The sequence below is a fragment of the Grampus griseus genome, assembly GCF_964374135.1.
Source record: "Grampus griseus genome assembly, chromosome: 4".
Taxonomy (NCBI): domain Eukaryota; kingdom Metazoa; phylum Chordata; class Mammalia; order Artiodactyla; family Delphinidae; genus Grampus; species Grampus griseus.
The window spans coordinates 112659258-112947615 of NC_138997.1; the positions used below are offsets into that span (position 1 = coordinate 112659258).

The 288358-nt window shown below is 42.6% G+C and overlaps 4 protein-coding genes across 8 annotated transcripts in view; 3 read left to right on the plus strand and 1 right to left on the minus strand.

Annotated features, from left to right (window-relative positions):
• The window catches only part of SGMS2 (sphingomyelin synthase 2), a gene marked incomplete at its 5' end in the record, with an annotated part of 16229 nt that extends 13315 nt beyond the window's left edge, over positions 1-2914 (plus strand). The window contains 2 exons of one of the 2 annotated variants that reach the window (XM_082653580.1): positions 1481-1749; positions 2312-2914. In XM_082653580.1, the coding sequence (XP_082509706.1) occupies positions 1481-1749; positions 2312-2515 (473 nt within the window). In that variant the 3' untranslated portion in view covers positions 2516-2914. The remainder of the gene's footprint in view (positions 1-1480; positions 1750-2311) is intronic. The other variant, XM_082653581.1, reaches the window with a different exon arrangement.
• A 19427-nt stretch (positions 2915-22341) lies between these two features.
• On the plus strand, positions 22342-43219 carry CYP2U1 (cytochrome P450 family 2 subfamily U member 1). Its single transcript, XM_082653832.1, has 5 exons — positions 22342-22864; positions 34963-35598; positions 37776-37937; positions 39097-39264; positions 40015-43219. The coding sequence occupies exons 1-5, from the start codon at positions 22375-22377 to the stop codon at positions 40188-40190; spliced, it is 1632 nt and encodes a 543-aa protein (XP_082509958.1). The 5' UTR covers positions 22342-22374; the 3' UTR covers positions 40191-43219.
• An 8011-nt stretch (positions 43220-51230) lies between these two features.
• HADH (hydroxyacyl-CoA dehydrogenase) lies at positions 51231-98713 on the plus strand. Of its 2 annotated transcripts, XM_082653700.1 has the most exons (9): positions 51231-51495; positions 74636-74764; positions 75866-76023; positions 82581-82707; positions 86539-86628; positions 91268-91340; positions 96784-96900; positions 97878-98029; positions 98300-98713. In XM_082653700.1, exons 1-8 carry the CDS (start codon positions 51364-51366, stop codon positions 97994-97996), a joined length of 945 nt encoding a protein of 314 aa, XP_082509826.1. In that variant the 5' UTR covers positions 51231-51363; the 3' UTR covers positions 97997-98029; positions 98300-98713. The 2 variants fall into 2 exon arrangements, with proteins under 2 accessions (XP_082509826.1, XP_082509825.1); XM_082653699.1 differs by having other exon boundaries at positions 97878-98713.
• Positions 98714-109262: 10549 nt separating this feature from the next.
• LEF1 (lymphoid enhancer binding factor 1) lies at positions 109263-225662 on the minus strand (the record flags this gene model as incomplete). 3 transcript variants are annotated; one of them, XM_082653721.1, is made up of 12 exons in its annotated part: positions 109263-109534; positions 123550-123590; positions 124251-124299; positions 130349-130456; positions 135993-136155; positions 137143-137265; positions 139352-139435; positions 141054-141144; positions 147774-147906; positions 221382-221515; positions 222959-223025; positions 225450-225662. In XM_082653721.1, 11 exons carry the CDS (start codon positions 225660-225662, stop codon positions 123556-123558), a joined length of 1200 nt encoding a protein of 399 aa, XP_082509847.1. The 3 variants fall into 3 exon arrangements, with proteins under 3 accessions (XP_082509847.1, XP_082509846.1, XP_082509848.1); XM_082653720.1 differs by lacking the exon at positions 123550-123590 and having other exon boundaries at positions 109455-109534; XM_082653722.1 differs by lacking the exons at positions 123550-123590; positions 139352-139435 and having other exon boundaries at positions 109455-109534.
• Between the last annotated feature and the right edge of the window lie 62696 nt (positions 225663-288358).

Here is a 288358-nt window from a genome sequence, read left to right on the forward strand (position 1 = left end):
GACCTGTTAGGAAGGGAAGCAGGGCTGATGTGAGGCTTCAGGGAGGGGTGAGGTCTGTGGTGCTGGAGAATGCATATTTAGTGAAATGTCCAGATTTCTGAATGTTACTTCAATTTTTAACATTCAGATCCTAACAGAACAGTTATGGGGACTGGATCTGGCCCCCCAGGCTGCAGAAGCAAGGCCTCTCCTAGCTATAAAATTCTCGGATTTCCTGAGTTATCTGCTAGAACCTCGTGGCAGAATGAACCAAGCAAGAGTTGGAAATAACGAGCTGCACGTTCAGAAGTAGGAAATCAGACTTTGAAATGCAAATACGGGTTTATCATCTTACTGTTCCACGTAGGACTCAAAGAGCAACAGCTATTTAATTTTTATTTGAACCATGTTTGATTTGACGTGTCAGGTAAAGTTCTGGAAATGGACCTTTTTGCTATTCAACCATTCTTCCACACTTGAAAGTAAATATCACTATAAATATAAACACAGTTAAATATGAAATAAATTTTAGTTTATTCGATTATTATCTTTGTGAGCTAATAAAGCTTTAAAATAGAAAAAAGGAAACAGTTATTCAAAGAAAAGAAAAGTTATTAGAGATGAGCACTGGTTCCAGTTACACCTGTGTCATTACCACCTGTGTGGGAAGGCTGGGGGGCGTGCGATCACGTGTAACCTGCCGAGCGCTTTAGTTCTCTCTTATAGCCGATCAGTGTCGTGAACTTAGTGCCCTCTCTAGGTAAGGCTCAAACCCATAAGTGAATAGGCATGAATCCCACGCTTTACATAGGGAGTGTCTTATAGTTGCTATTGGCAATAACAGTATAAAATTGCTGAGAATCAAAATATTGCTAGCCACAAATACTATTTTTCTCCCCCTGCAGAAATCAAAGTAAGTTTATATATGAGACCTAAAATTACTCTTGCTTTCTCATTACCTCCTCCACCCCACTGCCCCTTTTTCATAGACAACGACCCTTTCTTTTTCTTTTTTTGGCCACACAGCACGGCTCATGGGATCTGAGTTCCCTGACCAGGGGTTAAACCCAGCCACAGCAGTGCAAGTGCTGAGTCCGAACCCCTGGACCATCAGGGAGTTCCCGACAGCTATCCTTTCTTTTCACTCTACTGTTTCTCTTTCCAGTGGGGTCCCTACAGGAGCCAGTGTGAGCCAGTTCCAACCTAATGTGAAATATTTCTGTTCTCTTCCTAATTATTAAACGCTGTGGGTAAGACCTAGAGTATCTAGTGTTACCCACCGCCCCAGGGAATTACTATTAGACCTGTTACCAGCAGCACCTCATCTCCCCCGGGCAACCAGAGCAAATCCCGGCCAGTTCACAGGGACTCATTTTGGGTTATCCATTTTCTCCTTCAGTGACTTCCTGGCCTTAGACTTTTCTCCGGTCATTAGGATAGACTGTCATCATTCAGTCCACGTCTGGGAATCCTATTAACTGTTCCCTCTTCTGCTGTCCAGATTCGCCTCGTCACTTCTGGTGGTATCACCTAATCTGCTGGTTGCTGAGCGCTGCTGGGATCATCTGCATTCTTGTAGCGCACGAACACTATACTGTCGATGTGATCGTTGCTTATTATATCACAACACGGCTCTTCTGGTGGTACCATTCCATGGCCAATGAAAAGGTGAGAGCGGTGAAATTATCCTTGGAGGATTTCTTTTCTTTAAATGCAGCGGACCCCTTTTCACACAGCGGAGTTTCCAGTAGCTTAATGGGAATAACTGCTGTTGCCGCCTAAACGTGTGGTTTAGGTCAATTCACTTAAACTTATATGCTCAACCTTATGAGCTCTCCTTTCGCTCTTCCATCTTCCTTGACCCACAGATCTGACCACTGACATATCCTGAAAATTTTTCCTCCCGGAGAGCTAGCTCTCCCACCCACTCTTGAGTCTCCAGTCTTACTGGAATTGCAGGCAGAAGATTTGCCTGAGAACTTCTCTGGTGGTCCAGTGGTTAAGACTCCGCGCTTCCAATGCAGGGGGCACAGGCTTGATCTCTGGTTGGGGAACTAAGGTCGCACATGCCACAGGCACGGCCAAAAAGTAAAAAAAAAAAAAAAAAAAGATTCGCCTGAGCCACAGAGAGGGAAAGAGTAGAGGGGGTTGGAAGTGTGGCCAGAGTCCTGTCAGAGTTAGGGGAAAGGAGCAAAGACAAGCATTGCCTTGAGATCCGGATTCTGCTGCTTTCCCTGTTCAGTTACAGCAAATGACAGTTTAATTAAGAAACAAATTAGGATGCAAATTGTGAAAAATATGTCTCATTTTACTTTTTCTCTACCTTTTACAGAACTTGAAGGTCTCTTCACAGACTAATTTCTTGTCTCGAGCATGGTGGTTCCCCATCTTTTATTTTTTTGAGAAAAACGTACAAGGCTCAATTCCTTGCTGCTTCTCCTGGCCACTGTCCTGGCCTCCTGGCTGCTTTAAGTCGTCTTGCAAGAAGTATTCACGGGTTCAGAAGATCGGTGAAGATAATGAAAAATCTACCTGAGGAGCAAAAACAAAGGCATCAGCTCTTAGACCAAAAGAGTTATCGCTGTAACCAAAGGTATAGTTTTGTTTTTGTTTTTATTTTAGGAGAACTGATTGCTAAATGAAGCAGACCAAATTTTGTGCAAATGATTAGAAAGATGAACGAAGTATTACCCTTTGACTGGTTTTTTATTCATCCTGAGAAAGTTATATTCTCCTGCAGCTCTTCATTCATTGGTCACAAGCCCTCAAACTGGGATTTTACTAATGAGCTTGTTAAGGAGATGCCAGAGAACATACTGCTCCTTCCCTCATTCTTTTTCTCCACTAAAGCTCTCTACTTCAGAATTTTTTCAGGAATCTTTTTCCCTCCAAGGTCAAAAGAATTTGTTAATGTTTTAAATAAAAATCTGATATATACGGCCACTGTGTAAATAGAATCACCTAATGTTGAGAGTGATTTTTAGCATTAGGCTTATCAGCGAAGGGGAGATCCATGGGTTGTGAGTGAACTTCAGGTGAACTTTGTTTCTACTCTGTCAAGGGGAAGGTCAGGGTCAGGTCTGGGAATATGCGCTGCTGCTACCACCCAATGTACTATATCACTTTCACTTTATTTTTTTTTTTAACTGATAATTTTATAACTTAAAAAAAAAAAGATGAACTAAGTAAATATCCAAGTATTTGACACACCCCACAGATTTTACATGTGTGTAAATATTTCATTTTAAGATCTCTATGACAGATATACAGGAGACATGGGGCTGTTTATGCTAATGAGGAGTCCTGCTGTCCACCTGGTAACTTTGCACCTGTACCCCCAGAGCAGTCAACAGTGTAGCACAGGCTGAACACACATAGCTGTATGAACTGATGCTCATGTCCTTGTGGAGAACAAGCCTGTGTTTCTCTCCCAGGTCACGCCCTGTGTGAGATGTTTTAGAGCTGCAGATTGGAACTCAGAAATACAGTTGGTCACATTTCACTGAAATCCATTTCTTCCTAGTGACATTGTGCTTTATGGAAAAACCAAGATGGAATCCAAAAGTTTAATGCATCCTTGCCTTTTAGCAAGAGACTCCGTTTCTTACGTACTGGTCCTAAGGACACATACCACAATTGAGTAATTTTACTTTGACCCTAAAATTATACCACGGTGCTGCACTATAATCTACGGTTGGAATTGATGTGTTAGTCGGTTACAGCTACTCAGTAAAGGGGGATAATAGTTTCTAAAGTTCTTTCAGGTGATGCAAAAAAAAAGAAAAGATGGATTTTTAAAAATCTGACCAGATGTAGTGCATTATTTAATGCTGTTGAATCTTTTGGATAATTCTTGGCTTAATTTCTTTAGACTTCTAGTAACCGTAGGAAAAAATTTAAGGTCACAAAGTCATCAACACTAGTCAGAGAGTGGAGAGGCCAGGGGGGCTGGTAGGAGGCAGTTACATTTATACTGAAGGTGGAAATTTCTCCCCACTTAGAATGAAAAACATCCCTAAATTTGTCATTGTAAACAAGTCGGCCTTGAGTCGGTACACAAAATTGACCTTTAAATTGTTGGAGAGAAGCACAATACAGATCTGTTCAGAAGGGTCATCATCCTTTGGTGCTAAAATTCTGTATATGTTTTCAGTATGGCTCTTTCTCTGTGTAAAAAAGAAACACTAAAAGTTGAATTCGAAGACAGAAAGACAGACTAATCTGGTTATTTACAACAAGAATTGAAACCCTAAACATCCTTGGCAGGCTTTGGAATGCAAGAAGTTTTTCTGGTATTTATTATTAAGTAAGTCAGTAAGAAACATATGTGTAGCTTACCTGCTGTGTTTAGCTATATTTCTACATAATTTTCACTTATTTTCATTTGTTAAATATTGACATCTGCGATAAGACAATGTGTTCTACTTGAAAACACTGATTTTAAATTTCTGCTGTCTAATTGTGACGAAAAGTATCTGATATGGAAGCCTGGGTTTTGCTCTCCTAACACTGGTATATTCCTTGAGCCTCGAATTCAAATAAAACAACCTGATATACCTTAGAGCCTTATTCAGCTGCATCTTAGATAACCCACTCTCCTTCAAATTAAGTAAGGAAAGGTGTTTAAGCTTTAAAAATCATGGAGATCCTTGAAAACAGTATAAACCTTGCATTTTAGTCAAATAATCCTGTTTTTTTTTTTCCACATAATACCATCACCTTTTAAAGAACTTTAAAAACATCTATGACCCCATTTGTGGACACTACTGCTCCCGTGTTCTTTACATGTATATGTCATAGCTCTCTAATAAATGCTGTGGAAGCATGTGCTATGAAAATAAGGGGGGTGGGGAATATCAAAGTTTCAAGATGGGAAAATAAGAGAAATAACAAAACCCATTTAGGAAAGCAAACTTCAGTTTCAACCCAACATGCCACTTTGGGATATAAAGCATAAACAATTACTAGACTTACTGTGGTGATCATTTCACAATATATACAAGTAAATCATTATGTTGTATACCTAAAATTAATATAATGTTATATGTCGATTATACCTTGATTAAAAAATCATAATTATGAGCTTGCCTTTTGAAACAATAAATTTTTGGAACTCCTTTTCCTTGCTAATCAATCTATAAGATCTTATCCGTTATCCTTGTTTGAAGCTTTTTCTGTGATTAAGTCCTCGGTGCAGTATTTCTATAATAGTTCCTGTAAATGATGCCACATTTTTTTCTAAATTCTTTCAAATGAAAATAAATTCCTTTCAGATTCTATTTTTTTGATCTCCTCCACTAGCTCTGAAAATAAAGCCTTCTTACCTACTCGGTTCCACCCAAAGTAATTTAGAATTTGTTATTTAATTTACTGGCATCTTGGGAAACAAGTTTTGCTGTGGAAGGAAGGTGGTTGTGAGTGAGCCCGAGTTTCTAGTCTTGGTTGATGGATGACATTGCAAAGGTTCTTTGCTGTATAGCAGTGCCCCCTTGTGGAAATACCTTATATAACTTGGAACACAAATGCCACTTTTTTTTTTTTTTTTTTTGCGGTACGCGGGCCTCTCACTGTTGTGGCCTCTCCCATTGCGGAGCACAGGCTCTGGACGCGCAGGCTCAGCGGCCGTGGCTCACAGGCCTAGCCGCTCTGCGGCATGTGGGATCTTCCCGGACCGGGGCACGAACACCTGCATTGGCAGGCGGACTCTCAACCACTGCGCCACCAGGGAAGCCCCAACTGCCACTTTTTAAAGTGTATTTTCGTGTTTTGAAAGGCATTTTAAAAATTATTTTTGTCAATAATCTGAAAGCATCATGCAAAAGGATAATTATTTTCAAGGCATTTTAAACCTTTCCCAAAGGGAAAATGTGCTTAGATCACAGGGGGTTGCAATTCTAATCTTTTGTAAGTTTGATCAAAGAAAACTTGCGGACCGTTTTTACCTCTCACCATCACAATCATTAATGTCTCCCTTTATAACTGCCTATTCTTTGTTTACTTTGAAACATCAGGTTGGCTGTCTTTCTTATGTGATTTTTTTTTTTACATGCTAGAACTCATGCAGTTTCTTTTTCAGTCGAGAGTTCACATCTTGTTCCTTGAATATTTTGAACATTTCTTTTAAAATTCTTTTATAAAATTTTTTTGTTTTGCACTGTAAAACTGATTAAAAGTTTAAGCTGGTCTTAACACACTCACTTCTGTAGTGTAAGGAAGTATGAGAAGGAATTTCTTAATAACTGAGTTTACATGGTTAAATCAAGCATATTATATATAGTTAATATGCCCTGTGTTAAAGGCTTTTCTATTTGTATGTATAGAGTCCTTTTTTTAATGTCATTGTGTTGCAATAATTTAACTCCTTTGACTTACTTGCTAAAAATATTTCTTCTATTTAAGAAGTGCTCTTGACTTCAATACCTAAACACTGAAAATCATGTCAAAAGGTACCCAAAGATAAGTTTTTATACAGATACACACCTTATAAGTTGTGATTTATTTTATGATTCATTTATCTAAATATGTTGTGTTCTGAATGAATCATGAATGAGAATAGTTCTTTATTGTGGAATTATTTAAAACTGTCCTTTAAAAGAAAAAGAAGAAACTATAAACATAAGTTAATCTAGTTGCCAAGTTGGAATTCATTATTTAATTTACCTCCTATGCAATGATTAATGCTGCAAAATGTGTGGTTATGTTAGAGTATATCCACAAAAGAAATATTATTACAAGGTTTGAGAAGTAGCCAATTACATCTTTTGGAAATTTACTGTACTGTTTCAATGTGTTAAGTGCCTTGTTGTAAAGTAGAATTTTAAGTCTAGAATTCATTATTTTCCTGACATATTTTTCATTATCATATATACTGTATATTATTGTAATAGTTTTATTAAATGCTTAAGTTTTAATTAAATATGTAAATTTCAGAAGCTCTTTTCCCCTACCCACCAGTACCTTAATCATTGGTCTATCATATGGGATTTGAATTCAGGTTCTTTTTTTAAAAGGGGAAAATTATCTTAGTTTAGAAATATGTTTTCCATGCTTGTGCATTTGTGTTTATAAAAACATTTCAGGAGGAATTTAAGAGTGTAACTATAGTTTGTACTTCAAAAAGCCATTTTACATTTACATTTTAAGTGCCTAATTGTTAGTTAAAACTAATTTATGTTTCTATTCTAAAGAGAATATGTCTACTTGGTTTCTAATCTCTTTGGCTTTGCTTAAAAAAATAAAAGAGCAAGGGCCTATACTTTGTATTTACCCAATAAACCACCATGACATCGACAGTCTTTTCAAAATTAGTATTACTGTTTTTTTAATTAATAAAACTGTTTTCTTTAAAGATTTGTAAAAAATATTTAGTTTTAAGTAGTTATTAGAACCACAAGAGGGTTATTTTCTTCAAGCACTGTTTTTTTGTTTTGTTTTTTTTGCTGTATGCGGGCCTCTCACTGTTGTGGCCTCTCCCGTTGCGGAGCACAGGCTCCCAACACGCAGGGTCAGCGGCCATGGCTCACGGGCCCAGCCGCCTCACGGCATGTGGGACCTTCCCGGACCTTCCCGGACCGGGGCACGAACCCGTGTCCCCTGCATCGGCAGGCGGACCCTCAAACACTGCGCCACCAGGGAAGCCCTAAGCACTGTTTTTTAAATAAGCTGATAACCTTCAAGTAATGGCACACTAAATAAACTGGAATGTGTTATTTTACCCGCCCTTGGATTTAAGGTGAGAAATAATTCACACCAATATAAGGTCACTCATGGAGAAGGTTAAAGTCAGTTACGAGTTCCATGATTCTCATTCTCATTGTTCACAGAGGAGCAAATATCATTAATTCTTCAAGGAAAGCATTCTCTCTGTCACTCAGTTGTGAAAGAAATGTCATCCTCTTCCTTCACAAAGGGGCACCAGGGTATGTCCTCAACCAGACTTTAGTAGTCATTGCAGCAGTAGATCGCTGTAAGTTGTTTTTGGACCCCCTGAGAAAAAATGAAAGCATGACCCTCAAAGACAAATTTAGTAAAAGAAACTCAGTGGGATGAGGGGACAAGGATAAGATAATAGGGTTCAAAGATCAAGTTGTTGGATAATCCAAGTTTCTTTGTATTATCTGGAAATGATAGAGGATAAATCACAATAGTCTTTCTGCCACCTCCACCCAGGTCTTGGATGAAAAGCTTGTCCCATCCTCCTGTTTGAAACAATGGCTTGCTGATTTTTCTGGCCAGAGCCTCAAAGACTGCCCTTATTATCGCCAATGCATTATACAAACCTTGACACATAACATTTCATTTCTTCTAATAAAATATGTAAGAATATCAGAAGCATAAACTAGATTACTCACCGACATGTTAGAACAATAGTGGATACTGTGTGTCTGTACAATGCGTATTCAATACAATACGTGGCAGGTTGTAATGAGGCATCTCATTTTACTGTTTTTATGCTTGACATACACTCTTGAATCTTCACAAAACCCCACGAGGTAGGCAAGGAAAGAGTTGGTGACCCCATTTTGTGAGATGAAAGAACTCGGAAGTATTAGGGCTGGAACCTGAATTTTGTTTTCTCTGTTTTGCTACCTTCCTGTGATAATTACTGTGGTCACCATCACTGTTCAGAGGTTTTGCTGTTGTCACTGGTGTTGCTTGTTTTTTAGGGGAGTTTATTCCCTTATCAGCCAGTTAGTTTGTTGAGAGGGCAGCTGGTTGTTGGAACAGGTTCTTTGTCAAATGCTACCGATTTTTCCTGTAATTGGAATTTACTACATTTCAGAGGGGAGAAAAGTCAATTCTTCTAGTGCAAAATGGCCTTGAAAGCACAAGAATCCCCAAGTGTTTGAGCTTTCAACTTTGTTAGAATAAAGCTAACTCGTTGCAAGTATCACTTATAGGATAGTAGGTAATCATGTACATAAGCCTTATACAAGTTGGCGGGGTGGGGGGGGGGGACGGACCAAGGTGCATAAGGTTTTATCTCTAAATGTGACTCTCTCAGGGATTATTCCCAAGGGAATGTCAAAAGGCGGGAGAGATACAATGACCCGTTTTCAAAGGATAGCAAAGCTCTGAGGAAATGGAATGGAGTCTTGGGACACACTGTAGTCTGGATTGATTCTGGGCTCCCCAAGGGACCAAAGTGAAGCTATAGGATTGTTTGGTCCTGGTGTGAACTGGTGAGTTCTCTGTGCTAAAAATCTGTCCAACCTGTGCCCTTGCTTCTGATCAAGTTTCTGGGCACGCTTTACTTCAGTTCTTATATCCAAGAAGTTATCTCTCTTTCTTCCTAAGTTCCTTAAATCATGTGTTTATTTGGGTAAAGAAAAAAGAAGCCACTACTCTTGAGAAGCTACCATGGATCAGGCGCTGCTCCTTGGTTTCCTCTTGTTTAAAGCCAGGTGAATCTCATTATGCTCTTTTTTACACTTGAGGGAACTCCAGACTCAGATAGCTAAGTATAGTACAGGGAGCCCTGCTGGCTGATGGGCACACAATTGCCCAAAGCCCATAATTTTCCCACCATATTAATGGGATGGAAGAATCACCTGCCGTGGGAGGAATGCAGGAGAGGAAGAATTGCCTCTTCCAGAAATCTTTGGACAGCCAAGTTTTGTGCTGTTGAGAGCAAAGTTATGGAGGGCTTGAGCTTGAGCCTGTAAGATTCTTTGACCCACATTCAGCAGATTTCCTGTCTCCACCTTAACTCTAGTCCTCTCATCTATAAATATGCTCTTTCCTCTTTATATCCTCATGCCCTATTACTGACGTGTGATGAAGGGGGCAAAACCCAGGTGCCCCGTCATTCCTCTCCTGTCATCACACACCTGCCTCTGGCAGATGGCAGGGGCTCTGCGTCTGCGAGCAGACTGAGCCCCCAGAGCACACACCCCAGGTCCCCAAGCACACAGGGTTTTGCAGGGAGGAAGTGATACTTTTGAACATATTTTGTATTACATCTGGTCAGTTTCCCAGTCCATGGGTTGAAGGGAATGTTTACATTTGACACCAGGGGAAAGACATTTCCCTGATGTCTGCGTGGGTTTAAGCCGTTTTAACAAAATACCATAAACTGGGTGGCTTAAACGAAAACGTTTAATTTCTCACAGTTCTGGAGGTCGGGAAGTCCGAGGCCAGGGTGCCAGCATGGTCGGGTTCTGGTGAGGGCCCTCTTCCTGGTTTCCTCCCCTGTGGGACCGGTGGAGGAGTGAGAGCTCTAGTGTCTTTCTCTTCTTCTAAGGACACTAATCTCATCACCCTCCTGACCTCCTCTAAACCCAATTACCTCCCAAAGACAACCTCCCGTACAATCCCCTGGGGGTTAGGGTTTCAACTAATGGATTTTCACCGGTACACAAACATCATGTAGTCCGCAACACCTGGGTTTTTTTATTTTATACAAATACATCTTTTAAAAGCAAAGTGCACTTTTTTGTGCAAGATCTTAAGCTCTTTGGGTCCCGTGGCTTTTGGTAATCTGTGAGCCTGTCTCTGCAAGGCACTTTCCCACTGCTTCGGTAAACGGTGCCCTCTGTCCCAGTCAGGCTGCTCTCATCCCGGTCCTCTGTGCTGCAGCACCCAGTCCAACCACGTGAGGTGCTTCCCCCAACCAGACTGTCACCTGTGTACCCAGGAAGGCAGTGTGACATGGTGGCCCTGTGCTCTCTGGGTCTGAATCTCGGTTCTTCCAGTGCTGGCTGGGCGTGGAAGACGTCAAACAAGTTGCCTAACCTCTGTGCCTCGGTTTCTTTATCAGTGGGATGGAAATAATCATAGTCCATGTCTCACAGAATTGTTGGGAAGACTAAAGATGTTGTTATAAGATACACATTTGGTTAAGTGTTAGCCAAATTCAGTTAAATATTTTAGGTACCATAGTTCTAGCTCTGAGATTATTTACATATCAATATATCCAGATCTTGCTTGTCCTGATAGTTCAGCTGAAGTCTCATCTCCTGAAAACTTTACCTCACTTCTCTGAATCTGAGTTCCTCCCTAAAAGATACATACAAACTAATTGTCAAAATGTGAGATACACTCACTGATGTAAGATTTTAAAAAATATGTCCTGTTAACATACCAAATTTCCTTAAGAGAAGGAATTGTCTTAGTATTCATTCCAGTGTCTAATAAAGTTGTTATCACATATAGCAAATATTTGTTGAATGAGTTTTTTTAAATATCATCTTTTGTGTTTGGAATATTAACAGAATTTATGAGGCTTCGATGAAAAGGAAATTGCCCGTCATGCCTCTAAATAATTTGCTTTAAAATAATTGAAGCACTTATCAAATCATCAGATGTTTATAATTTAAATGTTTCATTAGCCATCATATTATATGTATTTTATGAGATTTTAGCCAAAAATATGGATAGAAAAATAAAGGCTGAAGTGGAAAATCCAAAGACTTTGGACTCAGCCCCTAGGTTTAATTCCTAAGCAAGTTACTTTACCTTTCTGAATCATCATGTCCATCCCTTCTGTAAAATGAGAGTGAAGAAACCTACCTCCCAATGTCATGGTGAGGATTGGAGATAATGTTTAGTAAAGCACTTGATACTACCTGACTCATTAATATGTATTCAATCTAATCAGAAAATAAATTCATGGGATTTTAAAACTTTTAAATTTTATTGGAAGGAATTTTAGAATTTTTAAATTGCAAGGATTTAGAATTTTCTACTTAATACAAGATACATATGTTTGTCACACTGTACAAGCTTTTGGATTTCAGTTGAGAACAATGTCAGGTGTTTAAGCTTATGTTTCCAAAGCCTCCACTCTGCCTCTTCTCCACATTTTGTACACTAATCAGATGCATGAATTGTTTTGCTGTATCTCTCCAGAAACATCCAGAAAAATGAGTGATGAATTGCTAGTGTGGAAACAGTTTTTTCTAATGCAGAAGGACAATTCATTCAAAGAGGTAAACTGCGGCTTGCCCTTGACCATTGAGTTAAGGGTGATTATCCCGGTCATAAATAGCTACAGCTGGTCCATCACAGTGGGGTTATCTGTTTGGTGCAATGTTGAACTACCAACAAAGTTACTAGATTTCACCAGAAACTAATCTAGCGAGCTGACTTTTGAATGACCTGCCTATATATTGGGGGAACACCAGAGTTTGGGCAAGTGCCAAAAGGTCTTAAGATTAAAGAGAGTTAAGCTCAAAAGCAGAAAAAGTTGTTAAAGACTGTTTTGCTATACGACAGCCTTTCCAAGAGAAGTGTTGAGAAATCTGCTTCTGGAGCTATTTAAAATGAATTGTCCAAACAGAAAAATTAACAAAAATATAAGAATTAGCCAATATACTCTTTTTTAAAAAATTTATTTATTTTTGGCTGCATTGGGTCTTCGTTGCTGTGCGCGGGCTTTCTCTAGTTGCGGCGAACGGGGGCTACTCTTTGTTGCGGTACGCGGGCTTCTCATCACAGTGGCTTCTCTTGTTGTGGAGCATGGCCTCTAGTCGCTTGGGCTTCAGTAGCTGTGGCATGCAGGCTCTAGAGCGGAGGCTCAGTAGTTGTGGTTCACGGGCTCCAGAGGGCAGGCTCAGTAGTTGTGGTGCACAGGCTTAGTTGCTCCACGGCAAGTGGGATCTTCCCAGACCAGGGCTCAAACCTGTGTCCCCTGCATTGGCAGGCGGATTCTTAACCACTGCACCCCCAGGGAAGCCCAACCAATACACTCTTAACTAACGGGTCAAGGAAGAAGTCACAAGGGAGATTTGAAAATACTTTGAGACAAATGACAATGAAAAAAAAACACCAAAATGTATGGGATACAGTGGTGCTGAGAGGGAAATTTATAATTATAAATACATACATTACAAAGAAAGATTTCAAATCAATAACCTACCTGTAGTTCTTAAGGAACTGGAGAAAGAGAAGCAAACTACACCCAAAGTTAGCAGATGGAAAAAAACAAAAGTTAAAGTAGATATAGAGAATAGAAAAACAACAGAGAAATCAATGAAGCCAAAAGTTGCTTCTTGGAAAAGACCAACAGAATTGACAAACATTTAGCTAGATTGACTAAGGAAGAAGAGAAAGAAGGCTCAAATTACTAAAGTCAGAATGGAAGTGGGGACATTACTACTTGATTTTATAGAAATAAAGCATTTATAAAAGACTATGAATAATTGTAAGCAGACAGATTGGATAACTTAGATGAAATGGACAAATTTCTAGAAGCACAAAGCCAGCCAGTACTGAATCTTGAAGAAACAGAAAATCTAAATAAACCTTTAATAATGAGAATTGAATTAGCAATCAAAAATCTCCCAACAAAGAATAACCCTGGACCAGATGGCTACACTGGTGAATTCTACCAAATATTTAAAGAATCAACACCAGTCTTTCTCAGTCTCTTCCAGAAAATCGAAGAGAATACTTCCTAACTCATTCTGTGAGGCCAGAATTACCCTGACACCAAAGCCAAACAAAGGCACTATGAGAAAAGAAAACTTCACACCAATATCCCTTATGAATATTGACACAAAAAGAAACAAAATATTAGCAAAACCAAATTCAGCAGCATATTAGAAGGATTATACACCATGACCAAGTGGGATTAATTCCTAGAATGCAAGGATGATTCAATACATGAAAATCAATAAATATAATACACTACTTTAACAGAGTGAAGGGGGAAAATAACATCATTTCAATTGATACAGAAAAAGCATTTGACAAAATTTAACACCCTTTCATGATAAAAAAAAGAAAACCTCAATAAACTAGGAATAAAAGGAAACTACTTCAACATAATAAATGGTATATATGAAAAACCCACTGCTAACATCACACAATGCTTTTCCTCTAAGATCAGGTAAAAGACAAGGATGCCTGCTTTCATCACTTTAGCATAATATTGGAAGTTCTAGCCAGAATAATAAGACAAGAAAAAGCATCCAAATTGAAAAGGAAGAAGTAAAATTAACTCTGTTCAAAGATGATACGATCTTATATGTAGAAAACCCCAAAGATTCCACACACAAACTATATTTAGCTCAAATAAGTGACTTCAGCAAAGTTGCAGGATATAAAGTCAAAAGACAAAAATCAGTCACACTTCTATATACTAACAATGAACAATCTAAAAAGGAAATTTAGAAAACAATTTGATTTACAATAGCATCAAAAAGAAAAAAATAGGAATAAATTTATCCAAGGAGGTGAAAGATTTGTATACTAAAAAGTATAAAACATTACTGAAAGAAATTAAAGAAGATCTAAATGGGAAGACATTCCATGCTCATGGATCGGAAGACTTAATATTAAGATGATAATACTACACAGAGAAGTCTACAGATTCAATGCAATCTATATTAAAATTTCAATGGTGTTTTTTGCAAAAAAAGAAGAGCCCATCCATACGTTCATATGAAGTCCCGAGGGACCAAAACAATAGCAAAACTGTAGCCAAATTGTTTGTCCATATAGCCAAATTTGCCAGAATAGCCAAAACAATCTTGAAAGAAGAAATAGTTGGAAACCTCAAGCTTCCTGATTTTAAAACTTACTATAAAGTACAATAGTCAAAACACTGGTACTGGCAAAAGGATGAACATACAGACCAGTGGAACAGAATGGAGAGCCCAACAATAAACCCTTGCATTTCTGGTCAATTTTTGGCAGAGCTTCCAAGAGCATTCAGTGGGGGAAAAGACAAGTGTTAATAGTCATAGAAAAACTGGATATCCACATGCAGAAGAATGGAGCTGGACCTTTAGCATATAGCACACACAAAAATTAACTTGAAAAGTGAATCAAGACCTAAATTTAAGAGCTAAAACTATAAAACTCTTAGAACAAAACAGTTCTAAGTGAAAATCTTCAGGACCTTGGATTAGACTGTGTTTTGACACCAAAAGCACAGGCAATAAAAGAAAAAAAATTACATAAATTGGACTTAATCAAAATTAAAAACCTTTGTGCATCGAAGAACAATGTCAAGAGAGTGAAAAGACAATCACAAAATGGGAGAAAGTATTTGCAAATCATAATATATCTGATAAGGGGTAAGCATTCAGAATGTATACATTCAGAATGTATAAAGAACTCCTACAACTCAAAAACAACAAAACACCCCAATTCAAAAATAGGCAAAGGATTTGAATAGACATTTCTTTAAAGAATATATACAAATGGCACATAAATATATACAATGAAAGCACATGAAAGGAATCTCAGCATCATTAGTCATTAGAAAAATGTAAATCAAAGCCACAATGGGATACCACTTCATACTCATTAGGATGGCTACTATGAAAAAATAAAAAGAACAACAAAATAACAAGTGTTGGTAAGGATATAGAGAAATTGGAGCCCTCATCATTGCTGGTAGGAAAGTTAAAACTGGTACAGCTACTGTAGAAAAAGTTTGGTGATTCCTCAAAAAGTTGAACATGGGGTTACTATATGATTCAGCATTCCATCCCTAGATAGATACCTGAAAGAACTGAAAGCAGGGGCTCAATCAGATATTCATATACCAATGTTCATCACAACATTATTCACAAGAGCCAAACGTGGAAACAACCCAAATGTCCATCGATGGATGAATGGATAAACAAAAGGTAGTATGTGCGTACAGATGGCCCCTAACTTATGATGGTTCAATTTAAGATTTTTTGACTTTACAATGGTGCAAAAGTGATATGCCTTCAGCAGAAACCATACACTGAATTCTGAATTTTGATCTTTTCCTGGGCTAGCGACATGTTACAGTACTCTCTGGAGACACTGGGCAGCAGGAAGCAGCTGCAGCTCTCAGGCAGCCACGCAATCGCAGGGGTAAGCAACCGATACGTGTACAACCATTCAGTATCAGACAACCTTTCTGCTTTTCACTTTCAGTACAGTAAAAAAATTACATGATTTTGCCCAACTGTAGGCTAATGTAAGTGTTCTGAGCATGTTCAATGTAGGTTAGGCTGAGCTATGATGTTTGGTAGGTTAAGTATATTAAATGCACTTTCGACTTAACAGTGTTTTCAACTTAGGATGGGTTTATGGTTTATCAAGATGTAACCCCATCATAAGGAGAGGAAGATCTATACAATGGAATATTATTCAGCCATAAAAAGGAATGTAATTCTGAGATGTGCTACAACCTGGATGAATCTTTAAAACATTATGCTAAGCAAAATAAGCCAGAACAAATATTGTATGAATCCACTTATATGAAGTATCTAGAATAGGCACTTCAGAGAGACAGAAAGTAGAATAGAAGTTACCAGGGGTTGGGGGAGATAGGGAGTTATTGTTTAATGGGTACAGAGTTTCTGTTTGGGATTGAAAAAGCTCTGGAAATAGATAGTGATGGTAGTTATACATCATTGTGAATGTCCTTAGTGCCACCGAATTGTAAACTAAAAATGGTTAAAATGGTAAATTTTATGTTATGTAAATTTTACCACAATAAATAAAAACAAGCCCCTCCATATTTATTCCAGCATAATTTTAATAGAAATTGGAAATAACTTAGATATTTGTTAACAGAGGATTGGGCTAACATTGTGACATGCCTGCATGGATTTCTTAATAGTCTTGCTTTCACCTCTGCCCCTTTACAGAGCAGCCAAAATGATTCTATTAAAACATCAGCGTTAAATGAGAAGAGTAGGTTAGTGAACTAAATGCATAGTATGATGCCATTTATGGGGCGGCGGGGGAAATCTATATAAGCATAAAAGAAATCTGAGAGGAGATATATCGTACTTTTAACAGAGGTTATCTCCAGGTGGTAGAAAGACAAAGTGCATGCATGCGAGTGTGTGTGTGTGTGTGTGTGTGTGTGTGTTGTGTGTACTTCGTTCTATGTAGCAACAGCCTTAGTACCAGTTCTGTTTCTTGGTATTTATCTTACTGAAATAATCCAAAATGTATATATCACATTATTGTTCATAATAGCAAAAAAATTGAAAATAGCCTGTGTTGACAATAGCATATCTGTCAGATAAATTTTGAAATATTCCTAAACAATGAACTAGACTTTTAAAAGTCCAGAAGTCAACAAATAATGGCCTGCAGAATAAGTCCAGCTGTTGTCTTTTTTTTTTTTATAAATAAAGTTTTACTGAAATATGGCCATGACCATTTATTTACATATTGTCTATGGCTACTTTCCTGCTCCCATGGCTCAACTGTACTGTTGTGACAGAGACCAAATTGCTGGCAAACCTAAAATATTTACTATTTGGCCCTTTTTGGAAAAAGTTGCTGAATCCTTGGGCTAGAATATAGTAATTAAAAATGAATTGTCGGAGAAAAACATGGAAAATGTTAATGATACATATATATAATATACATATCCATGGTTATAAATTAAACTATTTATAAAGATTAAAGATACCATAGATATATGTGTAAAACGGCTGGAAGGATATGTACAGAAATGTTATAAATTACTTCTGGGTGGAAAAAAATAAAAAGGTGATTATTATTTCCTCTTTTACAGTTTCTTGCATTTTCAAATTTTCTACAAAAACTATGTATTGCTATTTTTTGAATCAGAATAAAAAATCAACTTTCAAATATCTGGTTTGCTTTCCTAAAGGAAAGAGTAGGTCATCTTTCAAAGGGCCAAGCATGCTTACTGCCACCAGGAAGTAAAAACCCTATGCTTTGCTGAGGCAAACAGGTTATACTTTACCTTGTAAATGCACTTTATTTTTTCAGATTGTATTGACTAAGTATGTTATTAATCAGGGTCCAAGTTCAAGGTCCTGACAATCTACTTAAGAAGGTGAATCTTAGGGACTGGAGGTATTTTAGAATTCTTGTGTTAAGCTCCCTCATTTTACTATGAAGAAAAAGTCCGAAAGGTTAACAACTTGTCCCTGTTAGATCTGGGCAGACTCCCATTTGGTTTCCATGCTGAGTTCTGCAAAATAAATGGAAGTAAATGAGGGAGAAGAAAGGAACATGGATTCCAGCAATGCTTCGGCTTACATAAAAATCAAAGTCAGGAGTCCGTAACCATTATGGCCAGGCTAATTAAAGTAAGTGTATGTTTATTTTTTTAGAGGAATGTTACTCTAACCATTTTCCCTTCTATCCCTCTTTATTTACATACTAAACTACTAGTCACTGTTGTTACAATAACAATATATCACATAACTGTTACTGTGGGCATACATTTCACAATAGGTAACTAAGTCTTCTTACTTCACCATGTCTTTTCCTTCTAAGATATTGGATTTTATTCTATTTTATTTATTTATTTATTATTTTATTTTTATTTATTTATTTTTTTGTGGTACGCAGGCCTCTCACTGCTGTGGCCTCTCCCGTTGCGGAGCACAGGCTCCGGACGCGCAGGCTCAGCGGCCATGCGTCACGGGCCTAGCCGCTCCGTGGCATGTGGGATCTTCCCGGACCGGGACACGAACCCATGTCCCCTGCATCGGCAGGCGGACTCTCAACCACTGCACCACCAGGGAAGTCCTTGGATTTTATTTTTTTAATTTGTTCTACTGAGGTAAAATTTACCTTGAGTGAAGTGCACAGTTCAGTTTTGACAGATGCGTATGCTCAAGTAACTAACACCCCAATCAAGACATAAAACATTCCCACCACCTGGGGAAAATGTCTCATGTCCCTTCCCAGTCAATCTTGTCCTCTGTCCTGATTTATATCACCATGAGTTAGTTGTGCCTTTCTAGAACTTATAAATGCAGTTCTTCAGTATGTAGTCTTTTGGGTCTCGCTTCTTTACTCAGCATAGTGTTTTTTTTGAGAATCATCATGCTGTGGGGTGTATGATAACTTATTCCTTTTCATTGCTGACCAGTCGTCTATTTTACAAATATATCACAGTTTCCTTCCTCCTCTTCTTTTGTTGAAGGACACCTGGATAGTTTCCAGTTTGGGCATTAAACAAAAAATTTCTTCTAATCCTGGAACCTCTTTGTCCAAATAAAAAGTTTTGAGAATTGGACTTTGTTACTTTGGAGATGCTGCCTTCCACCGATATGTTTCAGGGTCCTTCCTCCCTTCATCTCTTCTCCAGGAAAATCATAATACATTCAACTGGAGAAGAATGATATGGGTAATATTGAAGATGGGCAAGTTTATTTGTTCATCACACAAGTCCTAAAGGCTGAATATAGAAAACAAGTTAATATCTTGGCCAGTCTCACAATCTAATTTTGGAAAGGGCAGGTAAAGCTGCAAGGGGTGAAAAAGTGAGACAATACGGCCAACCCATAGAGTTAAAAGCATTGCCAGGGCCCAAAGGTAATTATTACAATTACAGCTTGTACTTATCGAGCCTGAGCTAAATGCCAGACATTGTGCTAATTACTCCATCCAGTCTTTATGCTTGATGTAGGCACATTTGTTATCCCAATTTCATGTAGGGTACGTGGACGCTCAGAGAGTACATAAGGAAGTACCTAACACTATATGTAGAAGACACTCAAAGGAGTATATATGAAGCAAATCATAGGAATTTAAAGGAAATGAAGGGGTTAATTTTTAAATGGCTAGTGGAGTTGTGCCACTAAATAAATAATTAGCATTTCAACTTTCTCTTCTCATTAGCATTTTGCAAACTATTCTTAAGCCATAAGCCCTCTCTGTTCATGCTCACTGACTCTGGATGGATATACTGTGTAGCATTCACCTCCCAGGGAATTACCAGCCAGCTGGACAATTGTAGTTTTACAAACAGAGTAATTTAACACCTCTCTCTTTTAACACCACTCTTTTTTTAAAAAAATTTTTTATGTATTTTTTTTTTTGGCTGCGTTGGGTCTTCGTTGCTGCGTGCGGGCTTTCTCTAGTTGCGGCAAGCAGGGGCTACTCTGTTGCGGTGAGGGGGCTTATTGTGGTGGCTTCTTTTGTTGCGGAGCACGGGCTCTAGACCTGCGGGCTTCTGTAGTTGTGGCATGCGGGTTCAGTAGTTATGGCTTACAGGCTTAGTTGCTCTGCGGCATGTGGGATCTTCCTGGACCAGAGCTGGAACCCGCATTCCCTGTATTGGCAGGTGGATTCTTAACCGCTGCGCCACCAGGGAAGCCCAACACCACTCTTGATAACAAAATAATAGTACAGATATTTTGGATATCTGTACTATTTGTACTGTTACCAACAATTCTGTTGTCTGTACTGTTACTAACAATTCTGGCTGAAATCCATGTACAGCAAGAAGGATTCCAGTGAGAAAGCAAGTGGTTTAAAATTATCTTTGGGGATTCAATTTTAAAATGTTTTCCTTAATGCCCTTCTTGTCCTCCTTTCCCTCTCTCCCCAGCCCAAAGATCTTTTAGTATTCTCTTCCTTTACTGCTACTGATTATTATATTATTCATCTATTTAAAATAGGAAGGATGGAGCAGAAAGTATTCCGTTTTCTGGCAAGAAAGCCCTGAATATCATTTGGGGAAATTCATCCCTAAGAAGCACTGAATGAGCTATGTGGTGTCATGTTTAAAATAGTTTATCCATAGTATGTATTATGAACAATGTAGCTTCCTCTATTAGTTTGCAAGGGCTGCCATAACAAAGCACTACAGACTTATTTCCTCACAGTTCTGGAGGCTAGAACTCTTAAGATCAAGGTGTTGGTAAGGCTGATCTCTTCTGAGGACTCTCTCCCTGTCTTGTAGATGGCCATCTTCTCCCTGTGTTTTCATGTTGGCTTCCCTGTGTCTGTCCATGTCCTAATCTCTTCTTCTTAAAAAGACACCAGTGATATTGGATTACAGTCCACTTATATGACCTCATTTTACTTTACCTCTTTAAAGACCCTATCTCCAAACAGTTTCATTCTGAGGTACTGGGGGTTAGGACTTCAACATATGAATTTTGGGGGAACACAACTCAGCCTATAATACTTCCTATCTGCATCACAGAGCTGTTAGCCTAAATAAGAGAATTACTTAGGAGAACAATGTGAATGTAATTATATCCTGTATAAGAGGGTGTCTGTTAAGGTCGTTAAATTAGTCACATGGTCAACTATTTTAAAATCATTTGTGAATTTAAGTTGCTTGTAAGGAAAGATGTTAGTGGCTACTATTTTGGAGAACAGGCTATGAAGAGAATCAGATGATATATTGAAGATCATCTGTGCAAACAAGTGGTAAAATTTTTTAAATTCTCTAAATTGAAAAAAAATGAGAAAAGTAATCTAACAATGGTTACTTATAGAAGATAAGAGGTGTGTTTTTTGGGGAAGCTTAAAATAATTTATGAAGAGCATGGCAAAAATAGTATTAGAACAGAGTAGATGTGAAATAAAGAATAAAAAGGATCAGAAAATGGGAAACATTTGTTCATTATCATCAGTTACGTTGATTTATACGAGACTGGCCTTTTAGCAGACAGAAAATGGTCTAGTATCGACAATTCTGTGTCAACCTAACATAAAAGAAACCAGAGGATTTAGCCTGTAGAAGACAGAAAAGGGAAGTGCCTACGAGCCATAATTACGGAAAATTAAAGGACTTTGTATTTAAAGCATTACACAATTCTCACTTAAAATCTCAACCTCAGCATAGTTATAATGATATTGTGACCCACTCCTCACCCGATTGATTTTCTTTTTATATTATTAGCTACTTAAATCCTCCAAGCAAATTTCTGGATTAGGTCTTCGGCTTTACCCAGGCCACACGCTGAAACGGACGCTGAGCTTTCACTCTCCACATAAAAGGGATATTCCCGTGTATGGCAAGTTATAAGAGCTTTACTGCATCACCCCACCCACCCCACTATTCCCCACCCATCCTTTCTCCGGAGCGTTGGCCACCTACATCTACATCTACATCTACAAATTCTACGCATTGCATTTCCATCATCCTGCTGTCAGTGGGTGGAGGAAAGGGTCATTTCTTCCTCCGAATCCCGATTTGGATAAAGCAGTACCCCTGTCTTTTTGCTACCAGGAGATAGGGCGGGGGCCCCCCTCGCCCAGCTCAGGGTAGAAGCGCTGGTGTTGAGGCTGAGTCGTACGAGGGGCCTGTTGACCTGGCACGGTTTAAGCACTCAACTGACAAATAACACAAGAAATCCGGTAACCAATCAGAGCGTAAAGGTGTGGTGCGAGCATCTTTTTTTTTCAGGGGCGGTCACAGCCAAGTCTGACCCAGCGGAGGGGCGCGACCCGGATAGGGCGGCCAACTTCCAGACAGCTTGCCCAGCCTGGTCCGCGGACTGCCACAGCCTGGTTGCGAGCGCGTCCCCGTTTCTTCTTGGGCATCGCTGATTGGAGGGGCTGGAGAGGAAGCGGTGGGCGCAGCCAATCCGGAGCGGCCTCCGCCGCTCTCCTCCCCGCCCCCGGGCTTCCAGGGGAGTTGGCCTTAGGGCCGCGCACCGGTGTCTGCGTGTGCTCTCCTGAGGATAGCTGCAGGAGGCCGGGGCTGAGGACTCCGGCGCACAGGCCATGGCTTCCGCCGGGCTGCCCCAGGCTCCCGCCGAGGACTCCCCCTGGCCTCTGCGCCTTCTGCACGCGCCCCCGGGGCTGCTGCGGCTGGACCCCACGGGCGGCGCGCTGCTGCTTCTCGTTCTCGCCGCGCTGCTGGGCTGGAGCTGGCTGTGGCGGCGCCCGAAGCGGGGCATCCCCCCCGGGCCCACGCCCTGGCCCGTGGTGGGCAACTTCGGCTTCGTGCTGTTGCCGCCTTTCCTCCGACGGAAGAGCTGGCCGTACCGGCGGGCAAGGACCGGAGAATTGAATACCTCGGGCCTGGGCGTGCAGTTGCTCCTGGCAGACCTGGCCCGTGTGTACGGCAACATCTACAGCTTCTTCATCGGCCACTACCTGGTGGTGGTCCTCAACGACTTCCACAGCGTGCGCGAGGCGCTGGTGCAGCAGGCCGAGGTCTTCAGCGACCGCCCGCGGATGCCGCTCAACTACATCCTGACCAAGGGGAAGGGTGAGCTGGGCCGCGGCCGCGGGAGCCTTGGGGGTCAGGGGTCACGGGCCGTGTGAGCGCGCGGATGGGGCTGCAGGTGCGCCGGAGCTGGGGGTTCTGTTTCCCCTGCGGCCGCGCGCACCCAACCTGCCTCACACCTGCACCCAGCGCGGGAGGGGGAGGGCGGCGCTGCCTCCCACTCCCGCTGCCTTTGAGATCCCCTGCAGCTGTGATAGGTTCCATCTTTCCAGGAGTATTCGCTCAGGTTCCATCTTTCCAGGAGTATTCGCTCCTTCCCAGAATAAGGCCTCACTCTTCAGAATGTGTTCCTGACGAGAAACTTAGGCCGTGTTAGAAAGAGAGAGGGATATTTACACCTTTTGCGTTTTGGGTGCAAGAGTTTAAGATTATTTCCCCGTAAGATAGGAAGTCCAGAAAACACGATAGGAACTAATTGGCAAACCTAATGTACAATAGGTTTATAGTTTCTGTGATTCCTGCTTATGGAAGGCTAAGATGGGCAGTTTTGAGCGTTGGTAAACATGTTATCCGCTGCAACAGAATATCACATTTGCCCTTTTTGTTTATCAGTGTTCCCCTTTGTCTTATTGGCCGGCACGGGTCCCAGACTGTGTTTCCGTCTGTGTCAATCCTACTCTTCGGTCAGGTGTTAATTTTTTTTTTTTTTTTACATCTTTATTGAGTATAATTGCTTTACAATGGTGTGTTAGTTTCTGCTTTATAACAAAGTGAATCAGTTATACATAGACACATGTTGCCATATCTCTTCCCTCTTGTGTCTCCCTCCCTTTCACCCTCCCTATCCCACCCCTCTAGGTGGTCACAAAGCACCGAGCTGATCTCCCTGTGCTATGCGGCTGCTTCCCACTAGCTATCTGTTTTACGCTTGGTAGCGTATATATGTCCATGCCACTCTCTCACTTTGTCACAGCTTACCCTTCCCCCTCCCCGTATCCTCAAGTCCATTCATTCTCTAGTAGGTCTGTGTCTTTATTCCCGTCTTACCCCTAGGTTCTTCATGACATTTTTTTTTCTTAAATTCCATATATATGTGTTAGCATACGGTATTTGTCTTTCTCTTTCTGACTTACTTCGCTCTGTATGACAGACTCTAAATGTCTTTCCCTCAGGGAGTTTTTTTCCTCACTTCCGTTCCAGGTAAGTTAGTCTCCCTTGTTAGAACGAGTTTCATTGCACAAGTACTTTTCCTTCACTGCACTTATCAATATTGAGGCTTCATAATTCTGTAACCTTGGCCTGAATGTGAGTCTTCACCACTAGACTGACATCTAGGAAGACAGAGTTATTCCTTGTCCTGCCTGGCACATATAGGAGTCAATAACTATTTATTAAGTAAATGAACTACTACTTCCTCTTCCTGGCATGTGGTATAAAGAGATCCAGGCTTTTCAGAATCTGATGAAGCCAGAATTTTGCATCAGGATTTTAAATGAATAGTAATGATGATCTTAATATTCTAAATGTCCCACTGAAAAATAAATCATACATGTCACAGTTCATACCTTACTCTCTCCGTGTCTTTACACATGCTGCTTCTTCTACCTGGAATTCTCTTCCGTTCTCATGGCTGCCTGGAGAACTCCCACCTCTGCTTTTCTTTTCCTCTCTCTTTTTAAAAAAATTGTGGTGAAATACAAATAACATAAAATTTACCATCTTAATCATTTTTAAGTGTACAGTTTAGTGGCATTAAGTCATTCACATTGTTGTGAAACCATCACCACTATCTCCAGAACTCTTTTCATCTTGCAGAACTGAAAGTTTATACCCATTAAACAAGCACTAAAAACCCATTAAACATTTAAAAACTCTCTAACCCCTGGCAACCACCATTCTGTTTTCCGTCTCTGTGAATTTGACTATCCTGGGTACTTTATACAAGTGGAATCATACAACATTTATCCTTTTGTGACTGACGTATTTCACTTAGTATAATGTTTTAAGGTTCATCCATATTGTGGCATGTGTGAGAATTGCTTTCCTTTTTAAGACTGAATACTATTCCGTTGAATGTATGTACCACATTTTGTTTATCCATTCGTCCCCTGATGGATACTTGCATGCTTCCGTCTTTAGACTATTGTGAAAAATGCTGCTGTGAACATGGTATGTCTACAAATATCTGTTGAAGTCCTTGCTTTCAGTTCTTATGGGTGTAAATCCACAAGTGGAATTGCTTGATCATATTATATGTTTAATATTTTTGAGTAACTTCCATACCATTTTCCATAGCAGCTGCACCATGTTACATTCCTGCCAGCAGCAGCCAATGTTTCAGTTTCTCCACATCCTCACCAACACTTGTGTTGTATTTTTTCATACCTGCTTAAATGTCACCTCTCTGAGAATGTGTTCTGTGACCTATTTCTCTATCCTCCCAGGTACAGGTGAGCTACTCTTTTCTCTGTGATACCACTGTTTTTGTTTAAACCCTCATCGCATTCCCTACCAGTCAGTAAGTCTTGTCAGCCTGCTGCAGATATATCCATGTTCTGTATCCATTCACTTCTCTCCATCTCCATCTCATCCAAGCTACCATCGCTTTTCATTTCTTACTCCAGAAGCCTCTTAACTAGCCTGCTTGCTTCTGCTCTGATCTTTTATCCATACAGCAGCCAAAGGGATTTCTTTAAAAAAAAAAAAAAAATGTGAATCAGAACAAATCATGTCGCTTCCCCCACTGAAACCAGTTGTTTCCGACTCCATACTAGACCTACTGTGCCCCAAAGGATCTGGCCTCTGCCTGCCTTTCTCACTTTATCTCTTTCCACTCTCGCTTTATTGTACATTTCAAGTACAGTGTCTGCTCTGGACACACTAAGCTGATTCCTGGAAGGTTGGTGACTGCCTCAGGCTACTGGGTTTTGTCATCCTTAGGCCTGGGATAACTTAAAAAATTTTTTTTTTAATATTTATTTATTTGGTTGCACTGGGTCTTAGTTGCGGCAGGCGGGCTTCTTAGTTGTGGCACACACGTGGGATCTAGTTCCCTGACCAGGGATCGAACCCGGGCCCCCTGCATTGGGAGCTCAGAGTCCTATCCACTGCGCCACCGGGGAAGTCCCCTGGGATAACTTTTTACTTTGTTTTCCTTATCATCTCTGAGGCCAATTGTCACCTTTCACTACTATTTTAGACACTGTCCAATATCACAACTTATTTTATCTCATTTATATTTCACTAACCTCATTCATTAAAAACTTTGAAAGCATTTAGCCTATTACCAACCCCACTTACCATTGGAATGTGAACTCTGTGAGGGCAAGGATCTGGCTCATCTTGTTAACCACTGTATGCCTTCTAATCGGCACAGAGCAGGTAATCAAGAAATGAACGAATGCATGCATACATCTATTGATACATACATACATCTAACATCTGTTAATGCACTTACCACATTATATTGTCACTTTTGTTGCTCATCTGTCTTTTCCTCCTGATTTTTAAAGGTAGGAATTAGATTTTCTTCTTCGAAGTCCTTCTTGGTGGGTGTATAGTTTGGTTAAGAATCTATAAGGCAGTTTCTGAGTATTAGTTGGATCACAGTTTATTATTGGATCCCTCCTTATTTTGTAAAGTCCTGGGAGCCTGGGGTAATCTGGTGCTTCAGCATCTCAACTAAAGCATTAATTCCTCCAAGAGACAGTTAGGACTTTTTAGGTGATGCTGCTCTTGTTTTCTGGTGGATATGTGTTGGGCAAATGTGCTGTAAGAAATTTATGTTGCTGGTGAAAGTGATTGACAGGAGAAAGTAAAGCAAGAACCATATGTCACAAGGAAAATGCTTGTTGATTTAACTTGGAATAAAGAACAGGCCATCTGAATAGGAAAATGTAGATAGTCAAGGAATCGTTTCAAGGGTGAAAAATAAAAGGGGAGAATGTGAGTTTATTTCAAGATGCCCATCGAAGGATGAAGAAGCAGATGAGTTCTGGGTAGCCGTCATAGATCAAGAATTGGATGGCATAGTCATCCTGAAGAAGATAGGCCACAGGAGTGAAAGGCTGAGCGGCTCAGCTCAGCAAGATGTGAGGAGTGCCCGAGCCACCTTCAGTGCTGTTTCCAGTGGCAAGATTGTAAAATGGGAAGTTGTCCAGAAGCAGGATGCATAGACTCTAAGAGAAAGAAAAGTGATATTAAGAATTAGAGGCCAATAACGTTATTAAATGTTTATATTTATTTTTATAAGATATTTGTAAAAGAGTTTTGCTGCTAAAGTTGATGAGACTCGAAGAGAAGGAATATTTCATGACCAGTGATGTGCTGGAAATAGTTCACTTAACACATTGCCATCAAGTTCTAGAATGTAGGGAGGTTATTTATTATATTTGAGTTTTTCAAATTATCATGCTTATACAAGTTGATATTCTTTTTAAGCATGAAAATTATAGTAAGGTAAATAGGCCAGAAAGATGTTCTACATTAGGTATGCCCATCATACTTATTCGTCCATCTGATTCTGTTCCTGAGCAGGAATAGTTAATAAAGTTACAAAGTCAGATTAAGAGGTACAAACTACCATGTATAAAATAAATAAGCTACAGGGGTATGTTGTACATCACAGGGAATACAGCCAATGTTTTATAATAACTTTAAATGGAGTATAATCTAAAAATTTTGAAACACTGTCTTATATGCCTGAAACTAATATAATATTGTAAATTAACTATACTTTAATAAAAAAAAATACTTACAAAGTCAGAGCCAAGGCTACCAAAAGAGTACTTTAAGTGTGGTCTGTTTCTTCTCAAAGGTTTATGCACATCACATTTTTATTATTAAATATTTCAAATATAAAGTGCAGAGAATAATATAAACTCATTCATCACTGTTCACATTTGCTTCAGATTCATAAACAGTGCATAACTTTATCTGGTATGTTTTTTAAAACCTTACATATGTCATACATTTATAAAGTATCTTTCTACCTCTAGCTTTTGTAATTTATCTATTTCCCTGTTGATAGAAATTAGATTACTTCTAATTTTGAGAGATTTCTAGAAACTTGGAGCAAGAGTCAGAGGAAATTGCAAAGACATGAAAATGGGAGGCAAAAGGAAATTTTGAAGAACTTTAGAAGTACAGGATAGACCAGTCAGGATTGACTACCTCGAAGGGGTACAAGATACAAAATGAAATTAGGAAATAAAGATAGAAAGTGAAAGTTCATTTGAGCAATTTGAAAATAAATGAGGAAAACGAGATAACTGAATCTTGTAGTAAATGCAGTAAAGTACATATTTTAAATAGTTACATGCTCATTTCAAGAAGGCCTGAATTCCCACTAAGAGGGACACTTATATGACCCTATGGAAGGGAAGGGCAAATATAATCAGTGGATAACACTTTCTCTGCTTCAAGAGAAAGAAAACGTATGTGTGATTAATGTAGAATTGCATCAAATTTAATGTATTTTAACTATTTTTATTTTAGTAATATATGTTGCTTATTGTAAAACATAAAACATGGAACAGGAGTAAAAGAATTCCTTTTAATTCTTTTAAAAAATAATTGAAAATCATCTGTGATCAGTGTTATTTTGAGATAGCCACTATTAACATTTTTATGTATCACCTTTGTTTTAGTCTGTTTGAGCTGCTGTAACAGAGTTCCATGGGCTAGGTGGCTTATAAACAACAGAATTTATTTCTGGAGTCTGAGAGTTCAAGATCAAGGTGCCAGCTGATTGGTGTCTGTTGAGGGCCAGCTTCCTGACTCACAGACAACTGTCTGTAACCTCACATGGTGAAGGGAGCAAGGGAGATCCCTGGGGCCTCTTTTATAAAGGCACTAATCCCATTCATGAGGGCTCCATCCTCATGACCTAACCACATCCTAAAGATTACTTTCAAATACCATCACACTGGGCATTAGGATTTAACATGAATTCTGAAGGGACACATTCAATCTGTGGCAGGCTTCTAGTATTTTTTTTTTCTATATGTACAGATAATTTAAAAAATATATTTGCTTCCTTGAAATGGAAACATATTCTTCACACTCTTTAAAATTATTTTTATCACTTAAAGTATTATGAATATTTTTCCATATTTTTGAATTTTCTACAAAGTTCTTAAAAACTGTACAATATTCCTTTGTGAGAATGTATCATAGTCATTTTAGCCTATCCTTTGTTTGGTTTGAGGTACATTTTTGTTTCAGCCGTCTAGCACCTAGTCCTCTGACAAGAGCACCCCCTTCTTCTGAGTAACTCTGGCTCCACCACCCTTTTGTATCCATTAACTGTGGTTGGAATGGGAGATGCCATATCTTTACATGAATTCCCCTCTCTGACCACAGTGATTAGTCAGGGGATAGACCCCTGATCAAAGGTGATTTGATCAGAATATCTCACCTCTTTGTGATGGTGGTGAATCTGTGGGCTGGACACAACTCAAAAGTTCATAGCTACAGATCGATCCACACATAGTTTTGGGGTAAGAATTGATATTTGTGGCATAGTTTGGAAACCTCAAGCCAAATAATAAATGTAAAGTATTCCAAATTGGTATCACCATGGAATACCTGACTGAAACATCTGAGTCCTTCCCCAGCGTTTTTCAGGTTAGAACGAGAGAATAGAGGGCTTTAGAGGGCTTTTATCTCCCGTGGTGAAAATGGGAGAATGGGCATCTCAAGATAGCTCCCAGTTCTTGGAAAAGCTGGTTCACAGTAGGAAAGAATGAAGTCAGTCAGGAAGAAAGAAGTGAAAAACAGGTGCAGAGAGGAGTTCAGTGGCATTTAGTCTTCTCCAAGGTGGTAACACCCAGCTCTTCCTGCTTTTTGGTTCCATCCACAGCCTAACTGGCCTTTTTGCCAGACTCGCTTGAGGGTATGTTTTTGTCATTCCCAAACAATAGTCCTGGTTTTTGCTTTGGAGCCATGTTTATTTTTCAGTGTTATTATCCTCCTTGAGATGAAGTCTTTGTATACATCCATTGTATACATTCAGGGCTAAGAATGGAGATGTCAGCAACTACAGGGTATGCCTGAACCTCTTCCAAACACTCTAAGACTCTAGGCCAGCGGTCCCCAACCTTTTTGGCACCAGGGACCAGTTTCGTGGAAGACAGTTTTTCCACAGATGGGGGGGGTGGTATGGTTTCAGGATGATTCAAGCACATTACATTTATTATGCATTTTATTTCTATTACATTCTAATATATAATGAAATAATTATACAACTCACCAGGAGGCAGAGCTCAGGCAGTAATGCAAGCGATGGGGAGCAGCTGTAAATACAGGTGAAGCTTTGCTCACTCACCCACCACTCACCTCCTGCTGTGCGGCCCGCTTCCTAACAGGCCATGGACCAATATCGGTCCGTGGCCCGGGGGTTGGGGACCCCTGCTTTAAGCCATTCTGGCTTCATGACATGGATATTTTGTAACGTTTGAAACCCTGAGGCCATTAATTCTGTCCCTGCCTCTCATCCCTGGCATTCTCAGGCACTGTCTCCTTGGTCAAGTCTTATCTTGCACTTCATACCTGTCAGATTGTTGTCAAATACCTAATGCCCAGATATTAGTTTCTTTTGAGAAGCCTCCCTCCATTTCCTTGCCTTATCTAAACCTGAATTTTTCCCTGAAGATAATTCAGCCCTCTTGAAATACTGTACCCTCTTTAACTTCCCCCAAGTTCTTTATTTTTCTAAAATGTGCCTTCATACACATCCTTATTTACAAATGAAGTATCACTCAGATGTCCTCTCTGAGAAGTACTGCTTTCCCTCAGCTGACATGGTGCTTTTTCCTTTGTCTACATTGCAACTTCAATACACCTCCAACATACAACATTTAATACAATGCATTCCAACAATGCAACATTCAATATAGTCCAACATAACAACATTCGATACTGTACATCCCAACAGTGCAACTTCAGTACAATCCAACATATAACACTCAATACCATACAGTCCAACAATGCAGCATTCAATACCATGCATTCCAACTGTGCAACTTTAGTGCAATCCACCATACAACATTCAATACAATATGCAACTTCAATACCGTCTAACATACAACAGTGTATTAGAGTTGTTGGTTTATCCAGCTCCTCACAAAACTGGAAGCATCTTGAGAACAAAGACTGTGTCTTTTAAATCTGTATGCCCTTAGTATCTGGCATGTAGGGGACTGTAAGTAAATATTGAAAAAACTAATAGAAAGAAGACATTTATTTCTAAATTTGAGTATACCCAACAATGTTGTCTAGCATACATATGTACCTAACAAGGTAGATATATACACTTTTTAATACATTTTAATTTTATATATTTATATATCTTAATTTTAAAATATTTTATATATTATGTATAAATATCTATATAGCCATGATATATATCTATAAGTAACAAAAACTTACAGAACTGAAAAAAGGAATTGACAAATGCACCATTAGTGCAAATTATTTTAACGTAAGTATTTGAATAGTTGATAGATCAGGCAGATAAAACTTTGGCAGGGATAAAGAAGATTTGATTCTGACAGTTCTGTAGCTTTCTCTGTTGTTAAGAGGGTCCTATACCCAACAATTGCTTATATAAAAATTCTTCTCAATTTTATTTGGAAATTTTATTAAAATTGATCACATACTAGACTAAAAAGCTAGCCTCATCAATGTCAAAAATCATCATACTTCCCTGGTGGCGCAGTGGTTGAGAGTCCGCCTGCCGATGCAGGGGACGTGGGTTCGTGCCCCAGTCTGGGAAGATCCCACATGCTGTGGAGCGGCTGGGCCTGTGAGCCATGGCCGCTGAGCCTGCGCATCCGGAGCCTGTGCTCTGCAATGGGAGAGGCCACAACAGTGAGAGGCCCGCGTACCGCAAAAAAACAAAAAGAAAAACAAACAAAAATCATCATAAGCCAAATTAATCTAGGTGGCAAAAGAGAATCATAATAGAAAAAAATGTTTATACTTTTTTTAAAAAGATTTATTTTATTATTTACTTATTTATTTTTGGCCGTGTCAGTTCTTAGTTGCAGCATGAGGGCTCTTCGTTGCGGCGTGTGGGCTTCCCTCTAGTCCTGGCGTTCAGGTTTTCTCTCTCTAGTTGTGGTGCACAGACTCCAGGGCACATGGGCTCTGTAGTTGTGGAGCGAGGGCTCCAGAGCGCGTGGGCCCTGTAGTTTGCAGCACGCAGGTTCTCTGAGGCGCGCGAGCTCAGTAGTCGTGGCGCGCATGCTGCGTGCTTAGTTGCCCCGTGGCATGTGGGATCTTAGTTCCCTAACCAGGAATCAAACCAGCATCCCCTGCATTGTAAGGCGGATTCTTTACCACTGGACCACCAGGGAAGTCCCCAAATTTTTATACTTAAAATGCATTGAAAAGACATGCACACAATACTGGTGGACTGCAGCTAAAGTGGTACCCAAAGGCAATTGTACAACCTTAACTATCCTTTATTAGGATAAAGGTCTGAAAATTAGTTAGATAGCTAATTTTATATATCTGAAAAAGAACAAAAGAATAAAGGTAAGGAAAAAAGAAGAACATGCCATTATAATTATAGACAAATTCTTCCAGAGAGAAGGAATACACCATGGCTCATTTTAGGAGGTGAGTATATCCAGACAAATACATTATGAGAAAGGAAATTTATAGTCCATTTTCATGTATGAATATGAATTTTTAAAAACTTAACATATTAGGAAACCAAATCCAACAATGTCTTTAAAAAAGCATAAAAATATCATAACCAAAGTTGGATTTATTCTTGGATTACAGGGAAGTCCAATTATAAAGAAGACAATTTTCAAATTAATCTGTAAGTTAAATGCAATTCCCATCAAAATCTCAAAGGTGCTTTTTTAAAAATAGAACTTGACAAGCTGATTAAAGTTTGATAAATATGAGTAAAGACCCAAGAGTAATCAAAAAACAATTTTGAAAAAGAACAAGGTGGTGGCGGTGCGGACTTCCCTAGTAAATATTAAGACTTACTATAAAGTCTATTTAGATCTTATTATAGAGTAACAATAGTTAATACAGTGTGCTTTAAGCACAGTCATAAATAAATACACCAGTGTACAATATAGCAGACTAGAAAACCTATAACCTGAGCTGCCTGTGTACAGCATATGTTGTAGATCAGTAGAGAAAAGGAGAGGCTGTTTCATAAATGGTGCTTGAACAATAGGCTATCAAAATAGGGAGAAAAGTGGATTCCTTCTTCACAATAAGTAGGAATACCTAACATAAATATAAATTCCAGGTAGGTTATAGAGACTTAAATGTGAAAAAGCAAGATTTTTAAATTTTACAAGAAAGTAGAGAATGTATTTATAAACCTGTGGAAGGAAAAAATTTCTAAAGTAAGACATGCAGCACAAATCACTAAGAAAAAGATTGAGAAATGGAACTACCTTTAAAGCATGTTTATCAAGTAATAGCATTAAAACATGAAAAAGCAATTCACATGATGAGAGATAATGTCTGCTATGCATGTAGAATATATAAGAAGAAGAAAATTGCACAGTTATTAAGTACAAATCACAGAATAAGAAACCTGGCCAGTAACCATATGAGAAGCTGCTCCAACCCACTGTAACAATCAGGGAAATGCACATAAAAATCAGATGAGATGCGTTTCAGCCCTCTGATTGGCAAAAATAAAACGTTGATGACTAAAAGTGATAGTAACTATTTGACAAGAGATCATTCATGTACTTCTGGTGTACTCTCCACTTTGGAGAAGAATTTGATAATGTCTAGTCCCATTGAAGGTGTACATATTTTATGACGCATCAATGCACTCTTAGCAATGTCTTCAAAATTCTGATGGAGGGGAAAATGTACAATAAATACATTTTCGAAAAATGTTTAGAAATTTGCCTCTGATGCGTCCTTTCCCAGGAACCTATTAGAGGATGGCCGTCAGCAAAATACAGGAGTGAAATAAGGTAAAGACATAGAATCCAGGAAATGAATTCAATACAGGAGGGTCAAAAAAATTTTCTAAATGATGTCAAATGGAAGTCACAAAACACCTGAACAAAAGGCCTAGAAAGCAACATCAGATTTGAGCAGATGTGTGGAATATTCGAGGCAGGAAAATGGACGTGACAGGTCATCCAATACATTTGACCATGTGGATGTTTCTATTGAGAGTCATTTTATATAGGTATCAAAGATTGTGAGAAGACATAACCACCGAGAGAGGTCTTTATTTCATTCTCAGCTGTATTCACAGCATCCCAGTGTCTAGCACATAGTAGGCATTCAGAAATATTTGTTAAATGAATGAAGCATGTCCTTGAAGGTAGCAGGAATGAAGTGGATGAAAAATGGAAGGAGGAGAGCTGGCTGAAACAATAAAGCACACCATGGAAAAGAGAATGAAGTAAGTGACAGGAAACAAGGAAAATTTGAGAACAATCTGATACAACATCTGGGAGCAATTCTTTTGGGTTGGATGGTGGAAGATGTATAACATAAGTGAGAATCAAATAAGATGTAGTTGTGAATGCCCTTGAGTTCAGATGTTTTTAAATTAGGGCTGTTTGCAACTACAGACATTTTAGATTACCTGCCAGTTATTTGATCCAAACTTTGATGGCCAATGGGCTGTTGATTTATTCATTTCATATTTAACAATCTCCTCCTTTGTACACAGCACTATGCCAGAAGTTTGGATTTTAATGATGAGCAAAATCAGATATTGTCCCTGCCCTCATGTGCAATCTGTTAACCATGCTTATCCTTCTGTTCACATTTATCTAGCCTGAAATATTTTCTTAGTCTGTATTCACTCTTATGAAAATAAGGTTTTGAAATTTACACTAACTCTAGAAATGGAAACTCGTTTCATTTCACCAGGAGTTAGTATATATAATAATAAGCTTTATAGAAAATTTTCCTAATCAAATTGGATATGACTTTTGTTATTATAAACATATACTATCTTGATAACTAAATTTTGCTAGTCATTCTTGGCTGGTGATCTTTATCTGTTCGTATATGACCTTTGCACAAGTGACTTGAGAAATACAAATACCCTTCATGGTTGGTCCTGTTGAGTATTAATTATCAAGCATTGCTCTTTCTTACCTTCTTTCCTTGGTGTCCTTTTGCAGGGATTGTATTCGCACATTATGGTCCAGTCTGGAGACAACAGAGGAAGTTCTCTCATTCAACTCTTCGTCATTTTGGCTTGGGAAAGCTTAGCTTGGAGCCCAAGATTATTGAGGAGTTCAAATATGTGAAAGAGGAAATGCAAAAGAATGGAGAAGTCCTCTTCAATCCTTTCCCCATTGTCAACAACGCTGTATCTAACATAATTTGCTCTTTGTGCTTTGGCCAGCGGTTTGATTACACCAATAGTGAGTTTAAGAAAATGCTTAATTTTATGTCACGAGCGTTAGAAATCTGTCTGAACACCCAGCTCCTCTTGGTCAACATATGCTCGTGGCTTTATTACCTTCCCTTTGGACCATTTAAGGAATTAAGACAGATTGAAAAGGATTTAACTATTTTCCTTAAAAAAATCATCGAAGACCATCGAGAGTCTCTGGATGTAGAGAACCCTCAGGACTTCATAGACATGTATCTTCTCCATGTGGAGGAGGAGAGGAAAAATAATAGCAATAGTAGTTTTGATGAAGATTACTTATTTTATATCATTGGCGATCTCTTCATTGCTGGCACTGATACCACAACTAACTCTTTGCTTTGGTGCCTCCTGTATATGTCACTGAACCCCGACATACAAGGTAATAAACAGATGTTTCCTTTATTCATGGCAAAACCAGGATATATTTTTTTTCATTTCCATTTAAATCAGCAACCTTTGTGATCCTGTGGCTCCTGTCAGTAAGCAATGTCTTCAGGCTGGAAAACAAAATGGAAATACTTGCATCTCATAGGGAATGGGTAAGGTGTTAACAACGAAACTCCAAGTTTCTAGACAGTGGCACTAAGATCACAGCTTGCTTGAATCTGCTTTAAATCTCTACAGGTCTGATTCTGTGTGAAATCTGTGATGAAGAAAGAACTTTAGAGAAGACTATTTTAGAGTTGAAGAGAGTCATAGTGATCATCTGAACCCATTCATCTTTTTTGAAGATGAGACCAGAGGCCCAGAGAAGTTCTGTGATTTTCACAAGGTCACGGAGCTAGTTCCGCCACATCAATACCAATAGGTAGTGAATTTCAGTGGAAGTTCATAGTGGAAGGATACAGGAGAGAATAGTGTATTCATTTTCCGTTGCTCCTACAACAAATAACCACACACTTAGTGACAACACACATTTGTTATGTTACAGTTCTATACATTAGAAGTCTGACACATGTCTCAGTGAACCAAAGTCAGGATGTTGGCAGGGCTGCGTTCTTTTCTGGAGGCTCTGGAGGAGAATCCATCTCCTTGCCGTTTGCGGCTTCCTTGGCTCGTGGCCCCCTTGCTCTATCTTTGAAGCCAGCAATGTTGCATCTCTCTGACCATTCTTTCATAGTCATATCTCCTTCTGACTCTAAACCGGGAAAAGTTTCCAATTTTTTTTTTTTTTTTGGCTGCATCGGGTCTTCGTTGCTGTGCGCGGGCTTTCTCTAGGTGTGGTGAGCTGCGGCTACTCTTCGTTGCGGTGCGCGGGCTTCTCATTACGGTGGCTTCTCTTCTTGCGGAGCACAGGCTTTAGGCGCGCGGGCTCGGCAGTTGCTGTGCACAGGCTCTAAGGCGCGTGGGCTTCAGTAGTTGTGGCTCGCGGGCTCTAGAGCGCAGGCTCAGTAGTTGCGGCGCACAGGCTTAGTTGCTCTGCAGCATATGGAGTCTTCCCGGACCAGGGCTCGAACCCATGTCCCCTGCATTGGCAGGCAGATTCTTAACCACTGTGCCACCAGGGAGGTCCCAGTTCTCCAATTTTAAAACCCATGTAATTAGGCTGGACACACCCAGAAAATCCAGCATAATCTCCCCATCACAAAGTCCTTAATTTAATCACATCTGCAAAGTCCCTTTTTACCAAATAAGGTAGCATATTCACAGGTTCCAGGGGATTATGGCGTGGACATCTTTGAGGGACCATTTCCTGCCTACTATAGATGGGATTGTGCCTACCTATATTCATTAACTATTGATGAGTAACAAATTATCCCAAAATTTAGCATCTTAAAACAACAACCATTTATAATCTCACATAGTTTCTGAGGATCAGGTATCCAGGAGCAGCTTAGCCTGGATGGTCTGGCTTAGGATTTCTCACGCAGTTGTAATCAAGATGTTGGCCTGGGGCTACAAACATCTATAGACTTGACTGGGACTGAAGGATCCACTTGCAAGATGACTCATCCACGTGGCGGCTGGCTGCAGGTCTTGCCACTTGGAACTTTCCGTAGGGCTGCTTTACTGGCAGCTGCCTTCCCCCAGAATGAATGACCCTAGAGAGTAAGTGGCCAAGACAAAAGCCATAGTGTCTTTTATAACCTAAGCTCAGAACGGTCATGCCATTGCTTCTCCTTTATTCTGTCGGTCACATAGACCAATTTGGAACAGAGTGGGAGGGGATGGCACGAAGTTGGGAACACCAAGAAGTGGGGGTCACTGGGGGTCATGTTGGGCTACCACACGTTGTCACAGGTAAAAGCTTAGAGTCAATCAGATGTTGATACGAGAGAATGATTCCAAGTGCTCCTGAATCCAGAGTGCTTTCCCCTTTGCCACTCTGTCTGTTCTGCCATCGTCCTTCAGAATCCCAGGCTGGTACAGGGTCCCTGGGACCAGCTGCCTCCACTGGAATATCTGATCAGTGTTTCACTTCACTGAGGCCAAGTCAGGCCTGTGCTGCCGACTTATCAGCTGTGTGGATATGGTGATGGGAAGAGTGTATGGGAGGGCAGTCTCTCCTGGCTTATCTTTTGGATTATGCTTTCCTTTTTTTTTTTTTCTGTATAGAAAAGGTTCATGAAGAAATTGAAAGGGTCATTGGTGGTGACCGTGCCCCCTCCCTCACTGACAAGGCCCGGATGCCCTACACAGAAGCCACCATCATGGAGGTGCAGAGGCTGAGTGTGGTGGTGCCACTGTCCATCCCTCACATGACCTCAGAGAAAACAGGCAAGTCCAGGGCCTTCCTCCTTGGAACGCCCTCGAGGGAAGCCCGTCCCCTTCATCCAGAGGACTTGAGGTGAGGTTGTGGCAAGCGTTTGTTGTCATGGATAATCAAATGACCAGAGGATGCTTCCGCCTCAGCTGTCCCTTATTTGGTGTACTGGCTGGCGTTCCAGCCCTGCTTGTTTGGTAAATAGCTCTCTAGCCTTCAGAGCGTGCACACTTACACTGGTCAAATTATGCTGCCGTTTAAGGTGGCTGTACTGGCAGAAAAAAACTCCAGAATTAACAAAGGCCCCTCTCTGTCCTCCTGTTCTTGGAGGCCCGAAGAGCTAGCCTAATTATGAAATTAAGGAGTTTAACTGGGAATTATTCTACTTCATTTTTTGCGGTTCTGCAACTGAAGCACAAATATTAAAGAATTAGAAGAGCCCATCTGATTCTGAAGGCACATGTTTCAGCCTTTCACCTGCAGTGACCTTGACATTTAGGCACTCAGACTCACTGTAAGCATCCCTCGTAACAAGGAGTTTTCGTCCTCCGGAGATAGCCCATGATGAAATGGGCTTAAATCTAGTTATAAGACAGTTGTAGGAGGCAATCACTTATAAATGACATTGGATCACTTAACAGTTTCTTTGGTGTAAACTAAATATAAGGTGTGTGCAGTATCCTTGGGGCATTGTTTAAAGTGCATATGAACTTGTCAGCTGGTATGAACCAGCATTGACTTCCCTGTACATCCCTTTACCTTAGTTTACCTTCTTCATTGTATTGTGTCACATAAAAGACTGGGAACTGTAAAATTGTATACAAGTATTAGGAATTTGTAATTCTTTGGGAAAGTTCACCTGAAATGCCTTATGATTCCCGTTTTAATGTTTTCTCTTAATTGTAATGTTTTTATCATTTGATTTAATTGATTAACTCAACATCCATCAGAGCAACTCCTGTGCCCTGTGTCAGGCTGGGTCCTGGGAGGGTATGGAGAGGATGCCAGTTGATAAGGTTTTGCCTCTGCCCTCAAGTACCTCAGCAAATTAAGAAGCTAGATATGTAACTAGTTTTTGTTTGTTTGTTTGTTTTTTTAGAGAGTGATGTTTACCAAGAGTTATCAGTAAAAGCATGTTGAATGATACAGTGGTTTCGTTTTGTTTTGTTTTAGTGCTCCAAGGGTATACCATTCCTAAAGGCACGATAATATTACCCAACTTGTGGTCAATACACAGAGACCCAGCCATTTGGGAGAAGCCAAATGATTTCTACCCTAATCGATTTCTGGATGATCAAGGACAACTTATTAAAAAGGAAACATTTATTCCTTTTGGGATAGGTCAGTTAAACTTTTATTTTCTTAATGGCATAATTTTAAAAAGAAACAGAACCAAAAGAATCTTTTATTATTTCATGATACTCTTTTAAAAATGTTTCTTTCTTGGCAAGCTAATATAAGAGAGAAATAACTTAGATAATGCATCTCCACTATGTTTATTTCAGATTTTAAAAACAAAGTGAAAGCAATTGGTTTTAAATCTTTAAATATGACTAGAAATCTTCCTTTTTGAGTTGTCCAGGTGATTGTTTGAGTCCCAGGGAACTGTTGGAGTTAAGAGCAGCTTTTGACCTGCCTGAATGGTGGGTGAGAGGGTGGGCTCTCTAATCTCACCAGTCCCTCTTTTAGGTTCCTAGATTAGGGCAGGTAGGCTTCTTTCTATAGAAAAGGAATGCTCCAGAGATTCTTATTTGATATCTTTTCTCCTTAATCTTTCAGATAAGAGCAAGGAAAGAGATAAGTCAGTATGGAGGAGACGAGGTAGCCCACCTCATTGGCTCCGTCTCTAGTTCCTATCTAGAATGTGGATAGATTTTTATGAGTAGGAGTTAAAATGTGAACTTGGTATGCAAAAATTCTGATCAGCATAGACTGTGGGAAGCCACGGGGTATATGTGGCAATTTTATTTCAAAACTCTCTATGTCTGCCTTTAAAACACTCAATTTAGAAATTTCATAAATTTATCCCTTTTGAGGTAGGAAAAGGGCCGGTATTATAATCCTTACCTTTTTTCCTGGTCTCATTTTTAGGGAAGCGGGTATGTATGGGAGAGCAGCTGGCAAAGATGGAATTATTCCTGATGTTCGTGAGCCTCATGCAGAGTTTCACATTTGCTTTGCCTAAGGACTCGAAGCCGATCCTGACTGGGAAATATGGTCTAACTTTAGCCCCACATCCGTTTAATATAATCATTTCAAAGAGGTAAAGAACATCTCCAGGAAGAAATGGTGCAGAGAATGTAAATACATGTCCTTCTAAACAGATTCTTCCTTCTGTAATTGACAGTGGATCCAGCAATTCTGCAAGTCTAGGTTAGGCTTGGATTAGAGAGAGATTAGAAAGAGGGTAGAGCACGTGGGACCTTTCGTCTCGGAGGGTTCCTCAGAAGGAAACTTCAGCCATTTTAGTAATGCACGTGACTTGGGGGATGGTGACGAAAGTACTGGATTCGGAAGCAGGGGATCCGGATTTTATTCCCAGCAGCCTCCACCAATGAGCATTTCTTCTCATCCCTCAGTGCCTCAGTCATTCCATGTGGAAAATGACGGTAACAAAATTTGACTTCTCTCTCTGTCTTGGCATGAATGATGGTCAAACGCTCCATCTTTTCTGACATCACCAAAGCACTGTTAAGCTCTGGAGAACAAATTCAGGAGGAGGAGGAAGACCTACCTGTTTAAGACCCATGACAACATGAAAGTGGTGTTCAGACTTGAATACTTCATCAGAGAAGGACGTGGGTTTAGGGGACAATGAATTAGAGCTTTTCTTATTTATTTATTTTTTTACTTAATTTCTTTTTGGCTGTGTTGTGTCTTCGTCACTGCGTGGGCTTTCTCTAGTTGCGGTGAGCAGGGGCTACTCTTCATTGCCGTGCGTGGGCTCTCATTGCGGTGACTTCTCTTGTTGCGGGGCACAGGCTCTAGGGCACACGCGGGCTCAGTAGTTGTGGTGCACGGGCTTAGTTGCTCTACGACGTGTGGGATCTTCCTGGACCAGGGCTCGAACCCGTGTCCCCTGCATTGGCAGGCAGATTCTTTTTTTTTTTTCTAATTTTTTTAAAATTTATTCATTTATTTTTGGCTGTGTTGGGTACTCATTGCTGCACGCGGGCTTTCTCTAGTTGTGGCGACCGGGGGCTACTCTTTGTTGAGGTGCACAGGCTTCTCGCTGCAGTGGCTTCTCTTGTTGCGGAACATGAGCTTTAGGTGCACAGGCTTCAGTAGTTGTGGCACGTGGGCTCAGTAGTTGTGGCTCATGGGCTCTAGAGTTCAGGCTCGGTAGTTGTGGCGCATGGGTTTAGTTGCTCCGCGGCACGTGGGATCTTCCCAGACCAGGGCTCGAACCCATGTCCCCTGCGTTGGCAGGTGGATTCTTAACCACTGTGCTGCCACCAGGGAAGCCCTAGAGCTTTTCTTGACACAGATCTTATGTCGGTTTTGGAGGACTTGTTTTGTTATTATCTTTTCGTTTATGATTTTAGTTTTTACTTTTTGTAGACATGCGATGAAGTGGACCCTTGTTTAGTATGTTGAGGAAAGGTTATTGTCTGAATGTATACATCTGCCTTCTATTTCAGCTACATGAACAGTGAGCCTAGCTGAAGAAGTGGCTTCATGGCAGAATTCCTTTCTGCTGTGTTTACTCACAAGGATGTAGCTCTGGCTTCTGACTTGAGCCCTGAATAGTGAGCTCTGGAATTTTAATACTGGGATTTATGAGAAAAGGATTCAAACTGTACTGAACATTCCTTAACCGTTCTTCCTGCCACCAGGCCTAATGTATCTCATCCTTGAAGACTTGCAAAGACAGGAAGGCATTCTTAATTTTTTTAAGATAACTAAATTGTTTCTTGATAAATAAACTCCCTCTAAAAGAACAGTTCTCAAAAAAGGTAATGACGTCTTTCAGGGGATATTTGGAAATATGTGGGTGTGTTTTCAGTTATCACAGTGATGGGGGTGCTAATGGCTTTTTTGTTGCCATGAGGCCAGGATGCTAAATGTCTGAGCAGTCCTAGACAATGAAGAACTGACCTGCCCGAAGAGAACATGCTCCAAAAGTGGCTAGCCCTTTTCTTTAGTCTCCCATTATACTCCTTATATAGAAAGATTGTGATAATAATATAAGCAACTGTACTTTTGAGCCTTTCCTCATGCTGGCACCATACTTTATGCTTTACTTGTGTGCTTACATAATTCTTAAAGAATGTTTAGTAAGAGGATGCCATTCTGTAGCTGATGGAGCTCAGGCTTAGAGAAGTTACGGCCTACATGTAGTTGAAAAGTACCGCTGTGCATTTCAAACCTACCAGTCTTTGTAACTGGAGAGTTCTTCCTGTACCACGTCTCTATACTGCCCTCTGCATTTTCAATATGGATAAATGAAATACAGGCCAATCTTTAGGTGCCTTGAGGATTTTTGTTAATTAAAAAAGAAAAACTAAGAACGAAATGCATAGGCACTGTGAGTGAATGGAGAGGTTGTTATAGAGACTTTATTTATTGTTTATTAATTAATTTTTATTTTTGGCTGCATTGGGTCTTCTTTGGTGTGCGCAGGCTTACTCTAGTTGCGGTGAGCGGGGGCTACTTCTCATTGCGGTGGCTTCTCTTGTTGCGGAGCGTGGGCTTCAGTAGTTGTGGCACGTGGGCTCAGTAGTTGTGGCTCACGGGCTGTAGAGCGCAGGCTCAGTAGTTGTGGCGCACAGGCTTAGTTGCTCTGTGGCATGTAGGATCTTCCTGGACCAGGGCTTGAACCCGTGTCCCCTGCATTGGCAGGCAGATTCTTAACCACTGTGCCACCAGGGAAGCCCCTGGAGACTTTAGATGGATGATGTATGTGTGGATTATCGTGTACCATGTGCAGGGTAGTTTGTTCTGATCTGGAATTTCATACGCTGCGGAATTGCACTAATAACTTTGCATTAGCAAGTTTATTACTCTTCGATTTATACATGCATTTTCGGTACCCCCTAACCAAACAGTTTGTAGCTAACTTGAGAAAAAAACTCTTCTGTGAGATTATGTTGAAATCAGATGTTTATTAAACTTTAAAATGTAATGCCTTAAACTGTAGCACTTTTAAAACATCTGTTTATGGCAAATCACTGAAAGGACTGTTAATGCTTCCCTTGCACATGTTGATATTTTACGATTTTTTACTTTATGATGTATTTGAAGTGTAAAAATAATAGTACTTTGTTTTATAAGTTTGCCTAATACCTACTTTTTAGTCCTCATCATTAGCATGATTTTTGATGCTTACATTAAACTTTTAATTTTAACTGAGATAGTGTCATGTGTGGTTTGGGGGGTTTTGTTTTCTTTAAATTGCTAAACAAAATTCTCTTTTACCAGATGTCAAGTTGAGAAAAGGAAGAGGGAATAGACTTCCAAAAAGAGGGAGATGGCCACATATAATATAAGCATGATCTCTAGACAGGAGGATAATTGTTTTAAAATATCCTCTCAGAGCACAGTTACTCTCAGGACTGTAGCACAGCCCAAGCTTCTTATTTCCCACGTCAAAGTCCAGCATTATTTGAGAGAGGGATGAATCTACATAAGCCCATTGTGGCAAAATATCGAGTGCTTGTCTCTATTACACTCCTTAGCTCAGGAAGAAGTTTTTTAAAATACCCGAACCTATGGATTTTTCCTATAGATGAGCCCACTGCCGGCTTTTTCCACGGCCCAGTCTTCCTCCTGAGGTCACAGTGCAGAGGTCACCTCCTGAGGGACGGCTTCTGCTAAAGCCCTATCTAAAGTGGCCTTTCCTGAGAACACCCTGCTATAGACTGAAAGTTTGTGTGCCCCAAGAATTCATTAACTGAAACCTGATCCCGATGTGATAGTATTTGGAGGTGGGACCTTTGGGAAGTGATTGTGTCATGAGAGTGGAGCCCTCATGCATGGGATTAGGATCCTTGTAAGAGCCCAGAGAGCTCCCTGCCCCCTTCTGCCATATGAGACTGCAGTGCAAAGACAGCCATCCATGAACCAGGAAGCAGGCTCTCACCAGACACTGAATCTGCAGACGCCTTGATTTTGGACTTCTAGCCTCCAGACCTGTGAGAAGTAAACTTCTGTTATCTGTAAGATACTCAGTCTATGGTATTTCTGTTGTAACAGCCTAAATGGACTAAAATATGCCCTGATTGATCACCCAGCTTATTTCCTTCAGAGCCCTCCTCACTATCTACAGTTACCCTGTTTATTTAAATCCTCAGTTTCCACCATTTCTTCCACCTCTGGCCAGAGGTGCCCTTTGTTGCACAAGTTTTCAATTTTGATGAAGTCCAATTTGTTAATTTTTTCTTTTGTTGCCTGTGTCTTTGGTGTCATATCCAAGAAATCATTGCCAAATCCAATGTCATGAAGCTTTTTGCCTGTTTTCTTCTAAGAGTTTTATAGTCTTAGCTTTTATGTGTAGGTCTCTGATCCATTTTGAATTAATTTTTGTATATGGTGTAAGGTAAGGGTCTAACTTTACTTCTGTGCATATGGATAACAGTTTTGCCAACACTATTTGTTGAAAAGACTGTCTTTTTCCCATTGAATGGTCTAGGTACTCTTGTCGATAATTGTTTGACCATATATATGAGGATTTATTTCTGGGTGGATACTATCTTTCTTTTTCTTTTTTTTTTTTTTGCGGTACGCGGGCCTCTCACTGTTGTGGCCTCTCCCGCCGCAGAGCACAGGCTCGGGACGCGCAGGCCCAGCGGCCATGGCTCACAGGCCCAGCCGCTCCGCGGCATGTGGGATCCTCCCAGACCGGGGCACGAACCCATGTCCCCTGCATCGGCAGGCGGACTCCCAACCACCGCGTCACCAGGGTAGCCCTGGATACTATCTTTTAAAGTAATGTATCACTAAACAGTTTTGTAGTAACACTGGGATGTTCAGATGAATCAATGAAACAAAATAGAGAGTATATCCTCTAGTGTATAAAAGTGGCATCACATTATGAAAGAACAGGAATAATATATTCTAAAAAGTGCTAGGACAGTTGGTTAATTACTTAGAAAACTAAAGTAACATCTTTTCTCCAATTAACTTCTTTTTCCAAGTTAATCCCAAAAGGATGAATTTCCCAAATTAATCCAAGTTAATCCCAAAAGGTCTAAAAAGTAAAAATAATACATCTGTATGTGTCTCTGAAACGTTTGATATTTTCTAAGCATAAAAAAGTTATGGACATTTTGAAACACATACAGAAGTTATGGGCAAATCTTGTTTGATCTACATTATCCCACTTCCCACTAGCCCCATTCTGCACTGATTTATTGTGAAGCAAATATTAGACATATCACATGAACGTATTCATAACGTAGAATATGACTTGCAAGGATGGCTAATCTCTAGTCGTAGTTACATTTCAAAGAAATATTGACAAGGAGTACAAATACATTGACAAAATAGCCTAAGAAAATATTTCAGAATGTCAAATCAAACAGACCAGAAGAACATGGTTAAGCTATTTTTCTCAAACATGTTTACAATTAAATTACTAATGGAACAACTGATAAGAATGCTACTAAATGACCTATATCTTATAGTTCCTTCTTAGTCAGGTTTACGACTCAGAGTTTTCTTTCTTTAGGTTGTGCCTCATTTAAAAGAAAATTTTCCACAAGGAATCTACCAATTTGGCATTTCTGATTCTGAAACATGACACTAAAGAGGGAAATTCCACCAGTGAAAACTCTTTTCTCCCATCATACTCTGCTCGGCAGCATTTGTCCTCATTGTATTACGTTTTGTCAATCTGAGCTTGTTTAGCAGCCCTCTTCCCACCTGGTATGCAAAGGCATGTAGTGAATTGTCAATTATTGTAGTTTTGAAAGATATCTTCCAAGGATATTTAAGTCCTTCCTATGGTTTCCTTGTACACAAACTAATGTTCATGAAAAAGCTGTTGCCTAAAGACAAAAATAAAAACAAATTAACTAAAACCTCAGTAAAGCTGTTGTTTTAAAAAAGGGAGAGAGAGAGATGGCAACTAAATGCCATACCTGACTCTAGACTGGATTTGGTACTAGAAGGCAAAAAAAAACTATAAAGGACATTATTAGGTCAGTTAACTAAATTGGAATACAGGCAATCGGTTGGATAGAAATGTATCAATGTTAAATTTACTAAAGTTGATTACTATCGTTATGTCAGGATCACCCTATTCCTAGGAAATATGCATAGAAATATTATAAAGGACCATGATTTGTGTAACTTACTCTCAGATGGTTCAGATTATTCATAATGTATATAATATCTGTCTTATCTATTACAGATAAATAGATCTAGACAATTGATAAGATAAAGCAAACGTGATAAAATGTTAGCAACAGGTAAATATGGGTAAGAGATATATGGATTCTTTTGTACTCTTTTTACAATTTTTCTATGTGCAATTCTAAATAAATTGAAAAAAATTAAATATGATTGAGATCATGATTCTCATAAAAAGGTCCACCCTCATCTGGCCCCTGCCTACCTTTGCAGTCTCATCTTCATTCACCCAAAAGTACCCTGTGCTTTTGTTATCCTATGTTAATGTATTTCCAGACCACTCTCTAATCTCGGTTCCTTCACAGACTACATATACATTTTTCTCTCTGTCTGGAGTGTCCTCAAAACATTTTCTCTGCCCGAAAACCTTCTAATCATCCTCACTACTCTGCTGTAATATATCCATCATGATGAAGTAAGTTAGGACACTGGTTATGAGCAACAACTTTGCACTCAGGTAGACTGGGGCTCAAGACCTGCCTCTATTCTTCCCGCCTATCACACCTCAGGCAAGTTATTTTCCTCTCTAAGCTTCCAGTTTTCCCATATGCAAAAAGAGAATAAAAATAGTGACATCAGACTGATGGGAATGGATGAGAAGTTACGTATTACATGCTTAGCACAGAGCCTGGCAAATTAAGCATTCACTAAATGCTAGTCTTCCCGTTGCTTCCCCCACCCCCCCTCACTACCCACCTCCCACAGCCCCTTGCATTCCCTTCTGGGAAGCACAACATTTTGTTCCATGTTTATTTCTCCTACTACTTTATGAGCCCTTGAACGGCAAAGACTACATTCCAGTCACCCCTGATTTTTCCAGCATCTAGAGTGATGTTTCTTGCTCACATAGAGCAATGAAGAACTTGCTATTTCCAAAATCAATGATTTTACTTTGAAAACTAAAACAAGGAATCACTATCAGCTTTCTTTAAATACCTGGCTCTGTAAGACATGGAGACAACCTAAATGTCCATCGACAGATGAATGGATAAAGAAGATGTGGTACATATATACAGTGGAATACTACTCAGCCATAAAAGGAACGAAATAATTCATTTGCAGCAACATGGATGCAACTAGAGATTATCATACTAAATGAAGTAAGTCAGAAAGAGAAAGACAAATACCATATGATATCACTTATATGTGGAATCTAAAATATGGCACAAATGAACCTATCTGTGAAACAGAAAAAGAATCATGGACATAGACAACAGACTGGTGGTTGTCAAGGGGGAGGGGGTTGGGGGAGGGATGGAGTGGGAGGTTGGGGTTAGCAGATGTCAGCTATTATATATGGAATGCATAAACAAGGTCCTACTGTATAGCCCAGAGAACTATATTTAATATTCTATGATAAACCATCATGGAAAAGAATATTTAAAAAAAGAATGTGTGTGTGTGTGTATATATATATGTATAACTGAATCACTTCACTGTATAGCAGTAATTAACACTGTAAATCAGCTATACTTCAATAAAAAAATAATAAATAGATAAATACCTGGCTCTGAAAATGTCTGAGAATTACAGTTAGTCAAAATATATTTTAGCCTTCAACTAATTTATAGATACTAGGATCTTTATAAAAGTTGATTTCTAATTTATAAGTTAGGAAATCAACTTGGTTCTTTGTGGCTAGGATTTAAGGTACTTGAGAAGGAGTAGAAGGAAATAGGTGAGTTTAAAGTGTTGGCACCAGGACTTAGAAGTTTGGTCTTTATCCTGTGAATAAAATTTTTAAAAGGAGAGTGCAGTGACCCAGTTTATAACTTGAGAAATCAGTCTGAGAAGAATGTGAAGTATGAACTGGGTCAAAGAGACATTAGTTACAGTAAGGCACTTCAGGAATGGGCTCAGTCTCTACAAAGGAGACAAGGGCTTGGATAAAATGCCGATAAATAGGGATAGAGATAAGAGGGGGAAATGAGGGAGGAAGCCTGTATGCTCCTAAGGTGGCATCAATGACATCTGACCGAGTGAATGGGGATATGGTGGTGAGGGGGAAGGAAGATGCCCTTGGTTGTGTGTCATCGTGAACTGACAATGAATGCAAGAGGAGGTGAAAGGTATTGTGGGAAGTGAGAAATAATAGGTTCAAATTTTGATAAGTTACATTTGAAGTAGCTGAGAGATTTCCAAATAGAGGTGATCAGTAGACGATTATAAATGGATGTTTGTGTTTGAGAAGCATGAGTCCACATGCTAGAAATCAGGAAGGAATAAAACACATGGTTCTATAAAGTCTTCAGGTGTAAATATTGGGACTCACTGTGTGAAACTTAACAGTTCTGGGGCTTATTGGTAGGAATGTCTAAATACATTAATCTGCTTAACCTTATTGATAACCTTAGTAGGACAGTTAAAACTCCAAATCTAGACATGTATGTTTACTGGAGACCACTCCCCAATTTTTTTTTCCCCTCTAGCAACAGCAGCACTTTCTAAAGAGTATGAAATTATGAAAGGAATGGGAGCCTTGAGGTCAGAATGGATTCAAATCTGCGCTTGGTCAGTTATTGGGTGAGTTACATTTAATAAATGACTTAATCGCTCAGAGCCTCAGTTTCTTCACCTTTAGAAGAAGATAGCAGTGGTAACCTTAGGGTTGCTATAAAGAGAGGCAAAACAGCATAGTGGCCAAGAGCATGAGCCCTGAAAACAGACTGTCCTGAGTTTGAATTCTGCCTGTGCTATTCATTAGCTGTGTGACCTTGGCTAAGTTTCTGGACTTCTCTGGGCCTGTTCCTTACCTGTAAAAAAGGGGTACCCTTTGCTGTTTTTGAGTTGGTCAGTGACCAGTGTCACGCTTCCCAGTGCACCACTCCTGCAGAGAGAAACGAAGCACCTCCCCAAGAACAGGGTGAAGGTGCAAGTCGGGGACCACAGAAATTGTTATTGGGTGCCTGAAAGTTCAAGGCCACACTTGGGAAAAGACTTGCAGTTCTGGCAAAAGAAGAATGATTCTATTGTAACAGTCATCTGATCAGGACTGGGCAGGAATAGAGGCCGGGGTGGCCTTCCTGGTTCAGAAGAGTGTAAATGAGGGTTAGACTCTCAGTATGAAACAGCTGGAAAGATACCTGTCCAGCCCTTTTCTTTTTCTTTTTTTTTTTTAACATCTTTATTGGAGTATAATTGCTTTACAATGGTGTGTTAGTTTCTGCTGTATAACAAAGTGAATCAGCTATGCATGTACATGTATCCCCACATCTCCTCCCTCTTGGCGTCTCCCTCCCTCCCATCCTCCCTATCCCACCCCTCTAGGTGGACACAAAGCACGGAGCTGATCTCCCTGTGCTATGCGGCTGCTTGCCACTAGCTATCTCTTTTACATTTGGTAATGTATATATGTCCATGCCACTCTCTCACTTCGTCCCAGCTTACGCTTCCCAGCCCTTTCTTTTGAAAGACAAGGACCCTGGAGCCCAGGGAGGTTGTCTGCAGACCATCATACTGCACACCAGTGACTGAGACAGGACTCCTGACTCTCACTTCATTGCTCCTTTCTTCACATCACACCTTTACATAATACATATGGCCTCAGATCTGAGAACTGCTAAAAAATACTGCAGTGGTTATTCTTTCTGTTCTGAGGAAAACAAATCAGAGATCTGAAAACATACCAAATACTCAGGCATTATGTTTTACATTATACACATTAAAAAAATACATATTGTGACGACACTATAATCAGAATGTTTGGCCTTGCATTAAACACAACTTTTAAATGAGAATGAAAAGTTAAAATCCACCGAAAGAATCATCTGTGCATCTTCCTAATCTACTGTCCTAGCTTCACCTCTGACAATATCTAATTCCTCACCCTTTTCCTGTGGCAATATTTTTTTACGTTTCTACCTTTGCATGTGCTGCTTCCTGTGCCTAGAAGCCTCTTTTCTTCGTAAATTGACTCATTTGTTCAAGTTACTAGGTTCTCCGTGTAATCTTCCTATGCCAATTCTAGTCCTATTGGTTTTTGCATTTGGTACATTCTAGCACTTAATGGACTTTAATTATTTGGATGTGACAGTGTCTTCAGCCAGTAACGATCTCCTTAGAAAGTCCCAAGCCTTAAGGAGTGCTCAACACCAGCACTTCTCCCACACTTTTACAGAATTAGAAAAAAAATGAGATGTAAGCAAAGCAACGGTGAACACAGGATTCAGTATGTAAGTTATCTGCAATAGGAGGAGGCAGACTTTGGATGGTGAGTCTGTGGGTCCTTATTACATATTTAAAAATAAATAATAAAAATTCTATATTACTAAGGTACAGTAACTAGAAATTATTTACACGAGGGAGAAGATTGGCCTTTCTATTATTACCGGTTACTCCACAAAGGTTCCTCTTTGACTTTAAACTGTCCACATGTTCCCTGCATTAATAAACATGTAAAGTCGAAATGGGCAATTAAAGGTTAAATTTCTCTTTCCCTTAGTGGGCCTGATTTTTGCATTAGAACTCACGGGTCACTAGACATTTGCTTTGGGTGTGAGCAGTTTGTTTCCTTCCGTTTTTAGCAGGAACAATATGCACCGGGTTAAAATAATCCCTAGACTTGGTTTATGGTGACACGTACGGAAGGTGCTCATTTTGGGCTTCCTTATCACCACAGCCAAATAACACGTATTTATTCGGCGCCGAGTTATGCACAAGGATCAAAAGGGAGAAGTTAACAAGGCAACACCACGGACTTCCCCTTACAAGGGGCCCGTGACTTTTGCGAGGAAAGGCTTGCACTGGGTCCGGTACCAGAACGCTAACCACTCAACGGCACACGACCTGCTGCGTCGACAGCCTGGGTAGAGCCGCTCTGCAGAAGAGGGCGGCGGCCCGCCCCAGTCCACGTGAGCTTGGACGCCGCGCTCGGACGTTCGAACGCCGTCCCTGCGGCCTCCGCCAATGAGGAAAGCGGGCCTCGAGGCTCCACCCCCCTCCGTCGAATACGTCACGGCGTCGCCCAGGGCGCGCGGGCCGCGGGGCTCTTGGGCTTCCGCCTCCAGAGGTCTGCTCGCTCTTAGGTGTCGCGTGAGGGAGTATTCTCCGCCAGGTCTTGTCGCTGTCGCCGCTTTCGCCGTCTGCATCATGGCTTTCGTAACCAGGCAGTTCGTGCGTTCCATGTCCTCCTCGTCCACCGCCGCGGCCTCAGCGAAGAAAATCCTCGTCAAGCATGTGACGGTCATCGGCGGCGGGCTGATGGGCGCCGGCATCGCCCAGGTGGGCAGTCCTCGGGCAGCGCTCCCCGCTCGCTTTGCTGCCCCACCCTGACAGGAAAGCGCTGGCGGGCCGCGACCCGGCGGGGGTTGTCAGGCCCCGAGGCCAGCGTTCACGCGAGCCCCGCGGAATTTCCACCCCGACCCTCCCCCGTGTAGTTGAAATGTCTGGGCCTGTTAGTCTGCAGTCCCCCAAAGATCTAGCGTTCTTGGGCCGAGCCTCAGTTTACGGCGGTTGGCTTCCAGAGACCCGCACTGCGATCAGTTTTAATTTTATTAGTTTTTCATAATTCTGCAGCCGTTGTCAGAGCAGTTTTCTGCTCTCTAAATGGTCTTTTCTCCTCTCCCAGTGTGTGCTTGCTGAGTTACAAAGAAGAATAATAGTCAGCACTTTTGCAGCATTTGGTAACGTTACCTAATCGGCGCTTGTGAGGCGCTGGGACTCCACCAAGTGCTGCGCAAGAAGTCTTTGACCTAGTGCCCTCTGGCGCTGGGTAGAGTGGGAGGGAGAGGCAGAGCGGTTGAGGGCTCTGAAGGAGTCGCTAATCTCAGTGTGCATCTTCAGGACTCCGCGCGGTTCCAACTAAGCTGTCATTCAGGGTCAGTTGTGCAGCTGTTACCTAGGTACTGTGATCCTTGTGTTTTTACTGATTGGGTTTTAGCGTTTATATTCCAACTCGTATTGGGGAACCGTGATTTTCATAGCCTAGCTGATTATATGCTTAGCATGTCGGCCCTTTGTTACTTGTACTGTTGGACGGGAGAGGCATTTATCTAATTTTTCTTAGGGGAGAACTCAAGTTCAGTGGCTATCATGAAGGAGTTTAATTTTTGTAGTGTCTGTTTCCAGCCAAGTCTATGCTTCTATGCTTGCTTTGTAGACAATCTTTTCTTATTATTATATATCTTAAAACTTCCCAGACTGCAGGTTTTTTGCAACATATTAATTTGATTGTGTTTTCTTCTAAAATCTGTATTTCATTAATGTTTTATCCTTCTGACTCCCGTTTCTTCTCAGATCATGTTTTTGGACATATATTGCCCTTTTTATTGTGTACATGCCCTGGCTGCTGGGTTATGGTGTCCCATTAATCTTTATTATACGTGAGATGGGAGGAGTAGGTCCTTTTAACATGAAAGTTTATTATACTACATGATACTTAAAAGAAAGTTTAGGTTGAGTGCATTTGTATCTCCCTGCTCCACCCAAATCTCCCTATGCTGTGAGAGTGAGATTTGTTGTGGGTAGGTATAAAATAATGTATTTGTTTAAAATCATATAAACAACATCTTAGTGACAAGATATTAGGGCCTTAAGCCCCCAATAACAATATAGGAAATGGGTCCAGAAACTATTGTTGATGGTCCCTTGAAGACATCAGTGGAAGAGACTAAGTAGAAAGCATCACTTCAACTTTTGTACAAATTCAGGTTGCTCAGTTCTTGGAGTACTGTATCCACTACTGGCCCAAAAAGTGTTATGTTGCACAAAAAGGCACACACGTAACACCTAAAATTATGGGTATGGTGTTGGAGCTTTCATCTGAGGAAGGAGGGAGGAGATTGACAATGATGGGCATTCAGACTTGTGGATCAAATCCTTGAGTAGTTGGACCAGGGTGGCGTGCCTTTTGAAACCTAAGGGGTAAAAAAGAAAGCTATTTACCCCACACATTGGAAATATAATGGAATTGTCATTCAAGAAGTTGATAAGGACCAAAGATTTAAATAGTGGACAATCCTAGGGAACGGTAGTTCTGTCTTTACATAACAAGGTTTAAAAGAGCCTCAGCCGCTGTAGGTGACAGCTTTAATCCTGTGGAGGGGAACCGCACTTTCCTGCATTATATCTCTGTGTGCCACTTTCAGACAGTTGGTTGGTTTCGGCTGTTTAGCTGATCCATTTTTGCACTCTATCCTGCAGCATGCTGTTCGAGGCAGTACTGCCTCATTCTTCATGCTCCTTGACCTACAGCTTTTGTCACAGGGTAAATCTGTTTTGCTTATTTAGTGCCACAGCTATTAGTTGGTGTGGTTTGACTGTAGATTGGATCCAGTTCACTGTGGGGAATTGGGATGGTCTATGCTGGCTCTGTGCTAACATGGAAAAGTTACTTCTGTGCCTTGCTTTACTAATCTCTGAGGTAGGACTAGCCTCCTGGGAGTATGGAGAGGATTGAATGAAGTAGCACACGTCAAGCACTTAGCACAGTGGCATCTAGTAAGGGCTCACAGAATGTTAGCTGCCTTCAGGGTTATTACCATCATGGTTTTATCCTTGTCCTTTTGTCATTGTCCCCTCATGCCACGCCCATCTCTGATCCTTGCTGCTATGGTAGGCCTGTGATGTTAAGATGGAGAGCACTGGTTGTGATTCTGTTCCATCTTGCTTAATCTTGAAGGCAAATGCCAGTTGTTGACTGCAGTTTGTTCAGGGACCTCTGAAAAGAGGGAAGGCACTTTTTATCCTCCTCAGTAAAGCCTTAAAAACACAAGCACAAAGTAACATCTAAGTTTATGCTACTAATTCACACTTAGCTTCACTCTCCAGAACTCTTTCTGAAGTAGGGTTTTTTTTAATTAAAAAAAAAAAATTGGGGGTGGCACCAGGTCTTAGTTGCTGCAGGCTGACTCCTTAGTTGTGGCTCACGGGCTCCTTAGTTGTGGTACATGTGCTCCTTAGTTGCAGCCAGCAGGTTCCTTAGTTGCAGCTCACGGGCTCCTTAGTTGTGGCATGCATGTGGGATCTAGTTCCCTGACCAGGGATCAAACCCGCGTCCCCTGCATTGGAAGGCAGATTCGTAACCACTGCACCACCAGGGAAGTCCCATGAAGTAGTTTTAATTTTAATCAAGTGCTGTTTACATTTTTAATATTTTAAAAAAATGTATCATTTTTGCCATATGTTCCAGTTCATGCTGAGTAGGATAAAAAAAAAACTGAGTAGATTTTGTGGGAGCCTGACACATTTCTCAAGCAATTAAGCAATTTAAGACGAGTGAGGTTTGTGTTTAATTATACGTAGTTGATCAGAGCACAGGCCATTTGTATATTTGTATTCTCTAAGAGTACCTACTTTGCCTGTCATTACTTTTGCTTGTTTTAAATTAAAAAAACAAAAAACAAAAACTGTGGGTTAATATTTAAGTAAGGTTAACTTGTTGTGTGTGTTTGCCAATTATTCTGACTTGGGTCTGATTGCCAGTTTATCTTCAGCTGGATACTTAGGCCAGCAAAGAAGCTTCCAGCAGTAATTGACCCTTGAGTGGGGGGACAGGTTGGTTTTTGCTTTGTAAAGAAGGGAAAAAAGGAAGAAGTTATTAGCTGTGCATCTCTTCAATTTATAGAATGAGTCAGAGCTTTGCTTCTTGCATTGCCTTTTTTTCATATGAGGAGCCCAGAGAGCTTATAGCTTTTGTTAATTTACTAGTGAGAAGCCAGTGGGCTTTCTGGGAATGGCATTTTAGGGGCTGGATTTCTTGGCTCTCTGGTAACAACCTTCCTTTTAGTGCACTATACTTCTTTGAGGAAATGAGAGTTTGCATCTAGAAGGAGGTTGGAGCTGAGTTCACACCGAAAGCTTTTTTATTTGTTCTTCTTAAAGAGCAAAAAGTGCACCTTTTTTCTGGGGAGAGCTCCTTAGGCTATTAAAACAAGGGGAGGGATATTCTAAACTACAAGTACACGTTTCCCTGACATTTGTAGTACTCTGCGATGCTTGATGAGGACTCAAGTGGATAGGAAGTCTTCTCCCCAGCCTCTGCATTTGTTTGCCCATCTCCTTTTTCCTGCCCCCAACTCTGAACTTTCTGATGCTGAGTAGAAGAATGATCAGAGTTGCTTTGTGTTGTTTAGCTTTATTCTTTTCTGTCGCTACAGTGAGTATGCCTCTGTTGAAGTTTGTTTGAAAACAGTGCAGTGGCCTAGGAGAAGTTTTAGGAGCACAGGAGGTTGGCACAGTCACATGGCTGTAAGCTCTCATTTTGACTCAGAGTTCTTTATGGAGGGAATAGTTGTGTTTTGTTTTGTTTTGTTTCTTTTATTTTTGGCTGTGTTGGGTCTTCATTGCTATGCACAGGCTTTCTCTAGTTGCAGGAAGCAGGGGCTTCTCTTGTTGACGAGCACAGGCTCTAGGCACGTGGGCTTCAGTAGTGTGGCACGCGGGCTCTAGAGCACAGGCTCAGTAGTTATGGTGCACGGGCTTAGCTGCTCCACGGCATGTGGGACCTTCACGGACCAGGGCTTGAACCCGTGTCCCCTGCATTGGCAGGTGGATTCTTAACCACTGCGCCACCAGGGAAGTCCCATGGAGGGAATAGTTTTATTCCCAGGTGTTAACTTTGTCCTCAAGGGTACGGGGTGTGTGTTTGTTGTGAAGTTCTTCCCTCATTTACTGTGTTGTTGCTCATTTCTTCATTGGGCTGTTCTCTGATATCCATGATGTACTAGGACAGTAAAATCAGCTTCTGTCAGCATGTTAGTCTTTGGACTTGGGGTGTGGCTGTAGATGCTGTAGAAGAGGTAGGGCTGACGGGCAGAAAAATGAATGCCGTAGAATATGTTTGGATATTGTAGCGCAGAAACGGTACCTCAGTCAGGTTTTGGGTTTTCTCTGCCGTTTCCTAGATCCGCCTCACTGTTATCTACCCCTTTCTTGAGTTTCTCATTTCCTTTCCTCCTCCTTCTCTCTTCTCCCCATATCTGCCTTAGGCACATACCTCACTGCCTAGCTCTCCTGGGACCACAGGAAGATAATGCTGCTGCTTTCTGTTCTCTGTCTCCCTCTAGGTTATGCTGACTATGTGATAGTTTCCGCTCAGTGGTGGGCTAATGCCTGAAAGTGAGCAGGCTGTAAGGTGCCTGCTGGAGTTTGGATCCCAGCCCTTCCTCTCCTGGCTGTGGAATCTTGGGCGAGTCTCTTAACCCCTCTCTGCTTCTTCCCTTATCTACGAATACTTAGTGTTCTGAGAGTTCTATGAGCTAAGTGCTTAGACTGTACTAGTGTTTTCAGTGGTAACTGTTCAGTAAATGTTAGCTGCCTTTATGTAGATCCATCAGCTGTAATCTGGTGATGACTTCTCTTATTTTAGATTCTCTTAACTGTCTTTGAAGATATGATAGGGAGCTATGGAGGGTTCAAACAGTTCTAAAGATTTTAAGACTAATTGTGTGGGCTGTTGAGAGATAATCTTAGTGCTTTGTTCATTTGTATTTGGGTATTACAGTAAGTTCATAGTCATAAAGCATTTGCAACAGAGCCTGACACTTAAAAAACACTCTACAGATGTGACATTTTTTTCTGTTCCAAGCACTTTAATGTCTGTGTCATTTCATGTGACCATTATGATACTCATCCCTGCAGAGATGGCACTTGGGGTCAAGGGTCAGAGGCAGAGCAGGGCCTGGAACTCGGGTCTCTCAACTACTCTTCTGCTTGCTGGAGATCCCTGTGGCTGCAATGACCACAGTTCTACCTGCACCTTTAGCCTCTGCTGTCTTGGGGGGAGAAGTATGGCTTCCATGGGCAAGGGGATTTTTTGTGGGTATCTGGAATCAGCAGGTATCAGCTTGACCTCTCTTCAGCTCTAGATTCAAAGTTAGAGTCACCTGCTAGTCATCTCCATCCTCTGCTACTATCTTTCTGCCCATAATAGACTCAAATTCACCTGGCAAGATTTCTTTGTTCTCTCCAGCTTTCCCAAAGAGTTTCCTCCCTCTGTGATTGCCATTGTTGATCTTCTAGCCACTTCATGCACTCCAAAGACAGGGTTTCTGTCAGAGTGTCCACCATACAGCAGAAGGCTCTGAGGCTTTCCTCCGAGGAGAGCTGTTTCCCCTGTTCTTTCCTTTGTAATTCCTAGACCAGGCGTTGATACCTGAATTGTTGAGGAAACATCTTAATTGGTTCATTTCAGCAGAATCTAATAGGAAAGAAACACTCATCCTAATAACCATTGCCATATTAATCTTCCGAGAGAGCAGTTTGGAATTGCAGCTCTCTCCTCTACTCAGAAAGCGTGCATCCTGGCAACATCTTTCAGAGATTCTTAAATATAACTAAGAGTTGGTTGATGCCACTGACATGTCCAGTTATCCCATCTCCTTTCCAGAATTTGTGGGAGATGGGAGTGGAGGGTCCAGGGAGAGACTTTATTTTCTCTACATTACCAAACCCAGATGCTTACTGAATTTAAAAAAAAAATTGTGTATTTAACAGACTCACTTAAAAATTGAGGCACATTTCCTTGGCTTTTTAGAAATGCTATTTAAAATATAAAAATCTCAGTTAAAAAAAGAGGCCAGCCAATGAACTTAACTGTTTTAAGTACAAACCACCTATCTGTGGTGGTGGTCAAAAGCCTCAATGGAATGCCTTTTTCTGATTGTGGAAGCTTGTGAAGACAGCTTGTGTTGATGGCAAAGTTCACGGCGTTGCACAGAGACAGTCATAAACCCCGACTTGCCAGCTCTGAGAGATGCAACTGATTTATGACTTTTTTCCTCCCTGGATCAAATCATGAGAACCCAAGGGCAGGCCTAGATGCAAAGGCACAGCAGCCTCCGGGGCGCAGCAGCCTCATGGGGAGCAGCGACTCCGTGTACTCATTCTGGGCCAAACACTTACTCTGAGGATCGAGAAGTCAGAATTTGCGTTTGGCAGATGGTACATACAACTTTGCCATTTTTCAGAGAGAATGTAATGTTGATGAAATGCAGCCCTCCTGTAGTGTAGGGGCACATGGAACATCTCACTGGACCAGTTGATGTAATTCTCACAAATTCTCCACTCAAATTACACTTCAGAGAAGGGGCTTCAAATCTGGTGGTATGTTTGCAAAAATAGAGAAATCCAGCAAGCTTCTGCTTGGCATGCTTCCTTGGCCCTGTGGCTGGAGTACTCAGGGGCTTTGACAAGTGTGCTGTTCACTGGACCTATTTTTACAGCTCTGAGCACCCTTGTCCAAAAATATTTCTCTCTGGCTAAGCCTGCTTTCCACCAAGGCTAAAGAAGTCATAGAGCTGAGGACATAGCCTTCAAATAAATTTTTTTCCATTGCAGACTGCTTGTCCTCAAGGTCTTACAGTGTAGGTCACTATCACATAAAACAGGAGTTCTCAGTGGGTTGATTCAGATTATTGGCACTCAGATTAAAGTGCCAGGGAGAGTCCTCCTTATTTATTGAAAAAATAACATGTCTATGGGAGGAGGGAAAAAGACCTCTTTATTTTTGTGATCCACTCTTCCACTACCATCTCCTCAGAAAGCTAGGGATAATTTATCACTGAATAATTTGAGAAGAATGAGTGTGATTGATTTCCTTGCAAACAAGACACATGAAATTCTTTTCTAAGTAAGAGAAAATTCAATAATTAATTAAAAATCAAATCAGGTGTGAATCATCAATATCACTCTTATCAACAAACAATGCTGATAAGCTGGTACAAACCACCCCAAAACTTTAGACTTCAGTTTACAAAGCAACACTATAAATCAGTAGGTTTCATGCCTTGACCAGGGGTCATTGTGGTGCAGGAACTTCAGCAAAACAACTCAGGCTAATTCTAGACCTGCTGGAATTAACCGTCACAGCACTGTTGCTGTGAAGAGTCATGGTCCTGTCTTTTGACATACATGTGTGGACATATCTCTTGGGTGAAATTACAGTTTCAGTTTCAATTACAGTCTTGCTGGATTACAAGATATGAATATATTTGACTTCAGTAGATAATGCCAAACATTTTTCCAAAGTGGTTATACCAGTTTACAGTTTTGCCTTCAGGGTATGAAGATTCTCTTTGCTCTATAGGATTATATTGTTCCTTTCAAGTTTAGTCATTCTGGTGGGTGTAGTGACATTTCATTGTATTTTTATTAGAATTCCCTGCTTACAATACTAGTGAGGTGAACCCCTTTTCACATGTTTATTGGCCATATAGATATATTCTTGTGTAATATGCTATTAAATTTCATTCCTGTTTAGCTCTCATGTTGTCCTTTTTTTCCTAATGGATTTTAGGAAATGTTTATAGATTCTGATTATGAATTCTTATATTCATATTTCAAATATCTTCAGTTCCCTGCATTGACTTTTAATTTTCTTTGTGGTTACCATGAGGCTTACATACAGCAACTTGTACAGTCTATTTTAATTTATTAATGACTTAAGTTTGATCCCATTCTAAAGCTCAACATTAATACCCTCCCCGCCATTTAATGTTTTTGATGTCACATTTTACACCTTTTTATCTTGTATATCCCTTAACTAATTATTATAATCATAGTTACTTTTATGACTTTTGTCTTTTAATATTCATGCTAGCTTTATAAATGATTAATCTACCTTTACTATATATTTACCTTTCCAATGAGATTTATTCTTTCCTATGTGTTCTTGTTACTAATTAGTGCCCTTTCTTTTCAGCTTAAAGTCCCTTTAACATTTCTTGTAAGGCTGGTTTAGTAGTGATGAACTCTTTCACTCTGAGCAATAACTTTGCCAGGTAGAGTATTCTTGGTTGGAAGTTTTTTTCTTTCAGCACTCTGAATGTATTGTGCCACTCCCTTCTAACATACAGAGATTCTGCTGTTGGTCTTACTGGGGGTTCCCTTGTGTGTAGCAAGTTGTTTTTCTCTTGATGCTTTTAATATTTTCTCCTTGTCTTTTTTTTTTTTATTCAACACCCATTTATTCTCTAGTTCTGCCCACATGGAGACACCCTCCTTGAAAAGGTGTTAAATCCTTCGTTCACTTTAGCACCTTGTGCTGAAAACACGTGTTCCAAGGTTTTAACTATGAGATCCACATTCTTAAAGCATTAATTCTTAAACCTCATGTAGATTTCTCCCCCTTGGTTGCGGGGAGATGACCCAAACACAGCGAAGAACAGCTCGGGACTGTGGGCTCTGCTCGCCCAGAAGACCTTGCAGTTCCCCTGACCACCCGGCTGGAGCCAGGATTAGGGCCCTGAGACGAGGGGTGCCTGCTGGGCTGCCACCACCACCACTGGCCCCAACTCCTGTCCTCTTCACTGGCTTGCTGTCACCTTTAGTTTCCCTGGAGTTTGGGGATTCCAGACCGTCTCTGCTCACACTTCTGTATCACGCCTGCTGCCTCAGCGCTGCTGATCCACACCAAGGGGGAAAGCACACAGAACTGCTTTTCAACACACCAACGTTCCACACAAAAGTTATTAGATAAGCCTGCAGGTTCTTTTTCATCAGAAGACATTCCCAAGGCCATGACTTCCCCGGCTCTCCACTGCCCTTGCCGGCAGACTGGGTGTGCGTGGACGCCGTGCTGTGAGTCAGGCACACACCCCCCGGCTCCCCTCCGGTGCACTGTCCTGCAGAACTGAGGATGGTGCCCTGGCCTCATCAGCAGGATCTGTCCTGAAGCCAGTCCTAGAGTGACAAGAGCCACACCTGCAGGTCTGTTCCACTGACTAGCTGCACAGGACCGAGCTGGGCCCACGGACCTGAGAAATGGAATCCAATCCGTGAATCACCCCCAAACCATATTTTCTATAGCAGGTTTTGTCAGCCTTGGCCCTATCAGCATTTGGGACCCTGTAGCTTTACTATGGAGCTGTCCTGGGCACCACAGGACATGTAGTTACAGCCCTGGCCCCCACCAACTAGATGCCAGCAGCACTGCTACCCCTTTCCTGCCCTGCACATTGCCATGTGCCCTGGGAGGGGGACAAACTGCCCCTAGTCGAGAGCCACTGACCTACAGCTTTTGTTCAGCTCTCCAACTTAAACATTTCGGGAAATAGCAAAATGCACTCTCCACCCGCAAGGAGACCAGGACGCCCCTGGTTTGGATGATCATTTTATAGGGTTACATTTGGCCCATCGAGGGGCTCCACACAGGGGCCCGACTTCTGCCTCATCAACAGGACAAATGCCAGGAGCGAACCTCTGGCCTTCCTTCCAGAGTGACACGTCTCAGGGTCCTCAGAGCACGAGTGCTTGTGGACCAGGTGGCTCTGGGCCCCCCTCGCCCCCACCTAGGACCCTGCTCTGAACAGGGCCTGGAGGCCCTACAGGGCCTTGATACCAGCTCAGCGGCCCTCAGCCAGGGATGCATGTCACACTTGCCCAAGGATTCCTCAAAAGTCTTCGCCAGACAGACCAACAGAACAATCATTTCCAATAAGGAGACCCTCTCCTGGTCAATCCCATTGTGCCCAAAGCTTGCCATGTGGTTGTACACATATCTCATTTAATTCTCGCGACGAGCCTTATTTTATAAAGAAAAAGAATATCAAAGTGTTCAAGGGCCTGCGCACAGCTCCCACTGCAATTGCACGTGGAAACAAGGTGCTTTCTCACGCAGCTTTTGGTGATGTCCGGCTACAAAGCATCCTAAGCGCCCACTCTTCTGAGCACTGAGCGTAGAAGTAGCCGCTTCCTCTCTGCCCCAGCATCACAGGTGCAGCAGGGCAGCCGCACCCGTGGTGCCGGCAAGTCCGGCATCTGCAGGGCAGCTCTCCTTGTCTTTCACTTTTGACATTTTAATTATAATGTGTCTTGGTGTGGGTCTCTTGGGTTCTTCTTATTTGAAACTCTTTGGCCTTACTGGATCTGGATGTCTGTTTCTTTTCCCCAGGTTAGGGAATTTTTCTGCCATTATTTCTTGGAATAAGTTTTCTCCTTTCTCCCTCTCTTCTCCTTCTAGGACACAGTAACGTGAATGTTAGTATACTTGATGTTGTACAATAAGTCTCTTAAGCTATCTTCACTTTTTTCATTCTCTTTGTGCTGCTCTGATTGGTTGAGTTTTATGCTTTGTCTTCTAGTTGACTCATTCTTCTGCTTTATCTATTCTGCTGTTTAACCTCTATAGCTTGCTTTTTCAGTTGTTATTGTATTCTTTAGCTCTGTGACTTCTGTTTGGTACTTTCTTTATTTTCCATGTCTTTGTTGAAGTTCTCCCTGTGTTCATCTATTCTCCTGCTCAATTTGGTGAACATCTTTATGACCACTACTTTGCACTCTATCAGGTACATTACTTGTCTCTGCTTTATTACGGTTTTTTCCTGAGGTTTTATCTTGTTCTTTCATTTGGAACATAATCCTCTGTTTCTTCAGTTTGCTTGACTCTAAACGGTAGATGGAACAATCACGTCTCCCAGCCCTGAAGGAGTGACCTCATGTAGAAGATGAACCCTGTTGTTCATCCCTGCCTCAGCTCCTGGTTGTCTCCAACCTCTGTGCTTATCCAAGTACCCTGTTATGTTTTTAACAGCTCTTAGTAGTTGAGGATGTGCCAAGTCCTGTTAATGTCCCAAAGGGAAGAATCTCAGCATCTAGATTCAGGCCACCTGGAAGCCAGGCCCTCAGGCATCAGCTTTTAGAAGTAATTAGATACATACAGTCCTTGGAGCCTTAGGCATTAAGCCCCTCTGGCCACCAGAGCCAGGTGATCTGGAAGTGTTCCCTGAGTGGCAGCCACAGAAATTAGGGCACCGGATGAGTGTATAAGCTCCTTTCTGGTAGCCCTTTAAGAACTTTCTCTGTTGGTTACAGTCCTGTGGGAACCACGAACATAAACCCCACTGACCACCAGAGCCAGGCGATGTAGAGGTGTCCCCTGGCAGCAGTAGCAAAAAGTGGGGTGCCAGATGGGTATGAGCTCCTTTCTGGGTGACACCAATTATTACAGTCCTACGGGGCCAGGAATGCAAACTCACCTAGCCTCCAGAGGCAGGCAATCAAGAGGCACTGCTTAGCAGCGGCCGCAAAAATTGGGGCACCAGACACGTGCAGAAGCTTCCCACCAGGAGACACTGGTGCTCTGGAGAATGGCACAGGGAGAGCGCAGAGGTGGTGCCTACCGGTCTCCATACCTGGAGAGTGTTACAGCCGGCTTCTAGATGTGTGTGTGAAATTAGATGCCTGCCCTTCAGGCTGACGCTTTAATATAAGCAGGTCAGCTTCCTTTATTTTAAGTCTGGTGTGATCAGCTGCCTCTGAGCTGGGCCCTGGGGTGTGTGAACCTGAGCACGTGAGCCTTTTAAGAGTGGCTTCTCAGATTGCTAGAGTCTTGTGGGTCTTGGGACATGAACCTTGTTGGTTTTCAAAGTCAGAAGTTTTGGAGGGTCATCTCAAGTGTATGACCCAAAAGTTGGGATGCCTGATGTGGGTGCAAGCCCCTTGCTCTTCAGGGAGAAGCTCCAGGTTCCAAGGTCCCTCCCTGCATGGGGTTTATGATGAGATTGTATCCCAGCCTCTCCTACCCACCTTGTGGTTTTCTTCTCTTTTGCCTGACGTGTAGTCATCACTCAGCCCCTCTTTAGGTTTTTTTAAAGAGGAAATTGTTCCATATGTAGCTGTAGACTCAGTGTGTCTATGGGAGGACGTGAGTTCAGGATCTTCCTACTGTACTGTCTTGAACTGGAACTCCAGTATAGTTATTTTCACATTATGAGGGGAGGCCCTAAGCAACCCTATGAAGAGAGCCTTGGACCTTCAGGAGACCTAATCTCATCTTGGCTTTTCCCAGCAGATGTATTTATTCAGTCAACATTTCCTGAGGGCCCACCCCAGCCATGCAGGGTCTATTCAGCCGACAAAGATAGAATGACGTTTAGTCAGAATCCAGGAGTCGGGGAGACAGCACTTAAACGGGTAATCATCACACACCGTGGTGGGTGGATGGTAAGGGTATGCAGGGGTATTACTGGAACACAGATGCTGTGCCTGGGACGAAGAGGATCTTGGGGTGGGGATGCTTAGTATCTGGAAGTGATACTCAGGCTTACTTAATGAGGGGAAGTTGGGGAGGAGGCATGGGCAGTACGAAGTCCTGGAGGTGAGAGGCAGTAGTAGCAGGTGTGGGCAACTACGAGCCTTGTGCTGGTCTTAGAGTCTCAGGTGATGGTGAACACCATGTCTGGAGAGGAGGTGGGTCCCTTTCCTGGAGGACCTTGCATGCCATGTGTAAGAACTTTTATTCTGTGGTCATGGGAGCCACTGAAAAGTTTAATGGAGTTAGTAATGTAGACAGAAGTGCCTTTTACAGAATTATGTTTTGGATAGAACACTTCAGTGCCTGTATGTGATCTTAGGTGAATAATTTTTTTGCTTTAGTTAATGTTTCTTTCTCAGTAAAATGAAGGTGTTGTGTTGGATTAAAGGTTTTGTGTGTGCGTGGTAAAAAATACATAAAGACATCATTTTGACCATTTAAAAATGTACAGTTCAGTGGCATTTAAGTGCATGCCTGTTAAGTAATAACTCCCCATCTCCCCTTCCCCCAGCCCCCGGCAGCCATTGCTTTACTTTTCGGTCTCTGAATTTGACTGTGTTCTAGATACTACCTATAGGAGGAATCCTACAGTATTTGTCCTTTTGTGATTGCCTTATTTCACCTAAAAATCTTAAAGGTTCATTTGTGTTGTAGCATGTGTCAGAATTTCTTTCCTTTTTAGGGAATAATATTGCATTGGAATATTTTTAATGGCATCATATTCCATTGCATGTCCACACTACCTTTGGTTTTTCCATTCATCCATTGATGGACACTTGGGCTGCTTCCACCTTTTGGTTATTGTGAATAATGCTTCTATGAACATGGTCTACAACTGTGTTACAGTTGTAACTGTGTTACAGTCTTGCTTCAGTTCTTTTGGGTATATACCCAGAAGTGGAATTGCTGGATAATATGGTAATTATTTTTAATTTTTTGAGGAACTGCCATACCATATTCTACAGTGGCTGTACTGTTTTACCCGTCAGCAGTGTGCAAGGGTTCCAATTTCTCCATATCCTTGCTAACACTTATTTTATGGTTTTGTTTTTGTTTTTGTTTTTTTAATAATAGCCATCCTAACAGATGTGAATAGATCAGAGGTTTTTACACTATGCTCTGACAGACTTTAGGGTTAGGAGTTCAGTGAATCTCCTTGGTGGTTCCCAAACCCCTCTTCCCTGACCCATGCTTTATGTATTGTTCTTCTGTATACATTCTTAGGAGGAAGGATTTCATGGCTAAAAAGTGTGAAAGCCACCACACTGGTCTTCCTGCTCTAAAAATAGAGGATCTTGATCATCTGTAGCTAATAAAGCTGAACAGTAAATACTTTTGCCAATCTCTGACCTTGCAGTAGTTGAGAAATTAAGATGCCTCACTTTCTCCCTTCTATGATAGAGAAGAAACATACGTTGATGAGAAACCTGAAGAGGAACCTATGTCACATGTCTGTGGTCATCCTTGACCTGGCTCACGCACGTGTCCCTCACAGGATGGACGGACACATCCTGTCCGTCAAAGGGGCTGTGTGTGCCCACAGCCCCTTTGATAAATGGTACAGGACACATTGACATGCTGGAGGAAATTAAGCATAAATCCAGTTTTGAAATTACAGAGGTGGTCATATTACACGGCGGTTGCCCTCCAGTTCCCCTTTTGCCTGGCATCTCCACCAGTGCCAGAAAATGGTTGGACTGCTCACAAAATACCAGGCATTTTTGTGGCATTTTTTTCACTTGGTAATTGACTAAAGGCTCCAGTTATTAACTCTTTTTTTCTTCCTATCCTTTTCAAACTAAGAGTGTGATTTTTCATAATTCTAAAATAACTTGGTTTGTAAAATTTGTTATAAAGAGTTTCTAGTAGCAAAACCAGTCATGATTTCTTGAGAACTTATTCCTAAGATAATTTACAAATTGACGCTTTTAAAAAATACAGCTGTTATTCATGCCTTCTTTTCATGAATATTGTGTCCCTTTGTGCCAGGCACTGGGGCAGTTGAAGGTAACATGTGGCTGCTGCTCTTGAATTGCTCACTGTCCAGAGGAAGGAGCACAAGTATGAACAGTTAATTGTCATAAAGGCACAGATCGCCTACTTATCATATCTGGGATGTCACCTGATACAGATGAAAGTTTTAGTGGTTTAAATACCTTAAGATATGGCTTTTAGACACTTAAGATATAACATTACATATAAGATATATCTTCTTAGGGTGAGGGAAAAGGAACATTAAAAAAGTACATGTTATAAAAAGGCATATGTATACATTACACCACATATACGTATATAAAATTTATATTTACTGGAAATTTTGGTTGGATTGCAGTTAGGAGTGTGCCAGAACTACCCTATGTTGGGATTTGTGGTAACAGCTACTTCAGACTCTGAAGAAGTGGATGATACAGCAGCTCTTTTGAAAAGGTCTCTAGGTATTATTTTGAGTCATCATCAGAAGTTGGTGTTGGTCAGCTTTTTCATGTCTAATTTATCTTTCACATCTGGAATTTCTCCTACATACTCATTGGTTTATGACCTTCATTCTGAAATTTGTGAGATTTTTACAACATGAAATTGTTTATGACCATTTGTTTTATGACCATTTGTTTTTGATTCCTCTGTTGTATTCACATCCTGGGGTTCTGGCTACCGTTACATAACTGAGTGGCCATTGGTAGCTGGTGGCTCTCACCAGCTCCGCACTCTATTTTCTTTCTATATTTGGAGTCCTGCAGGAAAGACCTGCTGTATCTGTAAATCAGTAGAGGCACAAAGGAGTGACCACCTCTGCTAGAGGTTGGGAGAGCTTTCATTAAAGGAGAGAGGGCCTCTCTTGGATCATGAAGGACGAGTTGGAGTCCCCCAGGCAACAGTGAGGCAGAGGTGCTTTCTGGTGGAGGGAACCTAAGGGCAGGGTCGTGGAGCCATGAAGCAGCATAAGGGAAAAGTGTGTGGCCGGAGGAGAGCACGGGCTCAGGTCACTGTGCTCTAGGCACCTGGTATTGAGCAGTTATTTATTGGACAACCACCGTGTGCAAGTGATGAGTGCTAGGGGACACAGGGACCAGATCAGTGTCTGCTATCAAGAGATTCAGATCCAAGAGCAGAGATCATTAGACAAAGATCCACGTGACACAGCTGACTTTGGTGTGAAGCAGCATAATAACAGCAGTAAAAGTCTAGGTATAAGGTTTCAAAACAGAGGAAAGAAGACATTCATTTGGAAAAAGGCTTCATGGAGAGGGTAGCTTTTGAAATGGGCCTTGAATAGTGGATATAATTTCTTTGGACGTAATTAAGGGTTGAGTTTAAGAAAAAAGTGTTGTCCAGCAAATTGTGACCCTCAGGATAGTGGTAGTATTAATGAAGGTCAAGGAGAATTGGTTTTTAGGGTCAAGGTGTTGACTGTAGCTTAGGACAGAATATGCTGGTTTCATACATAGCTGGAATTATGCGAATGATTAAGATTCCAGAAAGAAAGGCTATAAAGACAGAGAAAAAGAATACTGACAGCAGAACCTTGAAGGATACCTTTGTTCAAAAGCTGAGAAGATGGAGAGAATTAATATGGCTAAAAGGAACAGATAAAAAATAGAGGTAAGAAATTGGAGAGTTTCAAAAAGGATGGTTTAGCTGGCAGTGTGTAGGGCTGTGGAAAAGTAGAATATGGAGCTAAAGAACAGGCATTGGCTTTAGCACTTAGAAGACCATTGATAAGTTATCTGTACATTCATACCACAGTACTGGTGGAGGAAACCTCATCGCTAGGGTTTAGGAATTGCATGGCTCAGGGGGAAAGTGAGAGTGCAAAGTGTAGTGACGAGAGTGACATCTAACAAGCATTGTGCACCTTCTTTGTGCTTGGCGTTGGTCTATACACTTTAAACGCTTTAACTTCTTTAATTTTCACAACAATCTTATGAAATGGGCACTGTTGTTTTCCTTATCACAGATCAGGAAATCATAGATAAAGAGGCTGTATAACTTGTCCAAAGTTATGCAGTAAGTGGCTAAGCCAGGGTTTCAATCTAGGAAGTCCAGTTCTAGAACTCGCGCTCCACATACCACTGTGCCTCCCCAGTAATTGAAAGACTTCTGTGGTGAAGCAAAGGCCAGCTTCAGGTGGCTAAGGAAGCTTGTGGGTGTCCCCCCCTGCTTTTTAAACATTCTTATTTTTTTAATTAATTAATTTGGTTGTGTTGCGTCTTCATTGCTGCACACGGGCTTTCTCTAGTTGTATTGAGCGGGGGCTGCTCTTTGTTGTGGTGCTCAGGTTTCTCATTGCAGTGGTTTCTCTTGTGGAGCTCGGGCTTTAGGCACGCGGGCTTCAGTAGTTGTGGCTCGCGGGCCCTAGAGCGCAGGCTCAGTAGTTGTGGTACATGGGCTTAGTTGCTCTGCGGCATGTGGGATCTTCCTGGACCAGGGATCGAACCCGTGTCCCCTGCATTGGGCAGGCGGATTCCTAACCACTGTGCCACCAGGGAAGTCCCTAAACATTCTTTTTAAATGAAGAGAGATCCTAGCCTGTTTGTAAAAATGGAAGGACACAGAAGAGGAAACCTGAAAATGAAAACCAAAAAGGGAACAAGTCGTGAGATCAGAAGATGTAATTGTAAAAGCAAAATAAAGTAATTTACCTTTGGAGTCTGTACCTGGATCCAGCATTAGGCCTTGGACCCTTGCAGAAGGAGGAAGGGGCCTGCCTAGAGTAAAATCGTTAAGCTGTTGTGATATGCTAGGCACAGTCCCTAGTGTATATTAACTCTTTTAATCCTCTCAGCAGCTCTGCTGCCCATTTTTGTGGGTGAGGAGACAGCCTCTGGGAGTTAAGGAATTTTTCTGTCTCACAGTTGGCAGACGGGCTCCAGAGTCTGGCCCTTGCCCAGCTCAGAGCTGTCTCAGACTGTTCCCCTCAGACCCAGCCATGCCTTTCCGGGTCAGGAACAGCCAGCACGTGAGCTTGGATACAGGCGGCCCTAGCGTCAAAGCCCCATCACATCCAGACTTTGTTTACTGTTACAGTGCCTCCCCCAAAGGCTGTTGTGCAGACCAAACGGGGTAATTTATGAGCAGTGAAAGCTCTCTGAGAGCAGGGGATTTGTTTTGTTGCTCACCTTGTCCCAGGGCCTGGAGCAGCCACGACACGGGGTTGAGCCACGAGGAGGCAGTAGTAGTAAAGGGAACGCACGTAGAGCCGTGCTCAGCACGGGACTCTAAATGGTGCTTGCCCTCCACCCCAGGGGAATGCGGGTGTTGGCGCGGGGGAGCAAAAGTGCTCACCTCTGAGAGGCCAAAGTTCTCGTCTGTGACCCCTGGTCATTGGGTGGAAAGCGTTTCCTAATAATCTGCATTTTTTTCATCCAAACTATTTGACAGCTTCCCCGCTGTCCAGATTGTTTGTATACCCCAGTACAGTTACTTGGCTTCCAAGAAAAACACAGCACTTCCTGTTCTGTTTTTTCTGGTTTTTGCCTTCAAACCCGCGTGTAGCTGAAGCCATGAATGAAGATCTGACTGCTGGCCATGCTTAAGGTTGCATCAGCTTACTGAGCCAGTCTGGGATGAGAGTCATGCAGCTTCCAGGTTGGACGTGGATTGCAGGGGGGCAAGGGACAGGCTGCCTGCATCCTGACTCTATCCCAGTGGTAGCCCGTTTAGACACACAGAGTAGGAGAGGAATATCAGCCCCACTTGGAGTAGATGAATAGAATCAAAGAACATTAGACTCATCCTGTGGAAATGTTATCAGGCATCTAATACATACCAGGCAGTGGGCTAGATGTAGTTTGATCATTTACTTATTCAACAAATATACATTGAGTGCCCACCACAGACCAGGCACTGGGGTTTGCAAAGATGAATAGGACAGGAAGTTGCTCTCAAGATAACTGCCAACGTTGTGTCTCTTGGGTATGTCTGCAAGAAATGATTGCAAGGAACTTTAGCATTAGGTTGGGTTACTCTCTACAAGTGGGTAGGATGAAAATAACTGCTTTCTTTGAAATCATTTGAAGCTGTGCTGTAACGGCAGTTTACTGCTATGCAACCAAGAGCTTCACCATGAGATGGAAAATATTTCAAGAATGTAAATTTCTCTTTTTCACTCGTATTTTCTCTACTCAGTCCGAAACAAATCCACTTTGGGTTTTTTGTTTGTTTGTTTGGCTGTGCCGCACAGCTTGCCGGATCTTAGTTTCCTGACTAGGGATTGAACCCAGGCTACGGCAGTGAAAGTATCAAGTCCTAACCACTGGACAACCAGGGAACTCCCCACTAACCATATCCACTTTGTGTTTAAACCAGAATGTCTTTCTCTAACTATATTTGTGGAATGACTCTACCATAAGATTTCTTTCGTATTTTCTTGAAGCTTTATGAGTTAGCCAAGGTAAGAAAAGCTGAAGTAGAAATTGTTAAAGGGATAACCATTTAGATTATACAATTGTTGCTTTCTTACTACACCAGAAATACCAGTTTAGGCATTTTGGAGAGCCCAAAATTGTAGAAAATTCTGCAGTCAGTTGAGGTAGAGAAAAAAATTGAACAAAGTTTCTACAAGAGCAGCCTCTTTCAGACCATTGAGGCACGGTGGGGCTGAGGGAGGTTTTGCAGAGGAGGATGTGATCAGTGACACTGGGAAGATCTGTCTGTCTTCTTTCTCTCTGAGGTTTGGCCCCTCCTTGCACATCCTGTATCTTCTGGTTGAGATGAGAAAGTAAACAAAAATTTTACACCCTCAGTAACTTTGACATGGGTCATTTGACACATGCACTTTGCTCTTCTGGAACATCGCCTAGAGAGCCTTGATTTAATAGCTGGTTTTGGCTGCTGTCTACATACTGTATCATCTCTAGTGTGCTCATTTAGACGCCAGGATGAGCAAGGCAGTGACTGAATTGCCTAGTGTCTCCTTATGGCCGGGGTGGGGGACTGGGGCGGGGGGGGGGTGTGGGTGGGCAGCTGGCGGTGTTTATCAGAGGACTTTGGATAGGAGTGGAAAGTCAGCATTTAGGCTGAAAATGCTTTTTGGCCAGGGTTTTTCCCAGTTGAATTTTAGTGTTTTTGTAAGTCTCTCTTGGTTCACTTGAATTTTTGAGGGTTGCTTCCTCTCTAGGTTTGGTTCTGCTTGCAACTTAAAAAAAGTAATCATAAGGATAGCGTTATGGCTTATCTGCCACATAACCAAAAATGCCCTGTGACTGTCACAAACACGATTATAATAACTCTGAAAGAGGCTTTCTAGAGAGATGGCATGATACCACCTCCTTCACTTATTCTGCTCCACCTCTTTAAGGTTAATACCTTGTTCCTTGGGAAGATGGCGCATTCCAGGTGTACTCTTCTTACCCGGCTTTCTGAGATCTGTTGCCTGACAGAATTCTTCACCATGTGGTTTTTATTTTCTTTGACATCCCACATATGGAGCTTTGTATTGTTGAGTGGTTTTTTTTCCTTCATGTTTTCTCAGTGGGATTACAAAGTTTTAAAGCAGAAAGACACTGCCTTTGCTGTCTTTTTTTTTTTTTTGGTCGCCAGTTGCAGCTTCCGGGATGTTAGTTCCCCGACCAGGGATCAAACCAGTGTCCCCTGCAGTGGAAGCATGGAGTCCTAACCACTGAACCACTAGCAAAGTCCCTTGCTGTCTTTCTTTGTCTCTATTCCCTTCAGCTTTGGCACTGTCTTGTTCCAAATGTACTTGAATTTTCCTCCGCAACCCCTTGAGGAGCAAAAAAGCCCGAGTGATGCTGGAGGTGAAGTGCGGGAGAGTGGATTGGGACCTGGGCAAAAGGCGGAACCTGAGGAATCCTGTCTGGCCTATTGAAAGGATGACCTAGGTCAGAGGTTAAGAGGAGCAAGGTGAAAACCACTTGTGTTATTCCAGACGGACTGTCAGAGGAACCAAGACAAAAAGGGAAGGTCCCCAAGCCAGCACCTCTGCTTGCCCCACCTTGCAGACGAGGTGCCCGACCAGTGGTCATCACGCCTCCCTTCAGCTGTTGCCCCCCAGTGCTGCCTGCCTCAAAGCAGTTCAGTTTCATCACCAGCTGCATCTGGAATTTGAGATTTATTTTCTTAGTTTTCTGTGTCAGGGTTCCTCACCAAATTCCCCCCGCTTCTCCAGGTTTGGTGATTTACTTACAGGACCAACATAGAGTCATCACCATGGTGGCTATAACTTATTACAGGAAAAGGATATAGAACAGAACCAGCAAAGGGAAAAGGCGTGTGGGACAAAGTCTAGAGGAAATCAGGTGCCAGCTTCTCAAGTCGTCTCCCAGTGAACTCATACAGGACACACTTAATTCCTCTAGCAGCACGTTGTGACAGCACATGTGAAATGTTGTCTACTAGGGATGCTCACTAGAGACCCGGAGCCCAGGATTTTTATTGGGTCTGGTCACATAGGCACCCTCTTCCTGGCAAGCACCAGAATTTCAGACTCTCAGAAGGAAAGCAGTTGTGAGTGTAAACCATATTGCACAGTTTAGATACCGCGAGCAGGAACCCTCTCCAAATGTATGTCTCCAGACACCAGCCAAGAGCCTTTCTAAAGAAAACAGTCTCACAGTGTGGTCTTTCCTGCACAGTTTCTAAACTTGCTCTTGCTTTTTTAGTTTGAATTTACTGAATTGGAGGTTCAGATTTGTGTCCAGTGATTTGAGGTGTTGGCAAGATGGGCCTTGGTCTGTTGTTACTTAGGGAGAAACCTGGTATGGACTGATGTGTGTTTAGCTTTCGGGGTGTTATTTTACTTTGACCTGCTGCTGCCTGCAGCCTGTGTTTGTGCCGACAGGGCAAGTTTGCTTCTTTCCTCTGTTTTTTTATCAAGATAACTCATTCCGTTACCCCCATTGCCCTGCTGTGGTTGTCAGGCCTTCCGGTCCTGGCAGTGTTTCCTTTTCTCGGTTCCAGTCTCTGGGTCGTTGGCAGTGCTTATGCGGCCTACAGGCCCCGCAGGCTCAGACTCGCAGCCCTAAGTGCAGCGTTCTCAGGGAGACGCTGTTGTTAATTAACTTCCATCTAAAACCTGTCTTATCGTTTTTAGAAGTGTTCCTTGGAAATCTTTCTTCGGGATATGAACCTTTTTTCCTTTGCATTTTTCTCTTCTGTTTCTTTCTTTTCCTCTTTGGTTTTCAACTTTGAGTTTTTAGTTGCCTGGTTTCCAGAATCACATCATGATGGTGGTTTAGAACTACTCTTTACTGTCATCTCTGGGCAGGTTTGTTTCTGCTAACCTGTCCCTCTTTTACGTACCACTGGTCCACAGACGTTCCAAAGCCAGTGGTTCTGTGGGGTGTCTCCAGACCCTGAGAGGCATCTCAGTTGTGCTGTTATCTTGCATCACTGATGTTTGTTTTAGGCCATATGTGTCCTATTACTTATGGCTTGAACTGAGTATAACACCTACCTGTAATATGAAATAAAAAATGTATCTACCTTTTCCACAGTTTTTGCCAAAGCTGTTGGCAAACTGTGATGAAGTAGGTAGGGCTTGACTTGTCATTGATTGTGGCTAAACTAGGCTGGCTCCATGTGAACTTGGGGCAGCTTCACTAAACGTATCCTCAGGATTTAACCAAGATGGGCAAGGGGACGGGAGGGGAATTTTCCTTTTAAATTGGTTGATGACAAGACCTAGTTTCCTGGGAGTCTTGTCACTAATTAGCCCTTGGGGACATGAGTCTTTTTGCCACCATTGTTAAAGTCTTACCCACTGCTGACTTAAGGACTGCAGCGGAGATGAGCCACGGGTCAAGCTGCACAAGCTGGGCCAGCTCTAAGGAAGCAAGGTGGTTGGGGAGGGAGTAGGTGCTCTGGGAATGGGCTGTTGAACACTTGAGATAGGACTGGTGCAACTGAGGAGCTGAGTTTTTAATTTTACTTAATTTCAGTTAATTTAAATAGTCCTGTGTGGCTAGTGGCTTCTGTGTTGGACAGCGCAGCCCGGGGTAGTGGTTACAGTGTGGCCTTCAGAACCTTGATTCAGATCCCAGCTCTGCGGCCTACCTATTGTGTGACCATGGGCACATTTCTTAACCTTGTAAGGTTGTTTGGAGAATTGTCATCGTGTTAAGGGTTTAGAGCAGTGCCTGGGAAGAAGTAAGAAGTGTGTGTTTAATTACTGTTGGCTTATTATGTTTATTCGGTATTTTGAGTAGAATGGTGTTAGAGTTCATGTAGAATATGAAACTTTACTGTTTCTTTGTTTTTGTTTTGAGCCACGCCACACGGCTTGCAGGATCTTAGTTCCCCAACCAGGGATTGAACCCCAGTGGTGAAAGCGCTGAGTCCTAACCACTGGACCACCAGGGAATTCCCATCTACTGGTTTTTTTTTTTTTTTAACTTTTATGTTTTCTTGCTTTTTTTTTTTTTTTTGCTCCAGGTTGCTGCAGCAACTGGCCACACAGTAGTGTTGGTGGACCAAACAGAGGACATCCTGGCAAAATCTAGAAAGGGAATTGAGGAAAGCCTTCGGAAAGTGGCCAAGAAGAAGTTTGCAGAAAACCCCAAGGTAATTTCTTGTCGTCCATGTCCTCAAGACCAGTCCTCTGACCACTTCACATTTGTGAGGGTGCTCTCGCCTTTGCTTGCTTTTTCAATTTGTTTGAATTGAAACCTTAGGCCAGTATAATAGGCCTAACTTTAGGCCAGTATAATAACGTAATCACTAAATAGTCCATGAGAAATATTGGGGTTAAATAAAATTAATTTTACCTGTTTCTTTTCGCTTGTTAAAATGCAACCAGTAGACATTTTAAATCACCTGTCGTCTTGCGTTATATTTCTGTTGAACGGCTCTGAGAGTTGTTTATTTCCTGATGACTTTGGATGCCTTTAGCTGATTGTGACCATTTTGAATCCTCACGGGCAAATGACATTTTGAAGTAAAATGGCAGCTGATAGGGGCACTGTCTGCTTCTGCCCTGACTGAGGTCTCTTTGTGGAAACCTGGAGGCACAAATGAGGAAAAGACAGGACTGTGAGCTCTTTTAGAGCAGAGACTGTGTCTGGCGTGCTTCTGAACCACCCGTTGCCGGCACGTGATGGGCGATCATTATTTGACGAGCGACTGCTGAGTTCAGCTTTCTTATTCCTCGCTCCTGCCCTTACTGGGCTCTTCCCTGCCTCCTACTAGAGGGATATAGTCAGCACCACCCCTCAGACTCATGGATGGGGCTGAGCTCAGCCTTTACCCTTTTCCGGAAGACAAATTACAGGCTTCCAAGAAGCTCGTCATGGAACAGTACATGGCTGGCTGGCTGTTCACTCGGAACAGATAGAACAGGCCAACACAGGTGCTGTGAACAAACAGTTTAGTGACTGGAGCAGAGCTGACTAAGAGCTTCAAAGATTATGACTGACACACGACAGTGTGCTGACCAGCAGTTGGGATTGTGCACAGGCTGATTCTTGCCCTGGTGTCCAGAAGTATATTGAGATGCTGTCTGCCCTAAGAAGAAACGTAGGGAGTTTTATTTCTCAGAATTTCAGGACACATTCAGGTTGTGTCTGGGGTATCCTCGCCCTCCTCTCTCCTCTCGCCTTAGCAGCAAGTCACACACCATTTTCTAGTGAGCCCAGTGACTGTTCTCTTCTTACTCCACTGCATTAGGCTGGCGATGAGTTCATGGAGAAGACCCTGAGCAGCATATTGACCAGCATGGACGCAGCATCCGTGGTCCACAGCACAGACCTGGTGGTGGAGGCCATTGTAGAGAATCTGAGCGTGAAGAGCGAGCTCTTCAAGAGGCTGGACAAGTTTGCTTCCGAGTACGTGATCTCTGGGAGATCTTGTAGGGTCTGAGGGCTTCCTCCTGGGCGCTTGGGCTTTTCTCCTGGGAAAGAGTCTTCTGACACTAAGACTTTTTATTACCCTACAGCTGTTTCCAGAAGAGCTGACACTGTTTCCTTTGTTCTCCATCCTCCACCCCCAGTTTGCTTCCCGAGGCTTGGGCTGCCCTCATCTGATCCTTGTCCCCAAATTAGGGTGGAATTTCCCATGTGAAATGGAGGGCCCATCCAGGGACAGGCCTTCATCTCTTGCAGCGTCTTTGTCTTGGGCCCTCCCAGGCCAGAGGATGGAGGCACTCGGACATGTCCTTAAATGTCTGCTGAACAACCTCAGAGCAGTTTGGTGTGTCCCCTCTTTTGGGTAGAACCAACAGAATGATGTAATTGAAGGGACTGCTTCTCTGTCTACACAGTTTTCGAGGACCCTCCTGCTTTGAGCTTTCTGTGGGTTAAATCACAACACTCTTGGGAGCCTTTAAGGAGCACTGAGTTCTTACCCAGCTTCCTGGCAAAGGGTGGGAGAAGAGAGCCAGCCTCATGCAGGTCAGGCACAGGGCCGCCGGGCTCAGGACTATCTGCAGTGTCAGCAAGCTTTGCACATGTGCAGCTCTAGTTCTGCGTGTGGCTCTTGGTGATACTGACACCTGATGTATTCATTCATGCTCTTCTTGTGGTTTGCCTGGCCACGCTTCACCCTTCTTGGTTGGGACTCAAAGTCAAATAAGATTATATGACAACAGTAATTCTTAGGCAGCCACCAGTGAGCACCGGCTAAAGAGAAACACTTGCATACCAGGCTGCTGGGTTGTCAGCCCTTAGAGCTCTATGGTCTGGTGGCTGGAGAGGCCCTGTCCTGACAAAGAGAAGAGGCCTGTCTCTCTGTCACCTGTGTGTCACTCTGCTGACGAGCATGCTTATGTGCTTTACACGGGCATTTAGGGGCTGCAGCACCATCTACAGAAACAGAAGGCTGTCTTGGTAGGGGCGTTGACTCCCAAGTCAGCGGGGAGCCCTCTGAGTCAGTGAAATACCCACCCCCAGAAAAGGGAGTATTGTCAAGCAGTTTGGTCTTTATTGGAATGTTGGTCATTCCCTCGTGACAGTGACGGGTCTGACTGCCCTCTTTTGTCAGCGTCGAGTAAGGGAAGGACTGTTAGGGGAAAGTCAGGTGGCCTGGGGCCTGGTGCCAGGCCCCCCCCCCACTTCCCTCTCTGACCTTGGACAGTCATGAACCCCTTCTGGCCCTCAGTTTTATCATCTGTAATTTGAGTTCAGGAGTTAGGGGTAAATAATTTCCAAGACCTTCCCAGTCCTAACTCTAAGACTAGTTGCCCTGTCCGTGAAATAGGGGTAGTGGTACCTATTGCACAGGGTTGTTTGGGAAACTCGTGTAACTCAGCTCACATTTCCGGAGAGCTTCTGTATGTCAGGCACTATACTAGCCTCTTTCACCTAAGTTTATGTAATAAAACAGATGTGACACGTGACAGGACCAGTAGTAGGCACGCCGTAGATGTGACTTTGCTTCTGGCCCCAGCCATCCTTCTGCACACTCTCGTCTTCATTTTAGATCACCGCCTTTATTGAATGTTTGCTGAATTGTTGTTGTTGTGTTTTTTTTTATTGATAAAACAGCTTGATTGAGATACTTTACTGCTTAGTTTTGCAGTTAGATCCTTATAATGGGAGACGAAAATATATTCTAGTGATAAAGATCCACTTGGAAGCCCTGATAAAACAGTTGCATCCTGGAAGAGAGCACAAATTCCCTAGCTGCAGTATAAGACATGCAGATGAAAAGCTTCCTTAGGGCCCATGGCCCACCCCAGCTGAGTCCTGGCTCCCCCCTTTCGACAAAGCATGGGCTCTCCTCCACCACAGTCCACCACCTCCTCTAGTCTTCTTCACACCTGGGGGTGTTGCCAGTGACCATCATGCTTGTGCTGTTGATTTTCTGTTAGTGCATTTCAGAGGAAAGTTTTTTGGTACGTAAATATCAGAAAGGGAAAAACAAAAGATGGTCCTAGAGAGTCAAGTGTTTCAAGGAAAATGTGAGAGTGTGCTTTTTTGTGGAAGATAATGTGTACATATATTGTGTTTGTGTTGAAGGAAGGCAGTGTGAGACACTGTTAGTAGCAGAGCCAGCCTGGCCGATTGGGAGAGGTGGCGGTGGAGGTCTGTCGGCAGGAGACATCTTTCTCCTTCTGGTAATATGTGTGCTGGGAATGTCCTGGGTTGGAGACACTCGGCACTGGGCCCTGATGTACAGTCTTCCTTCTGTATCTGTCGGGGTTGGTTCCAGGACCCCCTGGGAATACGAAAATCTGAGGATGCTCGAGTCCCTTACATAAAGTGTTGTAGTATTTGCATGTAATCTACGCAATCCCCCACATACTTTAAATCATCTCTAGATTACTTATAATATCTGATACAATGTAAATGCTATGTCGACTTCCCTGGCGGCCCAGTGGTTAAGACTTTGCCTTCCAGTGCAGGGGGTGCAGGTTCGATCCCTGGTCGGGGAGCTAAGATCCCACATGCCTCGCGGACCAAAAAAAACCAAAACACATGAACAGCAGAAGCAGTATTGTAATAAATTCAGTAAAGACTTTTTAAAAAATGGTCCACATCAATGTAAATGCTATGTAAATCACAAGCAAGTCCAAGTTTCGCTTTTTGGAATTTTTTTTTTGGAATATTTTTGATCCGGGTTGGCGGAACCTGTGGATCCTGAGGGCCGACTGTAACTTCATTGTTTGACGAAACATGCTCTCCAGTCAGTGTGCCTTTGTTTCCCCTTTTTGCAGATGAGTTGCCCTTCAAATGTCCTATAAAAAGGTGCCACACTCATCAAAGATGAGTGTGTAACCCTCACCTTTGAGATAGCCCTTTCTTTTCTTAAGGGTGGTGTGGAACCCCTGCTAGCACAGCCTTGGGTTGTGGAGACCCTGCTGCTGTGCTTCAGGGCATGTCAGCCACTCCTTGTTACTGCAGAGGGTCTCCTTGCCTTCTGTGATGGGGGATGGTTTATATTATGTGACAGGATAATTTATATTATTTTCCCCAGACCAAAAAGCAAGAAACTTTGAAAACTAGAATTTTAAACCTTAAAAAAAGTCTTTTTATTTTTTTAAACGACAGGCCCCTCCAGCTGGCCTTTAAGTTGGCCAACTTAGAAGTTGTTTGAGAAAGGTCAGTGTTCTTGTGCTGTAAAGGTGAAATGCTGTTTATGTCAGAGAGTGTTCTGCCTGTGCTTTCCTCTAAGAGTTTTATAGTGTCCAGTCTTACATTTAGGTCTTTAATCCATTTTGAGTTTATTTTTGTGTATGGTGTTAGGGTGTATTCTAATTTCATTGTTTTGGGGTTTTTTTTGCAGTCATTTTTGTGTGCTTTTATTTATTTTTTTAATGGACTAGATTGAGAATCTGCTTTATTTTTTTTGTGGTTTTTTTTATACAGCAGCTTCTTATCTATTTTTTTAATAGCATCTTGCTTTATATTGATTTCTTTATAATTTTCTTTTTTTAAAATTTATTTTTATACAGCAGGTTCTTATTAGTCATCCATTTTATACACATCAGTGTATACATGTCAATCCCAATCTCCCAATTCATCACCCCACCACCCCCACCCCACCACCCCCACCACTTTCCCCCTTTGGTGTCCATACATTTGTTCTGTACATCTGTGTCTCTATTTCTGCCTTGCAAACCGGTTCATCTGTACCATTTTTCTAGATTCCACATATATGTGTCAATACACGATATTTGTTTTTCTCTTTCTGACTTACTTCACTCTGTGTGACACACTCTAGGTCCATCCGCATCTCTACAGATGACCCAGTTTCATTCCTTTTTACGGCTGAGTAATATTCCATTGTATGTACCACATCTTCTTTATCCATTTGTCTGTCGATGGGCATTTAGGTTGCTTCCATGACTTGGCTGTTGTAGATAGTGCTGCAGTGAACATTGGAGTGCATGTGTCTTTTTGAATTATGGTTTTCTCTGGGTATATATATGCCCAGTAGTGGAATTGCTGGGATGTGGTCTAATTTCATTCTTTTACATGTAGCTGTCCAGTTTTCCCAGCACCACTTATTAAAGAGACTGTCTTTTCTCCGTTGTATATTCTTGCATCCTTTGTCATAGATTACGTGACCACAGATACATGAGTTTATCTCTGGACTTTCTATCCTGTTCCATTGATCTGTAAATCACAGCAAGATCTTTTTCAGTCCACCTACTAGAGTAATGAAAATTAAAACGAAAATAAACAAATGGGACCTGATGAAACTTAAAAGCTTTTACACAGCAAAGGAAACTGTAAACAAAATGAAAAGACAACCCTCAGAATGGGAAAAAATATTTGCAAATGAAGCAACCGACAAGGGATTAATCTCCAAAATATACAAACAGCTCATTCAGCTCAGTATCAAAAAAATACCAACCCAGTCAAAAAATGGGTGGAAGATCTAAGTAGACATTTCTCCAGAGAAGACATACAGATGGTTAAAAAGTGCATGAAAAGATGCTCAACATCACTAATTATTAGAGAATTGCACATCAAAACTACAATGAGGTATTACCGCATACGGGTCAGAATGACCATCGTCAAAAAAATCCACAAACAATAAATGCTCAAGAGGATGTGGGGAAAAAGGAACCCTCCTACACTGTTGGTGGGAATGTACACTGGTACAGCCACTATGGAGAACAGTATGGAGGTTCCTTAAAAAACTAAAAATAGAGCTACCATATGATCCAGCAATCCCACTCCTGGCCATATATCCAGAGAAAACCTTAATTCAAAAAGATACATGCACCCCAATGTTCATTGCAGCACTATTCACAATAGCCAACACATGGAAGCAACCTGAATGCCCATCAACAGAGGAATGGATAAAGAAGATGTGGTTCATATATACAATGGAATATTAGTCAGCCATAAAAAAGGATGAAATAATGCCATTTGCAGCAACATGGATGGACCTAGAGATTGTCATACTGAGTGAAGTCAGAGAAAGACAAATATGATATCACTTATATGTAGAATCTAAAAAAAGGCTACAAATGAACTTATCTACAAAACAGAAATAGAGGTACAGATGTCGAAAATACACTTATGGTTATGGGGTGGGGGAGTAAGGGGCAAGGAGGGATAAATTGGAAGATTGGGACTGACACATACACACTGCTATATATAAAATAGAAAACTAATAAGGACCTACTGTGTAGCACTGGGAACTCTACTCAATACTCTGTAATGGCCTATATGGGAAAAGAATCTAAAAAAGAGTGGGTATACATATATGTATGACTGATTTACTTTGCTGTGCACCTGAAACTAACACAATATTGTAAATCAACTATACCCCAACAAAAATTTTTAAAAAAAAGTGAAGTGCTTTCCTGGGCTGAGCACACGAAGGGTCCTCCTTCAGCCTCTGGTAGCCACTACCTAGCACACCAGCTGCTTTCACCTCACTCTTCTCTCCTCTTCCCAAATTACTAGTTTCTTCTCCCTTCCCTTCTCCTTCCCACTTGCCCCTGATTTCAGGCAGATTGTAGTATTGCCTTTTGAGCAAGCAGGAACCCCCCAATCTGGTCGTAAGGAACCACTCCCCTTCCTGCGCTGTGACCAGGCTCTTGTGGTTGTACTTAGCATTAGGCCATTTTGTGTACATTTATCCACGAGGTGGTGCTGTAGGAAAGCTCGTAAGTCTTGCCTGTCTCTTTAAATATTTGCCTGTCCTGCCTTTGGCACCCCACTTTACTGAGGTCTTAAAAAATTAAATTGGGTTTAAGTCAGTATGGATTTTTTAAATTAATAATTTAATATTTTATATACTCAAAAGAAGATGGTACTGCTTTTTTAAGGAGATTTTATAATAATAAGAATGCCTTGAACTACATTTATCATGTGTATACGTGTATCCTTCCTTCCCCAAGTCTACTAGTATAACCTTAAAACTTCTTTTGGACCATGTTGGTTTTTTTCTGTTTTCATTTGAATTCCCAGTCAATGGAAAAGTAAAGCTTTTCACTTGAGGGGAAAAGATTGTAGTTCATGTTTATGTCAGATGTTTCTTGTTAAGGATTCAGGTGTTTCTTCACAGTTTTTTGCTTATTTTGAGTGTCTGTGATGCATCCTGTTTTTCCTTAGTCTTTGTTCACTTGGAGTTTCATCTTGTGACTGACGTTGTTGCCTCCTTTTGTTTCTCACATACTGTGTGAATTAAATAATGCAAGTAGCCAGGAGAAATTTTGCTCCCTAAAATTAAGGAAGGTTTGGTAAAGACTACGTAGGCTTTTGGAACAGGTAACTTCTGAATTTAAAATTTCAAAATTTAAATGAAACAGGTCACTGATTCCAGCCTCTTGTGTGAAGCTGTGTCTTTTCCCTGATTTCCTCTAGGGTCAGGAAAGGACAGGACCTGGACAGTAAGCAGTCACCTTGTGTGTTGCACCTGAGAGGAGTCCTGACTTTCCAAAGATGGGACTCATTTCAATACTCTACTGTCTTTCTCTCCACAGACACACAATCTTTGCCAGCAACACTTCCTCTTTGCAGATCACAAGCATAGCCAATGCCACCACCAGACAGGACCGATTTGCCGGGCTCCATTTCTTCAACCCAGTGCCCCTGATGAAACTTGTGGAGGTCAGTGGGTGTCTGCTTGTGCGTACGTGCTTTTGCCCTGCCAGCCCTCAGCCCTGCTTCTGTGAGTCACATCCTCCCTGCCACTGGGGATTGCACTGGATAGATTTTAGTGGCAGGGTGGAGGGTTGTCCTTGTGCTTGGGTTTCTCTGGCCAGACTCTCCTTTCAGAGCCAAAGGAAGAAACAGCACCTAATATCTAGGAAGGCCCCTGTGCTTTGTTTCTTTGCAGCCCTGCTTTCTGACCAGTGATGTCCAGGAGGGCTGTTAACTTTGTGGAATGTCACTTACTTGTTTGTGCCATAGCTGATAGGTAGTGTAGAGAGAGGCATCAGACTGGGAAGGCAGCACTAAAGACCACTAGCTTGATGAGACCACGGAGGGGAGAGCCACCCATGTTCATATTGTCTTGTCCAGGTCAGTTTGTCTAGGCTGGATGTGGAATTCTATTAGAAGCTTGGTTTCCTACAGGAGCCGCTGTAATATGCCCTGACCACTGTTCCCGGGGTGAATTCAGCCCCAGGTAACAGGGCCTTGATATTGTCACCAGGGGAGGCACAGCTCCCGTGTGTTATAATCAGACCTATTAAAGCAGCTAGTGGGAAGCAGCCGCATAGCACAGGGAGATCAGCTCGGTGCTTTGTGACCACCTAGAGGCGTGGGATAGGGAGGGTGGGGGGGAGGGAGACGCAAGAGGGAGGGGATATGGGGATATATGTATATGTAAAGCTGATTCACTTTGTTATAAAGCAGAAACTAGCACACCATTGTAAAGCAATTATACTCCAATAAAGGTGTTGAAAAAAAAATTAAAAAGCAGCTTCCAGTAGCCTTGAACCTCCCGACCTCAAACCTGGGAGGTGGAGGAAAGTGGCCAGGGAGGGCTGCCAGCGATCCTGTTTGGGCTGCTTCTGCTTGCTTGCTTGGAGTCTTAGATACCAGGGAGGTGGAGTCACTGTAGATAATTTGCACCTGAAATGTGGCAACTTGCCATTAATAGGGGGGCTCATTACAGGATCTGAGGAGCAGCTGCTATTAAAGTAGCATTTGTGCTGAGGCTGCGGAGTTACTGCCATGCGCGAAGCGTGGGGCTGTGGATCCAGGCAGGCCTCCGGAGACTGGCCCGGGCTCCCTGGGCACGCGGTGGGCTCTTTTTCTCCACTGCTGCCTTCTCCTCCAGGCCCCTTCCCCTCCCGTGTCCCCTCCCCCTACAACATAAGCATTAGCATCTAGTTTAAGGGTGACTACGTTTTCTTACAGTTCTCTTTCAAGGACGACTCTGACCCATCTTGCAATAGGAATTATCTGTTCCACTAACATTGCTTCTTAGTTTCTTCCAATTTACTGCCAACCCCTAAGGCTGTTTTTGAAGAAGTTAAGGAATGAAAGGGAGGGGCACAGGGAATTAGAAGAAACAGCATTTCTCCTTATACAAAAAAGAGCAAGGAAGTGGAATGGAATTTTCAGCATTTCAGTACTTAGGGACTAATTACTTTTTTGGTTACCATATCATGCACATAATGTGTTTCGAAGATACAGACAAATTTTGTAGATTTACTTCAAACTCTAATACTGTTTTCAACTGCATTCATCTGATAATGTCCATCTGTGTCTTTGGAAATAATGGCACCTTGATTGTTAACAGTTAATGCTTGGCAAGTGTTAACATTTTCTAGAAAGTGTTTTCCAAAAGTGCTCTTCTTTATGCAACTTTTATTCTTTAACTTGAGCATTCATGTATGTGTTGCTGGTGGTAAGCACCACAATGAACCATAAGTTGAGTGGCTCTTCTTTCCTTGGGGCTGGGCTCAATTGATGTGTGTATATGTATATTTTTTCAGACCCTGTGTTGGAACACAATATATGTAGCACATTGCTATTTGTTGAATGAATGAGTAAATATGCATCCCTCCTGTTAAAAAAAAAAACAAAAACTATAGTATTGACTCCTTTAAGCCAACAGATTATTTTTTTAAAATCCATAATTAGCAGCCCTTGTCCTAGCTCAATCTATACGGTTCTGATGGAGGTGGTTTTATACCTCCTCTTGAATAATTCTCCTATTGCTGTTTGATTTGTGATGCCTGCAGAGCAGTTTCTGGCCCATCTCATCCCATTCCTCAACCCCATCTTCATGGTGCTTTTTTCTGTTTCCACTCATTTACTTCCCTTAGTGCCATAACGTAGCCCCACACCCCAAGCTGTGATCACATTAAAACATGAATGATAATGATTCTCTTCATTTATATAGAGCTTTTCATCCTGCACAGACACTAGCTCGTTACACCATATAGCCCTCTTAAAAGAGGGAGGATGTGTCAAATATCATCATCCCAATTTCATATAAGAAAGGTGAGGCACAGAGGGTTGATTTGACTTGCCTAGGCTCATATAAAGGGTCTGATGTAGAAGCCAAGCCTGTTTGCTTTGACTCTGGTTGAAGTCCTTTAACTGGCATTTAAATTGTATATTTAATTTATCTATATTTTTAAGTTTAAATTCATCTGGGTCTCTCTCCATTTGCTGAAATCTAATTGCTGACAACGCCTGAGAGTTGACTGCCAGGTGCGGCCCTTGGTGCTGACTTCTGTAGAGCCCAGCAGCCACTGTGAGGAGGGTAGCAGTCATACTCTGGCAGTGCACCTCATAGAGAAGGTCAGGAGGACAGCCAGGGGCCTTCCTGAGGCGCCTGGCAGGTGGCAGGCCCCAGCCATTGGCTGGTGTTTGCTGGTTATGAAAGCCTTCCACTGGGATGAGCCTGTCCTGAGGCAAATGGAGCTGTTGGGCTTTGGGGCATCTGTGTGGGAGAGGGCGCAGTAATGGGGGGATTACTCATCTCAGAGTCCACAGGACCTGGGTGACCTGAGTGCACCTCTGTTTTCCTGAGGCTCCTTCTCATCTGTATGCTAAGAGAAGGTGTGACTTCATGCAGAGTACTTTAAGGGCAGTTGTTACACTCTAGTAGACTTCCAGTTACCTCCCTGAAATAATTAACAGTAGCAAGTAAAACCCTAATAAAAGCCAGCATTTACTGAGCACTTCAGCCCTCGTAGGAGCTGCCCTTAATGCTTTACTTCCTAATCTAATTCCATCCTCACCTTAACTCCTTGAGGTAGGTAGAGTGGTTTAAATGTCATTTCAATTTCAAGAAACATTCCCAGGCTCACAGAGCCAGTAAGTGGTGTGATTGGTATTTGAACCCAGGTCTGTCTCAGTGACAAAACCTGTAGAACTCTCCTGCACACACACACACACACACACGTATGGTTTTTTTAAAATATATTTATTTATTATTTTTGGCTGCGTTGGGTCTTCATTGCTGCGCGCGGACTTTCTCTAGCTGCGGTGAGCAGGGGCTACTCTTTGTTGCGGTGTGCGGGCTTCTCATTGCGGTGGTGTCTCTTGTTGCGGAGCACGGGCTCTAGGCCCGTGGGCTTCAGCAGTTGCAGCACATGGGCTCAGTCGTTGTGGCTCACGGGCTGTAGAGTGCAGGCTCAGTAGTTGTGGCGCACGGGCTTAACTGCTCTGTGGCATGTGGGATCTTCCCAGACCAGGGCTCGAACCCATGTCCCCTACATTGGCAGGCGATTCTTAACCACTGCACCACCAGGGAAGTCCCCACATTTATATTTTAAGCCTTGATTTTGTGTGTTCTGCCGTAGTCCACTATCTTAAAGTGGACGTTTTGTTTCTGGCTTGAAATCCTTCTAATCTGAAACTGAAATTATTTTTGTCACCTGTGTGGCAATATTTGATCAGTGTTTCCTTGAACTGTTCTGTTGAGATTGTTTGCTGACTTTCTGATTATAACTCTGCTCTGCTTTACGTTTCCAGGTCATTAAAACACCAATGACCAGCCAGAAGACCTTTGAATCTCTGGTAGACTTCAGCAAAACGCTGGGAAAGCATCCTGTTGCTTGCAAGGTAGAGTATGGATAGCTTGGTAAGGCCGGGGGGTGACTTTTCTCAGAACCTGACTTATTCCAGGTAGTACTCTTCCATAGTAGGATGATGTGGGACGTGGGCCACTTTTGCTGCAGGCCTGTCCGCAGGCTGTAAAGAGCAAGTTGCATCTAGCCGTGCTCAAGGCCATCAGGTGGATAGTCTGCGATCCAAATGGAGCCACGGCTTCAGCTAAATCAAAAACTCGGATTTCTCTCTGGGTCTTGACTTTTGTCTCTTGACGAGTGGTTGTGTTTCCATCAGTGGTTTTTGTTACCCCATCAGCTTCGGCTTCTTCTGGGCCCTGAGGAAACAGAACCCTGTGTGTCAGGCACAGCCTGGTGGCACATGAATCCTGAACAGAAAACTGGGGCTTCCCTTTTGGAAAGAACACTGCAGGTGATTAGGGAAATGGTGTGAGGGAGGTAGAGCCCACCTCAACCAAGGTAGCAGAAAATGAAGCTGTTTCTCAGTGGAATGTTACTTATGATTTTGTTTGTGTTGTTTTGTTTTTCAGTAAGAAGTGTGGTGGGTGGAAAGCTTGCCTCCGGCCTTTTTCCCCTTTCTTGAGATACCTGGTATTATATGTAAAATTATCCCCAGGTGCTGTCACCTACTTTGGTTTGATTACCCTCAGTCTCTCCATTTGCTGTAGTTCCTCTTTAGTTCCCCCCAGATTTAGGGACTGCACTTCTTCATGACTTGGCCGTTTTTCTGAAAGGACAATTGTGTCACAGAATTCCATTACAAATTTTTATAAATATGTTATCTACTTTTTTGACCATAATCATTTTATTTAAAAAAATTATTTTTAAACAATTTTAAAAGGTTACTTTCCATTTACAGTTACTACAAAATATTGGCTATATTCCCCGTATTGTACAATACATCCTTGAGCCTACCTGATACCCAGTAGTTTGTATCTCCCATTCTCCCACCCCTGTATTAACCTGTCCCCACCCCATGGTAACCACTAGTTTGTTCTCTGTTACTGTGAGTCTGCTTCTTTTTTGTTCTATTTACTAGTTTGTTGTATTTTTTAGATTCCACATATAAGTGATATCATACAGTATTTGTCTTTCTCTGTCTGACTTCACGTAGCATATTGCCCTCCAAGTCCATCCATGTTGCTGCAAATGGCAAAATTTCATTGTTTTTTATGGCTGAGCAGTATTGCATTGTATATATATCATGTCTGCTTAAGCCAGTTGTCTGTTGATGGGCACTTGGGTTGTTTCCATGTCATGGTTATTGTAAATAGTGCTGCTCTGAATATTGGGGTGCATGTATCTTTTCGAAGTAGTGTTTTTGTTTTTTCGGATATATATCCAGGAGTGGAATTGCTGGTTGACTGTAATCTTTTAAATACCATTGTGGTTCTTCTCATACCATAGTTTTGCTTTCTAAAATAGTCTCAAGTTTGAACTCAAACTTCAAATATTGTATTAACCCATGAAAACTCAAATTGTTCATGAATCATCTGAATCAGTCATCTGTCGATGTGGACCCCAATAGTCTTCCACATGCCAGTCCCCCCAGTGGAGGTCTGTAGTGTTATATTAGGGAATCTCATTTTTTAACACTCATTATTTTGGTTTAGTTTTATGGTTTTAAATATTTTGGATTAAAAAAAAATCACATTAATAACCAGAGGGTATGGTTGCACTTTTTCTTACCAGTTGATGCTTTTTTGTGGCAGAAAGTAGTCATAATGTTAGAAAGGGCATCAGCCTGCAGCAGATCAAAAGCCAGGTATGAAAATGGAGGTGCGGGAACAAGCCAGGGATGGTCTTCAGCAGCACAGTCATTAATGCATGGAGAGTGATGATTCGTTCTTCCATCAGACTGGCCATGGCAGATGCAGGCCTGGCAACTCTGGTCTCATAAAATTACCCTTGTTACATCTCTTTTTAGGTGATACCTTAGGGCTTCTGGGGAGTCTTTCGGGGTCAGTTATTCAAGCTCTTGCTGAGGCACCCAGACGACAGAAGGCAATCACGTAGAACAAGGGTCAGCAAACTTTTCTGCCAAGGGCCAGATAGTAATATTTTAGAGCTTATGGTCTCTGTTGCAACTACTTGATTCTGCTGCATGGACCATGCCAGCAGAGAAGTGTGGCTGTGTTCCACTAAAACTTTATTTACAACTGGATTTGGCCTGCAGGATTGTAGCTTACCAACACCCGACACAGAAGAATGGCATGAATGTGCCTGAAATGTGTCTTTCGTCCTAGTAGGACTTCACAGGGAAAGTGTGGTGTGAAAAGGTTAAGGCCATGGACTCTGGAGCCAGCCTGCCTGGGTTCACATCCTGGCTTTGGCACTTATTAGATGTGTAACCTTGGGCAAGTCACTTAACCTCTCTGTGCCTCAGTATCCTCTACCTCACGTAGAGGTAATAATAGTACTTGTCTCACAGGGTTATCATGAGGAATAAATGAATTAATATTTGTAAAGTACTTAGAACAAACAATACCTGGTATGTAATAAATACAGTAAAGTATATTTAATAAATATATGTGTATGAAAAATGGAAGGTGTATGATTATATAAAATTAAATTGCTTAATTAAAGGACTGTGTCTCTTTACATTCTACTGAGAGTATCACTCTGCATCCTCAGCAGCATTGAATATTATAATGGGGAAAAAACCTCTTGCCAGTAGTCTTACTGGCAACATGCTATTTTGTTCTAATGAATATTTCTTTAAATATTTTGTGAGTTTTAGCATGTTTTCCTTATTGAGTTCCATGAGCTCTTTATGTAAATGATTTTAAAACTCCATATATTATATATGGAGAAAATATTTTTCCCAGGCTGCTTTCTGATTTCTAACCTTGTATATGGTGTGCTTCATGTATTCAGGTACCCTACCCCATCCTGAATTTCTACAATAAACTTTTTGAAGTTGAAAAGCATTTTTGCCCTAGTTATTTAAAAAAGTTTTTTTATTAGAGTATAGTTGATTTACAACGTTTCATTAGTTTCCGCTGTACAGCAAAGTGTATCAGTTATACCTATATCCACTTCTTTAGATTCTTTTCCCATATAGGTCATTACAGAGTATTGAGAAGAGTTCCCTGTGCTATACAGTAGGTCCTTATTAATTACGTATTTTATATATAGTAGTGTGTATTTGTCAGTCCCAGTCTCCCAATTTATCACCCCCCCAACTTTCCCCCGGTAACCATAAGTTTGTTTTCTACACTTGTGACTCTTCCTGTTTTGTAAATAAGTTCATTTGTACCACTTTTTTAGATTTCACATATAAGCAATATCATGATATTTGTCTTTCTCTGTCTGACTTATTTCTCTCGGTATGAGATTCTCTAGGTCCATCCATGGTGCTGCAAATGGCATTATTCCTTTCTTTTTTTCTAGCTGAGTAATATCCCATTGTATATATGTACCACATCTTCTTTATCCATTCATCCGTCGATGGACATTTAAGTGCTTCCATGCCCTAGTTATTAAATCAACATGGTTATATTAATATAGTCTTGGTTAAAGTGATAAAGCTCTTTTGTGCATCTCTGTATTCCTGGGAGATGGGGTAGGCATGGTTTCAGCTTGTCCAGGGTGAAAGGAGCTACAAATCCTGTGGCTATGGTGTGCAGCCTGGTGAGTTGGAAGAGTAATGCAGGAGGCTGGGCGTCTTTAATTCAGATGTTTCTGGAGTGTCCAGTGTGTGCTTGAAACGGGACACAAGACCTGGGGCCAGGGTGCAGATTTCTTCCTGCAGGAGGATCACAGCCTTTTGTTAAAAGAGCGGGCTCCATTTACTTAGTGGAAATCAACTTCACATAAATACCACCAAAAAGTTAACCAACCCAGCCTGCCCCACAAGCTTCCAAAAGAGATCAGTAGGTAGAATCCAGACCCCATACTAGGCCTCCAGGAGAGATGGTTAAGCATTTTAATGAGGGGGGAAATGAAGAAAGGATGTGCAGTACAAGGAGTCATCAGGGTAGAGAGTCTTCCGTAGTGAGCTGTGAAAGGCCATCGATCTGTTAGCATCTGCTTGTTTGCCCCGGCACCTGTCCCCAGTTCCACCATCCTGTGCTGTGCGCTGGAGCCTGAGAAAATCCTGAGCAGCCGGGAGGTCGTGCTCCTACAAGGAGTGTTCAAGGTGGACTGTTACTTTTTCTAGACTCCTGGAAGGGATGTGGGAGAGAAGAGGAATAAAAGGACTACCATTTGAGGGGAGGGCTGTATGCACAGCATTTTATGTGTTCTGATTTATCTTCACAGCCTGTGAGGTGGAAGTTACTATTCCCATTTCACAGATGATGAAACTGAGATTCAGAATGATGCAAAGTCAGAGAATATTAGAATTCGAGCCCACATCTGCCTGCCCCCAAAGCCATGCTCTTTCTAGTGACCTTATCTGCCTTTATTTCAGGGTCCATGCAGTAGGGGCTTCTGGAGTACTATAATTGTTGGATAAACTGTCATGTGAGATAGAAGTGAGACTGTCTTGGTACCTTAAGACATTTTGAAAATGTATAGCTTGATAAATGTGGGTAACAGTCCAGGGTGAGAAGGAGTGATCTGGTGACTTTACAAAAGATAAAGTTCACGGAAATTTCATTTGTCTACTGTTTTTCTCTCTCCTCTGACAGGATACTCCTGGGTTTATTGTGAACCGTCTCCTGGTGCCGTACCTCATGGAAGCAGTCAGGCTGTATGAACGAGGTAGCTGTCCTGACCCAGGCTGGGTGCAGCGAGTCTGGGAGTTCTCCCGCAGGGTCTGTGGGAAGGGATGGGCCATGAGGTGTAGGGGAGGAGCTTCTGTTTTCTGGCTCTGTGGATCAGCCTGACCCTGGGCCCCCGTGCCTCTGTCACTGTGCTCCCAGGCCACCCTGGATTCCCTCTGAGGTGGCTCTGGGACAGCCCCCCCACTACAGTCCCAGCCAGAGCAATCATAGGCCAACACGGATTTATATCCTGGATCTCTGGTTAAAGGGTTTATTGCTTAAAATAATAATCATGATGATGATGATGTTGATGTAGATGTAAAAATCACAGGGCTAGGAAACCTTTAAAATTCCCTAAAGTTCTAAAATTGTGACAGGAGAAGGGAAACGAGTAACAAGGCTGTTGTGTGACAAGGAATGTTAACAGCCTTGTCCATCCTTACTGAGTGATGTTATGATGCCTTTTTTTTTTAACCTTAAGAATGGTCTGAAATGGTTTTTTCTCAATACTTTGTTGATTGACAAAGAATCATTTTCCCTGTTGCAGAAGTAGACTTGGGACATGGTCCAAGGTTATAAAATGTCATGTATCCTCCTGCCTACCTTACCTACCGCATTTCTGGAAAGGTAACTATCATGTCTGCTTCAAAGGCAAACAGGCCTTAATAGGACTGGATGAAAAGCAAGTGTAATTGTTTTCAATTACTTCATTTACAAATGCTTGCTCCTGAGAATGTCATTTTTGAAACAAAACATTTATACTAGCTCTTCCAGAGAGATGAAAGCATATTTTCTTCCTCAAAATCTGCTTTAAATATTAAAACTTTTCTCTGTGTTTTATGGAGGCATTTGCCTCACTTTTGCTCCAAGATCAAACCAACACTTCTGTGTTTATCTATCAACAAATATGCCTAATTACCCCTCAAAGACAGCATGAAGCATTTTGCCCTACTTTGAAAGGCAGTTTTTTTTGTAATGTAATGTTTTAGAATATAGCATGTGGGTGATCCACCTCGTAATGGTGTCTTTCTCACTGAAACATGCTGTCACTTTGATATATTTTCAACTGAACCATGTATCTGGTTGTAAGTTGAAAGTCATTTTCTTATCTTCTACTTTCCTCTTACCAGCAGTGGTCCTTTTCTAAACAGATGGAATCCCTTTAACCTTCACCATCACTAGCCACCTGGGAGGTAGAATTCGGAGGGGAGTCTGACCCCACAGGGGAAGTACTCTTACTTTGCCCTTGGCGGCGCCCTCAGTACCCTGGAGGTGCTGGGCGTCATGTCTGGCTGCTGTTTCCCAGGAAGCCACACTATGGTCTGGACTCCTCACACCTCAGGCTTCTTACCATGTCCGTTCTGCCACCTCAAGGTTCTGCCCTCATTCAGCCAGCGCAGGGGGTGCTCACATGCACGCCTGCCACCCCGCCTCTGTTAGCCTGCTCTGAGTGGCTGGCGGAACTGCATCCGTTCTTCTTTGAAACCTGAAGGCATTCTGGATTATCCTCTCTCGCTGCCATGTCTTTTCATTTGTCACTTTGGATTCCTCCCTGTCATCCCAGTCTCCCTGTGCCGGTCAGCCTGCCTTTAGTGAGGCTCCCCCAGGCAGCAAAGGATTTCCCATTACCTTGTGTCTTTTCCAAACTGGTCTCCTCAAGTATTGTGTTGTCCAGGAGGGTGAGGAGACAGTGCGTGCAGTGCCGCCACCCCCCACCCCACCCCGGGCAGCAGAGTCAAGCCATAAAGGCAGTTCAGCCCAGCCTTTTACAAACTCATTGTGGAGAATTTCTCTGGATGACACTGTCTTGGTCAGCTTGGGCTGCCATAAAAAATACAGCAATATAGATTGGGTGGCATATAAATGACAGAAATATAATTCTCGCAGTTCTGGAGGCTAAAGTCCAAATTGAGGGTGCCAGCATGATTGGGTATCTGTGCGAGCCCTCTTCTGGTTGTAGACTGCCTCCCATGGCAGAGAGCAGAGAGAGGAAACAGGCTCTCTTATGACTCTGAGAAGAGCACTGATCCCATTCATGGGAGCTCTACCCTTGTGACTCTTCTAATCCTAATTCCTACAAGACCCCACCTCCTTATACCATCGCATTGGGGGGTAGTATTTCAACATGAATTTTGGGTCCCTTACAAACACTTTTGGTATTCCCGAGGTAAGTGTGCCACTCAGACAGGTTGGCAGAATGCTGGTTTGAGCGGTAGAGGGTCGTCAGAAGGATGTGTGGGCGTTAGAACAGAGAATCAGCTCCGTCGTTGTCCACTCGGGCCTCCTGGGCAGCTGAGCGTCTTTTCAGTGCACAGGCCCCCAGCAGCGCTTCCGTCAACTGCCTGTGGAGTCTAGCTGCGCTTCACCGCCCCCATCGCTGCTCTCTGGTGCTGGGAGCCTCCTTGCTTCTGCCGTGCCTTCCTCCCCAGTGCCCTGCAGCTTCTGTCCTCTCTCCTTCGTTGCTCTCATCATTCCCACTGTAACCGAGGCCTGATTGGTGGGCTTGGTCACCCTCGCCCCTGGGGGTCCGGGCTCTCTCTGCAGACCTTCGAGCAGGCTGGTGCCTGGAACAGACAGCTGCCCCCGTCAGATGCCACTGTGACAGGGTCCACTCTGGCAGCGTGGTGGGGCTGCATGGTTAGCTCTTCTCGGGTGACGCCCTGGGAGTGTCGTGAGCCTGTTCCCCAGGCACTGTGTGACATCCTGCTCACACTGTCCCTCCCCCGCCCAAGACGTGTTCAGCGGTTCCATTGTAGCCTACCAAATACGGTGCCCTCACCAGGGGGCCTTCTTTCTCCTCACCCTCTGCCTTCCTGTCATCACCCCACACCTTACTCCCAGCTTCTCACAAGGCCCCACTGCACTGTCCCCAGCGCTCCAGGCTGGATGTGATCTGTGTTGTTGTAACTCTCTGTACACTTTGCTTCTCCTTCGGGGCATGTGCTACTCTCTTCCCTGCCGCACGGCATGTGTCTCTCTTCTCCTACTGTACTCTTGTCTTCTGCGGCAGTATTTGGGTCCCCATCTTCATACCCCGCAAAGTGCTTGTGTAGGACAGGCTTTAGGTAGCTGTTGATGAATAAAGGAATGGTGGCTGCACTGCGGTTCTGATCTCTTTGCTGTGACTCTGGTTTGTTGTTAATGCCAAGAATGGTCGGTAGGTGGTGCTGATGAGCCGGCAGAGGAAGCCTGTTGGGGCAGGTCCCAGGTTCTCAGGCCTGCAGAAGAGCTGGGAGTTCACTGAGGACGCCCTTCTTTGTTGTTCAGAGCTGGCGGTGGGGGTGGGTCCCATGAGCCTCCTAAGGTTGATGCTGAATTTTGTGTATACGTGCATTTTCTTTGGAGAAGGTGTCAGGTTCCAAGTGAAGTGCTTGATTCTAAAGAGTAGGAATTATTGGTCTAAAATTATTATTGGTTAAAATTATTGGTCTATACCATGTGTTGTTAACTCCCACTTGGCACACCGGTCTGTATTTTATTTCTCTCTCTTTTCTTTTTGCCTCTTTCACCCTGTGTTACTCAGAACAGAATTTTTAGAATTATACTGACTTTGTAAAGCTTTTTAGATTTTTTTTCCATGATGTGCTGTGTCTTCATATTATTTCAATCAAGTGAGTCTCTGAATCTGGAATTACAGTTTTGACTCTAGGGTTTATTGTCTGTCTTGAATATTGATTTGATTAAATGGCTTTAGGTAAGTTGGAACCGTTAATGCTATGAGATTTCTATCCCCAGGGAGCCTATATTCTAATGAGGGGAGACAGCCTGTAGCGAATGAACCAATAGATAACATGTTAGGTTGTGATCAGCAATCCCGGAGAAAGATAAAGTCTAGGGGATGGCCGGAGTCCTAGCCTGGAGTCCTGACAGTTGCTAGTGTATATGCAGGGAGGAGGGGGAGGCTCTGATGCGGTGACACCTGAGCAGAGGTTCTGCGGATGGTGAGGACAGGTCACCAGTACAGGGAGCATCCTGGGCTGTCGTTGCAGCATTCTGGCCCGGACACCACGGAAACCTCGAAGTCTAATGAAATCCTCTCGGCATAATCCACTTATCAGCTGCCGGCTTCTTTCTCACTCCTGCCTTTGTACGTGCTGTTCCTGCTCCCTGGAATGCCCTTCCCTGCCCCTCCCTGAGATTCTCTTCAGGACTGCCAGGACCCGGGCCTGGGTGGCAGTTGTGGTGAAGTCGTGGCAGTATGAGTAAATCTCTCCGTGTTTGTGAGTCTTCATGAATCCTCAGCACTTGTCATGATGAAATTTGTGCTTTACACGTCTGAATCCTCCCATTATACTGTGAACACTGGAGTGCTTGTCTTGTTTTTCTTTGTCTCATTCCAAGTCTCTGGTGCCTGATACATAACAGGTATAGGCAAAAGTTGAATGAATGAGTGAATGAGGCTGCCTGATAAGCCTAATGTGTATGTGATCATTTTTGCTCTCTTATGGCCTGAAGCTCAAATCATGGTTCTCAGGATCCTCTGGTTGACTAATCAGTGGAGTACTGATAATGTCTCCCGTAAGAAATAATTGGTTGGTATTTTAATCATCTTGAACCGCCTTGAAATCCTTTGGCATTACCTTAGTACTTCATATGCTTTTAAAAATAGAGTCTTTATGCATGTTAAGTAGTTCTTGTTCCTCATGTCTAAAAATCTGAAATATTTAGGTTGTGAAATCTCTCAAGTCTTTTATAGCTTTTTAATTTTATTTAGCTTTGGTATAATTGACCATTTCTTTATGCTTTGGAACAAAATTCTAGATAGACACTTGTGACAGGCTAGTCCTGAATTTGGAGAAAGGGACCAGGTTGTTCTCTGTAAAGACCTCTGTGACCCAGGGACATTATGTGAAGGATAAAAACTCCAAGAAAAAAGCACTTGGCCCTTGACTCCTCAGCACACTTGCACACTTACATGGCAGTGCTCAGTCGGGTTTGGGCTTTCCTTTAAACATTATCGTGACTAAAGAGTTTGTGTGCATGTGATTCCAGAGGGATACTCATTACTTATAAAACCAGGAAATCTGGAAAAGAAAAATATACATATAATACATAGAAAAACAAAAAAAAGCCCATTTATCAATCAAAAACATGTCCTCGCTTTAAAGGATATTTTGGTAAGTTATTCCAGAGAAGGTGATTCCCAATCCATTAGAAAGTAACTAATGTTTCCAGGCCACTGGGGCCTTCTCTCTCCATGAACAAGGTTGCAGTGCTCTAGAATTCACCTCACAGAGTAACTTCGTGGAGTAGCTCTGAAAATCTTGTGACCTATTTGGCATTTACCTCTAAGAAAAATCTTACCTAAGCCAGAGTTCCTGACTCCAGATGTTTTTTGAATGTGCAAATATGTAAAATGCTAGTAATTCAGGGACTCAGCACGTGACCAGGAGGATTCTGGGAAGGATGGTGGTGACTCAGCACTGCCCTCTTCTGCGTAGGTGATGCGTCCAAGGAAGACATCGATACTGCTATGAAGCTGGGCGCTGGGTACCCCATGGGCCCATTCGAGCTTCTCGATTACGTTGGGCTGGATACTACGAAGTTCATCATGGACGGTAAGAATTGGAATTCTCTGTTGTCTGTCTTTAATTGAGTTGAGGTAGTCTCTCAACTATGAATTAAAGTATAATGCCTATTTAAACAGATAAGGAGTCTTAGTAGACCTTCCAAAGTCCTGCCCCACCAGCTTAAAGATTAAAGTGAAATGGCAGAAGGAAAAATGTGATTGCCTATTCTCTTCATAAGGCAACTTTTTTTTTAAACTTTTCATTTTGAAATAATTATAGATTCACAAGAAGTCTCAAATACAGCACAGACAGGGCCTGTGTAGCCCTTTATATAGTTTCCCCCTGTGGTTCCATCTTATATCATAACCACAGTACAGTATCAAAGCCAGGAAATTGACATTGGTACACATTCTATCACATATGCTGATATGTGTAACCACTGCATTCAAGATGCACAGCCATTTAAAAAAGTGTATTCATTTTACTGTAGTGGCTCTGAAGACAGGTTTAAAATAGTAACCAAAATTGGGCTACCGAAGTTGAATGTACCTCATAATACCAAGTTGCACAAAGAATACTTACGGGAGGAGCAAGGAGGGCTCTGGTTTAAGCATGAACTTTTGAATTTTATGAGGGTACAAAATACCAGGGGCAGCAAATTCAGATTTGTTGAAAAGTCATTTCACTGTGTCACTGAGGGGTCCAGCCACCAGGTGAATGGGTTCTGTTTGTGACCCTGGACCTTTGGCATTAGCGATTCCCAGGAAGGGGTCGGATGAACGGGACGGCCATTGGTAGAGCTGGGCCTCGAGTGGCGCGGCCTGGTGGCAGCACACCCGCTTTAGGGCTCATGCTCAGCCTTCCTTCTGCCTCTGCCGTTTTGGCCCGAGTGACACCAAGCCTGTGGGGCTCTCCCACATCAGAGTAAGGACCCTTCTCCCCACACTCTGCCTCCAGACTTGCCCAGGAACGCCGAGACTTAAACCCAGCAGTTCATCCGAAGCTCTTTTCCCTCCTCTCAATAGGATGGCATGAAATGGATACAAAGAACCCCTTGTTTCAGTCCAGCCCATCCATGAATAAGCTGGTAGCAGAGAATAAGCTTGGCAAGAAGACTGGAGAAGGATATTACAAATACAAGTGATGCGCAGCTTCTCTGGCTCTGGGAAGAAGCCCCGTAAGCACATACCAACAGCTCCCCAAGTGCCCAGGGGAATGCTCTTTGGTCAGACGTTCCCTCACACAGCACAGTCTGTTCAATGTGCATTTTGATTGTAATCTATCTGAACTAATTATTTACAGTAGTTACAGTAATAGCCGATTCCTCCATTGAGAACTAATTCCCTTTTTAAGTCTGTTTATTCATTTCTGTGTATTTTCTAAAAAGCTTTACACCTTAGGTGCCTTGGAGTAAGCATTTATTTTGAACCTTGTCGTTTTTGTAAAGAGTGTCCTGAACCTGAACTCATTCACTTGTAACGAGAGCACCCTGTGTCCGTCGTTGCCACACGGGAGAGCCGCGAGCCGTTGCCTCGTCGTGGTGTGTCTGTGGAGGGCTGCGTGAGCAGCACCTGCATCTCGCCTTTACCAGAACATGTGCTGCCTGCAGCCTCAAGCCTTACCCTACTTCGGGCGTGACGTCAGGTGTCACGCCTCAATTCAGCTCATCATCGAGATGCTGCTTCTGGATTGGTGGGAATACCTCCATGTGTTTTGTTTTTGCAGGAAGAGGTTTCATTCACCTCTGAAATCTGAGTGGTTATTGTCTTTTTTTTTCATGAGAAATAATTGCTGCAGATTGACTCTAATGAAATGCAGTCTTTTATTCTGTGAAAATTTGAATTCAAATAAACATGTAAAATTTAAAATCATAATATGCTTAAATGGTTATAAAAGTAAAGGTTGGTAATTTAGGCAGAAGCTGTGCCATGTTCCGTGGCCTGTAGTCACTTTTTTGAGTGGTAATGGAGGGGGAGGAGTGGCAGGAGAGGGTGTTCATGTACAACCTGCCTGCAGCTGTCACTCCAGATTTCTTACCCACAGAGCAAGAATAAGGGCACAGAAAACACTTTTTAAGGAACATTGGTTTCTTCTTTGCCAACAAAAAGAAACAGTGTAACATAAGCTTCTTTTAATCATTGGCTTGAGAAAGTGTCTTCCAAGATAGAATTTTGAAGCTGGAAAGAAATCAGAAACCCTGAGGTCCAGTGGCCTCATTAACAGATAGCTGAAGTGATGTGCCCAAGGTCACCAGAAATTTTGTGGCGGAGCCAGGATTAGAACTAGGTTTCAATGATTAAAAAAAAAATACAAAAAAGCAAATTTGAAAATTTCAAACAGGACTGTCCCCAAAATGGGCATCCTTGTTTGGTATCCTGGGTCACAGTGCCAGTGGTTGAGAGATTTCTGCCCCCCTCCATTTCATGGTGGATAAAGGGGAGCTTATTCTTTTTTTTTACTTGAATCTAACTATAGCATAATGGAAAAATTAATATGTACTTACATTTCTACCACACATAGAACCTGGTTTAGGAAACTTGTAGGTTATTCTTATAAAACATTTCCTAACGATAAAAGGAAGCACCTGTGACACCATCACCATTTCCATTACTTAAGGTTACCCTGTGGTCAGACAGCCCCCTGCTCACTCTCAGGCTGGCTCCTGACCTTTGTTTGACAGGAGCCCCGGGCTTAGGAGGGGCCTTTCTTTCTTTCTATTCTCTGACTGGAGTGCCCGCAGGATGTGGGCCCTTGTCTTGGAAATGGCAGGGCTCACTCTTGACCACTGAATTCCAGGAAAGAGAGCTCTCAGTGGTGTGACTGTCAGCCTGCCGGGGTGAGGGTGGAGGTCACAGCACCTTTCTCTGGCTGAGGGTTTTCAGCTCACTCAGCCTGCCAGAAAGTCAGAACACCTGGCCTCTGAAGATTCTTTTATCATTTTCAAAAATCCTGTTCCACATGGCATGTTTGAGTCCGGGAAGGAATTTTGAACATCTTCTTACACACAGGAGCAGAGAGCGGCTTTCTCAGCCCCGTCTCTGCATTCTTGGGTGAGCCCAGCTGCTGCCCGCCGAGGGCTCCGTGGGGAGAAGGGTCTCTGTGGTCAGGTCCTCTGCTTTCAAATCAGGACGGCTGCTGCTGTTTGCCACGGTATGTGTTGCAAACTGAGCCTCAGCAGGAACCGTAGGGGCTTGGGTTGGCCTCCACTGTGTTTGGCTGCACTTGTTCAGGAGGGAGGGCAAGTCCAGGCGGGGCTGTGGGCCTGGCTTCCCCGATGCTGTTCCTCCTCTATTCCCTGAACTCTCCTCCAATCAGCGATCCAGGGATGTTTGGTCACATCTTGAACGTAATTACTAGATTTTTTAGATCAAGAGGATACTCTCCCCCCTTCTCTCCTGTACTCCCTTCTTAGTGATATTATTATTCCTATGATAGAAATGAAAATTTGAGATTAAAAAGAAAGCTGTACGATGGATGAAATAGCTTGTCGAAAAAGACTAAGTGAGCCTCTGAGCATAGCCATCACCTGGACTTCAATTATGTTTAGCCAGATGGCGTTCTCTGAAGGATAGTTTTAGCGCTTCTGAAGATGTCTTTGTAAAGTAAAAATTGTGGCCCTTTAATGTCCATAAGCTTCACTGTTAGTAGTTTCTCAGGGGGCAATGGTTGGCTAATTCTCTTTCTTTTTAAAAATTAATTTATGGCTGCGTTGGGTCTTCGTTGCTGCGTGCGGGCTTTCTCTAGTTGTGGCGAGCGGGGGCTATCTTCGTTGCGGTGCGCGGGCTTCTCATTGTGGTGGCTTCTCTAGTTGCGGAGCATGGGCTCTAGGCGCGCGGGCTTCAGTAGTTGTGGCTCACAGGCTTAGTTGCTCCGCGGCATGTGGGATCTAAGTGGACCAGGGCTCGAACCCGTGTCCCCTGCATTAGCTGGCGGATTCTTAACCACTGTGCCACCAGGGAAGTCCTGGCTAACTTCTCTTGGCATCAGTTGTAAGGTCTGTTTCCAGTTTGGGGACTGTTAACTGATGCAGCATGGGGTAAGGCAGGAACAGATCTTGAAACTACAGTATAAAATCTGGCGGTACAAAATGATTCCCCACTGGGTTCTGTTCTATGGTAAGTTTTCTGACTCTTTAACATGTCAGCTTTTAAAAGCTCATTTGAGACCCAGCCATTAATTGTTGGAGGAGGTAAAACCAATGTTAGTCACCGCTTATACAACATGCACAAATTACACTTTCTCTCATAGTTTTCAAGTTATAGTTGTCACACATTTGAAACAAGCTTTTGTCTTGATTTTAATCCCTTTAACATTTCAACCTAAGTAACTAATTGATTAAGTCTTAGCAGAAATACAAGGTGTGGCTGTAATTTTGTGGAACTAATTTTCCTGTAAACAGGCATTGATGGTACATAAACAGTAATCAAAAAATGCTTTGAACAATGGAAGCATTGCTGCGTTTTCAACCCAATTCGATTGTGTAAATTCTGTTTTTAAGATCACTCGATTTCATAATCACAGTTTTTATTTCTATGGCAGAACAAATTTTAACTCCTGAAAGACAGAAAAATCCCATCATTGATACTAATTCTATTCAGCGTTTTATTTAAAATGACCAAATGTAGCTGTTCCAGAATTAATCGGTATAAGTGATTAATACCATGGGCTTTGGAATTAAACAGACTTGGGTTCTAGTGCTCAGCTGCACTCTCTTTACCTATGTAGCCTCACCTCGAGGGGGCGGGGCAGGCAGTTGTCTTCTGGAGAAATCTAGCAGAATGGGCACAGTGATGGGGCCTACCCGACAGGGTTTCTGAGGACCAAATGAGATGATGGACGTCCGGTGTTGAGCTCATTGCCTGGCTCAATAGGCTGATCGTGACTGCCTCCCTCCTCTGTGCCCATTGGAAGGAAGCCAAGGTTCCTCAGAACCTGCAGGCTTAAGAGCCTTTTACACTTGCGGGAGGGAGCTGAGTGACAGGGAGTCTTAGAGGTGAAGCTGCGGGGACAACTGGGTGAAAAGATAAGTGCGGGCGCTCCATACTCCACCCCGCAGCTGCTCCACAAGGGCCTCCCAAGCCTCGGGAGGGCCACTGTCAGGGCTGATCCGGAGGGAGAAGCACGCAGGAACCAGCGAGCGGGCGAGGCGGCCGTCACCCAGGTGAGTTCCGTTTTATGTGTGAGCAGTAGACTGGAAGATTCAGGACCCCAGAAGGAAAGCAAGTGCGTAGGAGAGAGGGCCCCAAGACTCGCCGAACACATGCAGAAGTCAGGGAAGGGGGCGGTGTAGGAACAGAAGCAGCGGCGAACTTCGTGCTCTCCTAGCGTTTGTCAAGGCAGAGCCAGGAGACAGGCCTTCAGGCGCAAGGGTTGTGGCCGCTGCTGGCCTGCAGGCCTCGAGTCCGCCAGAAACATGTAGCCTGTTCTCAGGCGGCCGAGCACATGTTATAAGAGAAAACTTAGACTAAGAACTCCTCGTAAACGGTCACTTTACCACGTTTGGAAATCCTGGGTTTAGAAAACAGGAAACTGAGAAACCACCCAAACAGGCCTGGGGAGGAAGGCGCGTTTCCGCGAAGTTTTCTGGTTGAAGCGTCTGAAGGACCGAACCCTGAAAGCCTCACTCTAGAGCCGCGTGGAGGTTTTGCCACCTACCCCTGGGGAGGGGGATTTCCAGAGCTCTAACACCTCAGTGTTACAGCTGCAGGGCAGCCCCCCCCCCCACCCATGGATTCGTGGCGGAGCCGGAGCGCCCTGGTTGGGCCCGGGGCCGTGATTGGCCCTCTGAGTCCAGAGGAGAGGCTGTCCGCCCTGAGGCCCGCAGGTGACACCTGCTTAACTGGCATCAGGTGATGCATGAGGGAGGGAATTGGTACCGAGCTGCCTTCCCCTCCCCCCCAACCCTGCACAGCTGGCAGAGCTTAAGCAAAGGCACACACCTCCTCGGCTGGGAACCAGCCGCGTGCGCGTGTTGGTGTTTAGAGAGTCCGCTGCCCTTTCAGCACTGGGTTTCTTGGGGGATTCTGCCGGTAGCTGGCTCGATGCTCTTAGGTCAGAGGCCCGTGTGAGGTCACGAATGCTCAAGTCTTGATTTTCTCTGTTGTCCTCCCTTGCCAGTTAAGGCTCGCACGTGTTAGGGGCTGACTCGTGCTAGCGTCGTTTTGTTAAAGTCACGCTAGTCTGCAGTGCCAGGGGCTCTGGGGACAACACATCTCTGTCGCGCTTCTTGCTGTTTGCAGTCCCTGCCCCATCCCTGTGCGTCACAGCCTCCTCGCAACTCTGTGCTCCAGGGCCTCTCATCACCGCTTGAAATTCCCCATCCCTGCTGCTCTGGGAGAAAGGACTGGAGGGGAGAATAGACACAGTGCTCCTAACATTTCAGAATAAAAGTTGTGGTGGCCACAATATTGAGTGTTGCATTCAGGTTGAAAGCGTATGAAAATGGGCCAGTTTTTTTTTTTTTTCCTTTCTATCAATTTTTTTTAAATTAAGGTATATTTGATTTACAGTGTCGTGGTAATTTCTGCTGTACAGCAAATGATTCAGTTATACATATTTATGCATTCGTTTTTCACATTCTTTTCCATGATGGTTTATCATAGGATACTGAATATAGTTCTCTGGGCTATACAGTAGGACCTTGTTGTTTATGCCTTCGATATATAATAGCTCACATCTGCTAATCCCAACCTCCCACTCCATCCCTCCCCCAACCCCCTTCCCCTTGGTAACCACCAGTCTGTTCTCTGTGTCCGTGTTTCTGTTTCATAGGCAGGTTCATTTGTGTCATGTTTTAGATTTCATGTGTGATATCATATGGTATTTGTCTTTCTCTGTCTGACTTCACTTAGTATGATAATCTCTAGGTCCATCCATGTTGCTGCAAATGCATTATTTCATTCTTCTTTATGGCTGAGTAATATTCCATTGTGTGTATGTACCACATCTTCTTTTTATCCATTCATCTGTTGATGGACATTTAGGTTGCTTGCATGTCTTGACTATTGTGAATAGTGCAGCTGTGAACATAGCGGGGGTGTGTATATCTTTTTGAATTATACTTTTGTCCAGATATATGCCCAGGAGTGGGATGGCTGGGTCATATGGTCTATTTTTAGGTTTTTTTTTTTTTTAGTTTTAGTTTTAGTTTTTTAAGTGGCTGTACCAATTTACATTCCCACCAACAGTGCAGGAGGGTTCCCTTTTCTCCATACCCTCTCCAGCATTTGTTCTTTGTAGAGTTTTTTTTTTTATTTAATTGTTTTATACAGCAGGTTCTTATTATCTATTTTATACACATCAGTGTATACATGTCAATCCCAATCTCCCAGTTCATCCCACCACCACCACCACCCACCCCCGCCGCTTTCCCCCCTTGGTGTCCATACGTTTGTTCTCTACATCTGTGTCTCTATTTCTGCCTTGCAAGCCAGTTCATCTGTACCATTTTCCTAGGTTCCACATATATGCATTAATATATGATATTTGTTTTTCTCTTTCTGACTTACTTCACTCTGTATGACACAGCTAGGTCCATCCACGTCTCTACAATGTTAGTTGTAGAGTTTTTGATGATAACCATTCTGACTGGTGTGAGGTGATACCTCACTGTAGTTTTGATTTGCATTTCTCTAATAATTAGTGATGTTGAGCATCTTTTCATGTGCCTCTTGGCCATCTGTATGTCTTCTTTAGAGAAATGTCTATTTAGGTCTTCTGAAAATGGGCCAGTTGTTGTAAGGGGCGCCTGGATGGGTTGGAGTTCTGAGACCAGGCACTGAGGAAAGAAGAGACCCAGCTAGTTGGATCCTAGGAATCAGAGCAGACACAGCTTGTGCCAGATGCTGGAATGCGGGGAACAGATGAAGTGGTTCAGCAGGCACCCCTGGGCTTTTTAAGTCCCCAGCAAGCACTGCACAGGCCTTGCTTTGTACGCTGCATGGTGGCTAGAGCCGGGCATGGAGGGCGAGCTAGATTTTGAAACCGTGGGTTGCCTTTCTCCAGCTGAGTAACGTTGATAGGACCTGTAAAAACAACAGGCCAATTTGTGGGGCTCCGTTTTACTTTGGTTGTCTTGCACCTTCTTCCTGGTGGGAGAAAATATTACTACAGTGTAGAACATAATTTAGTGATTCTACTGAGTTCAAATTCTGAGACAATTAAGTTACGAACAGAGAAGAGAATGACTAATCTGTTCTCACTGCGACTACAAAGAGAAACAACAGTTGTGTGATTAAGTCTGTTTGTAGGCAGTGTTCTCATTCCATCCGGCAAGTAATACATTTTCGAACAACTTCTCCATGTATTTAATGGAGATCAAAATTTAACTGAGCCGGTAACATCTCAAGCTATTAGAGATGAGATAAAGAAAAATATTTAATAAACACATCAGTGTAAATGACCCGATACAATCCAGACTCTGCACCCTTAGTGTAACCATTTCCTCGCTCTTTGGTCCAAAACAGAGTGGTTAGGCCTGGTTACCAACTGCTTCCACGGGCAGAAGAAAAATACTCATATGTTCTATGGCTACAGGCATTACAAAAACAAGGTATTATTTTTTTACATTGGGGAAAAAAGAAACTGTTTAATAACAAATTCTAAAACAATTCAAAGGGAACTTCATTTGCTAGTTATTTTGTATGTGTGGGGTGTCTCTCATTTTCCACTCGCCGTATGTTCGCGGAGGTCAGTGAGATCTTCTTCAGCCCGCGAGGGGGTGTGCGCAGAGGGATGAAGCACACAGCTCCTGGCAGCGGGCGCGGCAGACACTGTCCGGCTCCGTGCGACAAACCTGGGCTTTCCCCACCGTGTACCTCCTTCCGTTATAAGCAACTGATTTTTAAAGTTTAAATTACTATTCAGGGAGAAGGATGCCTGTATATTATAACAAATGCAGGTGGTGAACAAGCTTACAAACAGCAGAAACATTTTCCTAGTGGACAGTTATTTCGGCAGAGCCCATGGGCAGGTGCTCACTCAGTAAATAGGTATTGAATGAGTGCATTGACCAATTCTGTTTAACGCCGCCTTACTGGCCTGCAGCACTGCCGACGGTAAACAAGGGGAGCATTTTTCTTCAGCTAGGCAAGTTCTAATTTAGGTTGATTCATGCTCGTGACGCTTATGTTAACTGGCTGTCTCAGTATACCCGATACATTCTCCAGTCTCCCTCAAAACCACTCCTAGCTGCAGAGTAAGACAATGTAGGTTTTCCGCATTAGAGAGCTGGAGAAGTTTTGGAGGTTTGCAGCTGCCAAGATGGTATCCACTAAGTAACAGCCAACAAACCAGTCATCTTACTTTTTCCCGAATACATACGTAGGCATTTAGAATCCCATTCTTCTATTCCTATTAAGATGCTTAACTTCAGACTATTCAGTGTCTGTTAAAAAGCGGTTCAGATGTTGTGCGCGTATACATGTACGTATCCCTGGAGGTCAGGCTTCACAGGGCAGCTCTTAAAATTTCTGCGTATGAAAGATAACATCCTGTGGCAGATGTAGCAACCTGTACAACTAGTACGTCGTGCGGAATTTAAGTTTCTCCTTTCTGTCAGGACCATGCGTCGCTCCCTCGTGACTTTGCTCCTTTAAAAAGAAAGCCACGCAGACATCTTGTTCTTGCTCGCGGGCCCCTGACCAGAAGTTTCCGTATTGTTTCAACCTTCTAGAGGAAAAGACATAGTTTCCTAACGTATAGAGGAAAAAATGGTTGTATTTAGGACAGCCATAGTTGTGAAGGTGTTCCAAGGCTCCTTCCAGCCGAACAGGTAGTTGCCAGCAACCAAACACACTAAAGCCACAAGGAAAGCGCCCCTTGCTTGGTAACGACCAGCGCATCCGCTGTGACCTCCGAGAGAGGCTGGCCGTCCTCCTCTAGCAACACGCCCCAGCCTCGAGCTCGCCGCGGGGAAGGAAGCCGAAGCCGAATCGCTGCAAGAGCAAACAGAAGCAGTGGCCGGAGGGGAGTCCCTCTGCCCCGTCGCCCCAGGAGACTGTGTCCCTTGGTCTGTGTGTGCCTCTCGGGACTCTTGGACTCTCCTTTCACCAAAACTGCTGCCTGCAGAAAGCAGGATTTGGGAAGAATGGGCCAGGAGTGAGCACCGTGCCACGACATCCAGGTTATCTAGGAAGAGTTATTCTGGAGGAAATACGAATAGAAAACTAGGAGGGACCAAGTTGTGGCCCGGAGGATTCAAACAACCCATTTCTTTCAATGTTGTTTACCCATTTTTTGCGTCATAAAAACGTAGAGGAGGAGGAACCCAGGGAGAGGAGACTTGAGAAGGCTTTGGCTGAGGTGCAAGTCTCACAACTATCCTTGCTCTGTTCACTTGACGGACAGACTTTTATCACTAATCAGTTTCTTTCTGAGACTCAGAAGAACCAATGTGTTGCTATGACCTGTTTTTCCCCCCAAAAGTAACACCCTAGATTTTTCCTACACTTCCTTGGATCTTATAGTTAACTTCTGGAGAGAGCACGGTGGCAGCTTTAAACAGTTATAACTTCTTGGTTCATGTATGTTAAGAAAACAGAGAGAGAGAGAGAGTTTCAAATGAATAGGAAACCTTTAACAAGTAGGTCCCCTGAACGTAATAGACATTTTTCCCTGCTTCAAGTTTAGGACTAAATGAAGAGGAATTGGAGAGGTTCCAGAGGATACTAATGAAAATGATTAAAGGACCACTGATGAAAGGTTCAAGGAATTGGGATTACTTAGCCTGGAGAAGAGAAATTTGAGGGGTGATTTAATGGCAATCTTCAAGTACAGTATGTGGAGGGTTATTACAAGTATGGTAGCCAGCTGTTCTCCAGCTGTAGTGAAGGTTGTAAAAAGGAAACAGAACTAGAATTTCAGCAAGACATTGAAATGAGATCAGTGGTGTCGGTGGTTTGCAGACTAGCTCAATGGACTGTGGAAGCTTTGTCGAAGGCCATGAAATGCTGATGTTTTAAACTTAAAATATGGAGGTTCTAGTAAATCCGATACCAACCTATATATAGTATAACAAACGCTTAAGGGAGAATTATGGAGTTCAAACTCAGAATTGGGAAAATGTCGACTTTGGGAGATGAATAGGAGTTAAAGCACGGGGATACCTTGATTTGGGGAGGCCAGTTTTGAGAACCCATGGGCTCTGACCACGGGCTGCACCAGCACAACCTGCAGTGGTGCCGGCTGGAGCCCGTGAGGATGTCTGGGTTCTCAGGAAGGGAGAGAATCATTCCCATCTGAATCCTGTTGCCCGGATTTCCACCTACCCGTGGGAGAGGAGGAGGTGGAGTTCCAGGCTGCAGGAGGACCCCTACGGACTGCATGGCCTGGAGACGGGGGGAGGGTGTGGGCCTGTCCCCGAGGCAGCCTCACGGGCAGCGCCCCCATCATGCGGACACACCAGCTCTGGCCTGGCCTATGGATTTAGGTCACCATTACACAACTGCAGGTTATCAGGAACTTCACTCTTTAAAAAAAAAAAAAAGACTTGTTTTTAAATGTTTTATTACAAAGCTTTTTTAAAAAATTGCTCAGCACGTTAACTCAAACTGGAATGACAAACGTTAGATGACAGTTTGGGGCAAAGGCTGTGCCTTGCTATTTAAAAAAAAAATGGGTACATCAATGCTCATTTTAACAACTGGCTTAAAATTCCACTAATTGGCTAATAAAAACAGATACAAATACAGAACATTTAAAGTAATAACAATTCAAGTGCTGGGCTTTTTACAACAAGGGAGTGAGAAGGAAAGAAATGAAAATTCACTGCAAACTGGTCTGCTGAAAGTATCTGTTAAGGTTTACCATTTAAAAAAAAGAGAAGAGATCATAAGAAAAATAAAATGAAAGAGGACTGCCAACTGCTACCCACAGAGTGGACTGGCTGTTACAGTTTACTTAGCTCTATCGGACACCTTACAAAGACAGGCTACTATTATTACAGGTAATTCACCGAGAAGCCCCTTAGCGGACAAGATATCCCTCAAAAGAAGAGGGCTTCTTTTCATTTCGTTTTTATTTCAAACTCTTCCAGATCTTCCGATTTTACTTAAAAAGCTCATCGCTAGCAAGATATACAAGAAGATTAAAACTAAAAAGTGTAAATTAAAAAAATTCAAGTTTAAAAAAAAAAGAAGCAAACAAGATTGATCCTTTTGCACTGTTAAATAAAAGCTTGAGGAAAAGAGAAACAAACATGAAGCCAGAAACAAAGAGGGAACTCTTCCACAAGTTCCCTCCGGGATGCTGACGGCTGTGCTGCGGCCGCTCCCAGGGCTCGGGGCAGGCAAAAGCAGCCAAGTTACTGTCCTTGCCAGGAGGTTACAGGTATGGAGGCGGGATGCTCTGGGAAGTGCACGGCGGAGACGGGGGAGGAAAGCTGCTCAGCTGACCCAGGGCCTGCTAGCATGCTCATGTGCTTTTTTTCTTTTGAAAAACCTTGTATGCTTTTTATTGTGGAACATGGCTCTCGCAGTAGATGAAAGGGGGTTTGGCAGTGATTGTCTTTATGGATCAGCGTCTCTAGCAGTGACCTCAGGGTGAAGTTGGTGTCATTTCTCCTTTGGGGTCGACTGGGCAAGCCGTGGAGACAGTCTGGGTGTTCAACAAGCTTCCATCTCCAGGAGAGGTCCCGGGGTCGCTGCCTTGGCTTTGCACGTGGGGAATGAGCTTCGTTTTCCACCTCAAGAAGGAACAAATAAAGTACTGTGAATGTGAATGTGCCACAGACCTTTACAGATTGTAACCTCCGTTTCATACAGCACATGTCTTAAGATCTCTGCATTTAATTAATCCACGTTGTTGATCTGGTGATGGCTAAAAGAGGTTGCCCTATGGTAGCCCTAAGTCCTCAGACTATGTTAGAGAATAAGTGTACTTTACTGAAATGTTTACCCTGGTTCCATGTATATGTACATAAATGCACAGGGTTACGATGTGAAATACACATAATACTTTAGATCATGGTTAAAAAAAAAAAATCTGTTGGAAAAACATCAGGAGGGAATGGCCAAACATGAATCGTAATGGCAGGCAATGGCCAAATCAGGGAAGACTTGTCATTCTAAAGTGTTTGGTCTTTTTAGTCCACTGTGGGGAGCCAGTGTAGGATTTTACATGAGACTAAACCACACGCAAGTTAGTCAGTGCCCCTCACACTCCTACAACAAGCCCCCTTGTGACCGGGATGGTCTGTGTCCGCTCATATTCAGTCTTGAGGTGCATACGCTTCTCCAATCTTCGACTTTTCAATTCTCAAGAATTTTTTCCTTCCTAACAACCAGGATCTCTAACGTTAGCCTTGGAATGTACACTCAACAAGTATTTAAAGATACTGCTGATAAGAGCATTCAGAAAGGAGAATCCCTACATCCCAAAAGCTTTAATAATCTGAGTTTTAAAAAGTGATTAAAAATAAAATATAACATTGCAACAAGATGACACAAAGACAGAAGGAAAGTGAAAGCATCTCCAAGGTCAACTCCTTTCTGGAGAGCATCCGCCTCCCCTGCTTCACACCAGCTGCAGGGAAGCACCTACTCTACCTGGGTCTTTGGCACCTCAGACGCATCTCAACTCTGTGCTTGCAGTGTCCTTGTTATTAGCAGACATTTCCTTTAAAAAAAATTAATTCTAAAAAGTGGAGTGCATTCCCTTTAGGCTTCTTATTTGAGTGGAAAGACATCTTAGAGGAGAAATAAAAGGAAGCTTTGAGATAGTTTAATAATGAAAACTCAATTCAACTCTGGGTAGCCAGTTACAGTCTACACCGCGCTGTTCAGAGAAGATGGATCTGTAGCCCGCGAGCCGTGAGGACGGGCTCTGCCAATGCCTCTAAGGGGCTCAGAGAGTGCGGGGCGCAGAGTGAGCCCTGCCATTAGGGCTCTTACCAGCCACGTGTTAGCATCGTCAGAATCACGGCAACCACCACCGCTGCTGTCCCTCAAAATGACTTACCAGAGCTGAGAAGAAACTGTTTACCCGGGTGGCTAGTGAACAAACAAAACAAGCAAAAGCAAACTGGGAGGAAATCAGCCACAGAATGTTGCCTTCAACAGAATGAGGTCTTCAATGACAGTTTCAATTCCTATTCTCCTGCTTCCCCCATTTAACAGGAAAACCACACTACAGCTTTGTGGTTTTTAAACTTGACGCAGAGTAGAGATGCTTCACACAGGAAGATGGAAGAGCTGCGAAGGGCCCTGGCTTTCCAAGGAGACAGAAGCAGAGCCCGGGCGGGGGTGAAGGCAGCGCCCGCAGACTCCTATCCACACCGTGCTCGGGCTCACTGACTCTCAAAGGCCCGGTCCCGGTTGCTCTTGCTGGTGAGGAATGGCGAGCGGCCCCGGGCTGCTGGAGACCAGTGCTGTGGTTCAGGACAGACTGGAGACCAGTGCTGTGGTTCAGGACAGACTGGCCTCAGCCACCAGGAGCGCCTGTCTGCTCACGGAGACAAACTGTCCCTCTGCTGGGACCCGTGCCCATCCCAGCCTCAGGCTGACTCCGAAGTCAGACGGTCGGCGGCCTGCGTGGCCCTGCGGCGGCCTCCACTCTCCTGCACTGACCACTCGTCGAGTCGCCCTCTCTCCTCACGGCACCCAGAGTGCCTCCTCCTCCCGCTTCTTGAGAGCATAACAACGTAATTACTAACCCGATCCTGGCTGGCCAGAGTGGCCATTTATCCCAAGGATGATACGCGCTTCCCTGGGAAGAATTTCAACATCTCCTAATAAAGCCAGTGCTTTTTACAGTCTCACGTTTCCCCACTGTTGTTTCATTATCTTAGTATCCTCTTATAAATCCTCCTGAAAAGCTGGTTTCAGAGGTGCTTGTACAACTGCCAACCAAAAAGCGACTCGTCCCCACCTGGGATGCTCTCCTTATAGTGTAGCTAGTATTTAAATAGGTGTGCAAGGAAACTGCCTATCAAATAAGCCGCCTTATTTGAACCTGGTTGCTCCTTTAAAATATCGGGTCACCAGGGCAGACCAGTCTTACCCCCAGATGGGAGAAATGGGGGTAAAAGGCCTTGCAGTGTTGCTTTACAGACATAAAACAGGTCAAATCAAGATTCTTTTCAAGAAACCACAGGCATGAGGCTCGGGAGACTGGCGACTTCCCACATCTAAGTCTTCACGGGGGGATGCAGCTGAAGCTGGGCTGGCCAGGCGAGCCCCGCGCAGCCCAGCCCGGCGGTGGAGTCGGTGTAATCAAAGCCGCAATTACCGCGCCCGCTTCAAAGGGAGCTCGGAGCCCGTCTTACCCGTCAGGCTTGGGCTCCCTCCACCAGCACTCACCACGCATGGGCCATTTGCTGAGTGGGTGTGAAGGAAGCACAGGAAAACACCCTCCCCCCACCGTCCCTCTGAAGCTCCTCTTCTGGACCAGACTCCAATCTGGACAAAACATCCCACTAACCAAATGGAAGCAGGAACCCAAACAGGCGGAGTCGCTTATGAAGAGCCCAAGCCCATCCCAAGATTTCAAGAGGGACCTGCGTCTGGAAGACGACCAGCACTGACCGAGGCATTAGGGCCTTCTAGGCCTTGGCTCAAAAGATGTGATGAGAGGGAGAGGGGAAATTCCTTCTTCTTACGTGCAAACGTAAGCCTCCACTGGGAGCCAAGCGTGGGGTCAGCCCATATCCTTGAGGTCCTGCGGCCCAGCCCCCTTCCCAGGCTGTCCCCACAGCAGGAGGGGCTGCGGAAACAAGCCCATTAGAGGCTGAGGTGGGGGCGGGAGGAGGGGCGACGCGTGACCAGGACCCACCGGCTCAGCTGGAGCCGTGCCTGTAAGCTCACTTCCCCGTCCAGAAATGGTGAGTAACCCGAAAGGAAGCTGGTTGGAGTAAGAGCTCCTCCCTCTCCCTCCCCCTCCCACATGTTACTAGCAAGGAGTGGGAAACTTTCAAGTGTTTTTAGTTATGATGTGAAATTTGAGGGGAGAGTATCAGAGATCAGTCTGTGAGAGATGAAGAGAGGCGGGGGCTTTGCAAAGATTGCCCTCCTCACAGCAGCACACTCCTCCTCACAGCAGCACACTCCGCCTCACGCCTACTGCCTAAGTTCTTCTGCCCCACCTCGGGGCAATCGGACGCAAGCCTGCCATTTCAGGGCGTGAACTCTCGCGCTGCACAAAGCCGCCTGTGGACGCAGAGAGCAGACTTCCAGAGCAGGCAGCGAGTGCGACAGAGCTGGTCTGGCCCTGCTGTCCTAGAGGGAACTGAGGCATCTGGTTGTCAGCGGCTGGTGTGAGGGGCCCCTAGAGATTCCCCAGGCCTCCTGGTTCCCCATGGGTCACAGGAGCTGGTGAGGAGGAAGGAAGAAGAACAACATGCGCCGAGCGCTGCTGTGCCAGGCGCTGGGACACAACTTCATGCGATCACGACAGCTCCGCTGACTTCAGCGCGTTTACACACAAGGATCCCGCTGCGGGAGGGGCGAAAGGCCTTGCCTAAGGGCACCCAACCTACAGGTGGCAGGATTAGCTTTTGAGCCTTAAACCTACGTTCTCTCCAGCACACGTCGGGCCTAAATTTTCACTCATTTGCTGCTCCTTGCCTACCTGCCTGCCGTGCCCATCACTAGTGAGCATCACTGCGGAGGTGGAGGTGGTCTCCATCTGGACCACTGCCCACCCCAAGAGGCTATGCTCTGTTTGAAAGCAGGATGAGAGAACGAAGGGCCTAAGAAAGTAACTTTGAAAATTAAATCTCTAAGATTGAAAGTATAACCTACAAAGGCCACCTTCAGGTCTTTGAAAGTACGCACTACCCAGTATTTGAGAAAAAGAAGAGATGATAACGCGTGGTTAGGAAGGTTAGTGCCGACTCTTTCTGCAGCTGAGCTAGTCCTGAAGTCCCAGCATCAAGCCAGTCAGTCCCCCAGTCGCCAGCCACAGCTCTGACACCAGATGATTCCCAGAACGTGGAGGAGGGAGGGAGGGGTCAGCGAGACAAGGGGTCACTGGCCCCGGGCTTGGATCCAGGTTATACAGACCGAGGCAGGGTCACTGAATCTATGCGGTTCCTTTCCGTGCGGTTATTCAAAGCGTAACTGTGACCAGTGAAAGCAGACTTCTTCGGCAATGCCAAGATGACGCTGAGGCAGGCCTGGAACTATTGATAAATTGCTCGAGGGGGAAATTCTGGTTTCCGTCTGCAGCTGATGGTTTCTCTTCCTGATCAGCCCTTGGTGTCTCCCTGTGAGGACGTACACCACCATCGGTTGGCTGGGCCTCCCAGTGTAGGTCTCACCCACGAGACCTTCACCTCCGCTGGGAATACTACCGAAACATTCTCGAGGAAAGTTTTTAATAAGAGACCCTCAAAACCCATTTTAATTCTGTATATTAAAGTGCTTCAGGAGGACAGTAACTACGGAGACCCATCTACCCACCTCCAAATTCTTTATCCAGTTCACCTTTCTCTCTACAAGTTCTCCTACACTAAAAATGCTAACTTCACCTTCTAAAAATGAGGCAACAGAGTGAGCACACACTTCTGTGTGTTTTTCCTTTCCGCCGTCATGTAGTACGAGTCTACGTGTCTAAGTATATGGGGCCTAGGGAGGTGACAATGTGTTGTGGGTTCTGAGCATGAGCTCTGAAGACAGAGCTATCCTGAGCAAGTTACTTGAACATGCCACGCCGGTTTCCTCGTCTGTGAAATGGAAATAGTTAAGTCGCGCTACCTCATAACGTGTGTTGAGGGGATGAAAGGAGATAATACACATGACAGGCTTGGTAAGTACCTGGCATCTGAAAGGGCACAATGAATGTTGGTTACTGCAGTGGGTGGAGACTTGAGTTAGAGAGAGACAGAGCCAGGTGTGAACCTGTCCCTGCTGCACACCAGCCACGTACGTGGCCCTGGACAAGTTACTGACGTCTTCTCATCCCTCAAACAGGGCAGAGATCCCTCCCCACACGGGGCTGCCTCGAGGACGGGAATGGAGAGGCTTCTGTTAGAGCACCCAGGACAGGATACGTGGTCCAGAAACGTTAGTTCCATTTCTGTTGTTCCGATCTCACACAGCATGTTCGGGGGTAAAAGCAAGATTTATACTACTTACAGAACTTCCGGTGGAAAATTACGACCAATAGAGAATTCTGGAAAATCTCTCATGAAATATTACAAAATATCTTATCAAATAGGATGTCTGCAGAAACACACCGATAGCTGGGAAAAGGAATCCCAAGAGGGCAGCAAAAAATTTGTCATTATATTTACAGAGACTGTATCTAAAAATTTAGAAAACTTCGGGTTAGATTTGACTTAGGACTTAAGCAGAAAAGCGGGCACTACTGGTTTGAGGTGCTTTCATTTTTTTTTCTCCTCGTTCTGTCAAATAGAATAGAGTGACTTTGCTAAGGCTCACAGACAGTTCTAGGCAGGATCACCCCACTCCTCTGGATCTGCTGACTGGCAGCTTCAGACCCAAAGGACACAGCTGAGGAAAAGGAAGTGAAAAGGCCTCAGGGCCTCACCGTAGTTATCAAGAAATTCAAGCAAAAAAAAAAAAAAAAAAAAAGCATATTTATCCTTCCTAATAAGAGCACCCTCCATGCGCCAACTCAGGCCCCATTTACTTTTAATGTATATATTATTCAAATAAGCTTTGTTTTCTGGTTCCCAAATCTACAAAATGGATCAGAAGGAAAATTACTTTAGGGGAGGGGTACACAGTCCTAGACAGAACAAGAAGACACAATAAATAGAGCAGATATTAAAAAAAAAAAACATTATTTGGGGTCATCTAGAAGGGTCAAATGGCATCAATTCCTTGTTACCATTTACCATATGGTACATTACACTGTAGAATAATGGCATGAGTATTAAGAAATATTTAATTGTCACATACTCTGGTGAAGAAAGAGATGCACTCACAAAAGTGAAAATTAAAAATTACATGTTTTGATACTTAAAGAGGTAAACCTAGAGTTCTCTGGGAAACTCCGTTATCCAGAAGGATGATTTCCCTCAAGTATCTGGATGGCTCAGTGAGAAAACATTCTATCAAACTCCATTTGTCCAAAATAATTTTTTTATTCTATGAAGTCTTAGAATAATAGCATGGATCTTCCTTTCATAGGGCTTTCACGAACAATACTAAATATTGCGTGTCTCGAGAGGGTTGGAATAATGAGCTTCATTCTTCTCTCCGTCTACTATTATTTTTTCATGGCACGTGATCACTCTTGCTAGCCCAGGGTCCAGTTTCCTGTTTGTTTCCCAAGGCAACTTAAACACAATTCTAGCTCTTCTGACCATTAAAGAAAGAGGGGGAAAGACTTGATGGGAAGAGCACTGTAGCACAACAGAGATTTTAAAAGCTTTCACCATACGTACGATCCTCTACCAGTTCCTTCACGAATGCACAGTTGCCTAGATAAAATCACCCTGTCTGCTGATCTAACAGGCCCAGCCACCAGCTTATTCGTGAGCTGTGGTGGACGTCTGCTGGGTTGCAGCCTGCCTCCCTCTTGATGATCCCAATGCCAACACAGCCCCGGTGGGAGCGGTGAGCCCCCGACAGCTGTCTTGTACTGTGTGGCCATCTGCTGTGGCCACAGTTGACTGCAGATGGGGGTAGGAGTTTGACCCAAGCTGGGCTAGCCAGAGTCCCTTCTCTGGAATTTGACTTTGTATTGGTTTATTTTTTGGCCACGCGGCACGTGGGATCTTAGTTCCCCGACCAGGGATCAAAAGCCTGTGTCCCCTGCAGTGGAAGCGCAGAGTCCTAACCACGGGACTGCCAGGGAAGCCCCCCTTCTCTGGAATTTCAAAGAGTTTTCTCTTTTGGAGACTGGTACTGTAAGAATATGTGAGCTCGAGGGGTTCTGGACACGTGGATCAAAGAACTGAGGAGGCCAATCTGCAGAAGGGGAGGATGTGATTTGGGGGAGGGGCAGATATAAGAGACAGCAGAAGCGTCTGGACAGTTTTCCAAGCCCACCTTCTAGTGCTCTCCTCGGCCTCTGCACGATGCTCCTGCACCCTTAAATAGAGGCGCTCAGCCTCGCGGGGGCTGTTTCTGCTCCTCGTGATGAAAAGGCTCGCGTCACACGAGCGCGCGTAAGGCACTCTGGAGAATGATTAGAACGTGAAGACCTGCGGTCCACGCACAGCTTGGTCTAGCCACATGGTGCCGTGAGGCAGCCACCTCCGTTTCAGACCGCGTGCCCAAGGCTGCCCTTGCTATCAGTGTCTGCATTTTCCTGCTGAACGGTCTTACTAGGGAGTCCCTAGTAAGAACACTGCAGTCCAGTGTCATTGCTGTGTGAATTCTCTGCAAGTGTTCCGCTAGCTCACGACACGTCTCGCAGGGGTTTGCAGCCAGACGTTAGAGGAGGGGAACGCGGGTAGGCTACCACCCCAGGCAGGGACAGACCTCCGTGTCCTAGGCACAGCACACCTGCGATCCTGACAAGACAAATGACGCGCCTGCGGTCGTTTCCATCAGGATCCAGACGCTTGGCCAACTGGCGGGCGAGGTCCTGCACTGGCTGGGCCACCACTCAGAGGGCGCTCAGGAGGAGCTTGGGGACAGCACTGAGCAGGGTGCAGGCGGCCGTGCTGGTCTCCCACCTCCGGATGTGAGGCTCCCTTCCCAAGAGCTCCTAACTCTGCCGTATCCTGTGTGGTTAGTGGCAATTCTAGGCTAAGTGCCTGACACGCTTAGTGCCTCATCGCGTGACAAAAAGATGAAGGATGGAAAACAGGGCATAGTTTTTTCACTTTCTCATTATCAAAGCCTTAATTTTTACTCTGAGACTTTGGACAAGCCTTACCGTTTCTCTAGCTGCTTCCAACTTTACTACTTTGTAAGCACTTGGCTTTGCTTTCTAAGTAGACATGCCAACCTAGGAACAAGTACCCAGAGGCTCACTGATACTTACTTAATGGGGGTGACGACATACGTACTTAGGGAACAGAGTTCAGAGCAAAGATTAGGCAAAAGCATCAAGTTCCCCAGGGTGAGCTTCAAAAACTATACGAAATAAATGTTTTTCTCAAGGAGACCGCTGAAAATATTTAGACCTCTCCCCGACCCTTAAGAGGACAGGGCTAAGTCCCGAGCTTCAGACAACGCTCCTAGAAGACCTTCAGGGTCACAGTCCTCTCGCTAGTCCTGCACATGACTCCAGTCTATAATGGAAAGCTAGAGACAATTTTTTTTTTTTTTTTTTTTTTTGTTGCGGTACGGGGGCCTCTCACTGTTGTGGCCTCTCCCGCTGCGGAGCACAGGCTCCGGACGCGCAGGCTCAGCGGCCATGGCTCACGGGCCCAGCCGCTCCGCGGCATGTGGGATCTTCCCGGACCGGGGCACGAACCCGTGTCCCCTGCATCGGCAGGTGGACTCTCAACCACTGTGCCACCAGGGAAGCCCTAGAGACAATTTTTTTAAAGATGTAAATCCAAGCACTGCACAATTAACTATTGCATTCTATACTGTACTAGAAATTACTTCTCCCACACACCTCTTGGTGCCAGGGAAATAAAGGCGAATGTTTTTATTTAGTAAAAAATATATACACTAATTTCTCAGTTCAGCAAGTATACAAGCTGAAGATTATGCCAAGGCTAAAATCATAGTGTACAGAAGAAGTATGTCTGTATGTGAGTGCCCGTATGTATCTCTGGGTGCGTTTAACCAGAGATTTTTTGCTTTTTAAAAAAAGATAACTTGTTTCTACTTTTAAACTAGACCTTTGACGTTATATAATCAAATGAAATACACTGAAATATCATAAGAATATCTTTTCCATCTATATAACTTTAAGATAGTGGACTTTTTATGTTTTGCTAAAGTAAATATTAGTAAACCAACCTGTAAAGTTAAGTTTTTAAGTTAGTAAACTCAGAATGATAATTCTCTCCAGCTTTTCAAAAATTCTAATTCTCTGCTTCTTTAATTCTTTATGAATCTTGATTAAGTCAGGAAGAAAGGGAAGTTCAGTATTTGATGATAATCTCTGACTTCTGACAAACTCTTGACGTTACATATTCCAAATGAAACGTGCACCAAAATACTGGAAACTCAAAGAAAGCAACTCGATCATTGTTCTATCAAACTCAAGAATTCCCCCATGACTGGGCACGCAAGTGTTACCTACTGCAGGAGGCCTTCCTTGAGCTCGCTCTGATTTCCGTCACCTTTGTTTTTACACACTGCACTGTATGCACTTCCTTGGTAGCATAAAACGTATTATTTTATAATTATCCATTTGTACGTCTGCATCCTCTTAAACTGGGAGTGCCTCTGGTAACGGACAGGGTCCGTTTGGCAAGTAACCCCACTGCCTAGAGCAGTTCTTGCTTGCCGGAGCAGGCCTCACTGGATGTTGGCAGAATGAATAAACGAACAATTGGCATTTTATGATATTGGCCTGCACAGGAGAACGTGTGTAAGTCTCACTGCCTGAGGCCCTGGGCTCCCAGCTCCCACAAGCGGCAAGTTAGTTAAAAAAGCTAAGGATGAATCTGGATTTCCTGAATGATCCCACAGCTTGGGGATCACCTCCAAGTTGGAGGAATGTCTTTTAAGGATCCCGTTTCCAATAATCCTAAAGTCTGCTGCAAGGTGTTGAGACTGGGTTAATGCTAATTTTTTTGTTTCAACTTGATTTCACCAGAGTGAATATTCTTATAGAATACACAAAAGTAGAAACTCACAGGGAGATGGGGACACAGCTGGGTGTATGAAGCAACTGCAATGGCATTTCCCACCATTGGGAAATGAGAAAGTATTAAGTGAAACTCATGTCTTTCAAGGAACAGAAACAAGTTTTCAGAGGGCTTTTGTGTTCACAGAGGAGTCTTTTCCTGATGATGGGTGGGGTCTTTTCCTTATAGTCCGCTGCCCCACTCTAGTTCAGGGTACTGAGAGTTCCCTAGCATTTGAGCTACACCATGGATTGTCTAAGCTCAGTGATCTAATAGGAATTTCCTTTAAGGGCAGCAGGCTAATGTTAAGTTTCGCTGTGCAGAAAGAAACCCTCTCAAAAGTCTCTTCACGTTGGAGTCAACGGCATCCTCCCTGTCTGGGCACTGCGCTCCGTTAGCTTTACCTTCCTGCAGGGAGGGCCGTGACTTTAGAACTTCCCTTCAGAACTGAAAGCAAGTCCTGCGAGCTTTCACAGACACTATGTGCAGGAGCAAGTCTAATCAAACATTTCATCTGTCTTCGGCTTTTTTATAAGGTGGAGCCAGCACTGGCGGGACTGAAGTCTGGCAAACAAGGAGCCACGTGACGGCATCCGTGGAGAAGCAAAGCCCCAGACTAGAGGCAGTGCTTCTGGGCACTCATCCTGTGGAGGGGGAGGGGAGGCAGGAAGTGATCTATACAGGAATTGAAGAGCAAGCACATCGTGGACAAGGCGTTTTCAAGATCATACAGGTGCCTTATAGTTATACAGAGCCACTCAGACCTAGAATGAGGACGACAAATTAGTAAACAAAAAAGAGACCCGAGTCCCTTGACTAACACTGGGAGGCAGTGCAGCCCGCGGAAGCACAAAGCAGACCAGGACGTTGGGACCTGATGCGGCCGGGAGCGTAGAGGCCAGCAAAGCACCCCTTTCACTTGTGCGGAGGAACCAGTCTCCAGCTTAAACCTACTGCCCCGGGCCATACAGCACAGGGAGGGCTAATGTGAGAGCCCAGTGTGGCCTCACTCCTAGTCTAGTCTAAGCTCTTTCTACAACAGGGTGCTCTGTTGGCCTGGTCTTTCATTTAGAACAATACACACAATACCCTCCAGGGAAAACAGCTGGTTATTACTGAGTGTCACTTCTCAGAAGGGCCTTTCATGATCGATCTTCAAGCCAAAGCCGACCCTTAAGTCACTCCCTGTCTTCTTTTTATTATAGCACTTACACTTTCCTGTTTGCTTTAAATCAGCTGCTCTCCCCGAGATGTAAGCAGTACAGAGCGGGGACCTTCTGAGCCTTGTTCGATACTGTATTTCCGGTATTATGGAGCTAACTGGCATTTATAAAGTGCTCAATAAATGCGGAATAATGACTAAACAAGTCAACGACTACACAGATAGAAGTTTCTGAATTCCTAAAACAAAGAAGGGGATGGGGAAACGGTAGGGATAGTATCATTCCTAATTTGCGGAAATCTTTATGAATGCAAATCTGACCTTCTCTCTGCTTAGTAATTCTTATCAGATGACTGCCAGTGCCGCTCTCTACAACAGGATAGTGGGGAGGACAGAACTTCAAAGGCTGCATGACTGATCCAGCAACGAGAGGGGAGAGGAACACTGGAGACCCTGATTAAGTGCAGCCCAGCCGACGGGAGCCTCACTGGTTGCTGGTGAAAATATTTTTCTTGGGGGGAGGGGGGGAGACTTTGTTGTGTTTTTCTGGGACAGGGCAGAGGGGACACCCCTTGACCTTTAGAAAAACAAGTTAAGTGACAAGAAAACACCATGATCACTGTAACATTATTTTAAAAAGAGATATTTGGGATACATTCTAGGACAAAAATGCATTCAGCCTAATCGTCTAGTTTAAAATACTACATAAGGTTAATCATTAAGGATGCAAAACTAAATATCAAAGTATGAAGCAGAGAAATACATTTTTGCATGATTTTTAATAGAAATAGCATTAAAGATTTTGGTGCAAACAGAGGACACAGTAAAATCAGCGAATGTTGGTCCTTAGCACGGTATGCTTATCAGGGTTTTCTGTTTCGAGGCAGAGCATAAAAAGGGCTGCTGTCCATACCTAAGTGTTTGTTTAGTCATTAAAAGGACAATATTCTTCTAAAAAAATGCAAAGAAGAAGTACAAGAGCCTGTGCTTGCTACTAAAATTACTTCTGAACTATGATGCCATGAGCACCTGGGGGGCAGAGCCTGTGCTCCTATAACCAAGCTGGGGGGCCAGCTCAGAAGAGGTCCTCAATTAATAGCCGTTAAGTTGAATTAAATATGAACATCATCTGTGATATTATTTTCCTGATACCTTGTTTGGTCACCTGTATGAAGGGCTGATCTTCTTTTCAGCTGGAGAAAAGCCTACCACTCAGCGCTAGTTTAGAAGACTTTTGATATCATAAAACAATGATGACATTTTGAAGAACCTGGGGAACGTGAATAAACATGAGGAAAGTTTCACAGAGGAGAAGGCAGCTGCATTAGGTCTTTGGGGTGGCGTCTAGGGAGGGAGGGAGGCCACATACGATAAACAAAGAACCCCAGCGGGCGGCGGTTACTGTTCCCATTTTACAGCGGAGGAAAATGAAGATTAAAAAGCTCACGCAGATTGCCGGGGCAAACAGCTGATGTGAAATTCATACCTATTTGGTACCCAAATCTCTGCAGATTCCCCTGGGAAAGTCCGCTGAAATTTGAGCACCAAAATTAAGTTCTGAAAGATTAAGCGGTCATCTGGTTCTAGTCAAGAATGAAGTGACCCGCAGGCTAATGCTCTTCTCCTAAGAAACACCACCCTCAGGCAGAGGAAACGGGCTTTCCAAGCACAGGGACAGCCCGTGCAGCGGCCTCCACCTGTCTCAGGGACGGCAAATAATTTTGTTTGGACTGAGCCCAAGACGCATGGTTGGAGGTGAGGCGGGTCAGAGAGTGGAACCCCCCCAGGACAGGGGAGACGCAGATCCACCCTGACGTGGTCTGCACTGCGTCCCTCAGACAGTGGGGAGCACTGAGCGTTTTTAAGTCGGGAAGTGACACAATCCGTTTGTGTTTCAGCAGATCCCTCTGGGAGCAACACAGAGGATGAACTGGCAGAAAGGAAGTCTGGAAGCAGGAAAATTATCCAAAGGCTTATTACAATAATCCAGATGGAAAGTCTGAGCACCTGATCCGGGGCTGTGAAACTGCTGAGTGTGAGAGGAAAGACTCGAGACAGACCCAAACGATAGAGCTGACGGGACTGGGATGTGGGTTCCTAGAGAGAACAGAATCAAAGGGAGCGCCTCTGAGAAGAACTTTCACAGTGTAGACACACCGTGAACTCAAAGCCTAGCAAAGACTGAGGCAATTTACAAAGCCAGGTTCCCGCCAGGGATGGTGGTCAAGTGGTCAAAAGTCAAATAACTGCAATAAAAAGAAATGAGATAAATATCACCTATAAAGATGAGAGTGAGATCTAGCAATGGTTACCAATAAAGAACTTGATAGAATACAGTTAGTAAGTCCCCATGCCATATTTTTAAATAACAGATAAAACGAAGCATCCCTCTCTTTCTCACTGGAAACAAATACATTACTTTTTAAGCCTCTGTATATCATCTCAACTGAGAAAAAGTCTCTATACCACAAAACCTTCCAGGTCCTGGGCCAGCCTGAGCTCCTCCAACGCAGCCCTGGGTTTGCAGAGTAAGATGGCATTTTGCCGGGTTTCGTTACTTGTTTGTTTCTGAAGCAGGCAGATTTGCCACTGGTCAGTAAGGAATGGCTGACAAGAGTTAGGGGAAAGAGAACAGAGAAAGATTAAAGGGGCAAAAAGGGGAAGAAGAGAAGAGAGAGACACATACTATATTGCAAATCCACAGCCGGTATAAAAACCATCAGATGTTTTAAAGCACTGATTTGATTTTGGTGGCCTTTCCTCTTTAAAGGAGCAATGCTGAATGGCATCAGTACAAGCAAGAAGATTCACAAGCAAGTGCCTCTGTTTATAACTAATGTCAGCAGTAGGACCAGAGAGTCGTTCTTACCATGTTTCAGATGTAGGCAGCTGTCATTCTTGGACCTGTACCTGCAGAAAATTGTGTCTTTAACAAATTTTTACTGAAGAGGTTTTTGTACATTCCCAATACGTAGTAGCTACAATATAATGTGGACCTGTTTGCTTTATTTTTTATGGTTCTTATGCCAGCCAGTCTTATTTGTGCCGTACAAGTAGAGGCCTTATCTTTTATGAAAGAAAAGGGGAAATAAACTGGACCTCACTGATGGATGCCTTGAATTAACGTACACGAAAGATAAACCCTATCATCATGTTTTATATTTCTAAATAACCCCAAACCATAGAAAGGATTCTCAAGGGGATATAAGGTAGCATATCAGAGAGTCATCATAAAAAACTGTATTGTAAGGAGTTTTGCAAATAGAAGAACAGAAGTGTTAGAGAACACAGACAACAAAAGCAAAAACAAAACCTTAAAAACAACCACAGTTAGCAACCAGGAATCCAGGTGACAGGGTTTGCAAGAGCTTTTTAGGTGTACCTTCACACAGTCACATTTAAAAGAAAGGTCTTTCAAACATTTTGAAAGCATCTCAGGAAGAAAAGCAGAGTTCAAGAATCATATGTTATAGCTGAAGAAGAAAGCAGCGTGTAGAAAGACGCAGACTACTCTTTAAAAGGTGCTTGTCAGAAGCACGAGAATTGGCTGGAAAGTCACATGGTGCCTACCTGATGTAGATTCCTGTAGTTTCTCTCTCTTCCTCTTCTTTTTCTTACCCTGGAAGAAGACAGGCACATGTTCATGTTATAGACTGTACTGTGAACACACGGATGAACGTGATACAAAAGGACCAGCAGGTGGTCAACCAAGAGATCAAGATGCCTCATTTTCTCTCTCTCTTTACCATCTGTGCCTAGAAACAGGGCAAGAGAAAGAAATTCTTATCTGTGACCTCTGTCTCTATAGCTTCGCATTTAATGTCATCAGGACTGTACTGACGTAAGCAGTGGTCATACACACACACACACACACACACACACAGAGGAGGATGATGTCCTAGGGCTGTGGCCACAGACCCCTCCGCCCCCCGCCCACCTTCAAGGAACGCCCGCTTAATAAGGAGACCCTCCTTTCACTGCTAAGCACCACACTTAGGACCCACTTCTGGTAGTGTCGATGACAAATCTTCCTCACTGTGAATTCCACCATCTAATTAAAAATCCACAATGTTAACTGAGGCCCCCTCAGCTCCCACGGCACAGACAAGATGTAACTGAAGACAGTAGTAGAAGGGTAAGATAGAACCTGAGAAAACTTAGAAGGTAATTTTAAAGACTGATTTATGGCAGTTAAGGACCTGCTTCCTAAAACAAACACAATAACGTGAATATGCTTGCAATTTAAAATACATTTCAAAATCATCTTAATCACAAATTTATAATTTTAGGTCCCTCTGATAGTAGTTTAATTTTCTATTTTTCTTCATAATTACTTTCCCCTCAAAAAATAATTGTAATAGGGCATAGACACAGCATATATTTGATTTCTATGAATAGTAAATGACCAACCTAGATTAGGATGGTCTTTTCAAATAAGTGTCATAGGACACATATCACATCCAGTATCTCTATCTTATGTCTGCTGTAATAATCACATTCACAAAAAATAAAACCATAAGATTATATTGAGTATATTGTGTGAATATATAAAAGTCTCTACTTTTATGCACCTCAAGATAGTTTTTCTTCATGTCACATGACCTGACCACTGAGGCTTTATATCTTTGGAAAGCTGACTGAAACTATCCTCACAAACACTAAGGCAAACAACAGATATTAGTGACCTGGGGAAATGGTATATCAAAAATAATGGAGTCTTCTTTCAGAAGATTAAGGTGCTCCAGGAGGAGGGGCATCTGCTATCTCCCTTTCAAATGCAACGACTGTGGTTTCCAGAAGGTGCAATAAGGTCGTTTCCTGTGTCTGGAGCCTTCTTCCTCACCGTCTCCTAACTCCCATTTGCCCTTTAAGACTCACCTCAGGTGTCATCTTGTCCAGGACCCTTCTCTCCCCCCACCGCCCCCCAACGTCAGCCCCAGGCAGAGCTCACCACCATAACGTAACTCCACACAGGTGTCATAAGGGGCTGTGGCCCTGGACCCCTCAGCCACATGGCTATCGGCTCACACGAGCACCGCCCGAGTCTCAGCACATCTCTGCCACCCAGCACATGCCTAGCACGTGCCTAGAACACGCGACCGTGCCCTGACATGTCGGACTGATGTTGCTTTGTGAAATAACCTGTACTATATCCTAGGTATACATCAGTGCTTCAGAGAACTTACATTTATGGTAGACAAAAGGACCTAAGGAGTTTGAATGTATTCATGTCAGCTTAACACAAAAAATTCATGTGTAGTAAACACATATAAAATTTTCATTAAAATCATATATAGTACTTGGGTTTTAAGCACCACATTTAAAAGCTCTAATAATATAAATAATACACCTAAGAAAATATGTGCACTGATTTATGAAAACCAGTTATAAAAAATGAAAGTTATAAAAACAAACTGAAGTTATAAAATCTACAATGCCATAGAGTAGGACAACTTGATATTAAATCATTGAGATATATATTTAATATGATTGCAGTGAGCATCAGGATATCATTCTGACAATGAAATGCTAAGATATAGGGCATGCATCTTATTTAGACTGTACTCCTGTACTCTTATTTTAAGAATACTGTAATATCTTTAGCTAAAGTGATACCACGTGACTGACTTCTGTTTGCCTTAGTAATTAATAGGCTTATTTTGACTGTTATAAACATTTTAAGTAACAAAGCTGGGCTTCCCCTTCATTCAAAGAGATCCTAAAATCAAGTTACGCAAACAATTTCCTTTAAAAGTTGCGCAGAGGAAAATCTTTAAAGGTAAATTCACATAACACCGGTTTTCTTTAAAACTACTCTCTTCCCGTCTCTCCACATGGAGAAAAGGGGAGAGAGCAAGAGGGAGAGAACGTGTGTTTCTTTTATCTCTTTTTAAAAGTGGAAACTCACTCCTTAAGGATCAGAAACAGAAACTTCACTCAAAGACATGATATCATTCATATATGTGGAATCTAAAATACAACACACATAAATTAGGAGTTTGGGATTAACAATATACACACTACTCATATATAAAATAGATAAGCAACAAGGACCTACTGTATAGCACAAGGAACTCTACTCAGTACTGTGCAATAACCTATATGGGAAAAGAATCTGAAAAAGAATAGATATATGTATATGCATAAGTGAATCACTTTGCTGTACACCTGAAACTAACACAACATTGTAAATCAACTATACTCCAATATAAAACAAAAATGAATAAATAAATAAAAAGAAGGGTGAGTTTGAAAAAATACAACACAAATGAACATATATCTATGAAACGGAAACAGACTCACAGACGTAGACAACAGACTTTTGGTTGCCAAGGGGGAGGGGGCGATGGGGAAGGGATGGACTGGGAGTTTGGGATGAGCAGATACAAACTATTATATATAGGATGGATAGACAACAAGGTCCTACTGTATAGCACAGGGAACCATATTCAGTATCCTGTGATAAACCATAATGGAAAAGAATATGAAAAATAATATATATATATGTATAACTGAATCACTTTGCTGTACAGCAGAAATTAACACTGTAAGTCAACTATACTTCAAAAAAAAAAAAAAAAAGAGAGACAGTCAACACACAACACTAAATCTATGCAAAGTCACAGCACAGCAAAGCTCTCCCAGAGGTCAATGAAGGAAGGCCACTCTTCCCTATAAGGCCAACCACATCCAAAAGAGATCCAGGACGGGGTTAGAGGAGGACACTTCTGAAACCCTTTAGGTGGGGGACTGATCTTCCCACTTAAAGGGCATCACGAAGGCTCTATCCAGAAAATACTAATTACGGCCCAGAGGATGGAAGCCCAGTTCAGGGAGAAAAGTCTTCAACTAAAGCAGACTTCCTAAAAAGGTCCCGGAAGACTGAGCTGGTCCACCTGGAGGAGGAGAGAAATGGCATAGACTGTGAAGTCTGGGGGACCTGGGTGTCCCCTGTAGCTTAGCCACTACATGGCCCTGGACCAATTGCCTAACCTCCTGACAATTTAACTTCCCTCATCTGTAAAATACAATAATACTGTTGATGCCACAGGATTATTAGAAGGACTAGAAAGTAACACAAAAAGCATTTAAGACAGTTCTTGACCATTGGCATATAGTATTGCGCCGGCCAAAAAGTTCATTAGGGTTTTTCCATAGCATCTTACAGTACAACCCAAACGAACTTTTTGGCCAACCCAAGTAGTTATTTACAACAATCAAGACAACAGTTCAGGAGAGATGATGAAGCTGCTGCTCCCAAGTCACGAAAGGAGGACTCTTACTTCCTGTGTCATAGTTGTATCCAATGTTCAAGCTCCAAACCCTGACCAGTAGTGACTTGGCCACACACTGGCCACACACTGATTTACATATTGATTCATGGCTTCACCCTCGCCCTATTTTTTTTAATTAATTTATTTATTTATTTAACATCTTTATTGGAGCATAATTGCTTTACAATGGTGTGTTTCTGCTGTATAACAAAGTGAATCAGCTATATGCATACATATATCCCCATATCCCCTCCCTCTTGCATCTCCCTCCTGCCCTCCCAATCCCACCCTCTAGGTGGTCACACAGCACCGAGCTGATCTCCCTGTGCTATGCGGCTGCTTCCCACTAGCTATCTATTTTACGTTTGGTAGTGTACATATGTCCCTGCCACTCTCTCACTTCGTCCCAGCTTACCCTTCCCCCTCCCCGTGTCCTCAAGTCCATTCTCTACATTTGTGTCTTTATTCCTGTCCTGCCCCTAGGTTCTTCAGAACCATTTTTTTTTTTTAGGTTCCATATATACGTGTTAGCATACGGTATTTGTTTTTCTCTTTCTGACTTACTTCACTCTGTGTGACAGTCTCTAGGTCCATCCACCTCACTACAAATAACTCAATTTCGTTTCTTTTTATGGCGAGTAATATTCCATTGTATACATGTACCACATCTTCTTTATCCATTCATCTGTCCATGGACACTTAGGTTGCTTCCATCTCCTGGCTATTGTAAATAGAGCTGTAATGAACATTTTGGTACATGACTCTTTTTGAATGATGGTTTTCTCAGGGTATATGCCCAGTAGTGGGATTGCTGGGCCGTATGGTAGCTCTGTTTCTAGTTTTTTAAGGAACCTCCATACTGTTCTCCATAGTGCCTCGCCCTTTTAAAAAAGGACAATTCCATTTAATGTGAAGTCTGTCCTAGCGGGCACTCTGAATGCTCGTCTCACAAGAAACATGAAAATGATCTTCAAATTTTTAAATTAAGAGCTTAAGTAATCAAAATCATTCCCCTCTATAAAATATGATACAACTAATATCACTTATAACAGTCTTTCTCAGTAGTTTTTGCTGTATCAAGACTACATGAGTAAGGTATTCAAACTCTGAAGTAATAAAATAATTGGCAATATAAATGAGGTATTTATAAATGAGGTATTCCCAATGAAATTAGTACAGCTTAAAAATATAATACCTACTCCATCTGAATAAAATATATAATAGGCATCAGGGTACGTTAATATGAAACGAACAAAAAAATGTTTTTTTTACCCGGTTTTAATTAGTCTGTGCAAAACAGTCACTGGAATATATTGTTTGTAAGAAGGGTAAAATAACACAATCCATTTTGGAAAGAAATCTGACAATATATATCAAGAGGCTTTAAAATATTTATAATCTGTACTCAGCAATTTCACTAGCGTTTCACTACAATTTCACTACTGTGAGTCTATCCTGTAGAAATAAGTCCTAAAAACTGTTACGCACAATCCACTGCAGGATAATTTCCAATTATTAACAAAAAAATAGCCAATGTCTAAAAAGCAGGGAAAAAATGGTTAAGTAAATTGTGACATTCACTCAGTGAAATACTGTATACCTGTTAAAAGTGATATACAGAAACGCTATGCCGTAACAGAAAAACGCTTATTATAGATAAGAGCAAGCAGCATGATACAAAGGCGTATGTAATACACAGCCACCCACCCACACATATCCAAGTAAAAGGTAAAAAGCTACGCACAACACACCGCTGTACAAAGCAATTATACTCCAATAAAGATGTTAAAAAAAAAAAAAAGATATGCACAGAAAAAATACTGGAAGGTAGTGTAACTAGTTATTACTAATGCTGCCTTCACATGATGAGATTATATGCTTTAAAAAAAATCTTTTTCAGGCTTCCCTGGTGGCGCAGTGGTTGAGAGCCCGCCTGCCGATGCAGGGGACACGGGTTCGTGCCCCGGTCCGGGAAGATCCCACATGCCGCGGAGCGGCTGGGCCCGTAAGCCATGGCCACTGGGCCTGTGCGTCCGGAGCCTATGCTCCGCACCGGGAGCGGCCACAACAGTGAGAGGCCCGAGTACCACACACACAAAAAAAAAACCAAAACAAAACAAAAAAAATCTTTTTCACCAACATTTTAATGATAAGGTTTTCTTCGATTTAAAAAATTTTACTTAAAAATTTCATTAGCATATAGCCAAAAAAAAGTGACAGCACAAAGCTTTCAGACTGGAATATATCCATGAAATCTTTATTATAAAGTTCATTAACTTTCAAAAATAGAGAACGGTGCCAGCATTAGCTACACTCTACAACACATTTCCTTCACGAGAGCAACACAGAGGGAGAACGAATGAGAGGAGAGAGCCGTGTGCATAAAGTGCTTACATAATTGTCTCTTGCAGACCAGCCTGGATAGAGCTGCATATGTAGCTGTCTTTCCTTCCGCGCTAATTCATAATATTTAGCCTGCTCTTCACGAGAGAGGGCATGCCACTGAAAAAGAAGGGGGAAGGGGGAAAAAATCAAGTGAAAGCAAAACAGCGACAGTATTGTATGTTTCATATTTCAGACACTGAAGAATGAAAACATTAAGCATTTAAACTTCGATTTATTTTTAAATGGCAGAAGACCACGTGTCGCAGAAATCCATCTAGAGTTCGGTGGCTGGAGTGAGACTCAAACTCTGATTTCTCTATTCTGTTCTCACGTGACATGAAACCTGTCAAAGTATCCAAAGTGAAATGGCCTGTCACCCAGCCTTTCTCTTCTCCAATACAAATTAAAGAGAACATTCACTGGTGAACCTCAACACCCACCTTAGCCCTTTTTCATAGTTTGCAGCACATTCTGACATCTGAGCCCAAGCACCATTTATTTATGCAAAATGAAGTAATTTCCACAGATATATCCTCACCTCCCATGCACTCTCCCACTCTGTCATGTGAGGAATCTGAAACCTTCATCATATGATCCTGTCCATAAAGCAAGACATCAAAAGTCAGTCTGTCTCAGTCTCTTCACCCTCCCCTCACACTTATTTAAACACTAATTGTCCACAGGGAGAATACAGATAACGCTATGTAATCAAACATGCACACTTTATGGCTGTGTTTTTTAGCTTCCTTCGGATGGAAAACAAGGAACCTGACTAAGTTTATTTTGCCATCTAGACTTTGAGACCGTAGGATCTAATCTGGGGAACGTAGCAGCTGACACCCTGCAAAATTTCCACTTCCCTTTAGGTAACATATATTTATTTATCATACAGAGCAGAAGAGTTTATGCAGGCAAGGTGCTGTTTGGGATTTTTAGCAGCCTGTACCGGCACTTTGTGTGTGTTTGCACACAACTTACCCCAGGCCCCCACGGAGCAGTTTCCAAGTTGGTCCCCCTACTTCCCAAATGCCAGGATCTGTTGCCAGAACATCCCAGGAGAACTGGCTGCACTTTGGGGAACCCACTGGCTGGAGGTGACGGCACAGAGGCGGTGGACCCGACGCCACACCACTGCGCAGCTACATACACGTGCACATGCACGCGCACACGCTCTGTGTGAGCCTGGCTCCCAGTCCAGGGCTCCCAGCTCTAGGGTGTGTCGCTTCCCATTTTGCTAACTTCCCCTTAAAGGCTGGGCGATTCTTTCTCATTCACCTCTACCCTGCATATTGATTTTAATTACCCTGTTCTTGTTTTTTTAAATGATAAGACAAAAAGAAAAGAAAGGTGTGACTGGATTGGGGCAAAGGAAAGAGGAGTGAGGGAGAGAGGCTGGTGAGCGAGAAAAGGCTGCCCTCCAGGACAGCGATCCAGTGGTTAGGATGCAGCCCCTAGAGCATGGCAGGGATGCTCTCCTCAAGAAAACGAACACCTCCTGCTCTTGCCTGTTAGAAGAACAAGAACCTGATCTCAAGGAGAGCACTAAAGCACCTTCGGCCTCCTTCCACCCTCCTGTCCAGAGGCTGTGGGGCTTACAGGCAAGGCAACCAATTCCATTTCCTTTGAAAAGCCCCCTGAAGGCCAGGGCCTCTGTGCTGGATAGAGCAGATGATTTCATTTTTAATTGCTTTATACGTGCGAAGTGTAAAGGTAAGATGCGTGACCCACAGCGGGACTTGGCCTGAGTCTAAAGGCAAATCAGATAATATGCTTTTCTTTTTTAAAAAAAAGGGCGGAGGGGGGAGAGGAGATGGGGAGGTGGCAGGAAACAACAACAACAACAAAAAACCCCAAACACCTGGGGAAAGTTACCTGCGACACAAGTCTTTGTACTAACAGAGTAATCACAATTAGTTAAGCGGAGCCTAAGGAGGCAGGTCTGGGGAGCAGTGGAAGTTTAGGCAGGAAAAGTCACACTGCCTCTGTCAACTGACAGCTTTTCTAAACCTGAGGTACTGACCTAGAGACCTTCACAGGGAGAAAAAGCCGAACTGGGCACAGCGGAAAAGATCGGCCTACACTTTTTTTTTAAAAAAGACTGACCATTAGTGTTTAGACAGTTCTGGTGCTAACATGATCAACGAGAGGCAAAGTGTTATCAAAAAGGAACAACAACAAAAAAAGAGACTAAGAGAAAAAAGGTAAGGATAGAAGTCTTACTTTGTACATCTGTTTATTCATTTGATAAATAATCTCTCTCATCCTACTGCAGTATGTCAGTATAAAGATATCTTTTTTATAAATATAATTGTTTGTAAATATATTTTATAGTATAAAAAAGCTTAAATAATTTAAAGTATAATTTTATGTAATTTATGGCAGCTTTATAACTTGCTGAGAAAATCTGGCATTGCAAATAGAACTTATCTCCCAAATACGTATGGAGGTTGGGTCTTCTACCCAAAACAAGCAGTTAATGAACAAGCATGAATTTTTCAGTTACAGCAGGAAACTTAGGTTGACAAGACCCCAGCGAACAAAACAGCAAAGTTCAAGGAGAAAAAAAAGCAGACCACAGACTAAACTGTTTACTTGCTTACCTCAGATTGCTTTTAGTTCCTTGATATTATTTCGAATTCACAAACGAAACATCATTTACCAGAGTAAAACAGTAGGTGAAACTATGTATTAAAGTTTTGCACTGAAAACAAGAATAAAGTCTGATGCAGACAAGAAAGATGATCTTTCTTTACAGGAATTTCTGAAACACAATTGACCAGAAATGCTTTTCCATCTCTTCTGCTTACTGAAAGATTCACCAAGTTTTTGGGAAAATACCCATTTAATTTGAAGAGACATTCTGACAATAAATATGCAATAAGTGGACTTCCTTTAGTAGCCTGGAAGGTCTGAAAACGAAAGGCTTATTTTAAAGTAGTATTTGTGTTATTATTATTCAGAATACGAAGTAGAAAACTTTGATGCATTCATATGAACGAACATTTCTATGCTAGAAATACAGTAGAAGTGAATAAAAATCAGAAGATCAAATGTTCTAGGATGAATTTCAGGCCCACTATTAAGAATTCTAATTATCCCAATGTAAAACTTCATGATTTTAAAGCTGGGAACTTTAAAGAACTAGCAAGGACTACCCTGCCAGAGGCGGAGTTATGAAAGGATAGAAAACCTGATCTTAATCAAAGATCTCAGAGATCTATAAATAGAAACAGGTGTCCAAATTAAAACCAGAGAGAGACCTTAAATGAGAGCCATCCTTTAGGACACATGCTCTGATCTGGGGATTGTTAAGGGAGCTGAGAAAGTAGCAACTGTTGGAAACGTGCATTAAAAAGAGGAAGCATACATTCATATATTCTCAACTCTATAGAGCAGGAAAATAATTCCCACTGGAGGACCATGGACCTTTAACTCAAAAAAGAAACAACAAACAAAAAATCTAAGAGTTTTACACAAGCGGAAATAAGAACCCGTCTTTTCCTCTGATTTCTTCTTTTAAAGGGTCAGGGAAAATCGTCATCAGCCTTTAAGCTTTCAAGGAGGAATTCTTCAAAAAATGATGGGAATCACTCATCTGCTATGATCTGGCTTTGGAAATCATTGTAATTATTGTTATTAAGTGTTTAAGAAGCCACAGGGAGATAGAGTACTGTACACAGGGCACCGAAAGAGCTATAATCTACCACTGCATCCCACCCCTGAAACCCTGGTGTCTTGCAGATTGGAAATTGCTGCATTTTTATGCTCTCCAACAGGAATCGATAATACAAGAACGCCTGCTTTCCTCCATCTGCTTCCTCACGTGGACTGGTAATCTCCTAAATGTTTTCTGTTATGAATGCTGAAATGTATTAGGTTTGTAACAAACATGACAAAAATTATCAACAACAGCTAAAACATGATCTCTAGGTCTCACAAAGGTTGTCAAGACCCTCCTTCTCCTGAATGTTCATTTGCAAATCATGAATTTCTTGAGAGGTTGCAAAAACAAATACACAGGGTCATATTTTAAGAAGCTACCGGGACTTCCCTGGTGGCTCAGTGGTCAAGAATCCACCTGGCAACACAGGAGACACGGGTTCGAGCCCAGATCCGGGAAGATCCTACGTGCCCCAGCACGAGCAACTAAGCCCGTGCACCACAGCTAAAGAGCCTGCGCTCTAGAGCCCATGAGCCACAACTACTGAGCCCTCGTGCCACAACTACTGAAGCCCAGGCGCCTAGAGCCCGTGCTCCGCAACAAGAGAAGCCACTGCAATGAGAAGCCCCGCGCACCGCAACGAAGAGTAGCCCCTGCTCGCCACAACTGGAGAAAGCCCGCACGCAGCAATGAAGACCCAACGCAGCCAAAAATAAATAAATGAAAAAAAAAAAGCTACCACACATATATGAAGAGCATCAACAAGTTAAGATGAAGCATTTCTAAAATTACAGTGTAATTACAGAAAAATGCAATTTGAATTAGAAAAATTCAAATGTTCTCCACCACCCATCAGATACCCAACTAAACCCATTTCAATCCTGAGAAAAGTACTGGGAAGGACTTGACTAGCCTCTGGGCTGGTGGCTGGACAAAGAAATCTAAGAGTGTCTGTCCTAGCTGTAAGTCCAGTTCCTGGTACATGACAGGTGCTCAGAAAAATATCTTCGCATGGGTGAAAGAAGCAACAACAAAAAGAGAGGCAGTCGAGAAACCTGGCCCATGTACACGTTAAGATTCAGAGAGCAATTTTCTAGAAAGACTTCTCAGGCCTGTGCCACTTCTTCCATTTAAAGCTTCGAGGTGGAACGATCTGCTTATGTCTTGCAAGGTGCAGCCGACGACATGTGCTTGACAGGGTTCACCCAGAAGCGTGGCTGGTCCCGCAGGCCTTTCTGTAGCCCCCTGGGTGGGCTAAGTGGTTTCCTGCTTCAGAGTGTGCACGCACATGCACGCAACGCACGCACACGCAACACACGCAACGCACGCACACACGCACTCGCACACGCACGCAACGCACGCACACACACGCAACACACGCACACGCACTCGGACACACACACACACACACACACACACACACACACACACAGCTTCACCTCATCCCGTTCATCACATGGCTAACCCCAGGCAGCTCTCAGGCCTCAACTACGTTCTCAGTGGGCCCTTCCCCAGCCACCCTGTGGTTCTTTCTCAGATCCTTGCTCTTCATACAATATTTATCACAATTTTAATTATATATATACTGGGTAATTATTCGTCTAATATCTGTATCCTGTCACAAAACTTCAAGCTCTACGAGGGCAAGCACTACATCTATATTATTCAGCAATAATTATCTAATGCCTACCACAGTGCCTGGTACCTAAAAGACACTCAAGATATATTTGTTTAAAGAATGATAATAGGACAAACAGTTATGATTTTCAGGAAGTTTTCTATGTGCCAGGTACCATCTCAGTTGCTTACAAGGCACTGTATCATTTACTCCTCCTAAAGGCTGTCGTGCTCTCTCTGTTACTCCCCGAATGGCGGTGGCTGGTGACTATACAATGATTCTATGACTACCTGGCATGTAAGTGCATTCGGGCAGATGTTACTGAAGAGGTTCCGTGGTTACCGTGAACATCTGCAGACCATCCCACTACTTACCCTTCTGCCTAGAATCTGGTTGATAGCGGCACTTTCCTTTAGGGTGCACTCCGCTACGACATTCGCTCTCATTTCTTTCATGTATAACATAAAGGCATTCAGAGGCTTCTTGATGTGAGGTCTCTTGGGCTCCTGCTCCTTCCTCTGTTCATGCTGAGGCTTCCTAAAGGGCGGGGGTGGGGAAGAGGTGAGCCCAGTAAGGAAGACATGGCAGGAGAGAAGCAGAGCATCTGCTTTCACCACAAGTCCAGCTCAGGCTGGGACCACCCTCTGGGCTCTCTGTAAGCCCCCAGAACACCATCAGCTTAGAAGAGCACCTCATCAACTCCTTGTGGATAAGGATCCACCCCAACATGGAAATGGGCTTGTGAAGATGTTCCATCTAAGCTTTTAGATGCTCCTTGGTCACCTCGGGAAAAGCTGAACATACAGTGCGGGGGGTCAGTCCTCCTCCAGAACTGAGGTTCTTAACTTTTTTGGGGTCAACGGCCCCTCTGAGAAGCTAATGAAACCTTAGACTCTCTCCCCCAAACACACGCACACTGGTTTTGCCCGTATTTGCAGGGTTTTTATGGACGATCACGTGCTCCCTGCCACCCCATCCATCCTCCCATCCCCGTACAAACCCTAGATTAAGAAACTCAATTACTAATCTCTTCGGACAATCTAGCCCTGCTGTAACAGCCTGGGATGACCCTGGCCCGACAGGAAATCCTGGGCTTGGTTTGCCCCTTTTTCTTGAATTCTGTGCTCTTGAAGCCTTGATGCAGGGCGACTGCCTTTCTAGAAGGAAATGCACTGAACCCTCCAATCTACTTCGCTCCCGTGCTCCTCAAGAATCGGAACCCAATTAAAGCCTTGGAGTAAATGGCTAAACCGCTCAAGTTACTCAGTCGCTATGCTCTGAAGGTCACCCCCCTTTGGTGAGTTTCCCTGGATCTTTTGAGGTCTGTGCTCCTCTTCAATCTCAGACCCAGAACCAGAGCAGTGAGAATCAAGCTTTTGAGGACAGAGCTTCTGAGGCGGGGCTACACTGATTTCCGTAATAACAGACAGGGGGCAGATTCAACAGCAGCGAAAGAGAAGAAACTGTGTGGTTTAAGTCCTTAGTACCATAAGGCACGCGCGGGTGAAGACGGGGCACACTTACACGTGCATTAGGTCGCTGTCAGTGTGCGGGTGTTCCTGTTTGACCTGAGGCGTTACGATAGCTGGATGTGGGATGCCAGTTGTGTGGGGACCGGGAGGACCAGGAATCATGTGATGAGAAAACCTAAAAGAAGGAAAGACAAGAAAACAAAATGTACCGCTGTAGCGAAAGCTAGACAGAATTTCCAAACAACCCACTGACTGCTATTGGCTGACAGTGAAAACACACCTTCACACGCAGAAGTATTAACTCTAAGTTAGAGCAGGCTGATGATTAATTTCTTTCCTTTCTGTATTCAGGTGGAAAATATTTATAATTACGTGCCACCTCACAGATTTTTTTTCAAGCTAATGGTACAATCTGGCATTTCTCCTGGGAGGGCTCTAGGCCATAGGATTTAAAAAAAAAAAAAAAAAAAAGTGAGTCACTTTTCTTGCAAAGCAGTTTTCAGAGAAGAATTTCAAGAACAATTACTGGAAATATAACACTATATTAAGATTTAGCTTTTTAAATGATTAAAAAATTGAAAGACATCACATTTTCAATTCTCTGTCTACATTCCTAAGCAAACCTTCACATTAAGAGTCTTCTTCTCCTGTTGGCTTTTTTCCTAATACTAGGAGAGAACAATTGAGAAGACAGGGGACAGGAAGATTTGTTCAGTCCCCAATTTAATAAGGTCACCATCAACATCACCCCAAATAATTTTCTACACATAAAGAAAGTAGTGTTTGAGAGATCTGGCCTAATGGAAAACCGATAACAAAATTAAGGGGAAGGATTTAATTAAAGGGAAGGATACAGTTCTGCTTCGAGGTAAAAACTACGTATGCTAAAATGAAGGCTTTTTCCCAGAGTATACTTGTAGAGCATTAAACAAATCTTAAAATATCCAACTACCATCCAACACAAAGGAGGGAAACTGCCATGCAAGAAAAATAAAACAAATGAAGACAGTACTTTCAACAAGCTCTTTGGATAAATTTGGATACGCTTTAGAAATTTTTGTTTTTCAAGCTCTTTTAAAGTCAACAATTTAATTCAACAAAAACAACTTTCTCAGGTCTTTTCATCGCCGCCTGTACAGTTAATTCCTTCTTCTGGGAAGGAAAGAAGGGACTCTGCTTGGATATGTAATATTTCAGAAACAAATTTTTAAAAATTAAGGAGGCATGGGAAAAATACAAACATTTGATCAAATCATCATGCTCTGCTAACTGTACCATTTGCAAAAATACATGATGCTGGTCATTTGCCCGTGAGAAAATCCCGTCGTCACACAATTCTTACAATGTTAAAAAAAAGTGTACAGAGAGATTTGGGGGGAAGGATAATAATTTCATCCTCTCGCAATCAGCTAGATTTACAACCTACTGAAAAAATAACGTTTCTTAAAAAGCTGAAATTCGCCACAGAAAACTGCGAATTTCCTACCGATGTAAAAAGTAAAGATTCACAACCAGTTACTAACCCAACAGTTTGACTTCTAGCATGTTAATGCTAGCTCCCTTGAAAAAGCCACATTGAACACGCAGATGACACACCACAAATGTGTGTGTACATCAAAGCACAGGGCACAGAAGCCATCCTTTCCAGAGGCAAAAGCATTACACACAGCGGTGTGGCACAGCAGACCTCACAGAGCTTCGCTTGCACCAACGTGTCCACACGGGGCCTGATTCACACACTAGGACACGCAGCCCCGTATAGCCTGACAGCCTGTGAGCACCGTCCCTTCTCTTCCGACGGCCTTGGTCCCGAAGGCTCTAGACTGGGCGTTTTCAAACACTGGCACGTGAAACTGCTACAACTTTCCTCATAGAGAGCAAATTAGAAAACTCAGATCAAACCAGTCTCTATTCTCCCCCCCGACCCCACCCCCATCATATTTTGAATCGAACAAGCTCTTCTGATAATGTCCCCTCTGGGGACGTTTCCCGTCCCACAGTCAGGTGGCAGCGAAGTCTTCTGGAGGGAGACGCGGGTTCCCAGGGCGGCCGAGTCCATCCCCCTGGTGGGCGTGGCTGGCGCTGCTGGGGAAGGACCCTCCGGGACGCCTAGTGTGGGAGCCAGGCACCCTGCGCAGACAGACGCGCGGGCCCGAGCCGTGCACCCGCCCGGCCAGGACCGAGAGGCAAGCAGAGGCGCGCGAGCTGCAAGCGCAGGAAGGGCAGCCTGTCCTGGAGCGCCCGGTTCCACCTCCACCTACCTGGACATGGAAGTGTCGACTGACAGGGAGGATGGGTAGGGTTGCCTGAAGCCTCCCGTGACGGGATATACAGGCTGACCTTGCCTGAGGTCACAGAAGAAAGGAACCCATCAATGACAAAGCATGACTTACCAACCAGCAGTAAGAGTTTCAGGAGGGGAGGAACTCAACCAGAATTTGGGGGGAGTGTTACCAGGGCATTGCTTCAGTCACCCGGCTCCTTCCCTTCCTGGACACCCTCCGCCCAACCAAAGCATCGTCTGCCTTGAAGGAAATCTCCCACCGCAGTCCGTGAACGACCTGTCGTCTATCCCTTCCCCTCTCCCATCCCCACGAATGCTCTGAACAACAGGTAAACAATGTTTTTACTGAATATAACAGAACCTGAGAATGGTGAGATACTCCTTTTAGGTTAGTAGATTCTTTATCAGAATCTTTGAGCATTTCAGGGAAGGGAAGAAAGAAGGAAATAAAAGTTTATATAAAAATGAACAAAGTTTTTAAAACGCTGCACTCCCCCCCCCTTATATATCCATGCTACAGGGAAGAAATAAAAGATCGATTCATCGGAGTTATTTTCTCTCTCCTCTGAGAATTCCATCTCTCCCTCTGCTTTTCCTACATCTCACACTTTGCATTTACACGGTCTTTATTTCCAGATGCCACTGATGCAACTCGGCCCAGGATTATTGCCCCTGAGTAGCTAAGTTCAGAGAGAATAATTGATGGAGCTTTGAAAATATCTGCATAATCAATTAAATTCAGACAGAGTTATTGACTGAGAGATTTAATGCAAAGAGAAGAGAGAAAGCTGGAATTTCCATGGCAGGATGAGCCTCCTTATGAAGAAGAGATAATCTAAGGATGTCAAGGTAGGGAAACTGGGGCCTTGACGTGGGAGCTGTGGGGACTGAGAGCCAGATGAAGAAAGGAGAGAAAATATCTGCTGAAGTTGCCGCGCTCTGTCCATGGAGTGAGCGGTGGGGAGAGGAGAGGAAGGGAAGTGGGAACAGGGAAAGCCTCACGCTAACAATAAAATGACAAAAACAGGCTACATCACATGCAGTGATTCTTTCTTCCCTAAATACATTTCTTTTCCTTTACCTTTACAATTAAAAAAATTTGAAAGGAATGTTACGGATTTTTCAGAAATAACAAAATAGACAGCATTTGGATTCTGAAAAGAGAAGTCCAAACATCAGTTTTTCACGCCTCTGAACCCAAACTGGTGCTTATTTTATTAAAATTCAAAAGATGCTTTTGCACTTGCATTTCTCCCTAGTTATCTGTCATTTATCTCACTTGCCCATTTATAAGCAAAGATCGATATTCAATACATCTAAGGTTATGTTTCAAAAATATAAGTTGTTCATAAAGAACTAGAAAAGAAAAATCCACACTGAACACTTTGTACAGGCATAGCAAATGCCCAAAGCCACAGATTGAATCCATAAAACTATAAGCTTCAAAGCAAATGCTACACAGCCATTTTCTACACATATTAGCAAACGAATTCAATCCATTTCAAAGTCTGTATGTTTTTTAATCTTTTAAATTGAAATGAAATAAAGTTAGCACCTTGCTTGTTGATGTGAAGTTTCTTCAACTCCAGTGTTATCATTCATAAAGCTAATTTCCATGAATGGGAAGTAGAAGAACACGTGTTCAAACGCCTGGCTAAATGTTGCAGGAAGGATCTTACCAGCCAAGAGGTGGGGTAATCTGCCCAACACCACCCGGAGACAGGGGATAGAAGGTAGGGATCTCGGGAGCTGGAGGATGTCTGGACATGCCTATTAAAAAGAACAACAGAGAGGTAGAGTTTTCAGATTCATAGGACATTCGACTTTAAGAGAAATAGAAAGGCAAGCAAATGCGTGATGTCATTAATACTTAAGCTCTAGAATGAAAGAGTATTTATTTTTCAGATCCATTTAACAGAAGTCAGTTTGTTAACTTTTCTCAAGATTTCAGCATCTGAGAAAACAGGCAGTAAGGTAGTACATCTTGAGGAGCTCCTGAAAGAGTAAATATGCTGCTAGTAAAACAGGCATCAAAATAAGACTTTAAAATTATTTAGTTTGCCCTCATTATAATATCACTTTGGTCAGGAGAATGGTAGACAATTGTTTTTGTGTAGAATGGAAAATGACAGCCCTTTATAAGTAGAAGGCCTGCCATGGTGTTCAAGGATTAGGTAAATTGCTACTTTCAGATTTTCACTGGCTCCCTTATGGACACATAGATTTGGGAAATGTGATACCTCAGAGGATCAAAGATTAATTAGAAATCATCTTCAGCCCCATAATGGTCGTACTTGATATGATTCATTTGGTCTCTGCCACTTCAGCTCCAGCTAAGCTCTTCATCAAGTTGAGTCCTCTGGGCTCCAAGGTCAAGCTGTTCTGGATTAGTTGTATTCCACAGAAAATGAGAGTGCCACCAAATTGTTTCTTGAGCTCACACTCCCTGGAGCACACTGCCCTATAACTGTAAAAACCACCTGAAGCGGCTTCCCTGGTGGCGCAGTGGTTGAGAGTCCGCCTGCCGATGCAGGGGACATGGGTTCGTGCCCCGGTTCGGGAAGATCCCACATGCCGCGGAGCGGCTGGACCCGTGAGCCATGGCCGCTGAGCCTGCGCGTCCGGAGCCTGTGCTCCGCAACGGGAGAGGCCATAACAGTGAGAGGCCCGCGTACCGCAATAAAAAAAAAATTTAAAAAAAAACACCTGAAGATTGTACCTAATCCTAGTCCCAGATGACACCTCTTTGTTTATATCTTACCTTGGGTACAGAAAAGAAGGGCTAAGACGCACACATAAAAATGCAAAATAAAAACTTAGATTTAGATTTGGGGGAAAGTGCTTCGGAACAGAAAAGAGCCACATGAGTTTCTTTACATATCTAATCTGGCTTTAAAAGGCCATTACCACGTGCAAAGACACATTCCCAGGTTTAACACCCAGCATATGCATTCAGTGGCTGTAATTATCTTAGCCGGTATGCAAATTAGGTGAGTATACAGAAGATGCCCTTTAAGTATGCTGCTTTTTTTTTACTATTTAAAATGTTTATGAATTTCATTTGGATCTTAAAAGATACTGAAGGCCTTGAGCATATGGGAATGGCTTAAGAAGTGTCGCCTTCAAAGTGGATGTTAATTTGACTTTGAAGTTAGGACACACTCTTTCTCAACTCTCAGAGAAAGGTCTTTAATCTTTCTCTTAACAGAGAGTTTACAGGAGATCATCTGAGGTTTTACTGTTTTTAAAAGAATAGTCTAAAATCTCCTTTTTTGATCTCTTATCACTTTCAAATTTAATGAGTATTCTTTTAATTCCTTTATATCATCAATTCACCAGGAGCACTGCGTACAATGGGACCCAGGGCATTCTGCGGATCCACTCTCTCCCACTGAAGCAGAACCACTGGCAGCTGGTTTTTGGAAGCTGGAAGTTCACCTTAGCAGAGTTACCATCAAATCTCCCTTTTTTTAAAAGCGAGAAATACTGCTTCTTTTGGTCACAGTAGACCCCAAGTTTCATACTCTGGGATTTTTTTTCTTGGGTCTGGGGAGGTAGGGGCAGCAGGGGTGCCTACAGTGGTGATTCTTGACGTATCAGAATCACAGGGAAGTTTCTCCAACACGCTGCCTCCCTCACTCTGACACTCTGATACCTCTCCAAGCCTCAGGTTCTGCAGGGGGGCTGCTCCGTTTTGAAAAGAAAAACCAGGCCAACTCAGAAGAACTTGGAAAACTTTGCGGAAATTTGAACTTGAAAATCGTAATTAGAGATGGAATTGTCTGAATTGTCTCCTTTAATCCCTTTGTTGGAGAGGTGAAGTGACGGTTCAGGTACCTAAAAAATGCGATTTGTCCTGGGATCTTATCTCTGGGATGCAGAGAAGTAGCCTGCTTTCAATCTCATGTCTCTAAGCAGACAAGCTTGAAAGCTTGCTCTCCACTCTAGTCCATGTTCTGAGTACACTGAGAAGGCTGAACCAGTGATTCTGTGTGGGAGTAATCTGACAGAACAAAAAATACAAACTAGCTGCATTTGGTTTCACTGCTTAAGAAGAAAGGCGGGAACTACCATTTACTTAGCACCTGCTACATGCTAGTTCCTACGCTGGGTATTTAATTTGACTCTTCCTATTAAAAGTCTACTCATATTTCAGATACCTCTCTCTCATGGAATATTCTCTAACTTTTATTGCTCTGAGAAATCTTTCTTCTTTGAATTTACAACATTTCATTTGTACTTTTAACATGGGACTTAAGATAGTCTTCACTTGGCTTTATAGTGAGGTTGTACAAATGATTTCCTGCCTGAGCCTCGTACACTGCTTGGAAAAAAAGAGACCGTGTTTTCCCCATCTGTGCATCAAACTATGGCTGTCTCCGGACGAGGCTCTGAATATACTTCTGAGTGACTAAACAAATGAACAGGTGAAATAAATGGACCCATTCCCCATGCTGGGTCAGTACGATAACCGTTTTGCACGTAGGTACATGATGTGGCTTAGGTCATTACATGAGTAGAAGAAAGTGGATCTGTGTTTTCTAAATAGCTTATTGTTGTTTTAAGATCCCGTTTCCAAAGATTCCTAGAAGTGTGCGCCTCTCTACCGACTCCTGCGGTACTTTAGACACATTTCACGTCATTCATTTAATGAGTATTTATTGAACACTTAACTATACTCTGGAGGCTCCATGCAGTATATCCTTAAAAAAATTTTAAACTTTTATAAATAACTTTTATAAACACAGCCAAAATGATTCTGGTGTCAGACTGCATGGATACAGTCATTCTGCCACTCACTAGCTATACGGTCTTGAGGAAGTTATTTAATTATTATTCTGTAAAATCAGAATGAAAATGAAATAAATGTTGTTGTGAGGAATAAATGCATTCGTATGTAATACTGAGAAGCGCTTGGTATATAGTATAAGCACTATGTTGAGTGTTTGTTGTTATTTATAAGGATACAAAACATATAAACAGGTACATAAACCCAGTATTTCTTAAAAGCTCTTTCAACATTTTTATCAGACACAATGAGTGGAACAAAATGAGGGGTATTAGCTTCCCTTGCTTTTCCTACAACTAACTACACCTACACACCTGCACCCCGCACCCTATCCCAAAACACATACTGAGGGAAACGTAAAACCTAATACGCTTCCTAATAGGAAATTAACCTAAAGTTATTTTCCTACAAATGAGAATGGGTTCTGCTGACAAGCAGTTTATATTTATCGGATAATTCCATCTAGGGTTAGAGTAGGAACACGATATTCTTTTTTTTGGATTTGGGGGGGATAGAGCTAGCCAGCTTCCCAAGGAACTTTGAAATCAGCAACTCAGTACCACCTTTTGGTGGTACCAAAAGGCAGGCAGAAGGAGAGAAAAGAGAGTAAATGCAAGAGATCCAGTAAGCCTTAGACTTTTTTTTCCCTTATACTTATTTTTTGGTGATCAAGGTACCCAAATATAATGATATGAACTCAAAATCATGTAAATTAGTACTTTTTAAAAAATTAGTTCTTTTTAAACCAAGGTTTTATATCCCCCTAACTACACGGTGATGAGGTACATGAAGTCCACGACAAAAAAAGTAATTAAAAACAGGATTTTTATATTAAAACAAATGTAGACTGTGTATGGAGTAGAATGCAAAAATCACACGAATTTTTAGGACAAAATACTTCAAAGAAACTGCAAGCAGACAATTTCTGTTCATGCCCACTAGTCCCTTCTCTAGTTCTAAAAAGTTTGTTTAAAATAAAAAAGTTTGAGGAGTAATGATATAAAGTACAATTAGCAAGGTAGGGTAGCCGTAAGATATGGAAACAGAAGAGAAAGTGTAATTGTAATTGGTAGCTAGTCAGAAAATTGTCTGTTTCAAAAATCTGAACTCTCCTAGGGACTTCCCTGGTGGTCCAGTGGGTAAGACTCCGCGCTGCCAATGCAGGGGGCCCAGGTTCCACCTCTGGTTGGGGAACTAGATCCCGCACGCATCCCGCAACTAAAGCCTGGCGCAGCCAAAATAAATAAATAAATATTTGTATAAACCAAAACAAAACAAAAAATTGAACTCTCCTAGAATTCCTGAAAGAACAACTTCTGAACCATCATGTGTTACTCCTTTAAAAATTTTTATAATGTTATTCTGTTAAACAAGTCCGTTTCAAAGTGCTCAGAACAGGGACTGGGATATAGTAAGTACTATGTAATTGTTAAGTAGATAAACGGTTTAAAACTAAATAAAACATGCTGTTGGATTATTTTTGCTAATAGCTTGTTCGGGGCTTTTATATCTATCTTTAACTGTCACCCGCATCTTTATGGTCCTCAGAGGCCAAGGTCATATTCATCATATGGTCCCCCTTGGCCACGGCCAAGGTCATATTGGTCATATGGTCCCCCTTGGCCACGGCCAAGGTCATATTGGTCATATGGTCCCCCTTGGCCACGGCCAAGGTCATATTCGTCATATGGTCCCCCTTGGCCACGGCCAAGGTCATATTCTTGAGCTTCCCTCTCAAACTCAGCCTTCTTCCTAAGATGCCTATTTTAATTCCCTTTCTCACTACATATTCACAGACCTGTCTCTGATGTTTCTTATTCTTTGGAGGTCCTTGACAAAAGGAAATAGAGGAGAGGAAGGACTGGAAATGAGGAATAAAACAGAGACAAACCCAGAAACATCGGCCTTGATGATTTCTGCCTTCTCTAAGTAAAGGTACCTGGGCTCCACTCAAGCGAAGTCCAACAGTAACTAAGTCCTCAAACAGTCGTCTTTTTAATAAAGGTGGGAAATGAACATGATACATATTTAACCTAGAAGTGTTCACAGCAGTGGGAAAAACACCCAGCCTCTGAACTCCACTTTTTTTTTTACATACTTACTATATTTTGTTGTTCACTATCGATCAAAGATAGGCCTGGACACACGGGTGAAGTGCTGGAGGTGGCACGTTTGACCCTATATACATTCTCTGCCTTCATGTGGCTTTACAGGACCCTTTATTTTGAATGTCTAAAGAGCCCGTTGAGGTCCAAGTATGTATGTACGTGGGAAGAATAAGGGCTATGCTGTGAACAAACTCCCCCTCAAAGTCTGCTCTAAGCTGACATGACCAGAAGGCTTGGGGAACCCGAGCTTTGTGTCTGACAACGAACCCACACACACACCCATCAGGTTAGAAAACAGGTGTCTTGATTTTTCAGACTGCTTATGATGTGTGTTTCTCTGTAAATGATACAGAAGCAGAACTTGGTAATAATGTAGAGAAGCAAAATAAGACTCATGTTGCTTGACTTTAGACAGAGATGGTTTTGTATTTTAATTATATTTATATCTAAATTGGTGCTGGGAAACAACAAAGAGAGGAGAAAACACAACAGGGATATAAAGACCAAAAGAAATCACAAAAGGCTCAAAAAGGTAACATTTGAGGGAAAAACAATCTCCCACTTTGTCCCTTTTCTACCTTTTTTTTTTTTAACACAATCATCAACACCTAGTACATGCTAAAATAAACAAATACGGCAGGGGGCACTGAGGACTGAATTTGTAATATATTTTCACAACATATTGGTTTACACTGTGATCATAGATCATCAGAGCTGTCACTTTGAAATGACCCTTCAATATTTTTGTTCTGTTTTCTTTTTTTTTAATCCTGAAAAGAAAAGAAGCCAACAACAAATTCTTGTATGCTTATTAGATGTGGCACACATATACAATGGAATATTACTCAGCCATAAAAAGAAACGAAATTGAGCTATTTGTAATGAGGTGGATAGACCTAGAGTCTGTCATACAGAGTGAAGTAAGTCAGAAAGAGAAAGACAAATACCGTATGCTAACACATATATATGGAATTTAAGAAAAAAAAATGTCATGAAGGACCTAGGGGTAAGACAGGAATAAAGACACAGACCTACTAGAGAATGGACTTGAGGATATGGGGAGGGGGAAGGGTGAGCTGTGACAAAGCGAGAGAGAGGCATGGACATATATACACTACCAAACGTAAGGTAGATAGCTAGTGGGAAGCAGCCGCATAGCACAGGGAGATCAGCTCGGTGCTTTGTGACCACCTGGAGGGGTGGGATAGGGAGGGTGGGAGGGAGGGAGATGCAAGAGGGAGGAGATATGGGGATATATGTATATGTATAACTGATTCACTTTGTTATAAAGCAGAAACTAACACACCATTGTAAAGCAATTATACTCCCATAAAGATGAAAAAAAAAAGAAATTGCTATCAAATAAATTCCTCTCATCTCCTACAAATGTATTATGACCCACCCAGTGACATGTGCGGAGGCACTTGTGAGGTCGCTCAGACTGATGAGATGAGGCTCCTTGCTTATCCAAAGCGGCCTGGGGAGGGAGGCAGGGCTCTCACCTTGTTTGGAGCTGACATCCGACGGGATGTGTGACGGGTGTGATCCTGGAGAAAAGTGCTCGTCGCTGTAAGTGATGAGGGGGGTGAGAGGATGGACTGCGTGGGACGGCTGCACCACGGGCACTTTATTTGACTGCAAAGTAACCACAAGGACAGCCGTTAATATGGACGCCCAGCTCCTGTCTCCTCTCCCCGCAGAAGTCACACAACAGCGGTCACTGGGCACCAGCACAACCCGAGAATCCTCTCCAGACCTGGACGACTGAATCGTCTGCTCTACTCACTTAGGTCGTCAGGATTTTCTCATGTTCGGGACTCAAGTACATGAATATCCCACCGAGAAACAACCAGTTATTTAACCAAGGCCCCTTTGGAGATTTAGGTTGGTCACTATTATTCCATGTGACGTAAGTTCTATACGTACACATGTACACTCCCCTGTTGGATCATCTCCTCAGGTGAAAGTCAGCAACGAGCTACTGGAGCAAAAGTTGTGAATGTTTTATAAACTCTTTATTCATTATATATGTTCGGCATAAAAAAGGCACTCAATAAATATTGTTCAAAGAATACATAAATGAATAAATATTGTCAACTTGAAGGGCAACTTTTAAAACAACCCAGTATATATAAATCTGCTGTATTGGTATCACCTTAGTTTATAAAATTCGTCATTCTAGAGTTGTACATCTTTAAGAACCACATTATACCATATAGTTTTATAGTTTGGTCAATCAAGCATGACCATCATTCATTATGCTTTAGAGCTGCTCAGTTCATCTTCAGGTTCTTTAGTTTCTAGAAGTCTTAATTGATAAGAGCAAGTTCCCAATCTTGAGCTTAACTGCGTAATGTGAAATATGGCTTGTCAGAACACTCTAACTTGTTAGCCTTTATATTTTAACATATTTTATATGTCTTCTATGTGTTTAAAAGTAAACTTTATTATTTCATTTGGAATTCTAAAACAGGAACCCGTTTTAGAGGTTCAGGTTATTTATCTGGACCTCATCAATTTGAAATCTGGAATTCTTTTGTTTGGCTAAAGTTGACCCCGCCCCCCACCCCGCCCCCAAGAAAGTGCCTACAAAGCAAATCAGTAATATAAACAAGATTCAGGCAGTTTAACCTAATCAGGGGATTGTTTTAAAAGGAACTCTACCCACCCCCCTCCAAGAGAGTAAACTCGACACAATTATATACATGCAAAATACGTTCCTGATTTTAAATTCATCTCCTAGTTAAAGCAGTCTCGGGAAGATCTCTATTTAGAAACACTACCGTAACAAGTAACTTGTGAATTTAAGAGGAATAGACTGTAATGAATTGTAACTATTCTCTCATTCACTAGTTCAGACACGCCTTCACCACAGCCAGTTTGAAATAGTGAGACTGTTACTGTGCTACAGACTAAAATGCACACGAAATCACTTTCTCCGGAAACAAATATCTGTTTAAAACAAATATTAAAAAAAATGTAAGTGCCTGAAAACTGCACAGTGTAAACTGCTTAAAATGTAGGGACATATCTGAATGGCTGAGGGCCCATAACACACTTGTGTGTGGTGGCTGCACCTATGATGTACTCTGATTATTTCATGTTTTTTTTTTTACAAATTAGGTATAAACGGTACGTGGCTCCAACAGGAAAAACCATCCTCTCAGGAAAATTAGGAATAATCATACTAGTAACACTTAATTCTCTTTACAGTTAGTAATAGTAATTCTCTACACCCTATCATTACAACCTGCGCCCAAAAGAAACTTACGAAGAAAAAAAAGCAAGGGGAAAAAAAATCACACTTTTTTAGACAATAACATAATATCCATACTAGACTTTCCCCTATTTTATAATTATCAGCTTCCCTCTAATGGCAGAACTTGCGTAGCTCATATAGCCCTTGGCATTTATTAAATAGAGCACCATTATCAAAGCCACATGCCTTTTCTCCCTACACTTCTGCACAGACATCTATGCACATAAATGTGTAATCGGTTAAAAAAAAATCTTTCAATGCTTTTCAAGGGTTAGTGATGCAGTTTGTCAAATACACAGAATGAGCTTCTTAAATACTTAGAATGCTAAAGGGATGCTTCTTAAATATTTAGGATGCTAGAGGAAGTGGGAGGCGGGTGGGTGTGACGATATTATTATTATAAACCCTTTTAAAGACAGCAAAAATCGCAACACCCAAATGCTAAAATGAATATATTTCAACTATAGTTTAGAATAACTGCTTTGAGTTTCATTTTTCAGAAGTTTCATAAGAAGCATAATCGCCGAACAATCTACTTAGATATTTTCTTGGGGTAGTTAAAAAAGCACTGCAGAAATCTTCTGGGAAAAAAAAAATATGTATTTATTTTGCATGCCTTTCTCATTTCCAGAGCACCACCTTAAGGGACCTGCATTAGCAGGCAGCATCTTCTTGACGTCTGACCTATCCCTCCAGCCATATAGCTCAGAATCCGGTGCCATGAATTTTTGTTAAATTATGCTATCCTTGCTCTCCTCTTAATTTTACGGCTTTCAAGACAGATTTGCTTTCCTGTGGGAAGGAGATAAGAAGCTGAGGATTTTCATTTAAGCTCTGGCCTTGTCTTATATTTTGCAAGATGGATAGCGGAAGCAGTACTAGTAGGTGTGCTAAAGCCAACAAGGATTATGTCTATTTTTGTGGCCAAATAATAAAAGCAATATGAAATCTCAATAACATGAGCGAGCCCAGTTCTAGGGTTTATATCTTGCCTCCTGCTGATCACCTCTGCTACGTACACAAAAGGGTCCAACCGACACCACGGAGGCTCGGCACGTCGCCCTCACAGTCAAGTGTCCTCAGCCCTGAACAGTGGGCTTCCTCTGACATCAGGAGCCGCTGCCCTCTGATGCCACACGCCCACACAAGGCGAGAAGCCACGCACTGCGACTTTGTGTTAAGTTTTACGACAGACAATATAACCATTCTTTTTTATCGCCCACCTTAGGGTTTTTTCTCTTTTTTCTGAACTTTTTATTTTATATTGGAGTACAGTTGATTAACAATGTTGTGTTGGTTTCAGGTGTACAGCCAAGTGATTCAGTTATACATATACATGTATCTATTGCTTTTCAAATTCTTTTCCCACTTAGGTTGTTACATAATATTGAGCAGAGTTCCCTGTGCTCTACAGTAGGTCCTTGTTGGTTATCTCTTTTAAATACAGCAGTGTGTGCATGTCAGTCCCAAACTCCCAACATAACCATTCTTAATTCTAGTCTTCTCATCTCCAAATAACAATGTGCTGTATATTGGGGAGGGGAGCGTGTGAGGAGAGAAATAACTAATCGACTACTTAGCTTCTATAGACACACTTACGTAACTACATTATAATGCCTAGTTACAGGTATATATGCGGGCACATGTGTATATTCATTAAGCACCTAAAATGTGCCAAGCACTGTTCTAGTGCGGATGGCCAATACAGACAAGGTCCCTGTTCTCACGCAGCTTCCTTCCTAGGGGCCTGGAAAATGGGGATGCGAGTACTGGAGACTAAATAAATAAATAAATAAATGTGTAAAAAGCAAAACAAAAACCCCAAGCAAAATCTGAAAAGACGACATCAAGTGCTATGAAGAAGAGGAACCAGGTGATAGAAGAGACAGTGTATATCCATCCCATCATATGCCTTCGTATCACATTAAAGCTGTAAGAAACCGAAAGTTCATTTAGTCCAAGATCCTTATTTTCTAAGACAGGAAGCTGAAAAACAGAGGTCACCAGGGAATGGGTGATCAAGCCATGACTACTGTCAACACTTACAGTAAGACAGCCTTACTCACTACACAACTCCAGTTAACACAGGGCCACTGTGAAGAAAATGGGAATGGAGACCCCCAGGCGCACTTAAGAGAGCGGAACCAAGCAGTAGAGAAATTACCATCTTTCTGGCTCCTACTCTGTGCTGGGAACTGTGCACCTAGTACTGTACCTAATGGGACCCCAGTCTCCCGACTCCCCCTCTGGTGCTTTTCCCAGCATACAGCTCCCTGTAAGGGAGGGAGGAAGGGCAAAAATCATTTCGATTCTTTTTCATTCACAGCTACAGTCAGGTAAGTCTTAGCTTCCAGAGGAGAGCCACCAGGTACTCCCAACGTGTGTCCTTTCCTTGATCATCTCAGGAAAACAGCATGCACAATTATCCACCTTTACAAGACACCTGGCAGCCTCAAGTCGTCCCAAATTCTCCACGCCTGCTCAGAGAGAGGTTCAGTAACGTGTCTACACTCATACAGCAGCAGGTGGCTGAGCCCGGCCACAGACCTTCATCTTCTGATTCCAGCTCTGCATCTCAGGCAGGTGATCAGTCAGGTGAGCAAAGGAAAAAGATGGAAAGAGCAGGTACTGGAAAAGGGGTAGAAGATATCAAAGGTGGATTCGAGAACACAGCTCTCCTGCCTACACTCAGCACGCATAAGTGGCCATTCAGGAGGAATCCCGCAATCTTTTCCCAAACTGGAAAAACCACCATCAGGCCACCCTACCCGCGAAGCACATAATGATTACAGTAACTAACACTTAGCCAAGGACTTCCTATGTACTAAGCACTTTATAAGTATCTTTGAGGCAGATACTATCATTATCCTCCTTTTCCAGAAGGGGAGGCTGAGGCACAGAGAAGGTAAGTAACTTTCCTGAGGACCCAGAGCTAGTAAGTGGCAGAGCCAGGTTCAAATGCAGGAAGTCTGGCTCTAGAGGCCACGTTCATTACCAGTAGACCATGCGGCCTCCCCGAAGAGCCCAGCTCATAAAATCCTGGACACCGAGTTGACCATCTGGGCCGTAGCTGACAGTACGTGACATCCATGAAATGCCCGTGTGGTCTCTGTACCCCGCACAGGAATCACATCAGACAAAGAGGCACCTTAGTAGAAGTGGTTAGAGCCGGAGACTCAACAGCCACCTTTCTCTCCAGGACTGGAAAACATTCCAAGGAAGCTAGCTTGGCTGCCACCCAGGCTGGTCCCTGCGCGTAAGGACTTCTTCGGCATCACGGCCAAGAAGACCCACGCCTCCTGCGGACACGAAGTGGGTACCACTTAGGGACCCCGAGAGTCAGCCCCAAAGCAGCATTCCCAGAAACGACCCACTCACTGCTGGCAATAACTCGAGCTGTCGTGAATGTCGTCAGCCTCTGAGGATGTGGTCTGGGAAGGACTAAAACGTGGTTCAGCTCCCTCCTGGCTAAGGCCGTGGGCCTGCTGGTAAGTGGAGTAACTGGGGGGGAATCCTGCCGGCCTGCTGGCTAGTCCCCGCTGTGCACATCTCCACACCTCCACTAAAGCCCCAGTGCAGGATCTGGCTGTGCATAAAGGTCCTGAGCTCCATTTCAACTGGCTGTGCGTTTCATCAACAGTCCTCCCGGTAATGGCCGAATCCACGGGAATCTTGACACTCCACCAACTTACCGAGATGAGGAATTTCATCTGGCCTAAATCGTTATAGTGGCATTTTACTTTTTACTAAACTCTTAGTAAGCCTGGTGTTCGTGAAGTAGAAGCCGCGTAATTTCGTATCGTGCCTTCCCGTCCTCTTCTGAGAATCTGAGCTTCTCAAGCCTTCCCACAAAGAGCAGCAGATTGAATTTGCCCAAAAAGGATACAGTGACTCTTGCATTCGCGAGAACTCAAAAGTAACACTTGGTACTGGAAATCTTTCCTAAGAGCCACCAAAGCTAAACGCCTGATTCAGATCTGATGCGGCTGTCAAATCTCAGATGACTACCGGCTCAGAGGTAGCAGCTCTTCTCAGATAATGATGAGGTCCCAGACTTTGCAGACTTCCCGAGCAGGAACTGATAAAACTTCTAAGGTTCGCAAAGGACAAGTATTCCATGAGCCCAACTCTGGAGGCAAAGGGATGGTCTCTACTGGACACCTGGAATATCTTCCCTAAGAGAGGAAGGAACATGTTGTAGGGAAAGGAATTAATATGCACTGGACACCCAGTAAGCGCCCTAATTACGGCCATGCCTTTATATCTCTGGCTGGCACTCATGCACAGAGGTGGGCGGTATCATCTCTATATTTATAGATGAGAAGGCTGAGTCCTTTTGGACACAGCTAAGTAATAATCAGAGGAGAGAGAACTTGTGCTGGCACAACTGGGCACCCACGTCCCTGACTGTCCTGCCCCACATTGCTCACTACTCAGCTCCTCTCTCCACCGCTGCTCCAAACCACCCTGCCGGCTGAGCATGGCCCGCCCTGGGCTCAACTGTAATGAAGGGTCTGGGCAGAACAACGGGCCTCTTGCAAAAGACTGATGTCACCAGCGGGACTCCAAACAGACTGATGGAATTGCTGATAAAATGAAAAGGTGTGAAGCGCCCTCCGTGTTCCCACTTCTCTATAAGGTGATGATTTCTATAGGTTTCCTCATTGGAACCTAAAGTCACCCCTAAGTTAGGTGTTACAGTTTACGTTAACACAGAGAAGAAAACCAAGGTTCCGAGAGGGTAAGCAGTTTATACAAGATCACACAGGATGTTAAGCGGCAGAGACAGGATTTGGACCCAAGTTAGAGACTCTGAAGTCCACAGCTTGTATCCCAAGGAACCAAAACCAGACAGTGCCAGCATCCTCTGGTTGCCAAGTGGATGAGATGAGTAATAATACAGTTTAATATTCGAGTACATGGGAACTGGAGGCAGAGCGTTCAAACATTCAAATACCAGTTAGCTGCTATGCTTAGGTAACTCACTTAATTTTTCAGAATCTCGGTTTTCCCATATGTAAAATGGGTAGACTAATACCTCACAGGATGAAGGTGAGGATTAATGAACAATGCAAATAAAATATCTATCGAGTCCTGGCATATAATATATGCTCAATGAATATCTGTGGAATGGATAAAGGGAAGAGGAAAGGGAAAAGAGGGCCAATAAATGAATTACTCTGCTCCCCAAAGTTCAAATCACTCATCTCTAAGACACAGTACATTTTAGAATTTAGAACTGTGCTTTCTTTCAGATGAATTACCCGCCAACTCTCCCTTCTGCAACTGGTTTAATAGGAAGACAACTGCATTCTCCTATCTGCTTTCACATTCAAATCTCCAATTTGATATGTTATTTTGGTTGAAACACAGGAAGAAAATCTGACCTCACACAGATACGTTGTTGAAAAGGGAAGGATGATTTTAATCATTTTTTCAGATCATTGTGGCTCTTCTTCTTTGATACTAAACCAAAACTCTACAAGTGGTAGTTGAAAGGCTTAGCTGCAATGTAGAATCGAAAAGCTTATCAATGTATTTTTCCTACTCTGACATCAAAATCCATTGCTCTGTCTTGCACTTTGAATTCACCCATGTATCATCTTGCATTGGGTCATTTGGAAAACAGCCTTCACTGAGTTGACATATTTTGTTACACAATATAAAAATCACATTCATTCATGTCATCACTCATCTCATCAGAAAAGCTTTAAGGATTTGGGAAGCTATCAGGCCTACAGCAGCGGTTCACAAGTTTTCTAAAATTCTCGTTTTTGCTTGAAAGCTCCGATTTTATCAGTGGCAACAAATGCTATCAAGTGTTTTCACTGAAGAGAGAGACTCACCTTACTCATCTGTGAGAAAGTATCAGCCAAATACCAGGGTCCAAAGAACCACAGTTTGTCTGTCAGTTATGCAGTCAAGGGGTCAAGATTTAAGAAAATTCCAAAATTTTCTACTGCTTCCTCAAGGATATTCTAAGTGACACCGGCATTTTTGCTCCCCTGGGAGGGTGTTGTGGTGCAGAATTCAGTGACTATTAGTACCTCTTGGTGCCAAGGCACCAATAGTTTTACCCACTGTTGCTCTTGGACCAATGATGCAAATGCCTACACACGGTGGAGAAGACAACTAATGTGCTGCCGTTATCACGACAGTAGTTTTGACCTCGTGGGCACCCTATCTCAGGGAGTCCTTTGAAAACGGCTGCCTGTAGGAAAGTAATGGTACAGAAATAGTTGTTGATTGTCGATGATCCAAAGCCAATAAGGTGAAAAGTATTATTTTTGCTCAGCTGAATTCAGAGAGAAATTGATTAATGTGTTACAAAGGTAGAATGCTTTCATGATGTACTAAGTTATCATTTTTTCCTTCCTATTTGCTAGTATCATACATCTGTAAATCAAGAGAAATTTGAAAAGCAAACAATCAAAAGTAATATATACCACATCCTTTTAAATAACATTAAAATTTTTTTACACTCCTTCAACTCTTTTAACTCGATATAGAACCCCAGAGACTTGTGTTCATTCATTCAATGTGAATTATTTTCTTGAAAGGAATTCTTGACACATAATAGCTGGGAATAAGGATTTGCACCCTTTGGTGCTAAGAAGCCTTCTTCAGCTTCCTCAGGTACACCAGTCATCACTGGCTCTATGCTTGCAGCCCCGGGACATGACACCACGCATTTACCACACTGCACTGTGACTACTTGTTTGTGCAGCTGTTTCCTAGATAGAGATCAGGTCTTGGTAACTCATCGCCAGTGTCTAGCATAGGTCCCAGTAACGTGGAGACAATCAGTACCTACTTCTTGTGACTAAAGGTCTGAATGAGGCTTTCAACACTAAGAAGTCGGCTCTGCTCAAGAAAGAATTCCTTCCCTTAAATTAAAAACAGGGATTGGTCCTCGTGTTTTCTATTGCTGCCTGAAAAATTATCGCAAATTTATCAGCGGCCTTAACACATCACAATGTACTGTCCCTCAGTTTCGGTGGGCAGGATCCTGGCACGGTATGACCTGTTTCTTAGCTCAGGGTATCACAAGGGTTGGCCGGGCTGAGTTCCTGTCTGCAGACTCTTGCCAGCTCTCTCTTGCTGTTAGTCGGATTCATTTCCTGTGGTGATCCCCATTTCCCTGCTGCCTGTCACGGTGGGGGGCCACTCACATTCCTTGCCAAGCAGCCCCTACGCTGAGCATCAAACATTTCTTGCTTTGAGTCTCTGATTTCTTCTTCTATGACCTCTGGAGAAACCTGCTTTCCAAGGGCCCCCCGTGTCAGGGGTATGTCAGGCCTACCCCATAACCACTCTTTCCTAAAGCCAACAGTGAGAGTAAGAGAGCAGAAGTGGGGGGCAGCTCTGATCAGCTCAGGATGCTGCAAGACCTGATGCCATCTGTTAAGACACAGATCACCCCCTTCACTCTCTCAGTGTTTCTCTGTTTGCAAAATGTTATCACCATTAATCTTCAGCAGATAAAAATGAAGTACCATTACAAACGTTATTTATCTGGTGTTATAGTTCTTCTGGCTACACTATAAAGTCCTGAGGTTTAGTTTTGTGTCTTCCTCCTCTCCTTTTCGCTCTTTTTAATCCAGGGACTACATCGTCAACAGCGTGTTACCTCACACGCATCAGAGTTGACGGCAGTGGCGGCTCAGAGGGGAAGGGATAAGAGAGGATTCAAACATCTTCCCCTCCCCTCCTCCCAACGTCAGGGAAGTCAGGGAGAGCTATGTGCAAGGAAAGTTCCAAGGTAACTACAGGGTCATGGCTTAAAGAATGGAAAAGGGCAATCACTAAGCAGGGCTGAGGCTCCAATAGATTTATCTCGAAGAAAACGTTAACAACCAACATATCAGATTTCAGCCAATTATCTGCCTTTTAAGAAAATTTTTAGAAAGATCATTATTTTATATTTAAGTGCAACTCTCTTATTACAAGGGTCTATCTAACCTGAAGCTTTTGGCTTAATGACCTGACCCTAAAGAGTCATATAACTGTCTTACCATTTATTAATCACTAATAATGCACTAAATGCTGTAAGAAATAAACATGGTAGAAGGGAAATATATCAAAGTTGTAGGTTAAAACCTGGATGCTTGAGTGAGAAAGACAAGAGAAGGGACATTCACGGAGTATTTACTCTATTCTAGGAACTACGAATGATACTTACACACTTGTGATCAAATTTATTTCCTCACTTTCAACTAAGGAAACAAACTGAGGCTCAGAACGGTTAAGTTCTGCCCAATGTCACATAGGTTAGCTTGTCAATGTTTGAACCTGGATTCAATACAGATCTGTTCTATCCCAAACAGAGGAACTGTTCCCTGTGAGCTGCTGAAAAGAATGGCAACAAGGGGAATAACTCCTTCTGGGAGCCTAAAGGGGACCCACACGTTTCAGTCACTGGAGTCTGTAACTCAACAGACTGGGGTTACGCCGAGAAAAGATCAGAGCAAAAGGGAAAATGACTTATAATTGGGTGAAGCAGCAACATCCTATTATTTGATTGATTTCACAACACCTTCACCACACCCCTAATCCTCTGAGTGCTGCGTTTATTTTTCATGTTAGAGGCTGTTCTTTGAAAATTACGAGAAAGAACTGGAATCATTCAAGATAAACAAACCAACCAAAGAACAAAGCAAACAGGTTTGAGATTTACTGTGCTAGTGGTGAGACATTACGAGATGAGGCCAGACAGTGGCTAATTCAGAAGCTGAATAAAGGGGTGAAGCATAGGTGAAAGGAAGGATCACTAGATTCTAAGCAAGAGGAGACTGCCTGGGCCACGGGCTGTAGGAGCGTGCGGTCCTGTGGGGTGCATAGGTAGGTGTAAGATTTTACAGCGGAAGGACATGGGGTAGAACAAGATGCCAATGGTTCGCAGCATCTTCTGGATCACAGACATCGTGATCTGATGAAAGGCGGCGTGTAAGTGTTTTTACATACAAACACAATCACACATTAACGGACCGGGCTGGGAGGTTTCAGTGTGTACGGGGGAGGACAGGGTACGGAGTAGCCCATGGACCCTAGATTAAAAACTGCTGCCCTATTCTAAGAGACAAGTGCTTTAGCAATCATTAAATCATAAAACTTTATTATTATTAATAAGCTGGAGTTTAATTAGCAGGTTGAAAGTAGTATTTGTGGGGGTCATTAGGAAATAATGAAAGGCAAGCAAGTCAGTGAAGGTGGGTGAGAAGTCAGGGCCGGGGCCGCCTTTGTCTACCCCAGAGAGCACTACGCACAGGTAGCAAGTGACAGTGTCCTCTGCAGCCCAGAGACAAGGCTGTGTAACGACAACAGGCCAACGGGAAAGGGCAGAATGAGGCAACTCCAGGAGCTCTAGAGCCAGAGAGGGAGTGTACTGCTTCGGGGTGAGTGGATCCCCAGAAGTTCTCCTCTGAATCTCATCGGCCATCAATCCTGAATAGACTCGGTCAGGTTTTCTGGTGCTGGTCTGAGCACAGGCTGGTTAAAAGAGACTATCTCCACCCACTGCCCAGGGATAGATATTCAAAGGGAAGGTTAAGTCTTCCTACTGCCACCACAGCAGAATCAATCTCTCATCCAGTTTCAGAGGGTTGGAAGATTTCCCCACGGCACTCAGAACGTCCAGTCCGAGAACTGGATGACCCCAGATCTCCTTGGGGGAGAGGGGAAGGGGGGAGCCTGCATGGGGTAGAGGGCAAGGAAGTCCCACAGCTACCCAGGAGAGTGGATGAGTTGTTTTTATGTCCGGGCTGCAAACGGATGGTACAAAATTCCGCAGGAGCAAAGGCCAACAGGCTTAAACCTGGTATTTTCGTATTGAAAAGGGATCCTTCACACTTAAAGTAACTAGGAAAAGCATGTGCCTTATTTTAGTTTAGATAAAATTGATTTCTGTCTTAAGATCAGGTGTGAAGCATTTATAGAACAGTAATAAGAAGGCTTATGTGCCCATTCTGTCCCTCAAGCGGTCTCTGATTTTAGTAAGTACCATACGTGTAAAATAATCTCTGCTTAAAACTGGGTGTTTTGAAAAGTGAAAAGAGTAACATTTATGTCTGTGAGGGACCCTCATTTTTCTACACTATTTGCTAAAGAGTCTTTCAGAAATCAAAGAAAGACATGCGAATTATTTGGGGTTCAGCTACTAACAATAACACTCTAATTGAGAGCTACAGCTTACTAGGAAAAGCAAATCATTTTCTGTGAATGTGTAAATGTGATATTTACACTGTAAGATACGCATGAAAGCTATTCTACAGAGCTGTGCTGTCCAATATGGTAGCCACTGGTCACCAGCTTTTGAGGGCTAGAAATGTGGCTAGTCCAAATGTAGACGTGCTGTTAAGTATAAAACGCACACCGGATTTCACACAGTTAATGTGGAAAAAAGAATGTAAAATATCTCAGTAATTCTTTACATCGATTACATGTTGAAATAACATTTTGGTTATACTGTGTTAAACAAAGTTATGACTAAAATTGATTTCACCTGTTTCTCTTTACTTTTCTGATGGGGCTACGAGAAAACTTTAAATTACATGTATGACTTGCAGTTGTAGACTCACATTATATTTCTGACAGACAGCTCTGCTTCACAGTTTGAAAATCTACAGGTAAGAATGCACCTTTCCCTATTATACTCCAATTTGACTTAAAACAAATAAACAAAAAAAGTCATATTTATTATTAACAAAAGGTCCTTTTATGGAAAAGGAAACTTACAGATAAAGAAACTGAAAATCAGAAAAGTTTAGTGGTAGAGCTGGAAATTAAACATTGGATTCCAATATCCCGTACTGAGGGCCAAGTCAGTAAGTTTAAAACCAAATATTTGTATGACAAGTAGTATAAAACTATACATTTCATATTATAGCATGAAAGGAATTACTAAATGATATCTATCTTTTACAGGTCAGTGAGCCTTTTGAGTAAACGGTGTGTTGCACAGCGGTTATATGTAACTTCTTCCACTTGTCAGCACAGATTACTTTTAAAAACACCTAATACACATTTTCAGATTCATTACAAGTTAATGGTTAACTCACTCCCTGATGGGTAACCATCTTTCCATCTCACACCAGAATATATTGTCTGAAAAAAAACAAAACCCAACACACTAGAGTTTATCTTGAGTGAAAATGATGCTGCAGACATCACCATTTATAGGATATACTTTTATGAGTCAAGGAAGAAAAACTTTTGCTTGGGATTTGAAACCAAATTCTTGAAATGAGTTGAAACGGAGGCATAAAACCTGAGTGACAAATGAAGTAGACTACATAAACAGGATTTTATGTAATTTACTACATTTCAATTCATCTTAAAGCCCACAAATAAGTCAAACTAGAACAGCAAACTTTCCTTGAAAATGTTTGTCTCAATGGTATAAAAAGAGGAAGCAAAATGTAAAGACCCTTTAAAAACTCAGTTCTATTCATATATTATAAGAGAGAAATGCCCTATAGCCAGTGGAAAAGTATAGCAGCAAAAACGACAATAGCTATTCTCTGCCGGTGAAAAAGGATACTTCCACGAATATAAAATCAAAGATAAACTCTATTTTGTAGCATTTATTGTGAATAGGAAATTTCCTTTTTGAATTTTATTTTGCATCCTTTTTGGGAAAACTTGCTGATGAACTCAAGGCAGATACCCAATGCCTGATCTACAAACCTTTCCCAAGAGCAACCTAGGTTACTGTTTACTTACAACACTGGATTGGAGTTGGCTTCTACTAGCCCTCCAGAGCCGACTGCTAAATTTTCAGGAATTTTGAGAACCTGTTAATATTATGTTGGTAGCTTGAAATTGGCCATGGTGGGATTATTTATACCATGAAAATTGGCAAATATGAAAAGTCACTGCCACTTCCCCCCAAACTGGTTGTTAAACATGAAACAGCACACCACTGGCAAACACTGAATCCCTTCCTAAATTACCGGGTGAAACAAACTTTTCTTTCCTTATTTCTCTTTGACAAGCAACAGGAACGTATTCTCGATCTTTGTCTGAAACCGTTCCAGAATAAGACGTTTCAAAGATCGTCATTTGATGCGATCTAGGATGACCTGAGCCATGTCCCCAGGCCCTGCTAACACTGGGAAAACGTGTGGCGGCTGGGCATGAACTACTCTGCCTGGTTCCCTGCCATTGGGCTTCAGCAGCACCGGGGTCTGAGTCAGCAGACAGGAGGAGCTCCACCACGTGGCACTGACAAGAGAGGTGTAGAAGATTTGCTGGCATTTTCTTCCCTCCTCTCCTGGAAATAGTTCATGCAGCCCCAAAAAAGGATAACATGCTTAATGGAATTACTTTTGAAAGTTATCCGTAACAAATGAATTTTACACAGAAAAGCAAATAATTGAAACTATGTCATACATGCATTAAAGAAATCAGCTTCCAACATGAGGGCGGTATATCAAAGAGCAATTCTCCAGACAAACTGCACAGAACCGGGTACTGGACTCAATATTAAAAAAGAGGGAGATGAGAGGCTGCTGCCTTTACAGCACTTTTACTCAAGAAATAGGACATAAGTACTCTGTAGAGAATATGAGAATCAACTTAGGGACCTCTGAAAGCAATTATGAATCTTAGGGAGAAGTGTAAAGGAGCAAAAAGAACTTAAGGGCTAATTAAGGAATATTCTTAAGACACTATACTCTTTGCTTTCACAAAGCTTTTGCCTGGGTTTCTATACGAAGGCTGGGGGTACTGGTCGGTTCTTGGGCAGATAATTGCATACTGGATTTGAAGTGGAAACACCTGGATACTATTCCTGGTCCTACCTGTTGTGTGGACTTAGGCAAATGACATACCCTTTTTGTGTTTCAGACTGCTCGTTCAATGAGGCTAATATTTCCCCAGCTAAGTGTGTATAAGGATCAAGTGAGATCATGCATGGAAACACTTTGCAAATGGTAAAACACTATGTAAATACAATAGTTAATTCCACTTTGGAAGAAAAAGAAGTCATTAATCTCATTTCCTACACTGAGAAAGTTATTACCTGAGTCCACATGCATGAGTCTGGTGAATACCAGATAAAGCTAACTTAGAAATTTGCTGAAACAGTTAATCATGGCCTCAAAGAATCCTCTCAATCACTGTTTCACTACTGATTTGCAGCCTTAAAGAAATCTCTACTCCCTATTCAGATAACTTCTTTGTGTAAGAATGTTTCTTTTCTGATGCAAATATGCTACACTATGGTCGATCTAAATGCACGAAGAATATTTCAATTTACCTCTTTAATATGTGTCACCTGCTCCATCTGAATACCACTATTTTAACGATGTTTGAAGGTAATGGTTGACTTGCTAATACAAAAAGTGGAAATATATACATACTGGGGGGCCAAGAAAGCCCGAAGATGACCCATAAACCCAAGAGGGAGCAAGAAAGGTAAAGCCACGTGAGGAGCGTAAGGCAAGGCTCTCAGGTGCAACAACTTGAAGTTTTTGAGTCTGACGTTTTGGGATTGGATTCCCGCCATCAACAAATGATAAAAGTGTCGGCCCGAGTATCTTCCATGCCATCTCCGGTACCAACGACCCTGTGATCCCAAGGGTTTCTAAAGCTTTGAATTCCAATAGTTTAATATTCTGTAGTTCTGATTCTTCTAGTAGTAACTAGGAGGAAGGAAGAAGGTCAGGAAGGTGAAAGAAAGAACTGCATATAATCAGAGATGACTTACCTGAACATTTAAAAAATCAGTTTGAAGATGCATCAGTGTCACACTGCTGATGGGGCCCTGGCTTGCTGGCAGCATGTACTGGTGATCTGAAGGAACATCCATAAAGCTTACAGAACAGATGGAAGACAGAGGGCGAGAGCACTTTCACTGTCATGAAACCCGATTTCTCCCAGTGCAAGGACCTGGAAGATTGTGCTAATCGTGACAAGGGTCAGAACTTCCAGATGAGATGAGTCATCCTGCCAAGATTCCACTGAGGGCTTCTCCCTTTCTGCAGCAAAGACAGGAACCACTGTGTACTCCTGCACCCCAAGTCTACCTTGAATCTCCGCCGCTAAATTAACCTTCAAAGACAAACCCAGTTGGACTAGTCTGTGACTAAGAAGTGGCAATCCCCTGTCAGAAGGGCAGGGAGACGGCAGCCCCCTGAGTTAGGTGCACTTGCACCAAAAGGCCAGTCCAGAGTCTGCACTGACAGAGTGAGCTAACGGTCAGTACTTGTAAGTGCGATGAATTGTATGGCTACAGAGTTATGGTCCTACAGAATAACAAACATGGAAGAAGAGTCCTGCTTTATTTCAGGGGTCTAGGTTCCTGGTTTCCTCTAAGTACTTTACTGCAAAGAGGATTCGGCGTTGGCAGTTTGGTCTAGCTAGGAATAGGCCACTCCGAGGAAAGGCTGATGTCTTGTGGGGAAAAGCCAGAACTGAACTATGACAAAACAACCAATTTACATTAGTTTACAAAGTGTCTTCATGTCCCTTGTCTCATTCGGATCTTGGCATTGCCCTGGGAGAAAAGCATTATTAATTTCCCCATTTTTCAGACAAGGACAAGAAAGCTCAGGGAAGTCCAACACCACAAAGGAATAAGTAAGAAAGGCTGGACTAAATCCTATTTTCCTTCACGTAACCATGATGCAGCCCATTTTCTGATTATCCAGTGGCCGACAGCCTCTCTCACTAGGTTGGGAAAGTTGACCTGGAACAGGTCACAGGGCCTCAGAGGCAGGCGTGAGAAACGTCAAATTGTAAAGACGTAGCCAATCACCACAGACCGCCCCCCCCCAAATGCTATCATCATCTGTGTTTATGCTTTAGAAATAGTTATGCAACATACTAATGTATAGTATAATCAATCAATACATTATCCACAAGCCTTGCAATTCCCAAGCCAAGCTGATGAATGGAATGTCGAGAAAGAATATACGCTGTCATTCTATTTAGAAGATTCCTGCCTCATACAAGTAATCATTTTAAGGAACCTATGGGCCTCTGTTTTTCACCTTCCCTTTAACTTCCAGTTTATGTGAACAACGGTCATTTCTTCAGGCTCTCAAGTCTTTCAGCTAATTAGCAATGCTCAGGACACCTTCCCAACCTTGATTACTACCGCTGATTCTTGAAAATAATTAAACTTTATTTCACCAGAGTTTGAATATGTCTATTAAAAAATCCAAGGGAATTCATTTTCTCCACCAACCCTATTTAAGCCAGCTTAATGTGGCGATAACATAAATCACTGTAAGTAATAAAGTTTTCTTGTATTTAACAGAACCTGAAATTTTCCAACTCAGATTATTATTGCAATACTAACTCAGTTATGTGTTCTCTAACCAAATATACTGACTTGTTGAACTCCTGCCTCCCTTAAAAATGTTTTAACTGGGTGATATTTAGGCCTTTAAAAATATTTCAAAGGAATAGACAGGAAAACAGTTTTTCAGTTCCTCAAAAAGTTAAACATAGAATTACCATATGACCTAGCAATTCCACTTCTAGGAATGTACCCAAGAGAACTGAATGCATGTGTTCACAGAAATGCTTGTACACAAATGTTCACAGCAGCATTGTTCATTAATAGCCAAAATGTGGAGCATTCCAAATGTCCATCAACTGATGAATGGATAAACAAATTGCAGTATATCCATACAGTGGAATATTATGCAGCTATAAAAAAGAATGAAGTTCTGATATATGCTAGAATATAGATGAACCTTAAAAACTATACAAAGTGAAATAAACCAGACACAAAAGGCCACATATTATATAATTCCATTTCTATGAAATGTCCAGGATAAGCAAATCCATAGAGACAGAAAGAAGAGTCGCTGCCAGGGGCTGAGGGGAGGGAAAAATAATTGGGAGTGACTGCTAATAGGTAGGGATTTCTTTTTAAAGTGATAGAAATATTCTGGAATTAGACAGTGGCAATAGTTCCACAACTTAGAGAATATACTAGAAACCACTAAACTGTACAATTTAAATGGTAAATCTTATGTTATGTGAATTATATCTCAATTTAAAAAAATAAACTAGAGGCGCAATAACTGATGTGGACTGAATGAAGCCTAATTGTACTGTATATGTAAGGCAAATCCAAGCGATATTTTACTGTGTATGTGAATTATATCTCTGAACCTTGTAATTTTACATACAGTGATGACAGGGCAATCTCAGAAGGCTCAACTTGGGATTACATATAACCAAAGCACAGCCCACAGCAAAAGCGTGACACGCTGTGTGTGTGTAGGGACACAGATGACACCCACATAATCAGACTGAGGACACATCTAGGAGCGAGCCTCCCCTTCCCTCACAGACACCTTCCTGGGCCTTGCTCACGTGCTGGCAGGAAGGCTGTTATTGGCCCTGTGGTGTCCCTGCCCTTCCAGGAGCTCTCTCTGGAGTCGTTCCATAAATGGCACCAGTCTGACTGTGGGCACTGCCGCAAATGGACAGAAGGGAACCGGAAAATTTTCCAGGTGTTCTCCAACCTACCATAGGCTGATTAGGGGCTTGCAAGCCTCCTGGGAAATGGCACTGACTTCTCAGCTCGCTCTCAGCTGTCAGGTAGACAGACGGGCATGCTTCACGGGAGCTGAAGAGAGCATACCTTGTAGACTCGGAGTCTGGGCACACACGGAAGGAAGGGCTCCAAGGGCTTTCTGCTGGCCTGGTCGGCAGGCCACGTTCATAGCAGAAACCTGGGAAGTCTCTATTTGTAACCTGGAGTTCTAAGTCCTAAGGTTGATATTTTATCCTATTCTTGAAAAGGCAGTGAGTTTTTAAAGTTACAAGTGTGTAAAGAATCCACTTCTTAAGAGGACTCCTGGGGTTGGAATAAAAAGTTTAAAGGCCACGCTCTAATTTTAAAACATTGTTTTCACTTCAAATATCTCCATTTTCCCAAGTGGTTTCAAAATTAACTTCAATCCTGTTCAAATCATGACTTTTACCATTATACGTGAAAATTGTAAGTTTTCTATCTTATTTCTCTACAGATGATTTGGCCAAAAGTTTTACAATAGAACAACGGAAACGATCCCATCTCTTCCAACATGGAGTCTCTGGCAGGGCTCTCATTAGCCGCCCTCACAGGATACGCGCAGAAGGACTCCTGGGCTTGAGATGAAACATTTTATCTCATACGAGACGGGGAAAGTTGCTACTTCAAAGTGATCAAGAGCAAAGCAGTTTACTGAAGTGGGATTCAAGAGCTGGAAGGGGCCTAAGGGCTCACACAAATCTGACTGCCCTCAGTTGGCCGGTTCGGGGAGCGCCGTCGCCTGGGGACGTGGTCGTCTGCAGCCAGGCCCCAGATCCAACGCTCCCCTGCAACAGCAATGCCACGACCAGATCAGCCAAAATCGCTCCAAGGTGAGCCCAAATCTGGCTCAGAGATTAAACAATCCAATCAATTCAGTTCACTCCTACCCCATTCAATAAACTTTAAATCGGGTACCTACCATGTTAAAGTGCAGGGCCAGACAAGGAAGGGTGGCAAAGGGGCCAAAGATAAGAAAAATCTCACCTCTGTTCTCAAGGAACTTGGTATCTGCTCAAGGAGGTAAGACACATATGCAAGGAACTAGAAGGTGGAGTATTCGAAGCAAAGCTAGGCCAGTTGGGAGAGGAACGAGTCCAGCAGGAGGTAACAGGATGGAGGGGTGGCAGCGACAGAGGAATGGTCACAAATGCGAGCAGCAGAGGACAATGGGCTGGACGTGACGGCAGACTGGGTGTGCTGGTAAGGGGAACGGCCAGGACAGAGAGCCTTCTAGGTTTCCAAACTAGCAGCCTCAGAGAATGCAGAGGCTGCCTTTGTGGACTAGGTTGCGGGTAGGCAGGTGGGTGAGAAGTGATAATGGGCTTTGTTATCTCACACACGTTCTGAGAACATTTTAGGTCCACCGAGGGGAACAAAATTGGGTGTTACGGCCTTTGACTATCCTGGAGTCCAACAGACCACTTTCACTCCCCCCTCCCCAACTCTGCTGCCTCTCACGGCCACTTCCCCTGTTATACATGACCGCACACTCATGGACCAGTTAGGGTATTCATGTTGTTTTCCTTTCATGAAACAAAATTAGCAAAGTGACTTTCATGAGGTCACTGGGCTAGGAAGAGGTAGAGCTGGCACCAGACTCCAAGGAAGGCCCACTATCTGAGTCCTTGCCCCGGGCCATCCCGTACCTCCAAAATGCTACCTCTATTGTGGACGAGTTTCAAAGACCAGTTGCAGAAATACAAATTCTTTTTCCAAACCCACTCATGTTAGTAAAAAGCATATAAGAAAAAGCAACCTCACAGGATCATCAAACAACACTTGATAATGAATGGCACTTTACATATTTATAGTCCCTTTCAACTTTCGTGGAGCGCTCAGAGAGAGGAAACCCAACTGACTGAGGAGGCAGACAGGTTGAAAACTGAGCAGTAACAGAGGGATGAGTAGAAATGAGACAGCAGGCTAGACACAGACAGTGTGTCCGCCGGAGTCCAACTTGAGCCTGATTGAAAAATATTTAAAAACCCCACACCTGGGCTTCCCTGGTGGCGCAGTGGTTGAGAGTCCGCCTGCCGATGCAGGGGACACGGGTTCGTGCCCCGGTCCGGGAAGATCCCACATGCCGCGGAGCGGCTGGGCCCGTGAGCCATGGCCGCTGAGCCTGCGTGCCCGGAGCCTGTGCTCTGCAGCGGGAGAGGCCACAACAGCGAGAGGCCCGCGTACCGCAAAAAACAAAACAAAGCATAAAAACCCCACACCTCACGTGCCTCTTATTATAAAAAGGCCCGCCCATTGGTCTTGGTGGAAAGGCTGACTGGGCTTTTAAACAGTCCACTCTCTCTGTCCTCATTACGACCCTCGTCATTTTTATCTGCATGAATGTACCGACTCATGCCTGGAAGAGGGGCTGAGGTCAGTGACCTCTGCAGGCAAACACGATGGTGCTTATGGGCACAGAGAGGGAAAAGGGTTTTTTGAAAATGTTCCCCATACTTAGCAGCCTTTGTTCTGGGAAAAGTGAAATTTCATACAGTACCTATGGACAGAAAAAAGACTGGAAATACATGCACTGAAATGGGAACCACAGTGTTAACTTGTCAGACTAGAGGTGATCTTGTCTCTGGTGCTCTTCTGTATGCTCCAAAATTTCCACCAAGATATTATGCATTAGCCTTATAATCAAAGAAGAAGACTTCCACAACAAAGTGAAATTTTAGTGTTAACTCGAGCTTTCTTGTATAGAAAAACTGTATACTATGAACTGTACTCTGGATAGCCACTGAAGTCAGCCTCATGTGTAAATTTTTTGGTTTTTCACAAAATTTTGCCCTGTTTCTGTCAAGTAAGTGATGATCTTCACGCAAACACACTGAGAACACTGAAAGAAAAAAACAACTGGGGTGTTACGTCCTTTGACTATCATGGAATCCAAGAGTCCACTTCCACTCCTCCCCGCCCAGCCCCCGCTGTCTCCCACTGCCATTTCCCCTTTTATTGATAGAAGAAAGAAAAAGATATAGAAAACCTAATACAGGTACACAAACCCGTGCGGACAGTTACCACATGAAGGTCTTATAAACGAGGATACCCTCAGAAAGCACAACTCTGAGGACTCAGAGCCAGACATCTACCTACAGCACGAAGCTGGCTAGAAAGGGACAGCTCCCTGGGCAGGGACGGGGTGAGATGGAGAGCCATGAAGGGAAACGCAACCGCACGGAACTCGAGAGAGAGGCGGAAGTATCGACGAGACCCAGTCATCTATCTATTCAATCGCTCTGCAAAGTGTACAGCTGCAGGGACCTCAACCTGGATACGTGGCTTTACAATAGTCTGCTTCAACTTTGACGTTTCCTCTCCAAATGGCTCAGATGTTCCACATCAACCTTCAGGCGCTTTGCCAGAGATGACAGTTGTGCAACCAGCCAAACATTGTGCTGGCAGTGAAAAGATCTCAGTTCATCATCTTATCTGCCATCAGTTCGTCACATCACCTCTTTCTTACTTTCGACTTCTTCTAGATTTGACTCACTCGTAGGACACCCTTTTCTCCTTGCAAGCTTATCTGGTTAAGAGGTGCTGCACTAATGTTCTACTGGGCTCGGTTTTTCCTACCCAAATTAAGGCAACAACACGCACAACAACTGGTTATCTGCCTTCTGAACGTGTACAATAACTCATATTACAGCACGGGGGATGTCTCACAGCCTCGGCACTGGGAACGGTTCCACCAAGATAAGAGCAGTCACATGGTCAGGAGAAAGGCCTCCCACCTCATCTCACCAGCTCCTTCCCATGAGGTAAACAGGATCTGCCAGGAAACCCGTACAAATCACTACCTTCTCAACTTATGTATAAGGCACACTTGCACGAGGTTAGGATTAACTGTTAAATATGAGGTTTAAAAATAAACAGAGGGCTTCCCTGGTGGCGCAGTGGTTGAGAGTACGCCTGCCGATGCAGGGGACACGGGTTCATGCCCCGGTCCGGGAAGATCCCAAATGCCGCGGAGCGGCTGGGCCCGTGAGCCGTGGCCGCTGAGCCTGCGCGTCCGGAGCCTGGGCTCCGCAACGGGAGAGGCCACAACAGTGAGAGGCCTGCGTACCACAAAAATAAATAAATAAACAGAAAACAAGCAAACTAGTCCTTTCTGTTGAGCTGCAAGTTTTTCTCTCCTCTCTCGCATCCCTACCCCTATTATCTCTCTTAATTACATTAAAAGGATCTGGAGCAAAGATCTTACTAGTAATTAGGGGTGACTTATGTGTGTTTTTCATTCTCTATCTGTGAACCAGGAATATAGGATTGGATCCAGACCAAGTATGAAATTCAATAGGTCCCTCCTGTCCCCAGCTTAGCATGCAAACTTTGATGTGTAAAAACTTACATTTCTACCTAGGGATATAGTTTTGATAACAAAGGAGCTTGGCAGACAAAGGATAATTTGTTAAATCTGCTAGAAGCTACTTATCTGCTGTGGGCATGCGGATCTCTACGCATATTTGAGTTAGCACCTGTGTGGAAGAACTATTTAAATTGGAAGAAAGAAGAGAAATCCACTCCCTGTATGGCCATCAACTATTCCTCCTTAGTGTTTTTTAGCCTGTGCACTTTCTCAGTGCTCAATCTGTTTCAATGATTAACAGACGAAAGCTAAATGCTGTTCCCCTGCTGGAGGCTGTCATCTAGAAACGCCTCAGAGAAAAACGAGGAACAAGCTGTCTTCCAATACAGTAAGGGGCTGAGCTGTGGACTCTGGAGCCAGGCTGCCTGGGTTTGAATGTCACTTCTGCCCCATAACAGCTGAACGATCTCTGGCAAGTCACTCCATCCCCATGTGCCCAGTTTCTTCACATGGAAAGTGCGGAACAAGAACAGGAGCATGCCTGAAGGACTGCACGAGGAATACACGTGTTAATATCTGCAAGCCCCTTAGAACAGCGCCTGGCTTACGGTAAGTACTATGTCAATGCTGAACAAAAATAAATGCATGTGAAGTGTTTGGAATGGTGACCAATGAGCACTAGATATTACTACCCCTTGTCTAATGTAAATTTTAAACCAGAAAACGGAAGACAAAACATTCAGGGTCCTGAACACTGAAGACATTCCCTGAGGTACTCAACTATGGCCTCCCACTGTATTAACAGGTTCTTAAAAATCCAGACAAGTTATTTTCCATCAAGTCCCAAGCTCTTGGGGTCGGAGTGGAGGGCAGGAACAGCAGGTCCACAGAAATACCCATCTGCCCAGCCCCATAATTAAAAACAAGTCACCGTTACAGAGCGCAGATGTGTTTGAAGTTCACCAGAGCTTTACAATACAGTACAAATTACTTTCTCCTGGTACTTCAAGCAATTATCACTTTTAAAGTCTACTGGGGGAGGGGTGTGAAAGGGAAAGTAATGGGATTTGTATCAGAACTGCTTTTCCCTTCAATTGTTTATATTCAGCAAGGGCGAGTCGCCTCTGGTGGGGAGGGGAGATGGGGAAGAAAGGCAGGTGGTAATAATGTTGGCTGAACAGTTTTCCGGGGAGAAAATTAACATCCTCCAAACGGTATGTAATTGTTAAATTTTTCTGTCTGCTTGTTTTGAGTACAATAACAGGGGTCACTAAGTATTATAATCATTTCCTTATGGGACATGTTTTCACGCTCTAAAATTAACACGTTTTCGTATTTTATACTAGAATTTCTCACAAGCATCCTACAGTATGGGTATTTACTATCTCTACAGTGTAATAGCTTCAATCGGCCCCTGGTGATACAGCCATTTGTCTGTTGCCTAGAAGGTTCCTAATAGGATGATTATAATTGTCTTTGAGATTGACACTTGTGTTACTGGCATTTAATAAAAAAAAGAAAGAAAGAAAACAACCCACAAAGGGGGTTATTTTCAATAAGGAAACAGACACATGAGCGTTCTTTATTTCTTCACCCTCCCAAGAATGCTCCCCTCTCCACTTCTCTCAGGAAATCATCCCAGCTAATCTCTGCCCCTCCCCTTGCATGGGCACTCCATGCAGGTCTCCTGGTGTGGTGTGAAGCTGACAGATCTGGGTTCAAATCTTGACTCTGCACCGTTGGTAATCCTTGTCTAAATACACCTCTCTGTTTCCTCCATTGTACAATGGAAATGTTAACATCCAACATCTAGTGTTAATGTTAACACTAGATGTTAGTGTTATGAAAAGGATTAAGGAAAATGTAGAGAGAATTCACAGCCCTTAGTAGCTCTTCAGTAGTACATAGCAATCCTTCATGTTATTTGAAAACTTGGATGGGTCCTACAACCATAAGGTCTCTGAAACCTGTCCGTATTGAGCATTTATTAAATTGGAAGAAAGATGCATCTTCTTTCTATATGCTGAATTTCCTAAAAATTGGGCAAATCTCCTCTATGTTCTTCTTAAGCAGAATATAGGGCTAATCAACAACTTACCTCCCCCTCACCCAATATTTCCATAGGATACACCAAAGAACACATGAGTCACAAAAGGAAGAAGAAAAGATCATTCATGTTGATGATATGAGAAGACGCCTACGAAGGTAAATGAAGGATGCCCATCTGTGAGATATACCCCTGCAGACTCAACTCTACTTTCTTTCCATTCCCACTGTTGTTTCCGAATGTAGCTATAGCTTTGATGACTTCACAAGAGCTGCGTTTTTATCTTGATTCCCAGCACACCGGCCTATAGCTGTTTTTTGAAAGCACCACCTGCTGAGCGTACCTGGGGATCCAGCTAATGAACTGCATTGTTGGCTAAGTCACCTTTCAGCAACCAGGCCATGCTACAGAGTCCCCACAAACTCCTGCTTGAGGGGAGGACAGGAGGGAAAAACAAGCGACGGCTACAAAGAAGAGGTTCTTTACCTTTTGCAGCTACCATATAAATTCCCAGCCCTGATTCTGACACTTATCTCCACCACTTAATAAGAGGGAGAGTTAAAAAAGAATGAGCTAGAGAAAGACAAGATGAGCAAGAAAGGTCCTGGCATATCAAAGAGTGGCGGACGAATTTAGGTTCTATGCTGAAGGTAGACTACTGGCACTATACCTTCTTACCCATGATGGCAGTACCTAGTTCACAGGGTTGTTAAGGATTAAGTGAGCTACTATTAGTCAAGTTTCTGGATCAGTTCCTGGCTCATAATAATGACATACATATATGTTTGTTAAATAGGTAAAATGTAAAAATAATTCAACATCTGCTGCACAGTAACCAAACGTGACTCATACCTAGTACAAATGGTCTAACAGGAATGTGATTAGTACACGTGCCTCATTTTAAACCCAAGCCCTTTTACAGATACAGCCCTCTCAGAGAAGGCAGAATCAAGCCAAGGTCCACCTCCACATAGTAAAGTGTTATCTGTCCCTAAGACGTCCCCCAGAGATCCCAGAAGTACACCGTTAGGCAAAGTCAAAAAAAAGCACTGTCAGAAACTGCCCCGGTGGAGTGGAAACACCACTAGGAGAGGCAGGGGCCCAGGCATGGAAGCCGGGCGCTGCCATGAGTCCCACAAGCTGTAAGCTGGAGACTGCGCCGCAAAGGTGAGATATGTTACCGAAGTGAAAACCATGCCAGGTGTTTAATTAACAAGGCTGGTGGAAACCATTCTCTTGGTTTAAGGTCATACATGATCAAAGTGAGGAAGAAATACAGTAAGCCGGTAAATCCACCAACCCCTAACTTTTAATTTGGAAATCAGAGAGCGCGCAAGGGACAGAAACTTTCTGATGAAGACAGAGAGGAGGCAGGTGGGAGGGGTCCACCCCGCCCCCGAGCGAAACGGGGGACCTGGGGAGCGCCAACTGAGTGCCTGTCCCTTGACAAGTCCTGAAACTAACCTGCACACAAAGAGACAGAATTGTTGTGGGTGTGGAAGGGGAAGTGGGGACCGTAGTCAGGGAGCACCCATCCTGCCACAAGCCTACCTCCTGTACAGTCAGGCTCACCTAAAACATCCTGTTTTTGCCGCAGATCACAAGCATCTGAAGCCAAGTCTGCATCTCATGCTGTCAAAATACCAAAACAGAAGAGATGCATCTACAAACCTGCTCTTCGAAGAATTCAACAAGATGCCCCCGGCACTCCTGAAAACGGGAGGAAGGGCAGATACACAACAGCAAGCGCAGGGTGGGGAGCTTGGGGCCCTGAACACACAGCCCGAACGTCCGCCGAAAGGAGGGGGACGTAGGGAGGATGAGGCAGCGAGTGGCTACTTCTCCCCTTGGACCACCCGTTGTCACTACTGTTCAGAATAAGCATTTTGAATAAAAGACAAGGCAGGTTCAAGTTGAAAGTTGGTTTGTGCTACCTTCAGCTGTAAAAGAGTTCGCTCTGGACACAAAGCCCATGTTAAAAACCGCTGTGTGAAGACAAAGAATGAAAGAAAGGCAACAGAAGAGTTCCAAGCAATCTGGGCTTCCTTCTATTTTTGTCTTAAAAGGCAAGTATGTTAGGGCAACTTCAGGAAGTTTTAAATACTCAAAACTTCTTAACCTATTTTATTAAAATTTTTCAAAACTCCATTTTTTCATTGTAGAAATTCAGCATATTCAAGCCAACAGTTTGCACGTATTCAAACTTGCCCAGAGTATTTACCATTCAAACACAACAAGAAACGTGAAGAAAAACTGTCCTTCGGAGATTTTCTTTCTCCTTTAGAGTTAACTTATTTGGTAAAAGAACCAACCTTAAAAATATTTTCTGAGTCAAGTAAAGGAATGTATAAGGACAAGCAGGGAGGAGGACCAAGCTTGCCTAAATGACAGACATAAAAAAAGCCATACAAACAATGGTATCACCATCGTCATCACTGTTGTTGTCGATACAGCAGGATAATTAAGAAATATGAACTGGGCCGTTCGAGAAAATGGTTTTCGCAGAAAGCAAGTTTTCATCACCCCTACCATTCCAAAGGTCCTATGTTAAAGGGGAAAGGTTAAAATGAGGAAAACACCAAAAGCACAGAGGTGAAAAGGTACACAGTTAGGGGAAATAGCACAAATTAATATGAAAACAAGGGTTCTCTAGGAAATATGGAGACAATTTTGGTGCATATGAGCAGACAAACTCCATTAGCTGAAGATACGAGATGATGCTGTTTAGGGAGAGACACTGACTAGGAATGAACAGCTGCTACAGGGCAAGGAAAACACCCTGTGCCCTGGAAAAGGGTTTACAGAGGGCAGTTAGGACCACTGTCAGAGGCACATGTCATACGTGATACATCATTTGTCCTTATCAGTGGAAGTGTCAGCTTCCTCTGTGAACACTGCCCCTCAGCGGCCCAGGACTGTGTTACCCCAGGCAGCAGCCCTGGGCATGGTGACGGCGGGGGGGAGGGGGGTTGCCTGCCTGGGGAGAAAGGGATGTGGGAGAACGGCATTTGAACTGGGTTCCCTCTGGCCTGCTACGGACAACCTATGCCCAAGAGGCTGCATTTAAAGCAACTGATTTATTATCCACTTTAGATTATAAGCCGTCAACTAAAGGTCCCCTTCCCTTTATATATATACACTGGTATAACTGATATATTCTCCTCTGTTGAAGACAGAAGATTCTCTCCTGGCCATGCAAATACCCAACTTTATATATTGAAAATGAGCTGTCCAAATAACGCAGACCAACAGGCACACCTTAACATATGAGGCAACCTGAGGGTGAGAACGGGAGTAAGCAGAAACCGTACAAAGACCTGATGACGAGAAGTTAGATGTAATTTGGTAGAATGCTGGGAAGCTGCCTCCTCTCTCAGTGGCTACGGTGAGCCCAGGTCATTCCTCTGCTTTATAACCTTGAGAAAATTCCTACTTAAATGTTATTTTAAAGTGGTTCACTTTGAGAGATAATGGTCTATCCAGAAACAATTTTGCTAATAACCCCAAAACTGCTAACTCCGAGCTCTCCATCAAAAATAGATTAGTAACTGATGCTACAGTAAGAAAACTGCCATCAGAACAATAGGACAGGGCTTCCCTGGTGGCGCAGTGGTTGGGAGTCCGCCTGCCGATGCAGGGGACACGGGTTCGTGCCCCGGTCCGGGAAGATCCCACATGCCGCGGAGCGGCTGGGCCCGTGAGCCATGGCCGCTGAGCCTGCGCGTCCAGAGCCTGTTGCTCCGCGGCGGGAGAGGCCATGGCAGTGAGAAGCCCGCGAACCGCAAAAAAAAAAAAAACCAAAAAAACAATAGGACACAGCTGAGGTACTTATCAGACCTGATGAGGTTAAAGGAAGGAAAAGAGTTTTGCGGCTGTTGTAGAAATATACAATAAGACTCTAACCTCTTTCTGCTTCTGGAATATACTAGAAAAAAACAATATGTAACAGAAAATGTTGAAAGACTGCACCGAGTCTTTTTCAAAGAATCAGAGCAGTGAGAGACCTTGAAATTCATTTAATCCTGTCCTTGAATTTTTCCAATGAAGAAACTGAGGCCCAGAGAGGTTAAGAGGTCTGCCTGTAACACACACAGAGATGGCTTAGGTACACCTGTGGTTTGAAGCCCTCAGGCCAGGGGTACCCTTTCTCGTTACCTTGCTTTCCCTCCCTCTATGAGAAGCAGTTATGGAAGAGCTATTTTTATAGGGAGAATTGAAGCCACCGACTATGACAGAAGGAAAGGAAATGGTGGTTTTCATTTTGAGTGAAGCTATCGACTCATTGATATGCTCACACCCAGGTAAGATTTTTGAGCCTCAGGTAAAATAAGTAGCAGGCCTTGGTAGCCGAGGCTGTTGTGTGGGGTTAGGACTGGGGTCCAAACAGTGACGAGATCGGAGGACCACGGGCTGGACTCGGCTCACAGGACAGAGAATCGACAGGTTAAGAGAAAGGGTCCAAGCAGCCCTTTGCATCCACTTGTGACTGCATTTGGCCACGGCACCCCAGTTCACCTTGCCATGGCTACACGTACAAAATCCACCTTGGAAATAGCTTGCCAGGAGCGCTGTTAGAGCTCAAGGCAACCCGGGACCGTGCGGCTGAAGCGCGGGCTCTGGGTCTGGGTCTCGGTTCTCCTGCTCGTGTCTGTGCGAGCCTGGCTGCGTTAACCTCCCTGTGCCCTGGTTTCCCATAGGGTACAGATAACAGGCTGTCCTCCGCGAAGTTAACAGATCCAGAGCACTGAGAACAGTGCTGAGCACGCGACGTGCACAAGTCGTTTGGGACTGGCTCCTTCCACGGCATCAAGGCCACAAGCCTCCCAGGGTGACGACACGTCGCTTCCAGGCACTGCGGCACACAGTTCACACTCACACATCCTCTCTTCTCTGAAAGGTTAACCTTTTTGTCTGAAAGACAATTTGGTTTCTTTCTTTAGAAAAAAAAAAAAATCAGCTTTTGTTTCTCCTTACTAGAATTCTCAACTCATGTAAAACATTTAGAAAATCCAAATAACAGTTAACAAAAACTACCTGATATTGCCACCCAGAAAAAAAACACTTCAACACAGAGATAAACTTCTTTCCAATCCTTCTTCTCTATTAGTTTCACACACATACATTAATTTAAAAAACAGAACTGTGATGTTGTTTTGTGATCTGGTTTTTTTACTGAATACATTGTGAATATATCCCCTTATTGATTATGTTTCATGACACCACGTTTTAATGGTGGCGCTATCTGGGGCATAATTTACCACTTCTAACATCTTCGACAAGACTTGACCTCCACCGTCCTAGTCTCACCTTTTATATATCCCCAAAGAAAACAGAAACATAACAATTAAAGCTTTTTGATGGTGACCTCCGTACAAGAATTCTCCCTTTTGTTTCTCCCCAGCTCAGTCAGCCCTGGTGCTCAGAAAGTGGCTTCCAGAAAAGCTTCTCCATGTAGAGGCTAGAGCTCCTGCATTACTAGACTAGGGAAGGGCAGCTATTATAGCCAGCTGAGTGTCACAGTGCCAGGAATGCCTGACCTTTCCCAGGGCTTTGATCTAGCAACCTCCTGCTGGGAGCTAACTGGCCAGGGCTGCTGGGGAGGAGGGAAGTAAGATAGGGGGTGGGGAGGGGAGAGTGAAGGACCCTCCACTGGGCAGCGAGCCAACCTCCTGAACCAGACTCAAATGTCCAGCTGGAAGAATTACTTAGAGCTCACCTACCAACCCCACATTTTAGAGATAAGAGAACCAAGGCTCTGGAAGATAACAGGACTTAATTAGTACTTGAGAAATACAGCTTAATATTAGCAAGGATAACAGCCACAATTACTATTACTACTATTGGGAGCATTTACTTTGTACCAAGTACCGTGCTAAACAAATGTTTAATCCCAACGACAATCCTGTGAGACTGTATAATTATCCCCATTTAAGGAGGGGGGAGTGATGAGTCTTGGAAAGATGAAATGAGTTCCCTGAGATCCCACAGCAGGCACACAGTACAGGTAGGAGTCAAATCCAGATCTGACACCACAGTACGGGCTCCCTCCAAGCACACTGTAAGAGTGATTATTTTTATTTCCATTGCATTGGTTTTTTTTAAAAGATGAGCTTATTAGTACTCACTGTTAATTTAGAAGTTGGCAAAGAATCCACGCTTTCATCTCTCTAGTCATCTTTTTACAAATCCATCTTTCTGCATTTGCTAAACAGTGACATAAAAATATTCAACAGATCAATTTGCTGGCAGTCAACCTCCATATATTTCATATGATGGTTCTGGTAATAGCCTGACTGTAAAGTTTAGGCTAAATGTGAACTACCAGCTGCAATGATATAGCTGAACTAGCAAAGGTGGTGACAGACTTGACAAAACACTTTGTCTCCAATGAATGACAAACACAAAGACATTTCTTCTACATTTCTCCTAGGCCACTGCAGGTTTGGAAAGGCCTCAGGCCGGGGACTGTCCCAAGTACATAATTACCATGCTTCTCTTAGATGATTATCAGGTAGAAGACAAAGGTTTCAAATAGTTTGTTTACTTCCTTCTTTAAAGGCAGAGTCTCTTCTCAGAACGACTCATGTGAGCAATTTAAAACAAACAGCTGCGGCAGGAGATGGACAGCCACTGCCACCTGGTTTGGTGGGTAAGTGTGCTGAATCTGGGTGCGTTAATTTGATCAGTCCTGACTCATTTTCTTTAATGAGACAGTATAACACAACATCCACCCAATCTGTTTTCTGGATTTTGTTTTACATACATTTGTTGTCATGGTCAAATCTGTTCTTGAGCTTCTTGTTGGTTGAAGCAAAAAGTTTACAACTATTTTTTTTCCAAACACGTATTTTAGGTGTGCGTATATGACAGCTATGCTCCCTTGTGAGGGAGCTGTACTTCACCGCATGTGGTCTGTGATCAAATAGATTCAAATAACTTACACCAAAGAAAGAAACATAAAAATAAAATTTAAAAAGGAGGATTTTATTCAATTTCTTTGCCTTCTCATTAGATCAGCTATGTAGACTACAGATGCAAATTCTGCAGGAAGGTGGGCTTCTCAGTCTTGATATTTTTTTCATTTTCTAGAATATCATACGGATACATGGGAAGATGATTGTTCTTTCTCACTCTCATCTCTCTTAACTGTGCTTGTGGAATTCTGAGGTCTAAAGGCCAAGAGGAAAGGTTGTGATCACAGCCCTGTCTGTAGAGGTGAAGGCCAACTCCCACATTCAGGATGAAAGCTCAAACACCAGGTTACTGAAAACCATGTGCTGAGGAAAAAAGCAAGTCTTTGGGTTCTGAATCATTTGTTTTTGTTTTCTGTTAAATGAGGAAATCTTTTTTACTTTCATTTAGAAAAGATCATTGCTATTCTTGATCTTTGAGTGAACACACTGAAATTTTATTTTAAGTAAGAAAGGACATGATAGATTCTCATACATTTTCACTCAAGAAATTTCTGAGCCCACTTTAAATACATAATAGGCTTCAGATTTATGGGGTTCAAAATGTCATTTAATACTATTACAGTCATGTACAAAATGACAGTGAGAATTACCCACACTTAAAAAATGCAAAAAAAAAATAGCTCAAAACACTCAATAACATGTCTTAGGTCTTGCCAATATGGCCTATTTGGGATTATTCTGAATGGTGTGGTTCATCACCAACAGCCTTTATTACAAAAAAAAACAAAAAAAACCCTTGTATGTATCTGTGCATTTGGCAGCCTACAATCTTTCCCATGAAAAAGTTTAAAAGTTTGACTCACTAAACTAGTAGTTCTCAAACTTTTTGGTTTTAGGAGCCCTTTAACTCGTAAAAATTATTGAGGACCCCAAATAACTTTTGTCTATGTGGATTATATCTACCAATATTTACCACACAGAAATTAAAACTGAGAACATTTAAAAGTATTTACTTATTTATTAAAAACAATAGTAATAAATTCATTACATGTGACTATAACTGACATTTTTATGGAAAATAAGTGGTACTGTTTTACATTTTTGAAAATCCCTTTAACATCTGGCTTAATAGAAAAGAGCTGCCTTTTCATATCTGCTTCAGCACAAAATCTGTGGTGATATGTTGTTTTGGTTAAAATATATGTAGAAAATCTGGCCTCACACAGATATGTAGTTGGAAAAGAGAATTATTCTAATAGCCTTTTTAGATAATTCTGAATATTCTCCTTATACGTGCAGTATAATGGAGATATTATACTACATTGGACAAATGATGGTTTCTTAAAGGTTAGGTGCAAAATGAAATTTGAAACCATACCAGTGTACTTTTCCTACCCTGTCACATCAAAATCCATTAGTCTCCATTGAATGGATCTTTCATCCATGTATGATTTTGTAATAAGTACTGATCATTTTGAATATGTTGGTTTCCTGAGTTATTGCAGATCTTCCAAATATTGACACATTTCATTATACAATATCAAAATCACATTTGTCAATACCCCCAATGAGCTTATTAGAAGAGTCTTTAAGGATTCAGGCTTCAAGCTTATGGAGAGGGATACAAGACTTCCAAAATTCTAATTTTTGCTTGAAAGTCTGAATTTTATCATAGGTAACAAATATATTGTTTTCCTTGAAGTGACAGGCTTTTAGTTCTCATAAAAGGTCTACCACAAGGGTCCCCAACCTGCGGGCCGTGAACCGGTACCAGTCCATGGCCTGTTAGGAACCAGCCGCACAGCAGGAGGAAGCAGCAGGCAAGCGTGCCGAAGCTTCACCTGGCACTCCCCATCACTCCCCATCGCTCGCATTACTGCCTGAACCACCCCCACCCCCTCCCCGCCGGTCCGTGGAAAACTCTCTTCCACGAAACTGGTCCCTGGTGCCAAAAAGGTTGGGGAGCACTGGTCTACCAAGCCTAAATAGCCATATTTGATCATCAATCATTCTGTAAAGTAAAAACTCAATCACACAAGTGTTTTCTTGAGACAGCCATGGCACGTCACTACACACGAAAAGTACCTTCTTATGTGTACTTCTCATTCATCACCAGAATATATTAAAACAAAAAAAAGACTCAAAGGGTTTAGGTTTAATAAAATAACTTTTACTGTTTTATCAAGGGGCACCAGCATTTTTTAATTGAATTCATGATAGGAAAGAATATAATCACTATTAATAGAGTTGGTGCTACAGCCTTGATCTGTGCTGTTGCCACTAGTTTAACTCATTGTTACTTTCATACTACTAGTGCAAATGTTAACACAGTGAAACAGCAAAAAGAAAAAAAGAATGAAAAAAAAGGACAATATTATATGTTATCATGAAAACAGTTTTGATCTCATGGACCCCCTCAAAAGTGTCTCAGGGACCCAGGGGTTCAGAGACTACACTTTGAGAACCTATCTAACTAAACCAAACCTGCTGATACTGATCCACTCAACTAAGGAAGTTGGTTTTATTTTTGCTCTGAGCGAAGAATAGAGATACCAAAGCACAAGCCAAGCATGCCCTCGTATTTTGAGGACTACAGCGTAACCACTTTCCTTTTGTTACCCTCTGGACCAGCTGTTCCCAAAAACTTGGACAACATTTTCTGGCCAAGACTTTGAAAGACTGATTTCTCAGAGTCATGAGTGACTGCTAGCAGCAAAGGAGGATAGTCCCTGGCCTGGACTCTGTTGCAATCACCCCTCATGCCTCAATCATTCTCTTTGATTCATCACATATTCACCACACCTTTAATCTTTCCTGTTTTGCTCTTATGAGCATTTAAGGCTATAAATTTCCCTCTAAGTATCACTTTGGCTGAATACCACTGGTTTGATATGCCAACTTTTAATTACCATTCAGTCCTAAATAATTTCTTTGACCTTTGTGGCATTTAGAAGAGTTATCCTTATTAATAAAAAAGTTTTTCTGGTTTCCTTCTAAATTAATAGCTTTATGACAAGAGAATACAGTTGTATAATAACTAATCCTTTGAAGTTTGGTAACACTTGATTCCTGGCCTAATATTTTATATCCCAAAGCAGCTGGATATAGCAATCCACATAATCCATTTGAACAAGCTGTGTTGTTCAAATATTTTATAGCTTAATTATTTTGAGGAGGAGGAGGAACATCTGGTGATTTATCAATTATTGAGATATGCTGAAATCCCTTATTGGAATGTAGATTTGTCCATATTTCCTTATGTTTCTGTCAATTTTTCCTTTATAGATTTTGAAGTTGTATTATTATAAGCATGACAGTTTAGCATTTTATTTTCCTTTGTCTGATAGTATCATAGTTCTATCAGCTTTTTCTGGGTTGGTCTTTGCATGTAATACCTTTTACCTTAACTTTCATAATTTTCCTTTTTTTGTTTGGTCTCTCCATATGAATTCTGGAAAATTTCTTCAGATCTCTCTTCCATTTCATTAATTCTCCCTTCAGCTAAGTCCAATCTGCTCTTAAACCCATCCATTTTAGTTTTTAGCTTTAAATGCTCCATTTTTTCCTTTCTAAAAATTCTGTTTCTTTCTTAAAGCTGTATCATATTTCTATAGTCTCTTGATCTTTACTCATATATTTTTCAATTCCCTTTTCTATTTCTTAAGCATATTAAACTAAGTGTATAATAATTCTACTTTCTAAAGCTGTACTATCCCATACAGTAGTCACAAGCTGTATGGCTACCTAAATTAAACATTCAGTTTCTCAGTTGTACTAGTTAAGTGCTCAAGAGCCACATACATTATGACTACCATATTGGATAATACATATGACAACACTGATTTAAAGACTCTGGTGTTTGACTCAACTGAATCTGTTGAGTATGGGGCCGTGTTTTCTTGTGTGCTGTGACTTTCTTTCTTTCTTTTTTTCTTTACTGTAAGTGCCTATTTCTTGTAAGTTTATCTATGGACATTCTTTGAGACCTATTTTAAAGGTAGGACTTCCAGAGGGAACTTGTCTCTGCTTCTGCTATGTGTTGAGAAACATTACCAAACTAGGATTCCTTTAAAGAAAATTCTCAGTTTGAGGTCTTTAGTCCACCTGGGTAATATGAACTTGGGTTGCAAACCTCAGTGAAAGCCAGCTGTGTTTACAATTCTCATGAGAGTATTTTTCCAACCTTCTAGTCAGCGCCAATATTTGAGACAAGAAATTTTCCTTGCATTTTCCTGGGAAGGTGGGTTTATTGCTAGTTCACCTTTATACTGAAGATACAGCTTTTGGCATCCAGCTTTCTGCTGGGATTGGTGTTTTTCTTTTACTAGACTCTATCTACTTTTATTCCTGTGTACTCTGCAAGACGTAAACTGAAGCTTGATTCACTACATTCAACAAAAGCCAGCTTCTGTGGGCCATTTACATCACTGGGTTCCTACTTTTACTTGTTGATTGGCCTCTGAGTATCCCTTACTTTCTAGTTAGCTGACAGATGCATTCAAAATGTATATTTTGACAGTAAGTTTTTTATAGATTGGGTATGTGTATGCATGTTTGTGTATGCATCATTAATGTGCATATATTTGTGCATATATGAGTGTGTGTGTAAGTAAAATAGATCTCCATAATTCTGGCTCATTTCAGCAGAAGGGTTGGTGAGAGTATCTCATTTACCATGATGCCAGAATTAGAAGACCACATCAATTTTCAAGATGCCTGTTGCCAATTTTAAATCTGAAGTTAATAATCAAAGCTACTACTTAGGGAGTATTTTGACTTATCACCTATCAAACATGGTATTTTAGAAACTTTCAAAACAAATAACCCTATAATCTAAGAATTATTCTTTCAGAGATTAAACAACCTGTCCCTGGTCTCATGGTAAAAGGCAAAGGCAGATTTAAATCCAGATCTGTCTGACATCGAAAACTTTTCTCTTGCAAAATGGTATGGTATTATCAATCTAATTTACATGAAATAACTAAGGTTCTGGTCTACAACGTACGTGTTACATGAAACCCGAGGGAGGTGTTTTTCAGTTTTCAGAATTTTCATATGTATGTAAAGTAATACAGGATGTAGACTGTATGTCTACAGGATGTAGACTGTATGTATATGTAATACCCCCAGCAGAGTCAGGGGCAGCACCCCTTAATCAGTTAGATGAACATTCCTTCAGCAAAATTCAACAAGAGTCACACTAAGTGGGTTAGATATAGGCTATAAAAAGTCTCACGTCAATTTTGGTCAGCTCTGGTGACCAATTAACTTATGAAAACACTTTCAGATTTCAGACTGTTTTTGGATTTCCACACTCCTTTATCTGCAAGCAATCTGTCCAAAGTTCATCTTGGACCTAGGATTAGAGCTTAGCTTTTCTAACACTTCCTTCTAGGTATCACCAGAATTGTTTCATACATTTTAATGTAGCAATATTGGTACCAAGCTGTGGGAGAAACATTACTTTTGACTCATTAAATCTGAAATGAATTCTCTGCTGAAAGGCTAATCATATAGAATTTATCTCCTTCCAACTTAGAATTTTAACTTACCAACATCTTTTCCCATTAGAGACTAGCAATTATTCTTCTCTGGACTAATGCACTGAGCTTATTAGTATTCATTGCACTTACTAATTCAATATAATTCAGTCATTATTATATCAATATTACTTACAGTGGTAGGATGCCAGCTCTTTTAAATATATCTCACTATCGGTTTTTAAATTTCCCACTGCTACAGATAAAATGTTTAGTGTTTTAGAATTTCCTTGATGCACTAGTGAAAATCTGTGAAAGTCCAGCAGATATGTGTATATTATTGATAGCTTATATGTTATTAGTGGGATTTCGCAACTTTGAGGTCTCCCAGAAAAATCATTTGTTTGCTGCGTAACACTACCTTAGAATCTTTTTTTAAATACATTTTTAAAGCACGTGAGTTTGAAAGATACTTCAGTAATCAGACTTTGGAAACAGCTAACCCTCAACAGATGGTTTAAGCACAGTAGTGTGAATGTACAGTCTTACCACCAGAGAAGAGAGATCAAGGCTTGCCTGAGACTTCAATTCAATGTAATCCATAAATGCTGATTAAATCCACTATTATACTCGTACGAGGTAATCCTAAATGTATTATGTTGTATTATTTAGAACTCTAAGTTCAAAAAGTTACTAATCATAACAGTGTGAACACTAATCATATCTTTTACCACCAAAACCCACAAAACTACCCAAAATCTCCAGTTCTTAATATTTAAGTTCTTAGATGGACATGAGACAACTTTACTGGAGTGGGGTAGTTTCTTGTTGTTTGTTTCTGGAAATGGTCCTAGTCCAGAGTCCCGTGCTCTTAATTATGTTCTGAAATGCTCTTTTTCTACTAAGGACTTAAAGCTCCAATTATAAGTCCCTTAAGTTGCAAAAACTTTCACATACACATGCATAAAAAAGCCAATTCTAGATTTCTGATACTAATGAAAACAGATATCATGGATATTTTTAGTAAATGTTCAGCAGTTTTTTTAGTCAACTATGTCAACTTTCTCAATCAAATTTTTTCATCTAATCAGGACTTAAACTGATTAGTTTGAATTTGACCTTTTTGTGCCTTTTGATATAGGTGTGATAGGGACAAAAGAAAAATGGGTGAAAGAATCAGTCAGGGGCTTCCCTGGTGGCGCAGTGGTTGAGAGTCCGCCTGCCGAGGCAGGGGACGCGGGTTCGTGCCCCGGTCCAGGGGGACCCCACATGCCGCGGAGCGGCTGGGCCCGTGAGCGATGGCCGTTGAGCCTGTGCGTCCGGAGCCTGTGCTCCGCAACGGGAAGGGCCACAGCGGTGAGAGACCCGCGTACCGCCAAAAAAAAAAAAAAAAAAAGGATCAGTCAGGATAAATGACAATTGGAATAATTAATCAAGACTGCAATTGAATAGTTTCTCAACATATTCATCTCCTTATTTTTTATCCTTAGGAAAAAAAATGAAGTTCCATTCATTTACTTCACCATTCGTTGGTTTGTGTACACATGGCTCTATTTTAGGGGCTAATCATATAAAGGTGGTCTCTGTCCTGAAGAATCTGTGCACAGTCTAGTGAGAGGAATGGGATGTAAATTAATAACCTTCAATACAATGTGGAAAATGCTGTAAGTGAGGCATGAATAAAAAAAAATATTCTACATGAGTGATTAAGGCCAACTAGGGCTCAACTAGAGCTTCTGAGGAGAGGTGACATGTGAGCCGATAGGAGTTTTCCCTGCGGAGCGAGCACTCAGGCACACTGAAACCTGGGAGAGGCCCGAGGTGGCACCTGGGACTTCCCATCTGACGAGTCAATTCTTTGGATTATTCTTCAGGAGGGCTCCTAAGGTTGTTTCAGAGCCTTCCAAATTTGGGGGACTAGTAAAGGAATGAAAGACATCTAAAAGTTACTTATTTCATTTATGAAGTTGTGTACCTAAGGAAATGCTGAGGACGTGATGACTGCTATATAAATCGCTGACGCCAAATCTCGTGACCCTCCAGAGAGAGGCTGAAGAGAGCTGGAGGGAGTGGGGGCAGAAAGAAGCAAGCACAGGGGTTCACTGACGTAAATAATTATTTACGATTACCACTGTGTTGTCATCAATTTTATGTTCTCTCTTTTCTCCATGCATTTGAAAACCATCCATCATCAAACTACCTCAGGGACTACAGGCAGTCTCCTGAACTTGTCTACAGTACATCTCACTTACAGAGCAGGTACTGTAGCTGCTTCTCACTTATTGAAGCAGAAAATGTACTGTAGCAGTCTTGCCACTGTGAGGAATCAGAGATTTTAGGAATGTAAATACATAGTGGGAAAAAGGAAGTTATAGAGAACTTATGGATGTAGGGAGTATAACACGTCAAGATAGTAAAGGCTGAACTGTGGGAAACAGGAATTTAAACAGGTCTCAAATTGTCTGGGGCCAGGCAAAGAGAAGGAGATCAAGGGCTGGGTCTCTGTCCTTGCATCCTCTTTCATGGGGCTTTTGACCATGGCCCTGAATCTTCTCCGTAAGGTCTGGTGCTGGACATTTCAATCCCACAAGTCCTATTTCTTTATCTTTCCAGCTGTTGGAGGTTTGCTAATGCAACACATGCAGAGTATATTTTCGTAATATATGATTTGCTGGGGAAAAAACAGCAAATGAATTATGTACTTAAGAGAGAGTAGTACTCTCAAAAAGAAATATGCACGCAAACCCCAGTATAAAAGTGACAATATTCACCTGTTGTGGAGTTCCCACAAAAGGACCTCTTACTAACGGAGGGAGTCTAGCAGTCAGGACCTCCACAAGGACCTTCAGTCTTGCCCTCCAAAGACACGTTAGGCATTCAAGAAAAACAACAAAAAAGATGAATAAAACTGCAACAAGAGCTCCTAAACATCAATGTTTACAACATAAGCAAAATTATTTAGCTGTCATTAAAAAAACCTGTATCCGTAAAAGCCTGACAAGAAATCAGTCACTGGTAGAAAAGCAAAGTGGGATTAAAATCTCAAGGAAAAGAAAAACAAAAAGACGACGTATTTTTCTTTAAGGATAAATTGATCACTGAAAGTAAGGAGTTAGGGCTTTTTTTTTGCCCTTTGGAAAGACGTTACTTATTTTATTTTTTAAAATTGAAGTATCGTTGATTTACAATATTGTGTTAGTTTCGGGTGTACAGCATAAAGAATCAGTTTTTTTGCAGATTATATTCCATTATGGGTTATTACAAGATATTGTGTGTAATTCTCTGTGCTATATAGTAAATCCTTATTGCTTATCTATTTTATGTAGTTTGTATTTGTTAATTCCATATTCCTAATTCGTCCCCTTTAGTAACCACAAATTTGTTTTCTAAGGATATATCTTATTTTAAAGTTGACTTGAAACTGTTCTTTTCTAAATTGTGAAATATATTCATTTTAACTAGAAAATAAATATATAGTTAAGATACAGCACCCATTCTTATTGCAAGGATATAAATATCTAAACAGATAAGATTACAAAAATGCCAAAAATACATATGTAGATGGGAAAGGACTAGAAAATAGAAAAAATCATGAATAATCAAAAGAGGTATTTATTAGGGCAGTAAGGCTGTGTATGGATTAGCTCATCTGATTTCCTTTGTTGTTGCCTTAAGACAGATTAAAACTAAGAGGAAAAGAGCTCCTAAAAATGCCTATTATAAATGGATGTTTGTAGCAATCAAATAAATATCACAGATAAAATAAATGAACACTTCCCACACTATTAAATCACAGGCACCATTTTCACTTCAGAAAAGAAGGCCAGGTAAAATCCCAGAGCGCGTCCACTGGGCACCATCTTCACCACTCCCTGTGCCCCACACCCCATGCTGAATCAGGACATCTCTTCTGTTTGTGTTCTTTCTCAGATTCCTGACAGAACCAAACCTGCTGCTCCCAAGGGAAGAAGAAAGAACTCAGAAAACCAAGTTTCTCTGAACATCTTGCAGGATTTGTGCCACTTTACAGTCTTTCTGATTATATGCAACTCTGGTCAGTTCCAACCGGCTCACTAGAGAGAGACAGAAAAACACAAACCCCTTCCATTCCCAAGAACCAGTGGTCAATTAGAATGCTCCCTTTGCCTCTAGCATTACAAGAGCACTAGAATTCCAAAGAAAATTATAATTTTGGAGGAAAAAATATCTCTGAATCATAGATTCTCTAAGCTTCAAGTCATAATTTTTTTTTTTTTTTTTTGGTAAGGAGTAAGTTAGAAGCTCAAACCATGTATAGATTGCATGAATTCTGAATGTTTTGTTCTCAGAAACATGGTCATTCATGAATAATGGAGAGGCAGAAGGAGAGAGAACAATCCAAGTAAAATAACACTTTTCAGATTCTGAGAAAATCCCAGATACAGAACAAAAATCCTGCCCTGGGTATTCCACTTAAAAATATATATGGAATCTTAAAAAAAAAAAAAAGGTTCTGAAGAACCTAGGGGCAGGACAGGAATAAAGACGCAGACATAGAGAATGGACTTGAGGACACAGGGAGGGGGAAGGGTAAGCTGGGACGAAGTGAGAGAGTGGCATGGCCATATATACACTACCAAATGTAAAATAGATAGCTAGTGGGAAGCAGCCGCATAGCACAGGGAGATCAGCTCGGTGCTTTGTGACCACCTAGAGGGGTGGGATAGGGAGGGTGGCAGGGAGACGCAAGAGGGAGGGGATATGGGGATATACGTACGCATATAGCTGATTCACTCTGCTATACAGCAGAAACTAACACAACACTGTAAAGCAATTATACTCCAGTAAAGATGTTAAAAAACAAACAACAAAACTATCTTTGGTTGTTCTCCTCATTCTTCATAAGTCTATCCAACAACAAAATGTTCCCAGTTAATTCAGGTCATATCTTGGCATTCAAATTGTTTAATAAAGTTAGAAATATACTTAGTTTATCTTATGTTAGTTATAGCTAGTTGCAAATCCTAGGTACAAAAACATGATATCAATATTGGGTACTTACTTACTAGGGTATAACCCTAGGAAGCACGTTGTATATTCTTTGAACAATTTTCTTAGCCTGTCTGAAGTACCAGTAATAAATGGTATCAACTTAGGAGAGAAACACTGTCCTCTTAAACCACGTTATGGGTAGCAGCGCCATTCACAGAGTGAACAGTCATTGAGGCAGTTGGTAGTGATCCCATTTTTCATTTCTTTTTTCCATAACATCATCAGTCCCAAGATCACTTTAAAAAAGTACTTGATTCACGTCCCTTTGAGTTTCAGGACGAGTTAAAATAGTCCTTCAAATCTCTCCCTTCATACAAGAACTTTCAGAGCAGCAGCTGGAATTGAGGTTAAAAAAAGAGGAATGACAGCCTGTAACACAGGTGACCAGAACCGATTATTAAGTCTGCTTATATGATTCTCTTTAAATGAAGCCATTAAGAGCTTGACAGATAACTATCCACCTGGATAATAATGTTGATGAGATCCTTAAAGACACAAGAAGGCTCTCTTATGTTGACAGTCCTATGATGCAGTGTTATCAGCCTATGGTTACATTAACTGTTTACAGTTCATCAAAAGGCTTTCTAGTTAATTTGCTATGAAGTGAAAATAACATGTTCTCTTCCCTGCCTTCCCAAGTTGCTTCCTGGAGCTTAGGCTTGTCCTTAACCAACAAAGAAAGAAAATGAATAAGCGCACGTATTTTTTTTTTTTTTGTCTTAAACAGCATCTGACTGTCACATGGCGGCGGGGGTGCCACATAGAAATCGTTTTTTCTAACGTAAACCACTCGAAAGTGCCTCCACAATGCCCACACGACTATGCAAGCGGCCCTCACAGAAACATGCTTCCATGTGTTATTAGACAGAATTTTGGTCAAAAGAAAGACATCTGGAAACACTGTCAACTCCTGAGCAACTGCATCCGAGTCAGTCCCCGCAAACTGCCCAAGTGGTCTGAGAGGGGGCTGCAGAGGACCAGCTCGTGCGCCTGTGCCTTGGGTAGTATCTGGCACAAGCCAATACGTGCTACTAGTCACCAGTCCGGCTTCCGTGAGGCACGGGCTCTTTGGGAACATACAATAAAAATTTTAAGTTTCTGGCAGGCTAAAAATCAGACAAAATTCTGCCCTTGGGCAGCTTACCATATAGTATAAAGCATATCTTATAAGAAAAAGTTTAAAATGTAAAAAGTTCCCAGTAAAAAATTTAGTGGTGTGCTGTATAGGGTTTGATGAGAAAACAAAAGAGACTTTTGTTTGCTTTGCAAACCACGCAAGAAATCAAGGTTATTTCTTTGTAGTTCAGCAAGTGCACTGACACGACGTTAGGATTCAGGTCAACCTAGAGGGAGATGTCAAACGCAAGTTCAAAGTGTCTATCGATGACTTGGATGAGGATCTAATTAGGCAATGCGGTTCAGGAATCCAAAACATTATGGGACTCAACTGATGTGCCTATTTGAGCAAGATGAAATTTAACAAGGATAAATAAGGTAAGGCACTTGGGTCCAAAGAGAATTGATTTCACATCCAAAAGCATGTGAAAAATGTAACCCAGTAGTCTGGCTGATATATTTCTTTAGTCCTCCCTTGCTACTGCTGTATCCCCACTGACATTCGAGAGACAACAGATCTCCCAGTGGGGAGAGAACTGTTCTTCCTCCTGAGCCAGGAATGCTATTCCATCTGTAGCCCAAAGTCTTACCCATCGTAAAGCACCCTCTTCTCAATGAGCCTCTTCTCGTTGTCCCAGTTAGAATTCCTTCACTCCTCCCCTACTCTCCTTCTGTATTTTGAGTTTCATTTACAGTCCTTTCAAAATAGTAACTTGGCACAGAATAACCTGGGCCTAGACGGCAGGCACCATGGGCCTCTCCAGGTGTTTTCTTCATGGCAAGTACTCAGTACTGCTTACTGAATTAGCATGCCTCAGAATCACCTGGAGGACTTAAATCAAGCACAGGTTTCAGGACCTCGCCTTACAGAGTTCTCCGTAGATCTGGGATGGGAACAGAAATATGCTTTTCTAAGAAATTCCCAGGTGATGCTGATTCTGCTGACCCCTGGCCCACACTTCGAGAACCTCTGACCTCTGGTCAGATCAAGCTCATGAAACAGAAGTTTACCACACAACTTTAATTTATAATGTAAACTCTACAATGACTATAGCATTCTGTGTAATCGTGAGACATAAGTAATAAATGTGAAACAAGTACGGGCTTCTCCGTCGGTAGGTGCCTGCACTCTGGCGTGGAGGGTTGGAAGAGACTTCACAGGTCCAGTTTCCTACTCAATGAACTCCTCGACAACATCTTAAAGAGGGGGTTGCATGCCACCTCTCCACCTCCCCCCACCCCAACGAGTGATCTCAGTGTTAGAGATGTCATCACGTTGGAAAATGATCCCACTTTATTGCCAAGTATGTGAGAAAGTCTTCCCTAAACTAGGCTGGTATGTGTCTTTCTGAGATTTCTATTTACCCACCGGTACAGGCCTACAATCTAATCTCTTATCTAAAGTCCTTGGGATCATAGGTTTCGTAACTTAATTGTTCAGATTTTAAAAAAGTAATATGGTACCCATACTACATATCATATGCTGTCCTCAGTGGAGTCCAGGGTAGTACTCTACAATCAAACATGTTTTTATTTTTGCAGTGAGGCATCTGAATATTCACACTTAGTGGAATAAAGATTATAAATAACTTCACATTGATGAGAGTCAGATTTTGCCACCAAATTTACCAAAACGCTCAATTTTCAGGTATTTTTCAATTCCAAATTTATAAATAAAGGACTGTGGACCTGTATCAGTTTGTCCTTTGTGATTACACGAGGTAAGTCTACTTCCTCTTCCACCCTAGCTAGCAGTCCTTCAACCATCTGAAGACTGCTATCACACCCCTCCCTCTTATCCACTGTGTCTCCTCCTACATGTCACCGTTCTTCCAAATTATCAACTGATAGATTGATCCAGTGTAATGAAAGAGGACTAGGTAAAAGGTCAACTACTCATCCTAAGCAACCTTAGTTCTTTACTTAAAGTTCAAATGTGCAGAAATGTAGAGCACAGAAGGAATAGTCAAAAGTGGCACTCAATCCTCGAAAAGAGAAGACTTGTGAAGCTGATGAGGAGACAGTGATTCAGTTAATCCAAGACATATGGATGAAGTATTAAACTTTATGATTCCAAAGCACAGGAAAAAAAGAGAATGAATCTTTGTTGACGACGACTCTGTGCCAAGCACTGTTTGATGACTGACATACGTGATCTCCAATCTTTACAACTGCTCTATGAAGTAGGTGGTATCGTCATTTTATATATGAGGAAATTAACACTTTGAGAAGTTAACTGCTCAAGGTCATACTGCAAGCCAAAGGCAAAACGAGGATTCTTATTACCTGATTCCAAAGTCTAAGCAAGATCCTTCCAAAGTACCCAAAGGGTACTGATGAATGGCTCAGTAAGTCCGTTCTTAGTCCTGCCTCTATACGCATTTTAATCAATGAGTTTAAAGGAAATGAAGATGCCTGCCTTCCAAATTCTGATAGGACAAGAAAATGGCAAGAATAAAAAACACTATCACTGGATCCAAAATGACCCCACATGGCTAAAAATGACAAAGTAACACTGAGAAGGGCGGTTTTAATATGGCTTAGTATGAAATTTTACAAGTTGATGGGTCCATCCACCACCATGTTGGAGGAAGACAGGAATTTTAGTTGCCGCAAATTAACTTTAAGCCCACATGCCAAGAAGTGATGAAGACTTTAAAACCTATGGTTGCATTAATAGAACTCTAATGCTTAGAATGAGAGACCCCACAGACCCAACATGAAGTACTGAGGAGTTCAAACCTCAAGGCTTTACTGAACCAAAACAAACGTAATGGGGCGGGGGGGGGGGGGGGGGGGGCGGGCCGACCAGAACAGCAAAATTTCTGAAAGCAGAGGCTTGGAAGAACTAAGAACGTTTAGCCTGAAACAGGGGGAAAGAGTGAGAGGAAGGCAAATGACAGCAGTCTCAAAAACACATGAAAGAGTGATTCCATTTACTTTCAGTGATGGCCCTGAAAGGCAGCTACCTCTCCCCATGGGGGTGGGAGATGGTGGGAGGGTGAGAGATGAGGGAGTTACTCTCGCAGAGGGCTGGCCTCACCTGGGGAGAGGCGCAATGCCGTGTCTACCAGCCAGAATGTTAGACAAGCCCACCTCTAAGGCACTCCCCATCCCCAGCATTAGGGTTAAGGGCACTGAACAGGGGCCTTTGGCAGCAACGCCCCTGCTTTGTCTGTAGAGAACCTCTAACAGTGGGAATTGGGAGCAAGTAGGCCAGCTGAGTGACATTTCCATGGACTGCCAGCAGGGAAGAGATTTTTAGGCAAGCAGAGACTTGCAGGCCTCCTCAAGCCCTATAGTGTAGGTAATTATCCACTCTGAATCCTTCAGGGGCTAACCCCACTTGGAGCCTGCAATCCCTTCTCCCCTTCTCCCCCTCACCCCGTGGGCTGGCTCCAACGAAGCTTTTCTTTTCGGCTTCATCACTCCCCTCCACCCCCCATGCAAAAGTACATCAAACAGTATGTGTGATTAAGTATATCCTTTTAAAATTCCTTAGGCTGACTTATTCCTTACCCATTCATAAAGAAAATCAGTTACAAAGTTATTAGACAAACAGGCCAACTGAACAAAAACCGGTCTCATTTTACCTGGAAGCAGTATAACCGCTCATAGGAAGGGGATGATGGGGGGTGAAAAGCAAATCTTTCAAAGGTTCAAATTCAGGTAGAAAAACAAAACAAAACATGGCAGACAAGAATAAAAAACCTCTGAACTTAAATGCAAATGATTTCCAGAAGATTATATTAAAAACTTTAAAATTCTAAGGCATGGTTCATTTTTTCTAAGACGCACAAGCAAACACTGTGTGTTTGAGTTCTATGAAGAACTCTTACCTTTAAAATTTTCCGTGTGGTGTTGGTCGAGCATTTTATACAATTTATATCTTTCTATCATGTCTGCTTTGTCCTTCTACTATATATATTCCCCCAAACCTTCAATACTTCAGTTGCACGGGCTATTCAACCAAATATTCCAAAAATCAAAGCATTAATCTTCATAGAAATGTGTGTGCTAAATTGCCAGGTCAAATACTTCTAATGAAATAATGTTTCTAATGAAACATCTCCTTAATTTCCTTTTTTTTAAAAAAAAACAACAACAACAACTTTAGATGCTTGTGCTGCATAGTAACATTCCGGTTTGGAAAACCCACTCAAATCTGGAAAGCAACACACAGGATCAAATACCAGAAGTTTGCCTTTTAGGAGGTCTTATAACTGCAAAGCTAGAGGCAACATTTACATGTTTTACAAAGCATGCTGTTTAATTCTTAGTGTGCCTGAAGAGTTAAATAAAATCATTTAGGGTCATGTGCCCTCCAATAAGATTTGCATTTTTTTTTTCAAAAGCGTAAATGGTTGAGATTGTTTACCCTGTTATGCTTGTAAGATTTTGAAAGCATGTTCTAACTCCAAATAGCCAAGAGTAAAATGGGAGATACCGGCCAAAAACTTTTATAAGTTACTATATAGGTTACGTAATCACTGAAATTTTTTTTTTTAAATAAATTTATTTATTTATTTTTGGCTGCACTGGGTCTTCGTTGCTGTGCACGGGCCTCCTCTAGTTGCGGTGAGTGGGGGCTACCCTGAATTGCGGTGGCTTCTCTTGTTGCAGAGCACGGGCTCTAGGTGCATGGGCTTCAGCAGCTGTGGCATGCAGGCTCAGTAGTTGTGGCTCGCGGGCTCTAGAGCACAGGCTCAGTAGTTGTGGCGCAGGGGCTCGGCTGCTCTGCAGCACGTGGGATCTTCCCGGACCAGGGCCCGAACCCGTGTCTCCTGCATTGGCAGGCGGATTCTTAACCACTGTGCTACCAGGGAAGCCCTGTAATCACTGAAAATTAAATAGCTACAACTAAGAGCTCTAGAGTGTTCCTTTAAAATTCTGAGAAGTTGATCAAAACATCATTTTTTGTACACCTTTAGTATGTACAATTTTTGTCTGTCAATTACACCTCAAAAAAATTGGAAAAAAAATCTGAGAGATTGTCTGGTCCTTTCTGCTAAGGATATAGCTATTTACCCAGACTAAGTTTCTTTTGGCTTGTCAAAATTTCAGAGGTTTTATTTTAAATATTTTTAAATGGATGTTAATTAACCTCAATTAAAATGTACATTGGTGCCCCTCTCCTAAATAATTCTTCTTCAAACAGTACAGAATTTTGAAGTTAAGAGGAGTAAAACTGTTAAGTAAGTTATCTTCAGTAGTTTTTACAAAAACAACACAAATCACCAAAATTGGAGATTTCCTATTAAAACAGACGGTCCAAGTACTGTTTTAAATTCCACATGGTTATCTCCCCACTGCAACTTAGATTTTAAATTTTGGAGTTCGTATGTGATAAAACTGCCCTCAAAGGCCTGAGAAGAGGAAGGTAAAGCAGCACTGACGACTGTCCACACGATGGTGAGAGGCCGTGAGTGCTGGTAGGCAAGAGGCGCAGTCTGGACGCAGGAAGGACAGATACTAGTCACTGTGCTGCCCAGAGTCTGCTTTTATCCTGGAGGATTTACAATAATCCAGTAACCTGAATCTTGTTTGTCTCATCCACCCTGAATATTATCTTATTATATTATAAATTTTAGATCCTTAACCAATATTTTATTTGTAACTCAAAATATCTGAATATGGCTCTCCTTTTCACCATTCCAAATGCTAGTGAATTACACATGGAGACTCTGTAAAAAGAACTTAATACCGTCCTATGGAATGTATCCAACTAACAAATACAATATGTGAAAATATAACACTCATGTAATTAAAATTTTTTCCTTTGAAAGAGATAAGCTATTTCCTTTAGTATATTAAAAAAGGCTAGAAAAAAATGTGAATTATGGTTGTTTTCCTCAATTCCAAATTACGAAACCTAAGAGTTAAACAAATTACTGACCATGTATTTTCTCCCATGATTATGCAGCCCTTAGGATCATTACAACAAAACCCCTTATTATTGCATCTTCAATAGACATTCAGGCTTAGACGAGACATGCTGGACTCAACGTTTCCCTCCAGAGCCTGGGCTCTACTCTGGGAATGGGTCATGAAGAAATTCAAATACCAAAAAATGCATAAACAGATAGTACATCTCAAAAACTTAGTAGCAAAATGCAAATTATCTTTTGAGTGCAGAACAGATGTGTTCTTTTCTAACATGAACCCAAGAAGAGCTAACATTAGTACCTAAAAACATCATCTATGTTTGCATCTGCATTACCTTTACACAGAGTCCCCACAGTAGTCACTACTATTACTTCCATTATACAGATAAGGAAATGGAGGATTAAAATACTTAAAGTGGCTTGCTTAAGGTCCCACAGCCATTAAGCGGTGGAGCTGGGATTCAAGTACAGGCCATCTAACTGATCAGCTCTAAACACTGCATTAGATGTACATGTATGTCCATATATATACACTCACACACAGGGGAATATGCCTGACAATTTACCTAGCATGTACATTTCTACATAAAAGGAGCCTAGGGACGGCAATCTAGGTGGAAGAAGGGATTAGAGGTTCCATCTCGAAGAATGCTTTTACTTGGCATAGGTGTTTATTTGGGGCAGCTGCTGGAGGCAGTTTATTCAGGATATTGCTGGAGATCATGGAGGCTAGCCCGCCCTCACACCCCACCCCCCAACCCCTTGGAGCTTCTACTGCCTGTGTGACAGTAAACGCCCTGAGCTCAGAATTTAGGGCTGGGATGACAGGTTCTTCCACCTGGGCCAGAGGAGAGCTTGCTTAGGGCATGGCACCTATGTGCTGCACGTACACCCTGCCCCATTTTCCTCCTCTGTCTTCTTTCCTTCCTTGCATGTAAACGTGAAGACACTTACAACAACATCTGCTAAGTAGCCTGGAAGGATGACAAAACGGGATTAAGGATAGGAAATGGAAGAGGGAGACTGGAGTAGAAATGCAAGCCGAACCCAGCCTGAAGGAGAGTCAGAGGACAAAGCCCTAAAAATACTGACTGCAATTCTCGACCATAGCTTAATTATAAGAAACTAGAAAGAATCCTCACTTCTTGTCTCAAGGCCTACAGCACACCCTTGCAAGCTTCAACGTATAATAAAGTACATTCATGAAATAGTTCAAACAAAATGCAAGTCTTTTAGATTTGTGGAAATGGCTCTACCATTTTTCTGCTCATTAACTCTGTACTAGGAAATAAAAGTTGCAACCCACAGTGTGTGGTTGTTTTCCATTTGGGTTTATTTCGTTTTCAAAACAGTGAGTCATCTGAACTTATGCAAATGAAAGTTATGATGATTTTACTCAAGTGATTAACTCCAGTTTATAAGTAGAACAAGTTTCTTTAAATAGCAGGGCATCCAGTTCTATAAAGCCAAGCTATCTTGTTCTCCCTTAAAATCTGGAGACTTATTACGCAGCAAGGGGCAAATCAGGCTCCACAGTGGTTGTGGAGGTGGATGCGGGTGGCTCCCTGGGCAGCAGCTCAGGTACACTACTCTATCAGTGAGGAAGGTAAAAAGAAACCAAGGGAAAGGTAAAAGTGTAATCTGTGCTGCTACCTTATGAAAGACCTTTAGGGAAGCTAATGAAGGAACTGTATCTTGGGTAATTTCAGAAATGTTTACAGCTGTAAAATGAGTGAGCAAACAGGTTCACTTTTCTATAAGAATATCTAAAAATACAAGCCTTTTAAACTCTAACTTGGGTTCATAAAAATACATACTGGCTCACATAGCAACGTGCTGGCCAAACTGCTTCAGATAGATAGTTAATCTCCAAAACTATCTGCCATTACCCACAAGAAACAGAGGAAAGACACAGATTTCTTACCTCAAAAAAGAATTCATGGGGGCTTTCCAGCTCTCCTTAATAATTTGGCTTGGGGAAAGAATACACACGGTAGAGATTTGCCTTACTTTTCATATAAATCAATGGCTTTCAATAAACATTAAGGAAAACCTCTCCTCAACTTATATTCAAAATATCAAGGGATTATTGAAACCCCTAATTTGCTGTAAAGTCTGTGGCAAGTGTTATACCTTGAGTGAAATGCAATCTAATTCCTATGTGGTTATATTTAAAAAGGGTCGGTGGGCGGGGGGGGGAAGGGGTGGTGGTGGTGGCGGGGAGAAGCAACGTTATTAAAGCCAATGCTCCAGGCAGCCCTGGAGCAGACTGGATCCAGTTTGAAAAGAACTGGCAACCCCAAAACTTTTTGATAAGATAAAAACTCATTGATGTTGGCTCACACGAGGCCCACTTCAACCCTGCACTTGTCCTCCGAGTTTCCTTGGCATATCTGCTCCTTTCCTCTATGTGCTTTAGCATAACTTTATTTTTCTCTTTTATCTTTCGATAACTGCACCCAGGGACCGGAGGGGATTGATTTTTTGTTTTGACTTATTGTTTGAAGATCTGTAACTCAAAGCAGCTCTCACGCCTCTGATGTCTAAGCTGGAGCGGCATAAAAGGTAAACCCGGGCCTGGGTAGCAAGCTGAGCAGCAGCAATACCATTTTATAATCAGCCATCTAGGTTTTCATCTTCTTCTGCCTTCCCTCCCACCCCCTTTAGCTGGGCTAGCTGGCAAAGTGCGAGGTTACTCCTACGCCTTTGTTAGGTGACAAGAGCAAGTTAAAATAAAAATAAATGCCTCGACATCTTTGCGTGCCAGAGCTCTGAGACTAAATATACTTCTACTTACAGCAAAAAGTTATTTCCTACCTAGAAGAAAGGCCTTGCTTTTATTCACAATGAAAGGAAACTTGAACGCATTTCAGAAGGCTGCATTAGAAAAATATAACCTGTGAAAACAAGGGACGACAGAACAACTGACAAAATCATTTTCCCAAAGGGCTTAAGTTAAGATGAAAAAACGTAAGGCTGTTTTGAGGCAGATTAACAAATTCAAAACAAAAATGTGACTCTTGAACCGGAAGATGTTTAAAGACAGACTCACATATGTTAGGTCAGAAACTCAGTTGTGTTTTCAGGGTTCCGTGTCAGCGGTATAAATTCCAAATTAGCAAATGTAATAACCCAGAGCTCTCTTTCTCTCTTCCAGTCTAATCCTCAAATTATTAGGATTATTCTGCCTTAATTAAGCTAACTTCACATTCACACGCTAGTATACATACACATAAATACCCACACAAGAGTATCTAAGGGTCTGTTCCCTGAAGTTGTTCAGCCTGATGAAATATGGTTACATATGCAAACATTACCGCCCAATTGTAACCTCATTTTCTGCTCTGCTGGACAGCGTGACCAGCATTTGTCATCGTGCCTCCCCCGCCCGCCACGTCATTCGTATGTCTGTAATTGTCATCGAGATGTGGCATGTCAGCAGGACTCCAGTGTTCTCTGCACCCTGTCTCCACAGTCACTCAGGTAACAAACCCGTAATCTCGTCCTGTTTTCATGATGGTTGAATTACACATAATTGTTTCTGCACAGTGATTGATTTCTGCCTGAATAGAGACCTCTGCCTTTTTTCAATGCAAGCGAGTGGCAGCCAAGTCTCTCCATCTAGGAGGAGGCAGCAGCCTTTGAAGAGATCAAAGCCAAGGCCGCAAGCAGTTGTGCGCCCTGGGAATATGGAAAGCCTTTATGCTCTCAACCCCATTTCCAGCATCATGTTGGACTGCAGCTGCATTACATTCTGCCAGCATTCTTAATGCTTTTAGTATTGACTCTGACATCACCAATAGCTGTTTTAAAGTAACAAAAGCCGAAAGATGACTTATTTTCACAACTCTGTAATTGGAACATGCAAAGATGGGGGTGGGGAATCAAGAATGAAGGGGAGGGAAGTACATTTGCTTTTAATTTAAAGCAGCACAAAAGAAAGCCCAGCCAAAGAAAAAAAATTATATAAGTTTTCACAAATGAAAAACATGTTTTTCATATGGAAAAACCAGCAGGGGCATTTTTATAACTCAGACCACACAAAATGAACTGATGGCTAAACACACGCTTTTTCAAGCCTGAAGGGTAAAATGAAAACGATGGGGTAAGTGACTCCAATTGGGAAAGGGACTTTAACATGCACTGGGTCTGAAGACACCTGATGCAAGGTGAACCTTGCAGCTCAAGAACTGCCCCCTCCCCACTCCTTTTTCTATTAAGGAGAGCTGAAATTTGCATCTGTAATACATCACAGGTTCACTCGGGAAATTGTAAATGCATAATTCCTTACTAATAAGAGAAGAAAAACAGGAAAGTCAGAGGAGCTTTTCAGTTCTGGCTCCAGATACACAGACACACAGTCTGCCATGATTACACCTTGGCATCTGAATCAAAACCGGAAGCCACCAAACAGCAGAAAAATTCTTAAGGATACGATAACCAAAACATATCAACATCAGTGTCCTACTCTTTCTTAAAATCGCAAGTAACAGTGAAGGTATTTCTGATTGTTTAAAAGTTAAGGCATTTTGGCCACTTTTATTAAGCACACTGTGTAAATAATCCATTACTGCCTTTAAAATCAACACAGAAAACAAGCAGGTCAACCATGAGTCATTATACTGTGTCTCCAGGGTTACGTATAGTGCTATCTATGTCCAGTAATCTCCACTCCCTAGCTACCAGAAAACCCTCTCATATTCCAATTCCAATACTTAAATTTCTACTTTTGAAAATATCTGCCCCAATGAATATATGTAGCTTTATAAAGAAGCTACAAATGTAATACAGGACAAGACTTTAGGGCAGAAAAAGTAGAAAAGCAGAACTTTTTAAGAACTTACAGAATTGAATGCATCTCATTTATTAAAGCCCCCTTTTCAAAAAGATTTAATATCGTTTATGTAGCTATTAATCAATGAACCACAAGTCTTTTACTTTTTCAAGTCTACGAAGTTCTAAAACTTACTGACATCGAAGAAATGCATCCTTTCCCTCTGCACAAAATCTTAGTTTTGAAACACCAAGTAACTGGTGAACAAAAGCTGCCTTTGTGTTTCTGACAGGATTTTGAATCAACAGGCCTGGTTGTAAGGTCCCCAACTGTAAATTCTCTCTGAAAAATTTGTCTGAAACTCTGCTGAACTGGAAAGTTCTACCTCAGTTTACTGGGCTACAGTTTTGATGCCTGTTTTATTTGGGGTTTATTTTTTGGTTTTGTTTTGGAAAAAGGAGTGCAAACTACATGAATTTAGACTTGCAACAACAAAATTCAGCAAGGAAATATGAATAACAACATTTCAAAGTCTAGATCTTCTTCTCTTGGAAAAATGCTGTCTTTCCTGAATTTTACCATTTTACAGAAATTGCCAGAAATAAGTTCCAGTTATTTTCTCTGTGTTGCATTCCTAATAAGCTTATCACATTTTCTGTACCCCAAGGCCCCAATCTAATTTCAGATTATCAGGCAAAACCCATTTCTTTATGATTCTATCATGAGCGCTCTCCAGCAAAGTAACAAGCAAAATGGCCACTGGGAGCATCCCCTGCTTCTCATTCACACCTGAGGGACAGTCACTACAGGCTAACCGAACCCAGGCCCCCGCTCACAACCAAGCGTCCCACTCTTCCTAGACTCTCTCTTGAGTCCAATACTCTTCAAGGCTCTCTTCAGAGAAACCTGAATTTAGAATTTTAGTCACCTGGACAGGATGTGAAGTGATACAGCACCCTTTGCTCAGCCACCAGCCTTGAGAGCAACACCACGGCGGCTAAGCAGAGACACGCTGAAAGCCCGGGGAATCTCAGGTGCCGCAGGCTCCCCAACTCCTAAGACTGCCCCTCGGCCAAAATTGCCATAATTGAGAACTGAGGTGACAGCACTGTAATAATACACAGGAGACTCGTTATATAGCATAATCTATACGCTGGCCTCTTTATCTTTCCCTTCAGGAAGGACTATAATCTCTTAGAGGACCTGGAGGGCTTGCATGCTGCTGACTGAAAAGAAAATACAACTGCCTCCGAGGTGAAGGGTGGGCGAGGCAAGGCGGGTGAAGCACAGGGTGAAGCACAGGGTGAAGCACAGGACGAACAGGCACAGCCCACGCCTGGGGTCGCTCCAGGTGAGGCATTTTCATCACTTCTCACTTCCTACAAGCGTTTCTCCTTAAAACCTTTAAAGAATCAGACTCCATGCTTCTCCTTTGGTAAACCATTCTAATGTTTATTAATCCCTCCCTCTGAAGTAATTCTTCCAACCTCAATTCTTTCAACAATTGAAGCCCGTTTTCTTTGGATATTCCTTCAGCGAAAACAAAGCTGGTCACCAACTCATTTCTGAAGAAACAGTCTTACACTTAGGGATGATTTCAAACTGCTCTTCTGCCTTGTCCAAGTCAGATGACCAGCTTCTTATCAGGCAGGTCCCTCTGGGGACATCGACAGCCACAAGAATATGTCAAGATTTGGATGGTGTCCAATTTCCAATGTGCTCGTGAAAGACTGAGAACTGTCTCAGATAGCAGAGGGCTTTCTTTTCAAGCGGTTTCATCACTTGCACACACACTGTACAGTTTTGGTTGAAAATAGCAAACACCCCAGCGCAGACATCTAATCTAGGGGAAGGAAGGCAGCAGAATTCTCACACAGCTGCTGGAGGGCAGGGCCACAAGAAGGGCACACAGGAGATACCGCAAGGTCGGCATAAAGCGCAACCTCCGATGATGTAACTTAGCTGGGCCATAGCAGGGTCACACATGGCCAACAGCCCAGCGTGCGGCAAACCCAGGCGACTCTGAGCCATCCGCAAGTAACCTACATGCAAAGAACCTACTTAACCGGACAAAAAGAGGAGTATTTTCACGAGTGTTGCAGAATCTGCTGGTCTCGTAAGAAAACCCTCACAGGAAACACACAGCAGCCAGCTTGTCAGAAGTATCTTATTGGATCAAATAGCAATACAGCTTCCCTTTACTTTCTCCATCAATCTAGAGCGGTGGGCTATAATGTAGTATAGGAAGAGTACACAGCATCATCCGCTGGGGTGCAGGAAGACAACATTACAATGTCCATACTTATTTTTATGTTAAATCACTTAAGCTTTGCAAAATATTTCTAATATACAGATTGTCACTGGGCAAACGCCCCCATTTACTCTGTATGTCAGATGGTCAAGAAGGCAAGTGGATTGAAGACAATGCTAACAATGAAAACACAAGTAAAATCAAGAAAATGGCAAAGCTAACAGCTATCCTACTTCTAATAACAACTCTTTAAGCGCCTGTCTTAGAGCTAAAATCTAGGATGAGATCTGACAAGAAGCTAACTGAAATAATTAGAAATTATTTATTTTATTTGAAAGAAGAATTTGCAGCTTCCATCAATGACCATACACAGTGCCCTAAGTGTATACTCTAATTTGAGTTATTAGATAAATGTGTAATTCAGCTATATAATTCATAAATAATTACACAGTGGTCAAAGGTTTTAACTGGTAGGGATCTGCAATCAAAAGTATTCTCATCACTAAGTTATGTACCTGAAATATCAACTGACTTTAACTTTCCTCCCTCCCGAAAAAGACTAAATCAACTCATTTTCTCACTGCACTAATGCTTATACCGACATCAGAGAGGGTATCCAACCTCTGGAAGGTGAGATTCAGCCATGAAGAAGCAGAGGAAGAAATGAATGAAGTAGTGATAACATGCTACAACATGAAGGAACCTCAAAGATACTATGCTAAGTCAAAGAAGCAAGTCACAAAGGACCACCTATTATGATTCCATTCTTACAAGATGTCCCAAACGGGGAAATCTATTGAGACAAAAAAAAAAAAATAGATTAGTGGTTGCTTAAACCTGGGGTGGGGTGGTGAGGGAACAGGGAGATGGTGGGGTGACAGTTGAAGGGTACAGGGTTACTTTCTGAGGTGATGAAAATGTTCCAAAACTGACTGTGGCGATGATTCCTCACATCTGTGAACACGTTAAAAACCATTAAACTATACCCTTTGAATGAGTGAACCATATGCAACGTGAATTACATCTCAATAAAGCTATTTAAAAATAAGTAATCACTGAATAAATGCTAAATAAATGAATACATTCCTCCTCCCCAATTAAAAAAAAAGGCAAAGTTTCGAGAAAACCCTCCCAGACATGATCCCCCTGAGTCAAACTACTGTGGGACTTAATCCTTGTCCACAGGGCTACCCTGTGACTTTAAAACGACCAAATGGTTGCTTGTGGCAATGCAGCATCTGGATGACAACTGTGGGCAAGGAATTCTAGGAACATATTGGGGTGTGCGAAAAAGAGGAAAAGCGGAAATAGTTATGGGTTGGTTCCCTGAAGCAGACCTTTATTGGTCAGCAAGCCCACTGCATGGAACTATTCAAATTAGATGTCCAGATCTCACTTGCATGGGTTAGTCTGCAATTGGGGCGCCCCCAGAGGTGACTAATGGGCAACGAGATGCCGTCCCAGAGCCAGGCAGAAGCAGTACTGGGTTCATTTTCTTTGCTTCTCAAACCATCAGACCTTGCTCTGCTCTAAGAGCAGAAACACTCCTTTGCCAAAGCACTGAGGTCAATTCTGATGTTTTCAGTGCCGATAAAACAGCTCAACGGAAACGCACATCTCATGCAGCTCAGCAGTCTGGCGCCCAAAAGCCCAGGGACTGTGCTTCTCAGTCCCCGCAACCACTTGTTCCCACTGTGAGACAAGAATGCCAAGGCTTGAGGGTTAGGAACCCCTTCAGAGACAAACAGCCGGTCAACGACTTGCCTAACTTCTTGTCAGTATTTTTTCCCCACCACGAAATTAGCAACAACAGAACTTAAAGAAAAAATTAAAAGCCTTTTAAAATTTATTTTTCCAATCCTAAGGAAAGAAAATTAATTTTTCTGCAGGTAGCCAACCATTTTCAAACTTCACGTTGCATACACGTCACTGAATTCATTCACTGACTATTTAGACAGCCAACAAACATAAAATAAACACCTCAGATGTCCCTGAATTACAAACCGTTTTCTCAATTGTAGGCTAAATGTCAAATTTCTCTTGCTCTTTCCATCTTGGGAGGAACTATTTCCTTTTGAAAAATTTCATCTCTGACTAATTTCCCCAATGAGATACATGAGAACCCCTCAAAAATCTAGTTGATTTGATCTTACATTATTTAAATTTGGCTTTAGCTTAGAATTATTCAATAAATGGTATAGAAGGCATGAAAGCGAAGATCCTCAGGCCTGTGATTCACAGATCTATCTTGATACCTATTCCAAGCAGGTAGTCATTCCCTGCCATGGATTTTGACCAACTATTTCCTATATGCGGTAACTAAGTAACATCGTTTTCAAAGCAGTCGTTTCCTGCTGTATTTCCAACTCTCAGGAAAATTTTCAAACTGTGAGTAAAGAAACAGAAACAGAGAGGTAAAAGTAATGTTCCCCTTGGACAGCTACCAAGTGGCTGATTCTGCATTTGGGCTTAGCCATTCAAGATCCAGGGCATGTGTTCTTAGCCCTACATGACATAAGCCAAAGGAAACTTGTCTACCTTCCTGAGCCTCTGTTTGCCTAATTCTAATTGTGGTCAAGTCTGACAATAACTCTTAATGTGGTTAAAGAGTACACAGAGCAAATGTCTCACAAGTTAAGGTTTCTGGTGGTGGTGCTAATGAAAGTGACACAGTACCAACAACTAAGCAGAGGAGGGTCTGACGCCTAGCCTTCGTTCTTACCATCAATCAACTTGGCAGTGATGTTGATAAACTCGCCCCTTTAAAATGCTTTATGATGGGTGTGTTAACTTACTTTAAAAATAAATAAATAGGGCTTCCCCGGTGGCGCAGTGGTTGAGAGTCCGCCTGCCGATGCAGGGGACACGGGTTCATGCCCCGGTCCGGGAGGATCCCACATGCCATGGAGCGGCTGGGCCCATTAGCCATGGCCGCTGACCCTATGCGTCCAGAGCCTGTGCTCTGCAATGGGAGAGGCCACGGCGGTGAGAGGCCCGCGTACCGCAAAATAAATAAATAAATAAATAAATAAATAAATAAATAAATAAATAAAACAAAATGCTCTATAAATTATTGAGTTCTTTTCTTAAATAGTCTTAGGTTACTTACTATGCGTAACTTTTAATTTTAAAAAGTGTTTATTTATTAAAACAACTCTCCTGGCCCAACCCAAACAGAACTATCTACACAAGCATTTTAAAATAACTAAACCAAAAACTCTCTATCATATATCAAATGGTCCATACTGAACTGAAAGCAGGTAAAGAAAGGTTGGCACATATGAAAACTACAACCCTCAGGAACTGTTCAGTAGGCTGCACCACTGCAGGAAGACCTGCCCACTCCTGTTCCCTGGGTCCTGCTCACTCTGCGTTCAGCCGTGGGTGTCTGCACAAGCGTCTCTCCCTTCCTAAACCGTAAGCTCCTTGAGGGTGGTGACCCTGTCTTCACTGTCACGTATGTTAACAATGGGGCTCAGCACAATGACTTTCAAAATAAGTGCCTTCAATGAACGTTTATGAGATGAATGATAAGTCACACCTGAAATAAACATTCTTTGGTGTTTGCCTTCGTTCTACCAGGAAACCTGTTTTAACCCTAAACTTGAGGGTTAATTCAGAAACTGCTACAACAACAGGTATCTTCTTCTGATAGTGAAATGAAATAAAATGTTTTTTCCTGGTTACTGTACCATCCTACAAGAGTCAAAAGAGTATCTTCTCTTCTGAAATAAATTATAAAAAATGAGCCAAGCTAATGCTGGAAAGCATTTTCTTGGAATCAAAATGGTTAATGTGCTTTATATATAAAAACCTCTTATAAATGAAGAAAGGTATGATCAAGTGATTCACATAAACATGTAAAAACACGTATTTAATCTGAAATCTGCATAGACTTATTTCTATAAACTATTTAATTCTACATAACCTAAAAAAATAGATTATGAATAAATACGCATTTTTAACAGGGTTTCATTTAGCATTGTTTCAAACAAGTAAAAACAAAAAAATAACACCCATAATTGAGGATAAAATCAATAAACTGAAATACTCTTATAACTGGATGGTATCCAGCCGTGACAATTGATGATACAGACCTTTACTTATTCACATTGAAAGATGAGCAACAATATCTTTTTAATGAAAAAGTTATAATAAAATAATAACCTTATGAACCACCTTATAAAAGTACTTGTATTATAGGTACAGTGGAGAAAGAACATCTTAAAAAAATATATAAATGAAACCATTATATCTGAGTGACAAATACAGGCAGTTTTATTTTTTTCTATTCTTTAATGAGTTTTCCCCTGACTTTTTAAAAACAATATTACTTTAAAACGACAACAAAAATCTCCTTTTGAGAGAAAGAAAATTGTTTCTAATAATTATTTTCTTAACAAAAAAAGTTTCTTCATTTTTTTAAGGAAACCCACTGTTGCAACTTCTCAGGAATGATCACAATTCCAGTTAATCCTAAACTAATTTCTTTTACTTAACCTAACATCACGATACCACAAAAATCACCACAAACAGCTCCTAGAAACGAAGCACAAACCACATTTTAATTGCTTATTGTGCAAAGAACACTCTTTGGCAGTAGATTTTCGCCTGTAAATACTCAGTTCTTATGGAAGGAGACAACATCATTCACCAAAGTGATTCCAAGATTTACAAAACCTTTGGCCACACAGCTGTTTGATTAAGCTATTTAGTCCTTAAGACTTGAGGACACTGGGACCCTAGAAGTGAGCAATAGGAATTCCTATACAAGTCAGACATTTGTCACCTAAGAAACAAACATTTCCTGGGAATTTTCAAGAACACATTGAGCAATCACATGGTTATGTGCTGAATGAACCAGAAGACAAATTTCAAGTATTCTTAGAGCTTGCTAATCAAGCCACCACTAAAGCTGAACCGTTTACATTGTTTAATAAAACACAAGCATAACAGACACTTTTAATCCTCAAAGTGATTTATCGACATTGACTAAGGATTATTCTTTAGGGGGGGAACTAGTTTATAAAACGGGTCCCAGTTCCTAAATCAAGGCTATCTGACTTTGAATCCAAGTTCTACCGCTTACTAAGCTTTGGAACTATAGCAATCAATATAACCTCTCTGTGCCTCAGTTTCTTGAATGCAAAGATGGGAAGACTAGGTAGTGTTCACTTCATAGTGTTACACTGAGTATTTAATAAGAAAAATGCAGGTAAAGTGAACTCATTAAATATTACATGCTAGTATATTAATACTATTCCTCTCCTCACCTATAGGCAATATGCAGTTCTGTTTTTCATAACCACACAGAGGCTTCTAATCAAGGTCCAGGCAGTTCCAGAGGTAAGTGATTTTGTAAGGCACAAAAAATTAAATAAATTAGATAAATTATGGACCGAAATGATGTCCATAATGTAAAATGTTTGGTTGCAGATACTGGTTAATTTTTTGTTTTCTTAACATAAAAGAGAAAACACAGGATAGTCCTTAAGCCAAACTCATGTATGTCTGTCCTAAAACTTGCTCCTCTTTCTAAATTCATTATTTCCACTAATACTGCCCCCTCATCATCAGGCTAGAACTTTCACCATCTTTTTTGCATCTCCCCTAATTTTCCCTCCCTTCGCTACATCTAACTTGTAATTTGCTCTTTCTAAGTTCATTATTTCCACTAATACTGCCCCCTCATCATCAGGCTAGTACTTCCACCACCTTTTTTGCATCTCCCCCGATTTCCCCTCACTTCGCTGCATCTAACTTGTTGCCTTTGAACTCTGTGTTCTCTATTAGCACCACAGCTATTACTACCAAACATAATGTTAAAGACATTTATAATTCCATATACTATTTTATTTTATGCTTGCAAATACCATATAGATTAAGAATCATTTACATCTTCCTGATGAGAAATTCACTGATTCAACAATCATCTAGCATCTTCTGAGTACCAGTGGCAGTGATGGCAATGAAAACTGAAGTTGCAGAAAGCACCCTGCAGTGAGAGTCAAGGCCTGGTCCAAGCATGGTACCACTACTTACTAGCTGTATATCCTGGCAAATTAACTACTTTATCTGACCAAGCATTTCTTGGTCTGGTCTTACAGTGGTCCTTAACCACTTCCATGGCCCCTATGCCTCAGTTGCTCAAACCTCCTCATGCCTCAGTCTTCTCATCTGTAAAATGGGGATACTGGGGATATCACTGGGTTATTGTGAGGATTAAATGAGCTAATATACATAAAGTGCTCAGAACAGGTCCTGGCACTTACTAAATACTCAAAACTAATAGCTAATTCTATCCCATGGATTATACTTAATGCTCAGATAATTTCTAAGCTCAATTCAGGTCTGTGATTCTGTATTAGCTTATATTTTATTAAAGTGTCTCCATTTAAATATAGATTGATATCTGGTGTCACTGCCCTATGTTAATGAATTTTAAAATTTTCTGCTCTATTTATTCCACAAATATCCGTGGAGTAACCTGCTCTATGCCAGGTAGTATAACAGGCTGTGAGCAACAGAGATGAGTAAGACAAGCTCCTTATCCTAAAGGAACTAACAGTGAGACAGAAAGACACGGAGACAACCAATGATTATAAGATGTGGTAACGGTTATGAAGAAGGTCCTGTGGGAACCCACAGCAGAGAGCACTTAGTCTTAACTGGTAGTGCAATCAGAACTTCATGAGGTACCATTTAGCCTGGATCTTTCAGGAGGAACAAGACTGTGCTGGCAGGGAAGAGGGAGCAGGGCATTTCAGGGAGACCAAGCTGTAATTACCTGAAGACAGGGATTTGGGAAAGCGTTTAGGATGCAGGTCTGGAAATGTCACTGAATCGTAAGCTGCAGGGTCTGGTGGTAAGGAGGCAAGGCTTGCAAGGTGGATGATTCCAGATTGCATAAAGCTTTGAAAATAATGCCAAAGAATGTGGGTTATGGGAAACCCCCTGAGGTCTGACTAGAAGTGAGCAGGGTGCCAGTGGTCTCCATGAGGCATAGCGCTGAACTGAGCTGAGTGGAGAGAAAGTAAGCTTTGGGGCCAAAGTGCCTGACTGCTTTCTAGGTGTGCGAGTCACTTGGGATATCTAAGCCCAAGTGAATTAAATTATTGAATGTCTACTTGATCAGTGTTTTTTCAAACCTTACTGTAGGTAAGAATCGCTAAAGTACCTGGTTAAAAGTGTACGTGGTACGTGTTATGTCCTGCTTGTCGCTTCTGGTTCAGGACATTTGCAGAAGGACCTACATATTTGCCTTTTGAATAAGAATACCAGTAAATTCGGATGCAGTTGGTCCGCCTTCCACAGACACTACTACTAATGCAGAGTGCCAGGTACTTTCATAAGTAGACGAGGTGGCAGTCTATGTTGCAGGTGAAGAAATCAAGGTCCAGAGAGGAGGTAGCTGGCTGCAGCCGGTCACTAGCAGACCCCGACATCTAGATCTTCAGACCCCAAACGCAGTGCTCCGCTGTAGCTCCCGTCGTGTACGCACGCGCGTCTCACCACTGTCCCGGCTCTCGGTCTGATCAGGGATTATGACTAAGGAGATAAACACACTCTCCTTCGCCCCTCCTCCCTAGCCTGGCAGCGGCTGCAGCCTTTGTCTCTCCCACCCCCTCACTCACTTTCCACAAAGGAAAGCGACTCATCTCTGGTGATCTGGAGAAAGAACTGGGCAAGGACGGTCTGACCCTTTGTTCTCCCTCTTGGGGCCAGCTTGCGTGGGTTTGTTCTCGTCTCCAGTTCTATAGGACGTAAGCTCCCTGCCCCTGTTAGGGAGGCCTGTGACTTAGTGGTGTGTTCCATCTGGGCAAGTCAAAGGAAGTCCAAATTCGTGTCACGGTTCAAGCCACGTTCTCCAATCCAGCCTTATTAATAATGAAGTTGACATTCTGCTCCCCGTCTGTCCAGCTTCTTGTCTATTGCTGGACTGACTCTTGACTAGGAGAAGGCATGACACCAACCATAACCAAATATGAATGTAGTCAAGTGATACTTCTAAATACTGACTTCAAATGTTTTTTTAAGGTTAAATTGCAATGTTGGGTTACCCCCAAATTAAAAAGGTGCATTCATTGCCTTTGACTCTACAATTCCACTTCTAGCAATTCATTCCAAGGAAACAGAATTTGCGCAAAGATGTAGTTAGAAAATATGCATTGCATCACAATGTTGCTTAAGATAGAGGAAAAAAAAGTGACACCACCTAAATGTCTTACCAACAAAACTGATTAAATAAATTAGGCAATAAATCAGGCATTAAAAATGATGTTACAGAAGATATCCACTGTATACTGGTGGGAAAAAAGCAAGTACAAAATGGTATATTATGTTTCCATTACCATGCATGTATAACATATACTTACGTGTGTTTATGTGTATTTCTAAATGTGCGTAGGAAGAGGTCTAAAATGCTGCATGGCGAGTTTCGAGATCATCTCTGACGGCAGGACCCTAAGAATTTAATATTTGCTATTCCTTTTGCTCATCTGAGTTTTCTAGTGTATTGCTTTTTAAATGAAAGTATTTTCTTTTTATTTTCATAAAAAATAGATAAGCATTACTGAAAAGAAGTTGCCAACAAAATCTTCAAAATAATAACTTTTTGCTTTACATTTAATCAACATTATGATTCATTTAATAAGTGTTTTATGTTCTGAAAGGCAAATTTGGTCATTTTTTATGAAAATAAACAAGTCTTCAGACCTTAAGAAGGGAAGGGCAGTGACTCTGTCACTTACTAAACTGAAGCAGGTTCCTGCTGCCCCTGAGGATGGGCCCTTCTTTTCAGCATGGAGATTACTACACCCAACCACAGTTTCCATTCGCGTAAATTGCCTAGCACAGCACCTGGCGCATGACAGTAGTTAAAAAAGAAAAAAAAAAAGTTAATTGTTTTCCCTTTCAAAAGAATTTCTTGAGTTTTAATTTTAAACTTTTAACATATACCAAAAAAAAAAAAAAAAAAAGAGTAAAAACCAATTCAAGCAATGTCTGGGAGACTTGATTCTTTTCCTAACCCTGCCAGATACTTAACTGGTTAGCCCATTTGTAGTAAACGGTAAACAGTTTTTACTTTGGTACTCCTGGTTTTGTTTCAGACTTTAAAAAATCTTAAGTATTGGGGTCTAAGACAATGTTTAACACACTTGAGATAAGACCACAATACCTTTTTCCTTTGGTCCAAGTCATATGAACTAGTGTGCCAAGATGATACGTGTCCATAATTATTACAAGGTATAATACATGATGTTTAAAACTGAAGAAGTCTACCAAGAAAGCTAACTCCACACTGAAATATATTTAACATTCACTGAGTTTTACTGAAAGAAAAAGAAAAGTCTTGAAAGGATGAAAGCTGTAATTTTCCAACGAGACTAGAAAAACACTGATTTCTCTCTGCTGCCTGGCCAACATATCCCCCCTTGGACCTGATTTTTTTTAGATGCCACGAAAGCTCGAAAGACTTAAGTCAGAAGAAAATTTGAAGGGGGAAAAGAATAACTCTCCTATCGTCCTCTACATTCACGCGGCTCTTAAATCTCCTCTCTATATAATGTTTGCAGTGGAGAAAAGAAACCCAGCTGCTAAAGGATTAAGGAAAAAAAGGTTTCCTAAATAAAAATCAATTACTACCCCCATCCAAGGAGTTAAGTTATCTGTCAATTTCATATCAAATGTTAGAAGGATATGAGATTTTTAAACAAATCTTAAATTTAGAAATCCATTCCCTCACACATCTCATTCCCTTAGTAGAAGAAAATCAGGTGCTCTCCTAACAGCTGCGAGAGAAAAAAGAGCCCAAGAGGAGAAAGCTGTCTCTGTAAAGAATATAATGACAATTCCCAAAACTTTTATTTTATGCTAATATTTTCTAAAAGTTAATGTAAGGCCTTGACCCAGTGTCCAATTTCCAGGCCTGCATGGGGCCATGGTAAGAACCAAAAATGTCTCCCCTTTCTCAGGAGCTTCTTGGATACAGTCAAACACCTCTTGTGACAGAATTCCTACCAGGTGGGCATGAGGGCGTACGCCATCTGAGACTTCTGCTTTGCTCCCATAGCTAAAAAACCAAATGCTTTCACAGGCTTTGTGCCATCTGAACTGTACATCCACCATATAAGGTAGGCAACCAGATATTAACATGCCTCACGATAAACAAGGAAACAAACTCTGATAGAGGTCAGGTACCTTCCCAAGGCTTTGGGGGAGAGTGATGGACGTGGGTCTAGACCCCAGACCTTTTGATATCTTGCCTAGGACTTCCCTCCTCCACAGGCCCAGGCTTCACAGGAGGATCCCTACCTCTGCCTGATACAGACTCAAAAGTTCTGCTCTCCACATTGCTGAAGAATATAATCAATTTACAACACACACTGGCCTAGAAGAGTCAGCGCTGATGCTACCATACGTATTTAAAAAGAACATGCAGAATTTTTTAATATCTCAAAATACCTCAAGTGTTACTGAAAAAAGAAATGTCCTTTCTACCTGGGAAAGAATAAAAATGAATTGAGAAGCATTAACCGTACGATACAGAAACAAAATTGAAGATGGTTTGCTTCTTTATTATTTTATTTCCATCTCAAGCACCCTTCTGAAAAAAGCGTTTCTATCACCTCTTCTTCTTCAATCAGGTTTCTAGGACATAAGTAAGAGATAAGTACTTCTTATGATCAGTCCTCAAATGAGGACCAAATCCCATTCTTTTTCACTCTAGCAGCGAGCTCTCCAGCTGACTGTTTTCAGCTGTTACTCGGAAACAACATTCTGAAGGACTCTGACTTCCTCATTAAAGACAATGGTCTAATGCTCTTTTTTCTTTCCCACTGAAGCAACAAATCAGAGAAAACGTAAAATAATAAAATACTAAGGATTTATTTAGCAGACACTTTCAGATTTTGCTTTTCATATAGCGTTTGGTTGAATAAAGACAGATCCTTTGGAAATATCCCCAGAAATACATGAAAAGTTTCTACAACATTATTTATTCAGCAAATCTACTGAAGTGTCTATCCTGTGCTAGGCTACTCATGACATATAACTATCTCCTAGTTCATCAGTCGTCCCCGATCAACTATCATTCACAGTTAATAGGCTTTATTGCAAAACTTTTCAGGATTTAAAAAAAAAAGGATTTATAAAAATATTTTTCTGTGTCAGCTTTTAACAGTTTTGGTAACTGTTTCATTCAGCTGACAATAATAAGAGAAAATTAAAACTACACTAGAGCCATCCCTCTTTTTACGTTATCGTACCTTCCCTTTGTCCACCCCTCATTCAACCTTTCTCTATATTGAGTAAAGTAGTAACAGGCTTCCTTTTTAAAGCGAACATAACAGCAACAGTAAATTACCATGACTAAGATCAAAACTTGATTCTGCAGAACTGTCACCAAGTTCCATACAGTATTGTACGTGGGCATAGCTAGAAACAACGGTCAATAATCAAAAGGTTTTTTTAGAGTCTACTTGCCTCCGGTTAGCTGCAAAATTACAATTCATTTCTAGACCCTCTGTGATGCAACATCTCTGCCAGTCATACTTCTCCTACAGACGCGGGAAAGAGGACAGGTAACCTAAACTCTTGTTCGCGCTGTAATGCCCTTGCAGTTTTCCCTGTACGGATTGAAGGCAAGCAAGTAACGTTCTTCAGTGAGCTTTATACTGATCTACATATAGCAAGTGGATAATTTCAGCAGGCTTAGAGATTTGGCTAGAATGGGTATTGTGTATAAATGTACTGCTTTACAGAGACTTTACAGTCCTCTGAACAGCCTCTGATAATAGTCTGCAAATAGTCCCAGCTAGATTGGCTAGATTATCAGAAGCTGGGAGTTAGCAATCCCTGTTCCCTATCCATCCTCTGCTCAACTCCTGACTCTCCTTTTTGGTGCATTCAATCTCTCCCCTTGCTCATCTTTGTTGTTGGTCTCCAGGCCATTTTCGGGCTTTGTGCCTCCAAATCTTATAGACTGATAATTTATACGCTTAAAGTGACTTCAAAGCTTACAGCAGAGTCTACAGTTCCTACAGGAACTTCACGAGGTCACAATTAATATTTAAAAAGTGATCACCAATCTAAAATATATTTTAAAAATTATTTAAATAAAGTCCAATGGCTGCCTTTTCCAAATGAGTAAGGACCTGCTGGGACAGCACAAAGCAGTACTAAGTCCCTTGATTGCCACAGTATTAGCTTTCTACAGACTGGCTCAGTTTGGCATAATGACTGAAGTAATAACTTTAAAGATACAAAGTTTAAATGAATACCCTCTTTTTAAAAAACTTCAGTCCCATGACAGTGGCACCTATATAATGCTGAGCTCTACCTTTGCCTGGGAATAAAACATATGTGCCTTTCTGCCCGCCCATGGACAGTGCTGACACATTTTCTCTTTAAACTTCAAGTTTATCTTGAAATCACAGGGAAACCAGTTTTATAAAATTCCGATTTTGTCTATAATACGTAAACAAGGAACGAGGGGAGTCAGAGAGGAATGGAATGGTCTAACTGCTTAAAAAAATGTCAGTCACATAAACCACAAACAGTTCTGCCTAAAGAACTAACAGGATTAGTTAAAAACAAAACAAGACTCAAAAAGTTGCAAAAATTTCTCAGTTGATACTGTGGAAGAATACTTGTGAGGTAACAAGTTCGAGTCCAGATAGACCCATTTATGAGGCCCTTACTCTGTCCTGTTGGAATTACAAGAGTCAGTCTGCAAGACAGAAATGGATCAAAACAGTTGGGTTGATGAGAGCCAAGTCCAGGACCTGTAAGGGGGCAGGGGAAGGGGGTATTTCAAAGAGCAAGATTTTCTGCAGGTTGGCTTAATGGTCTTGTTGTAATGAAACTGGGTTGTTCTCATATCTTTATGAATGAACAAGAAATTTCTAGGGTCATTTCAGAAAAATCTATCAACGAAGGATCACACTTGTGCAGTACCAGTCATGCAAGGGCAGTATTAGCTCCCGAAGGGTCACAGGTAGCATGGGCTCCCAGGACACTTGAATTAGCATGCCATTCGGTCATAAGATTTCTAAATTATCTGAAGGGGAAATGGCAATCACTCCCAGTTATTCTGACTGTGGTCCTTTCCCAACTTTGTAGCAGTACAATTAAGATGAATCAAACAAGGATTTCCCCGGCAGTCCAGTGGTCAACACTCTGCACTCCCAATTCAAGGGGTGCAGGTTCGATCCCTGGTTGGGGAAGTAAGATTCCACATGCCATGTGGTGTGGCAAAAAATAAATAAATAAAAGATGAATCAGACAGAAGAGTTTGGGGCCCTGAGGAACTTTCCCACACATTCTCCTGACATCACAGTCAAATCTGAGATAGAATATACTTTCTAAAACTTAACTTCTCCTGAACTTGAGGTAAAAGGAAAATTTAATATACTTAGCTTCAAAAAGTACACAACTTAGATTAGAAAATTTAAAATAATTTATTAGTAAGTCAAATGAAGTAGCTCCTTGCAGTAAAGTGAAAAAACACTTAAAATTTTTGCTCAAAACATAAGCTATAGTCTCCCTGTACCCTTGAATTAAGAAGCCATAGTCTCCCTATTGATTATTGTTTCTGTGATTATTTTCACAGCCAAGTAGCAGTGTGATGGACAGCTGGATAAGTGTAAGCTTACTGATTAGACATGTCCACCTACTTCCTTAATTCCAGATGTGAACAATGGCAAAAATCTAATTTTAACTGTAAGCAAATACAAACATGGGCGGGGGAGGTTAAGACAAAGTTATAATAGGTAAATTCTGTTCATCAAAAATCAAAACGTTGATTCCCTTCAGGTAAAAACCATACAATAGAACTGAGTTGCTCAAAATAACAACAACAAAAAAAAAAACCCTGAAACATTTTAATAGCAATGTCTACTAAAAATAAGAAAGATGAAATTCAAACAGAAACATCTTCCTTTCCCACCTAAAAATCCATCCTCAGATCACAAAGAAACAAACGATGCAGTCTGCAGTACTATCCTGGCCAGGTGTTACTGTGGTTGGTGTGACCCGAGCTGCAACGTTTGCTGACGCTTCCTGAGCTAAGTCTGCTGCTTTTCCCTTGAGCAGCTAAAGAGAAATGAGATGTTTCTCTTCAGAGAGAGGTGCTAAACATTTGGGTTGCATGAGGGACAAATGGAAGTTTGACACCTAAGATGAATAACCACAGTGCATGAGGCCAATGGGAACTTTCACTATGTAACGCCAGCCGAGCTCACTGTCACACAGTATTCAGGCACACAAGTGCCAGGACCCAGCGCAGGAGGCAAAGAACTATTTTTTCCTTTTAATACGTTACCATTGGCCTCCAAGGATTTTCATAAATAAGACTCGGAGAAAGTCTTCGGAGTATGCTTTTAATAAACTCTCCAGGGCCCTTGCTCTGAAATATTTCAAAGGCTCCTGCATCCTCTCACACTCGATGAAGGCGACCACCTCAAGCCAAGGTTTACTGTGCTTTAAGAACTCATGACACCAAAAGTGTCATTATTACAGGTGCTTTCTTGCTAGGCCCAATTTATCTGAACCAAGAAGTCTTATTTAAAATTCTATGAAACACCCTCACAAGATTTCTGGTATAGACACACCTCTAAGAATTTCTGTCCTAGAAGGATGTAATTAGCCGATTAAAATTTCCCTTCAGATGGAAAAAAAGAAAAAAAGCTCGATTGGCAAAGGTGGTTCTCCTGTGTAGGTAATACTATATTTAGGCCATGGGTAAAAGCTGTGCGAGCATACATGGGCCAGTGTTTGCCTAAAAAAGAGCAGACACATAATAGAATTGTTCAAATGAGCCACCAGCAGAAACATTTCTGTGCGTGCCAGTTGGATCATCTGCAGTTACATGTGAACAGAAGTTTCTGTGTGGGGAAGGGCTGGTCAGGGCCCTCCCTCACCCCCAGATGTTTTTCTAATCCTAACACCTGAGGGCAGCAGATACAGTAAACAAGCAGTTGTTTGTAATGCAAATCCAAGTAACAGGGCTGACAGGGGACTGCTCCCAGGCAAAGCCCAAACCCAAATGGTCACCCTGCTCCTGACTCCTGACACCCTAGATGCAAACCTATCACTGTGGATGTCAGTTGCACAAACACTCAGTCCTACTAAGGACAGAGTTAAAGAGAAAGAGGCAGAAGTGTGGTTACGGGTAAAGAGGAGGGGCTGCCTTCCGGTTAAAGTGTTTTGGGTCTCAGACACACTAAAAACAGCTGTTAATTATTAAAAACCAAAGATTTCAACTCACTTCGGTCAGACCCTAAAAGAAAAAAATTGAACATTGTCTCGTGGTTAAACCTGAAAAGCTTCTCAAATTGTGCAAACTGCAGAATATCCCAAGAAAGGTGCCTAAAATAAATGTGTTCTAAAATGTAACAGAATAAAGCAACGCAGCAGATAGGAGGGTAAGGTAACTGTTTCCTGACCACACCCCTTTCCTCCACTCTACACCCACCAACATTTATTCTGGCCACAAATCTTTCCCAAACAATGAATGACTGTTCAATTCACTGACCTCAGAATTTTAATACATACACTAACAATAAATACTTTCCATTCTAACAATTTAAAATGATTAGTATACTGAGGGGGTAAAAATGCTGGTTTAAAGAGGAAGAGAAGCTTAATTTTCAGTATTCTTAGGAATAATTTATAAATATCAATAGACTTTAATTATACTGACTTTTTAAAAATTATTGCTTTGAAAGGAGAAGTGGCTAAAGAATAAATTCCACAAATACTTATTAAGCATTAACTGTGTACACAGCCTAAAAGTATAAGATTATTTTGGTAGCTATTTTCTATTGTTACCAAGTCAGAGACTGTAATTTGATTTGTTGTTCTAAAAAGGCTTCAGCAGAAATCTTCAATTATTCCCTATCTAAAACATAGTCTCCTCCCCCTCCCCTCCAAAACATCAACAAAAGAAAAACAGCCCAACTTTAAAATATCTGAATGTACGCATATTTAATTCAACAATATAAAGTCTCCTACAAATTTTAAGACTCAGAAGCATTTATTTGGGTGGTCTCTGAATGTTAAAAACCATATTTGCTTTTATTAGTTCATTCACCTTTTAGATAAGAGATTTATATGTACCACACACACATTTCTATCATTAAGTATTAGAAAAGCCTTTTAAAATGTGAAATCGCTCTTTCCTATAACAACCATCACAAGATTTCCAAGATCTCCATTTTATCTGCTATATGCAAATTAGAAAAATCTCATTCCCTACTTAAAAGGTCACATATCTTTTTGGAACTTGTGGGAAAAAATTATAACTTCTAAATTACAGTGCCCGCATAAAGTGGTTGTATTTCATAGATCTATCGCTTCAATAGTTGAGGGCCACAGGTAATCAAGATAACCATAAATACTCTTGTTTGTTGATGACTGATTAGGAGGTATTCCTCTCTCCTACTCTGTAGTATCTCATGGCTCCCAGATTCTGTCCACTGAGGTATCAGTGATAGTACTTGCCCCCAGATGTCTGTGACTGATTTTTTTTTTTTCACTTGGTGAAAGCACTGAGCTAATAAGGCAAAGACTACAGGTTCCATTTTATAATCCTAGATTGACTCGCGGGAGGGCCAGTTAGACTGAAACCCTCATCCTCAACACCCAAATATACATGTTTTTCATTGGGGTTTGGGTGGTTGAGGGAGAGTGAGGCCAGAAAGAAGGTATATATATTGACGGAGCAATAAAAACCCATCACTACCTACGAAGAGACAAATCTCAGGGAGAACTCCATCACCAGCACATTTCACATTCATGTACTACAGAGGTAACCCTTTAGCTGTTTTCTTACTATATAAATGAGGTCTCCATGTTATGCATAATGTGTAAAGCAGCTATAATGCCACTGGATTTTTAAAACTTGAAAGTTAACTGAACCCCGAGATAAAAAAGAACAATTTTCATTAGAATTATCTTCAAGTGATACTTTCTTAACAATTGACAATAACGCAAAAAATAGCTCATTCCTCCCCACCCCCAAACTGATTTTAAAGAAACGTTAGCTAACACAATAAAATGAGACACTGTTTTAAAAGCTGACGTAACATTTCCAATATTCAGCTCCAAATAAGCCAGAGGAGTTCTGATTCTACATAGCTTATGGGCAATGAAAGACATACAGCACTTAGTTAATTGAAAGATTAAATCAATTTCTCTCATCAGAGTAGAAAGCAAAATACTCATAAAATCATGAATTTGCTGATTTAAATTCAATGATTCCACGATAGCTCGTGATCTGTTTTTTATTATCTTAACCAATACCCCCAAAGCTAAAATTCCAAGTGCAAAACATCAAAAGTAGCAATATTGTATGTGAGGCAGCCATTCCTCATAGCAGGTCTTATTTAGCAACGACTGGTCACACATAATGAAAGCATTTCCAGTGTCTTTAAAAAAACAAACATTTTGCCAAAATACAAATTAATTTACACTTCTGAAATAATCTGCAACATCAGCATGTTACTCACTGTTCTCGGGATGGGCGGAGAAAGAGATCCATTGGACATGTATGGGTCATTATTCATGTTTGGCATCATTATGTACCCGGAATAACTCGAGTAAGAGGGTCCCTTGTTGTAGAGTCCTCCATCTGGATGCTTTCCTGAGAGAATGCAAGGAACAATCAAATGTGCTTTGACTTCCTTTTTATATCACTGTACTTTTCATTGAAAAGTTAATAGTACTGCTTCAAATCACACCTTACATAAGAGATTTGTTTACGAAGTATTGTAACTGGATTATTATGCTCTATTTTAGATTGACAGTATTTATTCCCTTAAATGGCTTAGCAGTGAACCAGATGTTTGAAAAACATGTGGTTCAATTTATTGCCACTACTGACTGGTTTGTTACTGGTGTTTTTACAAAAATAAGTGTTATCCATCTAACTTAATTTGTTCTAATACTAACAAACTGGACTAAGAAATACAGACACATGAAAGAAGACACAAAGCTGTAATATAAATATACTAGGCCATTCAGCTATACCCACACGTATGTATTTATACACTTGAAGTTATGCTCCATCTTACTGGCAAACTCAAAAATTCTACCTGTGCTTCTAGATTTCTGGAAAATTTCTAGATTTTTACTGAGGGAGCAAGCTGTATCTAGCATATGGGCAACTACCCAAATTTATGAAGGATTAACTACAGGAGACTTAATTTTATGTGCCATACTTACATCACTCTGGTAAAGAAATGTGTGTTTGTTCACTGTATACATTTCTTCTCTTTAATCTGTGTGACTACTTTGTAGCTCAGAAGGAAGCCTGATATTATAGTTCTCTTCTCTTCTTCCCCTAGCTGACATATTGTATATGCGAACACCTCATTCTGGTCAGGCCAATTGTAAGTAATTAAAGGAGAACAGAAATGTAGACTGTTCAACAAGGGAACCCTAAAGATTACAGATTCTTTTAAAGTCACATGGAGTTCTCCTTAAATCTTAAAAAATATGTAGAATTTTTACAGTTTTGAGCAAGAATCGGCAATGGGGAGAAAGTCTATCACGTTCCATATGCATAGTTCTTAATTTTAAGAATAACGTTTTATATTTTTACAAGTTAGAGTCTTCTTTACGGAGCCATATTTAGTCTGCGCATACAGTGCCTGCCTTCTCGCTATAACAAGAAACAGCAATTTCACAAATGAAAGCCCATTTGAAACTATTCTTGTTGGAAAATAAATTGGTGTAGACTGTCACTCTTTATAACAATGCAGGAAAAAATAGTAAAGATCTACAATTAGAACTTCAGGTAAAATGAGAAAACTAATTATAGACATTTCTCTTCCACAAAGAATCTGGAAGCCAACAGAAATTCAAAAGCCCCTAAATCATTCAGTTTTTAAATTATGTAACTATACATTAGTGATAAGCAATAAGTTTCCCGGGTTTTCTTTCCCATTTTGTTAAAACACAGGCACAGTCTTATCACATATGATTCGAGTTTCTTGGATGCAAACAAAAATAGCAAAACATACCTACATTCACAAATTGCACACGTTAAATGTTAAGGTTGGGAGAGATAGAATTAGCGTCTTACCGTCATCAGGGTGTTCTCTGGCCTTGTCGTGGTAGGAGTCCTGAGAGGTTTGTGCTTGTCTGGCCACCTAACAAGACGAATCCCCACCCCCAAAAGAAAGATCACTTTAGAGTTTGTGACAATAATGATATAAGTGTGTATCCACTGGTAACGCAAAAGAGGAGAATCAGGTGCAACTCAATCTACTTGTTTATTAATCTAAGAGGATAGGCTAAGGCTGAGTACTGGGAAATCTTTCTCTTTTCAACATGTGTTTTTGAAAATTATCTACCCAGGACTACCAGCTATAAATGATAATAACAACAGAAACAAACTTGCGAACAATCCATATGCTGTTCTGACCACTGTTTACTAAAACACAACAAGGCTACTTGGATACCTAATATGACAAGAATTTGAGTTAACGGCAGCGTTAATCATTTTGATGGCTTCTTCAACCACTGTTTACTTCAATCAGAGCTGATTAACAGTGGGCTGAAATATTTTGCAACTGAAAATGACATTTAACTAAAAACAAGTCCATCACTCACAAATGGAGATCTTAGGCAACTGTCCCAAACCAATCCCAGCAGGAGCTCTTCTCCTCATAAGCTACCATGGCTGGCTCAGTGCAAGCTTACGAGAGAAAAGTAAACTGTTCTGTGGTTAAAGGGAGGAAAACTTGAAAATTGGGCTATAGACTTCTAAAAGGTAGCCCAGCTAATGTCAGTTTGGGTAACCATCATCCACCCAGACTCAACCACCTGCAAATCAGCGGTATTACCCCTTCACTGTCTTCCTTGGGTCTGCCCCATGCCCACTTACCACTGGTAAAGATTAACAGAGCCCTAATAGGAGCTCTGGACTTCAAATGCAGCACCCTTCTCCCCAAGGCAGAAACATTTAGAAAATGTGAAGTGCGTAGCAACTTTACTTATTGAAAAAGAAAGGACGAGGAAAAGGGGTAGAAATTTTAAAAGGCTGCTCTACAAATATGAGTTTGGCCTCGAATGTTTTGGATGTCATTTGGTTCCTCGGACATCTGTCCTCCCACTGGCCTCCTTCCCCCCATACACACAGTCACAAATCTTTTAAGTGGAGCTGGGTGTGCCCTGGCCACCCCTAGGTTCCCCCCTAATTGGCATATTGGGATGAAAGACTCAGGGTATGGAGAACACCCCTATGCTCCCCTTAGAACCCAGGCCCCCGGGCTTCCAAAATGCGTACTCACCCCTGCCATTGGGATAAAGAAGGCAACTCTGAGGTGTTCTTAAACTTACTGTTTAAAACCCAAAATGTCCCCGCCCCCAAACCACACGCTTTCTTTTTGGGGGCAGAAGGATGCCATTTAAGGAAAAAGAATATACCCTCCAAATTTCTTTGGAGGGAAAAAGCGTTGGTGAAATCATCTGAGTGTCAGGACTTTTCTACCGGATTTCCTCCAAAGAGTTTCCCAGTTGTTGAACAAGGGTGGCCAGTGGAGTGTCGGGTATCAGGGTCCATCCGCCCCCCCTCCCCCCACTTCTGAAGCTCTCCGCGAGGCCTGAAATAGCCCTTCCGCGAGGTCCTGCTCACTGGCTTTCTCTCGCCAGCACCCACGTGTCTCTATTTACTCTACTCGGGTTACCATCGCTATCGCCCGCAGCCGGCCAGGAGATCTGATAAAGCGCTTTCCACCCTCCCCTGAGTGAGTGCACCGGTTTCCGCTGCATCTCTCCGACTCGCCCTTCTTCTGCAAAGATTTAAAGGCCTGATTCGGGCCCAAACTAACCCCAAATATAAGCGTACTTTTTTTCTTTACGTGGCGATGATTGGAGCAAGCTAGTGTTGCGGGCGGTACTGCGAGCCCCCCCCGCCCTGGGGTGGCTCGGCTCGCCCACGGCTGCTGGCAGCCGGCCCCAGCGGCCCAAAGGACCCGCGCCCGAACCGCCCCCGCCGCCCGGGCGCGCGCCCCCTCGGCCGGCCGGCTCCGCAGCGGTTGGGACCGCCCCGCCTGTCCCCGGCCCACGCCCGCCTCCCCTTCCTCGGGCCTGTGCCTCTGCTCGCCTTTACCTAAGCCTTTGGTGGTTTAACGCACTTTTGCAGAGACATCTACCGAGAAAGATAGCGGGTGCACTCTGTTTTCCGTCCTACGGAAGAACTTCTCAGTAGTGTTGTTCAGACATACTCGCTTTAATCGCACTCCCTAAACCCCACTAAAAAGTCCGAAGGCCAAACATGATGGGTTAAGGGCAGGTTCTCCTGGCCGCAAACCAACGGTTTAAGTCACCAAACCCCAAAACTGATCCACTTGGAATGTTTCCCAGCACACCACACACACACACACACACACACACAAAGAAAGAAAGAACACTAACCAGGAGCCCAGCCACCCGCCCCCATCCCCCCACCCTGCAGACCTAATCGGGACCCTTCAGCCAAGGCTCTCCAGCGCCTTCCCTCCCTTCTTCCCTCTCTGCTCTTCCCCCGGACCCGCCACGCCTCTCAAACCTCGGGGCAGCAGCCCGCTCACCTCGTGGCCGTTGCTCGCCGGGATGATTTCGGATTCGTTAACCAAGGAAGACTTGATGTCGGCTAAGTCACCTTCCTCTTCAGGGTGACTGATCTCGGCGAAAATCTTCTCCTTCTGGGGATCGCCCTCGTCTTTGAAGGGGATCATCTCGTCCGTGGCGCAGAGTTCCGGGTCCCCCCCACCGCCGCCGCCTGCCCCGGAGAGTTGGGGCATCCCGACCACTCTGTAATCTCCGCTCCGCTGGGGGAGCACCCCAGGCGACAGCAGAAAAGAGAAGGGGTCAACGAAAAGGGGAGGAGGAGAAGGAGAATTGAAAGGATGCGTGAGGAAGGAGAGCAGGCGGAAGCCGGGCTGGAGAGCGCCGGGCTGGCGGCCGGCAGCCGGAGCTGCTGCAGCGGCGCCCGCGCCCCGGTGGCCGCCCGTGCCTTCCCACTCCGCAAAGACCTACGCCCGCGCCCGTCCCCGACGCCGAAAGACACAGGGATGCGAGGGCCGCAGCAGCTGGCGCCTCTGGGGGCGTCTGTGCTGCGCGCTAGCCTAGGCTGCCCGGGCGGCCGCCCCACGCCCCCAGCGTCTCCGGGGTCTGCGCGCGGAGGACGCCAGTTCCGGAGGAGTTTTGACTCTCCAAAGGCCAGTGGAGAGTCCGTCGGCGCGTCTCTACGCAAATCTCTCCACCTTTGCTTTCCCAGATGCCGATCTGGGAGTCTGTTTTCCAAGAAAAGAAGGGAGCTAGGCAAAACGGCTCCGTTTGTCCCAGTAGAGGCGGTGCAAAGAGAATCAGAAGATAACGAAATGTCCACTTCCTGGAGGATAAAAAAAAAAAAAGAGCCACCCGGATTGGAGATGTCCGTTTTAAAGCTTCTTATTTCCTTCCCTTTCGCTTCGGTTTTCCGTCTCCAGGAGCATTTAATCTGCCAGAGGAAAAGGTGGGGGCGTAGGAGGAGGGAAAGAGAAAGAGAAGAAGTTTGCCAAGAATAAAGTTTGTGTCGGCGAGTGCAGGGAGTCGGCAGTGGAGGGCACGGCTGGGTCTCGAGGAGTCACAGCAGGGGCCTCGGACCCAAAAGATTCTGCCGGGAGCGGGAGCCGACACACACACACATACACACACACACACACGCACACGCACACACACACACACACACACAAAACCCGATCCCTCTTTGTTCCCGTCTCGAGTTTCCTCAGTCTGGCTCGCTCGCTCTTTTGCTCGCCGCTCTCCACGCCTCCGCCGCACCGCTTGTCAAAGCAAAGAGCTTCACCCCTCGGGTTCGCCAGGCCCGGGGGAGGGGGACGCCCCGAGCTTGGCCGCGTGCGGGGCTGCGGGCGCGTCCCAGCTCCTCAGCCGGAGAGCGCGCAGCCTGGTCCCTCCTCCGCGCCCTGCCCCGCAGGTGAGCGGCAGCGCCTCCTCGCCGCTTCTCCTCCTCCCGCGCCTCGGCGGCGCTGAAAAGCTACCCTCTTGCGTCGCTTCTCCTCCCCTTCCCCTCCCCCGCCTCCAGCTCTCCTTGGCTGCCCGCTGGGGGGTGCGGAGGGGGGGAGGTGGGGGACGACGAGAAGGAGGAGGTGATTGAGGACTTTTTTTTTTTTCCCCCAGAGCCTGTAGGACGAGTCCTAGGTTTTGGGGTGTGTGTTTGTGTGTGTGTGTGTGTGCGCGCGCGCGCGCGCCTAGAGGAAAGATTCAGGCAACTTGGCGAGCGCAGGAAGGACCCGGCGCTTCTTGTAACCCACGAGAGAGACGCTTTGCCCGCGTGAAATTGACAAGAAACTCTGCCCCAACGGTTTAACTTCATCATCTAAGTGTCTCTTCCTTGTTCCCTTCCCACCCACCCCCCTCCTTCCTCTGCCAGTCTCTCCCCCACCTCCTTTCCTCCTCCCTCTCTCCCTCCCTTGCTCTACCAGTGGGAAGAAGATGAAAGAGAAGCCGCCGCAGCTGTGATCGACACCACATTGATAGATGCTCTGACAGAGGGGATGAGGCGGGAATCGGGGACACAGAGAAGGAAAAGGGGAAAACATAACACATTGCTCAACTAATAAGACAGAAAGGAAGCAAGAAGAACAAGAAAGAGTTGTGGCTTTCCTAAATACATTGTAAAAGGACAAGGGAACACATGCTGGCAAAAATAAAACCTCCAGGCTTACCGAGAAATATAGGAGGAGGAAGGAAAAACTGAAGACTGGATCTTAATTATCGTTTTTTAAGCAAGATCTTTTTCATTACATCCTTACCATGGGATGCTCACAGAGAGCTATGCTACAGGTCGCTCGTGGATTTTCGAAGATACATGCCACGATGTGTGGGAACCTCATAAAGAATGAAAAAACAACCCAAGTAGGGGGAAGAAAAGGCAAAAGGACCCAGGAGAGTGAAGCCAGTAGCAGGAGGGAGGACAGGGCAGTCTCTGGCACCTCGGACTGCGGGCTCAAAGAGACCCTTGAAGATGCAAATCCGAATCCAACCTCAAAAATTCCCCAGCCTCCACCGTCTCTTTGATGCATTTTGTACAAGGACAGGACTTTTAAGGAGATGCTTTGTGAAAGTTACAGTATAAACGAAGCTGAAGTTTGAAAACACATTACATTTTATTCCTTGGCTCTCAAACCCCCTCAGTTAAAAATCCAGGCAAAATTATTATACCCAATACAGTAGCCATCTGTAAAACCTCAGAACAGTAAACAAGAGGCAGGAAGAAACGTGTCTTCATCTCCCTCAAACTGAAAATAGGGAAAACATTACAGAATCAGACTTTAGCCGTACTACACAGGAATAGTCATGCAAAGATCCCTCTTCTTTTCCTAAGGGGGAATTTGCATGCTGCTAGACATCGTATAAGTAAGCCCTTAACAGTGCTCTAAATGAACACTCAAAACGTCACTTACTGATAATTACTTGATAGAGATGGGAATTCACTAGGAAGCAATTTTTAAAACTATCATTTAAAGGGTTCAATTGGTCACATAGAGCATGGCCAGTAGTCACACGATAAATTCTATCTGGGGGGTTGAGGTAAAAGTAAAGGGCTAGTGATGGGAGCCAGGAAGAGTAAAACATTAAATCCACTGTAAATAGCTGACAGTTCTATGCCTTAGAGGAAAAACAACAACAAAAAGAATAATCTGCTACAATGTGTAAGGCAATACTAAAAAGATGGGGAAAAACCCAATTTTATTTTTTGGGTCGGTAGCATTACGCAACTTCCCTTGAAGTTATGCACGAGTGTGAGTGTAATGTCTCAGAGATGTGAACACGTAGCTATGTCAGACATTTATACCCTCTGTTCTAAAAGAAATATGGGAAAACAAAGTAAAAAGCCCTCCCACAAATGCTCCAATTTGACCGATAGAAAAAGAACTGGAAAATGCAGTTTCACCAAAGCAGCCAGAGTAGACGTTCCTTTTCATCAAACTGTCGGGGGGCGGGGGGCACACAGAATGGCCAGAGGGTATTTTCTGGAAGCCAAAGAGAGATTAAATGACGACTCCTACATCCCCCACCCCCCGTTAAAGTGTTGCAACTAATTCGAATCCCATTTACTCCTTCATGTTAATTATCTGGACTCCCTGAGTCATTTGGAACTCAGCTCCCGGTGTCCTGGAGGTTAGGAGCTCGAGAAGATGGGAATTTGGGGAACAACAACTAGTGGGAACTGTTTACTAGAAGGGCCGAGGGTAGGTGGCTGCGTTCTCTATTTTGCGGCAAACATCTCTTCTGGAAACGTTGTTTCTAACGAAATCACCCAGCGCCTTACTGTCTGTGCGTGCTGTTTTCCCTCCCCGTGGCGTGCGGGGTGTGGGCTGATTGTCCTCAGCATTGCTGCAAATCTTCTGACGAGGTGCACTTAAAAGGAGCTTGACTAGAAGACATTCACTCAAGTTTTTTTTTTTTTTTTTTTTAAAGCTTTGTCTGGGAGGGAGATTGACATTTCCTCGTGAAGTCTGCCTCTCCCGGGGGGAAAAAGCTGGGAGACGCAGGAGGGGCGAAGTAACCCTGGGAAGATGTTCCTCCCTCCCTACAGGTTCGGTGAAGTTCCTGGCAAAGGCATTTCTATCACGGAGAGGTCTCTTCTAATTCGCGCGAGGGCTGCTATTAACATATGCAACCGCCTCTTCGGGCGCAAGGTCCGGGATGTGATGGGTGCGGAGCGGGAGAGACACCGCCGCCCGCCGCCCCCTTCCCTCGGATGTAGAGGCAGGTTGTTCGTGTGAACTCGGGCGAACGACTGGAGGTTAGCTGTTGCAGGTTCACTCCTTCAGGATGTGGGTTTCAGGGGGCGTTTTGATGTGATTTAATTCCGACCGTGAAACAATTGCTAGGGGCTGGCTGGCTTGCTGTTGGTTTTCCCTCTTTTGGTGGCTTTGGTTGGTTGGGGTTTAGTTTGGGAGCGAACTGTGACTTGTTTTCTATCAACACTTCCTTCTGCGCCGGGCGTCGTCCCCCGCGTTGCGCGTGGACGGGCGAGACGCCCACTCCAAGCCGGAACAGAGGAGAGGGGGCTGCAAAGACGGTTCTCGAAACCCGCAGAGTAAACGCGGTTCAGCCCCCGCGGGTGCGGACTGGGGAACTAGGAGGTTGACCCACACCAATACCGGAGACCCCTCCTCCCCGCCGGGGGTGGGGGGCGGATTTTGCTGTCGAGTCGAGTCAGCTACAGACACTCAAGTGAGTCCTTAATTACAGGGAGGAGAGAAAAGCGCGGTGCCCTTCAGAGCCCTCTCCGCCTCCTCAGCCCTAACCCCCCGCCCGGGCTCCGGGTCTCCCCCTTTGTGTGGCCTGGACCCTCTCCCAGCTACAACTTTGGTGGGATCCCAGAGGAAGGAGGTGGCGGGGGCCTACGGAAGAGAATGCTGGAAGAGAGAGAAGCGTGAAGGACTAGAAAAACGAATAATGTGATTCCAGGGATGGAACTCCGGCACCCCCGATCTCCCACCCCAGTGTCACCAGGGGACTAAAGCTGTGGGCATCTTCAGTTTAACGGACTTCTCGGAAAGGGGAGGGGGGGATGGCGAGGGAAACGGCAGTTTGTGTCCCAGGGGTTCTTCCGCCTCTTCTGGCTTCCTCCTAAGACAAACAAACTCAACCCCCCACCCGCCGGGGTAACCGAGAACTCAGGGGACCGTGAAAATGTCGTTCCCAAATCTGGCCGCCTGCGGACGCCGGGCTTCCGTGGGGCCGGCGCCCCTTGGCGCCCGCACCTCCGCGCAGCCTCGCGGGGTCCGCCCACGGAGCCCTCCGGTGGCATCTCCCGTGCTCGGGCGGGCCGGGCGCGGGATCCGCGTCTCGCTGGGGTGGGTGTGGGAGCCCTCCCACGGCCCACGAGGGAGGGCCACACCCCACCCTACAGTCTGTGGGCTCGGCCGGCCGACCCTCTGCCAAGCTGGAGGCGAGGGCTCACGTCACGGGGGCGCCCAGAGGGAGAGGAGGCAAGCTGGGGTGTTCAAGGACTGGAACGAGCGGACGCGGAGTGGGTTTAGAGGAGGGGCACGGGCCAGAGAGAGCCCCGCCACGCGCCCGCATCGCTCGGCTCCGCGACGGGAACCCCCATCAACCCCCCTCGGGGACTCGGGCCCCCGCACAGAGAAGCCGGCGTTACGTCTGGGGATCCCCAGAGTGGAATGGAATGGAATGGAATGGATGTGGGAGCTGGAATACATTTGCGGGCAGCAGGACGGCTCGCCTAGTGGGCTGGACGTGAAATGCTTTTTCCTCCTTTCTGAAAACTTTCCTCAGGCGTCTCAACTTGGCGTGCGGACCAGCCTCGGGCTGCCGGCTGGTAGCGCGAACGCCGCGGCCAGCCCTTCGGCCCTTTTCCTCCGCCGCTGGTCCTCCTTCACCCGCCCTCAGGCCGGGGACGCGCGCGCTGCGCCCGCGCAAAAAGGCCGCTCGCGCGCGCGAGCCGCACCTTATATCCGCGGAGGGCGGCGCCTGCGCAGGGCCCGGCGCGGCGGCGCAGCCTTTGAAGTCTTGGCGGCTGCCGCTTTCATCCTTTCTTTTTTCCCTTGCAGGCCCCTTTGTGTGACTAAATTTGGCAAGAATATGGATCCGAGCCAGTCTTTCCACGTGTGCTCCCAGCTCCCAGCTGAGAAGGCCAAGGGTTCTCTTCCGGGTAAGGAGACAGGGAGAAAGATCAAAGAGTTTGGGGAGCTGGATCTGAAATGTGAATTGAAAATAAAAATCAAGCCTGGACACATTCCAGTTTCTAAAGCAAAACCAACCCTCAACAGAGGCCGTCTCGCTAGGACTCTCGTTCTGCCTCGGCTTCCTGTACTCTTTCTTTCCCGCAACCATTCTTGAGCACATGGAGTAGAATAAAGAGGACATAGGGAAACAGTTTCTCCGGATTTTGTTTTGCAGTAATTTTATTACGGAAAATAGCTTGTTCGTAATTACCGTTATGTGAATCCGAATTTCTTCAGCCATAAATATTGTTTTATTTCAGTATGTTTCACACTTTATTCTGCGGCCGCATTTGGGAAGAGAACGTGGACACACACGTGTGCACACGTTCGTTGTGCAGAGTGCTGCTTTTTCTACACACCGTACGGTGTGCCACGTAGTTTTCCTTACCAAAGCACTCACTAATCACGGCTGGTCTCTATGATTTGAAATCCTGTTATTGGCCGACTTTGGAAAGCTTTTCTGACTCGTTGAGTAGCCAGAAGTGGCCTGTCTTTATGGCAAAAACACAAAAACAAAAAAACACCCTCTAAGGCCTCTTCTTGAATAGACTTTTTCAGCAATGTTCTGTTGTTTCAGAAGTAACCGATATAAAGAGACAGCTTTGCAATAGTGTAATGCAAAGGGTCGGAAATCCTGCATTGAAGGTGGGCGCCATCACTTCCTCTCATGCTGTGGTGACCTCGGGCAAACCATTAAACCTTGTCCAGAACTCAGTTTCCTTTCTGCAAAATAGGTGTACTAAGAGCCTACTTAACAAGGTTGTTGTAATAATTCAGTGAGATCATGCATGTAAAAATATGTACAAATGTGGGTATGAAGCAAAGACGATTCTTAAGGAGACCTGTAAGTTTTGAACAAAAAACTTCTAAAGCACTAGGAATCTTTACCACAGGGGCAAATGGCAATGGTTTCACACTCGGACATCCACTGTTGAGTTACAAAGGCACCAAAATCACCTTGGCGTTTGTTATCCCCAGAGTGAGTGTGATGGCAGAAAGAACATTCCAGGAAGAGAGGGAATGTGCCTTAACTCTTCCTCATGTGTACGATGGACTCTTAATGCATTGATAAATTGCTGAGGAAAAATGGCACTGTGTGTGGGATATTTTTGTGAGGCATTTGGCACAGCTCCCGGTAACTCTGCTAATAGCCTGGGGTAACACGGTGGCCTGTGAAAGGAGCAACATGTATATGGGGAAAATACTCAAAAACAACAACAGAAATACAGACCCAAGGAGGGTGACTGGAAAGGTGTATTAGAGGTGTTCCTTGGGACACCAGAGCTTATGTTTCAGAACAGAATGTGATTACATATCTTAGATGGAGGCATCTCAAGGTTACAGGGCAATAAAGATTATGGCTCGGGCTGGCTGTGAAGTGACAGGAGAGCCATATGTGTAGCACTTCGGGCGTTTAGCTGAGTGTGCTTCATGCATGACCCTTTCTAACCTAAGGTAACCCATGGACGGAGTCATTTCCTGGGCTCCACCTCCCAGTATAAACTTTTCACTGTGACCTGCGTACAGAGTGATGAAAGCAGGAGTAAGGGGTGGTGTCCAGTGTTCCAGTCCTCTGTTACTGTGGCCCAAGGCTGCCCAGGTACAGGATCCTCCCGAGATGTTCCAGCTCTTTCCACCGTCTCTGCTAGCAGCAACAAGCAGATTTCGCAAACAGTGTTGAAGGGACTTTCTAGCAATGTGGAGGCGGGGTGGGGGGCACTTAGGAGAGGGAAACCTTCCAGTTTTAACATAGCTTTTCCCCAAAGTCCCAGATGAGATGTGAGTGCTGAACAAGTTCACTGGTCAACTTCAGTCCTTCCTTTCACTCTTCTTTATAGACGCAGCCATTCTGATTATTCTTGGCTGAAAGAGGGACGTGGGCCAAGGCGCCAAGGGTTCTGTCTTATTTTGGGGGGACAGTAGGGAGGCCCTGAAAATACTCAGGGAAAACCTGGGGCCCTCCGGAAGTAAATAAATTCTCTGAAGGGGGTGCGTGGCTAAAGGATTTTCTTACTTTTGTAAATTTGTTTCCTCAGTGAATATGGTAATAGGGGTGTTTCTTGAATCATGGTAAATGTACCTCTTAAGATGGACGGCCTGTGTAGTCTTCTCAGGCTCCCTGGGCTGTAGGAGCAGGGCTCTGGGCTCTTGTCAGCACCGGGCCAGCACCTAATCCCTGGTTTGAGGCTAGAAGCCAAAGCCACAGCCTTCTTGCCTGAAGGCAAGAGCGGTACCAACAGAGCCATATGGAGATTAATGCAGAACAAGGTCATTAGTCTCATTGTTTATCCAGTTACTCGCAGCATAGATCTGTGTAAATTTCAGCTACAGTGGCCGCAGCCTGCCTTTGATGTGTGTAATCTGTACATTTTAGTGCTCCAGGAAAGTGCCTGACTGACAGGAACTGCATCCAATGCCCAGAAAACACATCTACACAGGCACGGTGAAGCATGGAGCTGAACAATTTTCCAGTGAGTTCCATCAAAGTAAATACACCAACCTGGAGGTTCAGGATTGAGCCTCCTTTTTATCAAGACATGACTTTTGGGGTTTCTTGTGATTGATTTTTATTTGTTTTCATTTGAAACTGGGTACCTACTTTACACCTTCCTTTACCTCTCAGAGGAGGAAGGACTTGACCTACATAACATTTGACCTTGCGGATGCTTTCTTTATTTGAAGTACTTCTGTCCAGAGAAACAGACTGATTGTGCAGCGTTATCCAGACTAATTTATACATTTATCCAAGACACAGCTTCTAGTTCTTTCCTTAACTCTCTCTTGAGTGTGCAGCTATGCTTAAATTAAACTCAGAATTAGCAATTGTGAGAGTAGTTCAGAAGGTAGACAGAGCCAGCGCAGATAGTTTAGGCTACAAAATTGTCATCTGGCCCAACGAAATACTTTTCTTTGGCAAAAACAAAGCTAATTTGCTTGATCCGAATCGTACTTAAAGGTCCTGCCATCCCATTCTGCCAATTACAGATCTCAAGTTCACTTCCCTTAGGTTCAATTGGCAGAAGGCAAAGGACAGAGATAAATTACTGTCCTATGAAGTTTGACAGTGATTTTTGACTGCCAATTCAGATAACTCTACAGACTCAAAATATATTTTGAGGCTTAAGTTATCCAGATATTTGACCTTTGCTGTTCAGATTCTCTGGATAATTTTTAGATTATTTTACTTTGTATCGCAGGAACAGCAAATCTCCAGTGGCTGAGTCAGACAGGCCTCGTAAGATCTCTCTTGCGCTACTGCCTCCTGACTGGTCTCTGGCTTCCACTCTTGCTGGGCTCCACACATGCCCCACAGCAGCCCACGCGTCACAGACCAGCCAAAGCCATCCTCGAACATTTCCTAGTCATGGTGGCTTCCAAGTCGCTACGTGAGCTGGCTCTTGACTTCTTCTACTCCTCATTCACTGTTCTCTCCTGCTCACCACTGGCTCTCCTGCTCTTCCTCCAGGGTATAGAGTGCACACACACACACACCTTGGTCATTTACTTGTTGTCGCTTCTGCCCAGAAGCTCCTGGCCAGGTCGATATTCGCAGGACTCACTTTTTCACTTCATGTTTCTACTCAGACGACAACTCCTTCTCAGACCTTGTTATCTAAAAAACAGCCCACTCCCACATCACCCCAGTTCTGGGCACTCCATCTCTTACAGGCTTCATCTTTCCACACTCTCACTGCCTGACATATTTTTTTATACTTATTACCTTTCTCTCCCACTAGAACATAAGTTCCATGAGAGTAGGGACTTTGTTTTGCTGTATCCCCGCTGCCTACAACAGCCCTTGGTGCCCAGAAAATATACTAGGTGTGTGTTGAGTAAGGAATTAATATAGACTTTGAACCCTCAGTTTCCTTATCTGTAATACTTCCCTTGTGGAAGATCACATATATTTGGTATAAAGTTACCTGGTATATAGTATAAGCACTGAGTAGGTAGTAAGTATAATTGTGTAGATCTGTACTGCCAATACAAGTATAATGCGACTTAAGTTTAAATGAAATTAGGAAGCTAGAAACACATAAAATTAATTTTAATAGTATATTTTATTTAACCCACATATCCAAAATATTACCATTTCAACATGTAATCATTATCAAAACTTATTAATAAAAGATCTTTATTTCATATTAAGTTTTTCAAATTTGGCGTGTGGTCCACTGACAGCGCTCTCAGGTTAGGCTAGCCCTATCTGGAGGGCTCAGCAGCACATCTGCAGTAACACGATGGCAGCTGTAGTCCATCAACCCTTTAATGATACGTTTTGTCCAGATCGTCTTTGTTTCCCCCCCCAACCCCCCATACCTTGCACAGTTCCCTGAAAACGGTGATCAAAAATGTATCAAAGAATATTATGATAATATGTTGTTATATACTCTTTTCATGGCAAATATAGGCTTTCACCTTCATGGGAGGGTGAAATAAGTGTGTGCACTAGCTTGAGATGGCGGTCAGCATCTTAAGTGTACTGTAAACAGTTCTTTGCACGTAAGAGGGGCTCAACGAAAAGTGGTTCAAGTGTGTTGCTGGATTGTTTCTTTGAGTATTTTTCTACATTTTAAATAATAGATTTACTATTGAACCTTGGGAAATATGTAGGTTGAAGATTTCCTGTATTATGTTTTCAAGACTGACTTTCTCCTCCCCTGCAAAACTGCTAAGCTCGATGTTCTCTAGGATCAAAGTTTCGTCAGGAAATAAATAATGTGGAGAGCTCCCACTCCCACCCAGACTTCATTTTCAGTTTTACTTCCTCAATTGCTTCTTGGCCACACATGGGCCAGATAGTAAATCTCCCTCTGTCCTGTGCCCGGAGTTTTCAACCAAGATACCTTCATAAGGCATTAGCCTTAGGCTTAGGCAAATGCTTTCTAGTTGCAAAAATCACTCCGCCCGCTCTGCCCATTTAAGCCCTGATGCAATAAAGAGAGCAGGATAATTTCCTGGAAGAAATGGGTAAAGAAGCTTCTGGTGAGGTATCTACCTCCAAGGCCTTGATATACCTTTATAGTAGAAAGGCATTACTTGGATATAAGTACATGAAGATGTCATCCTTTACGGTGACTTTGAAAATGACCTATAGCGTCTTTCATCAAAAGTACAGAGAATTAAGGATCAAGCTTATGCCACCACTAAAGTGGAGGGTGTTTAAAGGAAAACAGGTATGTTAACAATGATTCCCAAAATTATTTTACCAGCAAGAAGATCATGAAAGATATATTCAAAAGACTCTTAATGAGATGTTTATAGGAAAGTAGGTTATAGCTTTGAAAGGTTTAGTTGTTTGAACTAGGGGATTTATTTAATAAATTCTAATATAGCTGTACCAGGGAGAGCTATGCAGCTATGAAAATGATGTCAAACAATTTTTATTCACTTGCAGATATATTAGTGATAAATTGCTAAGTGGAAAAAGCAGATTATAAAGGAATATGTACAATTGTGTCTCATTTTAAAAAATCCCTCTGTACGTATCATTTATTAGCATGCAAGCTCTGTGAGGGCTGGGCACTGTCTTGCTTACCACAGTATACCCGGCGCCTGGGACAAGCCCTGCCACAAAGTGGGCACTCAGTATCTATTGAATATACCCAGAAGCGTAGACATAAAATACTGACAGTATTTTTCCTTGAATAGCGGAGACATGGGCGATTTTTATCTTCTTCTTCGTGCCTTTAAAAACATTTATATGCAGTGAATCAATATTAGTAAAAGGGGAAGATGAAAAGTGTTAAAATGTAATATGTTGAACAAAGATTTTAAAAATAAAAGAGCTGATCCTAGGGAATTCGGCAATAATAACAAAAAAGAGAGAAAAAGAAAAGAAAGTAAATCACCAAGGAAACGAAGATGATGAGGCAGAAGTGGTAGTGTTGGAGCCACTGCTTCATAGCAGACACAGTTTCAGGGCCAACTGGTGGGTATGTGGAAGTTAATACAAAGGGGCTCTGATCGTTTATAGCAATCAGAAAGGGTGGGCTTTTTAATTTTTAAGATAAAATTTAAACAGTGAAATGCACAGGTCTTAAGTGTACCATTCACTGAGTTTTAATAAATATATACATTTGTGAAATCATCACTCCAATCAAGATACAGAACATGTCAATCATCCCAGATATCCCCAGAAATATGGGATGAACTTATTTTGAAGCAACTTTTAAGCTACATTTTTCGTGACATGTCATGTGTTCTTACTGCCTTGCACATTTTCCTTAAACTCTGTGATTTAATTCCTCCATTTGAAAAACTTGTCAGGTTGAAATATGCCTTTCCAGGACTTCCCTGGTGGTCCAGTGTTTAAGAATCCGCCTTCCAATGCAGGGGACGCGGGTTGGGGAACTAAGGTCCCATGTGCCGCGGGGTACGTGCCACAACTACAGAACCCATGTGCTCTGGAGCCCGCGCACCACAACAAAAAGCCCGTGTGCCACAACTAAGACCCAAATGCAGCCAATAAATAAATAAATATTAAAATAAATAAATATGCCTTCCAGAAAATGTGCTAATAATATACTTTATAGGAAGGGAAGAAATGGAACTCATAGTATTTGGTTGACTATTGAAATGCTGAATTGAAACACTGACCAAGTGAATTCACTGAAATATTTGTATTGCAAATTGTTTTCCAGTGTAATGGATGCAATGATGTTTGTGGTCCCAACAGACACAACAGTCAGAAGAAGTCTCGGGTGCTCTAGACACGGATGTTTGGGGGAGAAGACCGTGGGGGTAAGATGAGAAGGAAGTGATGGGGTGATCTCCAGAGGCAGCTGCATCCCGGGGACTTGGGAATGTGAGGACTTTTGGTGGGTGTAGAGACACAGCAGAGCAATACAGCAGATTAAGCGTGCCCCCAGCACGTGCCTGCTGAGCTTAGCATTCCTCTGGCCTCTGATCTAGTCCACTGGATACATGCAGTTGAGCGCAGCAAACAGGAGGGTCTCTTGGCTGTGGCACAAAATTGTACTCATTGGGGGGGGGGAAAAGCACATTTCCTGGATTTCTCTTACAGGAAGTGTTAAAATATAGAGAAGGGATGTAGACTGATGTTTTTTCCCCTTATTGTAAAATAGTTGACATTCTTGTCTTCTCTGTCTCTGTCTTTCTTTCTCTAACATGAAGATAAACCTGGACTTCCAGGAAGGGGAAAATTCCATCAACTTAAATACGGGTTCAAACACCCATGCCGGAACAATCCAATCAGTAAACAGGTCAGAAATGTCCTAAAAGAGGGCTGTGGAATGAACTGCAGTAGGGTTCAGGTCAGACGATTTCCTAGCTAAGTGTCAGAACTTCTTGGGTTACTCTCCTGGTAGTCCAAAGAGATACGGTATGCTGTGAAGGAAATAAAAACAATAATGTGAAAACGACATTCAGGACTTGCTCCAGGTATGGACTGCAGGACATTCCCGAGCCGCTGTCTTGCCCGTGCATGCCTTTCATCTGTCCCCCTTTCTTCATGGGCCCTACAGCATGTGGGGTGTGAAATCGCTTGACAAGCTGTTTCCACTGGTGAGGTATGAGAATTTCATAGTTTGACCCCTGAACATGAAGGGAATTAAGAACTGATAGGAAGGATGATTTGGTGCCCAAGGTGGTCAGTTGGTCACCAGAAAGAGTCACTTAGGTAAGAAAACACCTTTGTATAGTGACTAGGTAAGTAAGAAATTATAAGTGAGCTGAAAATTAAGATAATAAAAAAGATTCATTTCTATGAGAAGGCCAGTTGGACAGAGAGAAACAGTAAAAATTATAATCTGAGAAAAATAAGCGAGAGGAAGTTTACTTAATAACTAAATACTTTCTTTTGTCTCTCCCCTTCATTTGTAAACCAAAGTGGGTATTTTTTTGTTTGTTTATTTTCCATGCAAGAGTTAATGCCCTATAGTTAATTATATTCATTATTCCAACAATAGCAACAGCAAAAATGATCTTTAAAGGAAAATCATCATTATGTCTATTTTTTGATTGCTAAATATGTAAAAAGGTTGAAAGTCAAATGGACGTTGTATATTAGTTACTGTGAGTATTTCACTTACTATGGTCTATTTTTTTAAAAATCTATTCTGTTTCACATAATGCTTGAAGTAAATTACATTTTCTGCCTCTCACATTTGAATACAGGACTGTTATCTTAGGGTTTCCAGCACTGTGGAAGAAACAATTTATGGAAGTAACTCCATTTCAGCTATACTGTCTCTTTCTGCTCCTTTTTTTTTTTTAACTTTTTATTTTATAATGGAATATAGCCGATTAATGTTGTGATAGTTTCAGGTGTACAGCAAAGCAACTCAGCCATACATATACATGTATCCATTCTCCCCCAGACTCCCCTCTCATCCAGGCTGCCACATAACACTGAACAGAGTTCCCTGTGCTCTACAGTAGGTCCTTGTTGGTTATCCTTTTTAACTATAGTAGTGTGTGCATGTCCATCCCAAACTTCCTAACTATCCCTTCCCTTTACCCTTCCACCGTGGTAACCATAAGGTCATTCTCTAAGTTTGTGAGTCCATTTCTGTTTTGTAAATACATTCATCTGTATCATTTCTTTTTAGGTTCCGCACATAAGCGATATCACACGATATTTCTCTGTCTGTCTGACTTACTTCACTCAGTATGACAATTTCTAGGTCCATCCATGTTGCTGCAAATGGCATTCTGCTCCTTTTTTATTGAAGGAAGAAAAAGAAAAAGAAATAAAGAAAACAACAATAATTACATTTATAGCCTAGGACTATGATCCTTTGAGTAAAACTGCTCTCACTTCTAGTTAACCAGGGGATGAGTGAGGTCCTATTTTCTTGAAGTTTCTAGTAGTCTTAGTAAGATGAAAGAAGAATTTACAATCAAATAGAAATGATACTGCAGACATTATGACTAATTTATATAGTTAAAAACTCAGGATTGTATTCAGAGCAACATGTCACAGATTTAATTTAAAAGGAAAGAGCAATTTCTCCTTTTATTTTGGTAATTTACATTGTGCCTGAGTCAGTAATTGTGCTCCCAGCCTCTGATGCTGTGAACACTGATGAATGTGACTTTGTGTTCATCCCTTCTGTCGATACTAGATTTAAATGGAACTAACTCCATCATCAGGTTGGAGAGAATTCAGAAGTATTGCTTGCTTTCCTTTCTCTTCTTACTGTCTTCTTTTTCCTATCTTCTAGATTATTGGTGCCTCACCAGATGGGAACAGAAGGAGATACATATTTACTGACTTATGTAAATTATATACAACAGGTCACTTACTACAGAGACTACACATGCAGAATACCTGCCAGATATACCACACATATTAGAGTATGGAGCCAATATTTTGTTCATGTAAAAAGTAAAGCAGAAAGTTAAACCAATTATTAAATATCTTAGGCAAAACACCCTGCTGTAGAAGAAAAAGCTGTTTTTTTAACCTGAACTAGTCAGTTTAAATTAAATTGAGCAGAGCTAATATTCAAATATACTTAATTTTGTTGGGGGAAAAGAATCAGACATTTCTTTTGGTTCCAAACAGTGCTAAAGTCACCGACACAAAGAGGGTGGCAAATGTGAGTACATTCCTCTTCACCCCTTCTCTCTCGAACACACTGCAGACGTGCTTTTGGGCCCATCTCTCCACCAAAACTGCGAAATCTGATGGTTGGGTCTCAATCTCCTTGTTTGATCCACCGTCAGCGTTTGACACAATTGATTACTCTGTGTTCAAACACTTTCTTCACTTGCCTCTAGGGTGCCATGAGCTTCTGGTTCTTTCCTGGTCTCCTGGGCCACCCCTCAGTCTCCTCTGCTTGCTCCCCCGTATTCTCCCTGACCTCTAGTTGGTGGAGTGTGCCCCTGTGCTCAGCCTCTCAGCCCCTCCTCTTCTATGTAATTGATTCCCTTGTTGACCTCATCCAGTCTCAGGCCTTTAAATACACTGTAGATGCCAGCAACTCCCGGAGTCACATCCCTGGCCTAGACCTAACCCCTGACGTACAGACTTGCTCCGACTGCCTGCAGACCCGCCATTTGGATGTCTGATAGGTGTCTGAAACGTCACATGTTCAAAATCCAACCTCTGACCTTTCCCCAGATCTGCTCCTCCATAGTCTTCTCTCTCAGGAAATGATAGCTCTGTTTTTTTGCTGCTCATGCCAAAAGTCTTACAGCCATTCTTCACCATGATATTTCTCTTATGTTCCCATATCTAATCTACCTACAAAGCCTTTACTTATAAAATATAGCCAGAACCAACTACTTCTCACCAACCTGGTTCAAGTTGCCATCATCTTTCATCTGGATTTTGACAACAGCCTCCCAACTGGTCTCCCTGTCTCTGCCTGTTGTCTGCAAAGCTGCCAGGGGGATCCTTTTAAACCTGAGTCAGTTCAGGTCTTCCCTTGCACAGAACTCTCCAGTAGTTTACAGCTTCACAAGTCCTACAAGACCCTACGTGATCCCCACTCACCCCTGACTTCTCTGGTCTCATCTCCTACTGCTCTTCCCCTTGCTTACTCTGCACCCGCCTTACCAGCTTCCTTGCTGTTTCTCCAATCTCAGGCAGGATCTTGCTCCAGGATCTCTACATAGGCTATTTCTTCTCTTCGTAGTTATCTTTCCCAGATCTTCACATGGCTTACTCTCTCACCTCCTTTGGGTCTTTCTGAATGTTTCTTGTCGGTCAGGTCTTCTCTGATCACCCTATTTAAAATTATAATGCCTCCCCAGCCAGTGGTACTCCCTATCCTCTTTTCCTGCTTTGTTTGTAACACTTACTGCCAGCTGACATCCTGTACATAGTATTCATTTATTTATTGACTATCTTCCCCACTAGGGTGTAGTTTCCTGGAGGGAAGGGATTTTTGTGTCTCCTTCATTGCTCTATCTCCATGTACCTAGAGTAGTTCCTGATATACAGAAAGAGTCCAACAAGTATTTGTTGATGAAAGAATATCTATAAAAATACGTACATACCGTTTGGTAGCACTTGGAACCTGTATACTTTATCCCTTGTTATTGTTGTGAGCTATGGATGGGTGGAGCTTGATGTTTATAAATAAATCATATTTTAAATGAATCAGAGAAACTATTACTTGAAGGAATTTGATGTCTTTTTTATGGGTTAAAAATCCTTTTTAAAATGACCAACCATACTCTCATTTGTCTATGTTGTCGATGTAGGTTTTTATCCTAATGACTTGCTTCCATAGAGGAGAAACTTTTTGACCACTCTGTTGGGCAGGCAGATATGATGAGGCTATTTCTAACTGATAGGGAGGAAAAGAAATTTAAATTTTAAAATATTTTAAAAAGTCTGTTTTTTTTAGTAACCTGGTATGGATGAGATTTGACCAGGCCCCTCAGGACAGTTGTTGGGTTAGGCTCTATACCTCCTGAACTGCTTCAGGCCTTACCAGGTACCTGAAGATTTCCCGGGGTGGAGGAATCTTAGCTTGGTGGTATGGGAGATGATTTTGAGTGATTAACAGGCTCACCATAAATTCCTTTGACTCAAGTAATGAGAAAGCTATTTCCTTTTCTATTCCCTTTTGACCTCAGTTTAGTATCTAGCAGCATCTATTGGAGCCCTGTCCATATCTCCACCTTTGTCAAGTCAGTGTACTACTGCCAGGCTTCCTGGTGCAGCACTTGTATTCTTTTCCTGAGGTCTTCTCTTGCCTCTGGGGCCTTCTTTGCTGCCCGTAAGACAGCCCGGGAATGCTGGGGAATTAATGTCCCCATGATCAGCCTTTAACAGCGGTTGGTGTATAAATACCCCAGCTCTCTCACCCTTTGTGAGGACTAGTTCTGAAGTGTGTTCTGCACTGGCTTCCAGAGTTTGCCCAGGGGGATTAAGCTCCAGTTGCCCAGAGTGATCGCTGGCTTGATGACACATCATTTATTGGCTTCCTTCCCTTTTCTGCCTCACTTCCCAACTCCCTTATTTGTGTTTCCATGTTTCCTTCCCCTTTTAAGTAAACTATTTGCAATTGAATTCTTGTCAAAGAGTTTGTTTCTGGAGAAATCCAAACTAAGTACCAGTAAGACTTTAACTACTTCTAGTGCTGTTGATCTTCCTTATTGCCAGAGAGCTAGTTCAGGCCTCAGGCTGGAAATCTCGGGTCATTGAGAACATCTTGCTAGAATTACTAACAGTTGTTTTGTTTTCGGTATATTTATTTTTCAGTTACCTTCTGTGTACTATGATAATTATTTTATATTTACTATTGTGATATAACTGGATCCATTTAAGTTTAAAAAATGAGTTGGTTTAAATACAATGTTTATTAAATAACAAGACTAGTTAGTGGTAAAGGGATTTGACAAAAATCATGGACTTAAATGGCTGAAGTTTGGGCATGTTGAATAAGTTTGCTTTGTTGATATAATTTTTCAATGTTTCCTTTTGGGATATTGCACCTTCTTCTTCCTCCCTCACCCCTCATCTCTTTTCTAGGAACAGAAGGAAATAGCTATCACCCATAATCTTAACGCCCAGAAACAATTACTGTTGACATTGTGTTATATTTCCTTCCTGTTCTTTTCTAATAATATATAATAAATGATGTGCTGAACCCATTCCAGTGAAGCTCCCTGACTACTATGAGTAAAGTTCGTTTTCACTTGAGTCACATTACTTGTTCCCTCACAGCATTTGACACTGCTGATCCTTCTGGAAGTCCCCTGCCTCACTGACTATGACACTGCTCTCCTCTCTCCCCTCCTAGGTCTGCTGCTTCTCATCTCCTCCTAAAGGCCCCCATCTCTGCTCATTTCTTAAATGTCGGGTCTTCCTCTGCTTCTCCCTGAGCGATCTCACCATCGCATGAAATCTCCTGCATATCTGTCTACTTCTTTAAGCCGGATTTCTATCCTCAGCTCCAGACCTACGACCTCCTTTCCCGGATGTCCCATGGCCACATCAAACTCATCGTGTTCAAAATTATAGTCATAATTTTCCTCCACAAACCTGTGTTTCTTCTGTATATCCAGTCGCATTAATTTGAGCAGAAATCAGAATGTCATCCTTGGCTCCTTGCAGCCGATGAGGAGCCAGGTGCCCTCCTCTCCACCCCATGGCGCTGCCTCCATGCAGGCCCCTGTGGTCTCTGAAAGACCTCAGTCACCCCACCCCACTACCTTATACCAAGAGTGATTTTTTTTTATATACAAAATCTGATCATGACACTTTCTTTCCTAAAACACTCTTCAATGAAGTATCCAGGAGAAATACTAAACCGTTATCTCTAGGGAATGGGCCAGGATCGTTTATTTTATTGCTTTTATATGACTTGATTTTTCTTTAACAATGAGCTTTTTATTGTTCCAATTAAAACGAATAAAGAGAAAGATTTTCAGAGGAAAACACATTCAATGAGCACCCCCTGTTGCTTACAAGCAAGGGGCTGAAAATTCACTATACTCTGCCACTGATTCTCCCTCAGCCTTCCTGTCTCCCACGCTACAGTCTTATGCCATATGTCTCAGGCGTATCCTATAGGCTATAGGTATTCTGAACTTCCAGGGCTTTACTCAAGCTATTCCCTCCATCTGCAATGCCATTACGGTCTTTGCCGCCTGTCCTGTATTTAAACATCCTTCACGGCTCAGGTTGTGTCACCTCTTCTAAGAAGGACTTCCCCACTCCAAAAGGCACGACCGTGCTTCCTTTGTTGCCCATCCTGGGGCTTTAACCCTGTGGAAAGATCCACTCTGGGGCCCACATGACATTTACACATTTGCCCCTCCGGCCTCTTGAGAGCATGGACTGTGCCCCTCAGCAAGCCCTTAAAAAAACAACATAACGAGGCCTGTCATTTACTGAACCTCTCCCTCCCTGCTGTGTACGCTGTGTGTCACATATGCCACTTCTAATCCTGAAAATAGTCTGCAAAGCAGAGTCGTTTCATCTCGCAGAATGAAAACTGAAGCTCAGAGCTAGGCTAAGCGTCACCCAGGTGGGTTTGCGGCAGAGCTGGGAATTGGAACTCGTGCCCTCTCCCGCCTCTAATGAAGGGCGTTGAAGGCAGGGACCGAGCCTTACAGGTGTCGCGCTGGTAGCAGCTGTAGCATCATGACGGCTCAGTAGTCCATCACTAAACACGTGTCTCCGAATAATTTGGTAGGACAGTAGTCCATCTCACTAAAAGGTATTTTACCAGGTCTGTGACGTAACCTCCATCCTCTCTCTGTGTACTCTCTGAAAGAGATGCCCAAGGGCACTTCAAGGACCACAAAGCCGTCTGCAGGGGTGGGCAGTGTGTATCTACCCTTGGGTAATCTGCCCTGGCTGGATCGTTGGTAGTCATTTTAAAGTTGTTTGCCAAGTTCGTGATGCAAGAGCACGTCCCCAGGGACAACAGCTTTGTCACTGAACAAGGCACAGACACAGACAAAGGCTCTGGGGGTAGGGACTTCACCTCGGGGAAACAGAGCTCTTAAGGGGACCAGCAGAAAGGTGTCAGTGCCGTGGGACTCCTTCTGCAGGTCTGGACGGAAAATGATGGGCTGCCGGGCGCTCCGAGCATGGGAGCTGTGTGTCTGCGTGCGTGTGGCTGGGCGGTCTTGAGGGCCACCACAACTAGTGGAGGCCAGTGAGGCTGTGGGCAAGTCAGAGCTGGCAAGGGTGGGGATGGTTTGTGCCTCCCTAGCCTGGCTCCAGGCTGAGGGGTGGCGGAGCCTCTTCTCGGAGGTTCTCACAGCTTCCCATAAATGTTCAGCCCGAATGCGGCTGGCGGAGGAGCAGGGCTGTGGCAGGGAAAATGGAACCCCTTGTAGGGCGCGGTCAGCTAACTGCCACGCAGCAGGAAGCTGAAGCAAGCTGAGTCATCCTTCCTGTGGCCACTGCGCTTGCGCTAAGTATACTAATGAGGTTTTAAAGTAGCGACCTATCCGATGCTGGCTCACAAGTCGCACCATCAGCGAAAGCCAATCACAGAGCGACACATGTTCTTAATCCCTATATAAGCAGACTGCTATAGGATTGCGGGGTCTTCCTTCCATCTTTTCTTCAACCAAGCTGTGCTCCAATAAAGTGTGATACGAGAAGAATCTTGCGTGTGGCGACTCGTCATTCTGCTGGTCGGAGGCGGCTCGCCGCAACCCCTAGCTCCCTCTTGCTGGGGGATGCGGGTCGGGCACGTAGTAGTTTTGTGAGCCCGAGCAAAGGAGAAACATGAGTACACCCAAGTCAGTGTGAAAAACGCGTGTGACTCCCGCGACTGCAGAGGTAGAGGAGACCTAGTTCCTCCCTGGAGTTTACATTCTAGGAGTGGGAGGCACACGTGCAAACACAGAAAAACCACACACTGGCGAGTGCCACTGGCAGGTCTGCTAGCCTACGGTACATTCAAAGGGTGAGCGAATCAACATTCGCAATGTTTTATGCAAACGTGGAGTGCTAATCATATTATTATGTTTACATCGAGCACACTAGCACTTAAAGATAAGTGGAAACCAAACTGGGTCCGGTTGCTTTTGGGAAGTTGAAGGCTTCCTGCTGAACAAACAGCATTACTTTTTGCTATTCAGGATTTGGGCCACACAGTACTTTGATCTAAAATTTTAGTCGATAAAGAATGAATATTTATTGTTTTTATGAGCATTGTTTCGTATGAAACAAATTTGGGGGAGTGAAAAGGAATAAATATTTGGGACAGCAAACATCTAAACGCCAGTAGTTAATTTACTTTCTTACCTTGATTTACAATGGTAACATTTGGGTGGAGAGCTGAAAAGAAGGAACACTCTTTGTTCTTGTTTTATTTAGAATTTCTGACATCTAAAGGAATGTTTTTATTGCAAGTACATAAAATAATGAAAAAAAACCCCAAGGATTTAAATGCCATTAGAGAAGCTTAACCTCAGGGTGTTAAATGAGCAAAGGATATTCTAGCAGATTTCTTTTGAATCTTCTCTATTTTTTTCCTTCTTAAATACCTTCCAACTTCAAAGTTGTTGTTATAAAGAATAGGGGGGGAAAGGAGTGTTAAAAAAGGGGAAACAAGGGAGACTTCCCTGGTGGAGCAGTGGTTAAGAATCCGCCTGCCAGTGCAGGGGACACGGGTTCGATCCCTGGTCTGGGAAGATCACACATGCCACGGAACAACTAAGCCCACGCACCGCAACTACTGAGCCTGCTCTCTAGAGCCCATGAGCCACAACTACTGAAGCCTGTGTGCCACAACTACTGAAGCCCATGAGCCTAGAGCCCGTGCTCCACAACAAGAGAAGCCACGGCAATGAGAAGCCCGTGTACCGCAAGGAAGAGGAGCCCCCGCTTGCTGCAACTAGAGAAAGCCCGCACGCAGCAACAAAGACCCAATGCAACCAAAAATGAAAAAAAAAAGGGGGGGGGGGAACAGGGACCTCCCTGGTGGCTCAGTAGTTAAGAATCAGCCTGCCAATGCAGAGGACACCGGTTCAATCCCTGATCCGGGAAGATCCCACATGCCTCGGAGCAACTAAGCCCGGTCGCCACAACTACTGAGCTGCGTGCTGCAACTACTGAAGCCTGTGCGCCTAGAGCCCATGCTCCACAACAAAGAGAAGCCACCACAATGAGAAGCCCGCGCACTGCAACTAGAGAAAGCCCGTGTTCAGCAAAGAAGACCCAACGTAGCCAAAAAAAAAAAAAAAAAAAAAAAAAGACCGGGGCGGGGGGACAATATAAAGCACCTGAAGCTCCAGAGGAGTAGACTCAGGACCTCACAAAGTGAGGAGAACGGACTTACCCCTGGGAGGTTTGGGGCAGAGGAGACAGTCGTTATCTCATAGACCAGAGAGCTTTATTTGGTTGAGTCAGGCGGTTCATCCAGTCAGCATGACTAAACAGCCACCAGCTTCAGAGTCTTAGGAACCTGAAATCCTAAAATCATATTTAGAGCTGATGTGATGTTTAACAAGGGTCATCTAGAGGGAAAGCATCTGATAGGCTCAGAAGGTACAGACACTGGCTTTTAATGTTTCAACATACATTTTCCTTGATCAGATGTTGTTTTCAGGAAAGAAAATAGTCTTGTCTCTGAGACTTTGTCACACAAAAAAACTGTTCAGAAATTTTAACATACTCAAATGTTTCATAATCTCTACAAGTGTTCAAAGGGCAGAAAAATAAATCCCCATAGCCTGTGTTTTTCGAGGCATATTGTTTGATTTCAAATTTGGTTTTCCTTATGTTTTGTTTGTTTTATATCACGATCACAAGCGGCATGGTGTAGCTATGGCAATGCTTATAGAATCTGTGTGTCAGGCTCTGGGCCACAGTGGCTGGGTGGTGTCCCACCCTGGGGAGCAAGGAGGAAGATGACATCAAAGAACCTGAAGACTGAGTACATTTACTTTTCTGATTCTAATGACTTTGTTTGGAAAAGAGTAAACACAATTACCTTAACAACTGAGCTGGGAGGCTTTGAGGGTTTAACACTGCATTGTTTTCCTAGGGAGAGGGTGAGGACCGCTGAGGATCATGGAGAGGGGCCTGAAGAACCAGGTGGTTTTGTTTGTTTTCATTTTCTTCTCAGAAATGCGTTTGCGTAGTTACAGAGCGTTTGATGGAGTTTCTTATAAAATTAACTTTGTTTATTTTCCTTATTTAAAATGGAACTAATGTTCATTATAAAATAATTTGAGAGGCCAAAAGAGTAACCCTTCAACGTTCTGTCACCAAATCTCTTTCTACATTTGTCCCCCTAGCCACCTGTTCCCCTACACAGATTTTATATCCATTTATAAATATACAACGCCCGCCCCCCAAATAATAGCATGTTATTCATTGTTTCATTGTTTGCTTTTTTTCACTAAGTATATTCTGGAGGTCTTTTACTCTCAGTCCCTATAGAATTGCTTCATTCTTTTTATCTGCAGCATAGCATTCCATTATATGGATGTTCCCTAGTTTATTTAACCTGTCCTCTATTGATAGATATTTAGGTAGTTTCTAATCTTTTGCTATCACCAACAATGTGGCAATTAATATTCTCGTAGTTGTTGTGAGAGTATGCCTGGAGGGTAAATAACTAGAATTGGAATTGCTAAGTCACAAGGTACGAGCATTGGTGGTTTTGTTCGAAATTGTATTGCCTTGCTTTACATAAAGATCATTTATACTCCCGCCAGTCATATGTGAGAGAGTGCCTGTTTCCTCATATCCTTTGTAACACGGTGTGATATCAAACTTCTGGATCTCTGCCAATCTGGAAGGTGAAAATAGTGCCTTAATGTAGTTTAACGTGTACTCCTCTTATAAGTGAGGATGAACAACTTTGCCTAAGTTTAAAGAACTCTTTGTATTTCCTATTCTGTGAACTGTATGTTCCCATCCTTTTGCCCATTTTTCTATTGGATTGTTATTCTTTTTCTTATTGATTTGTTATAGTTCTTTATATATTAATAATGTTAGTCTTCTTTTCTGGAATATGAATCACAAACATTTTTACCATTTTGCTGTTTGTATTTTATTTTGTTTATCCCCCTCCCCTCACTATGCAGAAAATTTTTATTTTCATGTAGTCAGATATCCAGGTCTTCATCTTTTATGACTTAAGGGTTTTATATTATACTTGAAGAGACTTTTCCCAAAACAGGTTATTTTAAAAAATCCTTCCATGTTTATATCTATTTGTTCATGAATTCATATTTGATGTATCTGGAATTCATTTTGGAGGAAGGCATAAGGTAAAAAAACAGCCTTACTGATATCCTACATTTTGCTACCTGCTTGCCTCAAAACCATTTTTAAAATAATGTATGTTTTCATTAATATTTTGAAAAATTACCATTATATATATTAAATTACCTCAGCAATTTAGTTCTGTTTCTGGACGTTCTGTTTTATGTCACTGATCAGTTTTCTAGTCAAAGTCAGTACCACTTTGCTTTTAAAACTGTAGTTTCATTATGTACTTTAAAATCTTGTAGAGTCGGTCCTCTTCTATTACTATTTTTTCCCCAAATTTTCATGGCTATTACTGTTTGCTTATGGATGTTGAAATCAGCTTGTCTAGTTCCCCCACAAAAATAGTTAGCCTTTTTGTTGGAAACATGTTAAGTTTACAGATTGACATAGGGAGAATTGAATTTTAGGATATTAAGTCTTTATCTCAGAACATGGTATTTTTTGCTATTTTTTCCAAGTCTTTTTTTTTAAACATCTTTATTGGAGTATAATTGCTTTACAATGGTGTGTTACTTTCTGCTTTATAACAAAGTGAATCAGCTATACATACATATATATATATATATATATATATATACACATATATCCCCATATCCCCTCCCTCTTGCATCTCCCTCCCTCCCACCCTCCCTATCTCACCCCTCTAGGTGGTCACAAAGCACCAAGCTGATCTCCCTGTGCTATGCGGCTGCTTCCCACTAGCTATCTATTTCACATTTGGTAGTGTATATCTGTCCATGCCACTCTCTCACTTCGTCCCAGCTTACCCTTTCCCCTCCCCGTGTCCTCAAGTGCATTCTCTAGTAGGTGTGCATCTTTATTCCCGTCCTGCCCCTAGGTTCTTCATGACCATTTTTTTTTTTTTAGATTCCCTTTATATGTGTTAGCATATGGAATCTGTCATACAGAGTGAAGTAAGTCAGAAAGAGTAAAACAAATACCAAGTCTTCTTTTATGTCTAGTAGCAGATTCGTTTAATACTCACTCCAGTAAAGAGAATTCCTCCTAATGAAATACTAGCAAGAGCATAAGTTCCCCAAGGAGTTATTCAAAGCAAGATTTTGAGTTACTTAACTGATGTATATTTCTAATCTTTGAGAATCATCTTTCTCTTTATTTAAATATACACAATCAATGATTTTGCATCTGTGTGACTATATTAGTAACATAAAAAAATTAAAAACATTTGCAAAATTATCCTGCGTGGTTTTCTCCTTTGGATATAGTAAGAGGCCAGCAAGATAATTTTCTGACCTCCAGCATTACATTCTCTCTCTCTCTCTCTCTCTCTCTCTCTTATTTTTGTATTTAAATTTTACTTAACTTTTTAAACCAAATCTTATATTTTGGAATAACTTTTTATTTACAGGAAAGTTTCAGAATTAGTACAGTGTCCTTGTATTCCCTTTACCCAGTTTGCCCTAATGTTAATATTTTAAATAACTATGGAGCACTTGTCAAAATAGAAAGTAACATTGGTACGTTACTTTAAACTCTAGGCTTTACTCGGGTCTCACTAGTTTTTCCATTCATGTCATTTTCGGTTCCAGGATCCAATCAGCAAACCACAGTGCACTTGGTAGTACTGCTCTTTGGCTAACCCACTAACCATGTAGGCTCCTTGTATGGCTAGAGGAGAACCCCTGTGACCGCAGAATCAGATCATGTGATCGCGTGATACAGCCTTTCTGCCCTACATGTGCCTTCCTTTATTTGCACTGCTCCATTAACCTAACCTAAACGTGTGTGTACGTATGTGCGCGTGTTTAATATTAAGGCAAACCAACATTTCTATGTGCCTTTGGAATGTCTCTCCTTCAAACGCTATTGATAAGGTTGTCATACATATTTTGATGAAACCACTGTTTGTTAAATCAGTAAACGGGTTCTTTTTCTTACTGTCCACACTTGCCTAATCTACAGAGATGGGCTTTTTCCCCAGTGGTTAAAAGCGTGGGGTCTTACAAATCTGGGTTCAGACCTAGTTCAGATACTTAGCAGCTGGGTGAGCTTGAGCAATTTACTTAATGTCTCTGGGCTTCGATTCTATAGAATGGAATGATCACAGAAACTTCCAGAGATAACACATGCATAGCCTGTAGTACAATAGAATTTCTAATAAAAGGTAGTTTGTATACACTGGCCGTCTCCCATTCTCCCTGGTCTCAAATAAGCTTTACATCCAGCACATCCCTCAAGACCACAGCTTGGTATTAGCAACATAATTTTTATGCTGTGAAGGAAAAGGTCTAGGAAGAGGTTTCAGTAGTAAGGGTTCTGTCAAGTACAGATACCACGCACTCTCCTAGCCTCTCCTCTCTCCACGCATTGCTGCTTTCTTCGGCACTCAACGCGGTTTTCCTGGGTGCGCTAGTGGGAAGGATGGAATTGGCTCAGGTACGCCTGGAGGGCAGAGGCCTGTGGAGCAGGAAGGATCTCCTCCCTTCTCTCAGAGGGCTCCTTGTGTGGCTGCAGCGTGTGAGGGTCTGCCCAGGTGGGCGTTGCCAAGAGGCCGGGTGGCCCCAGCTGGGGCAGAGCTCACAGGCCTAGTTCTGGGTGAATCTCTGGCTCACTGTTCCATGTCTGAGGGGGCCCTTAGAGAGCTTCCGCTAAGGGTAACTTTGGGTCCTGCTGGATGCCACTTCCAGACTCTGCTGCCAAAGGGAAATTTTCTGGTTCACCTGGGATCGTTCCGAAAGGACGAGACAACAGGGGCAAGCTCCTTGGTCTGCTCTGCAGACCATCCTGAGCTACAGGGAGAGATTCTAGCTCAGGGTGTTTCTGAGAGATTTATTGTAATTAACATTTTTCAGTCAATGCTATTATCTCTGCAAAACTTGACACATTTTTCAATATGGAAAGAAGTATTCTTGGCTTTACACGTGAAGGCCTTCCATCTCAGCTCACATATGTCTTTACCTGGAGGTGATGTTAATGATTCCTTCTTCTTTTTTTTAATCTTCTTTTTTCTATTGTAGTTATAAAATCCTGATCTAAATATATATATGTAAAATTATGATTATTGATATTATTTCAGGTTTTCAGTGGAAAATTCTTTAGGAGGAAAATAGAACCTTAAGTTATTTAGTTGCTCTCTTCTCTTAAAAGAGCAACTAAATAACTTAGTTGCTCTTCATAGGTCCTTCATATGTTTGGAAATATTTCATAGATAAACACAGCCTCCCTCAAGCCTATTTAACAGCGAAATAATTCCCAACCCCAGTAATAAATAATCCATGTAAATAAATATCTGCAGCGTTCGTGCACATAGACGTACTGTTCTGTTTTGGGGTCAGGGACCTGAGAACGAAACAGGTTCATTTTTAGTATACGATGTCTTTGGGTAATAGGCTCACACATTTTTCTTTGCTGCGGTACATTTAGTGTAAGATACTGCTTTACATTTTGACTGCTTCTCTACAAAGCTGGTGCATGGATCTTTACCTCTTTGAATATGAATGTAAATTATCATTACAGTCTTATGGAAAAGACAGAAGTCTAATACTTACATTTCTCTCACTGCTTTCTTTTTCCTTTTTCTGGGAGAACCAGTTTGGCTATTAAGGGAACCTCTCAACACAGAGCAGAGCAAGAGAAAGCAAGCTTTCAGAGAGAATAGCTGTTTACCATCAAAGCAAACTGGGTTCCGCACAGACATGGTATATTATACACAAAGACGGAGGTAAATGCCCCATGGTTTTTATGAGTAATTTGCTGTGCGTGTATAAATGCACCAGAGCCTCTAGAATTCTTACTGATCATATTACTTGCTGTTTTATTGTTTAAAAAAAGGCACCAAGTAACCAAATGTAATTAAAAAATCTATCGTCTGGATGCCATACCCCCCGCCCCCATAGCCTGGTGCTGCTGTGTGTCAACATCTATATTTCAGAGAGGAGTGATTTTTCCATGTGATGAATGCCAATTTGGTGATGCCACACAATGAAAATTTACTAACCTTTTACTTATCAAAGTGTCTTTCTCTGCTCAGGTTTTAAAAGCAGGAATTTCACTTGGACTTATATATTTCTTGGGTTAATTTATATTTTATAAATATGTGAAATTATTAATTCACTCTCTCTGTAGCGTGTGTGGACCCTGAAGCTTATGGCAGTGCTGTTATCTGTCGTAGGGATGCAAACATGCTCTTTGATGTGTTATTCTTGGGGCCTGGGAAGGATAAAGATGGAATACGCACTGGGCCCAGCTCTCCAGACGGGCTGAAAATGCAGCAGAGAGTTAATGTGCATTTCCTCAGAGCAGGCTCGTAACTTTCTCCTGCGCACCCTGTTGTAGATAACAGGGTGCTTCAGGGAGGAGCAGCCTCAGCCATCCCTGCTCTGCACCCCTCTAGGACGGGTGCTGGACGTCTCCAGTCTGCAGACACCACTTCCTGCACGTGCTTGCTTCAGTAAGCTGCCTCCACTTTTGCTGTGTGGCATGAGTCACACTGCCTAGGAAAAATGCCCCATGTGAACAATAAAACTAACCATCAGATACGGTGCCAGCATGTGTCCCAGCCTGTTCTAAGTGCTTTGTTTCTATTAACTCGTCTAATCCTCACAACAACCCTGTAAATAGGCTTCTTAGTATCCTTGGTTACAGATGAGGAAACTGAGGCACAGAGGGGCTACCTGTGTACCTGTCTTATTCTCTGGCCCCAACCCTGTGTTGTTTTAGTGAATGCAGGCTCAGGCTTGGCATGGAGATTCATTTTTGGTTTCCCCCCTTGGGACTTTATTCTTTAATTTAGTAATTCTTTCTTTCAGTCAGTGTGTTGAGAGGTACTATGAGACAGGCGCTCACTGTGTTAGGTTTTGAGGATACAGCCAAGACCAAGTCGGGCATGGTGGTGACCCCACAAAGCTTACAACCCGCTGGGAAAGCCAGACATTAAACAGATAATTACAGCAGACTGCAGTGATGGCAGGGGAAAAACTGGATGCTGTGGGAGAGCAACGCGGGGAAATCTAATCTGGTCTGGGCGGGGGGGCGGTCAGAGTCATTGCCCAGGTGGAGTAAGAACTAGTCAAGGGAAGAGAAAAGAGAAAATTGCTGGAGGCAGAGGTAACTCCAAGGTAGAGCCAGGCAGGAGGTCTGTGGGATAAACAGAACGTGCTGCTTGAAGAACTGACAAACTAAGGTCAAACCTGGAGTGTGGATTGGAGGGCGGGGGTGGGAAGGGAGACACTGGAGAGGCAGGCTGGGGTAGCAGATGGAGAGCTTGGTAAGTTACTGAGGATTTGTCACTTAAAGAGAAGCCTTTAAAAGGATAATCGGGGAAGTGATGTGATCTGATGTACACTTTCAGAAAGACCCGTCCCCTGCTCTATGGAGAGCGTCCTGAATTGGGGCAAAACTGGGGCAGGGAAGACCAGTTAGATGGCTGCTGCAGTAATCTCCCAACCCTTGGGGATACCTACAAGTCCTCTCCTCAGTCAGCAGACGCTTGGCAGGGTAAGAAACCTTCAAAGGGCCTGCGTTCCACTGAAGGCCAGGGAATACCAATGAGCTTGGTTTACGTAGCTGGGTCAGATTGATGTAGGTTTCCAGCAGCCCGTGTGCACACACTGAGGAGAGCTGGGGAGGAAGAGTGCCCAGAGACACGGCCTTTGGATGTTTGATCACTGTTGGTTCATTCAATCAATAAACGTATTGGCACTCAGTTTTTTGTCTAATTAATTGACAGCTAACATTTCAAGTGTGTTCACCAGTCACTATTCTAGGCCTTGAAGCGGATTATCTCGTTTATTATCATCACGGCCCTCTGAAGCGAGTGCCTTATTTCTTCCCCAGTTTCTAGTTCGGGAAGCCAGGCAAAGAGCTTAAATTACTTGCCTATGCCACATAACTAGTAAGAGGAGAGGAGCCAGGATTCCATTATATGAATGAATGAATGGATGAATGAGCAGAACCTATGGCCTCTGCTCATTTGCCTCTAATAACCTGTGAGAATGCTACCTGATTGTCAACTGCCCACCAACAGTGGGTGATCCTCACTGTCTTTATGTAGATTAAGCAACTATGTGGGGCTCACTCAGTCTACCATCTGCAGCTTTGACGCTAGAATAGAGAAAGGAAAATGCAGCCGTTGACCTTTCTATGTTGTGGGCAGCAAGTTGCACGTGGTCAGGCAATTAAACCAAGTGTCTGATAAGAAGACAGTTTCTGTAGGGAAAATGAATCGGTAAAAAAAGGCCATACTCATTGTTTTTAAACTTTTTTTTTTCTTTTTTGGGCACACCACACGGCATGCAAGACCTTATTTCCCCAGCCAGGGATCAAACCCGTTCCCCCTGCAGTGGAAGCGTGCAGTCTTAACCACTGGACCATCAGGGAAGTCCAGGCCATACTCATTTTTAAGGAGTTTATAGTTAAGTTGAAACACTTATGCACCCATTGCATAAGTGTCAAAAGCACTTATTGCTTTTGACAATATACTTAAAAGCAACCAGGATCATATTAGAGGACTTTTGTTTGTCTTATAAACTTTTCCCCTTCCTCCATTAAAGAAATATTAAAAAATATATTCTACAAATGTAGGGTACAAAGAGGAATATAATCCAGGCTGGATTCATTATTATATCTTTATTATTGTTATTTTCTTTTTTGTTTTTGTTTTAAAAGAAATTAACATTAAAACATAAATGTTTGTGGCTTCTAGGTACTGTGCCATTGTGCCTCATGGGTAAGTTGGTCCTGTTTCCAAATAAGTGACATAGAAAAAAATCAGAAGATTGTTTTGATCTGAACTATGGCTCTGCAGCTGTCCCCAACCTTTTTGGCACCAGGGACCGGTTTCGTGGAAGACAGTTTTTCCACAGACGGGGAGGGGGAGCGGCAGACCTGCTGTGCATCCTGATTCCTAACTGGAATCAGGTACTGGTCTGCGGCCCAGAGGTTGGAGACCCTGCTCTCGGGGATTCAAAGTTAGCCAAAAAGATACTAAGTGGTCAGTTTCCAGGACAAGGCAAAGAATGAGCAGCTGAATAAAGTCTAGAATGAAATGTGAAGGGAGACAGGTGCATGGTGAGAGAGACTAGATATTCCCTTTAACCTGATGCCAGATGTGGAGTTTGGGAAGTGATTGCTAAAAGGCACTGTGCAGAGTGGGAGAGACCAACGTGGGCCAGTGTGCGTAGGGAAGGGTCCAGGGGAAAGGTGGGATCCTGGCCAGGACCCCGAGAGCCAGAGAGTAGATTAGGAGAGTCTGCGATCATTGCCGATGTATAGGGCAAGACTGCGCAAGGCAATCCGGAAAGGCGGATTCGATCAGGAGGACGTGGCGATACCATGAATTGAATTGTTCCCCATTCATGGACAATTTTGCAAAAACAAAAAAAGGTGAAGTGCTGAAAGCCAGTTCAAGTCTCTGCTTGCATGGTATCTACTATGTGAAACACACAGCCGAGCCCAGAATCAAAGGGGTGGGGCAGGTCACCGCAAAGTTACATGGCAAAGGCCCCCAATGTAGGGAGGAGTAAAGAACTAGGGTCAGTGAGATCGATCCACCGTAGAGAGTAACATGATATAATCCTCATGTTAAAAGGACTAGGCCAGTAGCTACATGGAGAAGAGACTTGGGGAACAAGAGTGGAGTAAGAGAGGACAGGCTATGGGAGCGACAGTGTAGGAGCAGTGGAGATGGCGAGGAAGGTTGAGTTCTGAATATATTTTGAAGGTAGAGCTGACAGGACTTGCTGATGGCTTAGATGTACGATATGAGGGGTAGAAAGGAATAAAAGATGACTTCTAGGTTTTTGTCCTGAGCAAGTGGCTATCACTTCCTCTGAGGCCCCACCAATCCAGGAAGTGATTGGTGGCATGGTGATCACATGAGTGTGTTCCCTTTGTGATATTTCACGGAGCTGCCCAGGACGTGCATTTGTTTGTGTGGCTTTCTGTATGCGAGCTGGCTCTCATTTTATAGACTGGGACATAATTGGTAGAAAAATGCTCAGGAAACACTGAGAGTCAACCTCACTATTTCCTCTGATTCCTCTGTGGCTCTCCAAGTACCTGTTGAATTTACTCTGTCTCCCTCGTTTGTGCTTCAGTTCAGAGCTCTTGCCTGGACAATTGCAATAGCACTAACTTATCCCACTGCCTCTGGTCCCCTGTCCATTCTTATACGGTAGCAGAAAAATCTTTATAAAATACAAATACGAGTATGGCTCTTTCCTGCCAAAAATTACTTCTGCATAAAGTAAAGGTCCAACTCCACTGTTTATGATGTAAACCCCCCTCAGGTGTGGCTACTTCTACCTAACCTTGCACTGCTCTATCCTTCCCATGCAGCATTACAGCCATCACAGCTGTTTGCAGTTTCCATAACACCCTGTACTTGTGCATGGCCCTTCCTCTACCTGGAGTGCCCTTTTCCCCCTGTGATCCTGGGTAAGACTCCACTCAATTAACTGCCCTTCTTTCCCAGTGTTCCAGGCAAAGCCTCCTCCACTCCTTTGTGCCAGCACTTGGGCTTTACACTTCCTTCCATGTATTATCAGAAACAGTATACTGCCTTGTAATTATTTTTAAAGCAAAGTTTATTTTCCTTTTCCTAGCAAAGAGACCTAAATAAAGGGAGAGAACTAGCCATTTGAATATGACTTATACAAAAAAGTAATAGAAAGAAGGAAAAAAAAACCCAACTCTCACCATTTAAAAATCTTTCCTTTTATTCTTTGCTTTCAATCTTTTTTCAAGGCTTATTTTAAAAACATAGCTGGAAACATACAACATAAATTCTGTCTTGCTTCTTCACGTAATATTATAACATAGTGACTTTCTCTTGATATTTAAAAATGTTTCATGTATTTTTATGGAAACCTATTTCCATGTTATTTCTTAGCACCTTACCTTCCTCATCTGTGAGTCTCGTCTTACATGTATTTCTCGTCCATAAATTTATTAGATTTAGTGTTTTCCAGTGATTTATGTAAGATTTTTCTATATCAAAAATGTAAACCATTGGGCTTCCCTGGTGGTGCAGTGGTTAAGAATCCGCCTGCCAATGCAGGGGACACGGGTTCGAGCCCTGGTCCCGGAAGATCCCACATGCCGCGGAGCAACAAAGCCCGTGCGCCACAACTACTGAGCCTGCGCGCTATAGAGCCCACGAGCCACAACTACTGAGCCCTCGTGCCACAACTACTGAAGCCCGCGTGCCTAGAGCCCATGCTCTGCAACAAGACGAGCCACCTCAATGAGAAGCCTGCGCACCACAACGAAGAGCATCCCCCGCTCACCACAACTAGAGAAAGCCCGAGCGCAGCAATGAAGACCCAATGTAGCCAAAAATAAATAAATTAAAAAAATATATATATATATAAACCATTTTCAGTTAAAAAATATAATTTAAGACTGAATTAGGCTGCAAGTAACAGAAAAGCAGGTGTATTTGTTTTCTGTCCCCCAGCTTTATTGAGGTATAACTGACAAATAGAATTGTATATATCTAAAGTGTGCGACATGATGATTCGATACGCGGTACATTGTGAAATCATTACCACAATCAACTTCACACATCCATCATCTCACATAGTTACCTTCTTTTTGATGAGACTGCTTAGGATCCACTCTGTTAGCAAATTTCAAGTATACATAGGTGTATTAGTTTTCCATTGTTGCTATACTAAATTACCACAAACTTAGTGGCTTGAACAACACAAGTGTGTTCTCTTATAGTTCTGGAGGTCAGAGGTCCAAAATGGGCCTCATTGGGCTAAAATCAAGGTGTTGGCTGAGCTGTGTCCCTTCTGGAGGCTTTAGGGGAGAGGATTTGTTCCTTGCCTTGTCCAGTTTCTAGAGCCTGCCTGCTTTCCCTGGCTGACGACCCCTTCCTCCGTCTTCAAAGCCAGCGATGGCAGATTGAGTCCTTCTCACGAGCATAACTCCTGTCTCTGCTTCCATCATCACATCGTCTTCTCTGTCTCTGATCTCTCTTCTGCTTCCCTCTTCCACTTTTAAAGACAATTGTGATGACATTGGGCCCACCTGGGTAATCCAGAATACTCTCTCTGTTTTAAGGTTAGCAGAATAGCAAACTCAATTCCATCTGTAGCCTGAATTCCTCTTTGCCACGTAACGTAACATAGCCACAGGTTCAAAGGATTAGGATGTAGATATCTCTGGGGGGCCCATTGTTACATGCCACACCAAGCATAAAAACAAGTGAGGTGTTTCATTGTGTTCTGCAAAAATAAGTCTAAGGGTATCAGTCCAGGACTGATAGGACAACTAGTCATACCAGCAGACATTCAGGCTCTTTCCATCTTCCTGCTATATCATCCTTAGTGTATGGACCTTTGACACTGTACTTATTGCCTCATGGTTGCCAGATGGCTGCTGAACCTCCAGGCATTTCTTCTATGCTCCAGGAAGGAAAAAGGTGGCAGTGTGAAGGGCAAAGGAGCAAAAGCTAGAAGGGAATGTGTCTTAGGCCAGATTCACCAGAAGCAGACCCTGGCCTGTTCACGTGTCAGTGATTTACTAAGGAAGTAGTTCTAGGAGATATCAGTAAATGGATGGAGTAAGAGAAGAGCATAGAGCCAAGCAAGGGAGGGCTTCAGCCTGAACTCAAGGGGAGCACAGCATGAATTATACAAGTTTGTGTCGTCTCCATCTCCAAGAAAGTAGCAGACTCCTGCCCCAGTCAATGGGAAAGGGATGGGGACGTGAACACCCAGGCCTTCTGACATCTAGATGAACAGCCTATTGCAGCCCAGAGGTAGCTGTCTGAAGAAAGTAACAGGTGCCAGATGTTAGGGTCAGCACAGAGACGAGCGCAGGGCGCCCGGAGCAGATAAAGGGTTTCTGAGGGGTCTGGGCAGAGCACCAAGCATGAGCTGCAATTTGTCTCTCTTGTGAAGCCTCTCTGGATGCCCTGGTTGGCAACACATCTGCAACACATCCCTTCTGTCCAAGCTTGTCACGTAGCCACCCCTCTCTGCAAAGATGTCTAAATCAGGATTTTTAGTTGCATATGCTGCTACTTCAATAGAACTGGAGTTCTGTTAGTAAGTGAAAAGGAGAGAATGGCTATTGGGTAGGCAACCATCAGAGTCTGCCAAAATGTATTTCTTCTTTTGTTAACTTTAACTTTTAGTCATTTTTCTTAAACAGAAGATTTAAAGTTTTACATTGTAGATATTTTCTTTTGTAATTTCTACCACTATTGAAAAATTAAAATGCCCTCATTAAACAGATCTGATAAATATCAACTTATATTTTCTCTGTATATTCTAGTTTATAAAATATTTAGCTCTGTGATCTGTATCTTACTTTGAAGAATAGTTTCAAGTATTGCTGCAGATGATTATCCATACAAACACACTTTTTTTTGTGGGCTGTGTATTCCACTCCACTTCTTCAGTACCACACTTCAGTCTCCTCACTCTGACACTCTCCAGAGTTTTTGTTCCAGTGTTTAAAATTTTGTTCGAGTGCTTTTCATGCAATGTGGCTCCTGAATTCAAGTCAACAACTTGCTACGTTGGGCTTATTGAGAGAAGGTGTGTCCATTTTCAAGCTGATCCTCATTATTCATGGATTCTATATCTGTGAATTCACCTACAGGTTAAAATTTATTTGTACCCACAAAAATCAATATTTGTGGTGCTTCCATTCCATACCCATTCACAGACATGGGCAGAGTGGTGAACCTTTGAATTGCCCAGGACACGAGTTCCCCAGCTGAGATGGGACAACTGACACTTTGCATTCTTATTTCTGCTCTCATACTGAGGACAAGGGTCTTTTTTTGTGCTCAAGTTAGTGCCATGTTTTTTGCATTTTTGTGCTTTGTGTTGGTGATGTTGATGTTTAAAATGGCCCCCAAGCACAGTGCTGAAGTGCTGGCTGGTATTATTATGTGCAAGAAGGCTATAGTGTGCCTTATGGAGAAAATATGTGCATTAGATAAGCCTTGTTCAGGCATGAGTTGAAGTGCTATTGGCTGTGAGTTCAACGATATATATTAAATAAGAAACACACAGAAAACAAGGTTCTGTGTTGATCGGTTGACAAAAATACGATCGGAGGCTCACAATAATCTAACCCTATATTTCTCTTAGTAGCTAATGGTTCGGTATTTGTTAATTCAGTGTTTGTAGTGATTTTACAGAACATAACTACCGCAAATAACAAGAATCAAGTGTACTTTCCTAAGGGATATTTGACGATTATTTGGGCTACTTGTGATTTTTAACCTCAAGTGTACCCACGTCACCTCTTGCTCCTAAAAGATGGGACTCCTTGTATCTTATCTGGGCATGACACAGGAAGTGTTTGGATGCCTGTGACATCCCCTCACGATGCCTTCCTCTTGAGGTTGTTTAGACCCCATTATTTAGAAGCCTGGTGAAGGATTTTCATTATTTACTTTAATATATAGCGTATCTTCAGTTTCATCATTAAAACAACAACAACAGTGGTTTTGTATTGAGAAGCACTGAATACAGATTTTAGGGAGGAAAAGAAAATTGTACCCTAATTAGTGATGTTGTACATTCCTCAGTGACTTATAAAAGCTTTCTCGTAATGATAAAAATCGTTGCCATTGGGCTTCCCTGGTGGCACAGTGGTTGAGAGTCCGCCTGCCGATGCAGGGGACACGGGTTCGTGCCCCGGTCCGGGAAGATCCCACATGCCGCGGAGCGGCTGGGCCCGTGAGCCATGGCCGCTGAGCCTGCGCGTCCGGAGCCTGTGCTCCGCAACGGGAGAGGCCACAACAGTGAGAGGCCCGTGTACTGCCAAAAAAAAAAAAAAAGAAAATGTTGCCATTAAGTTTTACTGTCTTCCAAACACTTCAGTAAGCACTTTGTATGCTCTATTTTATTACATCCTCACACCAATCCTGCACAGTAGGTCTTATTATCTTCATTTCACAAATAAGCATCTGTAGATCAGGGAACTGCATTTGAATCCAAGTCTATTTGACCTAAAGTCCAGGTCTTTCCAGGTCTTTCTACTAAAGCATTCACAGTAGACACTAGTTGTTTATATTTACTGTCCTTCCTTGTGGGTAATTCATAAAACATATTAGGAGAATATGAATGAAGTTTACTCAACTGAATGTGTCACATTAACACCTTCTTAACTCAAGGGAAGACAAACAAATGTAAAAAGCATGATACATATTCACATAACCATAAATTCAACCCATGCTTTGTTACTTTAACCAAGAAAGAGAAACGTGTAAGGAGTAAAAAAGGAAGGCACACACCAGACCCCCTATTTTTGTAATATATTAATTAATAATAAATACAAACAGATATTAGTGTAATATCTACATTTCATGAGCTTGAAAAAAGCACACAATTCCAGAAATGGCGCCTTTAGCTCCAGAGTGCACTGACAATGAAACAGCAGTTGCTACATCCAACAAATGAAACCGATCTTTCTGCAGGTGCTTTCAGGGTAATGGTAATTAAATAAATTTTGGGTTACTCCTGTCCTATGTCCTGCACTAAGTTGATTAACCTGTTTAATGAGTATATGAGAATGACCAAAGCTGACCTCACATCAAAGAGCCCCATTGTTACTGTGTGCTGACCTGAATTTTAACCGTGAACTAGGTTCTTTAATTGCTCCACAGATGTGCTGGAAAATAGAGTAGGTATTTTAAGCAGCAGTGAGTTTCTTCTCCCAGATGTGTTCCATTACTCAACATACAGTATTAGATGCTGGTTTGCATATCCAGGCTCTGAACACTCCCCCTCTTTGCAAAGATTCGAAGTTTAACAGTTACCTTTGATACATCTGGCAGTGGTAATCAGTTTTATTTCTATGGTAAAACTTAACTATGTATTATTAAACATCACAAAGGAATTTAGAAAATAAAGTCTGTAAGTAAGTCAATAGTGACTGAAATTAGAATCCAGTCTTCAGGCGTCCCTTAAGGCCTCCAAGAGAATCCTTAGAAGCAGATGCGGCTTCCTTAGAGTACTGTTACCAAGAGCTAACTGTTACTTCAAGCTCTACGTGCCAGACTATAGAAAAAAGGAAGCTGGCTCTTAAGTGACAACATTGATTTTTTAAAACCCTGAAACTCAGTACCATTGGTTATAGTCTTCTTTCCAATTCCTCTGCAACATGCTTTTGTAAGCAAGGCGAAGAGGGTGTTGTCGCTATCCATTTGCAGTAGGACGACGACATCCCGATCTCATTTTTCACTGTGGCACTTTTTTTTTTAAAACACTGAAGTTCATATACTTCTGTTGCTTAAGCCTTAAAAAATAACCTGTCTTATAGTGGGAAGCAGCCTCATAGCACAGGGAGATCAGCTCGGTGCTTTGTGACCACCCAGAGGGGTGGCATAGGGAGGGTGGGAGGGAGGGAGACGCAAGAGGGAAGAGATACGGGGATATATGTGTGTGTATGGCTGATTTTCTTTGTTATACAGCAGAAACTAACACAACATTGTAAAGCAATTATGCTCCAATAAAGATGTTAAAAATATATGAGCTGTCTTCATATCTTTTTGCAACAAGCTTTTTTTTCTTGGTAGGCAGGCAGACATATATAAATAAGGGTAAGTAAAGCAACTACTGCTCCCTTTGCTGTACTCTTTCCTATGCCCATTCCTGGAGTGGAAAGTGGACCCACTGAATGCAGGACGGGGCTCAAATGACTTCTGTCCTCCAATCTGCATCTTATCATCTGTGACGGCATCCCCAGATGTACATATAAAATAGCACCCAGTCCAGGCTGGGTGGGAGGGGTGGAAGCAGTAGGAAAGGCAGTGGGATCGAGGGAATATATGGAACCAGCGGGGTACAACAGGGTGCAAATGCCTCTAATTTCTGCAGGAGCCAGCCTGATCCCAGCAGTCTTGGATTCTTGAAGCTGCTCTCTTTCACCGCTTCTTTTGTCTTGCCACCCGTCTTCCTCATTTAGTTTCTTGTCCAAACACTAACTTGTACTACAACCACGAGATAGTCATTTAACTTCAACTTGCGCCTCAGTTTCTTCATCTGTCAAATGAAGGTGTCGTACATTATCTCCGAAGTTTGTTCCACTAAATGAGTTGTCTGCTATTTTGTGGTCATCTTGTCAGGGTACTTGACTAGGAAGATGATTAAACTGTTTCCTAAAGTCTATTTTCTTTTTCTGCGGTATCTTTGGATTTTATTTCATGTTCCCCCACGAGTATTTTTTTTTTTAAATCCACAGTCTATTGGTTATAGATAGTTTTATAAAGAGACAAAATAGCTGGACTCCAGATAGTCTCAAGATGATGTCAGGATTGCCCCCAACCTCCCAGTTTTCTGAAGAGAAGTATCTACGTTTGTACCTGCTGGTACAGTATCACAGCCAGAAAGGGGCCATGTAGGAAAGTCAGAAAAGGTGGGGACAGCAAGGGTGTTTGTGTGGTTGGCTAGATCCCAGTAGTGGTGATTCTGTCTCTGAATAGAAAGCATTAGATTGTTTTATTGTTTGGGGAAGATTGCTAGCACATCAAGGGTGTTTGTGTCTTTGGCTAGGTCCCCTTAGTGGTGATTCTGTCTCTGAATATAAAGCATTAGATTGTTTTATTGTTTGGGGAAGATTGCTAGCACATCAGCTGGACCTCTCCTTCACTCAGTAAGTCAGCAGGAGACCAAGGAATTTTTGTTCCTCAGTGTGTCTGGCTGCCACTAATCCCACGTCTAAGTGGGTAGTATTACGTTTCTTCGCCCTGTCGACCGGTGTACCCTGCAGTGAAACCTTCTGTAGATGCTGGCGACAGCAGAGACGCTCAGAAACACACTTTTGGAAAGGCAGTGTCTGAAGCACCTTCCTTAGGGCTGCTCAGGTGGGAAACTGTCCTGGGAAAGGTGGTGGCATGGGGCGGGCAGGGAGTGGGAGTGATGGAAGGAGAGTCAAGCCTGAAGGGGCAGAGAGGGAGGAGAGTCCACTGAGGCTAGTAAGATACAGGTCCCTCTTTGGAAGCAACTCTCCCAGAAATTAGCTGCCTTGTAGTTCTTTTTCTCCGTTATCAGAAATCTCTTTTGCTTGCTTTCTGCATTTTTTTTTCAGGCACCTATGTCAGAGCCCTTCTGATTCATATTTTGGTTCCTATGTAACTAGAGGTGGGGGGAGGGTGTCAGGATTATGCCAAGATGCTGGGATGCTGGTGCACGTGTTCCCCTCATGTCCTGTGCAGAGAGAAGACCCACTTTGCCCAGGGACCACCGCCCTCCCCCAGCAATCCTGCCCGAGAGTTCACTAACCCAAGGAACTTAGAGTAAAGGGGTGGAGGTGAAGTTTCTGATCTTAACCCAGAAAGCAGGTTCAGGAAACCTGGGCCTGAACTGTTAGGAGGGAGAGAGTGTGACTCAGGTCAGCAGGAGTATGCATAGATGTACCATCAGACTCACAAAACACTAGTTCTAGAATCACACTCAGATTTGCCACAGCTGCAGTTATTCTTATTAGGCTGTAATCATCGCAGGTGAAAGGGACAAATAAATATTTTATCTGAACTGTGGTTGACTATTTTCCCCCATTTGGAGGTGGTTCAGGTGTGACTGATTTGTGAGGCCTCCCAGGCAGCAGGCTTTGGAGTCAGTTCCTGACCTCAAAGGGTTCATTTAAGCTTTGGTCCCACTCACGCTTACTATCTGTGTGAATTCAGTTAAGTTCCCTCCTTGGTCTCTCTGAGCCTCAAGTTCCTCACCTGGAACCTGCACATGATAACATTGGCTCTAGGGAATGCCCTCTTTGAAGATGCAACACGAGCATCTTTGTGAATGTACATCATAAAGGACGACATACGTTTCATTCTTTCGTGGCAGCCATAGCAAATGTGTAACAACTCTGTTATGTACTGTTTTTTTTTTGTATTAGCCTCACTCTAAGTTCCACTTATTGTCCCCGGTTTTGTTTTCTTATTTGTTTTCATTTCCAGTTTATAAATCTGCTGAATATAAGAACTGTTCTGGGGACAAGATAGGGCATGTATAAGTAACTGAATAAATTTAGATTGTAATTTTGCTAGTGGAGTGATAAAAGAATCAGAAAGGTATGCTAACGCCAACCTTCCAGGACCAGGCCTGCTAGTTTATTGCAACCTCAGTCACTGACTTATGTCAGGTGCCATCTGGGGTCCCTTTCTTTCTGCAGCTTTCTAGGGGAGGTGATACATGATCAGTGTTTACCTCATGGACAGAGTCAGTTATGTTGCTCCCCTTATGTAGCCCAGGAACGGACAGATCTGGGCTTCAGATCAGGTACAGTCTAGGGCCACCAGCTTGGTGGGCTGTTTTCCTGATGTCACCACAGGCTTTCTTGTGGAGACAGCTCCCAATTCACATACCTAGAAATGGTAGGAAAAATCCATTCGTTCCATAAATAGTTAATGAGCCCCTAGCACTCACCAGGCACTGTGGCAGGCACTCCGGGTGCTGCAGGCATGGATAAGAAGTGGACCCTGCCGTCAGAGAGTGCAGGGGCCAGTGGAGAAACCACTATGTAGGAAACCCAGTTGCTGGATGGAGTAGAGAGGTATGGTAGGGTGTTGAGTGTGCAGACCCTGGAGCTGGCCTGCCCTGTCATCTGCCAGCCTGGTGACCCCGGGCACCCATTTCTCAAGCCTCAGTGCTCTTATCTATAAAGTGGGAATAAGAATAGTACTTACTAATAGAGTTGTGGTGAGGATTACTTAACACACGCATAACACGCAGAATAGCGCCTGGCACCACAGAAAGCTCTCGACAAAGACGACGGTGATGACGATGTTGTTGGGGGTGGGGGGATAGTCAGTGCTCCAGTGTGGGAACCAGAGGAAGCCTTGCCAGTTTCATCCGGGAGACTGGGAAGGGCACTGGAGAACTGGTCATGCTTGGTAAAGGTGAGGGAGCTGCCTTCAGGTGGAGGGCTCAGCACTGTGGGCATGGGTAGGGCGGAGGGAATGTTGTCTGAGAGCTTTTTAGTCAGGCAGGGAACTACCTTCAGCTCCTGAATTCTGAGCTTGGTGCCAGAGTGGAAATAAACATGGCCTGTTTCCATCTCAAGAACATTTTGTTAGTAACCACGGGAGAAAATTGGCCAGGCTGAAAAAATATGGTTTGTGAACAAATGATTTTGTCAAATAGACATGCCCAGTGCCTACAGTGGCGGGGAGGTTAAGAACAAGCACTTACCTTGTTAATTCCAGGTGGGGAAAAACTTGGTAAGAAAATGAAGGGTGTAAATAAATCTGAATGAATTATACAGGTTGATAGTGTGCTCTGAATTTGGTGAATTATTTTTTAGCCCTTCACTTTCCTTGAAAAAAAGTCGCAAGCTGACTCACAAGCCACAATCAAATGATATCTGTTTGGGCACAAACCCTGATAAAATCCCTGGGATTTTAAAATCCTCCTCATTACCAGTAAACTATTCCTTTAAAAAATGAGGGACAAGGGGCTTCCCTGGTGGCGCAGTGGTTGAGAATCTGCCTGTCAATGCAGGGGACACGGGTTCGAGCCCTGGTCTGGGAAGATCTCACATGCCGCAGAGCAACTAGGCCCGTGAGCCACAACTACTGAGCCTGCGCGTCTGGAGCCTGTGCTCCGCAACAAGAGAGGCCGCGACAGTGAGAGGCCCACGCACCGCGATGAAGAGTGGCCCCCGCTCGCCGCAACTAGAGAAAGCCCACGCACAGAAACGAAGACCCAACACAGCCAAAAATAAATTAATTAATAAAAAAACAAAAACAACGAGGGACAAGAATTGCTGTGAGTCTCCAAAATGCCAGAAATTTCTAAAAATAAAACCAATGACAGGGAGTGAGAAAAAGCCCCACTTACCTTTAGCTTGTACATAAATAAGTTCAGTTATATATAATTCAGTGTATTCTGTCTGAAAACATTGAATTCCCAAACAGAATAATCAGTTTAAAATTAATGTGGTTTATTAACAATTAAAAGTGATAACACAAGCTGAAGAAGATTGGAGGTGAAGTGTTGAGTTTCCTTTGATAGGTAGAGTAATTACAAAGTGTGCTTTTGAAGTTCAAGAAGACAGCCTTAGGACACAACATTTTTAAAGTAAAAATTGGCTTGCACTCTGTTCAAGTGATTTATTTTGCACTGAGATGGGTGTGAGACATGATGTGATTTAAAATTTCATCCCTTGATAGAACCGCTTGAGGGTGACATGGTTTTTTTCTTTTTTTCTTTTCTCAGCCTGCTTAGCCTATGAAGTTTCCTATCTAAAAGTTAATCTTCTGAAATTCCTTAGGAATTTAAGGAAACCTAATCTTTTGGTGTGTAAACAAAAGGGGCTAAGTGTATTGCTTTCCCTCTGCCACTCAGGAGCCCAGGAGTGTCAAAGTAGCAGCTAGCAGGATCTAGTGCTGACCATGGCAAAGCAAATCCAGCCATTCTTGTTTTGTTGCCTATTAAGTAATTACCTTAGGAAAACTTCACCTTTACCTTTAAAAATGCTTTTTCTCTCTTCAAGGCTTGAAAGGTCTGGGGGTGAACAGAGGAGGGGAGATAGAATACATTGAAGAGGGAAGTTAAAAGGAACTGGTATTTAGTTCAAATAGGCTAGAACATCAAGGGAGAGCTCATTGAGGGAAAGAAGGTGAATAACAGTTTAAAAAACTGGTTGACGGCAAAGATATTTCATATGTTCCACTGAGCGCTTCTGCTCTATTTCCAACAGAGAAAAGAAATACATTTAACAGACTTTAAAATTTCTTCAGTAGTCTATTTGTGAAGAGAAAAAATACTTGAAAGAAATGTGTCTGTCATGGTATGCTAGCAAATGCTTACAAGCTGGCTGTTTGGAGGAGGGGAGGGCAGGCCCTGATTTGTAGTGTTTGTCAATTTCCTTGGCGTAAACACTCCCACTCTGGTGGATTCTACAGTGTGATGTCACAGAATGTGAAGCTGGAAAGAGATGTGCAGTAACACACTGTTAGTTTTTCCACCACACGTTACAATAAACATAAATAAACCCCAAAACATAGGTAATTGTAAAACGTAGTAAAAGAAAAAAGAAAAAAGGGGAGTGGTTTTCTTTTTTTTGGTTTTGAGTACTGCTTATCTTTTTTAAAAATGTGATTTAATTGTAAGTCTATATAAATTAATTTTTAATAATGACTGTGTTTAACATCCAGCTCACAACTTTCCTGACAATTGAAGTTGGCTCTCAAGAACCAGTTCAGGCTGGTTCCAGCACACCGCTAAGTACATGTATGACATTCATGGAAAGGGGTTTGGAGGGTTATGCCCCAAATTACTGACCGCGGTACTCACCTGTTGCTGGGGGGAGTCGTGGTGTGTGGACGGCACCTTCACGGTTTACTCCGTATACCTCTCTTTTGTATACTACTGTAGTAAGAGTAAATAGAAAATGGTTTTCATAAAATATCTGTTGTCTTTGTATCAGTGCCTTTCCCCCTTCTTTCAGCTGAGCTGAAGTCCCTGAGGTAGTACGGCTAAATGGAGAGAGTATGAACCAGACACTAAAAATTTGGTTTTTAATTCTGGTTTGGCCCCCGGCAGTCTCGGTAACCGAGTACAAGGTATTTAACCTCTCTGAACCTTGGGCTCTTTGTTAAATGAAGATATTTGGATTTTATCTCCAAGAGTCTATACAGTTCTAACCTTGACATTTCTGATTATTTCTGACGTCATTCAGTATGTGCACTCTTTGCAGGAGATCCGGAGCACTCCCACAGAGACTTCTGTGAAGTTCTAACACGTCACATTTATTTTAGTTTTCTAACATCTTTATTGGACTATAATTGCTTTACAATGGTGTGTTAGTTTCTGCTGTATAACAAAGTGAATCAGCTACGCATATACATATATCCCCATATCCCCTCCCTCTTGCGTCTCCCCCCCACCCTCCCTATCCCACCCCTCTAGGTGGTCACAAAGCACCGAGCTGATCTCCCTGTGCTATGCGGCTGCTTCCCACTAGCTATCTATTTCACATTTGGTAGTGTATATATGTCCATGCCACTCTCTCACTTTGTCCCAGCTTACCCTTCCCCCCTCCCCGTGTCCTCAAGTCCATTCTCTATGTCTGCGTGTTTATGTCCTGCCCTTAGGTTCTTCAGAACCTTTTTTTTTTTTTAGACTCCATATATATGTGTTAGCATACAGTATTTGTTTTTCCCTTGCTGACTTACTTCACTCTGTATGACAGACTCTAGGTCCATCCACCTCACTACAAATAACTCAATTTCGTTTCTTTTTATGGCTGAGTAATATTCCATTGTATATGTGTGCTGCATCTTCTTTATCCATTCATCTGTCGATGGACACTTAGGTTGCTTCCATGTCCTGGCTATTGTAAATAGTGCTGCAATGAACATTGTGGTGCATGACTCTTTTTGAATTATGGTTTTCTCAGGGTATATGCCCAGTAGTGAGATTGCTGGGTCATATGGTAGTTCTATTTTTAGTTCTTTAAGGAACCTCCATACTATTCTCCATAGTAGCTCTATCAATTTACATTCCCACCAACAGTGCAAGAGGGTTCCCTTTTCTCCACATCTATTGTTTGTAGATTTTTTGATGACGGCCATTCTGACCAGTGTGAGTTGATATCTCATTGTAGTTTTGATTTGCATTTCTCTAATGATTAGTGATGTTGAGCATCCTTTCATGTGTTTGTTGGCAATCTGTATATCTTCTTTGGAGAAATGTCTACTTAGGTCTTCTGCCCATTTTTGGATTGTGTTGTTTGTTTTTTTGGTATTGAGCTGCATGAGCTGCTTGTATATTTTGGAGATTAATCCTTTGTCAGTTGCTTCGTTTGCAAATATTTTCTCCCATTCTGAGGGTTGTCTTTTCGTCTTGTTTATGGTTTCCTTTGCTGTGCAAAAGCTTTGAAGTTTCATTAGGTCCCATTTGTTTATTTGTGTTTTTATTTCCATTTCTCTAGGAGGTGGGTCAAAAAGGATCTTGCTGTGATTTATGTCATAGAGTGTTCTGCCTATGTTTTCCTCTAAGAGTTTGATAGTTTCTGGCCTTACGTTTAGGTCTTTAATCCATTTTGAGTTTATTTTTGTGTATGGTGTTAGGGAGTGTTCTAATTTCATTCTTTTACATGTAGCTGTCCAGTTTTCCCAGCACCACTTATTGAAGAGACTGTCTTTTCTCCACTGTATACTCTTGCCTCCTTCATCAACGATAAGGTGACCATATGTGCGTGGGTTTATCTCTGGGCTTTCTATCCTGTTCCGTTGATCTATATTTCTGTTTTACATCACATTTATTAACTTATTTTTTTCCCTGACTTTTCAAAAGACTGTGTACTTGAAACTCACTGTCACTGTTGGTAATCATAAAAGTTGGTTGGGTTGAGAAAATTGAGGTTTGGAAACTAGTGGAAGGAAGGTCCAGGAGATGGTCTCTGGTTAGCTCTGTTCCAAACAGAGACCTTGTTGATTGACTGATTGTTGATGGTGTGTGCCACTAGAGACCTGGACACTGGGCCCTGGAGGAGCCCTCCCCATGCTGCCTGCTTCCTATTCTTCTGGCATGTATTGGCTTGAGTGGCTGCCCCGAACCTCGTTGTATGTTGAGCTGACTCTAGTCTCTGACCTGGGCTGTTAGGAGTTTGGTTCCCAATCAAAATGATGACATCAATTTTTATTGTTTTTAGTTTTCAACTATAAAATAGCAGATACTGTAGAAAATTTAGTAAATACATATGAGAATAAAGCAAAAAGGAAGATCACTGATTTTAAAGTGTAGAACTTTCCGTTTTTGTTGTTGTGTTTTGTATATATGTCTATAAAGTTATGGATGTTTGAAAGAACATCATCTTTCTTGAAAGTGAGGCCCGGTATAGATACAGAGTATGGGCCCTGGAGCCATGCTACGCAGGCTGGAGTCCTCGTTCCACCCTCTGTGTGAACTCGTGCACTTCACTCTGCCGCTCTGTGCTTTCGTTCGCTCATCTGTAAAAGGAGGCAGATAGAATCTGCCTTGTAGGTTTGTTGTGAGGATTGAGTTAATACCTATAAAATGCTTATAGAACAGTGCCTGGAAGACCATTCAATAAGTGATAACTTCTGATTTTATCCTATTGTATGTCACGTACCATAGTTTACTAAACTCTTACTGTTGGACCTCTAAATGGCTTCTGATTTTTCACAATTGAGATGAAATCTCATAAGTTATAACTTTACACACATCCCCAGGATAAGTTCTCGGGCCTGGAATCACTGGGTATGTACATTTTGAGGTGTTAAGTATATATTATGAAAATTAAAGTCCTCCTTATACTCAGGCAAAGACCACGTCAGCGCATGAACACGTTCCATCTGTCCCTCACGTCAGTGCTGGTGACTAGGCTGGGCTTTCACAATCCTTATCAAAACGGGAATCACAGTCTATTTCCATAATATATACAAATCTGTGATCTTCATCTTAAGTGCAAAGTAAATGCCCTGAGATACTATTAAACTATGAAGATTTAATTAAATTGAAGGCAATCATTCTTTTTCAGAAATTCATTCACCTGGTTGTGCCTAGGCGTGGAAATACCTCAGTGCTGAGCAGTTTGCCCTCAGCCCACCGCTGGGCAACGGCACCGGAAGAGACACAACGTGCCTCAGGAAGCAGCGCTCCCCCCGGGCTGGAGGGCAGAGGTCCCCCTGTCTCTCCTCTGCGGCCTTCTTGTCGCTGCAGATTCCGACGCACTTCCCCACGGCTTTGAGGCAGACCCTGTACACAGCCTGAGGGGAGGATGTGATGGCCACCTCTGCTTGAAAAGTGTGTCAGCACAAATCACGGCCAGCCCGACGGGGACGTTGATGAGGGAACTCTACAACGAACAGGCAGTGTACCAGTCAGGGTCCAGTCAGAGAACCGGAAACAGCAGGGCCCTGCAAGGCTGCTGCCCACAGTTGGGATTGCTTTTTCCTCAGGAAAAACCTCAATATTGCTTTTATGTTTCTTCAGTTTATTGGAAGCGCCCCCCCCAGATTATCAAGGGTAATCTCCTAAAATCAGCTGATTGCAAAATTCCCTTACAGCAACACCCAGATTAGTGTTTAATCTGAGAACTGGGGATAGTAGCCTCGCTGACACATCACAGGTAGTCACAAGGAGCCAGCGTTCACGAACAGCGGTCCAACTGCTACTTCCACCAGGCAGCCCTCTTCGACTGCTGAGAGGACATAGAGCTGCCCTATCCTGAGAGAGGAGAGTGCTAACCTCTCCTCATGGGAAGGCAGAAGGGAGCTTGTTATCCCTATTTTCACTCAGGATGATTTGGAAAGTACAGTTCATCAGGCTCATGTAATTAATGATTTCATAGGAAAGTCTAGAATATCCACTCAAAGGACTATTGGAAGCAGTAGAGGGCGAATCTGTATTTCTTTACAGAAAAACTGAAAAGCCTCTTTAGTAGGTTAATTTGAATGGGGACTCTCGAAAGGGACTCCAGTATGCAGTATGTATCGAGCTAACTTGATTACAAAATCAGTTTTTTGCTGAGCACCTTTTGGGTCTAGTGTCCCATGAAAAAGTCTGGGGAAAGATGTAATCAGTAGTGTTAGCCCCTCAGACCACCCATTACGAGCCAGGCATTATGACCAGTGCTGGGAACACAGGGCTGTGTAAGACCCGCTCAGACCCTTATCTCATTGAGCCTATGTCTTTTTCTAAACATGTATCCCATGAGGAAGGGATCCCCTGATTCCTCAGCTATTCCAGATGGAACCCCACCAGAGCCACCATCAACCCTAGTGCATAAGTCTTCTGTAGGTTAGAGGATTATAGAAATGAGACCACGTGTCCAAAGAGCCTGTGCTTTGGCTGGAGGAAGGGAAGTGCTAAGAAAAATCACATCTGTCTTGCCCGATAACTACGTCAAAACCAGAAGAAAGAGAATCCCTTCACAGGACTAGGGTAGACAATTCGGCAACAAGCAAAGCCTCTGAAGTTGATGGAAATAAGAGGTGGCCAGTCTCCCCTTCCTGCTGCCGATATTTTCCCTGACAGCCAGAGACATCCTTGATGGAAAGCCTTGAGTGTGGGAAGATGCAAATAACTAAAAAACTCAGGTCTTTCGCTGCCATATAAAGTTAAAAAACCAGTCAGGAAAGCCCATACCTGAGGTTCTCATCTCTAGGTTCCTGGTTGGTGCCACTTTGCTGAAGAGGAATTTTAGTCTTTCGTGGGCCTAAAAAAGAAGCCAGATTGGCTATCTCATGCAGGACTGTTGATTCCTCGGTTTGCCACACCCTGTATCTCAGTGGTCAGGCTCATCTGGCCGGCTGGAACATATCTAGCCGGCTCCTAGTTGGTACAGCTGCAGGCTTTCTAGAGTAGGTGTCGTATCCTGGGGAGGTGCTTCCTGGCAAAACGGAGAGAGTGATTCTCCAAGAGGGTCACTGGGAGACAGGGACAAGACGAAGGGCAATCCTTCCTTCATCTTATGCCTGACACCAATCAACACACTTGTATTGAACGTTTCTTTTATGCCATGTGCAAAAGAAGGGGACACTAAAGGAGGTCAGGTATCTTGACAGTAGAAATTTAATTCCAGTTGGGAAATTATAAGTAGATATTTTCCCAAGCTGGAATTGGGCATGGGCCTGGAAATTGTTCCTTTTATGTTTGTTCTAGTTTCCAGTCTCAGCCCCTTGCCCATAAGGCCTTCCATTCGCAGGCCCAGCCATACCCAACTCTTAAATCAGTTCTGATCAGAACAGTGAGCAGGTTCAGTAGCTTTGGCTTATGAGGTAGTGGGGGATGACTTAATCTTATTGCCACAGGCTTTTTGGGATGAGTACAGACCTGCCCATTCAGTTGTAGCTTCCCCCTAATATTGTCCTCCCGCTGAGTTTCACCTCATCCCATCTTGATGTTTAAATTTCCTTGACATTCCTTCTTCTAGATCCCTTTGGAGTCTTCAAAGGATACCGCATAACTTGTAGGAGTTAGTCCTAAAGCAAGTCAATTTCCTCAACCAAACTCACACTCAGCCTGAGCAAGATTAATCCAAGTAATAAAGAAAATTTTCGTTAAAGGTCACATGTGACCGCATGGAACCTTATGAATGGCAGTGGTCAGTAATGCATGCTCAGGGGCCAGTCTTTGTGGGTTCAGATCATGGATCTGCCACTTACTAGCTTTATAATCTTTGGCAAATCACTTAATCTCACTGGACCTCAGTTTTCTCATCCATAAAATAGGTATGCAAACTCATGGAGTCGTTGTGAGGATTAAACGAATGGTAAAACCTTTAGAAGAGTACATTTCACATAGTAAGCGATCAAAAAAGGTAGCTATTGTTGTTACTATTATTATTTTCCTGGCTAATCTAAGGGGACTCTCACTTCAATAGGAACAGAACTCATCAATTTGGGTTCTTCTGTAAGAGAGTGGTAGGGGTGTGGGAAGTGCTTATCTGGGCTGCTAAACTCACACTGGCATTTCATACTTGCAAAGAGTTCAAGTTTGACCCTGGAAATGTTCACCTCGCAAATCTGCTGTAATAACTTTGCAGTTAGACCTTAAAATATGGCCCACTCTTATTTTGAGTCCAAAGTAGAGAGTGTCACCACTGCACACCACGCCTACCGCTGATCCGCTAAGCAGGGACTTAGGGTAGGGAAACAGGCAATTTCTCACCTCGTTTACCTGCTGGAGCACTGCCTGGCTAAGTACCCCTCCCCACCTTTGAACACCAAGCTTTGAACTGTTGCCTAAGACTCTCACACCTTTTCTTTAAGAAGACTTCTTAATCTGACTATTACCCTCAAGGAAATCTACTTGCCAAAAATCCCAACAGTAACTATGGGCTGAGATCCTAAGGGTAAATTAGTATTGGATTTCTGGGCAATTTGCCCTAAATGCTAATGTATAAAAATGCACCTGGATAAGGACATTTTTCTTCTGAATCATAGATTCATGGTCTAATTTTTACTAACAAGAAGAGAAATGCTAGTTTTCTTTCTTTCCTTTTTTTTTTAAGCTAAGTACATTAAGTAAGGTCTGCCTAGCTAACAGCTTGAAGGTAGGGACATTCACCTTTCCATCCCTCACAGCTCCTAGCCTAGTGTCTTGAACACATAGACACTCCCGATATCATGGTGGACTGCAAAGGGGACGTGTGCTGGAGGCATAGAATCAGGTTCAAATTTTATTTCTGCCACTTATTTACTAGTGTTGGGGTCTTAAGTAAGTGTTTAACTTCTCTGAGAACCAGTTCTGAAGAAAATAGTGTAGGTAAAGTTTCTGACACATCCTCTTCTGTTGCTCTATGTTATGTGATTGAACCTGGAATTCCTTCCCAGTTCCAGGGACTCTCCTGGACTCTTGAGAAACTTATTTTGCAGTACTTAATTTTACAAACTTTTCCCAAAACCACTGTCATTAGAAAATAATTCATTCTGCATAACCTAAGTTTTTAAATCATAGAGATTAATTACACTTGTTCTTTTCCTACTCGGTTAAAAAAAAACCAAACTAATGATTATACCTTTGGTAAAACTTAGCCATCATTTTTCTAGTAGAATATAAATTATTCTTAAATCAGTTTTATGAAATCATTAAATCCTTGGAACAGACATTACTGCTTTCTTTTTGAGTAACTTTTTACTTCATATCGTTTGGAAATTTTTCAATCCAAACTTCTAGGCAGAAAAAAACAGATTACTTACCAAGAAAGATAATCAGATTGTCATCTGACTCTTCATAAGCAAACAACACATACTAAGAGATGATGGATTCTAAAGGAAAAAGGACCATGGCCACAGAATTCCACATACAGCCAAGGTGTCATTCAATTGTGAAGATATGAAAAGACAGAAAACATGCTACCTACATATCTTTTATTTAAAAAGTTACTGGGCTTCCCTGGTGGCGCAGTGGTTGAGAGTCTGCCTGCCGATGCAGGGGACACGGGTTCGTGCCCCGGTCCTGGAAGATCCCACATGCCGCGGAGCGGCTGGGCCCGTGAGCCATGGCCGCTGAGCCTGCGCTTCCGGAGCCTGTGCTCCGCAACGGGAGAGGCTACAGCAGTGAGAGGCCCGCGTACCGCAAAAAAACAGAAAACAAAAAAAACTTCACAACTATATTATTAGTTAATTACTACAAATTTTATACACACCATTATATCTTGTATACCTCAGCTTCCCTTCTTGACCTCATTCTTCTGATTTATTTTTCATTTGACTAGAGCACTTCCCAGATTAACTTTTTTTTTTTTTTTTTGGCAGTAAGCGGGCCTTTCACTGTTGTGGCCTCTCCCGTTGCGGAGCACAGGCTCCGGACGCGCAGGCTCAGCGGCCATGGCTCATGGGCCCAGCCGCTCCGCGGCATGTGGGATCTTCCCGGACCGGGGCACGAACCCGTGTCCCCTGTATCGGCAGGCGGACTCTCAACCACTGCGCCACCAGGGAAGCCCTAGTTGTGAAGTTTAATGAAGATTTTAAGAATTTTTATACCAGAAGAGAAAATTATACCAAAAAAAAAAATCTTTAACTAAAATTTCAATTTACTTCAATGAAGCCTAAGAGTGAGGAGAGGAATTAAAGATCTGATCGTGATGATTGAGCAGAGATAGGTTAAAGATTCTGAATAATTCCTGACTTTGATAGAGAAATGTAAGTTCACTTACATTTGTTAGAGTGATGAAAACGTTCAAGATCTACTCTCAAAGCAGCTTTCAAATATAAACACAGTATTATTAACTGTAGTCACCATGCTGTACATTACATCCCCATCACTTATTTATTTTATAGCTGGGATTTTGTACTTTTTAACCTCTTTTTACCATTCCCACCCTGCCCACCCACCTTCTCCTCCCACAGCCATCAATCTCTCTATATAAATTTCTTTATCCATTCATCCACTGAAGGACACTTAGGTTTTTTCTGTATCTTGGCTATTGTAAATAATGCTGCAGTGAACTTGGGGTATATATATCTTTTTGAATTAGTGTATTCATTGTCCTCAGATTAAAACCCAGAAGTGGAATTGTTGGATCAGATGGTAGCTCTATTTTTAATTTTTTGAGGAATCTCCATACTGTTTTCCATGCTGGCTGCACCAATTTACAGTCCCACCAACAGTGCACAAGGGTTCCCTTTTCTCCACATGCTTACCAATACTTGTTATTGTTAGTCTTTTTGATACCAGCCATTCTAACAGGTGTGAGGTGTTATCTCGTTGTGGTTTTGATTTGCATTTCCCTGATGATTGGTGATGTTGAGTACCTTTTCATGTGCCTGTTGACCATCTGTATGTCTTCTTTGGAAAAATGTCTATTCAGATCCTCTGCCTATTTTTTAAATTGGATTGTTCATCTTTTTGATATTGAGTTGTATGAGTTCTTTATAGATTTTGGATATTACCCCATATGAGATATATGACTTGAAAATATATTCTCCCATTTGGTAGGTTGCCTTTTCATTTTGTTAGTGGTTTCCTTTGTTGTGCATTAATTTAGTCTGCTTGTTTATTTTTGCATCTGTTGCCTTTGCTTTTTCTTTTTTTTTTTACATCTTTATTGGAGTATAATCGCTTTACAATGGTGTGTTAGTTTCTGCTTTATAACAAAGTGAATCAGTTAAACATATACATATGTTCCCATATCTCTTCCCTCTTACGTCTCCCTCCCTCCGACCCTCCCTAGCCCACCCCTCCAGGCGGTCACAAAGCACCGAGCTGATCTCCCTGTGCTATGCGGCTGCTTCCCACTAGCTATCTACCTTACGTTTGGTAGTGTATATATGTCCATGACTCTCTCTCTCTTTGTCACAGCTTACCCTTCCCCCTCCCCATATCCTCAAGTCCATTCTCTAGTAGGTCTGTGTCTTTATTCCTGTGTTACCCCTAGGTTCTTCATGACATTTTTTTTCTTAAATTCCATATATGTGTTAGCATACGGTATTTGTCTTTCTCTTTCTGACTTACTTGACTCTGCATGACAGACTCTAGGTCTATCCACCTCATTACAAATAGCTCAATTTCGTTTCTTTTTATGGCTGAGTAATATTCCATTGTATATATGTGCCACATCTTCTTTATCCATTCATCCAATGGACACTGAGGTTGTTTCCATCTCCGGGCTATTGTAAATAGAGCTGCAATGAACATTTTGGTACATGATTCTTTTTGAATTATGGTTTTCTCAGGGTATATGCCCAGTAGTGGGATTGCTGGGTCACATGGTAGTTCTATTTGTAGTTTTTTAAGGAAACTCCATACTGTTCTCCACAGTGGCTGTATCAATTTACATTCCCACCAACAGTGCAAGAGGGTTCTCTTTCCTCCACACCCTCTCCAGCATTTATTGTTTCTAGATTTTTTGATGATGGCCATTCTGACTGGTGTGAGATGATATCTCATTGTAGTTTTGATTTGCATTTCTCTAATGATTAATGAAGTTGAGCATTCTTTCATGTGTTTGTTGGCAGTCTGTATGTCTTCTTTGGAGAAATGTCTATTTAGATCTTCTGCCCATTTTTGGATTGGGTTGTTTTTTTGTTATTGAGCTGCATGAGCTGCTTATAAATTTTGGAGATTAAACCTTTGTCAGTTGCTTCATTTGCAAATATTTTCTCCCATTCTGAGGGTTGTCTTTTGGTCTTGTTTATGGTTTCCTTTGCTGTGCAAAAGCTTTGAAGTTTCATTAGGTCCCATTTGTTTATTTGTGTTTTTATTTCCATTTCTATGGGAGGTGGGTCAGAAAGGATCTTGCTGTGATTTATGTCATAGAGTGTTCTGCCTATGTTTTCCTCTAAGAGTTTGATAGTTTCTGGCCTTACATTTAGGTCTTTAATCAATTTTGACCTTATTTTTGTGTATGGTGTTAGGGAGTGATCTAATCTCATACTTTTACATGTACCTGTCCTGTTTTCCCAGCACCACTTATTGAAGAGGCTGTCCTTTCTCCACTGTACATTCCTGCCTCCTTTATCAAAGATAAGGTGACCATATGTGTGTGGGTTTATCTCTGGGCTTTCTATCCTGTTCCGTTGATCTATCTTTCTGTTTTGGTGCCAGTACCATACTGTGTTGATTACTGTAGCTTTGTAGTATAGTCTGAAGTCAGGGAGCCTGATTCCTCCAGCTCCATTTTTCGTTCTCAAGATTGCTTTGGCTATTCAGAGTCTTTTGTGTTTCCATAAAAATTGTGAAATTTTTTGTTCTAGTTCTGTGAAAAATACCAGTGGTAGTTTGATTGGGATTGCATTGAATCTGTAGATTGCTTTGGGTAGTAGAGTCATTTTCACAATGTTGATTCTTCCAATCCAAGAACATGGTATATCTCTCCATCTATTTGTATCATCTTTAATTTCTTTCATCAGTGTCTTATAATTTTCTGCATACAGGTCTTTTGTCTCCTTAGGTAGGTTTATTCCTAGATATTTTATTCTTTTTGTTGCAGTGGTAAGTGGGAGTGTTTTCTTTATTTCACTTTCAGATTTTTCATCCTTAGTGTATAGGAATGCCAGAGATTTCTGTGCATTAATTTTGTATCCTGCTACTTTACCAAATTCATTGATTAGCTCTAGTAGTTTTCTGGTAGCATTGTTACAATTCTCTATGTATAGTATCATGTCATCTATAAACAGTGACAGCTTTACTTCTTCTTTTCTGATTTGGATTCCTTTTATTTCCTTTTCTTCTCTGATTGCTGTGGCTAAAACTTCCAAAACCATGTTGAATAAGAGTGGTGAGAGTGGGCAATCTTGTCTTGTTCCTGATCTTAGTGGAAATGGTTTCAGTTTTTCACCATTGAGGACGATGTTGGCTGTAGGTTTGTCATATATGGCCTTTATTATGTTGAGGAAAGTTCCCTCTATGCCTACTTTCTGCAGGGTTTTTATCATAAATGGGTGTTGAATTTTGTCGAAAGCTTTCTCTGCATCTATTGAGATGATCATATGGTTTTTCTCCTTCAGTTTGTTAATATGGTTTATCACATTGGTTGTTTTGCGTATCTTGAAGAATCCTTTCATTCATGGAATAAACCCCACTTGATCATGGTGTATGATCCGTTTAATGTGCTGTTGGATTCTGTTTGCTAGTATTTTGTTGAGGATTTTTGCATCAATGTTCATCAGTGATATTGGCCTGTAATTTTCTTTCTTTGTGACATCCTTGTCTGCTTTTGGTATCAAGGTGATGGTAGCCTTGTAGAATGAGTTTGGGAGTGTTCCTCCCTCTGCTATATTTTGGAAGAGTTTGAGAAGGATAGGTGTTAGCTCTTCTCTAAATGTTTGATAGAATTCGCCTGTGAAGCCATCTGGTCCTGGGCTTTTGTTTGTTGGAAGATTTTAAATCACAGTTTCAATTTCAGTGCTTGTGATTGGTCTGCTCATATTTTCTATTTCTTCCTGATTCAGTCTTGGCAGGTTGTGCATTTCTAAGAATTTGTCCATTTCTTCCAGGTTGTCCATTTTATTGGCATAGAGTTGCTTGTAGTAATCTCTCATGATCTTTTGTGTTTCTGCAGTGTCAGTTGTTACTTCTCCTTTTTCATTTCTAATCCTATTGATTTGAGTCTTCTCCCTCTTTTTCTTGATGAGTCTGGCTAATGGTTTATCAATTTTGTTTATCTTCTCAAAGAACCAGCTTTTAGTTTTATTGATATTTGCTATCGTTTCCTTCATTTCTTTTTCATTTATTTCTGATATGATTTTTATGATTTCTTTCCTTCTGCTAACTTTGGGGGTTTTTTGTTCTTCTTTCTCTAATTGCTTTAGGTGCAAGGTTAGGTTGTTTATTCAAGATGTTTCCTGTTTCTTAAGGTAGGACTGTATTGCTATAAATTTCCCTCTTAGAACTGCTTTTGCTGCAACCCATAGGTTTTGGGTCATCATGTCTCCATTGTCATTTGTTTCTAGGTATTTTTTAATTTCCTCTTTGATTTCTTCAGTGATCACTTCGTTATTAAGTAGTGTATTTTTTAGCCTCCATGTGTTTGTATTTTTTACAGATCTTTTCCTGTAATTGATATCTAGTCTCATAGTGTTGCGGTCGGAAAAGATACTTGATACGATTTCAATTTTCTTAAATTTACCAAGGCTTGACTTGTGACCCAAGATATGATCTATCCTGGAGAATGTTCCATGAGGACTTGAGAAAAATAGGTATTCTGTTGTTTTTGGATGGAATGTCCTATAAATATTAAGTCCATTTTGTTTAATGTATCATTTAAAGCTTTTGTTTCCTTATTTATTTTCATTTTTGATGATCTGTCCATTGGTGAAAGTGGGGTGTTAAAGTCCCCTACTCTGAATGTGTTACTGTCGATTTCCCCTTTTATGGCCGTAAGTATTTGCCTTATATATTGAGGTGCTCCTATGTTTGGTGCATAAATATTTACAATTGTTATATCTTCTTCTTGGATCGATCCCTTGATCATTATGTAGTGTCCCTCTTTGTCTCTTCTAATAGTCTTTATTTTAAAGTCTATTTTGTCTGATATGAGAATTGCTACTCCAGCTTTCTTTTGGTTTCCATTTGCATGAAATATCTTTTTCCACCCCCTTACTTTCAGTCTGTATGTGTCTCTAGGTCTGAAGTTGGTCTCTTGTAGACAGCAAATATATGCGTCTTGTTTTTGTATCCATTCAACCAATCTGTGTCTTTTGGTGGGAGCATTTAGTCCATTTACATTTAAGGTAATTATCGATATGTATGTTCCTATTCCCATTTTCTAAATTGTTTTGGGTTTGTTATTGTAGGTCTTTTCCTTCTGTTGTGTTTCTTGCCTAGAGACGTTCCTTTAGCAGTTGTTGTAAAGCTGGTTTGGTGGTGCTGAACTCTCTCAGCTTTTGCTTGTCTGAAAAGGTTTTAATTTCTCCATCAAATCTGAATGAGATCCTTGCTGGGTAGAGTAATCTTGGTTGCAGGTTTTTCTCCATCACTTTAAATATGTCTTGCCAGTCCCTTCTGGCTTGCAGAGTTTCTGCTGAAAGATCAGCTGTTAACCTTATGGGGCTTCCCTTGTGTGTTATTTGTTGTTTCTCCCTTGCTGCTTTTAATATGTTTTCTTTGTATTTAATTTTTGACAGTTTGATTAATATGTGTCTTGGCGTATTTCTCCTTGGATTTATCCTGTATGGGACTCTCTGTGCTTCCTGGACTTGGTTAACTATTTCCTTTCCCATATTAGAGAAGTTTTCAACTATAATCTCTTCAAATATTTTCTCAGTCCCTTTCTTTTTCTCTTCTTCTTCTGGAACCCCTATAATTTGAATGTTGGTGCGTTTAATGTTGTCCCAGAGGTCTCTGAGACTGCCTTCAGTTCTTTTCATTCTTTTTTCTTTATTCTGCTCTGCAGTAGTTATTTCCACTATTTTATCTTCCAGGTCACTTATCCGTTCTTCTGCCTCAGTTATTCTGCTATTGATACCATCTAGAGTAATTTTCATTTCATTTATTGTGTTGTTTATCGTTGTTTGTTTCATCTTTAGTTCTTCTAGGTCTTTGTTAAATGTTTCTTGCATTTTGTCCATTCTATTTCCAAGATTTTGGATCATCTTTACTATCATTATTCTGAATTCTTTTTCAGGTAGACTGCCTATTTCCTATTCATTCGTTAGGTCTGGTGGGATTTTATCTTGCTCCTTCATCTGCTGTGTGTTTTTCTGTCTTCTCATTTTGCTTATATTACAGTGTTTGGGGTCTCCTTTTTGCAGGCTGCAGGTTCGTAGTTCCCGTTGTTCTTGGTGTCTGTCCCAAGTGGCTAAGGTTGGTTCAGTGGGTTGTGTAGGCTTCCTGGTGGAGGGGACTAGTGCCTGTGTTCTGGTGGATGAGGCTGGATCTTGTCTTTCTGGTGGGCAGGTCCATGTCTGGTGGTGTGTTTTGGGGTGTCTGTGGACTTATTATGGTTTTAGGCAGCCTCTCTGCTAATGTGTGGGGTTGTGTTCCTGTCTTGGTAGTTGTTTGGCATAGGGTGTCCAGCACTGTAGCTTGCTGGTCGTTGAGTGAAGCTGGGTGCTGGTATTGAGATGAAGATCTCTGGGAGATTTTCGCCATTTGATATTATGTGGAGCTGGGAGGTCTCTTGTGGACCAGTGTCCTGAAGTTGGCTCTCCCACCTCAGAGGCACAGCACTGACTCCTGACTGCAGTACCAAGAGCCTTTCATCCACACGGCTCAGAATAAAAGGCAGAAAAAGTAGAAAGAAAGAATTAGTATAAGTAGAAATAAAGGAAGAAAGAAAGGAGGGAGGGAGGGAGGGAGGGAGGGAGGAAGGAAGGAAGGAGGGAGGGAAGGAAGGAAAAAAGAAAGAAAGAAGATAAAGTAAAATAAAATAAAGTAAGATAAAATATAATAAAGTTATTAAAATAAAAAAATTATTAAGGAAAAAACCTGAAACAAACAAAAAAACCGGACGGATAGAACCCTAGGACAAATGGTGGAAGCAAAGCTATACAGACAAAATCTCACACAGAAGCATACACATACACAGTCACAAAAAGAGGAAAAGGGGAAAAATCATAGATCTTTCTCTCAAAGTCCACCTCCTCAATTTGGGATAATTCGTTGTCTATTCATGTATTCCACAGATGCAGGGGACATCAAGTTGATTGTGGAGCTTTAATCCGCTGCTTCTGAGGCTGCTGGGAGAGCTTTCCCTTTCTCTTTGTTCTCACAGCTCCCAGGGGCTCAGCTTTGGATTCGGCCCCGCCTCTGCGTGTAGGTCGCCGGAGTGCGCCTGTTCTTCGCTTTGACAAGACGCGGTTAAAGGAGCTGCTGATTCGCGGGCTCTGGCTCACTCAGGCCGGGGGAGGGCGGGGCACGGCGTGGAGTGCGGGGCGGGCCTGCGGCGGCAGAGGCCGGCGTGACGTTGCGGCAGAGGACGGCGTGACGTTGCACCAGCCTGAGGCGCGCCATGCGTTCTCTCGGGGGAGTTGTCCCTGGATCCTGGGACCCTGGCAGTCGCGGGCTGCACAGGCTCCCCGGAAGGGAGGTGTGGCGAGTGACCTGTGCTCACACACAGGCTTCTTGGTGGCGGCAGCAGCAGCCTTAGCGTCTCATGCCCGTCTCTGGGGTCCGCGCTATTAGCCGCGGCTCGCGCCCGTCTCTGGAGCTCCTTTAAGCAGCGTTCTTAATCCCCTCTCCTCGCGCACCAGGAAACAAAGAGGGAAGAAAAAGTCTCTTGCCTCTTTGGCAGGTCCAGACTTTTCCGCGGACTCCCTCCCGGCTAGCCGTGGCGCACTAACCCCGTGCAGGATGTGTTCACGCCGCCAACCCCAGTCCTCTCCCGGCGCTCCGACCGAAGCCCAAGCCTCAACTCCCTGACCCGCCCGCCACGGCGGGTGGGCAGACAAGCCTCTCGAGCTGGTGAGTGCCGGTCGGCCCTGATCCTCTGTGCGGGAATCTCTCCGCTTTGCCTTCTGCACCCCTGTTGCTGTGCTCTCCTCCGTGGCCCCGAAGCTTTCCCCCCCGCCACCCGCATTCTCCGCCCGCGAAGGGGCTTCCTAGTGTGGGAGCCTTCACGGCTCCCTCCCACTGGTGCAGGTCCCGTCCCTATTCTTTTGTCTCTGTTTTTTTTTTTTTCTTTTGCCCTACCCAGGTACGTGGGGGGTTTCTTGCCTTTTGGGAGGTCTGAGGTCTTCTGCCAGCGTTCAGTAGGTGTTCTGTAGGAGTAGATCCACGTGTAGATCTTCCACGTGTAGATCTATTTCTGGTGTATCTGTGGGGAGGAACGTGATCTCCGCGTCCGCCTTTGCTTTTGTTGTCAAATCTAAAAAAATCATCACCCAGACCAATGTCAAGGAACTTATTGCCCATGTTTTCTTCTAGGAGTTTCCACTCTTTTAAAACACTTTTCAAAGAAGAAACTGTAGACCCACATTTTGAGAGCTACTTATAACTAACTTCCCTTTGCCTTATTAGGGATACAAAAAGACAAGTTTCTCTCTAATCTCTTTATGGAGGTATACATAGCAAAAAAGGAAGCAAATAGAAGTTTTAAACAAAAATGTTTCCAACTAAAGTTTCCTTCCATGCAGACAGAAAATGGTGCAGGGACTTTGGCCATTTTTCTTAAGGACTGTGGTCATAATCTATATGTCTCATCCCAGTCAGATGTAGGGAAAGCCATTCCATTTCCAGCACAGAAGTGTCATGCCCAAATTGGGAGTTTTCCTGATCATCCTCTGTGACACTAGATACTTGGATTTGGAGCAAGCTGGAGGGTCTGTCTGGCTTCTCCATTTCTTTCCACTCGGTGCCACAGACTGAGCGTCTAGCCCAGCTACTATTTCCAACAGCTAAGCTGCGCCAGGTTTCTAACATCCGCAATGAAATGTGGGCCCGGCACCTGGCTCGTCCATGTTTCCATGATTTGCACATCTTGCTTTCTTTGCCTAAAGCCCCCTCCCCTTCCCGCCAACCCGGCTACTACTATTTCTTTTTCAGTCTGCAGCTCAGATGAAACCCCCTGCGGGAAGCTATCCTACCTGACCTTGCCAGCCTTGGCTAGTAGCTGTCTTTGCATTTATTATGGCATGAATCCTGTTGTTTGTTTCTTTACTGACCTGACTCCTCCTTGAGGCTAGAGCTGCTTGAGGGCAGGTTGGCACCCAGCCCAGGGTCTGACATATGCTCCATCAATCAGCGTTCAATAAATACTTCCCGGGCCAATTCATTAATGATCGAGTGAGCAGGGATACCTCTTTTCCTGAGACTGGAGTGAAGTGGGAGAGGAGGCATGACAATAGAGCTGACTGGAGAGGTCAGGACAGAAGCAGAAGTTGTACTGCTCATGGGCACCTGCTTTGTCCGTGAAGGGAGGAGGTTAGGCTGCCTGCTGAGAGCAGGGGAGACAGGAACCTGGTAGGACCCTTGAGGAAAGTGGTAAAGGTTTGGAACAGCTGTTGCGGAGAACAGAAATGGAGTAGATGAGAAACCCTTGAGGACCCAGCTAAGGAGGGAGCTCATAAATTTATAATGGAGCCCAGCAACATGAATATGCAATTTTCTCCAGAAAGACTTAGCAGACCTGAACTGGGAATAGACAACATAATGCTAGTTTCTATTTATTCATGCCTCCTATATGCCAGGATCCATGCTATATGGTTAAGATGCCCATTCTCTATTCCTCATAATAAAGCCTGTGTGTAGGTATCATTGTTTACACCATAGGG

What these genes read in the sequence shown, in the direction of transcription:
- CYP2U1 (XM_082653832.1), top strand. Translation starts at nt 22,375, where the DNA reads ATGGCTTCCGCCGGGCTGCCCCAGGCTCCCGCCGAGGACTCCCCCTGG. An exon ending in ACTGAACCCCGACATACAAG is followed by an intron (nt 35,599 to 37,775) that starts GTAATAAACAGA and finishes TTTTCTGTATAG; the next exon opens with AAAAGGTTCATGAAGAAATT. An exon ending in CATGACCTCAGAGAAAACAG is followed by an intron (nt 37,938 to 39,096) that starts GCAAGTCCAGGG and finishes GTTTTGTTTTAG; the next exon opens with TGCTCCAAGGGTATACCATT.
- HADH (XM_082653699.1), top strand. Translation starts at nt 51,364, where the DNA reads ATGGCTTTCGTAACCAGGCAGTTCGTGCGTTCCATGTCCTCCTCGTCC. An exon ending in AGTTTGCAGAAAACCCCAAG is followed by an intron (nt 74,765 to 75,865) that starts GTAATTTCTTGT and finishes CCACTGCATTAG; the next exon opens with GCTGGCGATGAGTTCATGGA. An exon ending in TACGAAGTTCATCATGGACG is followed by an intron (nt 96,901 to 97,877) that starts GTAAGAATTGGA and finishes TCCTCTCAATAG; the next exon opens with GATGGCATGAAATGGATACA.